General features: G+C 55.2%; 9 protein-coding genes and 1 long non-coding RNA gene across 35 annotated transcripts; 1 reads left to right on the top strand and 9 right to left on the bottom strand.

The window, feature by feature from the left end:
- Nucleotides 1–613: 613 nt before the first annotated feature.
- GCAT (glycine C-acetyltransferase) lies at nt 614–6,832 on the bottom strand. Its single transcript, XM_059080320.2, has 9 exons — nt 6,572–6,832; nt 4,986–5,116; nt 3,642–3,743; nt 3,023–3,169; nt 2,299–2,453; nt 2,101–2,183; nt 1,727–1,898; nt 1,220–1,341; nt 614–941 (listed from the first exon to the last, which is right to left on the bottom strand). The coding sequence occupies exons 1-9, from the start codon at nt 6,768–6,770 to the stop codon at nt 790–792; spliced, it is 1,263 nt and encodes a 420-aa protein (XP_058936303.1). The 5' UTR covers nt 6,771–6,832; the 3' UTR covers nt 614–789.
- A 492-nt stretch (nt 6,833–7,324) lies between these two features.
- On the bottom strand, nt 7,325–9,685 carry H1-0 (H1.0 linker histone). The gene has a single exon (XM_059081436.2). It carries the CDS (start codon nt 9,531–9,533, stop codon nt 8,658–8,660), a length of 876 nt encoding a protein of 291 aa, XP_058937419.2. The 5' UTR covers nt 9,534–9,685; the 3' UTR covers nt 7,325–8,657.
- Nucleotides 9,686–20,465: 10,780 nt separating this feature from the next.
- TRIOBP (TRIO and F-actin binding protein) lies at nt 20,466–78,097 on the bottom strand. 6 transcript variants are annotated; one of them, XM_059082274.2, is made up of 22 exons: nt 77,984–78,097; nt 72,254–72,393; nt 70,558–70,747; nt 68,926–69,094; nt 61,499–63,668; nt 57,286–57,400; nt 55,454–56,587; nt 51,155–51,232; nt 48,840–48,977; nt 39,494–39,550; nt 36,840–36,908; nt 36,628–36,717; nt 36,126–36,235; nt 34,128–34,653; nt 33,326–33,457; nt 27,750–27,897; nt 25,680–25,782; nt 24,953–25,112; nt 24,761–24,874; nt 23,460–23,546; nt 22,536–22,699; nt 20,466–21,178 (listed from the first exon to the last, which is right to left on the bottom strand). In XM_059082274.2, the coding sequence occupies exons 1-21, from the start codon at nt 78,095–78,097 to the stop codon at nt 22,538–22,540; spliced, it is 6,006 nt and encodes a 2,001-aa protein (XP_058938257.1). In that variant the 3' UTR covers nt 20,466–21,178; nt 22,536–22,537. The 6 variants fall into 6 exon arrangements, with proteins under 6 accessions (XP_058938257.1, XP_066866265.1, XP_066866266.1 ...); XM_067010164.1 differs by lacking the exon at nt 48,840–48,977 and having other exon boundaries at nt 27,750–27,963; XM_067010165.1 differs by lacking the exon at nt 48,840–48,977.
- NOL12 (nucleolar protein 12) lies at nt 77,339–92,034 on the bottom strand. 9 transcript variants are annotated; one of them, XR_010835937.1, is made up of 9 exons: nt 91,859–92,024; nt 90,235–90,340; nt 89,899–89,947; nt 89,223–89,365; nt 88,167–88,264; nt 87,648–87,760; nt 79,704–80,127; nt 79,078–79,207; nt 77,339–78,144 (listed from the first exon to the last, which is right to left on the bottom strand). XR_010835937.1 is itself a non-coding variant. In XM_067010168.1 (8 exons), exons 1-8 carry the CDS (start codon nt 91,939–91,941, stop codon nt 78,108–78,110), a joined length of 759 nt encoding a protein of 252 aa, XP_066866269.1. In that variant the 5' UTR covers nt 91,942–92,024; the 3' UTR covers nt 77,712–78,107. The 9 variants fall into 9 exon arrangements, 4 of the variants coding, with proteins under 4 accessions (XP_066866269.1, XP_066866268.1, XP_066866271.1 ...); XR_010835936.1 differs by having other exon boundaries at nt 77,712–78,144; nt 79,704–80,101; XM_067010168.1 differs by lacking the exon at nt 79,704–80,127 and having other exon boundaries at nt 77,712–78,144.
- A 4,995-nt stretch (nt 92,035–97,029) lies between these two features.
- Nucleotides 97,030–100,357, bottom strand: LGALS1 (galectin 1). Its single transcript, XM_059082318.2, has 4 exons — nt 100,226–100,357; nt 98,890–98,969; nt 97,553–97,724; nt 97,030–97,229 (listed from the first exon to the last, which is right to left on the bottom strand). The coding sequence occupies exons 1-4, from the start codon at nt 100,232–100,234 to the stop codon at nt 97,083–97,085; spliced, it is 408 nt and encodes a 135-aa protein (XP_058938301.1). The 5' UTR covers nt 100,235–100,357; the 3' UTR covers nt 97,030–97,082.
- A 1,192-nt stretch (nt 100,358–101,549) lies between these two features.
- On the bottom strand, nt 101,550–107,750 carry LOC136792300 (uncharacterized). The gene is made up of 3 exons (XR_010835935.1): nt 107,587–107,750; nt 104,234–104,330; nt 101,550–102,995 (listed from the first exon to the last, which is right to left on the bottom strand). It is a non-coding gene; the product is annotated as an uncharacterized lncRNA (long non-coding RNA).
- A 244-nt stretch (nt 107,751–107,994) lies between these two features.
- LOC131767154 (chronophin) lies at nt 107,995–129,763 on the bottom strand. 5 transcript variants are annotated; one of them, XM_059082288.2, is made up of 18 exons: nt 129,594–129,758; nt 128,370–128,412; nt 128,033–128,137; nt 126,812–126,888; nt 126,430–126,541; nt 126,275–126,351; nt 125,632–125,770; nt 125,003–125,071; nt 124,762–124,852; nt 124,178–124,323; nt 123,104–123,215; nt 122,433–122,514; nt 122,263–122,343; nt 121,643–121,759; nt 120,997–121,094; nt 120,497–120,662; nt 119,378–119,472; nt 108,000–109,328 (listed from the first exon to the last, which is right to left on the bottom strand). In XM_059082288.2, the coding sequence occupies exons 1-18, from the start codon at nt 129,650–129,652 to the stop codon at nt 109,012–109,014; spliced, it is 1,986 nt and encodes a 661-aa protein (XP_058938271.1). In that variant the 5' UTR covers nt 129,653–129,758; the 3' UTR covers nt 108,000–109,011. The 5 variants fall into 5 exon arrangements, with proteins under 5 accessions (XP_058938270.1, XP_058938271.1, XP_066866263.1 ...); XM_067010162.1 differs by lacking the exon at nt 108,000–109,328 and adding an exon at nt 116,898–117,075 and having other exon boundaries at nt 119,367–119,472; XM_059082284.2 differs by lacking the exon at nt 108,000–109,328 and adding an exon at nt 116,959–117,734 and having other exon boundaries at nt 129,594–129,763.
- A 6,419-nt stretch (nt 129,764–136,182) lies between these two features.
- On the bottom strand, nt 136,183–156,340 carry GGA1 (golgi associated, gamma adaptin ear containing, ARF binding protein 1). Of its 8 annotated transcripts, none has more exons than XM_059082293.2 (17): nt 155,912–156,340; nt 151,883–151,967; nt 150,538–150,613; nt 149,021–149,119; nt 147,919–148,042; nt 147,409–147,509; nt 146,643–146,723; nt 145,463–145,603; nt 145,305–145,386; nt 144,109–144,216; nt 143,300–143,452; nt 139,951–140,015; nt 139,317–139,483; nt 138,650–138,843; nt 137,546–137,715; nt 137,200–137,310; nt 136,183–137,107 (listed from the first exon to the last, which is right to left on the bottom strand). In XM_059082293.2, the coding sequence occupies exons 1-17, from the start codon at nt 155,952–155,954 to the stop codon at nt 136,997–136,999; spliced, it is 1,911 nt and encodes a 636-aa protein (XP_058938276.1). In that variant the 5' UTR covers nt 155,955–156,340; the 3' UTR covers nt 136,183–136,996. The 8 variants fall into 8 exon arrangements, with proteins under 8 accessions (XP_058938276.1, XP_066866252.1, XP_066866257.1 ...); XM_067010151.1 differs by having other exon boundaries at nt 139,317–139,585; nt 155,912–156,262; XM_067010156.1 differs by lacking the exon at nt 155,912–156,340 and adding an exon at nt 155,380–155,865.
- Nucleotides 156,341–160,005: 3,665 nt separating this feature from the next.
- LGALS2 (galectin 2) lies at nt 160,006–175,538 on the top strand. 2 transcript variants are annotated; one of them, XM_059082319.2, is made up of 4 exons: nt 160,006–160,072; nt 174,042–174,124; nt 175,061–175,220; nt 175,386–175,538. In XM_059082319.2, exons 2-4 carry the CDS (start codon nt 174,057–174,059, stop codon nt 175,530–175,532), a joined length of 375 nt encoding a protein of 124 aa, XP_058938302.1. In that variant the 5' UTR covers nt 160,006–160,072; nt 174,042–174,056; the 3' UTR covers nt 175,533–175,538. The 2 variants fall into 2 exon arrangements, with proteins under 2 accessions (XP_058938302.1, XP_066866251.1); XM_067010150.1 differs by lacking the exon at nt 160,006–160,072 and adding an exon at nt 170,292–170,441.
- Nucleotides 175,539–176,117: 579 nt separating this feature from the next.
- On the bottom strand, nt 176,118–184,050 carry CDC42EP1 (CDC42 effector protein 1). Its single transcript, XM_059082309.2, has 3 exons — nt 183,913–184,050; nt 178,725–179,495; nt 176,118–177,396 (listed from the first exon to the last, which is right to left on the bottom strand). Exons 2-3 carry the CDS (start codon nt 179,185–179,187, stop codon nt 176,774–176,776), a joined length of 1,086 nt encoding a protein of 361 aa, XP_058938292.1. The 5' UTR covers nt 179,188–179,495; nt 183,913–184,050; the 3' UTR covers nt 176,118–176,773.
- Nucleotides 184,051–214,460: the final 30,410 nt, after the last annotated feature.

Here is a 214,460-nt window from a genome sequence, read left to right as displayed (position 1 = left end):
CGCTACGCCCCCTGGCGGCTGATCTTCAGGCCAGCAGGCCCCGGGAATACGGAAATGGAAAGGCCCCGATACCAATGTAACAGCCACTCTTGGTACAGCGGGGGAAACTGAGGCACACACGGGGGAGGGGCCTGCCTAAGGCCACAGAGGCAGGAACAAAGTGGGCTAGAACACAGAGTTCCAGACCATCGGGGGCCTCTCCAGTAGCGACAGACATTCCTTCCTTTGGGGCTGAATCTCCTGCTTCTGCCAAGCATGGGTTTGGGCGCCCAGCCCCTTCTTATCTGGGCAGCTGTAGGCCATCCTTTGGATGTGGAGCAGAGGACGAGGTGTCCACCAAGGCTGCAGAGTAGGCGGGTGGGTGGCACGGGAAGGGGCCTGCAGGGCTGGGGCTCAGCCGCCTCTACAGCGGGAAAGAATCCAACTGAGCCCAACAGTGGCTCCAGCCTCTATCACCCGAGCTGCCTGGGTCCCATCTTAATTTGGGGGAGGTGGTCAGCTCTGAGATCTATTACAGTCCTCAGGAGCTGGCCCTCAGAGCCCCAGCTCCTGCCTGATTCATCGACCAGCGCAAGACTGGGGCTGCTCCGAGAGAATAAAGCAGACCAACACGTCACAGCCAATTTCCACACTGTTACTTCACACTCACAGCCACAAGCACAGGCCTCACCCCAGCCTGGCCCCAGAACTGACAGAGTTCACAGCCTCCGGCCTGGGCTGGTCAAAGTCCCCCCTCTCTGTCACTGTGGAGGGAGGGGGACCTTCGCTCTGCTTGCCACTACCCAGGACTCAAGGCACTGCCCCGTGCAGCCGCCCCACCTCCACGAAGGCCTCCACGCAGCGGTCAATGTCCTCCTCGCTGTGCACCGCTGAGATCTGGACCCGGATCCGGGCCTTGCCCTTGGGGACCACAGGGTAGCTAAACCCGATGACAAAGATGCCTGGGAGGGTAGAGAGAGTCAACCTGGGGCTCACCAGAGCCAGACAGGCTTTTGGGGCGTGATATATAGCTCCTCCTTTCCTGAGGACCACAGAGGAGAAGGGAGCTGTCCAAGATCTCAGACATGGGACTGCCCCATGGCCTAGGGTTTTCAAGCTTGGACAGACAGCTGGTCTAAGAGGGGTAGTAGGCAGGGGGAAGGGGGGTATTCACAGTCTAGGGGCTCCCTCCTTTTCTTTTAGGACCCACAGCCACTCCTCATGCCCCGGCCCCCTTTACCTCTCTTCAGCATGTCATCCGCCACGCAAGAGGCCAGCCGAGCATCACCCAGCATCACAGGGCAGATGGGGTGACTGGCTCCCGAGATGGTGAAGCCAGCAGCCTCCATCTTACTGCGGAATCTGTGGGCACAAATCGGGTGTCACAGGGAGCTGGGGGGCTGCGGAGCAATCACACCCTCTCCTGATGGGCATGTGACCCAAGGTGTGTGGCCAAGTCTGCAGGAGGGACCAACAAAGACAGAGATGCAGACCCCGCGAGGCAGATGGGGAGTGTTTGCAGAGAAATGCGCCAGGAAATGGAAGGAAGAGGCAGAGAGAAGAGGGAGGTGGGCAAGCAGGCAGCCCTTGGCTAAGAGAGCCGCGTCCCAGTGCAAGCCGCTGGGGAAGTGGGGTGGGCAGAGGCAGAGCCCGTAGGCAGGGAGCTAGGGCCTACGCAGGCGCGCAGGGCAGGCCCTCACCAGCTTCCTCACCCCCGCTGCCCCCCCCCCCCTGCCCGAGACCGCACCGCTGGGTCTTGGCCGCCATAGACTGGACGACAGCGTTGCTCTCCATGAGCAGGTCCAGGGCCTTGGAGGCACAGCCGACGACAGCAGGTGGCAGACTGTTGGAGAAGAGGTAGGGCCGGGCACGCTGCCGTAGCAGGGACACCAGGGACCCAGGCCCTGTAGTGTAGCCCCCTGAGAACAAGGACAGAGGTGGAGATGGGGGGGTGGCAGTCAGAGGCCAGGAGCCAGAGCTTACCCCATGCCCCTCCTGAGAGGACAGTCCCCGCTGTCTTCTCCCCTGCAGCCCCAGGTCTCCCCTCCCCACCTTCCCCGAGACGCTTCCAGGGCCCTGCAGGTAGATGAGGGGAGCCCAGGGGCACAAGCCTGTAGGCACCTGATGCTCCGCCCAGCGCCTTCCCCAGCGTGGAGTTGATGATGGTGACCTGGTCCATCACGCCCAGCAGCTCATCTGTGCCCCTGCAAGGGAAGCTGCCACTGCCACCACTGGCCACCTGAGTGCCCAGGATCATGGACTGGGCTTGGGGGCTGGCCTCCCGGTTTCCCACCCACCTCAGGTGCCATGTGCTCTCACCGTCCTGTGGCCCCCAGGAAGCCAGTGGCGTGGCATTCGTCCACAAAGACCAAGGCACCGTACTGAGAGGCAAGGCAACAGATCTCCTGCAGGGGTGCGATGTCGCCGTCCATGGAAAAGGCCCCATCGGTGGCCACCAGGCGCAGCCGATGCTTCTGCAGGGAAGATACAGAAGGTAGCCGGTCTCCTGAGTTGGGCCAAACCACTCACTCTCTGGGCTACTCGGGGCTCTAAAGGCTCAGCTCACCCCGTGCCCAGCATAGAGGTGAGCACGTAAGCACCACCACGTTGAGGCTGGTACATCCTCTCCTTCACTGGGGCCTCTCTGAGCTTTCCGCACCTCTTCCAGGGCGGTCTGGAGCCACACTCAGCACTGGGCCGGAAGGATGTCACAGTCTCCTCTCCCCGAGGGCAGGATGGGGTGTGGCCAGTTCTGCCCATAAGCTCACCCCCCACTTATGCCTAGCAGGGGCCTGCCACGCATAAGGTGCTTACTAAAACCCAAGGCAGTATCGTGCAACGGAATAAAGCTTTGGGTCTGAGGATTTGGGTTCAAATCTTGGTTGTTTCGAACTTTCAGGCTGTTTGCTTGTGAGTGAGGAGTTGGCCCCCGTAAGCCTCGCTTCCTTCACCGGGGGGTGCGGGCGGGGGGAGTGCTGGGTACGGCAGCGAGACTGAGGATAAGCCCAGTCCTGGCCCCTAGAACCACTAGGCCTTGCCCCACCTGGGCCTCCTGCAGCTTGGCCTCCAGATCGGCCATATCCAGGTGGCGGTAGCGGTACTTGTGGGCCTTGCACAGACGGATACCATCGATGATGGAGGCATGGTTCAGCTCATCCGACAGGACTGCGTCCTCCGGGGTCAGCAGAGCCTGGCAGAAGGCAGTTAGGAGTAGAGCCATCACCCAACCACCCTGGGGTTCTCCCTCCCTCATGACTCCTCCCTGAATCAATACTTCACTGCCAACCAGGGCACTCTCCTGGGCAGGGAGGCCAGGAGCCCCCTGCCTCTGTCTTGGTCCCCAGAGCCCCAGGACTGGGCTGTATCAGGGGCTTTGCTCTAGCCAAAGGAGGCGTGAACATGTTTGGTGAATGTGTGGCCCCTAACACCCTCAGCCTTCCAGCTGAAGTAGGTTATCCTCCAAATGCCCTGGAAGCTGGCCTCCTTATAAGCCCCAGGATTCCCCCTGGAGACCTACTGGCCCAACCTTGACCTCCATAAGAAATAGACCCTGGAGCCTCTAGGTGTGGTACAGGCATCCTGCCAAGGTCTCCGCACTGCACGCTCCCAAGCCTCCCACAGCCTCGCAGGTCTCACCAACTCCCGCCCGTGGCCTCACACACCTCAAAGAGGCCGGCGTTGGCATCAAAACAGCTGGGATAGAGGATGGCGTCCTCGCGCTGGTGGAAGCGGGCTATCTTTGCTTCTAGATCCTTGTGGATGCTCTGAAGTAAGTGAGTGAAACAAGGGTTACTGCCTTCTGGGCCACTTGGGACAAGCCCTGGGGACAGAGGCTCACAGGACCACAGATAGATCCTCCTCCTACTTTTTGCACCACAAGGTTCACCCAGAGCCAGCAGGAATCTGGCACGTGGTTCCCACGGAGGAATTAGGGGCCCACTGGGTGCTCTTCTTCCTGGTTGGGTCTTCGTTTTATAATGGGGGTTTGATGGTAGAATTATGGGTGCTAACGACAAAGGAAGATGTGTCTCCCCGATATCAAACCGAGTGCCTTTGTTGCTCACTGGCAAAAACGAAGATTACGTAAGTAACTCTACGTTCATTTGGGCCTCCATTTCTTAGATTTGAAAGCTGTCCAGTCTAAAGTGCCCTGGATGGGAGCCAAGAGTTCCATTCATTTCACCTTCAACCTTTCTGAAAGGACAAGTAATAATAATCACAAGGACTCGGAAGCACTGACTCTTGAGCTACAAGCCGTCTGGGTTCAAATCCCACCACAACAGGCTGTGTGCCCCTGGGCAAGTCACTTAACTTCTCTGGGACTCAGTGTCCTCACCCCTATAACAGGAGCAAAAACAGCACTTATCACTTAGGATTATTATACACATGAGTTAATATTTGTAATGTTCTTAACATAGCACCTGACACATAGCAAGCACTGTTTCATGTTTATAAAAGTTCACTTTGTAACATTTACAAAATAAAATTAATAACCAACATTTATTGCATACTACTATGTGCCAGGCACTGTTCTAAGCATTTTTACATGTATTAACTCTTTCACTTGGGATAATTTTGTTAAGTAAAATTATCCCCACTTTACCAATGAAGGCATTGAGGCACAGAGAAGTTAAGACACTTGCCCACAGTACCGGAACCAGTAAATGGTGCTGGGAACTGAGATCAGGCAGAATAACTCAGGAAACCTTCATTTCAGTCCCTGCCTTCTCTTCTTCCTTTCCCGAAGAGGAACAGGTGTAAGGAGCTCTGTTTTGCAGGTGGGGAAATGGATGTTCAGAGAGGGAAAGTTTCTTGCCCAGCGCTTCACAGCAAAACAGAAGCCCGAACCCAGCCTTTCCAGTGGACAGCTCTGGTGGGATGAGCTCCGCTGCCTAAACTAACCCTGCTAACAGCAGAAGCAGACATCTGGGGTCAGTACCCAACGCTGGGGACCACCTCCCTTCCTTCCCCGCCCGTCCCCGGCCCGGGCAACACCTACTGTGTACCTGGGTGCCACAGATGAAGCGGACAGAGCTAAGGCCAGCTCCGAACTCCTCCAGGGCCTGCAGACCTGCCTGGATGACCTCGGGGTGGCTGCTCAGGCCCAGGTAGTTGTTGGCACAGAAGTTAAGGATTCCTGAGGTGGAGGACGGGGGAACGGACACAGCAGCTCAGGGCCAAGAAGGGCCTGGAAAGGTGTCAGGACCAGGCCCTGGGGACTCAGAGAGGACATGAACCTGGATTCACCCTTGAGGAGGCAACTACCACACAGTATGGTCTGTTCTGGGGCAGAGGCCAGGATGGGGAGCTGGGAGACCCTTGGAAGCACCAAATCCAACAGCTACAGGAGAGGGAGGGTTAGGAAAGCACTCTCAGAGCTGCGCCTTGAAGGATGAGAAGTTTAAACTCTGGCTTTGGATCACATACACCCAGAGGAACCAGCCCTTCCTCACTGGCTTCTTCTGTCCCTGAAGACCACCAGCAACCCCTCATCTGGGCCCTGGTTTCCTCGTGGGTAAAAGAAGAGGGCTGCGCCAGACGCCTGCCTTGGTCCTCAAACTCTACACAGTCGACTTTGCTGCCTGGTACAGAACTGCATGCACCTTGACCCTTGACTTACAAAGCCCAACGTGAACACAGGTGACCCGGGGAGGAAACTACGGCTTCAAGAGGGCAAGGTTTACTCAGCTTGGGAGAGGCAAAAACATGATGAGAACCTAGGGCTCCTCACTTCCCATTTTTTGACCTGCTCCAAGCTTCCCTGGGGAAAGGCAGAGAATCCCCAGAACCTCTGTTTTTCAAATGAGCACAACAGCACCCAGGATTCCGTGCCTATTTCCTTGGCAGAAGGCAGTCAGTCCGGGGGGCCTGTTTGTAACCAGCACCCACCTGGGGCCTGGCACAGACAAGATGGGCAGTGACCACTGATGAGACAGAAACCAGGGAGGCCTGGCGGGCCAATTCCTGGTGTGGCTTCTGCAGCAGCCCTCGAGCCCCTTGCTCCCTGTGATTTTGGCCAGGAAGTTGGTCTCTATGGCCATCTAGCTGACCTTCCAGCTCCAATATACCAGAAGATCTAGACCAAAGCCCAGCTCTGCCTGCAGCTAGCTGGGGGCTTTTAGGCAAGCCACTTCACATCTCTGAGCGTCAGCTTCTTCGTCTGTAAACGGGATCAGTCATTCCCACGTTTTGACGTTTGCAGGAGTCCACATGCAGCCATTAGGAGAAGCCTGAACAAAGCAGCAGCTCCAGAAATGCGGGATTTCTTGTTGCCACCTTCCCACCACCCTTCCTTGAAGCGGTACGGTGGGAGCCAGCTGTCTATCTCTGTTTCTCACGTTTTCATAGGGCTGGATCGATCCAGCCCTGCCATCTAAGCCGAAAAGGTGCTCAAAGGGCCTCCGTGGAAACTGGTCTAACCAGGTTAGAGTTAACTGTGGGAAGCGGCAAGTCCGCCTGCTGGGAAAGGGTCCAGCGGCTACGTGTGCGCTCCCGCCCGCCCACTGCCTCCAGGACCTCCATTTCAGCGAAAGCCTCAGAACGGCCCTCGAACACCCGGCCAGGTCTGAGGATTCCCAGGAGGGGGAGTTACCTCCGGAGATGCCGTCCACGTGGATGCGCGGCCCCTGACGGGACGTGATGACCCGCTCGCTCTTCCAGGTGCCAGCTCCGCGGATGCCTTCCAGCTCCTCCTCCAGGATGCCACGCAGCTGAGCCAGCGCTGACTGCGCGCGGCGGCCTTGGGGGACCCGGGAGAGCGCAGCGCGGAGGACGCGGCCAGCCCACATCATGCCCACCTCGCCTGCCCGCTCCCGGCCTTGCGCACTGCGGCCGCGGCCTGATCACGTGGCGGGGGCCGGGCTCCGGCAGCCAATAGGAGTGAGAAGGGCTCAGCTACGGGGCAGGAGAAGCAGACCCCGGGATAGGCGGGCGGGGCCTGGCGGGATCTGCAGAGAACGAAAGTGGATTGATTTGTAAGTTGAGACTGGAGCTGTCCGTGTGGGGGGAGGGGAGGCGACGGGGGTTGGAAGGCAAGTCATGGCCGGGCCCACCAGACCCCCCACCCCATTCCCATGCCCTGCCTCCACACCCACCTCTCGGAAGGTTAGGGGATGCCCTCTGGACGCCGGAAGCAGACACCTAGAAGCAGACTGAGGCATATTCCTTGCGCTCCGGCCCTAGCGTTTCCCGGGTTCTGTCGAGCTCTTGGAACTCTCCCCGATTCTCAGGTGCAAAGGCCCCCAGATTTCCCCCACTGCTCGCCAGTCCAATTGCTCCGCATTTTCCTCCAGTCTTAGAAGTATGAAAAGACACATCACTCAGGTTTTTTTTTTTTTTTTCAATTTTATTTTAAAGTTTGAAAATTACAAGGACAGCAAATTCTTCCAGACACAAATAACACTTCTTTACAAACAAAAAGGAGGCGGGGGAGGGTGGGTGGGACGCGCAATTGCGCGTTTTTCTATTTTATTAAAACAAGGGAAAGACGACTGTACAGGTTTTTTCTCCCAGCTCCCGGGTGTGAAACTAAATACTAGCCCTAGATATGTATATATACATATACACACACATACACACAGACCTAGCTCTGTAAAACTACTTAGCAATTCAAAGTCCACTGCAGTATGTCTTACTGTCCACTCCCCTCCCTCCCCTCCTCCCCCATCTACAACTACTTACAAAATACTCGGAAGTAAAGAGGTCGGGAGGTTTTTAAGTGGTGGGCGGCAGGGCTGGAGCCCCACCAGGCTGCTAAGCAAAGCCACCTCTCGTACAGGAGGAACCAAAAATCAGGGGAAAAGCACAAAGGTCCTCCTAGGATACAATCCAATTGTGTGGAAAAACCCAAGTTTCAACAGGGCACACTGAGGCACTTGGCTGAATGACTCTCCACCCTTCCCCCAGAGTTTCCACTCCTGTTTAACAGGAGACTTTTGGAAGCCAGAGACCACCCCCCACCCCCAGTGGCTAGTTTCCAGCTGACTAAGAGAAGCCACAGTTTCTCGCACCAGCTGTCACTTCAACCCCCTCCACGTCCCTAGGACAATAGGGAGGCCACTGGGGCAGACTTAACAGAAGTGACAAGGAAACTGGATTTGGACGCCCCACTGCTCACCACTGGGAGGTGGAAGCCAGCCTAGAGAGGTTTTTTTTTTTCCACCTCCCTCCTCTGCCGTCCAGCTGCTGCCACCCCTCTCCTCCGCGCCTAGGTTCTGAAACTCTCACAAGCAGTGCTCAACTTAAAGAAAACTCGATGGCCTCATAGGTATTCCTACAAACCTTACAATTCCTGGGCTCGCTGTCATCTAGCCACAAGAAGCCGCCTTGCCCATTCTCCCCCTCCCCCTCCCCCCGACTTTTACCTTCATCTAACTAAACGAAACACACAAACCCACCCAAATCCCCAAACCCATAAGCATATTAGTAACAAATCAACATAACAAAATATAAGTACATTCTCATCATTACAGAGATGAGATTTGTTGTTGCTGTCCTTGCATCATTGGTTAAGGAAAAATGAATTATTCCCTAATTTCGGAGGAATACAAACTGTCTCTTTATAAAGTCAGAAGGAAAGGGGGCAAAGGGTTGCAGATGGGGATCAGAGAGAAGAAAGGAGAAAAGTATTTACAGAAAATAGGAGACAGGCAGGAGTGTCCACAAGGAAAGCCTCATTGTCACTTTTTCTTGCCGGCCCTCTTGGCACTGGACTTGGCTTTGGGCTTCACTGGTTTGCCCTTCTTAGGCTTGGATGCCTTGACTGGCTTGGCTTTGACAGTCTTGGGTTTTTTGGTTTTCTTGGGCGTGGCAGCTGGCTTCTTCTTGGCCTTCTTGACTGGGGTGGCTTTGGGCTTCTTGCTTGGGGCTTTAGAGGCAGCCTTCTTGGGCTTGGCGGCCTTCTTTGGCGTGGCCACCTTCTTGACTTCCTTCTTCGTCTTCTTGAAGGCCACTGACCTCTTGGGCTCGTCGCTCTTGGCCAGCCGGAAAGACCCCGAGGCACCCACTCCTTTGGTCTGCTTGAGGACCCCAGTGGTGACCAAGCGCTTGATGGACAACTTGATCTGGGAGTCAGCGTTCTCACCCACCTTGTAGTGGCTCTTGATGTACTTCTGGATGGACTGGCGCGAAGACCCAGCACGGTTCTTCTCCGCCTGGATGGCAGCCACAATCATGTCTGAATACTTGGGGTGGTCTGTGGACTTCTTGGAGGCCTTGGCCCGCTTGGGCTTGGCCGCAGGGGTGGATGTGGAGTTCTCGGTCATGGTGGCCTGCCTGGTCCTGCTGTTGAAGAAGGCACCTTCCGAAGGGCCAGCCCTCGTCGGAAGCCCAGGAAAGCCTGATTCGGGATCTGTTCTGGCGCCTCTGGCTCCCAGGCCAGTCCGAGGCCGGCTCTCGGGGACCGTGCTCGAGTCGCGGGGGGAACTCGCTGGGCCGGGTCTGCGTGGCCCAGCCCCGCCGGTCTGTCGGTAGGTCTCGGCGCCCGGGTCTGCCTCCGCCTCCGCCTCCTCTGCCTCTCTTTTCCCAGCTCCGCGTCTGGCGCTCGGGCGGCGCATCCGGGTATTTAGCGGCGGCGGGCGGACCGCGGTGAGGACAGGGCTGCTGGCTGCCTGCTCCCGGCCCGGAATGGCGCCGCGCCGCCGCCATCTGTGTTTCTTCCGCTGAGCAAATCCGACCTTTCCCCCCGGCCCGGGCCTTCCCGCTCCCCGCCGCCGCCCGGGGCCGCTGCCTGGCTCTCTGGGCTCCCCCACCGGGCGTCCCGCCGGCCCGGCCGCCGCCCCCCGCGCCCGCCACGCGCCCCAAACGGCGCCAAGGACCGCTGGCGCGCCGGCACATTTCCCCTTTGCCGGGGGCTGGCTCCGCGGGGCCGGGGAGCCCCGGTGCGGGAAACCCCCCGTAGCAAAGCTCCCCCCTGGGGCTACCGGGGACCCCGCTCCCGGCCCGCGGCGGGACCCCCCAGCCCGGCGGAGCGGCCCGAAAGCGGCCCCAACTAACACACGCGGCCCCGAGCTGGGCGACTCCCAGCCGGGCCGAGCCGGGACAGGGGGGAGGGGTCCCTCCCCCGGGGTCCGGTCACCTCTCGGGGGTCATCCCGCCACCGGGCCCCCCGCACCTCTACCCTCTCTCTGTCCATGGGGCCCCTAAGCAAACTTTCCCTGGAAGAGTTGGAAGGGCACTTTCAAACTTTGTCCCTTCCCCCTCCTCTGTCTTCGCTCCCCCAGCGCGCCCCCTGACCTCTGCGTCGAGGTTCTCTCCTGAGACCGAACCCCGAATGCTGCCTGGGTCCCCTGAGGGAATGAGGAGGGGTCTCCGAGTCGCCTCTTCTCCTCAAAGACCCCCACATCCTCCATATGTTCTAACTGAGAATTCATTTATGGTCCTCCCTCAGCCTAGGAATTTGGGGGTGTCAGAGACAGAGCTCGCTGCCCCTACCCCTAGGGCCCAGCCTGGGGGGTCCAGTCCCCCTCCCAAGGCTCCCTGAAGGCAGTGAGGGGGGCGGTCCACAATGAAGGAGCTGCCCCGCAGGCTCTAACCAAAGACTGTCTTGGGGGCCCCTGCGATGAGGAGAGGCCCTGAGAGCTTTGGGAGCTTGGGAAAATGGGGCTCTGGCGGGGAGGTCGAGGAGGGGGTCGCGCTGCTTGAGTCCTGACTAATCCTCGGAAAGTGTGAGTTGTTCAGGGAGCCGTGGCCCGGACCACCGCCATTTTGCTGGGAAGATGCGATGTCTTTGTTAAAATGTATACATCTTTTCCCGTGCTGCTTGGCAGGTATAGATGAGGAAAGCAAGGGGCGCCACCATCTGTAGAGAACCTTGGGGGCTCAGAGGGGCTTTAGCGGTCTAGAGGCCAGCAGATGGGACCCCAGAGTTCCTGGGACCCCTTGTCTGCAACAGAAGTCCTACTCACGTGCAAGGTCCCGCAGGGGCCCGCTTGGCAGGGGCCCTGGGTTGAGATTCTAGGATGCTCGCTCTCTGAGCGTCCTCCCTCAACAGCTCGCTTTTATTCCCTAAGCAAAGAGGCGGCCACTCTTCACTTAATACGCTGGTAGTGGGGGTTTATAGCTGGTCAGAATTATGAAAGCGGCTCTCCTGTACGGTCCCGGAGCTGTTTGCAGACACCAGCTATTGAGGAGGAGGGTGGGGGGAAGGGTTGGAAGGTTTAGATGGGGGGGACTGGTCGTAACTGGGAGATGTTGGGGGAAGGGCTCCTACTGGACTTGGGAGTCTCTGAGGCCAGGGAAATTAATGGGTCCCCCCACACACACACACACCAAGGGATGGATTAATCCAAATGATTGGGAAAGGGGAGGGGGAGTCCTGAGACTCGGTATCGGTATGGGATGCCTTCTCCCGGGCTTATTTTGGTGTCACAAGCGGGGAAGAGAAGCCAGGAAAGGCCAGGTTAGTTTAAAAGGTCAACCTTCTCATTTGGATGTTGTCAATTACCCCGAAGTTTCCTGTTTGGAAAACACAACATTCTGGCGGGTTTGCTTTGGTTATTTTCAAAGACAATTCTTCTGGTTCCCACTAAGATCTTGATGGGAAAATAGGCATCCACGTAGTCAGCCCCAGGTCCGAGATGTCGTTTCAACCTGTGCTCCCAGAGACATGTCATCCCCTCATCCCAGGTCCCTGGGTGTCTAAAAATAAGGACTGAACGAATCCAGTGGCACCATGATGAAATAAATTTATTTGCACAGCGCTCTCCACCCGTTTCTCGATCCTTTGCGCCTCCTGCCTGGGGAGGCAGGTAACGCGATCACTCCCCCCATCACCCTCATCTACTGTGGAGGCCACGGGACTACGAAGGACGGATGGGGGGGCGCACTGCGAGGCTCAGCCCCCGGCGCCCCCAGGCCTTCACTTCCCTTTGTAGCTCTCACATCCCGAGTCCCCGCCCATCCCAGCAACCTGTAAATTCTCTCCCAGAACTGAAGCCAGAAATGGAGGGAGGGGTCGCCTCGGGGTCTCGGGGGCTTTTACTGCCGGGGGACAGCTCTTCTCCCCGCTGGCGACGAGATTCACCGCCCCTCCCCCAGTTCGGGAGAACTGGAGGGGAAGGGGGGTGTTGGGAGCGGTTCTCCGGGAGTTGGGCATAGAGTCCGAGGCCGAGGTGGGCACGAAGAGGACAGGCTGCCTCCAGATTGGCTTGGCCTCACCTTGCCTCGCTGACCCTGCAGAGCTCGGGGGGCTTCTTGACTTCGGCCCGGCCCGGCCCACGTACCCTCGCAGGACGGTCTCGGGTCCCCCACCCAGCTTAGAGCCGTTTACCAGCCGGCAGACGGCAGAACTCCCTCCGCCCCATTTAACGCGAGCCCTTTAAAAATTCGGGAGCCACAGAGCTGCGGGCAATTCCTCCTGGGAAATGTAGTCCCCCGATGGCCAGACCCTCACTGAGACCCGCCTGGGACCCTCTCGAGCCTCGGAACGGCCGGGCAGCCCCAGGCGTGGGGAGGGGGTTAGACATCGCCTGTTCATTAACTTAGGGAGGGGCCCAGGCCTCTCTGCTGTTTTTTTCACCTGTCAAAAGAGGCCTCAGTGTTTTCACCTATCAAAAAGGGGCTCTACCTACCTCTGGGGTTGGTGTGAGGGTGAAATGAAATCCTGTATGGAAAAGCGTAAATCGCACTCGAATGCCAGGGGTCCTGTTTTTACTAATATGCATGTGTGAATGTGCCTGCATTTACTTAGCACATTCAAGGGATACATAACATCTCCATTTTTCAGAGAGGATGTCTATGATGGCTAAATGACTTGTCCAAGGTGGGTCAACCTGGAGGAAGGAGGGTGACAGATGACAGACTCCCAAGCCAATGACCTTCCCACTACAGACATGCATTCATTCTGGCCTTTGAAACTCTAAGGTGTTCACTTGATATGTGCCAGGCACTGGGATAGGGCTGTGAACAAGAGACAAGAGATCCCTGCCCTTGTGGAGCTGACATTCTAGTGGAGAAGATAGATAAGCAATAGACTAAATAAAGAAGTCCAGGGACTTCCCTGGTGGCGCAGTGGTTAGGAATCCGCCTGCCAATGCAAGGGACACGGGTTCGAGCCCTGGTCCAGGAAGATCCCACGTGCCGCGGAGCAACAAAGCCCGTGCGCCACAACTCCTGAGCCTATGTGCCACAACGACTGAGCCCACGTGCTGCAACTACTGAAGCCCACACACCTAGAGCCCGTGCTCCGCAATGAGAGAAGCCACCGCCATGAGAAGCCTGCGCACTGCAGTGAAGAGTAGCCCCCGCTCGCCGCAGCTAGAGAAAGCCCGTGTGCAGCAACGAAGACTCAATGCAGCCAAAAATAAATAAATTTATTTTAAAAAATAGTTAATCATAGTCAACTCTGGCTACTGTGTGGAAGAGAAGCTGCAGAGGGCAAGGACAGGAGCAGGGTTGGGAGGCTGTTGCAGTAATCCAGGTGAGCGATCATGGTAGTTTGGCCCAGGGGGCAGCAGTGGAGGGAATGGGAAGTGGTCAGGTCCCAGGAGGACCCCACGGATTTTTGGCTTGAACAGGCGAAGATGGAGCTGTCGTTAACTGAGGCAGGGAAGACTGAGGGTTTGAGAGTTCTGGCCGGGGTCGGTTTGAGATGCCTCCCAGCTGTGTGAGTGGAGATGTGAGAAGTCAGGTAAATGGAAGAATCCTGAGTCTGGAGTTCAAGGAGAGAGATCTTCTACCTCCCTCTTCCCCCACTTAAGGACCCTCTACTTTGGCTGAGTGCTAGGTGTGAACAGACCAGACCCAGCTTGGTCTCCTGGGGCTCAGAGCCCACTGGGGAGACAGCATTGATATCATTACAAATTGTGATTGTGTCAAGTGCAGATAAGAATGAGAATTGGGGCCTGGGAAGGGGGTCATGGGCAGGCTTATGTACATCAAGTGCCGGGGAGGCTGTGTGGCTGGATGGAGACAGGATGAGGAGTGTGGAAGGAGATGCCATTAGACCGAAGAGCCGGCTGGAGTACATGCGGCTTGAAGCCACGGCAAGGGGTGTAGATTTTGTTCTGAGTGCACTCAGAAGCCACTACAGAATTTTAAGCTTAAAATTTTGTTTCTTAAAATAATTAACCCAGTTATTTTAAAATAAAAATTTAAATTATGACATACATCATCCATGCAAGAGATTATGCAATGTAATACAATTCTAAAACCAATATGGAGACAACTGTTTCCCTTGCTCAGGTTCACATGAGAATCATCATCAGTCCCTCGGAAGCCCCCTGTGTCCCCCTCCCTGACCATATCTCCGTGACCTCTATCCTGGAATTTGTAAAGCAATTCTCTCCTTTTTCTTTATAGTTTTTCCATATGTGAACTTAACCCCATACACTACTGTATAGCTCAGTTTTGCCTGGCTTTGGACTGTATACAAATGGAAGCATATCATGGGTGTTTTTTTCTGTGACTTGCTTCTTTCACTCAGTGTATTTTTGAGAGTCATCACGTTGGAGCAAGCAGCTGTCGCTCAGTGGTCAGAGCACCTACTGATTTTGTAGGACCTAACAGTTATACAATTTTTGAAGTCCTTTTTTAAAAAATGCAATAATAGGGTATTTCTCGGCAGTCCAATGGTTAGGACTCCACACCTTCACTGCTGAGGGCCCCGGCTCGGGGAACTAAGACCCCACAAACCACATGGGTGTGGCCAGTAAATAAAAATACAGTAATAGAATATTAGGTAAAAAGTGAGTTTATATTTAGAATGAGAAAAGAACTCAAAACAAATCTTTTTTTTTTAAAGCTAATAAATACCACAAAGATCATGACATCCAGAAACATATTTTTACTAATGAACTGTCTGACCCATATTGCTAGGATCCCTCTCAGGGCCTTGCAAGGGGACTTGAGCAAGGCAGAGACCCTAAGGCTCCAGCGAGGCCAACTTCACAGTGAATCTCTCTCAGAATGTGGTATGTTCCACTGTAGGAAGAGGCTGCAGTTTCTCTCCGTGCTACTGTGATAGATGGCTCCCAGACCTGTCCATGCCCTCATCCCTGGAACCCGTGTGTATGCTCTGTCACATGGCAAGGAGGGATATTGGTTGCAGGTGGAGTTAAGGTTGCTGACCTTGAGCTGAGAGATTACCCTGGATTATCCAGGGGGGCCCAATGTAATCACAAAGGTCCTTAAGTGGGGGAAGAGGGAGACAAAAGAGTAGGAACCAGAGAGATGGTGTTGTGAAAGAGTGGATCACCGTGGGCTTTTGAGATGGAAAGAGCCCACAAGCCAAGGAATGCAGGCTGCCTCTGGAAGGTGGAAAAGGCAAAATCCAGATCCTCCCCCAGAGCCTCCAGAAGGAACACACACCTGATTTTAGCTCAGTGAGACCCTTTTTGGACTTCTGACCTCCAGAACTGTAAGGTAATAAATTTGTGCTCTTTTAAGCCACCAAATTTGGGACAATTTGTTTCAGCAGCTTTAGGAAACGAATACACTACTGTTTGGGTTGGATATTTAGGTTGTTTCCAGCCTCTTGCTTTCCAGACAATGTAGCTGTGACTTTCCTCCTGCAAGTGTCCTGGTGTAATATGTGCAGCTTCAGCTTTACCTGGTTGAGACCACTGCTTCTCACAGGCTGCAGTTTGGGTGATGGATTTGGGAAGAGCAGAGTGAGGGTGGCGAGACCGTTACGGGCCATCTCAGCGAGCCAGGTACTGAGCTAAAGGGGTGGCAGTGGAGGCCGGAAGAAGGGGCAGATGTGAGAAATATTTAGGATGACAAGTCTACAGGACCCCCTAAAGGGTTCCTTGTTGGAGGTGAGGGAGCAGCCAGAATGATCCCCAGGTTCCTGACTGAGATGCAGATGTGTTGACTGGACCTAGAGCAGCCATCTTGGACCATGAGGTGCATTTGTGAATGAAGGCTGTGTAGGATGGGGTCTAGGTCCTAGATATAAATATATAAGGAGGCTGGATCCCAGACACTTTGACTCAGCTCAGCTTGTGATCCCTCCTTTCAGACTTTTCCAGATAAGACAAATAAATATCTTTCTTGTTTAAGCTACTCTATGGTCACTCACAGCCAAACATATCCTAACTAATTCACTCACTGATGACCAATCTATACCAGAATCTGGACTGGGTGTTGGGAACAAAGACATATCGGACACGAGCCCCATCTTTGTGAAACTCACAGTTCAGAGGGGAGACGAAGATGAAATATACAATCCCAGGACAACTCTATCCTCAGTTTCATACAATAGGTAACCATTTGTTCACATAGTCAAATCTCACCAAGAGATGGGGCTTCTGCTCAACACCAGGCACTGCGCTGAGCGCAGGGTCACACGCCGTGACCCTGGAGCCTTCTTTCCGTGCAGAGCAGTGGCCTGTGACTCAGTGGCTCTGGAATGTGGTTCCTGGCCTCTCATCAGTCTGGGTCTACTCTTAGCGGGTCTGACAGGGCAGCTGGGGCCTGGGAGACTGGCCTTGTTCGGGCTGGGGCGACCTTTCAGACCACCTGCCTCACTGCCCTGTGTGCATATTTAACTTGGGAGGAGAGGGCAGAGGTGAAGTGGGCACGTAGAGAAGGTGCATGTGTGCAGACAGGTGTGTGTGTTTGAGTGTGCTGTATCCGCACATACGCACGAGCATGTAGGCATACATGAGACGTGTGGTGGGTGCCTACAGGCTTGTGTGTATGCATACATAAAATACATATAAATGCATACCACGAAGCATGCATTTAGTAAAACATTAACATAGTCTATGAAATATGAACACAGTGTAATGATATTAATGTATCATTGAGTGTGTTTTAGAAATCATAACAGTGAATATGTATTCAACAGTGTTCTCAGCACCCTACAGGAACTGCCTCATTTAATCCTTACCACGTCCTGACGAGGTCAGGACTGTTATTATCCCCAGGTTAGAAGTGAGGAAACTGAGGCCCAGAGAGGTTAAGTGACTTGCCTGGGGTCACACAGGTAGTCAGCAGTCTGTCCCCAGCCCGCACCCCTGAGCCTCAAGCTGCCTCCACGCTCGGCCCACCTGCAAGCCCCTGGAGCGTGTGTGGACACCTGCGCAGGCTGGAAGTGTGAGCAGGGGAGCGTGTGTGGGCGTGAACAGTATGGGGCAGGAGCGCACACAGGTGTTCAGGACAGCACGCGTCTACACCTCTGTTTACGGGGCGTGGCTCCCGGTGTGCCTGCCCTGCTCCCCCAGCCTGGAGCGCCCTTCTTCACCTTTGTCTCCCGGAGACTCAGTGTGGGTGTCACCTTTCCCCCCAGGCGGCCTTGGCTCCTCTGGCTGGGTCAGTTGCAACATTGGCCCTCCCTGGAGCTGTCTTCGGTCGGGGGGGAGGGTGTGTCCTTCACATCTGTGTCACTCAGGTGTCTGGAACAGGTCTGACCGGGCCGTTAACGGCAATGATAACAGCTGCCCCTCGGTGGGCACGGCCGCTGTGACTGGCGTGCACAGAAGTGGTGCCCTCGTGACCTCACTGAATCCCATTTATCAGTCAAGGTCTCAGAGGGTGATTGGAGCAAGTATGCAGCAGAACCAGAAATTGAACCCCGGGCTTGGCTTCAGCTCTGCCGTTCCCATACCGTGTTCCTTTGGGACAATTTTATTATTTTTTAAGCTTTTGTTTATTTGCGATTAGCTATCACACGCCCCTGGGAAACAATTCAGAAAAGCATCTAACGTGGAAATAAGCATCCCTCCCCCCCCATCACTTACCCTCCAGCCCGCTCCCCAGGCAACCGCCGTTCCAGGTTCTGGCATGTCCAGGGCCCCTCTCCCCCTGCGTTTTCTCACGCTGTGTGTGTGCACGTGTATGCATGTGTGTGGGCGCGCACACGAGTGCATGAGCGTGTGCACACGTGTGACTCCTTCCAGAGAGGTTTTGAGCATCTCTAAGCACTTACGCCAACCACACCTGCTGTTATTTCTCTCTCTCTCTCTCTCTTTTTTGGATTTTTGCATTTATTTATCTATTTTATTTATTTTTGGCTGCGTTGGGTCTTCGTTGCTGCGCGCGGGGTTTCTCTAGTTGCGGCGAGCGGAGGCTACTCGCCGTTGCAGTGTGAGGGCTTCTCATTGCGGTGGCTTCTTTTGCTGTGGAGCACGGGCTGTAGGCGCGCAGGCTTCGGTAGTTGCAGCACGCGGGCTCAGGAGTTGTGGCACACGGGCTTAGTTGCTCCGTGGCATGTGGGATCTTCCTGGACCAGGGCTCCAACTCATGTCCCCTGCAGTGGGAGCTCGGAGTCTAAACCACTGGACAGCCAGGGAAGTCCTCATAATTCTTTTTTATTGCAGTATAGTATTCTAATGTATGAAGATGCCACCATTTATTTATTCATTCTACCGTTGATAGACATGTGTATTGTTTTCAGATTTGGGTTACTATGAGTAAGGCTGATATGAATATTTTTGTACTAGTCATTTTATAAACCTAAGCACTCATTTCTCTTGGGTGTATATGCAGGAGTGGAAATCCTAGGTCACAGGGTAGGTGCGTATTTAACTTTATAAGACTGCTGGGACTTCTAAGATCTCGCATAGTGCACAGTGCGGCCAAAAAAAAAAAAAAGCCAACAGTTCCTCAGTGCTAGTACCAAGAACACTCCCACAAGCAGTTCGTGAAAATTCCAGTTTTGCATATCCTCAGACACTGGTATCATTAGTCCTGTTCATTTGAGCTGTTTTGTAGTGGGGTGGGGTGGAAGTGAACTCTCATTGTTTTTAAATGGTTGAGGTGGGGCACGTGTTCATAGGTTGGCCTGATTTTTCGGTTTGTCCAGGCAGCCCTGCCTGAGGAGAGGGTGGTGTGGGAGGGAGCCGGTGAGGAGGACGTTCCCATAGCCCAGGTGCTACACAGGCAGCCCGACTCGGGCTGAGGGAGTCATGAAGACAGAGGATGGACTCGAGGGAGGTCTGGGGGTGCTGGTGGGAGACAACAACAGAGCATGGTGAGGATGCGCAGGGCACTGGACTCAACCAGCTGGATTCTGGGGCTGCCCGTGGGATGCTCCTTATGAGACAAGAAGTCCTGAGGCAGGGCAGTGCCAAGCCTGGGTGATTTGATGGCTCGGGGCCCTGGTTTTTTCTTTCTGCTGGCCATTTTTAGCATATTAGTGAGGCGAGATGGTGGCAACGTGGGGACTTCATCCAGCAGCGTCCAAAGGCTGAGAGAAAGAGGCCTCCCTGCCTTGTGCCCACCCCCCCCTTCTGGCTGCACCATGCGGCTTGTGGGAACTTATTTCCCCCACCTGAGATGGAACCCGGGCCCTGGGCAGTGAGAACGTGGAGTCCTAACCACTGGGCCGCCAGGGGACTCCCTCCTTGTGCTCCTTTTTAAGAGCAAGGCAGACCTTTCCAGATGGACCCCCTCCAGTCCTCCACCCCAACCAAGACTTTCCCTGGCATCTCATTGGCTGGAACTGCAACGCATCCCATGCTCATTGCTAAACCCATCACTGGCAAGGGAACAGGGCACGTTTCCCCCACACCCCACAAGCTTACTCCCCTGCGGGTCATTCCCTGAACGTACCAGGGAAGTTCACAGGGCATCTGCTTATGCTGTTCCCTTGGAACTGAAATGCCCTTCCTGATTTTTCCATCTAGAAGAGTCATATTCCAAAGCCACCTCCAAAAACCCTCTTCAACCTGCGGGCTGGGTTGGGGGTCTCCTCTGGGTTCCCACAGCCTTCCGGGACCCAACCCAATGTGACCTGTTTTTGTGGCCTCGGTGCGGGGTAGGGCCAGTTCTTGTTCAACTCTATACACCCAGTGCCCAGCCCGGAGGAGGTGCCCGAGGGTTAACGAGAAGAGCGTGGGGCCGGCTCAAGCTATCCCCTCATCATCACCACCTTCGCCACAGCCCTGCAAATCGGAGCGCCCAGGCTGCACTGGCGGTACCTCGGAACTGGGGCCTCGTCTCAGCCCCACGTGGAGCCACGAGCAGCACAGCCAGCCAGCAGGGATGAGGCCTCCTGGCCTGATGGGCCTGGGGTGGCCACGTCCACTGCTCCCGCCCCCAACCCTGCCAGGGCTGGAGAAGCCCTCTGGGCACAGCCTCAACATAGGCCTGGGGCTGAAAGGTACCTATCTGATGGAGAAGCAGATGAAGGCTCTTAGAGAGGGGCGTGGCCTGCCAAGGTCAATCACCCGCAAAGCCTCAGCTTTGGATCTGCACTTTAACAAAGCCTCCTCCCTCCAAGGCTGGGCCCAGCGCCCACTCCCGGGCTTCTCAGACCGAGGGGCCCTGTTAAAGTGCAGATCCTGACTCAGTAGGTCAGGGCGGGGCCTGGACTTGGTGTTTCTAACTAGCTCCCTGGTGTCACCGCTGTTCCTGCTGGTCTGCAAACCCCACGTGGAGCTGTAAAGCCTGGTGGAGGAACCAGATTCTCAACCCCACCCTCAGAAGCCCACATGCTGCCCCTTCAGGAAGGGTGGAGCGCTGAGGGGGGCGGGTGGTGAAGCCACTTTAAGAAACCCCAACCTCCATTACCCTCCCTGCCCAGCCACCCAGGACACCAGAGCTGCCGAAACATTTTATTAAGTTAAGAAGGCTCACGGAGCAGGAGAGAAACGCCTGCACGGGGTGGTCCCCGCAGATCCATGCCCAGCACCCCTCGGAGGAGGGGCTGGGGCCATGGGGACAGCTGCTGGCTCCCTTTGTCCATCTGTCCCTCCGTCCAGAGTCCCAGGGAGTGGGTCCCCCCAGGGCAGGAAGTAGTTAGTGGGAGGTAGGGTAGAAAGAGGGTGGCTGGCTCCCGGCCTCTCCCAGCAGAGTCAACCCTGCCATAGCTGCTGCTGGGCCTCCGCTAGACCCCGGGCCGGGCTGTGGGCCGAGAAGCCCAAGCAGGCGTCTGGAGACACAGGGGGAGCCAGTGTTAGAGGCACACACCACCAGGAATTGCTTTTTAAAAAGTATAAAGTGTTTGGGGAAAAAAAAAAAAAAAAAAAAAGGAAAAAAAAAATCTATATAAAAATCTCTTCACATATAAAATCCTGAAGAAGGTGCAAGGTAAGACCCAGTGCTAGGGGCGCGCTCAGATACGCAGAGAGTGTGCGTGTGTATGTGTATGTGTGTGGACGTGTGTGCGTGTGTGTGTGTGTATAGTGGGTGTGAGTGCATGTGCGGCCCACAGAGGGTGGGGAGAAAGCTTGGCTTCTGACGTCCATCCAGCAGGGAAGGAGGGCGATTGGTCCCCTTGGGCTGGGGGTCTGCAGCAGGGCTGGACCACGAGGATCTAGAAGACAAGAGTGGAGGAGTCTACTAATTAGAAAAGATACATGCACCCCAGTGTTCAGAGCAGCACTATTTACAATTGCCAAGACACGGAAGCAACCTAAGTGTCCATTGACAGATGAATGGATAAAGCATATATATATACAGTGGAATATTACTCAGCCATAAAAGAGAATGAAATAATGCCATTTGCAGCAACATGGATGGATCTAGAGATTATCATACTAAGTGGAGTAAGTCAGAAAGAGAAAGACAGATATCTTATGATGTCATTTATACGTGGAATCTTGAATAAAATGATACAAATGAACTTACTTACAAAACAGAAACAGAGACACAGACAACAAACTTCTGGTTACCAAAGTGGAAAGCGGCGGAGGGGGAGGAATAAATTAGGAGTTGGGGATCCGCAGATACAAACTACTATCGATAAAATAGATAAATAACAAGGTCCTACTGCATAGCACAGGGAACTATATTCAATATCTTGCAATAAAATATAATGAAAAAGAATGTACGTATGTATTTCTGTATATAACTGCATCACTTTGCTGTACACCAGAAACCGACACAACATTGTAAATCAACTACATTTCAATAAAAAAAAAAAAAGAGTGCGGGAGTCTGGCTTAGGCCAGGCAAGGGTGGCTGGCAGGTCCTTCCAATGCCTCTCGGCCCCAAACGCTGGGCCAGATCCTCTCCTCCTGGCTTCTCCCCAAGGCTGGCCCACAAGGTGGCCTCTCCCGAGTGCCTTAGGAAGTCCCCAAGGATGTGTTAGAAAGCGGAAGCTGCAGGTAGACAGGGCAGTAGGAAAAGACATCATAAAAGTGTTTCAAACTCTGCCAAGTCAGGGAGGACTGTGAGAAGTAGGGCAAAGCGTGGCCTCCAGCGATGTCTGGGGTGTGAAGCAGGGAGGACGGAACGCTGTGGGTGATTAGTGAGGCGTGCTGCGCTGCTGGGTCTGACGAGGGACTGGCCACACCGGATTTGCCACCCCGGCCCAGGCGGATCAGTTAGGGCACTGCCAGCCCCGAGGAGGGGTGTGGACGGCTCGGGCTGTGGCTGTGGCTCTGTGTTAAGAAGCACCCGCTGTCACGTGGTGGGGACAGGGCGAAAATCAGACCCTGAACCCACTTGGCCCACCTCTGAAGAAACACGCTCAAGTTTACAAAGCAGCCTCTGGCTGAGTCTGACAGATCCCCACGACAACCCCGAGCTGCTGGTGTCACTGTCCCCATTTACAGAAAGGGAGACGGAGGCGAGGAGAAAGAAGTGCCCTGGCCCAGATGGCAGGGGGAGTCAGGTGTGGATGGGCCTTAGCTCACACCTCCAGGCCCCGCCCCGCCCGGGGCGCCCACCTCTACTCGGCCAGGCTGTTGCGCACGGCCTCCTTCTCCTGCAGGGCGGCCATGGCGAGGCGCAGATGCTCCTTCAGCTGCTCGATCTCCCGCTCCGACCGCGTCCTGATGTGGTTCAGCTCCACATACACGTCCTGGTACTTTCCCGACGTGAAGCGCCTGTCCTGGGGGGCGGGGACGGGTTGTGAGGTCACGAAGCCCTCCTTCCTGGCCCTGCCCACCTGCCGGCACAAAGCAGCCAGGCCCCTCCACTGCCCCCTTGGCCTCCTCCCTCCAGGTGGCCCCCCTAGATGGCCCCCGGCTCCACCCAGTGACACAGGTTTCAGCGTCATTTTCATCCCATTCAAGATGAGAGCTGAGGCTCAGGGAGGTGAAGCTTTTGTCCGAGACCACACAGCAGTGAGTGGCTGGGAGGAGAACCAGGTCAGCCTGGCCCAGTGCTTGGGCCGCTTCCATGAGTCTGGCTCACACACACTTCAGAGCCACCAACATGCAGTGGGTGACAAAGGGACGTGGCACCAAGGGTGGGCCAGACTGGGCCCCGAATCCTGGTCCCCCAACTCCCAGCAACACGGCTTATCCCTCACTGCAACGCACGCTCCACACGTGCAGGGGTTTGGGTCTTGTCCACGGCTGTCACCCAGCACCCAGCACCCAGCACAGTGCTGGGCACATAGTGGGTGCTCAATAAATATTTTCTGACTAAATAAAAGCAAATGTGGCCTTGAGCAAGTCACTTACCTTTCTTAGGCTCAGTTTCTTTGTCTGTAAATGGGAATAGTGACACCTACGTGGGGAGGCACGGGAAGAGCCTGATGAGGCCAGGAGTGGCCGGCACAGAGCAGGTGCTCACAAGATGGGGCCCAGCTGGATCCAGGGGCTCCCCACCCCGCTGACGCCCCGCCTTGGCCGGCTGGGACTCACCTTCTGCATCATCTGGAGCTCATCCCGGAGGCACTGCACCTCCTTCTTCAGGTACTGCAGCTCATTCTCCTTCACTCGCAGCAGCACCTGGGGTCACAGGTGCCAGGCTGATGCAGGGCCAGAGGCCAGAGCTACCCTGGCTCACCGCAGCTCTGAAGCATGGCTTCTCTCTGCCTCAGGCCCCTAGAATGCAGCTCCCAACCTGCACCAAGACCCATGTCCCCAGGAGCAGACTCCTCCAGGAAGTCCTCTCTGATTTCTCCCTGCTCTCTCACCCTGTCCATACCATGTGAGTGGGTAGCTTACGGTCACCTCTGCTATGGCCTCAACACAGAGCCAGGCCCTCCACCTCAGGGCAAAGAGCATGAAAAGAAGCCATAGTGTGAACCAGAGTGGGCTGGGCTTCCTCACTAACCCCTCCCCAAACCCTGATGAGCAGGTACCGCTACCCTGACCTGACCCAGGAGGAGACAGGTTCAGCCAGGACGAAGGAGGCTTAAAAGCTTAGACTCTGGGGCTTCCCTGGTGGCGCAGTGGTTGGGAGTCCGCCTGCTGATGCAGGGGACACGGGTTCGTGCCCCGGTCCGGGAAGATCCCACATGCCGCGGAGCGGCTGGGCCCGTGAGCCGTGGCTGCTGAGCCTGCGCGTCCGGAGCCTGTGCTCCGCAACGGGAGAGGCCACAACAGTGAGAGGCCCGCGTACCGCCAAAAAAAAAAAAAAAAAAAAAAAAGCTTAGACTCTGGGGCCAGGTTGCCTGGTTCAAATCTCAGCTCTCATACTGACTAGCCATGTGGCCTTGGGCAAGATACTTGACCTCCCTGTGTCTCAGTTTCCTCACCTATAAAATGGGAACAGTACTGGCATCTTTCTCATAGGACTGCTAGGAAGCTTCAATGAATTAGCAGATACAAGGGCTTACAGAAATGCCAGCCACAGAGTAAAGCTGTATATAAATTTTTGTTAAATAACAACAAAAGGCTAGGGTGGCCCCGGGATCACATACACATTTTTTCACTCTGGCTTCTCCCAGTAAGGGAGGTGCTAGCTCCATTTTACAGATGAGCCACTGGGCTCAGAAAGGTGAGGTGACTTGCCATGGTCACACAGCAGGCGGGTGGCAGGACCCACCATGGGAGGGCTTTCACCCAGTCAGCCCAGTAGTGCTGGGTGCACAGCAGGCGTCCTTCCTAGCTGCCCCGTCCTCTCCCGGCTACAGGGCAGACCCAGCCTGTCTGGATGCACTCCCCACACCCAGGCCCCAAGAACCAGCCGGGCAGCCTGGCACAAGGGGTGGACGCACCTCCAGCTCACAGGAGCTCCGCTCGCTGCTGCGCCCGCAGCCGTTGCCGGCGCCCTGTGAGGCGATGAAGCTGCGCAGCCGGTCAATCTCCTCGGACAGGCGGGCGTGCAGCTCCTGGGAGGGGTGGGGTGGTCAGTGCAGGGGCGCCGGGATGCCCACGCCCCACCCCCACCCCAGCGGGGCCAGGCCCACCTGGTTGTGGCGCAGCAGCTCCTGGCCCTCCTGCTGGCAGCGCCGCAGCGTGTGCTCGCGCTCCTCCGCCTGCCGCGTCAGGGCCCCAATCTCCAGGCACTTCTGCGAGTACTGCTCTGACAGCACCTGCAGCTCCCGCTTCAGTGCCTCCACATCTGACCTGCCCAGGGCAGAGGAGGGGAAGGATGGCTCGGGCTCTCTCGCCCTCTGCCAAGCTGGGTCAGGTCACATAGACTCAAAGCAGCTTAGGGTTCCTGGTTTCCGCCCTAGTTTTGCCTTCAGCCGGCTGTGGGGCTGTGAACTGGTGACGGCCTCTCTGGGCTGCAGGCGCCTCCTCTGTGAGGGGACGGGCTGGAGAAGCCCATCTCTAAAGCCTCCATAGCCCCAACATGCCACGGCAGAGGGGCACCTACTGGCTGATACTGTAGCCCAGCTCTAGGGAGACACTAAAGAGGGGAAGAGAAGGGTGGAGACTGAGACTGGCTAGACAAGAAGGGGTCTGAGAACTGCCGTGTGCACTGGCGTGGGGGTCTGGCTGAGGTCCCGCTGCTTCTGTTCCCGGGGCCGTGTGACCGGAGCAGGCGTCTCAGCTGGGGACAAACTGACATGCCCTCTGCCAGGGGTCTTAGCACAGGTCCCCCACTCATAATCAGCAGGGTGGACAGCTGGGCTCCTGGCTCAGAGGGAGCCCCTGTCCCCAGACCACAGGGCCCAAGTGCCATCTTACTGGTGCTGTTTCTGGAGGCCATCCGGGCCCTGTGGGAGACTCTGTGTCTTGCTCAGCTCCCGGCTCAGCTCCTCCTGGTAGGCCTTCTTCATGGCTTCGATGGCTGGAAGCAGGGCAGAGAGGTGGAAGGGAGATTGGGGAGGGGTCAGCAGCAACAAGCTCCACTTCCTCCGGGACTCCATATGGAGACAGGAGCAGAGAGTGGTAATGCAAAGAGCACTGGGCCGGGCTGCGTCATGGACTGAGTGGCTTTGGGTGAGCTGCTCAACCTTTCTGAGCCTGTCTATCAAGGGAGGATGACAGTGCCTGTCTGATGGACCCTGCTGGGGAGACGCCTCAATGTCTGACCACTGGTACCTCTCGTTGTTAGTGATTTCTTGGTAAGACCCCCCACAGTCCTCCCTGCAGAGCCTGGAAGGTTCTTTAACAAGGTCCATCTGCCTGGCCCAGCCTAGTGGTCAAGAACGCAGGCTCTGCGGTCGGTACAAATCTGTGTGACTTCGTGCAGAGGACTTAACCCCTCTGTGCCTTGGATTCCTTATCTGGAAAACAGGGATGACGACAGCACCTTCTCGCGTGGGTTGTTGGGAGACAGGTGTAGAGCATGCAGAACAATGCATGGCACCGAGTCAGTACTCAGACACTGGCCCCCACTGGTTTATTTTCAGGCTGTGAGCCCCCAAGGACTGAGTCTCTCTCCACGCTCACACGGGGTTGTTGTGAAGATTAAACAAGTCCTCATTCATAGTCTTATCCATAATTCCCAAATCCCAAAGCTCTGGCCACTGAAAGTGTTTTGTAACTCTTTTGGCGGCAACCCCCAAGCTGAGCGGACACAAGGCTATTTGTGGTCATGATTATCCCGCTGAAGTGTGGCTTTGAGAAATTTCCAAAATTTGCCAAAACCTTAGTGCTAGATTTCAGGGTGAAGCCCAGACCCTGCTGGAAGAGGATTTTTTTTTTTTTTTTTTTTTTTTTTTTTTGCGGTACGCGGGCCTCACTGCTGTGGCCTCTCCCGTTGCGGAGCACAGGCTCTGGACGCGCAGGCTCAGCGGCCATGGCTCACGGGCCCAGCCACTCCGCGGCATGTGGGATCTTCCCGGACCGGGGCACGAACCCGCGTCCCCTGCATCGGCAGGCGGACTCTCAACCACTGCGCCACCAGGGAAGCCCAGGAAGAGGATATTTAATATACATACCGGGTTATCTTTCTAAAATGCAAAACGCACTGACCCCAGGGTTTGGGATGAGGGGCCCTGGGCTTGAGTGCTTGAAGCAGTGGCAGGTGGTTAAGTTCCAGATCGCGTGGCCTCTTTCATCATTTCCATTATTCTGCAAACCCTATGAAAGTGGCTAGGATGCCAGGCACACACAGCAGGTGTACAGAGGACAGAGAGGGAGAGTTGGCCAGCATCTTGGGCATTCCTGTTTCTGACCTGGGAGAGCAGAGGGAAGGGTTCAGAGAGACTGACTGCTTTGCAGTCAGAGGGCTCTGAGCTCCGACGTCAGCTTCTGCCACCTCCAAGCTACGCCACCTGCGACAAGTCGCTAACTTCTCTGAGCCCCAGTCACCGCATCTGTGAAATGGGTTCACTCCCTCGGGCACTGCAAGGACTCAGGTTGCTCTCGTGGGTAACGGGCTTGGTAAACGCTCACACGTTTCCCTGCTCTCCCCAGGGTCCAGCCCACGCGCCCAGTGAGACGGCACTCCTATGAGAGCAGGGTCTGTGGCTGAGCGGTCTCTCCCCAGCACACGGCACGGGCCTGGGCATGGAGTTGGAGCTCAGGGCATGTGTGTGGCTTGAGGGGGGCTTCCCAGTGGCCGCAGGCCCCCGAGGGGGAGGAGTCACAACCAACGGTCTGTGAGTTGGGGGTCTTTTGTTGTCTCGGTTTCCTCTTTGCAAGCAGGGTTAGAGGCCAGATCTCGGGGCTCCTGACCCCTCACCCCACGTTTGGCACCCAGGCCCTCACCTCTTATTTACAGGCCTCCCGAATCCAGTGAGGAGGAGCCTCTGCTTGGAGGCTCACAGGGCTGGGCCCCACCGTGCCGCTCCTGCCCAGGGAGCTCACCTGAGGCTGTGGCCGCTGTCTCCTCGGCCAGGAGCCATTCCTTCTCCTGCTGCAGCCGCTGCAGCTCCCGCTGATGGTGGCGCTGCAGCTCCTCCATCACCTGCTGGTGCAAAGACTCCATCTCCGCCAGGCTGCGCTCGCACGCCTCCTGCGGGTGGGGGGCCAGGCGGTCACGGGGCCGCCCCCATTGCCTGGATGGTGGCCCTTTCCCAGCCTGTGACAAGAAGCCTCAGGGGCAGGCCTGCCCTGGTCCAGGCTTCACCACTTCCCCCAAGACCCTGGCATCATCAGCCTGTATCTGCCCCTGCTCCCCGCCATCCACAAACCTCACCCTGTCACTCTCCTGCTTCGAACCCTTCTAAGCCTCCCCATCCCGCAGGGCCAAGTCCCTGCTCCAGTTTCTGACCCTGGTGGTCTCATCCCTGGCCCTCTCCCACCAAGAAGTCCCATAGTTATAAAAAAAAAAAAAAAAAAAAAAGCACAACCAGTTCATGGCATGTTCACACCTCTGAGCTTTAGCTCATGTTCCCACTGCCTGGAACATTCTTTTACAACTTCCTCTTCCTGGGTAATTCACTTGGCCAGCAGACCAGCTTCAAGATCCTCCTAGCTCTGACTCTGGGCAGCCTCTCGCCTGCCTCCAAAGGCTCTGCTTCTGCCAGATCATAAATTCCCCCAAAAGAAGGAAGATTAGATCCAGCTCAGAGTCCCCGGGGTCTGGGCTATGGCCTGACTTGTGGCAGGTGCTGAGTAAGTCAGCTGAAACTAATGGCTTACCACAGAATGGGGCTGTGTAGACAAGACTGGCAAGTTTTTAAAGGATTGATAATACCCACGGCTGGGAGAGTCAGCCGTGACCTGGTGCGTGGAGGGCCGTTTGGTGGCATCATCTAATTTTAACGACCCCTTAACCTAGCAGGTCCACTCCTAGGAATGACCCCACGGAAAGTCATACATGTACAAAGACTCTTGGACAGCGATCCCCGCGGCAAAGTTGGTAACAGATGAAAACTGGAAATAATCTAAATACGTAACAGGGAAGCCCTTAAATAAATTATGGGATTGAGCTTTACAGAGGACCCAGGCAACTGTTAAAAGACAGAGCTGCCCACACGGGCTGCTGTAGAAAGTGTCCCCAAAATTAGGTGACGAAAGTTGGTTTCTGACAATACACATGGTGGGACCCCAGTCACAGACACAAGACACTTAGAGCTGTAGGTCTGAGTACATGTACGTAAAAACACAGAGAAAGGTATGGAAAGATACTGTGGAAAGTAATGGTGCCCCAAAGATGTCTACGTCCTACTCCCGGAACCTGCGAATACGTTACCTGACATGGCCAAGGGGAATAGAGGCTGCTAATCAGCTGACCTGAAAATAGGGAAATTATTTTAGATTATCCTCTGGGCCCAAAGTAATCACAGGGTCCTTGGATGTGGAAGAGGAGGCAGGGGAGCAGAGGGAGAAGCAGAGGGACTACGGAAGGAGCTCAGTGGGAAGTGAGAAGGACTTGACTCTCCTTCGCAGGTTCTGAAGGTGAAGGAAGGGGCCACGGGCCAAGGAATGCAGGCGGCTGCCAGACGCTGGAAAAGGTGAGGAAACGGAGCCTCCCCAGAGCCTATGGAAGGAAACCTGATCCTGTGGATACCTGGATTTTAGCCCGGCGAGACCCGTGTCAGACTTCCACCCTACAAAACTGTGCAATGATAAATTTGTGTTACTTATGTTAGTGGTAATTTGTTACGGCTGCAACAGGAAACTCTATAGATGTGCTCAAATGGTAACGAAGGCTCCCTGGGGTTGGGAGCAGGCAGGGGAAGGAGAGTTCATGTGTTTGTTTCTAACCTTTTGATTTGTTTGAATTATTTTTGAAAATGTAAACAAATTCATTATATAATTTAAAAATATTTAAGATCATTAAAAAGGGAAGGGGAAGGGCTTCCCTGGTGGCGCGGTGGTTGAGAATCCGCCTGCCAATGCAGGGGACACGGGTTTGTGCCCTGGTCCGGGAAGATCCCACATGCCACGGAGCGGCTGGGCCCGTGAGCCATGGCCGCCGAGCCTGCGCGTCCGGAGCCTGTGCTCTGCAACGGGAGAGGCCACAACGGTGAGAGGCCCGCGTACCGCAAAAAAAAAAAAAAAAAAAAGGGAAGGGGAAGAGCCAAGGAAGAAACGGAGGCACGGAGGGCCAGTTAAGAGACTGCATTCTCCCCCATGCCACAGGGCACCTCGCGGCCGGTGGGCACTGACCCCCACCTCGCCAGCAGCCACATCTGGGGGCTGCACGGGCCAGTTTGGGGGAAGGGCAAGGGTCAGGCCCCCTGGGTCCAGGTGTTCTGAGTGGTGGGCCCGGGACACCTGTCCCTCTGAGCCTCTGTGCCTGTCCTCCGTGTGTGCCCCCAGTAAGGGCAACAGAACATGGCTTTGGAATTCCACAGACTGGGTCCTAGTCCTGGCTGCACCATGGAGTGAACTTGAGCAAGCTCCTTTCCCTCTCTCAGCCTCAATCTCCTCATCTGTAAAACAGACCCCGTACGACCAACTCAGGAGGGTCCCTAAGGTAAGTCAGCGTCCACCTGTAGAGATCGCCGACCTGTAGAGACCGGAGCACTATGGGAGATGGGACTGCTGTTCTTAAAGAGCCAGATCAGGCAGGCAGACCCGGCAGCCAATAGGGCGTCTGGAGGCCGACGTCAGGAGGTGGGAACTAGCCCACGAGGGGGGGCTCCCAGAAGGCCAGGTGCTGCTCCCTCTGACCTGCCTTCCCGAGGGCCCAACGTGTTGGCCGCCACCTCTGACGTGGATCAAAGTAGATAAAGAAGAACCCGTGGCCCCCACTGCAGTAAGCACTGAAGCCCTGCAGGCTGAAGCGCCAGGCCCCCGGCTGCCGTCCTGTGGTGGCAAGCCCCACAGGCTGGAAGAGGGGTGCCCACTCGGCCTGATACCAGGCTGGGGAATCCCTCCCCTGCTGTCACCTCTCCAGGGTCCAGTGACTCTCCAGCTGCCTCCTCAGGGACCCGAGGGGACGCGGATGGCTCAGCTCCTCTTCTCTGGCGCCCTCCCCCACCCCGTCTCGGGCTGTTGCCCCATGTATGCCCTTCTCATCCCCAGGCCTCCCATTCCTCCTGCCCATCCCAACCTAGCAGGACGGAGTGCTGGCAGCCTTGGGGTGCCCAGTGGGCGCCTGGGGACCAGGAAGCCTGGACTGCAGACACAGGTCTACCGCCAGCTGGAAGGTCCCGCCCCTTCTCTGGGCCTCAGTTTCCCCATCTGTAAGCTGAGAAGTCAGAGCAGTGCTTTTCAAACTTCATTTTAGTGACAGAAACCTCCTTCCAGAGGGAATCTAATGCAGGTTCTAATAGCAAAATGGACAAGGATGGAGCTGCTCTGGTACCGGTGGCTGTGAATGAACCCACCCAGACTGGACCCTCCACAGAACGAAGTCTGAAGCCCTCCGGGTGGGGGTCTCTGAGGTCCCCAGATGCCTCAGGTGGTGGTGTTGTTGGACCTCACCCTGTCTAGAGACGCCCCACCTTCCTCTGGCCTCAAGGGAGCCCTGACAACACTGTGCCTTCCCTTTCCCCCTTCCCCATGTCAGGTGATCCCCAAGCTAGACCTCTACATCACACCCCAACTCCCCTTGGCCCTGGTCTCCCTTCAGCTGAACGTTCCATCAACCACTCAGCCCCAGACAGCCCTTGGCCTTGCATGGCGGCCCCAGCTCCCAGCCGCTCCCCTCGGCCTTCCTCGGGGCAGTGGCCCAGCCTTAAGCTCACCTCCCTCCACATGCCCTCTGACACCCCTCTCTCCTTCAGCATCGTCCTAGCTCCTGACGCTGGCCCTACCCCCTCCCAAGCCCCCTGCACTCCAACCCCACCTTCCCGATGTCACTGTCAGACCCCACACCTCCTCAGATGTGTGGGATGCGATCCCAGCTCCTTAGCTTGGCAGAGTGGGGTCTCCACGATAGGTACCCACTGGCCCTCCACCTCCTGCTGCAGCCCACGCTCCCACCCACAGCTCCAGGAAGACTTCCCGAGAGCCCCACGTCCCCTCAGAACTTCTAGAAGGTCCCCCTGCCCAGAGCCTGGGATCCCAGCATTCTTTTTTGCTTCAGGCAAGGGCGTGCTGGCTGGGGGCAGCCGATTGTCAAATTTTTAGGGATTCTGTGGCACGGTTATTTTGCATAGCCATTATTAGAAATTATATAAACTTATAACTAATTAATTGTTACATTAAAAACAAAGCTGATACCCAAAATTCATCACTTCCTAATTATTTCACTGCATTTTATTAGTAGCTATGCTCTGAGGTTATTTACATCTCCTGTATCTGTAGGGTGGAAATGTCGTATGACGGCGGGCACATAGCTTCCCAACTCTGTGTCCAGGGACATCAGCCATAGCGGGAGCATTTACACCATGGAAATTGGTAAACGTTACAGATCAGGGCTTGATTTATCGTTTTGTTGATTGTCCAGATTTAAGCAAGAGATGAGAAAAAGCTAATAATGCTCACAGTACAGATTATACTTCAAAGCGGCGTGCCCTATCTATGACCATCACATTGTACACAGAACAAAAACCGGAGGCATATTCTTAAAAGAATGTTCTCAAACAGTCTCAACAGAAAACATCCTCTAATTCAGCAAAGAAGTTGCTATGACATTGACCAAGTAAAGTTTCAACTTATGTCTTGCTGTCTTACTCACTCACACAAACAAAACTGCCAAACGACATTCGTGTTAGAACGACACTCGTTTGTCGGCTAGCTGTGGATACGAGCATTCGGAAAAAAATCAATGGAAGTATTCTGAGAAAAATCAATTTGCTATATGGAATTCACAATAAAAACCATTACATATTTTTTATTTGTAAGTTGCACACTAAACATCCTTTATATCAGTGAAATTTACAATAAACACATACAAGTGTGTCAGTGTGTACACACACGTGTATTTTTTCTGGAGAGCTAGTTGTCCCAGGCATAACAATCAAAAGTGTCTCTGGACACGGCCAAATGTCCCCAGGGGAACAAAATCAGCTTGGTCGAGAGCCGCTGTCCTAGGTAGACCGTGCGTCTCCCGAGGGCCACTGGAGGCGCCCACGTCCCGCAGACCCCCTTGCGCAGGGCCTCGGCCTGGCAGGCATGGGCAGGATTTCCCTGTGCTTAGAGAGCGACTTCCAGGGGCCTGCCCATTAGGGATCCCACTCTCCACCAGGTCCCCTCTTCCCCAGACGTGCAGGTGAAGGGGTCTAAGTACAGAGGCTCACATGGGGGCTCACACACAGGCTCTGCAGTCAGCCTGACCCGAGCTCAAATCCCACCTCTGACATCTGCAGGCAGGTTGACCTCAGGCAAGTCACATAACCTCTCATAGCTCAGTGGCCTTGTCTGTAAAAATGGGCACAGTGCTCACGTCCACCCGCTGGGGAGATTAAATGAGATGATGAATGTCAAATGCCTCACACGGGTTCCGGTACACAGGAAGGGCTCCCAGAATATTAGCCGTTTTCTCACAACGTGGCAACCAGAAACCTGCCCCCACCCCCGACACAACAGCTCCTTGGCCTTACCTGTGAGATGTAGCCTGGGGGGATGTGGCCGTCCTCCTGGGACTTGGGTGCACCCTGAGAAGCCTCCCCTTGGAGACGCCGAGTCTCCATTTGGAGACGCCAGGCCTCCAGCTGGGCACGAAGGGACTGGACCTACGGGGCGGGGGCAGGAAGGCGAGGTCAGTGAGGGCCTGAAAGTGAGGATGGAGCTGATGGGAGGAAGTGGCCCTCCTGTGGAGATGCAGGCAAGGGAGACATTCTAGGTGTTTCCTGGATGGCCAGGTCAGAAACCCAGGAGAGTGCTGGCCCAGAGTAGGCTCGACAGGATTGGGAGCAGGACACCGTGGTCACCCCCACGTTATGTAGGTGGGGAGAAATGCCTTGGAGCCTCAGTTTCCCATCAGTAAAACAGTGATGAGGTCTACCCTATGGGACCATGAGACTGCTGGGAGGATTACATGAGCCAATGTAGGTAAAGAGGGCCTAGCACAAGGCTTGGGATGCAGAAGGTACTCAATAAATGGTCTCCTCCTTCTCTTCCCTCTTCCCTTCTCTGTGACTGCTGAGGACAGAACTCAGATGTGAAAACAAAAACAAAAACAAAAAAATCCCCAAGGTCCAGGAAAGAAGATTCTAGTTCATAAGGAATCGGGGGGCGGGGTGTGTGTGTGTGTGTGTGTGTGTGTGTGTGTGTGTGTGTGTCAGTGGCTCAGGGGTGAGCTCCCCATCACTGTAGGTATGCAAGATGAATGCCATAGTGTGACTTCAGGGATAGGGTGTTGGTAGGGTGAGGAGGCTCCCAGAGGCCAGCCGTGCTGCCTACCTCCCTCTCCAGGGCCTCGTGGCTGTCGCTTGGGGTCCCCCGGCGCTCCCCGCGGCTTTGGTTGAGCAGGGCGGTGAGAGGCACCCGTTTGTTCTCCCGCAGGGGCAACTTCTCCAGCTCCTGCCACTTCTTCTCGATCTCCTCACTGAGCCGGCTCTGCTGGTCCTCAGTCAGGGGGGCACCCAGGCCCCGGCGCGGACCCTCGCCGGCCGCTGTCTCCGTGGCCCTGCTGTCCGTGGCCTGGAACCACTTGCGTCGCTCCTCGGAACGCTGGGCCAGGTCCCGCTCCAGCTCCTCCTGCTTGGCCGGGCGGTCGAGAGCGCGGGCCGGGGTGCGGGCCCGCTGCGGGGAGCCCTGAGTCAGTGGGGAGAGCTCCACGTAGTCCAGTGACTGCCGCTGCCCATCCGCTTTCCGGGGGCCGCCCCGGCCGATGACCTCAGAGCCTCCCCGCTGCTCCCCCGCCTTCAGGGAGCCCTTTGGGATGCCGTAGCTGTGCAGCGTGTTCTCCTTATTGCAGTCTGAGAGCCTAGGGGGCCAGCAGAGCCACATTAGGAGAGACCTTGCCCTCTTGGTCCCAAAATAAGCACTTCTGCAGTGCCACCCATGCACCGGGGCCGGGGGACAGACCCCAGTGGAGGAAGCAGCTTAGAATTAGAGCTTCATCATTAACAGACCCTGGGAATCATCCCAGCTCTGTCACTTACCGGCAGAGGGTCCAGGGTACCTGGCCTCTCTCTCTGAGCCTCAGTTACCTCATCTGTGATATGGGACAACAGTGCCACTCACAGGAGGGACTAGGTGAGCAAATGTGTGCAAAGCGACCAGGAAGCCCTTTGAGAACGTGATCAAAGCATTAGAATTAAGGGTGTGCTGTTTGACAAGGCCCTAGGTTCAAGAGGCTCACGGTGGAATAGGGGAGATGCCCAGCGTCACTGCTGGTGAGATGAACGGTGGCTTCTGGGTGGGTGCACAGAGCACAAACTGTGGAGATCCGTAACGACTGCGGCAGTTCCCCTCTTCTTCCATAGCGATACTGAGTACGTGGTTACCCGGCCAAAAACTAAAGCATCCCTTGCAGCTACACGTGGCCGTGTGACTCCACCCTGCCCAGTGCATATGAGAGGTGGCACCTTTTGAAGGACCAGGCGTGCCCTGGCCTGGCTCCTGGCTGGGACCCGTGAGAATGTGAACAGTGCTCTGGCGCAGAGGCAAGGCTGTGGGCTGCTGTGGAGCGAGAAAGAAACCTCTCCCTTGCTTAAACCCGTGTTTGGGGTTTCTTCGTTGTAGCAGCGGAGCCTATATACGAAATCATAGTCCAGCTGCACAGTAGCTGAGAGTTTAAAAGGGCCTCCATGCACGTCCTCGCATGACACACCTCGGTGTGACAGGTGAGGAAATGTGAAACTCAGGCCAGACAGCAACTGGCCTAAGGCCGACCAGCCAGGGTGTGGCCAGGCAGGTGGACTCGCACTCAGCACCCCTCGATACCACGCCTCCGTTCCTACTGTCCAGCAGCCAGAGTCCCAGCCCCTACGGGCATCTGGGGTTTATCCTGTGTGGGGCTCTACCACCAGGTCACTCGGTCCTCCCGCCCCTCTACCCACAGTGAACTCCACAGTGAGTGAGCTCCCCACCCAGACTAAGTAGCCATCCCCTCCCCCCGACACAGGCTCAGACACAGCCCCTGCGGCACAGAGTCAATCAGCCACCTCATGGGACTGTCACTCACCGGCATCTTCTCCAAAGAGCCAAGGCCTCTCCCCACCTTTTCAGGATGTGGGGAGATAGAGAGGGACAAGAGGCAAACCTCAAATCCTCAAGGTATTTCTGGGTGAGTGCCACGGATACCCTCTGCCCTCTCCCTCTCCCTATTTTGTTGGTGGAGAAACTGAGGCCCAGCAAGCAGAGCCACAGGGCCCTCAGGTGAGTGCCAAAAGCCCACTCAGGATGCAGGGGTTAAGTGCCTCCCCCCAGGCCCCGGTCCAGCCCAGCACGTACTTGGTGACATCTGGGGCTGAGGTTGGACGCACAGTCTTCCTCAGAGCCTCGATCCAGTTCCTCCGGATGCCCGAGGTCATGGCCGACAAGGTATAGACAGCATCTTTGGTCTGTAAGTCCACCCCACAGGTAGGTTGCCACCCGGCCAGCCCCCTTGCTCCCTCCCCGCTATAGACTCCAAAGAGGTACCCTTTCCTCCCAGGTGGGTATCTAAGGTCTTGAGCCTGGAGGTGAGCAGAGCATGCAAAACCTCCCCTCCACTAGCCTCAAGAGAGCCTCATCGGCTCCAAGATCTCTCCAACACCCAAATAGTCCTGCCAATGATATCTGGGATTGCCCCAGAAATGCTCAGCGCTGGCAGCAGGGCTTCTGACTGGCTCTGAGGGCAGGATCTCCAGGTAAATGAGTGATAGGAACCAGTCTGGTGGGCCACGCCCCACCCCGACACCTCCTCTAGGGGACCCGCCAGGCATGACGCCCCACCAGCCGCCCGCAGGCTCACGTGGATCTGGAAGCCATAGTTGCGCTGCACCGCATACTCGGTGACGTCCGTGCAGCAGCGCAGATCAATTTCACCATCCAGCTCATCTGCCTGCAGCAGGAGGGCTCAAGATGGTCCCTGGACTCCAGTGACCCTACCAGGACCCCCAAGCCCCTTCTAGGTGTCCCCCGGCACCTGATGGGGGAGGGAGCCCTCCCATCTCATCGTCTCACCTCCTCAGCAGTGGAATCCCTGTAGTACTTGAGGCTTGAATCGGTCAGCACAAACCAGTGTTTCTTCCACTGTGAAGGAGAGATGGTGGTGAGGGAGGGGGTGCGGGGGTATGGAATGAGAGCGTGCATGTGTGTGTGCACCATTCCGCAGGCATCCTGGGCGCTGCCAGGTCAACCGTTCTGCTTACAGCAGGGGCCTGACATCCTCATCTGCTCTGCTGAGGGGTGGGGGGCAGGGGACAGGGGACAGTGCAGAGTCACAAAATCCACATTTGAAGTAAGCCTCCCCATTTCCTCTCTGCGGGGATAGCATCTGTGAAATGGGTCGGCTTCTCCTCAGTAACCACACCCTTCTCGTCTTTCTCGGAGCCCTTCTGATTTGTTGACACTTCCACAGGCTTCCTGATAACTTTCCACCAAGATCACCAAGGCTCCTACGTGCAAATCCCACCCAGTGCAATCCAGGAAGGGGATGTGACCTGTGTAAGGTCATTTGCCTAGCAAATCGGGGGCCAGAACTTCAAAAACCTTTTTCCATACACTGACCCCAGATCAATCACCCCAGTGGTCAAAGACAAGTCTACCAGAGAGCAGGACTGGAAGGGTGCCCAGGGAGAAGCATCTGAGTGCTGGTCGTATTCTGTTTCTTGATCTGGGTGCTGGTTACATGCATGTTCAGCTATGTGAATACATTATCTGTACATTTATGATGTGGGATTCTCTCTGCTCCAACCAGGGTTAGGTTGGCAGGACACGTAAGAGAGGGGTGGGGGCATCAGAACAGCCTGATATGAAAGTGCCAAGCTCAGCCCGCCTCTGGGCTTCTGACCATTCACCGGAATGCCAGTCGAGGTCCACCCACTGCCAGGGTCAGTGCATGTCCTCCTGGTGCTCTCCCACATCACTAAGCCCTTGTTTATTACTTCAAGTACTTCATTTTCTTTCCTCAGGAAGACTTCAAGGATGTGCCAGGATGATACTTTCTACTTCATTCCACACTGCCTCCCCTAAGAAACAGGATTTTAACATCCAAGAGACCAAGGTTACAACTATTGTATGCCCTGCTAGCTGTGTGTCTTTAGTCAGTGTCTCGACCTCTCTGAGCTTCAATTTTCTGACGTATAAAGTAGGGCTAATAAGACCCTAAGCCTCCTAGTGAAGTGAGAAATGCCTAACCCTCCCTGGAACGGCTCTCGTGGCACTTCGCATAGGGTCAGGCGCTAGGTTGTTGGGGATCATTCTAAGAGGCTGGCCTTAGAGCCACCCAGCTCTTCTGAATGGCCCGAGCTGCTGCTCAGGACAACTGTCCCTCTGTAAAGTGGGGCAGGGGTTCTGTGCCAAATGATCTCTTTGGCCCCTCCAGGCCTAGTCTGTGACTGCCTGAGATGGCAGCTGGATGGGCCTCAGGTGCCCTGAGTTCTAGGCCAGGGTTTGCCCAAGGTGCTGCTAGGCCTGGAAGAGATTAAAGCCCCTGTGGGCCTGTCTACTGTCTGTGCACCGAGGGGTTGGGCTGGCTGAACTCCCAGGGCCCTTCCAGCTCGGACATTCCAAAACCCTGTGAAAGAGAATGAGTAACGGCCAGTTCTGGGTGGAGCCCATAATCTCTGCCCTCCAGAGACCTTGGGTGGGGGAGGCCGGGAAGGGTCACTGGCAGGGTGCCCGGCCTTGTGTGAGCCTGGAGCCCGGCCACCAGAGGACTGGAAAGCAGGCAGCGGGTACGAAGGCTGTGGGCTGGAGGGAATAAAGCATGTGGGTAGGAAACACAATGAGATTCCCTTTGGCTCCGTGCCCTCCCCGGCATGCGGGCTGCACACAGACCCAAGCCACGGGTGCATGCAGGACCTGGGTGGGGAGATGTCCCTTCCCAGGCTGGGTGGGCAGGAGGCCAGCTCCAGCTTCAGCTTGGCAGCCAGAAGGGTAGAGCTGGTGAAAGGCTACTGTCCCTTCTGGTTGTAAAGATGCACACATTAGAGAAAGGGAAGGGTTATTAGCTGAGGCCCAAGCAGGCACTGGGGGTTGCGTGGGGCCCTTTACATGCTTAACCTCTGTGACTCCGTTATCCACCCTGGAAAGAACTATCATTATCCAGTATGTCCATTTCACAGATGAGGCCACCGAGGCCAGAGAAAGCTGTGTGACTCACTCGATGGGGCCCCAGGTTGGTGAGACTTCAAGAAATGTGGTCTGAGCCCCACCCCCAGGGTTGGAGGGAGCTGCTGTAAAGCTGAGTCTTTGGGAGTCTGTACGTGTCTCAGGCTGGATGATCTCTGTGAACCCTTCCATCCCAGACCCTCGGATACCCAGCCAGGGTCGTCAAGAGGTGGGAGGGCTGAGGGGCTCTTGGTGAGAGGAGGGGATGGGGTGCAGGGTATGAAACACCAGGAGGCCGCCATCCCTGGTGACCTTTACAGACTGCAGACTGCTCCAAGAGGCTGAGATGACTAGCAGCCTCTGCCCTCCTACCCCACAGCCCAAGGCCTTCTTTCCAACAGGACAAGAAACATCCTACCCTCAGGGCTCCCACTCCGGTCCCCACTCTGTACCCTCTCCGCCCAGAAGCCAGGGTCTCTAGAAACTGGACAGGCTCAGCCACCTGGGCCCTGCAGCAACCCCACCTCCCACCCCCTACCCCACCCCCGCCTCAGCCCTCCTACCTCTCCAGGCTCATCCAGGATTGACATCCATCCCTTCTTGAAGTTGAGCAGGTCGGGCTATGGGAAGAGGAGGAGGCAGATGAGTCAGGTCCAGCAAGAACCAAAGGGGCCTAGGGAGGAAGGGGGGATGCCCATCCTGCCCCCAAGTGAGGTCTTGGGAAGCCCGGAGGGAAGGCTGAGGGCCCAGGTAGCCCCCTAAATCCAGGCAGGCTCCCCAGCCACTGAGGCAGCCTTGTTCCCTTTCCCGAACATCTGGCAATCTCTGAGAGGTGGGCTGGGTTACTGGCCACCCACCACAGACCTCTGAGCTCCCTTCCCACCAGCCGGCTTCCGCACCTGAGAGTGGGACAGGGGGCAGATCTCTGACTGTAAAACGGGACCCTTAGAGAGCTCAGAGGACAGGCCAGATCAGCAGGGCTGAGCGAACCGTCCAGTTCTCGCTGATGAGGCCCAAGCGGCCCAGCAGGACAATGCCTTAATGCTCCTACCCATTCCCAACCCACTAACCCTCCCATGGTCCAACCAGCCCTGCCTTTCCCTCATCTCCTGGAGAGCCTGAAAGATGGAGCCAGGCCCAGGCTGTGGTCAGAGACCTCCTGGTCCCCCCCTAGATCTCTGGAAGGGCCGGGGAGATGGCACCTCGGTCCCAGCAAGCCCTACCTGCCGGGTGCTGCTCAGGGGGGCGCGGCCCCGGGGTCTTGGGGCTCCCAGCTGCAGCATGTTCCACGGGGGCCTGTGAGCTAGGTCCCCCCACCTAACCCTAGATGACGAAACTGCTCATCCAGGCATTTTCTCTGGCCAGGCCTGTCCACAGACCCTCCCTGCCTGCTAGGGAAGCCGCTCGCTCGTCTACGTCCCGCTCCTCCTGCAGAGGTTCAGCTCCTGCCGACTGGCTGGCGGGCCAGGCTGGCAGGCAGGGAGGAGGCGGCCACCTGTAGCCATGGCTCTGAGCCCACCTATCAGCACCTGCATCACAGCCTCACCAGGCCAAGGTGTCCGGTTGCACGGAGGGAGCGGGTGGCATGGCTCGGTGGGGTGGGCGGCGATGGCGATGGCGGCTGGAAACCTGGAAACCGGAGCCACCTGACCTGGCCACCTCCCCTGACCCGCCTTCCTGTCAGGGAGCCCCATTCTCCTCTTCCTCAGCTGGAGGAAGAGACCTGAGAGGGGTTTGGGCCAGCAGCCTGGACACCCTGAGCCGTCTCCAGCCGTGGCCTTGGGACCAGGGCCCCTGGATCTCGGCAGGCCGGCAGCCCAACTCCTGCGTCGCAGCCCCTGCCCGGAGACCTGTCTGAGGGAAGGGACACAGGCTCTGCCCAGACCTGGGAAACCCCAGGCTGCGTATGCCGTGTCTGCTCTCTCTCCTTCCCCGCCCTGTTCCCCATGTGGGCCGGAAGCTGCTCAGGGTGGTTCCAAGCTAAGACTTAAGAGCGGTAGCCATGCTCAGGGCCACCAAGTCACCTGGGTCCACATGCAAATGGAGACGCCCCGTGGCCCCAGGGCCTGGCAGGCTGCGGCCCCAGGGGAAACGTGCTGAATAACTATCCACCCTCCTCTACCTCCCTGATCTAAATTCCTGTGCTTCTGGGGCAGTCCGCACCTCCACCTCCTGGAGCTGAGAATGAGAAGCCAGGCTTTCTGGGACGGACCACGGAGCTGGCATCACTGTGCTGACCCGAAGAGAGCCCCCGGAAAGGACAAGCAGATAACCCAGCCAATCGGACTGAGCTGAGCCAGGGCTGGGAGATCAGCCATGCGCTTCCAGAGGCTCGGGACCCTGAGGGCTGCCTGGGAAGTGGGGTCATGGTGACCTTCCTAAGTCACATGCCCTCCCTGACCCCGGCTGCCTGATGTGGCTAATGATAGCGGGGCCCTGCCCTCCCCCCAGTTCCGTGAGAGAACTGAATGGGCCACACGTGGAGATGCCAGTACACACACACCACACACATGCCGCACACGTGCCGCATCAAGCACGACACGGTGCGGTGACCTTGGGGAGAGGAGTTTTTAAACCTGCTGGCACGAGAGGTCCGGAAGTTACCCTGGAACCCCCACCAGGGGTCAAAAGGTCTGATAACAGAAATCTCCTCCCCTGCACCTTCACGCGTGCCTCCCCAGGCCCAGACACCATTCCTCCTCCTGCAGGAAGCTCCCTTTCTCCTTTTTCCTTTCCGGAGCACTGAAAGGTCCTCACAGCGGGCCCTCCTTCCTTTGGCCACGGGTCAGCACTGCCTCCCTCTGGCCTGGACCATAGACACAGCCTCCTGTAAGGACACTCTGGCAGAGGACCCGATCCAAAAGACCGAATGTCACACGCCACTTAAAACCTCCAGGGATGGCTCCAGACAGCTTCAGAACAAGGTCCAGCTGCCTTAGGATGGCACAAAAGCCTCAACCTGGACTCCCCACTGCTTAGGGGGCCCCATGTTTATGTCATCACACATCCTCTCTGATGCCCAACACATCAGGACTAGTAGGCCCTCCACACATGCCTGTGTCCTCTGCTTGAAATACCAGGCCTCCTCCTCCTTCAACCAGGCAAACCCCTCTCATGCCTTAAGACCTGGCTTAATTGCCACGCCAGAGGCCCCTTTCCCAGTACACACCACACACCACGCCAGACGACCTCCCATGGCCTCCGTTGCATCTGTGATTGTCTTGAAGCCATTTATTTATCCCTCACAGGCTAGACTAGAAGCAACTCAGTCAGGGACATGTACTGTTCATGCCCCAAGACCCGAGGACTCAGGGAACGTTCGTAAAAATTTCTTTCTTTCTTCTTTCTTTTTTTTTCTCTCTCTCTCTTTTTTTTTTCCTTTTGGAACCAGGCCCCTGTTCTACGCAAGGAAATCAGCTGTGAACAAGAAATGTGGCCCCTGCCCTGGTGAAACCTCAGGACAGAAACAGACAATAAACAAGTGAACAGGTATATAATTTGATGCCAGGTAGCAGCTGGGGAATGAAGCTCCAGGGGCAAGGCTGCACCCGGCTAACGCAAAAGGAGGTAGAGCAGATCCTGACTCCAGGCCTGGCTTCCTGAAGCCTCTAAGCATTTACCCAGTCACAGCACCTTTGCCACTTGCTCGTTCAGATTCCTGAGGTCGGGGAGATGGGGCCAGGAGAGATGAAAAGGGTAAGAAGAAGAATCAGGAAGGACACCGGCCTGGAGCAGGCTCAGGTCTGAAAGCGGCCAGGATGAATCCGGTAAACACTGTCAAAGGTGATTGTGAGCCCCCCCCCCCCGCTCCAAAGCCTTTCATGGCTCCCCAGTGCCCCTGACCAAAGGCCAAGCTGCTCTTCCTGGCCTTTGAGGCCCTCCTTCCCAAGTCCCTTTTCTATGTTTTCACCATTTAATTCCCCAAATATGGCCACCAGCCTTTGTCCACACTGTCTCTCCTCCCCCAGTCCATCTCCACCTGACAAAGTCCTACAGTCACAGGAGGACATCTCCCTCGGGAAGCCCCCTCCCATCAGCAGGGATGTGCTGTCTTCCTCCACATGCTGCTTCTAGCAGCCTTACCCTTGTTCAGTGTGTGCTTCCCCAGGAAAGGCAACTGTGTACATTTCTTATCTCATCCTGAGAGAAGACTGGGACAGACCTGGTTACAAATTCTGGCTCGGCCAGGGCCCAGTTGTGTCACCTGGGGCCTGTAACTTTACCTCTCTACACCTCAGTGTCCTCATCTGTTAGATGGGGAGTTACCATCAACCTTCAGGGTTCCAATGTGGTAATGTGAAAACACCCAGTTCAGGGCCTGGCAGGCACCCAGTCAGCAATGAAACCACCCCCCACTAGCCGGCTGGCGGGGGGGGGCAGGCAGGGGGCGGCCAAGACGCTGACTCAGCTCCTCCCCCCACATGCCTCTCTTTCTCCCTGACAGGGTAGGGGAGGCTGCTGACAACAGGAAGGGCCAGCAGAGAGGTGGCAGGATGTGCAGAGCCTGAGGAAGTCCAGGCAGTGAGCAGGTCATCACACTCACAGGGGCAGGGCCCCTGCATACACCACCCTGCTCAACCCTCCCCACTCTCCTCATCAGGCTGTCAGAGCCTCCCTAGGCACTTGCCAGAAACCAAAAGCAGTCCTGCCCCTCTCTTCCAGAACATCACGGTCAAGGGACCAGAGTGACGTGGAAAAGGGCTACTCCTTCCCGTACACTCAGGGTAACCTCTGGCAACTCACCAACGCCCCTCCCCAAGCCTCAGTTTATCCGACTGTAAAATGGGGGTAATGGTGAACTCAGCTATGAGGTGCAATATGATAAATAAGGCACATGTATTGAGAGAGCTTGGGTAGGGCTCATCCCCAAGAGAAAGGCAAATCCCTGCCACCGTGTTCCCCACCCCCAATAGCGGGCCTGCCCCACCCAAGGTCCCAGCGCCACTGCGAAGTGGCAAGCCCGGGAGAACATGGTATCCTGTTTCTTCAGAAGTCCCAGGATGGGCTCTGGTCAGGATGGGACGAGGCGGCCCCTTCTCACCCACCCAACCTCCGCCCAGCGCCCACAAAGGCGTACAGCCTTCCCAGGCCCACATCAGCGCGACTCATCCGAACCAGGCAGCGCCTCTCTCCAGGCCCCGGCGAGACCCAGATCCAGGCCAGGCCCATCTCCGCTCTTCCCGTGGCCCAGAACCCTGAGACCCTACGGATCTGGCAGTTTAGGGGAATCAGATCAGGTTTTCACTAAGGGGGGAGCTGGATGGGAGAAGGGAAAAGGCCACCCGGAATCTGTCCGTGATTGGTCCCGCAAAAGTGAGGGGGTGGTGCCTGGGACCGAAAGTTCCCATCTTCTCGGGGGTTGCCCGGGCTTCTGGCCCAGAAAGGTGAGGCGGAGGCCGGGGGAAGGTGAGGCAGGACGGCCGGCCCGTGCCGCCGGGGTCGCCCTGTCTTCCGGCCGAGACCTTCTCTAGCCTCCGAGAAGTGAGGAGGGGGCTGCCCAGGAGGGTAGCGGCTCGGCTCTGGCTCTGGCCGTTGCTCTCATCCGGACCTGGGGCGCAGAGGGGCTGCCCCCCGGGGAGGCACTCACCGTCATGGCGGCACCCCGGGGCGGCGAGAGCAGGAGGCAGGAAGGTGGAAAGGGCTCTCGGGCCGGGCTCAGCGGCGCGGGAATCCCGCCGCCGCCGCCGCCGCCGCCGCCCCTCTCGGCCACCCGCCGCCGCTCGTCCGGCCCTTCCCTTCCCCGGCGCTGCCCCGGCCCCTTCCATCCGCCCATAAAACTTTTTTTTTTTTTTTCAAACTTCCTGGGAGGACCCGGGCGGGCCAATGGGTGGCGGGGAAGCCGGGACAAACAGTGGCGGGGGCCGCGGGTGGGCCAATAGGAGCGCGGGAGGGGCCCGGGGGCGGGGCCTGCTGCGACGGGACGGGTGAGCTGGGGCAGTCTGGGCGGGCGGATGGGGGCGGATGGAGGCGGAGGGAAGTGAGGGCGGGCCGAGGTCTGACTGCGGGCAAGCTGGGAGGAAGGAAGGGCCTAGCGTGCAGGTGACTCCGTCGGGCCACGCCTAGGGAGTGCGGGGTGGGGGCGGCTGGGTGTGGCACCGTCGTCATCCAGCAACGGCTCCCCGACCCACGCCAGCCGCCGGACGGAGCGATGGGTCCATTAGGCCTCGGCGCCTCGGTTTGATGGCGACATGGGCAAAGCACTCATTACTACCAATTCAGCGGGTCCCACACGCCAAGCCCTGCTCGTTACCCATCTAATGGACTTTCATCCTTACCACAAACCCGACCTGTGATGTCCTTGTCCGCATTTTACTAATGAGAAAACGGGGGCTCGGAGAGGTGAGCCAACTTGCCCAGGGTCACACAGTAAGAAGAGACGGGATTCCTAGCAAGAAATCTAAGCACAAAGTGAGTTCTGGAATTGGTAGGGCCTTCCCTAAACGTGCCCTCCTCACGGGGGGGTCTTTCTCGCCTTAAGAACCTCATTTTGGGTTCTTGGGTGTGGGCTATACCCATTTCTCACTTTCCCAGAACACTTGGTGGTTTGTAAGAGTACTTTTGCCCTGCAGAAGCTCCTCGAAGCCCGCAGCTGAGGAGGTACTGTGGTGGAATTTGTTGCTAAATGCATGAGGTGGCTTATGGGGCATTGTGATTTAAACCCTGTGTTACCTTAAGCAAGGTCCTTAACCTCTCTGTGCCTCAACTTCACCCTCTGTAAAATGGGATAATGCTGTTATCTCACAGGCTACTCTAAGGATTAAGTGTCAATTTAAGTAAAGCACCTAGAACAACCCCTTTATCCCTAGTTAGCTCTCCTTAGGTAGGGGCGCAGGGGAGCTTGGAATAATTACCACTTCAGTGATTCTGCCATCTCAGTTTGGGGTTTGAAAATTATTGCTGTCATGGTTATAATCACTATCCCCATTTCATAGATAAACAGAGGCCCAGGGAGCTGAAGTTTTCCCAGCATTTCCCATTGGAATTCTCTCCTCCACCCTGAGGAATGAGACCAAGGGTAAGTCCTCCTAGACACTGGCCTTCTGGCATCCCTGTGCTGAGTGTTCCCACCCTACCCTGTACCTCACTCAGGCATTTGGTCCTTGGGAGACTGCGTGGACAAACAAAACACCTCAGCTACCACCAATGCCCTACCGCAGTGGCGTGGACACCTGGCAGTACCAGCCTCCTTGCTGGTTTCCTGGCCTCTGGGACTCCCTTCTGGTGCCCTGAACACAGTGATGAGAACACTCCCCTGCTCAGAGTTCTTCAACACTTCTCCACTGCTGATAGACACATCCTTGTGCCTGCAGTCATGTCCATTATCATCTGGCCCCTGCCTGCTGTCCTCCCTCTATCATTAGACACACACATTTCACATGCTAGGGCTACACAATGCTGGGAAGTCCCAGAATAAGCCAAGTCCTCTGTACCTCCCTCACTGCACATGTTGCTCTGTGCCATGCCTGGAACACTTCCCTTCCTGTCCTCTTAGGCCCCAACGTACACACACTCACTCTCTCCCTTCCCTCCCTCCACATGTTTGTTTGCCTGGAAAATTCCTCCTGACCCTTCAAGTCTCAGTCCAAAGGAAGCCAGAGTGCCCCCAGCACAGACTTAGAATCTCCTTTCCCAGGGCTGCCTGTGTGAACTCCCTGCATCTGTCCACTCCCCAACTCAAGTGATGACCACATAGTGTTCTAATCAGTTATATGTCAGTGTCTTCACAAACTGTGAGCTCCTTGTGGGCAGGAAGTGGTTTTTGTCTATATCGTGGTAAGCCTAGGGCCTCAGCCCACATTAGGTCCTTAGTAAACACTGGTCGAGTGAATGAATGCACAAATGAAGGAATGACTGCCTTATTGCAACTTGCCCTGGTAAGACAGAGATGGCACAGCTTCAGGGACCCAGGAGTGACTTATTAAACAGGGCCACCAAACCTTGGGGTTCTCCAGTGTCAAAGCATTACTCTATTGAAGATAACAACGTGAGGCTCAGAGAAGGGAGACAATGGCCCAAAGTCACACAAGTTAGGGGCAGAGACAGAACTCAAGCCCAGGCTTCCTAGCTCTTGACCTTGGACTAATTTCACTGTCCAGCCCAAGAGATGCGTGAAGCTGCTTTAAGTAACTGTCTGGGTGGCTCTAATAGCAGTTCCATCTCTCAGCTCCTGATTTTCCTCATTCCCAGGTGAGAGAATAGCTGCAAATTCATTGAGCCTCAGTTGCCACATCTGTCCAATGGAGAAAATCTGCAGAGGCTCTCAGAGCTGCAAGGAGGACTCAGGGAGATACGGATGCACAGAGGTGGGGGGGTGGGCTCTGAATTCGGCCAGAGCAGGGTTCAAACCTTAGCTCTCCCCCATTGTATGACCTGGAACAAGTGAGTTTCATTCCCTCATCTATGAAATGGACAATATGGACCATACCGAGGATGCCTAGTGGTGAGGATTCAATGCAATCAGATGTGCCACGCACTGAACACAGAGCTGAGCACATAGTAGGTGCACAATAAATGCTGGCTATCATCACCATCATCATCATCCCAGAGTCCATTTCCCCATTTCTCTCCCCCTTCTCTCCAGCCAAAAACTTACCTGCCCCCTCCTGCCGGAACTGCCGTGTGTTAGTGACCCTTGGCTAGGTTGATAAGGTAATTCCCGCCCACGGCTTGAAGATACCACTCTGCCCAGATAACCACGTTTGCCTGGTTACCCTTGTGCCTTAACCCCCAAAGAGCAGCAGTGAGGAAATTAAGCAGTGGATGGAGAAGCTAGTGTTTGGACGCCCCCGCACCCCGTACCCCACCCCATCACACCTCTGTGCGTCCTGATTTCCCTGAGCCTTCCCTGCAGCCCTGATCATCTCCATAGATTTTTTTTCCCCATTAGACAGATGTGGCAACTGAGGCTTGGTGAGTTTGGCTGCTGCCATTCTCTCATCTAGGAATGAGGAAAATCAGCAAGAGGCCAGTTCCTCTAAACCAGGGGTCCCCAACCCCCAGGCTGTGGACTGGTACCCGTCCTTGGCCTGTTAGGAACTGGGCTGCACAGCACGAGGTGAGTGGTGGGCGAGCGAGCGAAGCTTCATCTGCCGCTCCCCGTCACTCCCCATCCCCCCCACCGCCTGTCCATGGAAAAATTGTCTTCCATGAAACCGATCCCTGGTGCCAAAAAGGTTGGCGAACGCTGCTCTAAACCATAGCTCCGCGACCTCGGGCAAGTCTACCTCACCTCTCTGAGTCCCGGTCCCTTCATCTGTAGAATGGGTATACAGGCTCTCAACCTAGAGCTAGACCCCACGCCGATGAGGGTACGAGAGTCAGCCTGTCACTGAGAGAAGAGACCCCATGAGCCAGGCTGTGGCTCCTGGAGATGGCCAGCCCTCTTCCCTCCCACCGTGAAGGGGGCAGGAGAGCACAAGTCACAGCTGCCTCCCTTCCCCGCCCTTGAGAAAACCAGGAACCAGAGGCCTGAGTGTTTACAGCCCTCTCTGGGCAGGGAATTGGTTACGTAATGCCAGATGTTTGTGCAACTGGCTCAGACCCAGGTCTGAGACACACTTTGCAATCCCAGAGCCCCTCGCAGGACCTCCCTCCCTCTCCCCCTTGCCCCCAGCCCGGCTCTCCTTGGCCTATTTGCTGATTGGGAGCTTTCAGCTGGGCGGATTATTCCACCACCCCTCACCCTGAAAGCTGAAAACAGCCCCAGCCTGGTCCTGCAGGTGGGACGTCCGCCTCGCTGCAGAGACCACGGAAGCTCTGGGCTCTGCTTCCAGCTCTCCTTCCTCACGTGGGGCCTCCACATCTCTCCCTCTAAGCCCCTGCTGGCTTTTCTTTGACACCAGCCTCCTCCCTCCCCTCCCCGACTCTCCCCACCCTCACCCCACCCCCACCCCACTGGAGCCAGCCTACCCTTTGCCACCTGAGGACCCCCAGAGACAGCAGGAACGGATTGAACAGCGTGGGACGGTCCCCGGGCATCCGCCATGAGGTCACCAGTCGGCCCTTGAGCGGGCTCCCAGCCTTGCCCTCCGCTGGCCTCTTGTCTGCCTGTCAAACAGGGTCCAGTGTTGGCCCCCACGTCCCTTTGGTGGGTGGAGGAGTCCCTGGCGACAGCCTCCCCGGCCCACGCTGCCATGCCCACCTCAAAGGCCCAGGGCTGCCGTCTTTCTCCTCTCCCAGAACTGCCGCGCGGGGGACTGCCACGTGCTCACGCCGCGTGGTGTTGGTTGACAGGGCTCCTGGGGCTCAGCGCCCTCGGGGATGCGCACTTCTCCACCCTCGGGTCAGACCCCAGGTGGCCGGCGGGAGGGGAGTGCGGGCCACAGATGTGTATTCAGCCCGCGTAAGGTTTTCAGATTATTTTGCGTTAGGTTCCAGGGTTAAACGATCAAGTGGTTTAACACGTAACTGCATATGTCCAGCTCCTCTTGAAATATCTAAAGATGGAGAAACTCTGGGCTCCTCTTCCCCAAGGCAAGAGCCCTCTGGAGCCAAGGGGTCACTCCAGGGCCCCCTAACCCTACTCTGTCTACTCTCCTCACCGCTGTGAAAGGAATGAGTCACAGACGTTGACGGCCACACACCCGGCAGAGTCCCCAGTGCACCCTCTTTGGAATCATCCTTGGGGAAACTGAGGCCCCAGTGGAGCTGAGGCATTTGCCCAAAGTCACAGAGCAAGTCACTGGCAGAGGCAGGGCAGAGCCCAGGTGTCCCAACTCTTCAGAATCCAGAGATTCTCTGGACGTGGGACATGAAGCATCAAAGCACAGATCCAGGGGGCTTTGGGGGGAAGGACTGCCCCCACCCTGCACCACATCGCCATCACAGCCCTGACCACTAGACCATGGGCTCCAGGCTGGCACTTCACGTCGCCTCTGGCCCCCACCCAGGCATACAGAAGGTGCTCACGAAGGGTATGTGAATGAATGAATGAGGCAGTTATCAATTCTGTCCAGTCCAGGCTTCCTGGGGGTGGACTGAGAGGTTTTCTGGGTTGCTGGGGCAGGCCCATTTCATGGAGACTAGAGGGGGACCCCTGTATTGCTATTTCCCCTTTGTTCACAAAACTCTGGCCCTAGGAAGTATCAAGAAATAACCCAGAAAGAGGAAGAGCAAAGTTGCCGGAGTCCCTGTGAGAGCTGGAAGTGCTTTTAGCGACCAGTCCCCGTCCCCTCCCATTTCACAGACGGGAAGACTGAGCACTTAGAATGCTGCTTCTACTATGCGAGGCCACGCAGGCAATCAGGGCAGAGCCGGGAAGCAGCGTTGCGGGTAGCAGAGAGAGCGCTGGGTAGGGGGTCCTGAGCCCTGGGTCCTAATTTGAGCCCAACCACTGACCGGCTATGTGATCTGAGATGACTGCCTACCCCTCCTTTGCTCATCTGCACAGTCAGGGGTTGGGCAGAATCCCCCCAGCTCTGACTAGCGGCAGGGCCAGACTTGGGGGCTCCAGACTTCCACGCAGACACCCACCCCCCCCCCGCTCCCCCCACCCACCGAGTCACACCCAGCTTCTCAGGAAGCGGCATGGGGAACAGCAGAACAACAGCTGGATTAGAAAAGCACAGCCTCAAACAGCCTGGTGTTCTTCTCGCCTCCCGCTGCCCCAGGCCCTCAGCTCTGACCTCACCTCTCTGGAGGCTGCGGGTGATGAGAACAGTCTGTTTGGCAGGTCTGTGGGGAGGGGCGGGGCAGAGCATGTGCTCCAGCTGCAGCCAGGCCTCAGCGCCGCCTGGGTGGGTCTCAGAGCGGCCTGGGTGGGTCCCACCCCTTGCACACATCTCTCCCGCCCCAGGACCCTGGAGCTCCTCCAGGCTCAGCTGACATCTGTACCTCCTCGGCCCTCTTCAGTGCTTCTCTGGTTCCAGCTCCTGGAAGCTCTACCCTTTCTCCCAGCCTGGCCAACCCTCCAGAATCAGGAGGACCTTGCCTTCAGAGACCATCAGGGCCAAACTGCCATTTGCCCAGGGAAGGGCAGTGACCTTTTCAGGGCATCCTAGCAAGTTGAAAGCAGAGCCCTAGGCTTCTGACCCTAGGACTGTCCACCCACTCAGATGAGGTGGCCCTGCTGCCAGCTCATCTAGAGCCCCTCTTCTCAATGTCCCCATGGCAGAGCCAGCCGTGGTCTGCATGACCCCAGAGCCGATCTGAGGGCCTCAGCCCACCTGCAACCTGATTTCCCTTCCCTTGCCCTCCCTCTGTGCCCACACCCATGACCCAACTACCGAGTCTGCCTGCTTCTGGTCAGTCAGTGAGTCTTGGCCTCTGCTTCCTTCTGACTCCTCAGGCTCCTTTGATTGGAACTGGAGGTAAGAAAGAACACAGCTTAGGTCAGATTATTCCCCAGGTTCCAACTTCTTATGCATCCATTCATCATCCATCCATCTAACATCCATCTAGAATCCAACATCAATAGACCCATGTATCGGGCTTCCCTGGTGGCGCAGTGGTTGAGAGTCCGCCTGCCGATGCAGGGGACGCGGGTTCGTGCCCCGGTCCGGGAGGATCCCACATGCCGCGGAGCAGCTGGGCCCGTGAGCCATGGCCGCTGAGCCTGCGTGTCTGGAGCCTGTGCTCCACAACGGGAGAGGCCACAGCAGTGAGAGGCCCACGTACCACACACACACACACACACACACACACACACACACACACACAAAATAGACCCATGTATCCATCCAACCATCCAGAATCCATCCTATATCATCCACCCACTCATCTAGCCAACATCCATTATCCCAATACAACCATCCTCAATTTATTCGTCATCTATTCATCCATCCTGTATCCACGGGACTTCCCTGGTGGTGCGGTGGTTAATACACCTGCCAATGCAGGGGACATGGGTTCGATCCCTGGTCCAGGAAGATCCCACATGCCGTGGAGCAACTAAGCCCATGCGCCACAACTACTGAGCCCGTGCGCCTACAGCCCGCGCTCCACAACAAGAGAAGCCACCGCAATGAGAAGCCTGTGCACTGCCACGAAGAGTAGACCCCGCTCACCACAACTAGAGAAAGCCCACGCACAGCAATGAAGACACAACGCAGCCAAAAATTAATTAATTAAAAAAAAAACTATATCCACATATCCTTCCTCAATTCATCCAACATCCATTCATCCATCTACCCATCCTTCCAACATTCATTCACCATCCGTCATCCATATTCCACAACATTTACCCATCCATGCAACATCTATCTATCCAGCACCCATCATCTGTTCCATTCATCACCCGTCTATCCGTTCATCCATCCACCCATCTGTCATCCGTCCAACATGTTTCTCATTTGTCCAACACGTATCATCTATCCATCACCCGTTCACACATCTGTATCCATCATTCATCTATCAAGTACCCACGGACCTACCCACCCTCCGTCTGTTTCTTGCAAGCCCTCAAGCATCCATGTATTCACTGGTCAACCAGCCACTGCATCTCCTCCTTTGTGTCAGACCCTGGGCCAGGGGCCAGAGGTACAGAGATAAAGTAGGCGCAGCTCCTGCCCACATGGAGCTCATGTGTTTTAAGGGAAGATGACAACTGAGTGTGACCAGATGAAGAGTAGCAGGACTACGAAGCCTGGAAGGGAAACATCACCAAACCAGGGGTGGCGTGAGTATTCAGGGAAGGCGTCTCAGAACAGGGCAGCTGATCTAAGACTCAAACAATGAACAGATGTTTGGTGAGTGAAGAGGGAAGGGAAGAGCTTCCTAGGACAGAGACAGCAGGCACGAGGGCAGGGAGATGTGCTCACAGAGCTCTGCAGCCAGCTCAGCACAGCTAGAGGGCAAATCTGGGGTGGAAGGAAGGGCAGGAGGCCTTGAATGCCATGCCAGAGATTTCCTAGAGGTGACCAGCTGAGCCCCAGCAGGACCTGGTGAATGCCTCTGCTGTGTCATCTGTGAAATGGCCTGAAGCACCTGGTGTCCCTGCCCCTCCCCAGTCACCATCTCCTAAACCTCCCAGGGACCCCTGAGCCTCACCATGGAGTAACTCTAGCTAGAGAATCTCTCTTTCCTCCCTCTTCTCTTTTGACCACCAGCCTGCAGCATCCCAGCGTCCACTGGGATGCAGCATCTTCTCCTTGAGCTGCCTGTGGTGGTCCCCCTGCCTGCCCAACAAGCCTGATAGCAACCTGTCATGTGGGGCCCCAAGTCCCCTCTTGGTCCTGAGGGCAGGACCAGGCTGGCTCATCCCTGCATCTCTGGTGTCTGTGCATTGAGTTGATCAGGGGAGAAATCAAGAGAAGCCTCAAGGAAATGCAGGGAAGGGGGCTCCCTAGTCCTTCCATGGGCTCAGAGGCTCCACAAAATAGTGGTTAAAAGCTTGGGCTAGGGGCTTCCCTGGTGGCGCAGTGGTTGAGAGTCCGCCTGCCGATGCAGGGGACAAGGGTTCGTGCCCCGGTCCGGGAAGATCCCACATGCCGCGGAGCGGCTGGGCCCGTGAGCCGTGGCCGCTGCGCCTGCGCGTCCGGAGCCTGTGCTCCGCAATGGGAGAGGCCGCAGCAGTGAGAGGCCTGCGTACCAGAAAAAAAAAAAAAAAAAAAAAAAGCTAGGGCTTTTCCAAGACATGGAAACAACCTAAATGTCCATCAACAGATGAATGGATAAAAAAGATGTAGTATATATACACGATGTGGTGTACACACAGACACACACACTGGAATACTAGTCAGCCCCAAAAAGAATGAAATAATGCCATTTGCAGCAACATGGATGGACCTAGAGATTATCATACAAAACGAAGTAAGTCAGAAAGAAAGACAAATACCATATGATGTCACTTACATGTGGAATCTAAGGTATGACACAAATGAACATATCTACATAACAGAAACAGATTTACAGACATGACTTGTGGTTGCCAAGGGGAAAGGGAGGTGGGGAGGGAAGGATTGGGAGTTTGGGATTAGCAGATGCAAACTAGTATATATAGGATGCATAAGCAACAAGGTCCTACTGTATAGCACAGGGAAATATATTCAATATCCTATGATAAACCATAATGGAAAAGAATGTGAAAGTATATATATATGTATAGCTGAATCACTTTGCTGTACAGCAGAAATTAACACAACATTGTAAGTCAACTATACTTCAATAAAATTTTAAAAAGTAAAAACTCGGGCTTTGGAGTCAATACTTTGATCTCATTTCTCTCGACTTATACATGTGTGACCCCCGGCAAATGCTAAATAAGTCTGGGCCTCGTATCTAGCTGAGGCACAGGTGGCAAAGCATGCAAAGCCCCAAGGCCAGGGCCCAGCACACCATAAGCCCTCCCCTGTCGTCCGTGGGGCAGGCAGTACTGGGCTCCACATTGTGGAGATGAGGAGGGTTTGGATGAATGAGCAGGAGCTGCCGCATCGCCCCAGTAGTGCCTGTCAGGGAAGTAGTTGGTCCCGTTTTACAGAGGAAGACCAGGACCAAGAGAGTCTGGGTGTCCAAAACCACCTGCTGCATTCCTGGTGAGCTGAGGCCAGGTTGCAGGGTTCTGGCCTCCAGTGAAGGCCTTCCCAGTGACCATCTTCAGATAAATGCTCTGGGAAGCACCAGAGCACCACTGACTCTGTGATCCTGTCCCTGGGCCAAAGAGACAGGAAGGGATTTGGTGAGCACCTACTATGTGCCAGCCACTGGGCCTACTTTACATACAGGCCCCCATTTAAGCAGCTGTCTCAGCAGCCAGCTCAGCCCAGTGAGCATTTATGCAACCCCTTCTCTGTGCCTGAGAGGAGCTGTATGGGCTAGAGAAAGGTAAGTGAAGCTGTCAAGCTTCACTCCCGGACTTTAAGGAACTTGGAATATAGCAGTGGGGAGGGGACACGACCACACTGGCTGCAGTCCCAGACAGGGCCAGGTAGAAGCCACCAGAGGCAACACAAACCAAGTATTGTAGGGCCAGGAGGGGAGAAAGGCCTGGCCAGTGCCTCTTGCTTGAGGCTTCAGGGTGATCTGCACAGAGCAGACCTGGGGTTCACCCCTACCCCGGCCCTGACTAGCTGTGTGATCTTGGGTGAGTGGCTTAACCTCTCTGTCTCAGTTTCCTTGTCTGTAAATAAATAGTGCCCAGGGCTTCCCTGGTGGCACAGTGGTTGGGAGTCCGCCTGCCAATGCAGGGGACACAGGTTCGTGCCCCGGTCCAGGAAGATCCCACGTGCCGCGGAGCTGCTGGGCCCGTGAGCCATGGCCGCTGAGCCTGCGCGTCCGGAGCCTGTGCTCCACAACAGGAGAGGCCACAACAGTGAGACGCCCGCGTACCGCAAAAAAAAATAGTGCCTTTCTCATCAGACTGCTGTGGAGATTAAATGAGGAAAATACCATAAAACATTCAGACCAAGGCTTAGCACACAGTAAATGCTCGAAAAAAGTGCTCTCATTATCACTGTGCAGTTTGTGCTAGGGAAAGCTTTTGGTCAGGAGGGAGGATTGTGTGCAGGAGCTGAGGGGAGGCCTTTCGGGACACTTGTGTGAGGTGGGACTGACTTTCAGGCTGCCCCTCGGAAGTGAGACTGACTTACCTCCCATTGTAGCGAGCTGGGGCCCTCCGCAGGGCTCCTGCCCCTCAGCGGGCCTGTCTCCTCCAGACCAGCCATCGTTGAGGTCTCTGGTCCACTTGTCACTTTGGTCTTTGGCCACTGGGTGGAGATGCCGGCAGGGCTGGGCGGCTGGGCGGAGCTCTGGGGCCACTGCCCAGGGCTGTATCCATTGACCAGAGTAGCTCCTGTCCCTCCTTCAGACTGGGTGTGTCGCTCTGGCTCCGGCTCCAGAGTACCCTTCGTGCCTGGGGAAATTGTGCCCGGGCCACCCCAGTGTCCTGCCGAGTCCCGGCGGGGCAGCTGGGCCTGCAGGAGCTCCAGGAGGCCTTCCCAGTCCAGCCTCGGAAGAGCGGAGGCGAGCGTCGGCCCCCCCGAGCGGGTCCAGGCCCCCTCTCTGGGTGCCCTGAGAAGGCCCACCAGGTCCCTCCAGTCAAGCTCGGGTTGCCTCTCAGGGCCATGCAGGTGTGGACAGGCTCCCTCAGCCCCCCAGCCCATGGCAGGGGGTGTCTCAGGACTCCGGGCTTTCGAGATCTCTCCTGGGCCTGCCCTGGAGTTCTCTGGGGGCCTCATAGGCTGGTGAGGACCGGACAGCTCCTGCAGGCTGCCCCAGCCCCGCTGAGCTGGCCTGTCAGGGGGCTCCCATGGTCCACCAATGGGGGGTTCCTCCCAGGCCTCTGCCTGCCCCCTGTGGCTGGGGCGGCCAGCCAGCGGCTTCCAGCTCTCCTCAGACTCCCTTGGAGGGCCCGTCCATGTTTCCTCTGGGGCTCCGGCAGGCCCCCACCTGGGCCCCCCAAGTCCTAGCCAGCCCCCCAGGCCTGGGCCCTCCTCCTGCCTGCCCCAGCCTCTCTCCAGGTGTCTGTGTGGGTCCCCGGATCCTGGCGGCTCCTCCTGACTCTGCCACCCTCCCAGAGGCTGTCTTGGGCCTGCCCGGCCACTTTCCAGAGGTCTCTCTGTCCGCGGCTCCCTCTCAGGAGTCCTGGCTGACGTCCTCGGGGGCGGCGAGGACCCCTGGAGTCGCCGTTCCCCCTCAGGCCGCCTCTCGGGGCTCCTGGGATGAGGGGGTTCTGCTCGGCTCCGCCGGGCTGGTTCTGCCTGCTTCGCGAGGGGCTTGGTTACCTGAGGATGAGGTGAGGGAGTGGGTGAGGCTCCAGGACCTTGACTGGGTGGTGTCTGTTTAGGAGGACAGGAAACTGGGGTCTTAGCCAGGCTTCAGGGAGTTGCAAGCTCTGTCCTCACAGCAGGCTGGATTAAAGCAGGTCAAAAAGTGCCTAGGGTCTCTGGCTTCCCTCCCTGGGGGTGTCAGCCCTTCCCTCTCACCCACCTTCCTCAGTTCCAGAAAAAGATCTGCAAACAGCTGCTCACTTTCGGGACTCCCCCCCCCCCCCCCCGAGATATTGATTCCAACCTGGGCTATCAGGTGCCGGAATTTCCACCACAAATACTCCATACACGGGGTTGGGCCCTGCCATCTAAGAGTTTCTTTAAAAATACCAATCCCCACCCTGGAAGAGACAGCCCTTAGAGCTGGACTGATGTATGGGGAGGTTTTCCCTGAAAACTTCTCAAGATGGCAGGTGCCTAATGCAGGACGGGGACAGCATGGAAGGGCCATCTTCAAGATGGACCGATCGGGGTGTGTCTCAATTTTGCTGGCTCTTTGGGAGAGGGAGGAGCTGGACGCCCATGATTGGGACTCTGACCCTTTTGTAAAGAACCTCCCTTCCCAGGACCCCCGCCCAGCATCTGGGGGAGGGGAGAAGCTGTGGCTCATCCCTCGGGGGTGCAGGGGCCCCGGGCAGGCTGGCAGTGCTCACCTCCCTGCTCAGGGCAGGGCTGGACTGTCTTCGGAGAGGTTGGCTCTGAACTTGGCTGGGCCGCTGCGACCGCCCCTCATCCCGGGTCTGGAAGGCCCCCGGTGCCTCGGACTTCCTATGAGCAAACGCACCGCCCCTCTGAGGGCCCTTGGGACTGTCCCACTCCCGGCACCCCAGCTCCTCTACTCCCACCCCTCCGTGGAAGAGATGTAGCAGATCCAGGGACCCACCACAAGCTCGTTGAAGGGCCTTAAGTGAAGGAGGATCCTTTCAGGGCCTCAGTTTCCCCTTCTGCAAAATGGGGATAGTCGACACTGCCCTATTCTATCTGCCTCATGGGGCTGTTGTGAAGATGAAATGAGAAAAGGGGTGGGCAAATGTCAGGGAGCTCAGCCTTGGCCTTAACCGCCTCCTGTCTTACTCAGTACTTCCTTTCTGGCCGCCACCCCACTGGCAGCCCACAGTTCACCCTCAGACAAAGGCTAGACTGGTCCTTGTGGGAATTAAGATTTATTGAGCACCTACCGTGTCCCAGGCAGTATGCATGCATGATCATAATGGCAAACATTTATGAAGCACTTCCTGTGCCCCAGGCACTTGCACTATCTCATTTCAACTCCTGCAATCCATGAGGTGGAGACAGGAGAGGCAGAATGTCATATGCCCCCATATTCCATTCTTTCTGCCCGTTTTCTGTCCATATGGTAAATTTTGCACTTCCCAGGCCAACCTGTTTTTCCTCTCAGTACTAGCTGCAGCCATCTAGCTGTTGGTTAAAGAGCTCTTAGCAAGATCAAAAGGAAGAAACATCCTCTTTTCCCCACAACTCCAGAAAGGCCAACAAAAAACCGTCCATGCAAATGTCATTTCTAAGACACCCAGACTTCAGGCATTGTTGCCACGTCCGACGAAGACAACCTCTAAGCTGTAGAAAGTCCCTAGTTCCAGCTAGTTGTCCTGCTTAATAATTGTTAGCCATGGCTATTAATATTTAACATGACATCTCTGTTGAAATGTAGGAACATCAAACAGAATCTGGGTACATCCCTCCCCTCCCCTGTGTAAGGGGGTCAAAACAAAAGACCTAACCACTCCACTGGATATTTAGGATATTTATTGCAAGAGGGTTTGAGAGTCAGACCTCATCTAAATTGACAAATGGAGCTGTGTCTCTGGTGGCTGAACCAAACCAGAAGCCTGAGAAAGATGACCAGGTGCTGCCCTTGACCCAGCCAGTGAAACAGGAGGAAGAATGCTACTCAGGTCTGAGCTAGGACCCATACCCTGCAGTCTGCCTCCAGCTTGGGGACTAGGCTGAAACTCTACAGAGGCTTTAGAAAGTGAAACAATTAAGGGCTTGGGCTTTGTTCTTGTCTTATGGCTTTTGCCAATGTAATTGGAATCAGATCCATAAACTAACTTGATTTTTTAGCCATTCTTAGCATTGGACTCACAGGAACCCAAAGTTCCCTGCTCTGGAGTTAACTGTTTCTAAGTTTGACGGCTGCCTGATCAGGTTCAATTTTTAAGCCAATCTGAAGCGAGAGAGTTTCCTTGCTCTGTGAGATCTGATGCCTTAGAGTGAATTTCCCTCAGCACCGCAGTGTAGGAGCCTCTGCGAAGCAAAAACACCAACGTTGACTAGGTGGGGAGGATAACGGCAGAAACTACTCTGTGCAGGGTGGCGAGGCAAACGTGCGTTCTCTTCCGAATGAATGCATTTTCCATATAAACTCCAGCTTGTTCAATGAGCATTCCTTCTGAGAAGGTTCCCCCCATGTGGAATGGAGAGAGGGGAGAGAAGAACTCAAGAAAATTCTGAGACTTCGACAGAGACCCAGCCTCCTGATGCTGAAGCAACAGTATTTCCTCGGGCCACCTGCTGCTGAGGGTTGGTGTGGCTGCACCGAGGATGACAAAGAAGCTTGGATGGGCTCTTCCACCTCCAGAGGGTATTAAAGGACAACGGCCGTCAAGTCAGGTAAATTCCATGAAGGCTCTGTTTTGAATTCAAGATACTAGATACTATGATTCTAAGACAAGAAATTCCAAAGGCATCAAGAAGGCAGGAATGAAGATATCGAGCCAAAATTCCTAATGCTTTAATGTGATAGCCCTTTAAGAAAAAATTTCCCACCTCAGTTAGAACAATGCTTGAACAGAGTAGATGCTCAATAAATAAATGTTGAATGACTGAATCGGAGAAAATAAGAGTACAGCTCTATAGCCACCCACTCATAAATTTCAGTCTGTCCCTTAGAGATATTTAAGTAGGTTTTAAAATTTTATCTTCAGAGAGCGGATGGTTTTCTTCTTGGAAAAAATACCATACAAGAGGGAAAATTTTAATTACTCAGTAGAGTCATAAAACCTTGGTTTAAAGTAAATAATCTACTTCATCAAAATATATATGCAAAATATGCAATTTTTATATATCAATCATACCTCAATAAAGCTGAAAAAAAAGGTAAATCTACTTCAAAGAGAGCAAAATAAAATGAATAGAAGTATCTGTGTAAAAACAATTAAATGATTAATAAAAGTATAAATATTCCAGACTTCTACTATAAACGCTTTATCTCTCTAAAAGTTAATCACGGTAAGAAAAAAAAAAAAAAGAAGGAAAGAAAAATTTAACTTTGGTTCAAAGACCCTGCTGAGTTATCAGGTAAAGTCAAAGGTATGCAAATTGACATCAGACCAAAAACAGTCATCATAAAAGGCCAAAGACAAAGGGGGTTTTCAGGGTACTGAGACTATTCTGTGTGATACTCTGATGGTAGACACACGTCATTATACATTTGTCTGAACTCAGAATGTACATCACCGAGAGTGAACCCTAATGTGAACTATGGACTTTGGGTGATAATGTGTCAGTGTGAGTTTATCGATTGTAACAAGTGGACCACTCCGGCGGGGGATGTTGATAGTGGGGTAGCTGTGCACGTGTAGGAACAGGGCGCATGTGGGAAATCTCTGTACTTTCCGCTCAATTTTGTTGTGAACCAAAAACTGCTCTAAAAAAAGAAAGTATTTTTTTTTAAGAGGCCAAAGAAAGAATTACACTAACGCTGGAGACCACAAAGGTTGTCGCCTGGGTTTTAAATGGATAAAACTTACTGGAAAAGGAAATTTGAAGAATAGTCTGGTCATGCAGATTCAAATCTAAGAGAAAATGTTGTCTAAGGGACAACAAAGAGAGGAATTGTGGATGCAAAATATTACCCACTCCTTAGGGTGATGGAAATGTTCTAAAATTATGTTGTGGTGATGGTTGTACACCTACCTACCTCAGCCTCGGTAAATATGCTATAATTTATTGAATTCTACACTGAAAGTTTTGAGACTTTCAGACCTATGTTTTTTTGTTCTCTTGAACTTAACGAATGGAATTTCAGCCCTGATCCTTAAAGACTCTGAGGCTGGAACTGCTGGAGAAAGAAATCTCAGCTGGATCTGGAGGAAACATTTCTCCTCCCCAAGACTGGGGAAAAGCAGACGTTCTGCTGGGTTGTAAACACCCGCATGAATGGAGCCACTGACCAAGGAGACTTGTGGGATTCCTGGACTTCAGGTGCTGTTGCTGTCCCAGGAAAGGAACATTTAACCTCTAAAAAAAGTCTGTCATCTTGTGGGTTCTCTTATTTAAAATATGTGGCTCTGGCCATACGTTTTAAATTGACATCTCTGTTTTCTGAAATGCATGGGACCTGTGAGTTTTCTTCTTTAAGGCAGAAAAAAATCTGGGACACTTTCTTCTCCCTCACATAAGGTGTAAAAAATAAATAAATGAATAAATAAACCTGTGACTCTGGATCAGACAAAGGGTTTGAGAATTTAACCTCGTTTAAATGAATGTACTAATGTTCTAATTTTACAGATGAGGAAACTGAGGCTCAGGTAGGTTAAATCACTTTACCACATCACACCAGTTGGCGAATGGCGTTGACCCAGGATTTGAACCCAGACTGCCTGACCCTGGTCTTCGCTCTTACCCACTAGGCTATGCACAGTATCACTTAATTGTCAAAAACAACTCCTAAGGAGTGGAAACAGAGAGGTGAAGTGATTTGCCTAAGGTCACATAGCCAGTAAGCGGCAGGGCGGGGTCTAAACCCTTTCCTGGTTTGGAACCTAAGCCTGTGAACCTTCCACCTGTCCTGCCGCCGAGCCTCCGCCCCAGCCCACCTGGCTGCCCCAGCCCTGGGCTCACCTGCGCTCTTGCCCGAAGAGGCGCTCCACCTCTGCGCGGCCAGGGCTGCGGGTGCGGCCCCCGTTGCTGCACTGGGGCCCTGGCTCCCTCTGCGCCAGCCTCCTGGGTGGGGGCAGGTCGGCCAGCACGGTGTATTCCTCCCTCTCCAAGTTGTGCCTGGTCTCACCCGGGGGTGCCGAGCCCCGGGAGCCCCCCGAGCTGCCTGGCGGAGGTGAGGGTGCCAGGAGCGCTAGGTCCCGCGGGTGGCGGGGTGGGGAGGAGGCTCGAGGGGCATCTCGGTGCCCTATGCACACTTGAGGGGGCAGCCCTGGGGAGCCACGCAGAGAGTCGGTGGAGGGGGCCAGGCTCTCCATACTAGTCCCGGTGGGGTCCTGGAAGAAGAGGGAGGGCTCGGGGGCCTGGCGGGGTGGGGACGAGAAGGGGGGTGCATCGCGGTGCCCGATGCATACGGGGCTGGGGATGTGGAGGCGCTCGTGCATTGAGTCTGTGGAGGGGACAAGGCTCTCGGTGCTGGCCCTGGGGAGATCTTGGAACAAGAGGGAGGGCTCTGGGGCTTGGCGCGGTGGGGAGGAGGCCCGGGGTGCATCGCGGTGCCCGATACACACAGGTGGGGGGAACTGAGGAGGCTCGTGCTGGGGGGACTGGTTCTCATTATCTGACGTGTCTGGGAGGAAGGGAAAGGGGTCAAATTGGGTGTGGCGGGGGGGTGAGGAAGCCCGAGGGGCATCCCGGTGTCCAATGCATACGGCTGGGGGCATGTAGGGGGGTTCATGGTGGGGCGATTCACCCTCCGAGGCGTGGGGGTCTGGGAAGAAGGGAAAGGGGTCATGCTGCAAATAGCGGGGAGGCGAGGAGGCTCGAGGGGCATCCCGGTGCCCAATGCACACAGCGCAGGGCGGCTGCGAGGGCTCCTGAGAGGCCTGGGGTGCGCCGCGGGCAGCAGAGTGCAGAGGCGAGGAGGTCCGGGAGGCACTGTGGTGGCCTGGGGGATGGGAGGAGGAAGTGGCCCGGGAGGGTGAGTTGTGCTGGGTGGGGTTGGAGGAGGACTGGGCTGAGTCACGCTGAGCTGGTCTGATGGAAGATGAGGTCTGAGGCCTGTCGCTTTGGGTTGGCCGGAGGGCAATGGATGCCCAGGGAACCTCACTTTGCTTGGAGCGAGATGGGGAAGAGGTTCGGGGGCCATCACCCTGCGTTGGCCGGAGGGGAAAGGAGGCCCACGGAATGTCTTTGTTAGTACGATGGGGAGAGGAATTCCTGGGATTGTTCCGCTGAGAGGAGCGGTGGGCAGAGGAAGGTCCAGGATTGTCCCGTTGGGTGCAGCCCTGAGAGGAGGAGCTTCCGGGGTTTTCCCGCCGTGAGGAAGAGGATTTGGGATTGTCCCGTTGGGCACAAGACGTTTTGGGGTTGTCCCTTTGGGTAGAAGAGGTTCTGGAAGTGTTCTGTTGAAAACAAGAAGGTCTGGGGTTGTCCCACTGGGGAGTACAGGTAGGAACAGGAGCTTGAGGGCCATCCTGTTGGGTAGAAGAGGCTCTGGAGTTGTCTTGTTGGGTGGCTCTGGGGGGAAAGGAAACTTGAGGATTACTTCGTTGGGTGGACGAGGTTCTGGGGTTGTCCCGTTGGGCGACTCTTGAGGGAGAGGTTGATCTGGGGGTGTTCCGCTGTGTGGAAGAGGTCTTGGGGGTGTCCTGCTGGGTGGACGAGGTTCTGGGGTTGTCCCGTTGGGCGACTCTTGAGGGAGAGGATGCTCTGGGGGTGTTCCGCTGTGTGGAAGAGGTCTTCGGGGTGTCCTGCTGGGTGGACGGGGTTCTGGGGTTGTCCCGTTGGGCGACTCTTGAGGGAGAGGATGCTCTGGGGGTGTTCCGCTGTGTGGAAGAGGTCTTGGGGGTGTCCTGCTGGGCAGATGAGGTTCTGGGGTTGTCCCGCTGGACAATTCGCGGGGGAGAGGAGGCTCGGGAGGTATCGAGTTGTGTGGAAGCAGTCTGGGCAACGTCCCTCTGGGCAGAGCGATGAAGAGAGGAAGGCTGGGGGGTGGCACTTCGAGGACTGCTCTGTGGTGTCGCGGGAGAGGCCGAGGTCAGCGCCGACCGGTGCCGCTCCAAGGAGAAGTACCCGCTTTCTCCCCGGAGCTTCGCCCAGTGCTGTCCGGCGCTTCGGTTCCCACCACCAGAGCCTAGAGAGAGAAGAGGCAGGTTCAAGGTAAGGGCACAGGTCTAGGCAGCTCCCACAGCCTACCTTTCTTTGTCCCCTGGGACAGATGATTGGGGCAGACCCCACACTGTCTCCTTAGAGGACCCACTGTCCCTATCACACAACTCCATCCCTCTGAGCAACAGATTGGAGGAGGGCTTAGATGCTGCTCTCAAGCTGAGGTCAGGAATCTGAAATTGAAAACCAGGAAGACTCAGTCAAAGTGGGGTGGGCTCTAGAGCCAAAGGTCACATAGTCTGGGGGTCCACAAACAAGTCAGAAAAGAGGCAAACTCGTAAAGAGCAGTTTTGAAAATAGTCTGTGAGTGACTTCCCTGGCCGTCCAGTGGTTAAGACTTTGCCTTCCAATGCAGGGGGTGCGGGTTCAATCCCTGGTCGGGGAGCTAACATACCTTGTGGCCAAAAAACCAAAACATAAAACAGAAGCAATGTTGTAACAAGTTCAATAAAGACTTTTAAAATAGTCCACATCGGGCTTCCCTGGTGGCGCAGTGGTTGAGAGTCCGCCTGCCAATGCAGGGGGCACGGGTTCGTGCCCCGGTCCAGGAGGATCCCACATGCCGCGGAGCGGCTGGGCCCGTGAGCCATGGCCGCTGAGCCTGTGCATAGGGAGCCTGCGCTCCGCAACGGGAGAGGCCACAACAGTGAGAGGCTCGCGTACCACAAAAAAAAAAAAAAAAAAAAAATAGTCCACATCAAAAAACCTTTAAAAAAAAGAAAGAAAAAAGAAAATAGCCTGTGTGACCCCAGAGAGGGAGAGCTAGATCGAATAGCAGCTACCAACAAATTTTCATTTCTGTTCTACTTCCTGCAATTGGGTTCCGAGAAATTCCCCCCTCTCTTCCAGTGAGACTTGTGTGATCGCTCTAAAAAGTTCCTTTTGTGAACCGGCAGCACTGGCCTCACCATGTCTGTCTCCTCAGAGTCTCATCAGAATCACATTTTAATAAGATTCCCAGGTGATTTGCAAGCACATTACAGTTTAAGAAGCCCTGATCTAAGGGATTCATGTAACTTCGCTAATCAGTGACCCCCTCACAACTCCCATCCCCATGAAGGGGCCGCCATGATCATGGTGTCACCTTACACCCCCCTCAGTCCCTTGGTCACCAAGCATGTGGTGACCAGCAGCTGTGTGCGTGTCCCTGGGCTGGTACTTCAGGAGAGAAGTAACAGGTATCGTGGCCTTGTCTTGAAGGAGCCACGACTGCCTTCATTAAAGGCCGCACTTAAGAGTCCCTCTTGTCTGGGGAGTTGCCTGGTGGCCTAGTGGTTGGGATTCTGCACTTTCACTGCCTTGGTCCAGGGCTCAGTCCCTGGTGGGGAAACTGAGATCCCACAAGCCACGCAACGCGGCCAAATAAAGGAAACCCTCTTCTCACACTTTGAAACCTCTGCCTCCTCCAAACTCTCTGAGCTGGTGTCACTGAAGTCTGAGTTTCCAGCACCCATCAAGGAACTGGAACCACACACAGAGCAGCACTTAAAATTTGCGCTGTTGGGAATTCCCTGAAGGTGCAGGGGTTGGGACTCAGCGCTTTCACTGCCAAGACCAGGATCTAGGATCCCACAGGCCGGCTATTCGGCCAAAAAAAAACTTGCCTTTTGGTTGCCTGATGGTCTGATGCCCCACGACGTTCCAAATCTGCACGCTCCTCTCATCCACCTCTTCCCACCTCCCCGCTCTCAGCCACCCTCCTTTCTCACCTGGATGGTTGCAATAGCCCCCCAACAATGTGCACTCTGGGCCCAAGGTCATCACCCATCCAGGGAGATCCTTTCCAAAAGCAAATCTAGCTAGATCACCCCTGCTTACAAGGAGAGACGAAAAGCTGTCACAGATGGGAGAAAACTGAAAGACATGGAAACTAAATGCAATGGGCAATCCTGGATTGGACCCTGCAACATAAAAGGGACATTTGTGGAAAAACAGTGAATCCAAAGAAAGTCTGTAGTTTAGTTAGTAGTATTGTTACCGGCGTTAATTTCTGAATTTTGATAATTGGGCTATGGTTATGTAAGATGTCAACATTGGGAAAACCCGGGTAAGGGGTATAATGGAAACTCTCTGTACTATCCTTGCAACTCTTCTAAAAGACGTTTTTAAATGCAAAAACTTCAGGGGCTCCCATCTGCACTTGGAATAAAATCCAGGCATTTCCCATGGCCGGCGAGGCTCTGCCTGCCCCCACCGGCCTCGCAGCTCGCTGTGGGTAGGGGCCTCGCCTTCTTGTTTAGTACTGTGTCTACTGGGCTTCGCAAAGTGTCTAGCCACCATAAGTGAGCAATAATATTGTGCCAACACCTTCCAGCTCTGAGTTGCACCTCGTCCTGGAGTCTTCCCACCCTTTGAGCATGTGCACTAGCTGAGATGGCGTTTACCACCACTCCCAGTGGCTCACAGCTGGGTCAGCACCCCCAGCCCCAGTTTCTTCCCTTTCCCACCCATCACAAGCATCCCTTGGAGCCTGGCCCATCCAGGATCTGACTTCATTCCTGCAGCCCCCTTAGTGGGCACACAGGGCAGGCTATGCAGATGTTCTAGGGCATCTGTGTTTTGTCCCTCAGCTAGCCGGACTCGGCACAGCCTGCCCCACGGAGTGTGTCTGCAAACTGAGAGGTGCCCCGAGAGGGATGTCAAGGCATTCCCAACATCTCGGACTTGGCTAATTCCCCCCAGGCCTTGGCCTCCTGCTGCAATTCGGGAACCTGCCACCAGGCGGACAGTGGTGACTGCCTTTGATTAAGCAGGTCACGTAGTGAGGGTCCCCCCACCCCACGGCCCTTGTGTTTAAGAGCAAGAAAGCAGGGATTTAGTACAAAATCCCGCCACCTCTCAGGCCATTCACACTGGGGAGGCACTTCTTCCCATACACACTCTCCCCAGGGCCTGACAGGGCAGGGCAGTGGAGGCTGGGGTGCTGACAAGATCTGATGACTGTTTTTAACGGATGGCTCAGCTGCTGGGGGCAGAATAGACTAAAGGGGCCTGGCAGAAACAGGAGATCTGAAGGCGCTGTGGCAATAACCCCTGGTTTGGTCGGGGAACAGTGGTAAAGATGGCAAAAAGGAGACATATTTGGGGTGTGTTTTGGAGGTGCTGACCAGAACTGCTGCTGATTGGATGTAAAGGGTGAGGAAAGAGGAATCAGGATAACACGATATTTGGGAGCTGAGCCTCCGGATGGGTGGTGACACAGAACAGATTGGAGGAGGAACAGGTTGGGAGGGAGGGTCAGGTTGCTGGCGGCCCCAACACCGGCCTCCTCTCCACCCCCTTCTCCTCCACTCCACGGGCTCCTATCACCCCATCTTTCTTCTCTCTTTGAACCTGCCACCTCTGCCCACTCCTTAAGGCTCTGCACTGGCTCTTCCTTCTGTTCCTGAACTTAGATCTCAGCTACAATGTCGCCTCCCCAGAGAGGCCGTCCCCGTCCACCGGCCACTTGCTCTCACAGCCTCCTGTCTGATTGTCCAAAAATCAGTTCCCACTCTCTTGGACTTGGAAAAGATGCCATGTCCTCCCCCGTGCAACACATGGGGGCAGCTGGCCAGTTTGCCCCATGCTGGGATGCTGAGCAGCCACTTGGTTAAGGTGGTGTCTGCCAGATCTTCCCATCCTAAGGGTGCCTTTTCCCTCTGTAATCGATATGTAACCTGAGGGGCGATACTCTGAGACCGTGTGAATATACTGTTCCCCGACAACCCTTCACCCAGGAATTTAGCATCAGCCGGTGATTCATGACTAAACCAGTTATCACTACAGCGGCTGCAATAGTCTGTTAAACTGCAAAAGTCTCCTCTGCCTCGCCCTGCTTCAATTCACCCTTCACACCTTGCCCTAGTGAAATTCTTAAGGCGCAGGACCTATTCCATCGCTCCCCTTCACAAAAACCTCCTGTGGCTCCCTGCTACTTACAAAAGAAAGTCCAGACTCCTTGGCTAGACTCTTGACGCCCCGCAGGGTCTGGCCCAGCTATATACCACCATTTCTGCTAAAGCTGTGCGTACCAGGATGCTCCCTTTTCACGTCTCCATGCCTTTACCCAGCTGTTTCCTCAGCTACACTGCCACGTCCAAGAGGTGTTCCTCTGAGTCCTTCCTTGGCCGGAATGAAGCTCTTTCTCCCCTGACCCTGGCCCCACCCCGACCCTCACCCCCAGCCCTTCTCACAACCCCGCACAGCTGTTTCTGCCCTTCCTCTGTCCTGAGCTGCTATCTGTCATCTCCCATCTGTTTGCTTTACTAGATGATGAGCTTTTCGGGGAAGGGGCCACGTCTGTCTCCTCCTGAGCGCCCAAGGTCTCTAGCATCAGATCTTACGCGTGGGTAGTGCTCGTGTGTTTGATGACTGAATGCCACAGGAGCCGTGGGAAGCCAAGACTGCCTCCTGGGGTTAGGACGTGGGTGCCCCGCCCCACGTCTCCAAATCCTGATGATGCTGAAGACACAGACCAGGAGGCAACACAGTGCGGTAGTGATGGAGGGCCCAAACTCTGGGGGTCCAGCATCCCGGGTTCACGTGCCAGCGAGACGCTGACCAGTGTCATGGGCATCTGTGGGCTTGGCCTGACCGGCTACCTTCTGCCTTTCTCTGGAAACAACACCTCCTTGATTTCCTTTGGGCCATCTCCTCTCTTCCACTCTCAGACCATGCAGTTTGAACAGGGGGTTGATCCCATCCCTGATCTCCAGGTTGGGCACATGACTCACGCTGGGTCCCAGGGAGAGCCCTTCCTGGGACTTTAGCTGCATCTATAGGGAAGATTGTGCCCGCTTACTGTGGGAGTTGAAAATTAGGTAGGATACAGCCTGATACCGCTGCTACTCATCCTGCCACCATCAGGGAAGGATCTGAGAATGAAGCCAACACAGAAGAAAGAAGAGCAGAGACCAGATTTCTGATGCCATTTGCATACGTGGATCCAGCCATGCCCGAAGGCATTCCTCTAGACTTTTACTCGGCCAGTTTCCATCACTTGCAACCGGAAGATCCTGACCCACCAGTTGCAAGATTATGTATTTAAGGCAGATTGCATGGCACATTGTCTGCTCCATAATTATATGGGGACTGTTACTGTTATTAAGACTCAAGCTGTCAAAGTAAGATGTATCCAGGGGCCCACGCGGCCAGATAAATGGTTATCTGGTTCCCAGGCCCCTGGCCATCACCACACCTGTGGTCACAGGGACCAACCTGGCCTGGCAGAAGGTACTCACCCTCCTTTCTCTGGCCTGCAGTGTCTCCTCCTACAGGGGACCGGGTGAGGAGAGGAGGAGCCCTTCGGGCACTGTCAGCCCTTGGCCCCTCCTGTGGCTTCCGTGGGATCATCACGGTGAACTTGTCCCCACTGGGGGCCTCCTCTTGCCTCTCAACAGTGTCCCAGTCCTGCCAGGGAAGGGGAGGAGAAAGCCTGTTTGGAGAGCAAGGAGAGAGAGCCCAGGGCCTGCACTCCCAGCATGAGACGGATAGATGGAAGGGAAGGGAATTGACATTGCAGGAGCACCTGCTGTATGCTCAGGACTGTGCTGGGCTCTTTGAAGGTGTTAACTCAGCGAATGTTCAATCAACCCTGTGTAGTAGGTATGTCCCTTGGTGCTAAGAACTTGCCCAAAGTCACACTGCTGGGAAATGGTTTATATGGGAGGGGACTTGAACCCAGGGTAGCCAGACTCCGGGTGGTAGGAGGGCCTTCGAATAGCGGCCCCTGCCCCAGAGACACCCCCAGGATGCAGGGAGAAGTAGGTGAGTTCAAAGTCTAGCCCCAGGGGCTTTCCTGGTGGCGTGGTGGTTAAGAATACTCCTGCCAATGCAAGGGACACGGGTTCAAGCCCTGGTCCGGGAAGATCCCACATGCCGTGGAGCAACTAAGCCCGTGCACCACAACTACTGAGCCCGCATGCCACAGCTACTGAAGCCCACGCGCCTAGAGCCCATGCTCCGCAACAAGAGAAGCCACAGCAATGAGAAGTCCGCACACCACACTGAAGAGTAGCCCCCGTTCACCAAAACTAGAGAAAGCCCGCGCACGGCAACAAAGACCCAACGCAGTCAAAAATAAATAAATAAATAAATTTATAATAACAAACAAAACCCCAAAGTCTAGCCCCACCACTTCCCAGATGTGTGGCCTCAAGTAAGTCACTTCCCTTCTTTGAGCCTCAGATTTCTTGCCCCAAGACAGGGACATAAAACTCTCCACCTCAGAGTGGGGTGGTGAGCCTTCCCGAGACAGTGCCTGCGGGGCTGGGTTGTTTTATTCTGAGTCTTATCACTTGTCCCTGGGGTCTCCTGGAGAGCCTGCCTCTTCTGTCCCGGGACAACCCTTTGAGGGTCAAATGTCCCAAGAAGTTCCCCCGAGTCTCCTCTTCTCCTGGCTAAATAGCCCCCTGCCCTTGCCAGGCCCCACAGCCTGCTCCCTGTCCTCTGACCCTCGGAGATCTATGCCAGGGCCGGTCATGGGGCTGAGCAATGTGTGACCAGGGCAGGGCCTAGGTCCAGTCCCACTCTTGATCTGGATACCACACTCAACACCCCAGCCCTCCGGGAACTGAGAGTTTTCGGCAGCTGGAGCCCGTTGATGATTCACGGGGAGCTCCCTGTCAACTGAAACACCTGCCTCCATCTTTTCATAGCCAGACCCTCAGCCCCCCGGGCTGGCCCTGCAGACCCCCGGCCCTTCCCAGGTGCATGGTCTGGGGCGGCCCAACGTGCTGGCTAAGGCTCCAGAGGACCTCGGCTCCGTTCCCTGTTGCGAGAGGCTCAGCCCCATCTGGAGGTTTGCGTGGGACCCCAGGGCTGGCCCAGGGGCAGACACCTGCTCTTGCCCTGGCCTCCCGCGCCCCTCTCACCACGGAGGACGAGTCGCTGGTATCATCAGGGGCTTCGCAGTCAGGGCTGGAGCTGGTGCCAGAGTCAGGGCTCTCGTTGAAGCTGCCGCACAGGGAGGAGGCCAGGCCCTCCAGGTAGGGTGCTGCCTCGGGTTCCTGGCTCCTGGGGGTGGCTGTGAGGCCCTCTGCAGGGAGCCCTGCTGATGGGCCCCTGGGAGAGGAGACAGACCCATGACTTTTTCCCTCAAAGTGATGGGAATTAAGGAGTAACACCCCACCACCACCCAGGTACACACACAGCTCACTTTTGAGTGGAGGCGAGAGCTAACCCCGAGGGCTGCCTGTGCTCCGCCCTTCACGTGGGCTGCCTCGTTTAGCTCCAACAGCCTCCCTTCGAAGTGAGTGTAAAGACTCCCATTTTACAGATGAAGAAACTGAGGCTCAGAGAGGTCAAGGGACTGGCCAAGGTCACAGAGCTAGGAAAAGGCAGAGATGCACTGTGAACCAGGGCTGTGGCCTCAGCCCCCACCATGTTACTGGAGCAGGAGAGAGGACCCCAAAGCTCGGTAAGACTAAGACAGAATCATGCTGGGCTAATAGGGGGCTTTGAGAGGGAGCAGGGCTCCAGGGGCAGTGACAGGGCCACTGGTCTGGATGCCAAGGGAGGGAGCTGTAGAGAAAGCCCTGCTTTAAGGAAGCCAGTAGGTTAGAGCTGGCAGTATCCCCAAAAAGTGACCCACAATGGACACCAAGTGGGGAAAGTGGTGGGGAGGTGTGATGAACTGGGAGATTGGGATTGACATACATACACTAATATGTATAAAATGGATAACTAATAAGAACCTGCTGTATAAAAAACAAATAAAATTCTAAAATTCAAAAAAAAAAGAGTCACCCACAGATTGGCCTACAAGACAGAAAAGAGTGATGACCCTTAAAAGAGGTCAGTGGTCAAATAAGTTTGAGACATATTACACTCTTCTCCTACCTTCCCCACCCAAAAGCACAGTGCATGCTAGCAAACTAAAAGCTCTGACAAGTCCTGCAAAAAAGATACTCAAATTTGTTTATACCAGACTTTCTGAAACATATTTGATGGCAGGGCTGTTTTTTGTTTTTTTAAAAAATAATGCCTACCTATGAGGAACACATGTTTGCAAAACAATGCTGATTTGATTCAATCCCTCTCCTTTTTTAAACAGGGAGACTGAGGTATAAAAAGAGGGAATAACTTGCCCAAGGTCCCACAGCCCATCAGGCAAGGAGCTGAAGCTGGAACCCAGGTTTCTAGACCCTCAGCCATGCCCTCCCAAGGCACCATGGCCCCAAAGAGGGACTTCGGTCCAATTCAGGCCCCCCGGGGTGGAGGGAATTCCAGAGCCTAGGGGCAGTGCACAGTCAGGAAGGTGGGTGATAAAAAGCGCCCCTGGGTGCTGAGACTGTTTAATCTTTTAAAGCTGTGCAAAGGGAACCAGGAAATGTGAGTGGGCTGTGGGCCGTGCCCACTGCAGGGTGGGTGCGTGGCTGCTCCATCCCCTGAGCTAGGGCCCATGGAACATGCCCACTGCTGCCTGTACCCAGGCCGAGTGGACTGACCACGTGACCCATGCCAACAGCCATCACAGACGGAGGCTGCCATCCTGAAGGGGTGTGGGGTGGGATGGGTGAGGGCGTCCAACCCCGGGAACCCCTCCTCAGGCCCCAGGGTTCTACCCACCTCTCAGGCCCTGGCCCAAGGGCTGAACCCACCACAGACTGGCCGTCGGAGGTCAAGGCACCGAGCGGGTCCTCAGGGGCGGCCGGGCGGCGGGGCAGGTCGCAGTAGGGCGCCTCAGCACTTGGAGGGCTCCCGGGCTCCTGAGGCAGAGTTGGAGAGGAGGCAGCTCGTCGCCCACGTGGGGGCTCCCCTCCCCCTGTGCAGCCCCTCCCCCCACCAGGTGGTGTGGAAGAGTCTCCAGACAGCTCCTCCTGGGATCTCCACTTCTCAGGGAGAGCTGTCTATCAGACTGGAAGTGCTCCTTGGGACCCAAGCTGGGGGCTGGCAGAGGTACAGGGTATGTGCATGCGCACACGTCTACAGGTATGTGTTCGTATAAATTCCTGCGTGTGTGCAGGTATGCGCGTGTGCACGCATGTGTATGCATGTCTGGTGGGTACACTGATGCGTCTGTTTGCAGAAGTGCATGTACGTTTATTTATGTGTTTATAAACACACGCATTAGCATACCCACCTGACTTGTGTACACACGCAAGCACGTGTGTGTCGGCACATATGTATGAGTATGTGCCTGAGGATGTGAAGTGCACAAAAGGACCCAAAAGGGTCTTCTGTCGCCGCCAGAACTCAAGGATGAGGGGGGAGAGGGAGGATTAAGCTAGCCTGGAGAATGAAGGAAAATGTCTGAGGCAGGAAGAGGTAGTCTGAGGCAGGAGGAGATGGGAAGGAAGACCTTGGAGAAAAGGAGAGATGTGCGCTCCTAAAGGAGGGCCAGGGGGCTCCAGGGCTGGAAGGTCAAGGCTCCAGGGGTTGGGGGCAGGGCCCCTGAGCTGACTGAGGGTTTCTCTCTCCCTCCTGCCCTGAGCAGGGCCACACCTGCGAAGGCTGGTGCTGGGCTCACCCGGGGGAATGGCTGAGCACCTCCGGGAAGGCCCCCCCATTCCTCCCCACCTCCCAGGGTGGCAGGGCCCTCCCCCGGTGAGGGGGACAGCGGCCACGGCACCCTGCACCCCGCCTCCTCTCGGATTACCTGGGCGGCGGGCTCCGGCAGTGGCGGCTGGCGGCTGTCAGCACCCTCGTCCCCGGGGGGCTCCAACTCAGGCCCCCACGCCGCTGCCCTCCCAGGCCCCGACTCTGGGCCGAGGCGGCGGCAGCCGAGGCAGTGGAAACCTTAGAGGGGCCGGCTGCGGGAGCAGGGGCCCCTCATTACTGTTTCATAAGCCGGGGCCCAGCCAAGAACAATGCAGGACATGAAACCGCAGGAACCCGATCCTCGCGGCTCACCTGAGAGCGGGGCTGGGCAGGGGCCTGGGCACGGGCTCCCTGGGGACCTTGGAGCCCAGAACCGGGGCAGAGGCCACAGCCTGGCTGCAGCCCTGGGGTGGGCACAGAGTCTCCGGGTTCCAAGAAGGCTGCCACTCTGGGACCTGGGCAGTGCCAAGGAGTGGGGCTGGGGTGTTTGCCGCGCCATCCAAGCCAGAGAAGGAAGGCCCATCTGGATTCAGTTTCGCCCCCTGCCCGGGAGCCAGATTCTGATCAGCGCTCCACAGCGGGAGGTGTCAGATCTGCAGCCCGGCCTGGCGCCTTGGCTACCCTGGGGACCTTGCCGCGTGAATGAGGAGGGAGCGGCGCTCTGGACATCATCAAGGGGTCCCAGCCCAGCTGGGCCCAGCAGGAGCCCCAGCCTGTCGCGGTACCTCCTCCCTGCTTTCACCTCCAGCCCCCTGTCACTACCCACCATCCACACGAGTAGGCCCAGCAACTAATCCCCAGCTCTGATTTCCTGTCTGGCGGGTCAGCACAGGCTCTGGCCTCAGACAGTCATCAGGCCCAATCCTGGCACCTCCACTTCCCAGCTGGGTGACCTCAGCCCAGTGACTTCCTTCTGAGCCTGGTTTCCTCATCTACAAAACGGAGGTGATTAATGGTGATTAATTAATAAATAATGTAAAAACATTCAAGAGAATTTTATTAGTGTTAAATCAATAAAATGTTAACTACACTTAAGAATAGATGCATTGAAAAGGAATGTGTGGGGCCTGGCATACACCAAGACCCTCCCCCCTCCATCCAGAACCTGGCCATGACCTGGTCAAGGCTGTGTGATTTCCAGGGATAAGCCCTCCTCACACCTCCCAGCCTGGGAGACTCAGCTGAGAGCAGAGCAGAGATGCATCCAGAGCCCAGGATCATAGATGAGCTGGAGCAAGCTTCTGGGAAAGGTTTGCTCTGTGACCTGGGGCCCTTTCTTTCTTTTTTTTTAAAAAAAATAAATAAATAAGTTTATTTATTTATGGCTGCATTGGGTCTTCGTTGCTGCGCGTGGGCTTTCTCTAGTTTCGGTGAGTGGGGGTTACTCTTCAATGCAGTGTGCAGGCTTCAGTAGTTGTGGCACATGGGCTCAGTAGTTGTGGCTCACAGGCTTAGTTGCTCCACGGCATGTGGGATCTTCCCAGACCAGGGCTCGAACCCATGTCCCTTGCATTGGCAGGCGGATTCTTAACCACTGCACCACCAGGGAAGTCCCTGCATTTTCTAACATAGGTGAAGATGTCAGAACTGGCTCTAGCCCCAGGTGATATCTTTATCAGGCCCCTCAGGGATGAGTTTGTGCTGGAGTGTAATTAAGGATCTGGCTGGGGGATGGATGCTTTTTTAACACACAGATTTTGTGACTCTAAGTGTTTGAAACTGCTCATCCATGAGCAGGATTTTCATCAGTGCCAGATCCTGATGACTTGAAAGCCTCTATCTCCTGCAGAGGTCTGGCTCCTGAGCTCCTCATATTAAGTAAACTCCTCTCATCTCCAGTGTGTCCCCCAGGCACCTCTCACTCACCACCCCAAACAACTCCAAAGGGGCCTCCCATTCCAAGAACCCTGCCTCAGAAAATAACACAGCAGTCAGCCATGTTCCAGATGTTCCAGTCTCTCCATGTTACTCAGTTGCCAAATCCTTTAGATTCTCCTATTCAGTTAGTTCTGAAATGTGTCCATTTGTCTCCATCTCAAAATCTCCAGCATCAGGGACTTCCCTGGTGGTCCGGTGGTTAAGACTCCATGCTCCCAATGCAGGGGGCCCGGGTTCAATCCCGGGTTGGGGAACTAAAATCCCACATACCGCAACTAAGCCCACGGGCCTCAACAAGAGAAGCCTGCGTGCCGCAATGAAGACCCAGTGCAGCCAAAATAAAATTAGTTAATTAAAAAAAAAAGTCTCTGGGGGACTTCCCTGGTGGTGCAGTCATTAAGAATCTGCCTGCCAATGCAGGGCACATGGGTTCAAGCCCTGGTCTGGGAAGAACCCACATGCTGTGGAGCAACTAAGCCCGTGCGCCACAACTACTGAGCCTGCGCTCTAGAGGCTGTGAGCTACAACTACTGAGCCCGCATGCCACAACTGCTGAAGCCCACGTGCCTAGAGCCCGTGCTCTGCAACAAAGAGAAGCCAACACAATGAGAAGCCCGCGCACCGCATGGAAGAGTAGCCCCCGCTCGCCGCAACTAGAGAAAGCCCGTGTGCAGCAACAAAAACCCAATGCAGCCATAAATAAAAAATTAAAATTAAAAAAAACCTCTCTGTCACATCTGATATGAGTAATTGCACTTTTTCCTCATTGGTCACCTTGTTCATTCTCACTCCCTGCTGTCCATTCTCTGTCCTGCAGTCAGAGTGACTTTTGAAAATGCAAATCTGATCACATCACTCCCCCTGTTTAAAATCTTTAGTGGCTCCCCATGCCTCCCAGGAAAAAGTCCAAGGTTCTCAGCATGTCCACAAGCCCCACAGGCTGGTGAGACCCAGCCCCCACCCCATTCTCCATCCTTGGCTTCTCTCCACCCTCCAGTGTGCCTCTTCCTTTCTGCATCAGGGGCTTTGCACTTACTGTTCCCTTCCTCTCCTCTTACCCCAACTTCACTGGCGATGCCCTCATAGCCCCTAGCAAGCAGCTAAAGTATCATTTCCTTGGAGAAACATTCCCCGAATGCCCTATCATTTACCCTCATGCCACTTGCTGTTCCTTTACAACATTTATTACCACCATGATTACAAAATTATTTGCATGATTACTTTCTTCGTCTCCATTTCTCTTGCTAGACTACAAGCCCATGAACCAGGAACTGTGTCTGTTCTATTTGTCACTGTTTCCCCAATATCTAGCATAATGCCTGGCACATTTTAAGCACTTATTCAATATATGTGAACACACGAGCTGGCCCAAGGTCTCGGCTGGGAAGTGGTGGGACTGAGACTAGAACTCAGACCTGTCTGAATCCAAGTTTCTCCTCCTGTTCCATGCTTGCCATCTCCCCACCCATCGGGAGAAGGTCATTTGTATGGGAGGTGGACTCACAGGGATTTCAGGCAACTGTTCCCTGAACTTGGGGGTGAGGGTAGGGGAGCTGTTTTTGGAGGTATCAGGACAGGTAGAAAAGAATCTCCCAGGTTTATTTTTCTGGTCGGGAAGGAGGAAGAAAGGAAACGAATGTGTATCGAATTAGCCACATGTGACTTGGGCTAAGCAGGGCCAGATGCCCTGGGTGAGAAGACTTGTTGCCCCACTTTACCCATTAGGAGAGTGAAACCAGAGCAGTCAATGACCCAAGGTCACACAGCAGGTAAATGGCAAACCTAGGACTGGAACTCTGGTCTGCTTGGCTCCAAAGCTGAACAGCAACTCCCTTATAATGGCCACCTCTTAGAGGCTAATGCCTGCATGGAGATGGCTGCCAGGCTCAAGAGAAGCCTCACGTCCCACTGAGAATGACAGAGCCATGAGCGGGTCAAGGCTGCAGCGCCCTTGGAGATTCACAGTTCCGTGCTTCTCATAGCTCTGGGTTTACTTGGACCAGGGCTTAGCCTGAAACCTCATCCATCACAAAGTGAGAAAATACCTCCCCTTTCACTCCTTCAGTACCTTCAAGGAGAAAGTCTCCAGTGGATGTGGGGTATCTTTAATGGCTAACACCTACCACTCTCCCTTTTTAACAGAGAGACAGCAGGGCTCAGGCTCAGAACCTTTAGCTGACAATGCTCTCTAGTTAGAATTTAGTGACATTTCTGGGTTGCTTTCTTTTTTCCTTTGGACCTTCTATATAAAGAATATGATTCCATGGGCTTCCCTGGTGGCGCAGTGGATGAGAATCTGCCTGCCAATGCAGGGGACACGGGTTTGAGCCCTGGTCTGGGGAGATACCACATGCCGCGGAGCTACTGGGCCCGTGAGCCACAATTACTGAGCCTGAGCGTCTGGAGCCTGTGCTCCGCAACAAGAGAGGCCGTGATAGTGAGAGGCCCGCGCACCGCGATGAAGAGTGGCCCCCGCTTGCCACAACTAGAGAAAGCCCTCGCACAGAAACGAAGACCCAACACAGCCATAAATAAATAAATAAATTAATTAAAGAATATGATTCTAGTTTTCTATTTGTGGTGGTGATGTAAAGTTTTGTTTTCATATAAGTGAAAAAACACATATTGATTTAATGGACAGTATGGTAAGTAATAGGTTATATGAGGCTTGGCAAAAAAATCGTAAGAGCAGGAGGAGAATAACTGGCATTTGGGAAGCATTAACACGGTCCCACCACCTCATTGTACAGACTGGGAAAACTGAGGCTCTGACCACAAGGAAGGTCAGTGTCTGAGTTCAGCTGCAAGTTAGTGGCCCAGCCAGGCACCCCCATCACAGGCTCCCCTGTCCCAAACCACCACTCAGGAAAGCCTGCCCACCTGATGCCTTGCTCTGTGGGCCTCCTCAGGGTGGAAGCAGTTTTGACAGCATCTCTGGGCAAGCACATTAGCTTCAAAGTGTTCACAGGGGGCATTCCCAGCCACCCCCTCCATATCAGTTGAATCAGGCCAGGGCAGCTCCTGCAATCTGATGGTCGGGCCTGGGAAGAATTAGGGGTGGGGGGAGGCAAAGACCAGCTGACTGGCTGGCAGCCCACCTGGACTCCAGCCCCAGCTTGCCCCCAGACAGCCAAGGACCAAGGAAATGAGGTTATCCATCAATTCTTTCACCTGTTCACGTATTCACTCAACAAACACTCATTAAGCACCTCCTAAGCACCAGGCACTCTGCCAAACATTTGACATGTGATTTCTAGCCGTTACTGCAGTGTTGCTCAAAGCGTATTTTGAGGACCCTGCGTTAGACTCAGCTGAGCTGCTCATAAAATGCATATTCCCAGTTCCTTCCCTGATCCACCCAGCCAGAATCTCTGGAGGTGAGGCACTTACACAAGGCATTTATACAATGCATTTTATACATGTCTCCTAGGCGATTCCAATGCACCCCAAAGTTTGAGTGCCCTTGCCTTACAGTTATCCTGCATTGTAGATAAAATTAATGCCAATTTCAGATGAGGCAACTAAGTCTCACAGAGATTCCATAACTTGTTCAAAGTCCCAGTGGCTGAAATGGATTCAAACCCAGTCTTTGTGCCTCCCCATCCTCTCAGAGGTGGGCGTGAGGGACACTGGATCACACTGCCAACTCCCACAGGTCCCTTGGGAAACCCTGAGAGTGAGGCAAGTGGCCAGCCAGGTATTTTCAGAATTGAGGACAAAATCATGACTGAAAGTGAACAACATAAGGTCACACTGCAAGTCTGGCAGAGCTCAGCCAAAGAGAACCCCTGGTGTTGTGATAAGCACAGGGCTCTTCCTCTGGGTGCCACTGAGGGCTCCAACCCCAGGCCCGGGCGGGGCGGGGCAGCCCCGTCAGATGCTCTCCTCACCCCAGCAAGCGGGGTGGGGTGAGAGGAATCCATATCCCCAAACACACATGCACCTTACTGTGCCCCCAGGTCATCTGCTCATACCTGTCGAGTTTCCTCCAAAGCGTCGCAGGGGATCCGGCCTTAGTTGCCAATCTTGGGGGAGAGCTGGGGAATTTCACATCCTCCCCTGGGGCAACCAGGGAGAAGATTCCTGGCTCCTTCACCATCAGACCTGGGAAAGTGGCAGGGCACGGTGGAGGTTGGGGGCACCACTGGCCCTTCAGTGCCCCGGGGTCTCCAATTCTCCACGAGCTGTTATCTCCCCGCGTCCTTCCCCGTTCCCAGTAGTTCAGAGGGTTAGGCATCCGTCCTGCCCAGCCTGGGCGGTTCCTTCCCAATCCCGCCACATAAAGGAGCAACGCCTGGGACTGAAAAGCAGCTTAATCCCCTGTGGGCGGGTGTGGGGTGCTCTTATACACATGCCCCTCACTGCTCCCGCGTCCCCCTCCCACCCCCAACCAATTGGCAGAATCCTTCTCTAAAATGCACTTTAGGTGTGGATATAACAATGAAAAACCTTCAGCGTTCATGCATGCCCCACCCGGGGAATGGACCCCTGGACCTCTCTCCATCCAGCTAGTCAGACAGTCCTTCCCCGTGTCCCTCACCCCTCTACCTTTTCCCACTAGCCTTTCCTCCCTCTCAACCTTTCCGCTCGCGGTACTAACCTCGGCTCGGGTTTCCACACACAAGGGGGTGATGGGGTGGGGTGCCAGGGGTCACAGCTTTTCTATTTCAACAATGAATCAGAACATTGCCTGGGAGGTGGGCGAAGACCACGCCCCTGCCGCTCTCGCATAGGCTCTTTCTAGGTGCTTCATTTACATGAAGACCTTGGGATTGGACAACCCGAGGGCAAGGGGCGGGGCGGAGGCGGGCGGCGCCCAGATGCCTCCGAGGGCCGGACCCGCTGCACGCTCAGCCCGAGCAGCGGTGGCAGGGTTCACAGGGGGTTCTTGAGAGGGCTGGCACTGGAGGTTCTGGCTCTTTTTAATCTCTTTCCCTTCGGTTCGTTCCCGCCACAGTCTCCTAGGCTGGCTTTGGCTCTGCGTCTCAGTTTTCTTATCTGTAAAATGAAGGTGGCAGTAGTACCTGTGAGGATGAAATGAAATGCCCAGGGGTTTTCGACCATTTGCACATCTATTTGCACACTTCCACTGATGTGGAGCTCACTCACAAAATGCAAAGCTCCTCCTTTTTAAAAAATATGCCTTCTATTCTAAGCTAACATTCTGCACTATGTGCCAGCTTCTATTCCAAAATCTTTACATCTATGAGGACGTAGTAACCTGAAGGATTAAGTACCAAGATCCTCATTTCACAGCAACTAGGATCAGAGAAATTAACTAATTCGCCAGCGTCACCCAGCTAGTAAGCGGCAGAGCCAAGACTAAAACCCTGCTGTGTCTGGACTCCACCAACCAATACAGAGCACCTTCACTCACCAGTTCACTCAGACATTCACAGGTACCTGGCACATGCCAGGCCTGTGCTGGGCACCAGGAATATGATAACATGAATAAGACGTGGCTCCCTCTGAGAGGGGGAGCCCGCTGATCAGGGGGAGAGACAAAGCCCTGAACAGGTCATCCTGGCCCAGGACGGAGTGGGTGAAAGCACACCTTCCTAACAAGGATAATGATCTTTCTGCTCAGCCCCAATTACTGTAAGCAAAACAGGGAGCAGTGAGGCTCTAGCACTTATAGTAAGGCGATGGGATCGTGAGACAGTTACTTGACCTCTCTGAGTCAGGGGGTGGGTGGGTGCTTCGTTTGAGTTTGAAACTCAGGGTATGGCCCCAGCTCTCGAGCCCCCACCAACCAGTAAAATCTGGAGCCAACTCAGCGTGGCACTCCAGACACTTCAATTCATTCAATACTTACAGAGCCCCTACTTTGTCCATTGTGTGTGCTGAGGACACATCAGTGAACAAAAGAGTGAACCTCCTATTTTTGTGGCACTTACATTCTAGTGGAGACAAACAGATCCCAAACAAGATAAAGAAGCAATATATGGAGTATGTCGGCTGGTGATAGGTGCTAAGGAGAAAAATGAAGGGGTCAGGCGGTTGGAAGTGGCTGGTGTGGGGAGAGCATTACTTTTTAAATAAGGTGGTCAGGAAGTATTTACAGCTGGATCTCATATATATATACACATATATATTTAGTCAATAAAACAATTCCAATGGCTCTATTTCTTATTTAACGTTACAAAAAGCCAAAAATAAATATTTAGAAAATGTTAAACATTAATAAATAAGGTGGTCGGCGATGGCCTCTCTGAGATATCGACCTTTGAGCAAAGACCTGGAGAAGACGTGGCAGTGAGCCTGCAGGTCCTGGGAAAAGTATTTCAGGCTGAGGGGAAAGAAGCAGCGAGGCTGGAGGGGGAAGAATAAGGAGGTGAGGGGGAGAGTCAGTGGGCAGGATTGGTGGGCTGTCCTGAGTGCTCTCCGCAGCTCTGGAGCTGCCTGGTTGCATTCCTCCAGGGCAGGGAAAACAGTTGCGGTGGGGTGGACTGGGGTTGCACAGCAGCCAGGGTCCTGAAGGGGGCCGGTGAGCCAAGGGTGTGTTAGGATGAATGAAGGGGTCTGTTGGAGGAAGCCCCCTCCTGTGGGGGACAGTGGTTACTTTCATCCCTGTGATTGGGAAGGGCAGCTACAACCCCATTGTATAGATGGGAAGCTTAAGACTCAAGCAAGTTGCCCAAAGCCACCCAGACCCTCGATGACAGTGCCTGATCTGAAAACACACTCTTGAGCTCTGTGGGATGGCTCAGGGCATAATGCTGGCAGCCAGGGCAGCATCACCACTTGTCACCATTTAGCCCCAGCCTCCCATTCCCCTTTCTGCTCCCTGAAGAGTCTGTGCCTGCTCACCTCCACCCCTTGGCTCACGCCCTTGCCCTCGGCGCAGACACACCTCTTCAGAGATTTGGGGAAGCAGAACAATAAGTGACAGTTCTAATCCCACTCTACCCCCGTGAGCTTCAGTTTCCTCACTGATCAAGCGGGAAGGGTCATCCCAGGCCTCCGGGCTCACAGGCCTGTTGAAATGTCACATGGTCTGGGCAGGCAAGGTAGAGATGCAGGGGGCTGTGACCCGGTGGAGCAGGGGCTGGAAGGTATGAGTCTCTAAAGCGGTCATCAGGGCTGGCTCCAGCCCAAAGCTACCTACACTGTAAAGTGGTGATCCAAAGCCCGCAGAAGCTGGAGAAGCTGCAAATCTGAACTTGTATATAAAACCTCAAAAAATTTTAAATATGGCTAAGTCAAATTGTTTTTAAACATTTTGTGAGTCAAACCAAACTAATCCTCAGGACTTCTCTTTTATGCAGTGTCTCTGAAATGGTAAATCACATATTTTCATCCTTTAGTGATGGCTTAAATGCCCACCCCCTCCAGGAAGCCCTCCCTGGCTTCCCCAGCCTTAAGTGAGGGCTCACTCTGCCAGGATCCCGTGCAAGACTCCCGTTGTTCCTGGGGTGTCTTTCACATTGTCGACATGTGAGTGGCGCCCCCTGGAGGTAAGATCCTGGATCTCCACCCCATTTCTTTGGGTTTGTTCAGCTAGTCCGGCAGTGTTAACGTAGATATCTAGGGTGTGACTTCTTTCTTTGCGGAAGGACCCATGGCTTGGGTATATCTACCTTCTTGATCCTTCCCTGGAGATGTACATGTGCCCAGCCAGAGATGACCCTCAGCTTAAATCCCAGCTCCAACTGAGAGACAGTGAGCAGTTGGAACTCAGCTAAAACAGTGTCCTGGGGGACATCAGGGTAGGGTTGGGGGGCATCTCAATGTGCCTCACCTGCAAAATGGGCTTAATGGAATTACCTACCCTGTGGGGTTATGGTGAGAACTCAGTGAGTTAAACCAGGTAAAGAGTGACTGGTATACAGTGAGTGCTCCATAAGTATTATCTCTCCTCCTCTCTGTCCCTATAGAGACAGCTCAAGGAATGTAAATCCCTGGAGAGCACGGGCCACCCTGTCTTGCTCCCCAGTGCTAAGCACCTAATACTGGTGCTTTACTAAGCACTTCCCTACCGGTGCTCAGTAAACACTTGGTGAGAGAGCAAGTGGTTGCCTGCATGAGAGGAGGGTCTGCCCACCCCTCCCCTGGATTATTGCTGGAGGATCTTGGAGCTTCCAGTCCCCCTGGTGCACCCTGACGCTGCCATCAGGGAGATTTCTCTCAAATGAATCCCTGACTCTGACTCTCCCCAGGCTCAACCCCCACTCCCACATCGGAGGTTCCCGCTGCCCCAAGATACGGGTCCAGATCCTTAGCTCAGTATCTGAGGCCCTTAAGGGTCTGGTCCCTGCCGGCCTCTGCAGCTTTCTCCTCTCCTCTGACCATCCCTCCCACACCTTTGCTCACCAAGGGCTCTCTGCCTGCCCATCCCCTCTCCCATCCACCTGGCCATCTTCCATGACTCGTTTCAATGTCACCTCCTCTCTGTTCTGTGCCCCACTGGGCCTATACTTTATTGAACCGACCTCCAGGGTGATCTCCATGTGTCTGTCTCCCTCATGAGATGTGAGGATCATGTCTTATTATCTATAACGGGGTAACTTTTGATGTAACTTAACCTGAGACTCACGTTTTCTCAACTGTCGAATGGAGCTAGTACCCACTTCACAGTGCTGTTGTTGAGTTTATGTCATCACTGGCACATTGGAGGTGCTTGATAAATTTGTTTTCCATCCTCCTTCTTTCGGTTATTTGCCAATCATGGTGACTAAGGGGTAAGGGAGAGGGCAAAGCTCACTGGACCAGGGAAGGTTTCAGCAAGGGCCCACGGGAGATGGTTGTGGAGATGAGGAGAAAAGACTAGATTCGGAAACTTGCAGACAGGAAAGCATGGCACTAGGGCCAAGAAAGTCTCAAAAAGATTATTTCAAGCGTTACGTGGGAACACGTTGTTAGGAGGGGGAACGGGTCCAGTGTAATCCAGCCAGGACTGGCCAAAAACTTACAGCGATTCAGGTCCTGTTTCAAGAGCAGAAACACAGAAATGACCGACACAACTTCCCATTCAGAAAGCTCAGGGCCTGGCTGGGGGGAAAGAGGCAACCAGGTTATAGCATGTTCAATGTTTAAAAGAAAGAAACGCAAAGTATCCCGGGAGCCCAGATGGAGAAATGACTGATTGCCAGGTGTCAAGGAAGGCTTCCCAGAGGAGGCTCAGAGCCGAGGTGAGAAAAGGCGGAGGGCAGAGTGCAAACACCTAAAGGGCTTCTCTGGCATCTGGAGGAGGCAGACGTTTGCTCAGAACAGAACAGCTTTTCTTTTTTCTTTTTCTTTAATAATTATTTATTTGGCTGCGCCGGGTCTTAGCTGTGGCAAGTGGGATCTTTTAGTTTTGTTGCAGCATTCAGGATCTAGTTCCCCGACCAGGGATCGAACCGGGCCTCATGCATTGGGAGCCTGGAGTCCTAACCACCACTGGACCACCAACGAAGTCCCAGGAGGGCTTTTCTAAGATGGACCCGCTCACAAAAGAGCAGGCAGTGAGCCCTCCAAGCTCAAGATGAATTGGGAACCCCTCCCCAGAGCCCTCCACACAGCTAAAGGGAGGACAACAGCTCAAGTCTAGGGAACATCATCAGGTCAAGGGGATTTTGAAGAGGAAGGAAGCTGGGGCTTAACATCAGATCCCTCTCCTCCTCAGTTTCAGACGCTGGCGGGCAGTGGGCAGCTCCACCCACCCTGCTCACCTCAGCCCCGGGGGGAGAATCAGGCCACCCCAAAACAGATCCTACTAGGAAAGTTCTTTCCTCTACTGAGCTGAGGCCTGGCTCCCAATAACCATGGCCATTGCTCCTTGTTTTACTAGCACAGGCCTGACCCATCTGGGAAGTTCAGTGCGGTTAACAGGAACATCTGGATGAGCATCTGCTATGGCTTTAGTTCCACACTTGGATCCCCTCTGGACAGCCCTTTACATATTTGGCTCCTGTGTGAGAAGCTGCTGCTTGCACCCCAATACCAATCCTTCCGTTAGTAACGCAATCCCCAATTCTTAGTGGGTACACGGTTCTCCAGAAGAGACCACGGACCCCAGGCTTCCCTGCAACTAGGAGCTCCCTCTTCCTCCTGCCCTAAGCCTTTGCCACCTGCCTAATAGCACAAGCATCAAGTGTTCCTAAAAGGAGGGCCCTGACCTTCACCCCTTCCTCCTTCCTGCAGCTGAGAGGCAGATATGGTGGCTGAAGCTCAGGCAACCATCTTGGACCACGAGGTGGAACCCACGTGTTGAAAACGGCACAAAACAAAAAGCTAAAAGCCTGCCATCTCCACTACAGGCTAGCTACCTTCCATCTTTATTAACCTGAGAATTCCTCTCTTACATAAGCCAGTTATTTTAAAGTCTTGTTTCATATTACATGTAGCTAAATCTAATCTTTTCCTGATTAAGCTCCTAGAGGTCCCAAACCACAGGGCCCACAGGATGGGGAGCGACAGGAAGAATCCAGGTAGAACATGGAGAGAAAAGACAAGTTCTCCAGAGAGTTCTGACTCTATCACTTTCAATCTTAGGATTGGCAAAAATTACCATTATTCAATTTCCTTGGTCTGCTGGTTTCCGAGGGCACACGTGGGAGAGAGTGGATGAGAACTTAACACTAGTAAACATTACAAATGTACGTGTAAGTTGTAAAACATCCTACGTCATCGGGGATGGAGAAGAGAGCCCGGTACGGTGTCTCAGCGGCAGCCGCGCACACACGGAAGGCACACCTGGGAAAGTCAGGAGCCGTGGGAAGCGGTTCATGCACGTGGTCTCCCTTCAGCCTCCAGGCAGGCCTGCGAGATAGGTGTCTTATGACATCTCACACGTGGGGAAACAGTCCCAGTGAAGTCAGCAGTGAGGAGCTCACACAGTGGGCCAGCGGCTGAGCCAGGACTCAAACCCCAGCCCGGCTGTGTGTGCGAATCCCCCAGGCTCATCTCTGCTCCTGATCACAAGGGGCGGTGAGGGAGAGACTCACTGCCCCAGGTCAAGTACCAGAACCACCTGGACAGCTTGTACAAGCTCTGCCCTCTGCCCTGGATAGAGGCACCCAAACGGGGTAAGTCGCCCCACCCCAAGCATGGGGAGGACAACAGGAAGGCAGCAGGGAGAACAGGTGGAAGGAACCAAGAAGCCAGGTCACCGGGACTCCCAGCCACAAGCCCTGAGCTTCACGTTCCCACAGCCAGGTGTGGCCTTCAGACCCGCACCAGCACAAGACGGTGGGATGATGGTGACAAGGGAGAACGCCTGCCTAGTGCAGGGCCAGGGCTGCTCCTGGCAGCCCCTCCACAGGGTGAGTGGCGGGGAAGGCTGGCTCTGCAGACCCCCGATCTCTGCTCCCCTCCTCCAGGAGCCCCCCACACCCCGGGGCTGAGCAGAACCTGCGCTCCCCTCACACACACTCACTAGTCCACCAGCTGCACAGGGGCCTAGAGCTCATGTGTCTCGCCTTTGCAGTCCTAGTGTCAGCGCCCGACACAGCTCCACTAATCAGGGCGCAACCTGAAACTCCTGTGCCCTGGCCCAGTCACAGGAACCCGTCAGCGCAAGTGGGGTCCGACAGTCTCCAGAACAGATGCTCCGGCTGTCCTCACCGGCACCACATCCACCTGAGGCAGCTGGACCTGGATTCTGCCACCAGCCCAGCTCGGTCAGGAGAAGAGCAGGGAGTGTGAGTGACGTGGGTCACTAACAGGCTGGTTTCCATCGGCTCTGAAGCCGCACCTGAACGTCTCCCTGGAAGAAGTGTGAAAAAGCAGCAGGCCTCACCGAGCACCAGCCGCCCTCATGAGGGGCCTGCTCTGAAAGGGCCAGGCTTTCAGGCGAGTGGAGATGTATTTTCTTTACAAGGGACTAATCGCTCCTTCTTTGTTGGGCTCTGTCTGGGAGCTGCTGGAAGCCTGGGGAAGCTGCCCAAGTTTGGGGGGGTGAGGAACACTCCGGGACTCCTCTGTCTCCACCCCTTCAACGTCAGCTAAGGAGGCCAACAACAAGGAGAAGGGAGAGGCAAAAAGTCCCAGCCAGGAAAAGGCAGAGCCCAGCTCTGCTCACCCACCGGCCCAGGTTCCAGAGCAGCAGGGAGACCCTGGCTTCTAGCAGTGGGCGCTGGCCTTCACCCGGCTTGGGGGCCCGGGCCTAGCGCTAGCGTTTCGTGCCCACAGGGAGGACTGCTGGACAGTGAGGATGACCCACACCCCAGCAGCTCCCTCCACCCCAAACGCCTGCTCTCAGCGTGCGGCACCGGGGACAGGAACAAACCGTCCACGTGTGCGCTTACTTTCACAAATGTAATCAAGGTTTGGTGGGGTATACATTCGGGAAGATGCCCCAAACGTGGCCCTGGAGGCTCCCCCTGGCGGAGGCCAGCTCTCAGCCACCTGCGTCGGCTGGAGTCCAAGCCCCAGGCCAGAGAGGTGCTAGCCTCCCAAGTTTGGGCTGGGGAGTCAGTGCCTGGGTGCAGGCTGGCTTACGGGACAGCCAAGCTGGGACAGGACAGGTCCTTGCAGCCGAGGCTGGGGCACGGCCTGGGTCTCGGGGCTCACTCCCCGCTGTGCTGGGCTTGGCCTGTCAGCCGGCGGCGCTGGGTCTTACTGGTACGAGTGGCGCTTGGGGGCTTCTTGGTGGAGTCCTGGGCCCGGCTGGGATGTTTCCTCTTGACCTTCTTGCGCCTGTGCGCGTGCAGCAAGGCCGTGAGAGAGGAGATCCTGTGGGAGGGTGGAAGGCTGGTGAGGCTTGGGCCTCAGTCTACCCTGGGGGACAGGGTGCAGGTGGAAGTTTGGGCAGGGGGGTGAGTGAGGGCCCAGCTCATGGAGGAGAAGTCAGGACAAGCCATGGACGCCATTCCAAAGGCAGCATGCTCTGTCCCCAGAGGGCCTGCCAGCTCCTGAGCTCACAGCAAGAAAGGCCCTTACCCCAGGCACCACGGGTACCCAGGGTCAGACACTCTCAGGGGGTGGAGGTGGGGGGCAGTGAGGGAGGCCGAGGACCACTTGATGAGCAGAGCAGAGGGCTGCCCAGGGCCCCACATGTGCCCCACACCACCCACCACAGGCGCCCTCACAACACCAGCCACAGCAGCAGGCTCACAGGGGAGGACAGGCCAGGGCTCACCGCTGGGACAGCAGAGGGTCTCTGGACTTCCTGGGTAAGGCTCTGGTCGGCTTCTCCGCGGATGACGCCTCCTCCTCAGACCTGCGCCCGGCCCCTTGCTAAAGAGGCACAGAAGAAGGACTGCCACAGGGAGCGGTGGATCGAGGGGCCTGGGCTCCCTGAGCAGCTGCGGCTCTGTCGCGCGGGGGCGTGACCTGCCGCCTCCCTCACCTGGGTCGGGGCTCAGAGAAGGCCGTGGGTGGGAAGGCCACGTGTACCCTAAGGCAGGGATGACACGGGCAGAGCTGGACTCCAAAGTCCTCCACCACCACAGCCTACAGCGGACACACTCAAACACTCACAAATGAACGAACTCTAAGATGGACACGAGACTGGTCTTGGCATCAGACCTTACAGGAGAATGAGCACCTAATACAAGGTGAGCGTGAGCTCAGAAAAGATGTGATAAAGCGGTGGCCCTCGAACTTAAGGACACCGTAACCCATGCTCGGGGCTGTGGTTTACCTGGTGACTGTACGCGCACACGCATATAAACCCCTACGTGACCCAAACGCAAGTTTAACTGAAACAAACATTTCATGAGACAGCACTTGCTGTGATGCTTTCTGATATTTTCAATGATGTTGTGTTCCTTTTCTTTAAAAAAAAATGCTGGTTGGAACTTGCTATGGCTCACACCCCACAGGTCAGGGGACAGAGACATATCGTGCAGTGGGAGTGATCACAATCAACTGGTCTCTCAAGTGCTTCTAGTGGATCGACCACTTTTATCCTCCACAGCGACCCCACGAGGCAGCTGCTATCACCAGTGACCCCAAGGTAGTGGTGAAGGGAAGCAGACAAGGCAGAGGCCTGCCCAGGTTCCCACAGCCAGTAGTGGTGGAGCCGGCCTCTGAAGCCCCAGGCTCGGGGCTTTTGTCCAGGCCCTGGAGGGTACCCCAGAGGAAAGAGCCCCTCACACTGGAATCCCATGACACGGACCCACACTTAGTGACCCCCTGGCCAGCCAGGCTGCCCCTGTGTCCCCTCTTCCCTGGGGCTGCGAGGGAGACCCACCTCAGGCGGGGGCAATCCGAGCAGCCGGCTTGCTGAGAGGTCCAGGTTGCTGATGGTGGTGACGGTGACTGTGTGGTTGAGGTGGTCGTACTGCACCGGCTCTGTCTTTGCTGTCACCAGCCGGTCCAGTTCGTCTGCCTCCTCTGTGAAGGTGGGCACAGAGCCAGGCCTCAGCCCCAGGGCGCAAGTAAGCAATCTCCAGCCACCGCCCCCTGCCCCCAGCCCTGGAGCGCAGTGGCCCCCCTGCTCTATCGGAGGGCATCCAGGAAGTCCCCAGCTCCAGAGCCTGGCCTGCAAATGCTGTAAATGACCCCCAACTCTTCCCTTCATGCTCCAGGGAGACCTCAGACCCCCTGGACCCCCCAGGACAAAGCTGGAGCCACACCAGGAGCTGCTGCTTCCCCTACCCCTCCACCCCCAGTCCCTCCAGGCCTCAGAAGCTGGCCTTTCTGCTCACAATCGGTTTACCAAGAGGTCAGGATCTCCTCCTGGTCTCTGATCCACTGACAGTTAGAGACAGCTGAGGACTACCCCTGGCTGCCAGGTCACCACCAAGACCCCTAAAGCAAGGGACATCAGCTTCTGTGCACCTCACACCCCTCCCCTCCCACCCACCAAGGGATAAATAAACTCAGCCTGTTGGCTATTCTCCAGGACAGGTCAAGGATGGGATTACCCAGCGCCTCCTCTCTCTCTGCCAGCATCTTCAAGTATTCCTGGTGGCGCTGAAACGAAAGGGAAGGGAACATGGTGAGTATGGCCTCTCAGCCCAACCTCAGGCAGAGGCAACTGCTCACCTCCAGGGTGAGTAAGACCATGGCTTGAAGAGAAAGACCATGAGATCTCACCCTAAACCTTCCCCAGACCTGGGCCCACGGTGTCTCTATCTGTATAAACTGCTCCCCAGGCCTGCCCACACCTCCCCTCGTCCCTGCAGGTGCCCCTTTTCGGGCCATCGAGGCTGCAAGTCCCCTGGGAGTCAGAGACACTCTCCCGCCCTCTCCCTCTGCACCTCCACCCGGAGCTTCTTCTGCTCCTCCTTGAGCCGCTTCTTGATCTCCTCAATGGCTGCCTTCTTCCGCTGCACCTTCCGCTTGTGGAAGCCTGTCAGGTACTCCCTACAGCAGAGAGGCAAGAATGAAAGTCAGGATACAAGGAAAGAAGGGCTTGCTCCAGAAAGAGAAAAAAGAAAACACCTAATACTGCACTCACCACGTGCCAAGCACCATTCCAAAAATGTACACATTAACTCATGTAATCCTCACAGCAACCTGTGTAGTAGGTACCCACCCCATTTTACAGATGGGAGACACTGAGGCACAGAGAGGCAAGGTTACTTGCCCAAGGTCACAGAGAGTATAAGGTTAGGCAAAGAAAGGGAGATGCTGCCTCTCTCCACTCACTACCCTCCAGGGCTCTCAGCTGCCAGCAACAGGGCCAGGTGGTGGGCACAGGCTGAGGGCCTTTGAACCTAGAACAGGTGAGGGTCCCTTCTTCTCTGGCAAACTCCATTACTCAGTGAATTAAGCCACTTCTAGTGGGGCTTTCAAGGCCACCCTCACCCAGACCTCCACAAACTCTCCATTGGACCAACCCCCCAATTTGCCCAGGACCCCGCCCCTGGACTCATCTGTAAGTTGTGCTGATGCCACTCAGAGTTTCATTTTATTATTTATTTATTTATTATTTTTGGTTGCATTGGGTCTTCATTGCTGCACGCGGGCTTTCTCTAGTTGCGGCGAGTGGGGGCTACTCTTCGTTGCGGTGCCCGGGCTTCTCATTGCGGTGGCTTCTCTTGTTGCTTAGTACGGGCTCTAGGCGCATGGGCTTCAGTAGTTGTGGCACGCAGGCTCAGTAGTCGTGGCTCGCGGGCTCTAGAGCGCAGGCTCAGTGGTTGTGGCTCACGGGCTTAGTTGCTCCACGACACGTGGGATCTTCCCGGACCAGGGCTCGAACCCATGTCCTCTGCATTGGCAGGCGGATTCTTAACCACTGCGCCACCAGGGAAGTCCCACCCTGAAGTTTCTTGATGATGCTTCAGCATTTCCCTCCCTCCCCCTATCTGATCTCAGCCCCTCTCATCTCTCTAGAGCTTGCTGCGCCATTCCCATCTGTTCCGGGGCCCAACGCTAGGCTTTTCGCTGACCCACTACCATTTGCCCAGGTGGCACCCTGAGTGAGGGACATGTGATGGACCGGACGCTAAGGCTTAGGGGTCCGACTCAGGGATCCCCAGGCCTGGCGCGCACACCCCGAAGGAGCTTAGTAATCGCCTGGTGAATGAATGAATTTAAGCCACTCGTTTCATTCACTCATCGTTCATCAATAACATCTGAGTCGGCTGCGTGCGGGGCCGCCAGGCTGGGCTAAAGAGTTCGAAGCCACCGCTCGGACTGCCTAGCGGCGCGTACAGCTGCGCTGGGCGGGTTGGGGAGCGGAAAGAGAAGTAAGGGCGGGGCGGACGATTCCATTCCTCTGGGCTGGAGGTCGAGAGCGCCCGCTTCCTTCCGCGGGAGCTTCGCACCACGCCCAGAAGGCGGGACCGGAAGGGCCCTCCGCGTGAGCGTGTGCCAGCGGACCTGGCCTTAGCCTTGCCTGGTGGCCCGAAGAAGATACGGTCAAGCCTTGACACTCACCGCCGCTTCTCCTCGTCGAAGCTCAAAATGAGCCGCGGCCGGCGGCCGTCGCCATCTCGCTTCTTCTTCTTGTTGCGGCCCATAGCGGTGAGGCCTCGGCGGCGCGGCTTTCTCTCACCTGACACTTCTGGGTGCAGCGCTTCCAGCCTCCCGGATGTGCCCCGCAGAGACGCCCCGCAGTTCCGCTTGCCAGGCCCCGCCTTTTAAAGGGGCCGCCCAGCCCGTCTCCGGTCCCTCCCTTCTGCCTGTAACAGGCAAGATTCCTGCTCCTCCCCAACCCAACCCCGCGACTCCCAGCCCCACTCCCTCTCTTAGACTAACCAGGGTGAGAGCGAGACCCAGAGGTCCCAGCGCCTAGCACGGTGCCTTGCACACAGTAGGTGCTCAATACAGAGTTATTAGTGAATGGCCAAAGATTGCTGATCCTTCTTTAGATTTGGATGTCAACTCCGTGGTGGTCTCCAAGAGCACGTTTCTGGAGCCAGACTACCTGGATTAGAATCCTGGTACCCCAGTTACAGCTGTATGGTCCTGGACCAGTTGCCTTTGCTGTGCCTCAATCACCTTGTTTGTAAAAGAGGACTAATCATAGTGACTTGGTAGGTTTTGTAAGGCAGTGGTTACCAAACGTTGGCGTGCATCAGAATCCCCGGGAGGGTTTGCTGAAACCCAGATGGCTTGGGCCCACCCCAGAGTTTCTGATTCAGCAGTTCTGGAGTGAGCCCCAGAATTTGCACTTGAAGCAAGTTCTCAGGTGATTCTGATGTTGCTGGTCCACAGACCAAATTTTGAGAACCCTGACTGTGAGGGATAAGTGAGTTATGTAGCGTGTATGTATAATATAATACATGCCACACGTGTTTGCTACACAAGCCATCACCCCTCTCTGTGTCTCGGTTCCCCAAGTATGGAGTTGGGATGCAGTAACACATCCTCTGCTAAAAATGAGGGCACGAATGTGAAGGCAGTAAGTAAAACACCTGAAGGGGAATTTTAGTAGCTGGGATTGTATGCCTGAATGCCCCACTCTCAACTCGTCTGTGCTGGGTCCTGCAGACAAGCTGCTGCCCTTGCCCTTAAGGACTCATGGGTCCACAGGGTCAATGATCATTACAGTCCAGAGGATGACACCTCTGCTGTGAGGTGCACAGGAAGCTGGAGGAGCTCAGGGTTGGCACTTCCAGTGTGGAGGGCTTCCCAGAGGAGGTGACCCCAGAACAGTCCGAGAGTGCGGATAACAGACTCTTAGGACCCAATGCTCTTCTTTGACAAGTGACTGGAGCCCAGAGAGCAAGTAAGCACACACATATTGAGTGCCTACTGTGTGCCAGGCACACAGAGAAGGCAACTGTTATCTCAGAGAGGGGAAGCAACTTGTCCAGGGTTACACTGCTGTCCTTTGGTAAAGCTGAGACTTGACCTGGGTCACTGGCCTCATGGCCCAGCATCCTGGGGCGCTGGCCTGAGGGATCACTCTCCCATAGCAGCACACCCCCTCCGGAGGGCAAGACGCAGACCCTGACCATGAGTTTTGTTTGTTGTTTTTTTTTTTTTTTTTTTGCGGTATGCGGGCCTCTCACTGTTGTGGCCTCTCCCGTTGCGGAGCACAGGCTCCGGACGCGCAGGCCTAGCGGCCATGGCTCACGGGCTTAGTTGCTCCGCGGCATGTGGGATCTTCCCGGACCAGGGCACGAACCCGTGTCTCCTGCATCGGCAGGCGGATTCTCAACCACTGCGCCACCAGGGAAGCCCTGACCATGAGTTTTGAAACGAGCTAGGCATACAGCAGGTGCATCTCTCCACGAATGTTGAACCCATTCCACAAGGGTCCTCTGCCTGGGGGATTCCACGTTGGGCACTGAGAGGAAGTTATCCTCAAATACAGGGCACAGCGGGGGGCTTGAGGGTGATGAACAACTGCCCCTTTGACCCTCTGCCACCCCCTAGTGGCCATGCCCCATGCCACCCTTGGCACCCTCCTCCTGGGAGGAAGCATTGCCTTGGATGCAGTGATGCCCCCCAAAAAGATGCCCAGCGAGCCGCCTTCTGTGGAGGTTCAGAGAGAAGTGACTTAAGCAAAGTCACCGCATTATTAAGTGGTGTGCAGCGCCATCCTCAATTGCTGCCCTGTGTGTGGAGTGGTTCTGCCCTCCCGGAGCTTCCGGTCAGGCGCAGAGACTGGGGACCGAGTAAGGAGACACCTGCTTATGCAGGACCTCGTGTGGGGAGCTCTGTACGGTCCACCCTCGCAGCCCACCGGGCCCGAGCTGCCAGCCCACGAGTGGTTCAGGGAGGTCACATCTGCGATAGCTCCCAGTGCAGAGTTAAGCCCGCCACTTCGAGCAGGTGCCGTTGCTCCAAGCTCTTCCCTGGGAGTTCCAGGTCCCCTTTACTCCAGGAAAAGAGATGCAGGACTGGCAACCCCACCCAGATTCCAAAAGCTTGAGAGCCATTTACTGCAACTCACGGTCTAAAACACTTCCCTTTTTAAGTCAGTTTCTCCTTGACATTATTTGTATGTTTATTGAGCACCTGCTGTGTGCCAAGCACAGCAAGAGTTGGTACGTTCTCCGTAATAGAAATGACGATGAAGATGATGAGCCAAAAGAATAACGGCAGCTGCCATTAATTTAGCTCTTTACACGATTATCTATTTTGAGGTATGAGTTCCATTTTAATGAGGCCCAGAGACGTGCAGTCACTTACCCAAGGTCACACAGACAAGAAGAGCAAGTGCTGAGGGTGACGCTTGAGTGGTCTAAGGGCAGAACTCTGCTTAGTTTCTCTGGACCCAGTTTCATAGGCTCTTGAGACATACTGAGTCTTAAAAGAGGTGAGGGGAACCAACAGTTACAGAGCTCCTACTATGTGCCAGGCACAGTGTAGTTTCCTACGTTATCTCAGCTAATCCTTGCAACGGCCGCACAGGGTGGATACTAGCACTAATGCAATTTGATAGATGAGGAAACAGGTTCAGAGAGGTTGATTAACTGGTCCAAGGGCACACAGTGATTGGGGTTTGGACACAAGTCTGTCTGACTCCGAGCCCAGTTTCTTTCCTCCACTGCCAGTGGTCTCTCTGCTTATCTGCCCAGGGCTTTCCTCTGCCTGGTTGTAGTCCCAGTCCTGGGGTATCGTTGAGTTCCGCCAGTGTAGAGAGAATAAGTGGGGTCAGAGAAAGGCAGTCAAGAAGACACTTTCTCTGATGTCCAGCAGAGGGCGCCCCTCCACAGCCAGACTTCCAAAGCTGTTTCTCTCCGGGTGGCCAGTTGGGTACCCCAGGAGAGCCTGGAGATTGGGTGTGGCTCATGGCCTCTCCCAGCCTTTGCGCTGCATCCTACTTGGCCCTCTTATAGAGATGTGCCCTCCAGCAGACCCACTGAGATGGGACTCAAACACCCAAAAGGGCCAGGTGAAAATAATGACCCCCATTTTATGGATGAGGAAACTCAGACTGGGGGGGTGGAAGAGACCTACCCAGGGTTCCACAGCTACTGCTGGCTGTCCTGGAGAGTGAGATTTGCCAAACTCCCACCCCACACGTACCTCAGGAGACTGCCTTGGGGGTTGGGGGTGCGTACTGAGGTCCTGATTCCAAGCCTTCTTGGAACATTGGCTCCGTTCCCAGGGGCTGTTTCCCAGGGAGGTAGGGGGCCCTACGGCAGGGAGCAGAAAGGAAAAGGTGCAGGGGAATGGTCGGTCTGCAGGGTTGCCCAGCTATCAGCTCATGTCCCATCACTTGCAACAAGTGAGTGTGATTGCCCTCCAAGGTAATGGAGCCTGGCTGGTCTTGGAAAACACGTCCTCTGGAAACCAGCAGAGGAGAGGCTCAGGGAGGCTTCATCGCAGGAAGAGTGAGTCTCTCACACTCTGCCTTGCAGGGAACAGGCTGTGTGCAGCAGGAGGCCTCTGAGAACCTGAAGGCAAGGCGGGGCTTCAAGTCGGCCCACCTGCCTCTACTGCTAGGTTCTCTGCAGGGGGTGGCGTATCCTGCCACCGACCCCAGTTCCTCCTATACAGAAACGGGCCAGCAGGTGGTGCCAGGGCCATCGCCCAAGCCCATCTCCCCTGTGTTGGGTTGAGGGTCCTGAGGAGGGCCACAGAACCTGAGTTTCCAGACTAGCACCCTGGTTGCCCTTATACTGTAGCATTGAGGTGTGCGGCCTGGCGCCACAAAGCTGGGATGCATGGGGAGCCCCAGAAGGCTCAGCTGGGCCTGGTAGAGACCAGGGAGTCATCACTCAGGGCCTGTTTACTCCCCTGCAGACTCGGGGGATAAGATCTCAAGAGGTAGTGCGGCAGTGACAGGAAACACTATCCAGTGCGTGTGTACGTGTGCCAGGCCCTACACTCACCCTCCGTCACACGCCTCATTTCATTCTCACAACAGTCCCACGGTAGGCTCCGTGCTATCATCCCCCTCATATAAATGAATAGACCGAGGCTCAGAGAGGTCAGTTAAGGCCCACAGGGGCACACAGCTGGTTTCCCTGCACTGTCTGAACCAGATCTCTTTCCAGTTCATGAAAACAAATGAGAGGGGCCCCAGGTATTCCTTCCACCTCCCCGTGTTGCCCCAGATACCATGGCATGAATCAGTCTGTCCTTGCCTCTCTTCCCCTGTTTTCGTTTATTTCAACGTTTTTTGCACATCTACTGTGTGCTGGGGCCCAGTGAGCTGGGAGCTGTTTGAGGGCAGTGACTGGGTCTTATTTAGTACTGAGCCCCTCGCTGTGTATTGAGCTCTCTGTTCAGCCCAGGGACCCAGGGGAACAAGATGTCACTAGCCTTGGGGGTTGGGGGTGCGTACTGAGGTCCTGATTCCAAGCCTTCTTGGAACATTGGCTCCGTTCCCAGGGGCTGTTTCCCAGGGAGGTAGGGGGCCCTACGGCAGGGAGCAGAAAGGAAAAGGTGCAGGGGAATGGTCGGTCTGCATCGAGGTAATTCCCTGCCGGTCCAGTGATTAGGATTAGGCGCTTTCACTGCCATGGGCCCGGGTTTGATCCCTGGTCAGGGAACTAAGATCCCACAAGCTGCACAGTGCAGCCAAAAAAAAAAGGAAAAAAAAAGGGATGCATGCATTGAGGCAGTGAATGGAAGTGAAGAAGGGGCAGGGCCTGGGGGAGTCGGCGGAACCCTCCTCTTCCACACCCCCCCACATAGGAGGCTGGTTCAGGGGGAGCAGAGGCAGCTGCCTTTATTGGGGGCCATGGGCTGGCTGGCTTCACTCAAAGGCCACGCACTTGATCTTGAAGTCGCCATCGGCTGCCAGGTAGTTGATGGCCTCCAGGTTGAGGCGGTTGGGGAACTTGAAATCGTATCCGCCAGGCAGCTGGATGGTTAGGTCTGCCTGGTCGAAGGAGATGCACACCTGGGGGTGGAGAGGGGCAGTGAGCGTGTGGACCCCACAGCGGGAGCCTCGGCCCTGCAGCCACGGCCTGCAGGTCCTAGGCCCTCCAGGAGCCCTTTCCTCCCGTAGCCCTGGCAACAGCCCCGCTTCATGGTGAGGCCCTGAGGTTGGGAGAGGGGATGATGCTCACCGAGCATCACACAGCAGGTGATGGGAGGGAGGGGAGATGGGGAGGGAGGGGAGGGGGGCAGGGTGGGGAGGGTGGGACCCAGGTCTCTAGCCACTCAGGCCAGCTCTGCCCCAGCCCACCCAGGGCCCTGACCCCGCCCCAGGCCCCAGCCCACCTCCACAACACTTCCAGGCTGGAAGGGGAAGACGGACTCCCGCTGCTCAGCGCCCCAGGCCCCGCCATCCTTGCTGTTACACACGATGGTGTTGGTGTCCCCGTGCGCATTGAAGCGGGGGTTGAAGTGCAGGCACAGGTTGTTGCCATCTTTGCCCAGGTTCAGCACGAAGCTAGGGGATAACGGGTGGGCTTGAGGCTTCCCCCTCCCACTGCAGCCCCCTCAGACCGACCAGTCTGTGCCGCTCAGTCCACGTTAATGGACCTCCCCAGGGGAACGCATGGAGCCGAGAGGAAGGAAACCTGGATTCTAGCTGTGCCCTGCCACCTCCTTGCTGTGTGACCTTGAGCAAGTCCCTGCTCCATCTGGGTCTCAGTTTCCATATCTGCACAGTGGGGGCTCCACAGGAAGTATCTCTTAAGGGCCTCACTATGCTGACAGCCAGGACTCTTGCAGACATGAATTTGTGTCCCTGCCCGTTTGGTCAAGGTCAGAGACTCCCTCCAGATGGTGACCTCTGGAAGGGCAAGTGTCCTGTCTGTCTTGTCTATCTCTGTATCCCTGGTGCCCAGCATGCTGCATGACACACAGTAGGTGCTCTGTAACCTGTAACCGTGGGGCGAATGAACGAATAACAATAATACATTTGCTGAGTGGAGGTAACGGCAAGGCCTCCCTCTGAGAGTTTAGAAAGAGAGGTAACGGCAAGGCCTCCCTCTGAGAGTTTAGAAAGAATGACATGAGCAGTGCATACGAAGCGTGCGGCTCTTTATACTGTCAGCTGGTCATCAACGTGTGAGATGACCCAGCATTTCACCTCCACACAACCTCCTCCCTCCATTAACTGATTAACAAACGAGGCTCAAGGAGGATGTTTGACCGGTCCAAGCTCACAAGGCTGCGGAGAAAGTAGGCCAGCTGGCCGAATGAATGATGAGTTAAGGAAGGACCGAAGGAGTGAAAAGTCGAGAGCGAAGAGCGCAGGATACACAGACCTCAGAGGGCGGGCAGCGAGGGTGACACCCTTTCATTCCCTCTCTCCGCCCCCCTCAGCCTCTGGTCCCGCCCACAGCAGTAGGGAGGGGAAGGCCAGCTGAGACAGATGACAAAGCCGCAGCTGGTTTAGTTTAAGGGGGCGACAACGGTGGCGGCGTCCAGACTCCGCGGAGGAAGTGACTCACCCAGAAGACTTAGCCTCAGCATTGGCCGACATTAACCCTGCCCCGCCGGAGGGAGGAGCCGGGCGGGCCAGCCACGCCCCTGCCAGACGCGGGGCGGGACCCTCGAGCTCCAGCCCCCGCCCCTGCCGCCCGCCGCCCCCGCCGTCGTCCCCTCACCTCTTGGCGTCCGGGGGCACCTCGCCCCGCACTCTGAGGCACTCCCCAGGTTTGAGATTCAGGTTGCTGGCGACCAGACCCTGCGCAAAGACCGCACCCAGCCGGGTTAGAGGACGCAGGGTGGGAGGTCGTGCCCCCCGCCGGGAAGACCAGGCCTGCTCTGACCAGGGCGACCCGAAGGCTGAGGTACCCGCCTTCAAGTTCTAGACTCTCCTTCTTTGTGTGGTCCTGGGCAAGTCCCTACTCCCAACTGGGTCAGTTTCTCGTCTGTAACATGACTGAGGTTCTAAAGACAGGATCTAGAAGTTTCTGCTGTATAGCCCGGGGATTTTAGATGCAGAGTAGCCTGGGAGGTGGAGTGCTGTGCTCCATCGCCTCATTGAATAGATGGAGAGAGCCAGGCTCCAAATGCGTCACACTGCGAGTTGGGGGCAAAGGAAGGTGAGTGAGGCGTCTGCCCCTCTGCTGGAGAGGAAGAGGCCTGGGGCTGGGCCATCCCCCACCATCCCCTTCAAGCTCCTCTGCAGAGAGGGCCAGGGGCTGGAGAGGAGACCCCTAAGGAGCACAGCTAGACTCCTCTAAGAAGGGAGAGCAGCCCAGGGCGGGAGCCTGCAACCTGGCTGGCTCGGGGTTAACAAGAGCCAGCGCAAAGCTTCACTGGTGTGAGTGGTTCCTCCTGCCAGGAATCCTTTCCCTAGGGGCCTGCAGAAGATTCTTGCTGCCTTCTCGCTCCTTTATCACAGCCCCCACCCCCACCCCCCACCCCACCCCCGCTTGGAGGAATGGTTGAGCGGGAATTCCTCCAGCCCCCACCTGACCAGCCTGGACAGAATCACCCGCCCGGCGCTAACCCAGGCAGGCTCCCTCCCGGCAGCCTGCCTCATATCCTGGCGACTTTTACAGCTCTGGAGCAGAGGGTGACTCTACCCTGGCCCAGTGACAGGGACAGCTGCAGGGGGGAGGGGACAGGAGGCTCTTTGGGGGGAAGGGGGAAGGGATAGTGGCCTGGGCGCCCTCAAAATGCCCCACTCCACCTCCAGTCGGCCACACCCTTCCCACTCCCACTTATCAGAGAGCTGCAGAATGTCAGCCCTTGGCAGAAATAACTGTGCTGTCAGACCCTGGAGGGATCCAGAAAATTCTTAAGCCAGAGAAGGCCTTGGGGAAGCATGGAGCCCACCCCCATTTTACAGACACGGCCACTGAGGCCCAGAAAAGACACTTGTTCAAGGCCACACCACAAGAACTAGAACCCAGATCGTGATCTGCCCTCACTCTGCCTGGCTGTGTGCCCCCACGCCATCTCTGGGCCTTGGGGTGGGGTCCCCATACTCACACAAGCCATGATTGAGGAGAGGCGGATGTTCCTGGGACTTCGGGACCAGCTGTCTGAAGACTACCCGAGAGATGGGCCACAGCCCGCTCCCACCTTTTTAACTGGACCAGACCCGGGTGAGTCCCGCCCCCTGGATGCTGAGCCAATTGTAACTCAGAAAGGAGATGGGGGCCATGGGAGGCGGAGTCAATGGAATTTTGAAGCCAGTTCTGGAGCAGAGATGACCAATCAGAGTGGAGACCCCCCCCATTCCTTCTTAGCCACTTCCCCAAGGTCCAGGCTCCACCTCCCATTCTCTTACCTCTTCCCAAAATTATGCTGTGGCAAGGATTGGGGGAAGCCAGTGGAAAATAGTTTGAGGATGAGCTAGGCCCAAGAGTTGGTTGGAAGAGGGACAGGGCCAGCTAGCTGAGCTCAGGGGGTCCCCCATAGAAGGCGGCTGAGGAGGTGCAGTGTCCTTCAAGAATTAGATCTGGGGTTCGTGAGGCTGTTCCCTGGCAGGGGGCCAGGGCGTGGCCCGCTCTGGGCGCCTCTGCAGAGGACCCAGGACCCATTAACCACAAAGCCCTGGCCCCGCCTGGGCCTCCCCCGGAAGCAGAGATTGCCGCGGCTGCCTGTGCTCCTCGTTAGGGATAAAGAAAGGCTGGGCCCGTGCCAGGCTTCAGGCTGCCGCCCAGGCTCAGGGTTCAGGCCTCAGGCTTCGTCCTGCCCTCCCGAGGGGTCTGCCGGGGATCCTCCAAGAGCCCCTGCCTGACAGCCTCTGGCCTGTCCGAGAGGGTCAGGCCTGGGAGGGGGCCCAGGGTGATCCAGGCCATGAGGGGATGGGGTCCCCGATCTGTGCACCCCCATCCACTCTCCTCACATTTCTCCCTCTGACACCCGGCACAGCTTTCCCTTTCCCCATCTGTTTAGCAGATATTTTACTGAGTACCTACTATGTGCCTGGCCCTGAGCTAGCCTCAGAGGATTCAAAGATGAAGACCTCAGTCCCTGTTCTCAAGTAGCCCACTGTTGGGGCAGAATCTGGCCATGAACCTAATTAAGAAGTAGCATGATGCAGGCTCTGAGGGAAGTCATGAGCGAGCACCTTGGTGGGATGGTCCAGGATGGGAAGAAGGTGGGTCTTGAAGGACGGGTGAGGAAGCAGGGACTGGCATTCCAGCGTGGGCAAAGGCTCAGAAATGAGAAGGCACAGGTCTGGGGAACAGTGAGCATCTGGGCATGGCTGGAGTTCAGGGTGTGCTGGGGAAAGATGGGGCATGAGGGTGGGAAGCCAGCGATACCTGAATCATGAAGGGCCTCACTGAGGGGTTTGGGCATTGTTTTATCTGAGGGTGCTGGGGAGCCACCGAAGGTTATAGGAAGAGTGAGTACTGAGGCCAGATTTAGGCTGCGGGGAAAATCACTGCAGCAACAGAGTTGAAGGTGGTTGGAGGGGTGCTCACCTCACACTCAGCAACCAGGTAGAGGGAGGAGCGTGGGGAGCACTGGGTGAGGTGGGGGGCTTGCTACGAGAGTTACCAACAGGACCTCCTTCACATCGCTGTCCCCCTTCTGAAATCACCAGCACTGAAGAAGGAAGAAGAGGTGGACTGGGGGTGACTCACATCTGGAGCAAACCCGCCCTGCCCTGCACTGCCTCCCCAGACCCCACCTTCCTCCAGATGACTGAGACCCACACTGGCACAGGAGGAGAGGGGCTGCCTGGGGCTGAGGCGCAGGCCCAGAGAGGTTGGGTCGCACCCCTTATGAGCCCCTCATCCCTCCTCCTAGACCAAGCCAGCTGCCACGGAAACCAACCACAAAGCTTCACTTTTTCCTCCAGGGCCTCCCCCAAACCTCAGCATCAGGGAGGGGTGGGTGGGGCCTAGCTCCACTGCCTTTCCTCTGTGCTTCCCCTCCGAGGCCCACAGACACTCTGTCTGCCTGGTCAAGGAATGGGGGCATTTCAGGAGGAGTCCAGGACCAAGGCCAGAGGTGCTTCAGGCGCAGTCGTTGCTGTGACTGCCAGCAGGTGGGACTGGCTGGCTGTTCCAACCCAGTAGTTGGGCTCTCAGGGCCTCAGGAGCTGCTCCTCCATTCTTCTCCCAATCTGGAAGACGGGTCCAGCACCAGGAAGTGTTTGCTGTTGGATGAGGGGCTGCTTTACTCCTCTCTGGCATCTGGCTTGTCGAGGGCTGGTAGAGAGATGGAGTGGCAGGGTTGACAGGGTGTATAGACCCCCGGAAAGGACCCTGTGGGAGTCTGGAGACTTGGGTTCTGGTTCTAGCCCTGCCACGCCCTTCCCAGGGCATCCTGGCAAGCTGCTTCTCCCTGCTTGCCTCAGTCTTAGTACAAGGTGGAGTTCAGGTCTGTTGTACTTAATAGATGATTATTTTTTTCATAGAGTCTGAGAAGGTTTTAGCCTTCCTCTTGTCTCTTCTCCCAGGCTGAGTTCACCTTCCTGGGTCAGCACTTCTGGGAGGCCTCCCTCTCACCACACCCCCGTCCCTCAGCAGTCCTCTCCTGCCTAGGCTGCGGTGGGGAGTCTCTCCAGAGTCCAGTGTCCCCTATAACAGGGGCCGCAGTTTTCCTGAGGCAGGGACTAGGGACAAGGTGCATTGTGTGCCCCCTGCCCCCATCTTCGGGCCTCCTATTGGTGGCGCCCACTTATCTGTCAGGCCCTGTGCCCGGCGCCTCACTTTCATACATTATCACATTTCGTCTTCACCTCCCTCCTGAAGCAGGCCACCTGGGTGAAACTTCTGCACAGGGAAGCTGCTCTGGGGCCCTGAAATGAAGCCGACGTTAGAATCAGAGAAGAGGGGCAAGTCCTGATTTGGGGGCTACCTGGCTGTGACTCTAGCCTTGGTCCTTGTCCTCCCTGAACCTGTATCCAGGCCCGGAAGGTGGGAATGTTACCCATCTTGGAGGGTAGCAGGAGTGTAATCCTCTGGCTGATTGGAGGATTACAGGAGTGATGTGAGAGGGGCTGCATGTCAGCTCTCTCTCCTGCAGCCCCAAGGCCAAGGGCACCCGCCCCAGGGACTCTCCTTCCCCTCAATGGCCTGCTGCAGAGGCAGCAAGCTCTCTGGAATTCCTCCATCCTACAGGCTGGCGCTATGGACTGGACCTTGGCTGCTGCCATGAGAAATGAGCCGAGCTTGTCCAGACAGGGGATCCAGGCCAGCATGGCCCTTCCCAGCCTGCCGACTCCTGCCCTGGCCCCGTGAAGGCTGTGCCTCCTCCAGCTGGCTGTGGTGGAGAGGGCTGCCAGGCCCACTGAGACACCACCCACACCCCCAGGCAACCTGGCTGGCCCAGCTGGGGAAAGTGGGTGCTCAGAGCCTCCAGAGCTCCTTCATTTAATGATGCAGAGACCACCCAGAGAGTGTGGCCACGTGGCCAGGGTCACACAAGGAGCTAGCGCGGCAGCCCTTTCATCTGCGAGAGAAGGAAAGAACACTGTGGTCCGGGGATACCTGGACCTAAAAATGATCTTCTCCTCCTGCTCCATGAAGGAAGGGAATAGTTGGGGGATGCCCCCAACTTCAGATACTTTTCCAACCAGTTTGTGCTGGAGCCCCTCTCCCCACTTACCTGCTCATCCAGTCCCACCTCCCTGCCTTTGCTTATGCTGTTCCACCTGCCCCAGACAGCCACCTCCCCCAACACTGTACACTCTGTCACTTTTGCCTTCCCACCTGGTGTTTGTCCCCCTCTGGACACAGGCCCCAGCTCGCCTTTGGGGAACCTCCTCCTCTCATATGAGGGCTGGGTGGGGTCCAGACCCTGTCATTCATTAGCCCTCCAGGGCTCAGGCATGAGTCTTTTTTATTTTTTTAAACGTTTGGGGGGTGGGGTGACATAATTATAGACTCACAGGAAGCTAAGAGTTTTTTAAAAGCTTAGAAAATATTTGAGACTTGAAGAAAAAAATGTGTTGGCCCCCAAATTCTAAGACTGAAGAGCTGAAATTAGTTTACTGTGCTCAAACCTAACACTTGGTAGTCATAAAAATTGTATTACCTTGAAAACAATTTCGTGGGTTGAATTTCCTTCGAAAGTGTGCCCAGTTCTCTCTAGAGGTTGGTCACTCCTAAATTAAATCCCCATAGCCAAATGTCTAAAACAAAAGCATAAAAATATTTGGAAAAATGTATAGCAAAAACTCCCCATAAATATATTTAATGGGGGCTGTGGGTACATTTTAATGTTTTCTATAATGTGCTTGGGACCTGTGTATCAGGAGAGTTTGGGGCTGCAAATAACAGAAATCTCAACGAAAACTGCTTGAAAATTAAGGAAAATTCACATACCAAGCAGTCTCGAGCTAGGACGTTTCCATGGTAGGTTAATTTAGTGGCTCAATAAAATCAAAGATCTGGGTTCCTGCATGATCATGGATTGTGGTCATGTAGACAGCCCTTGCTCTTCTGCACAACCACAATCCACAGTTCATTCTTGCTCTTAGGACAGACAAGCTAAAGGATTTGGGATGAACTGTCTTCACATCTGCAACAGACTCTCGAATGAGTCAGTTAAAAACTGAAGATATTGGATCGGCCAAAAAGTGAACGATCTTTTTGGCCAACCCAATATATAGAGAGCAATTAAACAAATTGGACAAATATGAACAACTGGGAATCTAGATGAAGGGCACATGAGTGTTCATTGTGCTGTTCTAGCACGTTTTCTGTTTTTTTGGTTTTTTTAAAAATAAATTTATTCATTTATTTATTTTTGGCTGCGTTGGGTCTTCATTGCTGCGCGCGGGCTTTCTCTAGTTGCGGTGAGCAGGGGCTACTCTTGGTTGCGGTGTGCAGGCTTCTCATTGTGGTGGCTTCTTGTTGTGGAGCACGAGCTCTAGGCACGCGGGCTTCAGTAGTTGTGGCACGTGGGCTCAATAGTTGTGGCTTGCAGGCTCTAGAGCGCAGGCTCAGTAGTTGTGGCACGCGGGCTTAGTTGCTCCGCGGCATGTGGGATCTTCCTGGACCAGGGCTCGAACCCGTGTGTCCCCTGCATTGGCAGGCAGATTCTTAACCACTGCACCACCGGGGAAGTCCTTTTCTGTTGTTTTGAAACGTTTCTAAATTAAAATTTGGGGAGTGTGACATAATAAGAAATGTATATTTGGTCCATGACCCTAGTTCCTGACACAGAGCTCCTAAATCCCTTGGAATTTACTGGGTGATAGGATCTTCTTTTGTTCTAATGAGGTGACTCTTGGTGGGTACCTGGATGGCTTCAGGAGGGGGGCTGGTCACCAGAAAGACCAAGCAGTGATCAGAAGCTTGTAAGTTTCAGCCCCGCCCCCCATCCTCCAGGGAGGGGTGAGGGACTAGAGACTAAGATCAATCATGGCTATGTGATGAATCCCCTCCATGATAATCCCCAAACCACACAGTTTGGAGAGCTTCTGGTTTGGTGAACACACCCACATGGTGGGAGTGGGAGGGGGGCACACCCTAACCCCACGGGAACAGGAGCCCCTCACTTTGTACCCTCCAGGACCTCACGCTATGTATATGTCTTCATCTAGCTGTTCATCCGTAAGCTTTATCATATTCTTTGCTATATAATAAAACCGTATTCGTAGTGTTTCCGAGTTTTGTGAGCCGTGCTAACAAATGATCAGCCCTGAGAAGGGAGTTGTGGGAGCCTCTGATTTACAGCCAGTTGGTCAGAGAGCCAGGTGATGACCTGACACTTGGGACTGGCATTGAAGTGGGGGAAAGTCTTGGGGGACTGAGCACTTAACGTGTGGGGTCTGCACTGACTCCAGGTACTGTCGGAATTGAATTATTGATAGGTTGTAGGATACCCAGTTGGTGTCTGCAGAAAACTGGTGAGTTGCTTGATGTAGAAAACCCACACGTTTGGTGTCAGGAGTACTGTATTCTGTGGGCAGAGGAAACAGTTTTCCCTTTCAGTTGGTGTCAGAGAAGTGGGATTTGCTACAAAGGCCCTGGCTCATGGAAACGTGTGGTTGGGGAAGAGAAAGTGTGAAAAGGCGCGGGATGAGGAAACTTTGATTCCTAGCTGGCACGTGGTCACCCATGGTATGAGCAGCAGCTGTGCTGCATTGTCTAAAGGTAAACATAGGGGAATCCCCTGGTGGTCCAGTGGTTAGGCCTCCACCTTTCACTGCCTCACTGCTGAGGGCCTGGATTCAATCGCTGTTTGGGGAACTAAGATCCAGCAAGCAATGCATCGTGGCAAAAAAAAAAAAAAAAAAAAAAAAAAAAAATTGTTTGTTTGTTTGTTTGTTTGTTTTGGCCATGCTGTGTGGCATGTGGGATCTTAGTTCCCCGACCAGGGATTGAACCCGTGCCCCCTCCATTGGGAGTGTGCTTTCTTAACTAACTAACTAAATAAATAAATAATTTTTTTTAAAAAAAGGTTAACATTACCAATGGAATTTAGACATGGCTCCAAGTCCTGGGGAGCTGGCTTACTGATGCATAAGGAATTGCGAAAAAAGTAAAACTTACAGTCCTGTGGTTATGCTTATCTGTAATAGCTAAGATGAAATAAAAAGAGTGCTGGGTGGGACTCTGATGCTAGACCAAGCTCAGATTTCAGTGAGTCTGAGCTTTGGCCACTGTTTCAGAGCCACCCCCGGAGGAAAAAATTATGGCAGGGACAACAGAAAGTACCCCTAAGGCCTCTGGTCACCAAGAAAGTAGTCAACATGCAGGGGTGGGGGAGGAGGGAGGCAAAAGTAGGTATAACTATTGAAACCAGGGGGTATAATGTGAAGGGGTTGTTTCATTTTGTGGATTGGTGTCATCAGCTTCCTGAAATATTAGCTGGGAGTCTAGGTGAAGGCCATATGGTATTCATTGTGCTGTTCTTAGACTTTTTCTGTTGGTTTGCAACTTTTAGAGGTCTGGAGGAAACAACCCCAACAAGCTCTTCCCATCCTTCTGCAGCAGAGGCACAAGCAGGGAAATATACTGGGCCATGCTTTGCGATCACATTAATAGCTGCAACCGCCTTCACACCCAAAGCCCAGAAGAGTGAGAGGATGAGAGGGATGCACCTGGAGAGTGTTGAACCACCTCGTGGGGCAGCCAATAAACTCTCTTATGCTTTAGTCAGGTTGAGCCAAGTCTGTCACAACCAGAAGTCTCCACTAAGAGCACATTTGCTCCCACTTCCTGATGCAACCAGGCTTAGTCAAGTACTCCCTCTTCCCCAGGAGAATCATACTAAAGAGAATTTTCCAGACCTTGAAGACCTGCCCTCAGCCAGCTCACAGATGGGCCCCTGCTCTGCAGGAGGCACCAGGGATGCTCGAGGCCAGCAGGACAGACATTCACAGCGGCAGCCCAGGTGTGAAGGATGCCTGAAATGGAGGGGGGGGTGCAGCACCTTACCTGAGTTCCTGGAGGGTGAGGACCGGTCTCCCACCTCAGTCTCTAAGAGAGGGGCCGCAGCCTCCCAGAGTCAGCCAACACAAGTTCCGATCCTGCCTCAGGCGATCACACTTTCTAGGTCTGTGCCCTTGTGTTTAACTTAACACCACCTTTATGATGCCCATTCTGCAAGGAGTAAAGTGGGATGAGTAATGCAAGCTTGCTGGATTTTCTGAAGGACTGAGGCAGACTGGTATATAAAGACCCAGTGAGGCATAAAGTGCTATTGTGCTAAGGTACCACCGCACACAGAGAATACTCTGGAACTGGGGTGAATCATTTCACGAAGCGGGTGGGCTAGTTCCGGGGAGCACAGGCTCAGGCAGGGGCTCCTCCCCCCGCCCCACCCTGGACACAGACTTCAACCCACAGACTCCCACTCGCACTTTATTAAGTACGGGAGGACTGGTTACAACAGGGGTGGAGGTGGCAGGGAAGGCCCAGCCCCCACCCCCACCATCACTGGCACGCAATAATAAATAAATAGCTGTGGGTGGGCGCGGGGGAGAGGTGGCACAGCAAACACTGACAGCACAGGGGGCGGGCCACAAAAGCCCCCCTCCCAAGCTGTGACCACCATCAACACTGGTCTGGTACCATGATCAGGGACGGGTGGGGCTCTCAGCTACAGAAGCCCCCAGGGCCACCAAGTGGCGCCCTTTGTGAAGGAGGGGTGTCTTCAGCACTTGGACCCTTACTTATGAACAGAAATCTGGACCCCTGGCTGGTCCAGTCAGACCCAGATTGTCAAGAGGCCACTGTCTCTCAGACTTCTGGATTGTTCTATTCAGGATCCAAGAGACTAATGGGTCATTATTACCTAGGGTCCTGATTGGTCTACCCAGGACCTAGGACAAGAAAGGGTCATTGTCACTTAGGCTCCCAATTGGTCCACTCAAGACCCAACAGCAACGAGTCACTATCACTTAGCCTTCTGATTGGTCCATTCAGGGCTCAGGACAATACTGATTCATGGCTACCTAGACCTCTGATTGGTCAATAGGAACCCAGGAGCAGGTAGAGCCCTAGAGGGCCCAGGGAGGAGGTAGGGGATTAAGTGCTCAGGGTTGGGGGAAGTCCTCACAAGGCAGCAAGGCCCAGATTTAAACAAGCGGAGGTCACAGGGCAGGATATAAGGCCACCTGGCTGGGTCAGGCCAGGGTAAACCAGTGGCAGGGAGGGGGAAGCTTCTGGGACAGCAGAGTGCCCAGCCACTGCCGGAAGGGGGTCCGAGGGCCCTGACATCTTCCCTGGGTTCCAGCCCCACCAGGGTAGAAACTGGGGCCAGGGAGCTGGTAGCCCTTTAGTGCAGCTCTTGGCCCATCACCTCCATCTACAGGAACAGGGTGAGCAAGGGCTGTAGCCGCAGTTGCTGGTCAGGTGCGCTCAGTCCTCCAACCCCTCCATCATGTCCGCGATGCTCTCCACATAGTAATGGGGCACGAGGTCGTGCTGGCCGGCTGCCAGGTAGGCCTGGGCCTCCTCCAGACGGGAGACGCCTGTGAGCGTAAGCACGGTGGTCATGCCACAGCGGTGGCCGAAGAGGATGTCGGTCTCCAGGCGGTCGCCCACCATAAGTATGCGGCTGGGGTCCACGCTGAAATGCTCTGCGATGCACTCGAACATGTAGGGGCTGGGCTTGCCCACCACCAGGGCCTGGCGGCCTGAGGCCGTCTCTACAGCGGCAGCCAGGCTCCCGGTGCCTGCAGGGACATGGAGACTCGGTCAATGTGGGTGGCAGTGGGGAAAGCATCAGGGCCCAGAAACTGGAATTCCCACCGAGGCAGCTTGTCATGGGGGTCTAATTAGGCACTGAAATGAGTTCAAAGGCCACCTGCTTCCAAGTCTTAGTGTAGGGATTAAGGGCACAGCCTCTGCAACCAGCTGCCTGCATTCACACCCCATCTCCACCTTTCTTGGGCAGGCTATTTAACCTCCCTGTGCCTCAGTTTTCCCATCTCTTGTATGGGGATATCAATGGCAGTATCTCATGTAGGTATTGTAAGGCCTGAATGAGCCAGTGCATGTAACCAGGCCTGGCTCAGTCAGCCCTGCGTGCGGTTCACAATTTTACCCAGGCAGCCACACGCCTTTGGGCAAGCCAACCTCTCTGAGTTTCCCTAGACTCACTGGAAAGGGGGATGCAAGTAATGCCTACCTTCAAAGAGGTGCTGTGAGCACCACAGGGGGCAAATGCTTTGGAAACAGAAAAGCCCTTAACAAACAGCAGTTGTGGTCATTGCTACAAGAATGTGTGCTCCTGGCAACAGAAACTGGCACAGCCCCTTTGGAACACAGCAGGGCACAGAAATGTTCGCACCTCTGACCCAGTCAGCCTCCACTGGGAAAGTGATCACAAGGCGACAATTCAAACTGGAGACAAACAGCTACAAGCTTGAAGATGTCCGTGGCCTCAGTAACTATAATAAGCGAAATTGTGGAACACACCCAAGTGTTTAACAATAGGAGGACTGTTTAGAAAAGGCTAATTCCCAGCCCAGTACCATCCTGTCCCACACAATGAGCCCACTGTGCCCGTCTCAGGGGTACATCTTTGTGCCAGAATGTTCTACCTTCACACTAATGATGAGCACATTCTAAAGTGCCAGGGGCTGTGTGGGAACTCATGAACACCCATTTTACAGATGAGAAAGCTGATGTTCAGTGTCGTTAAGTAACTTGTCCAGGGTTGCACAGCTTAATAAGTGGCAGATAAAGGATATGCATTCAGGTAGGTCTGACCCAGACACGTGCAGGGCCAGCTTGTACTGGCTTGGGAGTGCTGAATGTTTCATTTTCAGGAATTCTGAAATGAGTTGGTGGTTAAACAAACCTACTATTAAAAGTCAACTTATATAAACTTAACAATCAAGTGAAATATGTTTAAAACAAAGGTAATAAATTCTCAGAACTCATCACTTCCTAATTATTTTACCATTATCTATGCTCTTGAGGTTACTTGCATCCTAATGATGGAAATATTACAGAATGGTACGTACATATCTTCCCAACCCCATGAAGAGAAGTGACTTCACGTCAGTAGGCTGAAATCAGCCACAGTGGGGGGAGTACTTACACCACAGAAATTGGCAAAAGGCATAAATCAAGACTCTTCCAGTTACTAGACATCAGTACTCCACTGGTCTGACCCCAAATGCTCTGGGCCTCCTGTCTCTCTTCTCACAGGGGATGACACTCAACTTGATTAAGCTGAAGACACAGAAGGTGCACAAACAGGAAGAATCCTCAGCCCTGTGGCCCCCAGATGAGGAGGAGGAACTTCCTTAGGATCAAGGCAGAGCTGGCCCAGAGCAACTCTGTTGGGAAGGTCTCCCTGACCTCTGACCTAGAACTTGCCTGCTTGTTTTCCTGAGAACTGGTTAGGGAAGAAAAGCCATTTGCCCTGTTAGTTAGAAATTCCTTCCAGGATGGGAAGGGCTCAATTGCGTCACCCCAAAGTGATTTTCTCAGCTCAAGAATGGTAGCTCTGGAGACTTCCCTGGTGGTCCAGTGGGTAAGACTCCGTGTTCCCAATACAGGGGGCCTGGGTTCGATCCCTAGTCGGGGAACTAGATCCTGCATGCATGCTGCAACTAAGAGTTCGCATGCCGCAACTAAAGATCCTGCATGCCTCAACTAAGACCTGGCGCAGCCAAAATAAATAAATAATAAATTTTTTTTTAAAAAAAAAAAGAATGGTAGCTCTGTCAACATATTCCTTTCCTTTTAAAAATAAATTTATTTATTTATTTTTGGCTGTGTTGGGTCTTCGTTGCTGCACGGGGGCTTTCTCTAGTTGCAGCGAGCGGGGGCTACTCTTTGTTGCTGTGTGCAGGCCTCTTGTTGCGGTGGCCTCTCCCGTTGCAGAGCATGGGCTCTAGGCACGTGGGCCTCAGCAGTTGTGGCACCCGGGCTCAGCAGTTGTGGCTCGCGGGCTCCACAGCACGGGCTCAGCAGTTGTGGTGCACAGGCTTAGTAGCTCTGCAGCATGTGGGATCTTCCTGGACCAGCGCTTGAACCCGTATCCCCTGAACTGGCGGGCAGATTCTTAACCACTGAGCCACCAGGGAAGTCCCAGCATCTTCCTTTCCTACCAGGTCAGAGCCGATCCCTCTTGGCCCCCCATGTCCCACCTCACTCACTCACTCACTCAATATTACTGAGGCCCAACTATATGCCAGGCACTGTGTTAGGCAATGGGAATAGAGCAGTGAATGAAACTAAGATCCGTACCCTGGATGAGCGAGCATCCAAGCAAGGGAGTCTATGAACGTAACTCTGTCCTCAGAACACTACATCCCACTCGTCTCAACATCCTGTCATCCAAGGCTGGCATATGTTTTGCTGGTGACTTATTCCTAAGACAACAGGCATTTCTATTTGCCAGCTCAAGTGGCTGCCACGTGGTAAATAGGTAAACAACACGATTTAGGAGAGCCATAGGGACTGGGGAGGGGGAACTGGGGTGAGATTAGCATTATTTCAGATTTTATGCATATTGGGGCCTTTATTAGTGTTTTTATTCCACTTTCAAAGCTGCATGATTCAGTTGTGCCCAAACAGGATACCAGAGCTGTATTTGTTAAGCTCTGTCTCCCCCTCTTGGCTGTGGGAATGACCAGCAGAGCGGCGGGCAAAGCCAGGTGGGTGCTGAGACCCAAGGGGCACACGTGGGCAGGGCCTGGTCTCTCCCCAGCTCCTCCACACCATCCTTCCTGAGCCCCTGGGGGAGCTTCTGAACCCACAACCTTAATCTGAGCTTTGAGGCCACCAAAGAAACTCACTTTTCATAGCATGGCCCAGGGCAGGCAGGAGCTAGTGCAGCTGGGAGCCCTGACCAGCACCCTCACCTTGGATTTATGGGGAAACTGAGACTGAAGTGGTCATACAGCAAAGATGAGACGGGCCTAGAACTATAAGATTCTCAGTCTGGAACTGGTTCTGCCATGGCTCAAGTCCTGTTCCATTCCCTAGTGCCCTGTCCTGCAAGATGCCTCCTCCAGGAAGCTTTCCCAGATCTCCTCAGCTCTAGGACCTCCCTGCCACCCATCTTAATACTCTGTCTACTCCTCAATCGATTCCACCCTGCCCTCCTAGGATTCGGTATCAGTCGAGTGAGCGGCCAGCAGGGAGTGAGCAATGGAGATCTGTCCCTGCCCTCAGCTTATTGACTGGTTGTCCGCACACACACTCACTACTGTCAGCCTCTGCTACCATCTACTCTTGTCTAACTTGAACCCTCCAAGGTGTAGGAGCCTCACTTGCTCCTGCTTTCTCTGCAGATCTGAATTCCCAAATGACAGCAGTGAAGAGTGCTGTCTTTGGAGGTGGGGGTTGGGTTTAGAGGCTGGGAGTAAGGTGGCCTCAGGAGCCAAGTTCAGATCTTCTTGTTCTTTCTTGATTGGCTCACTTCCCTTCTCTTAGCCTCAGTTTAACTGGTAAATGGGACAATAACTTCCATCTCCAGAGTAATTCTGAAACTAAATAACAGACACCAAGGTGCTTCATAAAGCTCTGTAAGAGGAGAGGTCTTGGATAGAATTTACATCATCTGAGCACCTACTGTGTAGCAGGCACTCATCCTGATCACTCTCTCCTCAGCGAAACTGTCATGGTTACTATTCCCATTTTACACCCAGGGCAGAGATGCTCAAAGGTTATGTAACTTAACAAGATTATAGAGCCCTGGAGCTGGAACTGGAACTCAGGTCAAACTCCATCCACCTTCTGTGCTCCCCGCACACCTGCCTTCAACCTGCCGCTAGAAACTCCTGTTCCAAACCTCCAATGGGGTGGGGGCGGGGGAATCCTTCCAGGCTTTATCCCCAACTCTCCGACCTCACCCCGATGGCGGGTGGGGAAAATGACAGGAGCCCTTGAGGCTGGTTCAGAAAGGCGAGGATTGGGAGTCGGGGCCCTGGATTCCGCCTGCAGCTCCTTGCGCCACAATGGGCCTCAGTTTCCTCATCTGTAAAACTGGGACCCCACTGCTGCCCCTCACAGAGTGACGGTTGCAAGAATTACCACATGTGGACATGAAAGCATCCTGGGCTCTTGCTGGGTGGGGACCGCCCTCACATCCCTCCTCTTCCCCACCCCACTCGTAGGAGTGGAAGGCATAAGCGCAGGCCGCCCCCTAGCTGAGCTTCCCCGCCAGCCTCGCGCTCACCGGGAGTCCGGCTGCCGTCGCTGAGCGGGTGCCACGGGTCGCGGTCGGTGGCCACCAGCAGGCAGTCGGGGTCGCGCAGGTGCGCGCAGGCCTCGCTCAGCTTAGCGAAGGAGAAGTGCTCGTCGTAGCCCACCAGCACGGCGCGCACGCGCGGGGCCGAGCCCGGGTCCTCGTCGGGGTCCCCCGCCAGGCGCAGACCCGCAGCGCGCAGCTCGGCCCGCAGCCCCTCGCCGCCCAACACGAACACCGCGCCCTGCGCGTCCGGCGGCCCGAGCAGGCGCTGGCGCAGCAAGCGCGCGGCGCACAGCGCGGAGCTGAAGAGCTGCTCGACGCGCAGCCCCTCGAAGCCGAGGCGTGCGAAGCGGAGGGCCAGCTCGGGCCGCGCGCGCCGGCTGTTGTTGCTCACGAACAGCGCCGCCTTGCCAGCGCGCGCCAGCTGCTCCAGCAGCTCCGGGGCGCCCGGCACGGCGCGCTCGCCGTTCCACAGCACCCCGTCGCAATCGAAAAGGACCCCCTGCGCCCGGCCCAGCACGTCGCGCAGGGCCGCGCCGCGCAGCCGTTCGCAGCGCGCCATGCAGCCGGCTGGCTGCCCGCACGCTCGCGCCGCGCCGCACCGCGCCGCACGGCGCCGCTCTCTTTCCGCGAGCACGGCGCGCTCGTCCGCGGCTGGCCGGTTCCGGGCACCTGCCAATCGGCGCGCCGGAAGGGCCAGGGGGCGGGGTCAAGGCCTGGCCCGCGGCCAATGGGGGCTAGAGTCTCGGGGAGGAGCTGGGCCGCGAGCTAAGGGAACCTGGAGAAAAGGGCGGAATCGCGACCGCCACCGAGGGCAAGGGACCAACGACGGCCTAGCCTGGTCCTTCGTCACTCCCTTTAGTTCCGCTGGGCCAGTAGTCGCTGAGCTTCAACCCTAACTAGCCTCTTGCAGGGATGGGAGGCTGAGAGACTGACGCTCCTTTTGACCAATAAGGAGTTACAAGTGGAAAATATGGCCCGCTCCGCGTTCCCCAGCCAATCGGAAGCTTAAGACGGCTGGTTGCTAGGAGGAAAACAGATGCTAAAGGAGATGTTATCTTTGGGTCAAATCTCATTGCCCTCTGAACCGTGATCACACCAATTCCGAGCGAAGTCCTGGGTGTGTTGGGGAGAGAGGCACACGGTGTCCTCTCGGACGCTGGAGCCCTTGGTCTAGACCAGTGGTTCTCCACTCAGGCTGTGCAGTGGAGTCCCCAGGGGAACGAATTTTTTTTTTTTTTTGAGATATAATTTACATACAGTAAGATGTGTAGATCTTAAATGTACAGTTCCATGACTTTTAAAAAATATATTTTATTTATTTATTTTTGACTGCTTTGGGTCTTCGTTGCTGTGCGTGGGCTTTCTCTAGTTCCGGCAAGTGGGGGCTACCCTTCCTTGCGGTGCACGGGCTTCTCATTGAGGTGGCTTCTCTTAGTTGGGGAGCACGGGCTCTAGGCGCGCAGGCTTCAGTGGTTGTGGCACACGGGCTCAGTAGTTGTGGCTTGCGGGCTCTAGAGCGCAGGCTCAGTAGTTGTGGCGCACAGGCTTAGTTGCTCCGCAGCATGTGGGATCTTTCCGGACCAGGGCTCAAACGTGGCAGGCGGATTCTTAACCACTGCGCCACCAGGAAGTCCAGTTCCATGACTTTTGACAAAAGTTTTTTAAAAAATACCAATGTGTGGCAGGATCCCAGAAATTCTAGTTTGTTTTGGGTGAGACCCGGCATTTCAAAATGTCTTTGCTTTTTAAATTACCCAGGAATTCTACTGTGAGGCCAGAGTGGGGAGGCACTGGGCTAGAGGCAGCCTGTCACCCGAGGACCCTGGAGCGGGAAGGAGACAGAGCAGCAGTAGCCAGTTGCCCAGGGCAGTGATGGAACCCAGCTGCCTAGGTCCCCACTTGGGGAGGAATGTGTCACAATTCTGAGGTTGTCTGCCAACCTCTGAGGAGGTTCTGAAGACGTGTCTGACCCTCAGGAGCAACTGGAGCTTCAAAGACCTGGGAGAAGCCACACCCTGTCACTCAGGCTCTGAGGCTGATATTTTCTTTTTCTCAGTGCCCTGGGCATTTGCTCCTGGCCTTTGCATAGATGGTCTCCTTTGCTTGGAACATTCTTCCTTCTTCCCTTTTTTAGCTGGCCAGCTCCTGAAAGACTCCCCCTCAATATCACCTCCTCCAGGAAGCCTTCTTGACGTCCACCCTACACACATAAACACACACACACACACACACACACATGCGCGCGCGCACACACACCAGTCTGGGTTAACTGGCTTGCCCTTAAGTGGGCTAACATGGGTTCCCAGTGCCATGACACTTGATTCCTTTTCTTTTTTTTGGCCTTGCCATGCGGCTTACAGGATCTCAGTTCCCCAACCAGGGATTGAACCTGCGCGCTTGGCAGTGAAAGCATGGAGTCCTGACCACTGGACCGTGAGGGAACCCCCATGACACTTGATTCTAATTGTCAGTTCTCCTGCCCGTCCATTCCCAGGAGCTCCTAGGGTGTAGGGCTGAGGTGGGACCTAGCCCAGAGTCTGGCACAGAGCAGCCTCAAGGAATAGTTGAGGCCAGATCCATCCCTGCTCCACAGGGGAGCCTACCCTGCCTTCTCCGGGAACAGAGAACAAACACCACAGGTTGGGGGAAACAGCAATAGCAGTCATCACTTATAGGGCACTTCTGTGTGCAAGGGTGGTGCCTTGGTCTTTAAAAGTGTGTCTCTTTTAATCCTCAAACCAACATTTCTATGGTGGAAGTTGTTAAATGTTTTCACAGATGAAGGAAACTCCAAGAAGTTAAATAAATTGCTCAGGATGTGAGGGACAGATCCAGGCTCCGGAATCAGGCAGACCTGGGCCAGGTCCATGCCTCACTTGCCATGTGACCTTGGTCATTTTCTGAGCTTCAGTCTCCTCACCTGTAAGACGTAATGGGATTTACTTCCCTGGAAGAGGATTAAATGCAAATCATGCATAGCAAAGCGCAACGTGTAGCACAGAGGAAGCGCTAAAAATGTTGGCTGTTATTATTTCAGACAGGAAAAAAGAAAGGAGGCAAAGAATAGGTAATTTTTTTTCCCCTTTATCAAAGTGACTTCTTTATTTCAAGAACAGAAAATAAAACTGTCATTTGGGCAGCTGCTCCAGTTTTGTCCAAAATAATTTATTTACCAGCCTTACAAAAAAATATGTTGGCAAGAGAAAAATAAAAGTCCTGTAGGAGCAGGCAAGCCTCTCCTTCCTTCCGGCGGCTCCCCTGGGACCCTGCCAGAGAGTGGGGAGTTGGCTGAGGGGTGCCCCCAAGCCCAGGGTGGATCCAAGAGTAAGAGGTCTGGAAGTGGAGGACTGTCCTGAGTCCTCCTTGCCGTGGGGGCCGACCCAGCGGACACCGAGGCACTTGTAGGCAAAGGCTGGAGGCCCTCACCCCCTTCGGAGGGGTGAGGGCTGTGTCCTGGGAGGACAAGTTGGGGAGGAGGGGATGCTGAGGGCTGTCGGGGAGAAGCCGCAGGCTCAGTCGGTCTCTGAGGCGAGGCTCCTGGGCCGGGGCTGAGGGGGGATAACTGGGGGGGTGGGGGCCCTGCCTGCAGCCTCAGGGGCCCCTCCCTCCGCTGCGGCCGCCCCCAGGTCCACGTCGGCAGGTGCGCTCAGAGAGATTGGGATGAGGGAGGCTGGCCCCGGGGAGGCGGGGCTCGGGGAGGCTGGTGGGGGCCGGCTCTGGCGCCGGGCAGGCTGGGGGGCAGTGGGGGGCAACGGGGGTGGCACCGTGGGGGCCCGGAGGCTGCTGCCAACCAGACGGCGGGGCAGAGCCCGGGGGGTCCCAGGGCTGCCAGAGCCAGGGGGCGGGGGTGGGGCTGGAGGGGAGCTGCGGGTGCTGGAGACCTGGGGGGGCGGCATGGTGGGCCTGGCCGGCGCTGGGCGCTTGGCTGTGGAGGAAGGAGAGGGGCGGTTAGGCGTTTATACTGCCTGCGGCAAATCCCCAAGCTCGATACCACCTTGGGATCTTTGAATCTGCTGTATCTGCCGCTGGCTCTGCCGGGAACAGTTTCCACGCTGGCTGCTCCCCATTCGGGCCCCGGTCCACGTCTGTCCTCAGCTAGAGGGCCCCTCCCCCGCCCTGCCCCACTTACTGGCATATTTTCCAGTCGTGTTTTCTTCATGGGACTTCTTGCCCTCTGAAATGATCTTGTCAGTTTTAATTTTGCTCGATTATTGCTTGTCTCCCTGACCAGAATGTAAACTACGCGAGGCCAGCTGATGTCCAGCTGGCTAGCACCGTGCAGGTGTTCAGTACAGAGTTGCTGAATAAAGAACTGCTGCCTGTTCCCACCTGCCACCTGGGTCCTCCTCACCTCCTCTCAGAAGCCCACCAGAACTGCCCCACCCCAGCGCTCAGATCCCCCTGCACAATCCAACCTCACAAGGCAGCCGAGGGGCTAGGTGGGGCAGGACCTCTGGACCCTGGTCCTAGCTTTGTCTCCACCCACTGGAGGACCTGGGCAAATCACTTGCCCCCGGGAGCCTCAGTTTCTTCATCGGTGAGATAAGATGACAGCCTTTGAGCTTCCCCGGTGGCGCAGTGGTTGAGAGTCCGCCTGCCGATGCAGGGGACGCGGGTTCGTGCCCCAGTCTGGGAAGATCCCACATGCCGCGGAGCGGCTGGGCCCGTGAGCCATGGCCGCTGAGCCTGCGCGTCCGGAGCCTGTGCTCCGCGGCGGGAGAGGCCACAACAGTGAGCGGCCCGCGTACCGCAAAAATAAAAAAGATGACAGCCTTGACCTCCCAGGGCTAACGTGAGGGCCAGCGCAGGTGATGCTGTGACCGTCCTTTGACTTGTGCTCCAGTGAGCAAACATCCTGCTTGCACCCCATCCAGGAAAGGTGGCTAGAAGCCCCCTCCTGTAAGAAGATCCCTGTGCGACCTGCCAGCTCCTGCTGGTCCAGAGGCTCCTGATGCTGCTCTATCTACTCCCATCCAGGTGGAAAACTCTAGAGCCTCCTGGGCTGGCTGTTCCAAGTGTCCTAGTTACCCTGGCCGACTCTCCACCTGAACCCTCGGCCTTCTCACCTGCCTGGCTTTAGGCCACCTGAACAGGTGAGTGCACCAAAGGGGCTCAGAAGGAGGCTACCAAACCCCCACCACCGCCACCGCCCTCCTTCGCTGTCTTTTGAAGACCCCATCCTCCCTCTTCACTCTGTGATCCCTGGTCTTCTTGAGGGACTGAAGTCCACCGCCCCCAACACTCAATTGCTGACCTTTATCGAGCATTTACTGTGTGCTGGGTATGGACCAGGCAGCACCATTTAATTCTCCAAACAGCCCTACAAGGCAGGTGCAGTTACTGTCCCATTACACAGAGGAGGAAGCTGAGGCACAGACAGGTGAAGTCACCTGCCCAAGGTCACAGAGCTGGAATCTGAACCCAGAGTGTCCGGCAGCAAACCTGGGCCCTTAGCCACCTGGATTCCTGGTCTCCCCTGGCTGTCTGAAACCATGGGACAGTCGGGGATTGCCCGCCCCCTTTCCCTGCCCACCCTCTGCCCCCATTCTCCTCCCACGGCCAACTCACTCCTCCGAGCCATGTCCTCTGTTGGGGCGGCTGCCTCCAGGGAGCTCCTACTGACCTTGGGGGAGGCTGGTCTGGGGGGTGCCTCAGACTCTGCCCTGCGAGGGAAGGAGAGGGTCAGGGTCAGCCTTGGCCATCTCCCAGAGGACTCCTGGAATCCTGGGGAGACTCCCAGCCAACAGGCTGAGTTTGGGTCCTCCCAGGAGTTGCTCTCCACCACTTTGTGGCCGGGCCTGGGATCTGATAAGATGCTTCTGGCACGGGCCAGAGTTTGTATCCACTGAGCCCTGGCTGCTGTGTGACGCTGTGACAGCGTCTGAGGTCCCTCATGTGACCAAGATGTGGGGTAGAAAGCAGGGCCTCCCCTGTGTCTCAGCTCTCAGCCTCCATGTGACCTTTACGGGACGTTCTGGCCACTAGAAGCCAGAGAACGGACGAGAAGCAGGGGAGGAGGCCAGGGCTCATTCCTGGCTCTGCTCCGTTGGCTACTCCTTGGGGAGGCCTTTCCTGAGCCCCCCTTGCCTGACTCTTGTTCCCTACTCAACCCCCCGACCCTGCTCTACTGTCCTTCGTAGCACGCATCACCGCCTGACATTATACTGTGCCTTCATCAGTGTTCTGGTTGATTCTGTCTCCCCACTCCCTGGAATGCGAGCTCTAAGGGCAGCATTTGTCTGTCTTGCTCATCTGAGGAAATTCATGGTTTGGGCCCCAGCAGTCTGTGATAACTGACCAATACCTGCTGGCTACGGAGGCAACATGGCACCATGTTAAACCTTCCGATTTAAAGGATCAAAGAGAAGACTGGACGGTATAGAATTTACACATTCCAAAATGATCAGTTCCCTAGTTCCCTAAATCTCCAGGGTCTGAAACAGCGCCTGGCACATAGTAGGTGCTCAGTAAAGAACCGTATAACACAGAAGGGAACACATCAGAGGTTGATAAGAATATGTCTCTGAGGTTTCTATCCTACCCACTCCAAACTGGGAAACCTGGTATTTGGGATGAAAATATAATAATTATATTTCCTAAAATGCTACTGGATACCCTGAGAGATGGTGTCTCAGGCTGGGCATCTCAAGGCCACGACAGGGGCCATTCATACCCGTCAGTCCTTACCTTTCCTTGAGAGCCACTGAGGCTGGGGCAGGGACCGGAGCTGGAGCTGGTACAGCAGTCGGGGTGGGTGTGGCAATCGATGGAAGCTCCTCAGAAGCCGGACTGTCGCTGACCTTGTCCTGGGGTGCAGGCGCTGAGAACAGGCCTGACACACTGAAGTTGATATCTGCAGACAGAAGGGAGCAGATCTGAACTTACAGAGCTTCCGCAGGCCTCCCCTCCTCAGCCGGTGCCGGGACCACTTTCCCTTTCTCCTGATGTTGTCTGGACCATGTTTTGCCTTCCCACTCCCAGGTGGGCCTCACAACAATCCCACGAAGCAGGCATCACCATCCCCATTTTACAGATGAGAAACTGAGGCTCAGAGTGGAGAAGCCATTTCCTCCAGGCCTCGTGGTGAGTTTGCAGGCTTGCCACGGACTGCAGCTGAGTCTGGAGGGCACCAAGCTGGGCACATGAAGGCACAAAAAGGGACACGTTCACAAAGGCGGGAGCTTTACCTCCAGGGAAGAGGGTGTCTGCGTTCTGTATCAGAGCCTCGACCATGCCCACCACCTGAATGGATGAGACGGAGGCTGTGTCCAGCTGGGCCAGGTCCCTGGGACAAAAAGAGAGTGAAAGTGAGTCATCATTTAGCAAAGTCTAGCCACCCCAACTCTCTGGCCCTGTGCTGGGCACTGGGGACACAAGGATCAGGTGAATAACAACCCCTCACATATCACAGCTCTTTACAGTTTACAAAACATTTCTCTGTTTATTATCTCATCTAACTCCCAAAGCAAAAGTTCTCAATGTTTGTTCAGTTTCTCTCCAATTTACAGATGAGGAAATGAAGGTCCAGTGACTTCCTAAGGCCCATCTCTGGAAGGTGGGGGGCTGGGGGGGGGAGCTAGAATCAGATCTCTGGGCTCCCAGCTCCCCGTAACAGGCCACCAAGCACCCCACTACTGCCTCTACCCAGAATGCCTATCTCCAAAGCCCCACGGGATCCATGATCCCTTTGGCAGCTCCTCACAGCAGCCTTGACAATCGGAGCTGCTCAACCTACTCCAAGGATGGGGAAACGGAGGCCCAGGGGAAAAATAAGCAGCAGATGTTGGGGGGGGGGAGGGACTGCCACCTTTCCCCCAACCTGTGGCCACTCACCCTTCTTTCTCAGGGGGCCACAGCAGGTTGGGCCCCAGGACAATGGCGATGTTGCTGGGTGTCATCTTGTTCACCTCCTGCTCCTCGGCCAGCCGTGCCAGGAACTTCATCAGGTACCTGGGACGTGGGAGGGGGACTTGGACCAGGGGCAGGGCATCTTGGGCCATGAACACCCATGGATGCCCCCCAAGACCTGAGACTTCTCCAGCCTGGTACTGCCAAAGACACCACACAGGACATTTAGCAAAGTTTTTACTAGTTACAATAGCTGACCTACTGCACACCACCTATGTGTCAGGCACTGAGCTGAGACCCTCCCAGCCACCCTACAGAGCAGGGACTGTTATGCTCCAAGTCTTCCACACGAGGGTGCTGAGGCACAGAGAGTTAAATTGCTAGCCTAGGACCACACAGTGGCAGGGGTGGGATTTAAAGCCGGGTGGTGTGGCTTCAAGGTTCAAGGTATGTGTTCAGTTCGATGTCCAGTATAAAAAAATACAGTTAATACATCAAAGTGGTATTTTCAGAAATATTGCTTAGGACAAGGACACCAGCCCACGGCCCTGAAGTGGCAGCTGGGCCTTGGCTTGGGGAGGCCTGGGTGTGGGCTGGGGGCTCACCTGAGGTTGTTGAGGTTCTCACGGGGCAGGCGGCTGCACACCTCCTGGAGGGCCTCCAGCCGGGCTCCTGGCTCCTTCAGGCTGTGGACGGGGGAGAGACCTGGTGAGCCTGCCCTGGGTGGCCCCTCTGCAGCCTCGTCCTCCCCAGCACCCGCCCCCCCCATCCTCACCTGGCTGCCCTCATCCAGTCGTCATAGAGGTCAAAGGTCATCAGGGGCTCCGGCAGCTCCCGCAGGTAGGACTTGAGGGCACCTGGAGTGGTGGCGGGGGCTCAGATGCAGCCCCCCAAGCCCCCAACTTTACCCCCAGTCCTCAGCTCTCTCCACGTTAGGAACCTTTAGCTCTCGTTCACACTAACGTGTCTAGGTCTGATCATTTCTTTGGGCCACGGGCCCTTTTTTTTTTTTTTTTTTTTTGGTACGCGGGCCTCTCACTGTTGTGGCCTCTCCCGTTGCGGGGCATAGGCTCCGGACGCACAGGCCTAGCGGCCATGGCTCACGGGCTTAGTTGCTCTGCGGCATGTGGGATCTTCCCGGACCAGGGCACGAACCCGTGTCTCCTGCATCGGCAGGCGGATTCTCAACCACTGCGCCACCAGGGAAGCCCCCACGGGCCCTTTTGAGAAAATGATGAAGCCTAGCGATCTCGTCCGCGGAAAAACATACACACGCTTCAGGGGGCTCGCCATGGACCTCAACATTAAGGACTCCTATGTCTCCTCAGATGTCTTCTTGGCAGATTATCAGGCCTTAAGCCAAACTATCATGGGATCATTTCAGGCAGCTTCAGGGAAGGGATCTGGGGGGAAGGCTCTCCACCCAGGGCTCCTCAGAGCAGGTACCTGCCACAGCGTGGGGGTCAGAGCAGAACTCCTGCAGGCTGCAGGGGTCCGAGGCCATTGTCTGCTTGAGGCGCTTCAGCACCGAGGCCCCGGCGGCCAGACGGAAGAGGCCCTGAGGTGCGAGAGGGGGCAGGTGGGGATCACGGAGGGGTGGGCGGGGCAGGACACCCCGGTTGGGAGGCTCTGGCCCACTCATGGCCTGGAGGAGGCCTCGGGGGCCCCACTGGTGGGCAGGGTGAACGCCACTGTATTCGTGGCTCCTCTCGACTCTTTTTTTTTTTTTTTTTTTTGGCGGTACGCGGGCCTCTCACTGTTGTGGCCTCTCCCGTCGCAGAGCACAGGCTCCGGACGCGCAGGCCCAGCGGCCATGGCTCACGGCCCCGGCCGCTCCGGGGCACGTGGGATCTTCCCGGACCGGTGCACGAACCCACGTCCCCCTGCATCAGCAGGCGGACTCTCAACCACTGCACCACCAGGGAAGCCCTCCTCTCGACTCTTAAGGTCTAAGATTCTGAGCAAAACGGGAAGTCTGGGAGGAGCTCAGAAAAGTCGTGGGGAGACAGGAGTCTGGTTAGGAGTGAAAGGGAGATAGGAGGCCCAGCAGGACTGTCTGGAAGCGTAGGTCTGTCTTTGGGCGTGGTCCATCTCCTCAAGGTCTGTCCTTAGGAAAGCAGCCGATACACTAGCACGACCGACCGAGGTGCAAAGGACAGATGAGGGCAGCGTGTGGCTGTGACTCACGTGGAGTCTCCAGCTTCACCGCCACCTTCTCACCTGCTGGGCACGTGTACCCATTGGCCTCTGCCTCCCCCTTGCGAAATGGAGCCACTGAGGGCTCCCTCCAAGGGTTATTGGGAGAATCCAATGGAACAAGGAGCGCAAAGGGCTGATGGCACAGTGCCCGGCCCATGGGAGGTGGTATCAGTTCAGCAGCAGGAGGCCACACCTTCTCCGGGCACCTGTACGCTAATGGTGAGATTACAGGTCCCAGCGCAGGCGGCGGCAGCGTGTGGGAGGTGTGGGACCGAGTGAGGGCCCCGGGGCTCCTTCCCCACCCACCCCAGTGAGCCCCACCTCTTCCTTCATGCCCTCGGAAAGCAGCATCCTGACGCAGGCCTCGATGGGCAGGGCGATGTCCCGGCCCAGCTCTTGCAGGTGGGTTCCCAGAGGCACCCCATACACCCTGGAGAAGGGGGCGGCCATCATCGAGGGGGAGGGGTCTGCAGGGAAGAGACAGATCAGCGGCCCAGGCCCCTCCCACCTCTGAGCATCCAGGTCGGGGCAGACGGGGCATGCCCAGACGTTCTCAAGGGGCTACCACCTCCCTCCTGACCACCCGTGCCACACATCCTGAAATCATCCAACACATCTCTTGAATCCGCCCACCTCCACTGCCCCCACCCCAGTGCGGGCCACCGTCACCTCCCTTCTGCCTCCTAACTGGGTTCCAGTCCTGCCCCTTCATTCCATCCCCCACGCAGCAGCCGCAGCAGCCGCAGCCGGAGTAATCTCTTCTTAGCAAATCTAACTGAGCGCTCCCCTGCTCAGAACTCATCCCTGGCTCCCCGCTGCCTTTTGTGATGGAGTGCAAGCTTCTTAACGTGCCCCAAGCAGGGTGAGGGTCAGGGGTGGGGGTCGGGGCCTGCCTGTGTCCCCACCTGTTTGGCTGTGGTTCTCCCTCAGCTCAGCCAGGGCCGTGTCCAGCGAGCTCAGAGACTTGCGATGGTAATCGGCCTGAATCTCCATGAGCTATGGGGACAAGGGGGCACCCCCGGGGGAAGTGAGGGAAGCTGAGCCTCCCCCAGGGGCCCCAAACGCAGACCCCTCCCTCCCACCATCTCGCAGGGGGTCTCAGTGGCCCCTGAGCTCTGGGTGGCAGGAGCCTGGTCTTGGACTCACGTGGATAAAGTAGTTGGCATAGGTGTCCTCCTTGGTGGCAAAGTGGTACAGATCGGCCAAGTACTCGTCCTTGGGGACAGAGAGGGGAGGGCTTATACCAGCGAGGCGGGGGCCCAGTGGGGAAGCCTGGAGGGGACAGCAACTTGCCCAAGCTGTACGGGGAAGGTCACCACCAGCTCTCCTCTCTCTGCTTACGGTTTGCTCCTGGGGTCAGCCCGCAGGGACCCCTTTGAACTCTTGAGGGGCTTTTACAGCTTCTAGTCCTCTTCCCTGTGTCCCTAAATCCTCGGCACAGTGCCTTGTGTTACTCACCACTCATTTGTTCACCCACCCTTCATTCATTCATTCACACACTTAGCAAACACACTGAGATTCTGGTGAAGCGGCGCCTCTCCCTCCCAGGTGTTATGCGTATGGTATAGACAGAAGTGGCTACAAGGTAATGGCTAAGTACACAGACCTTGGAGCCTGACAGCCTGGGTTCACATCCCGGCTCTGCTGCTTCCTAGCTATGTGGCCTGGGGCAAGTCATGTCACCTCTCTGAGCCTCAGTTTTGTCATCTGAGAAATGGGGACAGCACCCACCCCTGCCACCACCACACATCCAGGAAGCCCCAAGTGCCCCTCACCTTGCACTGCTCCACCTTCCTCTTCAGCTCCTCCTCCTCCTCCTTCAGCATCTCCACCTTGTTGGCTGTGGTGGTGTAACTGCCTGGGCCGCCACCCAGGCCCTGACCGCTGCCTGAGTTCTTAGCTGCCTGACCGAGCCTGGGGACGATCCCAAGGTGGGGTGGTTACCGTCCCCATCGCATGTCCGGAGCCAAGGGCCCCTCCATAGGCCTGACCACATAGGATTCCGGAATTTATAGATGCAAATCCCAGAGCTGAACCGGCCTTGGGTCTCTGCCCACCCAGCGCAGGGAGCTCTGGCGCACCCCCTGGTGGTGGGCTTGGTGATCAGGGCCACGCACCTCCAGAGTGGAGGGTGGGGCCCCTCCCGCCATCCAGGGATCTTGGAGGATTGTTTATGGCTATCCCGGGCTTTTGGGGTACAGCAGCTGGCACAAGCACATGCACACACGTGCACAGAGGCACCCTCACATGCACTGTCCCCATGTCTGTCTCCCTGAGGACCAGGCGTGGGCACAAGGACACACGCTGTACTCAGTGGGCCCTGCAGCGTCCTCTTAGCGGGGGAAGGGCCTCGAAGCTCTGTGGCCACATCCGTAGCTGAAGTGGGCGTGAACCTCACCTCCAGGCTGTGGCCCCCACCTGCTCTTGAGTGTGTTCCAGTCAGACACCAGCTTCTGCAGGCTTTTCTTGTGCTTGAGGATGGCTGGCAGCTCCTCCTGGGGGCGGGCACAGGAAGGGTTCAGCGGGCTGCGGAGGTGGGAGCTGGAGGCTGGGGAAGCTGGGGGCAGGGTCACCTCACTCAGCCTGTTGAGCGGCTGCAGGACGTCCCGCTCCAGGGTCATCTCAAACTCGGCCAGGATGCGGGCAAGCTGGTTCTGGATGGCACAGCTCATCTCCAAGGCCTTCCTGTGGACACAGCCCCCAGTGGGCCCGGGCTCCCACAGCCCCCTCACCCCCTCTGGAGAGACTGGGGAGGGGGGGCCTCCTCCCTCCCCATCACCCCCCGTCTCTTCTAGCTCTCCTTCGTCTTCACTGAGCCCAACGCCCTCGCAGGCCTGGCCGCCCTCACTGACCTGGACACTGTTTCCAGCCTGCTCACCCTTCCACCGTGGATGCCCTCCCTGAGCGGGACCCGCTCCTGACCCAGATCCCTCCTTGGCATCTCCAGGTGCTCACCCCATGCTGGAATCGGGGTCCAGCTCCTTGAAGCTCTCGGCCATCGTGGTGGACAGAGCCATGAGGGGAAGCTTCTTCTGCAGGGAAGGGCAGGGCCGGCTGTGAGCGCGAGAGCATGTGCTCGCCCACTGGGCTGCTTCCACGCCCCTGCCTGAGCACATGGCGAGTCCCCTGGGGGCAGAATCCCCACCAAGGCCCTGGGCGTGGACAGGGGAGGCGGGAACCCAGGAGGGCCACGGACACAGGTGAGAGTAGAAGCAGGATGATGACAAGGTACAGGGGAGGTGACGGCTCCCCGTAACCATGTATAGAGCCCCCACCCATCTGAGGCCCCCTTACCCCCCTCCCAGAAGCCACTTGATTGGGCAGGAAGGAGTGATGGACCAAGTCCCATCACTGAACGGAAAACTAAAAACAGAGGGCGTGGAGCTTGCCCCAGTTCACAGTTAGAGGGAGGGTGGAGGAGCCGGGAACGCAGCCTCCGAGTGGGCCCTCTCCCCTGCCGAAGGGCATCTGCGACTGACCTAGCCCCCGCGGAGCTCAAAAGCCTCCACGGTTCCCTATTGCTCTGGCCACACGCAATTGTTGCCCAGTCACAAGTCTGCCCCCCACATTCCTACCTAGCGTTGTAGAGAGCACCAGCTTAGGTCAGGGAGACCAGAGTTCGAATCTCAGTTTTGCCACTTACTAGCTGTGTGACCTTGAGTGGGTCACTTTACCTCTCTGTCTCCATTTCCTCCTCGGTACACAGTGCTAATAAGGGCGGCCTCTTCCTAAGATTGTTTTCAGCATTAAGTGAGGCAATGCATGGGGATATCCTAGTAACAGACTAGCAGTAATCAGTCCATAAATACTGGCTGCTGGTTAACACCAGTGAGTAACACTCAAAATCCGGCTCAAACACCACTTCTTTCAGGAAGCCCTCACAGACTGCCCAGTTGTGAGCACCTGCTCTGGGTGCTGATTGGACAGAGAGGTTCAGGTGCTGTCAGAGGCCTGGCTTTGGCTCAGAAGATTGGTGCAGGTGGGTGGCGTCAAGAAGGGGATGGGGAAGAAATAGGACCTCATGAGTGGGGTACCGGAGGAGCCTTGGAACAGAGCAGTCTCCACCCCCTCGGTGCCAGAGACTCAGACTGGTGGGGAGACCCCAGCCCCGACCTCGCTGCCCCACTGGACAGAGGTGTCCTGCCCAGGCCCCTCCTCCCTGGGACCCCCACTCACCACCCGCTTGTCCATGTCCGCCCCGCTCTGGCCCTGCAGACAGGCCTGCAGCCGTTTGTGGACATTGTGGGCTGCTCGCTTGGCCGGCTCCAGTCGCTGCTCCACCTGGGACGGGGTCCAGGGGTTATGGATCGTGGGGGGCTGTTGTCCCCCATGCCCCACTGTCCTGTTCTCCCCCAGAGCAGGAACTACCTTTCTCTTCCCTCCTCCTGGGGACCCCATTGCCAACAGCGTGGGAATGACTCAACTCGGGCCCCCAGCTGGCATCCCTGCCTGGCCCTCTGCTGACAGCCTGCATGGGCCTGCCCTGCCACCCGCTGCCAGCCCAGGCACATACCTGCTGCAGGTCCTCCCCCAGGAACTCGGCAGTCTCCGGGGTGCTGCAGGGGGAGACAGCTTCTGCTGAGCTGGCCCAGGTTAGGAAACCTCCGCCTCCTCCTGCCCCCCCCCCACTGCAAACAGGGCACCTGAACCCCAGATGCTTCCAGTGCCCCTCCCCGTCAGGCCGCCCTGGGTGGCCCGCCTGCCTCATCTCAGTCGGAACACATTCCAGGGGGGCGGGAGTAGGATACTGGGCTTTTTCCTCCTCCACCCAGGGCTGTATCCTGAGAGAGCGCAGACGAGACCGAAGCGGGGACTGGGGGCGCCTCTCTCTTCTGCTGACCTGGGGAGAGGAGGCCCGGGCTGCCCCAAGAACAGGAAGTGTGCGAGCTCAGACTCCTGGGCTGTTGGTCGCAAAGGACTCTGGACTGTGGTGCTGGGCAGGTCCTGGGCCCCTGCCCGGGGACACGTGGGGACACTGAGGCTCAGAGCAAGGTGGCCTGACTGCCCACGCTCATAGAGGCATCTGCGCCAGTGTGTGACCAGAGCAGGTCTGTGGACACCCAGTCCCCTCCCCTGAGTCCAGAGAATGAGAAACTCCCAGCGCAGGGGGAAGAGGAGAGAAGACAGGCCCTGGGGGCTCCCCAGATTTCCGCCCTCCACACCACCAGCTCAGGGGCTGTGGTGGGAATGTGGGGATGTTTCCACCTGAGGCTGAGAGAAGCAGAAGCAAGACAGAGAAGCAAGAACGCCTCTGGGCTGGAGGGCGGCGGGAAGAGGCGCCAGGCAGGGCCGGGCCGGGCCCTCCTCCCATCGCTGCCAGGACCCTATCTCCGCTGCTCCCCCAAGGTCTGGGGCCCTGACCGTCCCTCCCCCGCAGGCAACCAGAGATGGTTAACAGTCCCCCTTGTACAGAGGGGACAAGTGAGGCCAGGGAGGACCGTCCACTCAGGTGCTCATGGAGACAGAGAAGACCCAGCATCCTTGATCCTTCACCCACCCTCCAATCAGGGGTAGGGGTGCCCCTTCCCCGGGGTAGGGGTACCCCTTCCCCCAAAGGCCAGCGCCCGCCCCTCCTGCTCTGGCTGGGAGAGGCGGGGTGGCATTCAGAGGGGAGGAAAAGAGGTGGCCAGTCCGAAGGTGGCTGTCCAGCTGTCCTCAGTCTCCACCCCGACCTCCCACCTCCTCTAGGGTCGCGCCGGGCGAGAATGGGACTGGAAGGGAAGGGGCTGACACTCACCGTCCCAAGCTGCCCGTGTGCGCCAGCTGCCGCATGCGATGCAGCTGCCTCTTCATCATCTTGCGGGCGGGCTGGGGGCCGCGGGGTCACGGTGGGGGCGAGGGACCGGCAGCCCCCGGCGCAGCCTGCCTCGGCCCGCGGCGCCTCTCTCGCCCGGGCGGGTGGGCGGCGCTCTCCGCTTCCTGGGCCAGCCGCGCTCTCGCCGCTGCTCACTCTCTCCTCCCCCGCTGGCGACTCCGCCCCCGGCCCCCAGGTCACTCCTCTCTCCAAGTTTGTTTTCTCGCTCTTTCGCGTCTTCCGGGCCCCCCAAGGGCGCCCCCCCTCGGTCCCGGCGAGTGTGGGTCCGCCGGCCGCCTGGAGATCCACAGGTTGTGCGCGCGGCCCCTCCTTCCCGCTCCTCCCCGCGCAGCCCCGGTGGCGGGAAGCAGGTAAGCCCGTTCCTGCCACCGCGCCTGGCCGGCTTCCTGGGTTCCTGCCCCACCCGCCGGCCTGCAAGCCCTGGGTATAAATAACCTTGGCACCCTCTTAAAGGGAACACAGGGCTCCATGTTTAGGAGGCAGAAGCCAAGGACAGGCCCATCTAGGCCTCCCAAAGGATGCTGTCCTAGACTCCCTTCCAGAAGGACCTCCTGGCCACCCTGAGCTAAAGGTCAAGCCCTGCTCCCCTGCTGGAAGACGGGCTGGAGGCTTTGGCTTCCTGGGGCCACGCTGCTGCAGCGTGCCCTTGGACAACTCCCTGGAACTCTGGACTCACTGTCTCCAATGGCCTGTGGGTCATCTGTTCTGACCCTGCCCACCCGGAAGAGTGGATAAGACAGTCCTGCCTGCTCCACCAGCACGCATGCCTCTGCTCCCATCGCCCTTTTCACGGGGGGCCCCACCACCCTCCAGCCACAGCAAAACCTCCCAGAGCAGTTCCCTGACACCCTGCCGTCTTCCAGCCCCAGCCTCGAGTTTCCTCTGTCTGTGAAATCCCTTCGCCCGGCAGACTTCCTCAGTCCCTGCCCTAACTTCTTGTAAGGCAAGGACGTGGATACTGCTCTGATCTCCCCAAACTCAGTACTGTAGTGTAGTTGTTTCTTTGGCTCTCCACCCAAAACACACTGGGACATGCAGTAGATGCTCCATAATTGCTAGTTAATACAAGATGAGAGCCTTTGGCAAACAGTAGGCTCTTCTTACTCTGAACCCCTGCACCCCTTGGGCATCAGGAGCTCCGGGGGGTGGGAGGAGAGGGAGGGGCCTGGGCTAGGGTCCTAGCACACCTACTGCACTTTGCCTTGTTGGAGTTTCGGTTCAGTTTGAGGGTTACTTGAGCACCTACTGTGTGTGCGTGGGCAGACTGGGCACTTCTGAGGGTAGGACCTCCACCTCAGACATCTCGGTGTGCCCCGGGCCCAACATGGGGCCTGGCACACAGTGGGCACGTGCTGGACACTGGCTGCCCCTCCAACTCTCCAAAGGGAGAGCCAGGCAGACCCTGGTGGGGTGGGGTGGGGGGCTGCGAAGGGAACCTGAGTGTGGAATCCTGGCCGGAAGCTGGGAGGCTCCTGGATCAAAGGCTTAGGCCAGGATGAGGGGATTGATCCCAGGCTAGGTTTCCTTGCCCACTTCCCCTTCTCCCAGCTGGAAGGCCCCTGGAGGGGATTCTAGGGGGGGACAGGGCTTGAGGAATGCCTCGATGGAGGGAGACCTCAGAGTCCAGTATAGACTTGGCTTCTGTTTTTTATTTTTTTTGGCTGTGTTGGGTCTTCGTTGATGTGCACAGGCTTTCTCTAGGTGTGGTGAGCGGGGGCTACTCTTCATTGCGGTGCGTGGGCTTCTCATTGCGGTGGCTCCTCTTGTTGCGGAGCGCGGGCTCTAGGCCCACGGGCTCAGTAGTTGCAGTGCGCGGGCTTCGTTGCACCGCGGCATGTGGGATCTTCCTGGACCAGGGATCGAACCTGTGTCCCCTGCATTGACAGGCGGATTCTTAACCACTGCGCCACCAGGAAAGTCCCGACTTGGCTTCTTAAAATGTGGGGCTGCACTTTGCAATGTCTGGGTTCTGGTCCTGGCCTCTCCACCTTCCTCACTGGACAGATCCCAGAGCTTGGTGGTGACTCAGTTTCCCCTGTCTCCACAATGGGCATAACCTACTGTGTGCAGAATTAGGAAACTGAAGACTCCCAAGGCAGCAGCTTGACACCAGGTGCCACTGTCCTGCCGTCTGGGAAATCTCCAGGCTACATGGTGTCCCCATCTTGTTCCAGCCCTGCCTCTGGCCCAGACCACACTGGTCTGGGCTTGTCCACTTTCCCAGCTGTTCTAAAGGTCCTTGAGGGCAAGGCCTGGCTTCTACCCCTGTCCCTCCTAGCCTTGCCCGGGCCTGAGCCCCCAGCTGCAGCAGCCTGGGAAGGGGTCAATCTATGTGGGCTGTAGCAGCAGCTGCTGTGGAAACAACTGAGCCGTGTAATCAGGCCACCTGAGCTCTGGGCCTCCCATCTGGGCTCCAGACTCCCCTCCAGCCAGACCCAAGAGCCTTTGCAGGAAGGGCACCTGGCTCCTCCATGTCCAGCCTGGGTGGGGCTGCTGTACCTTTTAGCTGGGTAAGGGGTATGTTTTAGGGTATATTTAAGCTCCAGCACACTCAGATGTTGAATTGTGAAAAGGTTGGAAGCCCTGAAGTTTGGATCATTGGCTGTTCCTTCGAAGGATGTTGTCATCAGAGACTTTTGGATTCAGAGGTTTCAATCAGTGAATGTTGAGATCATAGTTTTAAAACTGCAGATGCGGAAGGGGACCTCAGAGGTCACCAGCCAACCCCTTCTCTAATGACTTGCTGGGTCTCCTCCTGAGGAGGGCCCGGGCCTTGTCTGGCTTAGGCTGAATTCAGGGACCTAGCAATATGCCATAGTAACAGGAGCGCAATAAACACAGCCGACTTGAACGGCAAGTGAAGACATCGCATCGATGGACGTTTATTTCCAACCCAAGAGACAGAGCTTACTGGTTTGGATGGAGCTGGCTGGCTGGGCTCAGCCTCTCACCAGCTGGGTGACCTGGGGCGAGGTAGTTCACCTTTCTGAGCCTGTGTCCTCCTCGGTGGCTTGAGAATAATAGCATCTACCTGATAGGTTGTGAGGGTTAAACAAATTAATCTGTAAAATACTTAGGACAGTGCCTGACCCTGTTTATTATTCAGCCTGCAAAGTCAGTAATGGAAAGACCCCTTTAACCCCCATTCCTGCCTCAGTTGCCCCCTAAATGTGTCCTGCAGCCTGGGGTCAATGGCACTTATTGTCATGTACTTCAGCACAACCTCCAGTGAGGTTGGTATCACGTGGTTCTATTTATTTTTAAATTAATTAATTAATTAACTTTTGGCTGTGTTGGGTCTTCGTTGTTGCACGCAGGCTTTCTCTAGTTGGGGCGAGCGGGGGCTACTCTTCGTGGCGGTGCATGGGCCTCATTGCAGTGGCTTCTCTTGTTACGGAGCACGGGCTCTAGGCGCGCTGGCTTCAGTAATTGTGGCACGTGGGCTCAGTAGTTGTGGTGCACGGGCTTAGTTGCTCCGCGGCATGTGGGATGGGCTTTGTTGCTCCACGGCATGTGGGATCTTCCCGGACCAGGGCTCAAACTCGTGTGCCCTGCATCGGCAGGAGGAATTCTTAACCACTGTGCCACCAGGGAAGCCCTCGTGTGGTTTTATAGGTGAGCAGACCCAGGCTCCCGGCCCAGGTCCCTAGCCGGCTAAGTGGTAGAAGGCCAAGTTAGAAAGCAGATCTGACAGGCTGCAAAGCATCCACGTGCTCTCCTGCTGTACCAGATGGCACTGCCTGAAGACTCTAGAAATGCTGGTCCCTGCCCGCCCCCCCCACCTTAATCCCTGCGGCTGCTTCGGCTGCTTCGGGGGGCCCAGAGGTTTCAGTGCGGATTGTCTGCCAAAACCCGCGACGGTCTGGGAAACGTCCGCTGCTGAAGCTCCAGCAGGATGTGGGCAGGGAGGCCAGTGGCCGGCGCTGAGGCCGTGGTAGCAGGGGTCAGCTGTGGGGCCGCGGGACTGAGCAGGAACATCCCACTTCAGACACTTGAGAAATTGTTTGTGGCCGTATCACTGCTGCCCTCCAAGGGGAGGCTTCTGCCCAGAGCAGCTAGGTGTGTGCTGTCATTTCTGGGGCTCCGAAAACTTCCTTGCCTCCTCCTCCAGCCAAAAGGACTTCCCAGGGAACCCTGGGTGGGGCTGAGGCACGGGGACTCCACCGCAATCCTGCCAGCCCTGGAGAGCATGTGCCCTTAACCCTGGCCCCAGAGGACAGCAGCTGTCAGGGTGTTTGTGTGTGTGTGTGTGTGTGTGTGATGTGCAGTCAGGGTTGTCACCTCACAGGACTGCTGGTCACATCTGGGCCCTAACATATGCGCTCTGGCACTTTATAAGCTCCCTGAGCCTCGGTTTCCCATTTTCACGGGGCAGCTGGAGGGAGGGGCTGCATGCTTCCCTCTTATCGGCCTTGCTGGGCCCGCGGAGAATGGGGGCAGGGGCATCAAGGGGACTGCAGAGACAGGCTCCCGAGGCGAGCAGTGGCTTCTGTTTCTCTTGGCTGCAATGAACAGACGAGCCCAGTGTGCTGTGGTTATTTAAAAAAAAAAAAAAAAAAAAAAAAAGAGCTGCTGCCTCCAGCCGCACAAATAGAAGTGGAAGTGTGCCTTCAAGCCTGGGAAGTCCCACTGCTCCTGGCGTGAGGGGGGTGGGGGGGACCCTTGCAGAGACAGAGAACACTCCTGCGTGTACCCCCTTCCAGCCTGAGGTCTCCAGGGGCTCTGGACCTGTGTCTGGATCGACACGCAGTATTTGGGGGATGACTCCTCCAGGCGGTGAAGGCAAAGGCTCCCCTCCTCTGATTAGACCCTCCCTCTAGCCCCTCAGACAGATGCGGTGGTCGGTGGTGGTCATGCTCCTGGCTCAAGGGCCCCGTGCCAGGCTGTGAGCTCTGAGGACAGGGCTGTGCCTGCTACAGGTGCTGCTCAAGAGGCACCTGCAGGACAGACAGGCAGACAGCTGGATGGGTGGCCTAGGAACAGGGAAAGGTGGTCAGAAAGACTGAAGGGATCTCCCTGTCCCTGGGACATCTGGGCCACTCCAAGCCGACTGGGGGACCCTTTTGCCCAAGGACTCTTCAGAAGGCCTCTGAGGGGCCTTACAGCCCACTGGGTCCCTCCCACCTTTTCAAACAAGGAACCTAAAGGCGAGAGAAGGCAGCACCTTTGTTCAAAGTCTCACGGCAAGCCAGAGACCCCGCTGGGAGAGGCCCAGGCTCCCAGCCGGCAGTCACACGCTCGCGCAACCCGTACAGTGCGTGCTTCGGAGGGCGCTTCGGGGACGCCAGGGGGACGCTACAGGGAATAGGGGTTTGTTTCATTTAAAGGAAGAAGCTTCCAACAAGAGATTATCTTTCAGAGACATCACAAGGGTTTAGGCAGAGTCCTGTCTGGCGGGCAGGGAGGGGAACAGGAAGGAGGCCATGTGGCTGAGAGGTCAGGGTGTCTGGGTGCCTGGATGTAGGATGGTGGCCATACTGTGGGGGCAGTGGGGAACTGGATATGCCGGCTCTGAGGCCTTGCTCCCTCTCCTGTGCCCTCGATAGCACGGCCCACGTCGAGAAGCTCTTGCCCTGCACTTCCAAGGGTCGGCCTGGCACAGAGAAGGGCCCTCATTTGTAGAACTAAAAAGAGCACACAGGCTAGGCTGGCCTCCAGCACTTCTCAGTAGCATCTGTGGAAAGGTGTTCAGCGCCCAGGTTCACACTGGGAAAAACTAGATTAGACAAAGGGAAATTGATGTCTTAAATGCGGAACTTCCACCGTCTGCTAGAAGAGAAAGGGCGACAGCCTTCCCCAGATGTCTGTGGGTAGGAACCCTACCCGCAGCGTGCAGAGGGCACGGAGGGCGGGCTTCCCACCACAGAGCAGGCCCTGGGCTCGCTCCGTCCGGCTCTGCTCCGTGCTGGTTGGCTCCCTCAGCTGCCAGCCTCTAAGCCGCTCCCCAGGCCTGGACCCCAGCCTCCCAGTTAGAGAAACACTGAAAACCCAGCGGGGACTGTGCTGCGGCCGGGAGTGGCAGCCCCCGCCCCGCCCCGCCCCGCCCCGTGCAGGGTCCGTGGGCCTCTCCGGAAACAAGCTGCAGCTGGCCCCCTGCTCCCTGGGAGTAGCCTCTGGGCAGAGGGAGCAGCTGAGGCACGGGCCTTGGGTGGCGCTGCACCGCAGCTGGGTGTGGAGGGCTGAGTGCAGCAAGAGGAAGTTGTGAGTGGCCAGGGGCCTCCCCCTCAGCGTCGGCAGCAGCTGGGGCTCCTGGCAGGCCTGAGCAGCCGCTCGCCTCCAGCCAGGACGACTCTGGGCCCGCCGCAGCCCTGGGTCCTCTCTGGCGAATCAGCAGTGGGCACAGGCCCCTGAGCTGGGCCTCTTCTGGTACAGGGACCGGGAGCAGTGAGGAGAGGAACCGTGGCCTCATCTCCAAGGAAGGCAGAGAGGTCTGCGGGGCGGCCCCGGGGACCTCCCACTCTTGGACCCCTCCTGACTCCCTCTACCTCAGAAGGACCACGAGAGCAGCTGGTCCAGGAAAAAGGACGTTTTATTTCCATAAATACTCCTGCTCTCACTCACACACTGACCCCACTTCTGCCCATGGACAGATGGATGGACAAAGCCCAATGAATGAAAGAGACACACTGAGAACTCCAGTGCAGGACCTCCCTTGGCCAGGGGCCTGGGAGCCCCCAGCTGGGGCCACCTGTCTCTCCCACAGTCCCCCCGGAGGCCTGACAGCAAAGGGGCCAGGAGAGTGGAGTGAGACCCCCCAAGGAGGAGCGGGGGAGAGGTGGGGCTCCCCTCACTGGGCCCCCTGAGACGGTGACCACAGGGCCACGCAGAGAGAAAAGCTAAGAGAGTCAAACCACACACCCGAGAGTGCAAAGAGCTGGGGGTGCAGGCGTCACCCCCGCCAGTCACCTGGTTCCTATGGAGGAGGCCTGAGCTGGTCCCGGCTCCAGCACGGCCCCAAGTTATGGCTGGGCCTTCCCATAAGGCATAAGAGACAGGCAGGGATGACCCCTCCCCAGGCTGGGGTTGGGGCCGGGCCTGAGGTCCTGGCCCTTGCCCGACAGCCACGCTTCTCCCCCACGACCCCAAGTCCTTCCAGGGCCCATGTGCAGCACTTCCCTGCTCCAGCCTCCCACGTGTGATGGAAGGTCCCCACCAGTGCAAACCTAGCCTCCTGCTGGGTTCAGCTCAACAGGGGAGAGGGCAAGGAAGGAGGGGGCCACGGGGGGGAGGGGAGAAGCACCAGACCCAGGGGAATATGGCCGTGGGAAGCCAGGCTCAGTGGCGGCCAGTCCCGTTGGCCCTCCTCTCCCCAGCCCCTCTCTGTTCTAGAGGCTCCCCCAGGTCTCCGGTGGGGGGAACCGGTCCACATCCCCCATCTCATTGTAGGTCTGGTCGCCCATGGTGAAGAGCAGCTTGTAGCGGAGACGAACCTTCTCCTGAGGCAGATATGGTAAAGGCAGAAGGGTCGGACGGGGAAAAGAGGCTGCCCCACCCCACAGCGGGACCCTGTCACAGCCGGGCCCCTCACCTTCTGGGGGTTGGCAAGGAGCAGGACCTGGGTGATGGCCGAGGGGTGGACGATGGGGTTAAATGCTGGCAGCTCGGTGCCTGAGGGCGGCTGCAGCTTCACCTTCATGATCTGCGGACAGGAGGGCAGGATGGGGCACAGCTAGCCCTGGCTTCTCGTCCCCGGTCCCTGAGGGACAAGGCCCAGCCTCCTGCCAGCTCCTCCTCTGGGGGCCCTTCTACCCCCCAACTCCCCAAGGAGAGAGAGACAGAGAGACGGAGACAGAGACCCTACCCCTGCCCTGGAGAGCTGGCTCCCCGTCCAGCCCCGTCGCCCTGCCTTGAGGAGGGGGGTGTGCCCGCGTCACCTTGGGGACAGCTGACTGGAAAACAATGTTGCGGACGGGCTGGGGGGCGGTGCTCAGCATGGAAACCACCACCACCAGCACGTCGGAGCGCCCGGGCAGTGGGTCTCGGGCGAAGTGGAAGAGGACCCGGAAGCCATGTTGGTCATACACGGTCACCGGCAAGATGCTGCCTGGCGGAGGAAAAGGGGAGAGGGCGATGCTGGGGGCGGGGGGTGGGTGCCAAGCCTGAGCCCAAGCACCTCCGACCAGCTCCCCACACCCGCTGACCCCAGGCACTCGCTGCCCTGCCGGGGGTGAATGAACAGACCCAGACCCAGGCTGCTGCCTTGACCGTGGGCAGCAGTGCGGTCAGGGGTACAGGCCGGGGCTCAGACGGGCAGGTGGACTCCTAGCGTGATGGTGAAGGCAGAATGGCCACCCTGGAGCTGAGTCCCGGCCGGGCTCCCCGCGTGCCGCGCGGCTGCTCCCCGAGCGCTCGAGTGAGGGGCTGTGCGCGAGCTTCACTCACGCTCTCACCGCGCGACCCTGCTACAGCCACTTTGCTTCTCTGAGCTCAGGGTCCTCCATACTGCTAAGACGGTGGCAGCACTGCCTAGCTCCTGGGGACGCCAAGGGGGGGGCACCGTCGTCACAGCGAGCTCACAAGCTGGACGGCGCCGAGAAGACTGGCCCGGCTTCGTCCGTCTGCTCACAGCCCAGTGCCGTGAGCGGCCCTTTTGCTCCTGGGCAGGAGAGGCCTAGGCTGGGACCTCAATCTTTATCCTGGTTAGGTTTTATGATCTTGGGGAGCCCCACAAACCTCCCCTGTCCTGGCCCTGCCTTCCCGGGGAGGGGCGCAGGGGCCATCCATGAGAAGTCCTCTTGCCTGAGTCACCCTGGAGTTCAGAACACAGTTTTGTGACACTCTGGGACCAGTGAGAAAACTGAGTCCTGGGAAGAGGAAGGGTCTTGCCCAGAGCCCCCCACTGAGTCGGGCGGGGCTGGGAGGGGAGCCCTGCCTTCCCACCTGCTGCCCCAGATCCAGCTCCTGACAGCAGGCAAGGCGGGTGGGGCCGCGAGCTGACCCAGCCCAGACGGTACCTGCTGTGCCCCCGCCACACTCACTGGGTTTGATGGACTCCAGAGGCACAGTGATGTTGGCCAGCGAGAGCTCCGTCGGTGTGGGCTGCTGCAGGGGCCCAGGGGGCTCGGGGGACACGGTGTGGAGGAGGCTGGTGGCGCCGGAGCTGGACAAGCGGCAGCTGCTCTGATTCTGCAGGTCCCGGAGTGTCAGCCGGGGGGCTGGCTGCTGCTTCTCCCTTATTGGAGGGCGCGGTGCATTGAGAGGTGAAGCTTTGGTGGCCAGGAGATGAGGGGCACAGGAAAGGCTGGGCTTCCTGGCTGTCCCTGCGGCTGGCTCAGACACCCCGTCTCTCTGGCCTTGGTCTCCTCACCTTGGAACGGGCAGCTCTTGCTCACCCCACCCACTCGGGGTCAATGCCCTCGTCCCTGGCAGCCCTCTGGGCCTCCAGTCTTTGTCAAGTGCTGGCAGGCCAGGCCTAGGGGAGGGCGTGTGAGTGGGGCACGGTCTCCTATCTCTCATACTCTCCACGCCCTGTTGGATGGGCCCTGTGCCTGCTGTGGTCACTGCTGTGTCCCTCGAGCCCAGGACAGCACTTGGCACACGGTGGTGCTCTGGCAGTGCTGCTCATGGGACAAACGAGCACGGGGCCTCTCCCTGATGGGCCTGGGGCAGGGGCAGGGGCAGGGTCCGGGTAGGGCGTGCCCTCACCACCGCACTTGCTGGGACTCCGGGGGCAGCGACTGCTGCAGGAGGGTCTTCCCCAGGACGTCCAAGTCATCCAGACCACTGCTCGTGGGCAGGGACGTCTGTGCCGGGGGCCGACTGTCCACGTTGGGGGCCGGAGCAGGGTGGGGGGGCTCAGTGCCATCAGACGACTGTCGGGCATACAAAGGATGCGGGTGGCTGAGGCTGTGCTGAGAAGGCGTCAGGTCACCTGGCACTGCCCTGAGGCCCCTGCCCCTCCCGGCAGGAGATATCTGGGGAAGCAGCAGCAGGGTTGCGGACAACGTTCCCGCCGGCCTGCGCCCCTCTCACCCCAAGGACACTGGTGGGCCAGGCCTGGTCTGGGATTCTACTCAAGAAACCATCCCGTTCCAGGGAACTCGGAGTCACCCTCAGAGAAAAGGAACGGGGAACCCCCATCTCAACCCAAGGGAAACCCAAGACTGAGACATGCAGGGAAAAGCGCTGTGAGGGGAGGCCCGCCCACCCTCCTCGCTCCTGGGATGGGTGCCTCCGCCCCCGGGCCGCCCCTTCCCCCGGCCCTCCTGCCCACCCGGCCCTCACTGCCCCACAGGCTGCCTGTCCCAGCTGCTCTGCCCCTGGGATGGGCCCCTCCTACCTGGAAGCTGTTCCACCCAGCAGCATCCAAGCCTGGGCCTGAAGCGGGTGTGGGGTCGCTGAGGCCTGCAGGAAAGCAAGACCGAGGTAAAGCGGCTGGATTCGTGAGCAGAGGCAAGAGAGCCGGGCGACTATGTGCTGAGTCAGGGTTCCCTGATTTCTACCCTCCCCCTGCACCCCCACCTCCGAGAGGCTCAGCTCGAAGGGGACACGCCCCCCCGCCCCCACAGAGGGAACTAGCCACAGAGCAGAAGTAGAAACCAAAGACCCCAGGAGCCCATTCCCTGGGCCCAAACACGCTTCCTCTCTTGCCACTCAGAAGCCAACTCAACTACTGAGGTCAGGACTTTCACCTTCGTTCATCATCGGGCAGCTGGGAGCCAGCGGGAAGGGGTGGGGGTGGGAAGAGGGCGTGGGAGACACCACGTAAGGTCCGTAACCTCAGATCCAGGCAGGCAGGGGTCAGCATCCTGTGCCCATCCAAGCTGGAGGGACACCCTCTGAGCGTCACAAGGGCGCTATCGTGCAGTGAACAGGGCCCTGGGCCCAGGCCCGGCCCAGAATCTGAGCAACCGGGGGCAAGGTGCCGGCTGGGCCGCAGGGCCCGAGCACACCATGCGGATGGCCTGGGCAGACTCTAAAGACCCTGTCGGCCCTGGCACGTGCCAAGGTTGGCTGACTGGTGCAAAGGAGGGTGGTGGCCCTTCTGGAAAGGGCCTGCTCATCGCCTGCTGGTTGGTAGAGGGCAACAGGTCACCAGCCAGTTTGACCTCTGCCCGCCCTGAAGCACACTCCCAGCCAAGTTCACCCCGGTTTTTAAAGAGAAGCCAAGTTATCCTGTTTGTAGCAAAGCCTGAATAAGTGAGGTCCAGCCTGACAGGCAAGGGTGAGGCACGGGAGGCTGCAACTGCTGGGTCTCCACCTCTGGACATGCCTCTCTGACTGAGACCAGGGACGACAAAGCTGAGGCCGCTAACGGCCCCGGGTCAGGCACTGCAGACATGGGTCTCAGTCTTCACACAGCCTTACAAGGTGGGTGTGGGGTTCTCACGCCTCCTTTAGGGATGAGGAGACGGGCGCTCCGAGGGGCTAAGTAACCTGCCCACAGTCACACAGCTGCAAAGCGGCAGAGCCTGGACTTGCACAGAGCAAGGCCTAATTACTGGAGCTCAAACACAGCTCTGCCACCCACCCGTGCGACCTTGGGCTCGTGGCAACCTTCCTGTGCCTCGTCTGTAAGACGAGACAACAGGAGCATTTGCATCAGAGGACTACTGTCGCTACTGAATGAGACAATTCCCACGCGGCGCCTGCCCAGCGCTGGGACGCCCTCTCTGGCAGACGGGAAGTGCGTCTTGCTCACCCCACCCCTCCCCGCCCGCTTCCTGCCCCAGACAACTGTGGAGGATGAGCCCCCTTTGTGGTCCCAAGGCTTCCTCCACTCCCCCGAGCGGGGAGCTGGGTGGCTGCTGCCCTGCCACTTCTGGTTCTGATTCCCACATTTTCTTTGCTTTGAGTAGCAACCAGAGGAAGCTGGAGGCTCACGGCTCTGCTGCAGCGACCGGGGGACAGGAAGTGCAAAGCGCACGGTGCCTCGCTGGGGGCTGGGCCTCCCGCTCCCGCTGCCCGGGTCAGGGAGCTGCCGCCTGGCGCGGGCTCTGCTGGGGAAGACGAGCCCGTGTGTGCTTTGTGGTCACTGGCCCATCTTGACCTCTCAGGCAGGGCCAGGGTCCTCTCTCCCTGAGTCACCCCTGGCTCTGAATGAAGAGGGGGCAGGTGGGTGGGACTCCTCAGCAAGGCCCCGGACACCCTGTGGTTGGGGCCTCCTCGGGGGGTGCTGGCTGACGGGCCCGCACAGGGGAACTTGATCTGGTCCACCGACCTCCTTGTCTCCCGATCGTCACTCCGGGCCCTCACTTCCCGTTCCCGGCTGACGAGCTGAGTCAGAGCAGCTATGAGTGAGGCTTCAGAATCTGAGGGCCTCGTGCAAAGCCTGGTGCCCCGTCGGGCAAGTCACTCAGCCTTTCTAAGCTTTGCTCTGGCATCTGTAGACCAGGGACGTTGACAGCACTGTCTTCTGGGCTGAGTGGAGGGTGAGCTAAGACACAGCAGCACTCGGTGGCCATGGTCAGGGGAGCCCCCACCGAGACCCCGGCACACCGTCGCTTCTCAGAGTCCGTCAGGTGCGGTTTTCACCTCAGAACTAACTCAGGAGAACACAGTCTGACTTGGCTTCCAAGTTATAGTTTCCCAACATATCCTCCGAGACTCCTCTGACAGGGCAAGGTCTCCCTGACACAGCCAGGTCTCCTCTGTTTCTTCACGACTTCGGGGCCCTTGTGAAGAGGCTGCTCTGAGGCTCTCCTGCTGCGACGCTCTCAGGGGCGCTGCTGCGCCTGAAAGCTGTAACTCTAAAACCGCTTGGACGGCCGGGCGCCCTCTGCTTCTTCCCCAGGGACGAGCCTGCTCCCCACTGGGCTCTGGGGCCCCGACCCCGCCGCAGTGAGTGCAGGCCTGGCCTGGGACCAGCGTGGCTCACAGAGTGCCTTGTGCTCCTGCACGGGCTTCCCTGGAGCTTCCAGAGTTCCCCACCTCTTTCTCTCAGTGGCGAGGAAATGAGGATTTGCCTGGGGAGCTCCCAATTCTAGGCTCTAACCTGCTACAGGGAAATCCCTTTGTTTTCCCTCAGGCTACCAGAGCCTAGGTGTGGCTGGCTTATCAAGAGGTGATGCCAACCTTACCGTTTTTAAAAAAAAAAATAAATAAATAAAAATAAATTTTTTTTTTTGGCTTCATTGGGTCTTTGTTACTGCGCTGTGCGCGTGGGCTTTCTCTGGTTGCGACGAGCAAGGGCTACTCTTTGTTGTGGTGCGCGGGCTTCTCACTGCGGTGGCTTCTCTTGTTGCAGAGCACGGGCTCTAGGCACGCGGGTTCAGTAGTTGCGGCATGCGGGCTCAGTAGTTGTGGCTCATGGGCTCTAGAGCACAGGCTCAGTAGTTGTGGTGCACGGGCTTAGTTGCTCTGTGGCACGTGGGATCTTCCCGGACCAGGGCTCAAACCCATGTCCCCTGAATTGGCAGGTGGATTCTTAACCACTGCGCCACAAGGGAAGTCCCACCAGCCTCACCCTTTGACTGTAGGACCTGGCACAAGCTCCTTCATTTCCCCGAGCCTCAGCTTCCTCAGCTGTGAAATGGGCCTGATGTGTCTCCCCCATCCTCCAGAGGACTCACAGGAGGAGGAGGAACACGCTGACCTGACTGCGCTCTGAAAGCTGCCTCGTGTGCTGGGGGCATCACCCCCCACCTGCAGCAGAGCCTGCCCTGCTCTGGGCCCCGCCCCTTCCTCACCCAGAGACATGAGCTCATCATCAAGTAGGGAAACTGAGGTGCTGGGCTGCTCCAGGCTGGCCTGGTCACCAGGGCGGGTGGGCGTGGCTGGGTCAGTGGTGCCCACCGGAGGGAGATCCAGACCTGAGAGGTCCAACAAGGCCGAGGTGCTCCCTGGGGTGGGAAAGGAGAGTCAGGCCAGCCTCGGGCAGAGCACACTCAAGAGTCCCTGGGGTCTGGGAGCAGCAAGCTTCCCCTCCTTGGCCCGAATCTGCTTGCCAGGCCTCTCCTTTGGCACATGGTGTCCCTTCCTCACAGAATGTACTTCCTTCTTCCCTCTCTCTTGGCCAATTGCCTCCCATCCTTTAAGGCCCCTCTTAGACTCTGATGTTTCTGTGTAGTACCCCACCCCCACCTCTCGCAAACAGGGCCAATTCTAACCTCTCCTGGGGGGCGGGCTGTCACTTTACCCTGAGTGGAGCCGAGCCTGTAATACTGATGTATCAAACCCTCCGTGCCCACTTCTGATAATTAAACTAGGCCTCGGGGGTGTGACCTAGCCCCACACAACAGGTGCCAGGCTCGCCAAATGAAAGAAAGGCCTTCCTTCTTCCGCCAGTCCTTGCCAAACCCTCGGCTCCCTCCCCTCCGACCCGCATCCAGACCTCCTCCCCCGCAGCTGCAGGCCTGGCACAGACTCCACCCCCAGCTCTCTCAGCAGGGGCCTCCCCCATCTTAAGGGGCCACCAAGCTCTGTGACCAGCACTCTAGCTGGGACCCCATGCCCCTCCGACTCGGGAGCCCTCCCAGATCTCCTGCCACCTCCTCACCAGGGATGGAGGCGGCTGTGGCATCACCGTTGACCTCCTCGCCCCGCACCAGCTGCTTGTACAGGTTGATGACCTGGGTGAGGTTGTCGTTAGCTTGCAGGATCTCCGCTGGAACAGGCAGGAGGGGAGAGGCCAGGCTGAAAGAATGTGGGGGCCTCCGGGGGAGGGGATGAGCACCCCATGGCCATCTCAAGCCTCATGGGAGGGGCCTGAGGGCAGCCCACCTCGACCCCTCAGTCTCAGGCCCTCTGCAACCTGCCCTCGCCCAGTCTCCTCCACGCTGCCCTGTGCCGGCCCCCAAACACACAGGCGTGCCCCGGCCTCCACGCGGGCTCTGCTGTCTGGAGACGCCTGGATCACTGCATGGCTTCACCCCTTCCTGCTTCAGGTCTTTATCCAATTCACCTCAGGGAGGCCCCCTCTAAGCCCCAGCCCACACCACCAGTCCCGCCTCTGTTTTTCTCCACGCCCGTCTGACAAACTGCCCCGCTCACACCCTTGCTTTACTGTCTGTCTCCTCTCATCAGGCTACAAGCTCCATGAGGATTTGGCTCTGTTGATTTTGATCACTGCCATACCCCCTGGGGCCCAGAACAGTGCCCGGCACAAACTAGGCCCTCATCGATGTTACCTCCTGGGGGCCAAGGCTTAGAGGGATCTGAGCAGCAAGCCTCTTGGGTGGGGACCAGGTGCCTGGCACATGGGAGGCACTCAGGGAACTCCTGATGAATGGAGGCTGAGACGGTACGTAGACTGCTGCCCGAGAGGCCCTGGCTGATGTGGTGGCACAAAACAAGGACGAGACCCTGATGTGTGGCCCTAGCAGGAGCCACGGGGCCCAGCTCTGGAAGCGCTCAGGCCTGAGGGATTTGCTCTAGGTTTTGAGCTCACCCTACTGGGGAGGCAGGGTCTGGAGGGAGAGAGCCTCCAGTCCACCCTGGCTCTGCCACTGTTCTGCTCTCTGATCTGGACAGGTCCCTTCCCTCCCTGAGCCCCAGTTGTGAATAGGGACAATTCTCCCTCCTGTGCAGCTTACGGGCAGTAAATAAGGTGTCTGCGAAGTGGCTTGACCCAAAGGGTCTCTAAAGCACATCAGCCCGTGATCTCTGCTTCCTTCTTCCTCAAAGTGGAGAAACCCAAGGTCACTGCTGGAGAAGGGGGCCCCCTGGTGGCAGCTCCTTCCAACTGCAGCTCACCTAAGGCCTCGTCATTGTCCTCCGTGTCGCTGGCCAGTCGGAAGAGCGTGGGCCGCAAGCGCTCACAGCGCTGGTACAGTTCCTGGGGGCAGCAGGGCGGGCAGGTCAGGGCCGGCGGGGGCCCTGCAATGTGTGGGGGGTGGGCGGGGCGGGCGCACCTTCATGAGGTCCTCACTGCTCTGGGCAGCCGCGCCGCCCTGGCTGTGGTTCATCACCATCTCCGTCAGCAGCTTCACGTTGTTGTTCACCTCCTCGATGGCGCTCACCCGCTTTGAGATCTTCTCCATTCGCTTCTGGTCCTGGGGAAGCATCGGCAAACGGCCCCAGAGCACCCGAGTCAGGCCTGGACCTGAGCCAGGCACTGTCCCACACCACCCTCTGCTGGGTGTGAGATCAGCCCCTGCTAAGAGCCCCTCGGGCCCAGGACAGGGCACTCTGGTCCAAGAAGCTCTTGACCAACCCTGTGTTGACTTCTTCTCATCTTGCCAACGTCCCCTGGACCCAGGCCTCGGCACCAGCCCATCAGAATCTCTAGGGGTGGCCCAGGAACCTGGGTTTCCAACACACTCACCAGGTGATTCTGGAGGGCCGGGAGCTAGATTTACACCTGTGGTTCTACATAACCCTCCCCCTCTCTGTGTTTGTCCCTTGAAAGGAGGTTCAGTACTTGAGAGTGAAAGGGGACCTTAGCGGTCACCAAGTACAGCTGAGAAACTAGTGCCGTGACCCCCTTGACAGGCCACTGCAGCAGTGACCCCGCTACCCCTCTCCCACTCTGCTCACCATGCATGCTCCTCCCTTGTGGAATGAAAGGTGGGTTTGTGCTGTGCCGTCTGATACAATCGCCCTCCTTGAGAGGAGCTGCCCTTCCTCTGGGCTGTCAGAGCACACAGCTTGCCCTAAGACAGCCCAGAGTGTCTGCCCTCTGGGTCTCTGGACTGCACTTTTTTGATGACATACCCTTATCAATAAAAAAGATTTCAGCATGCACACACAACACAGGTATACATACTTATAAAATACATGTATATTATTCTCTCTATATATATATGTATGTAAAATATACTATATTTTGAACATAGTAAGGCCTAATTTCCCTCTAACTTTTACAGAAGAGGTATTCAGCCTCACAGAAGCCAGTGCAGGTCTGCTGGGAAATGCTTCCTTCCACACGCTGACCCTGGCTCTGCCCGCAGGGTCCCCCGACTCGGTCAGCTCTTTCTCTGCTGTCACAGCCCTTTAGCTGGGCCACTGCGCACATGTACACACGACCTCCCTCAGTGGCCCAGCTCAAGGTCCCATCCCGCCACCTCCTTGCATTCTGGCCTTGGCCATCACCTCCTGCACCATCTCCTTGATGAGTCTGTTGGCTGCTCGGAGGTCCTCGGGGTGGGAGCTCTTCAGCAGGCGGGCCAGCATCTGTGGAGACAGAGGGACATGGCTGTGACAGCAGTCCCTGGGCCTGGGGTCCCGCGCTGGCTCCTTTTCCTGGTGGTAGGATGTGAATAAGTTACTAAGCTCTCCATGAGATGGCAAGGATCTACTGACACCTTACGGGGTGGCCGTGGGACAAGTGACACACTGCATGTAAGTGCTCTCCGCAGCGCCCGGCAGAAATAAGCTTTCCACAAATGGTGCGAAACATTACATTACTATTGCTAGAGAATCATTCTGGAAGGATGTACAGGAAACTCAACGTTTACCCCCTGGGACTAGACCGGGTAGAAGAGGAGCTTTTACTTTTTATCTTACCCCCCGTGCTGTTTAAGTTCTTGCCCATGACCACATGCTTCTTTAACAAAAAGCTAGTAAAATCATTGTTGAGGTCACAGACGTAGAGACAGGCGAGCTCCTTCCTGATCAACCTATGAAATGCCCTCAAACCAACCCCAGGGCCACCAGCCTCAGGCCTCCGTCTACTAAGTGAAGGGCACTGCGCGGGCAGCACTCAGCATGTGTAAGGGCTCAACACCTGGCACCCGTCACCCAGCACGGCGGCCGTGCTCAGCGTAGCCTCTGCTCCAGGGACAGGGACGCCAGGGGCTGGAACCCGCTGACCCCCAGCGGGCCTGGAGTCCTCATCTGGCCCTCCCTGAAGCCTCACCTTGGATTTCTCCTCGTCTTCAAAGATCACATTCTTGGGCCGTGGCGGAGGAAGGGGAAAGGTGGCATCATCTGGAAGCTTGGGGTCGGCCTTCACAATCCCTGCGGCAGACGGCGGTGGGGAGACTGTCTCGGGGGCTGGGGCAGAGGGGAGGGGGAACGGGGGCAGGCAAGGGTAGGATGGAAGGTGGAGGGCAGGCTTTCTCCAGCATGCTGGCGCTGTGCTTTGGGGGGTCAGGGCCTGCTCCTGAACTACCATGTCAAACAGTATGTGTGTGGGGTCGGGGGCAGTTAGAAACCTGTCTTTTGAGGCCGTACCATGGGGACCAGTCTCTGACTCAACCCCATCTTTTCTCCATCCAAGCTGGCCTCAGGCAGAACCATAAAGAGGCCCCGCTGGCTGTACGTTCTTCCGAAGTTAAAGGGCAGACCTAGGACCTTGCTGTCAGAGGCCCTGAAGCTGCCAGAGCCCCAGGGAGGAGGTGGTCACACCCCACCTCTGGTGCCTCACCCTGCTTCTTCAGCATCTGGTAGGCCTCTGCGATCTTCACCTCCTCAGGGAGGCCGACCGTCCAGCTGTAGAGAAGCTCCAAGATCTTGTTCTTCACCTTCTCTGACGTCCGCGAGCCCAGGTACTTCGGGGACGGAAGGGAGAGGAGGCTTTGACGTTGCCCGGCCCCACTCACTGTAACCCCAACCGCAGCCTAAGCCTGGCTGCCTCCCCAGGACTCCTTCAGAAACCTCAGCCTACACGACCCTCCCCCTGACCAGCCTGAGCTCACCTCCTAGCCCTGCTGCTCACTAGCTGTGCCAGCCCTGGGCGTCCCCGTGCCCCGCCTGTTAAGTGGGGATGACAGCAGTAGCGCCGTGCTGGCGATGCACAGCTGACACAGGTAAGGCCCAGAGCCTGGCACCTGCTCTCGGGCAGCTCGTGGAAACCTTAACTGTGACCTCAGGAAGGAGGAGCCACTAGGCTCCGGGCGACCAGGGAAGGAGCAGGAGTGGAACCGCTCGGCCCTGGGCTCCATTCAGTCTCCCAGCAGCAAACTCGGCAGAGGGAACCGGCTCTCACTCCGGTCATCTCCTGAGAAGAGCTGCTGGGTCATTTAGCTACTCTGGTCCAGGGATGGCTCTGAGCAAGGATGGGCGAAGGGCTGGGCTCTCACCCAAGGGGCATCAAACATGTTCCTGCCCTAGGGGAGGACTCCTCAGGCCCATCAGAGGCTCTGTCACTCGTTTGGGGCCTCAGCATCCAAGGTCTCAAGGAGGCCACTTTTGTGAGGTGGAGACAGGGAGACCCTCCATTAGACACCTAGGTGGGGTGCTGCGGCCAGGTCTGCAGGGAGAGATCTCAGAGCCCGAGCAGCCCGCGCTGGGGAGGCTGTTCTGTGTTCACTGCAAGCATGCCTCCCTAAGTGCCAAGTAGCTCCAGAGCTGGCCGGCCACCAGGCAGCCTGGAAGCATTCTTCCTGGAAACCCAGCTGTCCCGGACTCAGCTGTGAAGGGAACCCTGAGAAAGAGTCTGTGTTTGTGTCGGGTCAGGATGAGGCCAGTCACCCCTCCTCAGCCGCCATCTGAGAGCGCAGGTCTGAGCGTGCGCCGGGAGCACCCACCTTGGGAGACACGACCTTGATGAGCTCGTTGAGGAAGCGGAACTTGCCCACCTCGTCGTGGAACCTCTTGCCGCAGCTCTTCATGCATGTTTCCAGCACCTGGGGGGGTGGTGTGAGGTGCGGGGACCCCCAGGGAGGATCAGAGGAGGTACCCTCCCTCCCATGCCTCAGCCAGGGCCCAAAAGCCCAGGGACCGGCAGTGAGAAGGGGAAAAATGACTCCTGAGAAAAAGAGGATTCTGAAGTTCAGAGACTCCCTGAGATTGATCACCACCCTCTGGGGGACAGGGCTGGGCCACCCCGAGAGCCTGGCGATGCCCAACTCGCAGCACTGACTCAGTCCCTCCAGGGCTCGGCCACATCTGAGGACCACTTGTCAATTACTTTCTTACTATTTTCCTTTGATGATTTTTTGAAACGTAAATAGGCACCATCAAATTCGGCCTTATCCTAAGCTAGATGTATGTGAAATCAGAGGACTAATATGTATTTCAGGGAAAAAAAACCCACCCAAACCCTAACACGTTAAAACAAATACATACCTATTGAAAAGAAAACTGTTTACCTCCCGCCATCTAAAACCAGCTTTGCTGTACGATTTGTTGCTAGCTGGCCCATGCTTGGGGACCACAACAGTGCACCCCCTGCTCTTCTGCTACCGGCTCAGCTTTGAAACCTCTGGCCTGAGGCCAGTTGTCACCCCTTGCGCCCCTGTGCCGTCCTGTGCCTGGAGGCCATCGATGGGCTGGCCTGGCCTGGCCCCGTAATGCATCTATAAACACGAGGATTCCTGGATGCATATGCTATAGGGCTTCTGGTCGGTGGGTCTGGGGTGGGGCCCTGATCAGCCTCCTGAAGCTCTGAGGCACAGCTGGAGCTGGGAACCCCCGCGGTGAACGACCTAGGGCTTCCTCCCCACGAGAAGCCTAACTGTGCAGGGTCTGGGGTGGGAGGCCAGCCCACTGGTTCACTGGTTGCCATGCGACCATCAGGGGCTGGGCCACACGCCCATTCAAGGCCATCTGGGCACAACTCCCTTGGGCTCCAAAGAAGAACCTGGGGGCTTCCCTGGTGGTGCAGTGGTTAAGAATCCACCTGCCAATGCACGGGACACGGGTTTGAGCCCTGGTCCAGGAAGATCCCACATGCTGCGGAGCAACTAAGCCTGTGCGCCACAACTACTGAGCCTGCGTGCCACAACTACTGAAGCCTGTGCGCCTAGAGCCCGAGCTTGGCAACAATAGAAGCCACTGCAATGAGAAGCCCACGCACCACAACAAAGAGTAGCCCCCGCTCACCACAACTAGAGAAAGCCCACATGCAGCAACCGAAGACCCAACAACGAAGAGCCAATGCAGCCAAAAATAAATAAATAAATAAACATATATATATATATATATATATATATATATAAAGAAGAAGTTGGGACCCCAATAACCTCAGTCTTGGGCCCCCTCCCCCCCAGCGCCACCCACATGGTCAGGGGACAGATGGCACTGTGCTTCCCCTTCTCCTCACCGTCAGGGCCTGGATCGCCTCCCACTCCTGCGGGGACTGGATCTTGTGGGCCAACAGCCGGGTGGCAAGTGGAGGCCTGGATGAGAGGAACAGCAAAGGGCCAGACTAACCACAGAGCCCCGGGCACCCCAGGGAGGGCGGCCACACTTCCCCGCTGGAACTGCAGCCGGCATGGCTTCTCCAGCACACATGCAAAGGCCCAGCTCCCTCTCCAGATTGGGGCTGGAGACTGTGGCACAAGAGGGCAGGACAAGGTAGGGAGCGCAGGCCGGGGACCTTTGAAAGGCGTGAGCTCAGCCCGTTGGCCGGCTTTACTGAGAACCATGACCTGCCGTGTCCTTGGCTGGCCGTAGGGACAAGTACGGAGAGATGCCTGCAGCCTTCAAGGGCCCAGCCTGGGAGCAGAACATGACAATGTGCACAGAATATTCTGCTGGGAGAAGTCACGGTAGCAATGGTGACATCATCTACCAGATCATGAAAGGCCTGTCACCAGTGACAATAACAGCTAACACATACGGAGCATTTACAACGTGCGAGGCACCACACGTCCATTTTCCTGCCTAACCTCCATAAGAGCCCCCCGAGGTAGGCAGCACTATCACCTCCACTTTACAGTCTCAGAAACGGGGGCTCAGAGGCATCTAGTTACTCATCCAGGCGTCTCAGCTAACAGAAGGGATGGGACTCTCACCTGAGCAGCTGGACTGGGGAGCACACACGTCACGCTGTCTGTACGGCATCCCGAGTGGAGCGTCTATGCTCATGGGGTGCGGCGGAAGCGAAGCACACTGAGCTGTGCTCCCCAAACTTCAGTGCCACCTGGGCAGCCTGCTAACAACGTCCCCCCCAAGCTCCCTGCCAGGCAGTCTAGTCCAACTCTGGGCGCAGCCCACAAATGGACATTTTTGACAAACATACCGGGTGATCCTAATGCAGATGGTTCTGGTTCTTCCTTGAGCAAAGGGCCTGCTGGCACCTCCCAGCTGGGTGGGGAGCACGCAGTTCTCTGGGAGGCCCTCCCCAACAAAGCATGGGTGTGGGTCAGGCAGCCCTGGGCTTCATCAAGCCCGGGACTACCTCCTCCTCTCTATGAGACCTTGGGGCAACTGCTGAGCCCCCTGAGCCTCGGTTTCTTCACCTGTAAGATGGGTCCAGCAAGGCCCACCCCAGAGGGTCGCACACAGTGGCAATGAGTACAAAGTGCGCGCTGCCGTTGTTAACTTGGGAGCACTTGAGAATGGAAACTGGGTCTCAACTCATCCTCGTCTCTGCCCAAGGTCAGGGTCTGGAGTGTGCACGGCAGGTGCTGAGTATGTGAGTGAAAGACGGGGAAGCCACCTACCCCTCAAAGTCCTCGTTGAGCTGCTCGCAGAAGCCGTTGATGCTGGCCCAGTGCAGCTCCTTGTTCAGGGGGTTTGTGGCTCTGTCTGGAGAAGAGAGGGCCGGCGGCCTGGAGAAGGGATCCCTGCCTCCCCCACTCCCTGCCCTGGCGTATGGCTGAGCACGCGGAAAGGCCTCCCCTGGACTCCCTCCTCCTACGGCCCCAAGACCCCAACACTGACGTCCGTCAAGTCAATGCACAGATGAGCTGCCGTCTGCGGGCTTCTCCTCGCAGCTTCTCCCCGAAGGGCCCCACGTCTAGAGACTGTGTGTGCTCAGGGGTCGTTCCCCTCCCGCATTGCCCCAACCCCACCCCCTGCTGCTGTACGCCTGTCTGCACCTCCTCTGATTCTGCTCCTGAAGCGTCCCCATAATTCTCACGGCATTTACTCTCAGAGGAGATCCAGAGGTAAGGGAAAAAAGCAGTAGTTCCAACCTCAAGGAGCTTTGCAGCTGGGAAGTGGGCCAAGGTCAGCTGGGTTCTCAATAGAATGTGACAGAGGGAGGCAAAGGGGCCGTGGGAACCGGTAACTGGAGGAGGGGACTCAGGGGGGCCTGGAGCCAGGGGAGGCTGCCTGGAAGAGGCAACACAAGAAGCACCGCAGGGACTTAGCCAGGCTGGGGATGATGTGCCTCGGAACAGCTCCGGGGTTGCGGCTGAGAAGAGCTGTGATAACAGCTCCGGGCAGGGCAGGGCATGGGGGGCCTTGGGAAGGAGTGTGGCTCAGGTATCGCTTCCTCCTTCCCTAACAGCGCCGCCTGCCTGGGGCAGCACTGCCGAGGCAGCTCTCTGCTGTGTCCCCCAGACCCGACCTTCATCGTGGGCCCAAGTCTGCTACTGCACCGCATCCCAGCCACTTATGCACACGCCCGTGAACGCACACCCAGTAAATGAGTGAATGGATGTGGGCTCAGCTGCGGGCAGGCAGGGGGAGGTTCTGGGGGAATCCGAATCCAGGAGGAGGTAGTGGCCAAGAAAGGGCCAACAGGAAGGGGTGGTAAACAAGGCCAGACAGTACCCCCCGACCCCCAACATTGGTGAGACAACAGCTAAAAATAAACAACAAGGTCCTACTGTATAGCACAGGCAACTGTATTCAATATCCCGGGATAAACCATAATGGAAAAGAGTATAAAACAAGAATGTATATATGTGTAAAAGTGAGTCACTTTGCTGTATAGCAGCAATTAACATATTATAAATCAACTATATTTCAATAAATCTTTTTTAAAACCCCAACAATTAAGTAGGTCACTTAACTTCCCCAAACCTCCATTTCCCCATCTGTAAAGTTGGAGCAAAATAAGAAGTGATTTGGGATGATGGCATACTCTATCCAGAGTAAGGCATGGGGCAGCCAGAGCTGCATCTTCATCACCTCCCGACAGCCTATCTCCAAGTGTCACCCTGTGCTGGTCAGTTCTGCCCAAACCTGAGGACGGAGCCGAGGGTGTGGAGGGCACAGCCCAGGAGGTGGGACATGGAAGGATCTGTGGTCAGGAGGCGGCTGGGGACTTGGCCTGTGGTGCCTGCCTATTTGGGGCCCTGTGCTCTGGCGGGAGGCCTGGAGCCCTAGGATCCCAGTGCCTGGCAGCCAATCATTCAATTCATATTTATTCAATAAATATTCTGAGTGTGGGACCACAGCAGTGAACAAGACAAAATCCCTGCCCGCTTGGAGCTCACCGCCCAGCAAGAGAAACACTGACTACTCAGGTAAACAAACACAGGACACTGTACACTGTTGCAGAGTGCTATAAAGAAAAAGAGCATTAAAAAAAAAAACAGAAAGAAAGAAAGAAAACCAGAGCAGGGAGAAGGTATAAAGAAGTGTGTGTGGGGTGCTGCTTTCTGGGAGGGCTCTCAGAGGTACAGCTGAGCAGAGATTGGAAAGAAACATTTTCTCTGTGCATACAAATCTCTGTTCCAGGAGCCCTGCAGAGCCCACCAGTCCCTGGGAGAAATGAAGCCCCTGCTGACCACTCAGGAACACCAGAAACAGCTGCCCCCCATCTACTCTGCCTCCCAGCCTCCCAGCCCCCCAGTACAGCCAGAGGCTGCTTAGAAAACTAGGATGGGGCTGGATATTGCCTACTCAATGACATCCAGCCGGGGGACCCTAAAACAGGAAGTCCCTTAGAGTGTCAGAGACACGTGAGTCTGAGTGAGGACAGAGAAACTGGTTCTAGAGCCTGCTCCTAAGTCAGAAGCCAGTGAGGAAGAAGTAGTGGCATCATGAGACATCTTCTCTGCATCTGGTTCAGAGCGAGGGCCTCTGGGTCCCAGGAGATCTGACCAACCTCTCTGGCCCTGGCCCCCAACTCCCAGCCCTTTTACCTCTACCTGGGGGGGGGGGCAATTTCCCCAGCAGGCAGCAGGGTAGAACACACAGGGAAGGAGGGAATTGTTTCACAACAGGGCATGACTCCACCCTGTCACTCTACAGTGGTGACAATGTCATCAGTTACCCACCAAAAGCTACTCTTCACCTCCGGTCACTGCAAAGTAAGAGCTTACAATTTTGCTAGGGCACAAAGGGGAAGAAAAAGAGAAAACCACATCAGCTGCAATCTTATCAGAGTCTAGCCTCCTGCCAAACCTGAGTGACCTGACTCCTGTTTTTCAGATCAGACTCTTTGGCCCCTCAGAAAATCCCCACTGTTGCTAAACCTGACACTGTTCTGTAGCACCCACGGCTCAAGGCTTGCGGCCTGTCAGATCTGTCAGCCAGGGCCCTGCCCATCCCCCCTAAGTTACTGCTGAGACCTGGACACTTGTGGCCTTCCAGAACAGTCTCGTCGGCCGCCGCTGAGTGCTTCCTTTCCATGCCCTCCCCCTCCACTGGCCAGACTAACTCTGAAACATCCTTGGAGATGGTGTGCTTCTGGGGCCATCCTCAGCATTCAACTCTGCGCAAAGACTGGCTTAAAAGGGGCTGCTCATAAACCCAAATCATCCTGTGCAACTCCCTGGGGTGCCTGGAGTCAAGGGGCTGAGATGAAAGTAGACCCAGAGGACTCTCTGAGGCCCTGGTACAGATGTGACCTGAATGGGAGCAAAGACTTGGGAGGGAGCTGTCCCTAGTCCAGCGGGAAGCAAGCCGTGCTCTCAGGAGCAGAGTCCAGTAGTGGGTTATGAGAGCCGAGGATCTTCTGCAGCGTGGGACATGGAGGTCAGGTAGACTGTGTGAGGGCTAGTACACAAGCCTAAGTAGTAGGAACTCGTGTCTGAGGAGACACAGGAGGGGATGCAGGGCCCTCTGGAGAAAACTTAGCAAGGGCTAGGAAAGGAGTCTTTGGTGGGGGGTACAGAATCTCAAGGCCTGGACTGAGGGTAGTGATAGAGAACTTGAAATCACTTCTGGAGTCTGAGACAGGACCCTCCCAAGCCTGTGGGGTTTGGGGGTTTCTCACTATGTGGCCAGAGCGCGGAGAATTCGATGGGTTAGCGGGTCCTACCTTCCTGTGCGGGGGAACGAGCAAATCTGAGTTGCAAGCTCAAGAAAGGGATAGGAGAGAGTCACGCCATGCAGCGCCAGAGAGTGGAGAATTCGGGGCTCAAGGGGAGCCTGGTCCCTCGCTCCCGGGTGTGAGGTGCAGCTCTCGGGGCCGCTCGCTTGCTTCCTCCCGGAGTCCAGGGAATGACTTGGGTACCCGCTCCGCGGAAAAGTCTGGGCCCGAGGGATTTGGAGGCTGCTCTCTCTATCCCGGGGGTTCTGGGCGCAGAGCCGGGCGCAGCTCACTCCTCCCCGGGGGTCGCGGCCCAGGAATCGGAAGGGTGGGCGGCGCCCGCTCCCATCGCCGGTCCGCGCAGCTGGTGGGGTCTCCCTTAACCCCAGGGTCGGAGGTATGGGCTTGGGACACCGCCCCTACCGGGCCGGGGCAGGGCGTGAGGAGGGGGCGCCGCGTACCCCGCCCCCGCCGGGAAGGGGCCCGCCTAGTGCCCCCGGTTCCGGTTCCGGTCCGGCCCGCGCCCCTCCCGGGCACTCACTGATTCGCGCCTCCAGAGTCTCCGGCTCCATCGCAGGCTCCATCCGCCACGGGCCCCCAGCCTCGGCACCGCCCCCCGCCCCCCGGCGCTCTCGCGGGACTTCCTTGGCACCGCCCTCCGCAGATTAAAGGGGCAACGTCCGTCCCGACGCGCGGAGCCGACGGGCATTCGGCACCATAGAGACGCAAACGAACTCGCCTAGAGCGCCACCTGCTCTCCCAACCCCTCCTCCAAACGGCGTTAACATCGTGGGAGGGACTAGCCGCCTGCCTTGTTCACAGCGCTCTGGCTGGAAAAGTAGCCGAAGGACTCGGAGCTGAGGGTTGCACCATGGAAACCCTGCGGGACGCTCTATATCGTTCTGCGTCACGGCGATGTCTATGATCGCTTCCGGAAGAACTTTCCGCGGCCATGTTTTTGAGGGGCTCTGAGGTCACTTCCGTATCCCTGAGCGGATATTTCCGCTTAGATGCAAAAGTGGGAGGGTTCCTTAAAACGGCGATGACGTACGTTGGCCGTTTGAATGCTTACAGAGTTCCAAGTATTGTTTTAAGCACTTTTTATACATTTGTCTATTTACTCCTCACAACATGAACCAGGCAGTTTGTCTGAGATCACAAAAGTGGCAGAGCTGGAACCCTGTACTATCTCCTGCATTCATTCTGCAATCCATGCACTCTGTATTCGCCTTTCTCTGGGACAGGCGCTGGAAGAGAAAGGCAAGGTCAGATATTTATTACACAACGTGGTAGGGGAAGCCCACGGGGTAATGGCAACACAGGAGGGGCCCTCTACCCCAAACTGGGGTGGGGCTCTCTTGTCAGGGGAGGTTTCACAGGGGAGGTGATACTTAGCTGAAAGACAGTCAGAATTCTCCAGGTAAACCTGGTGTGAGAAGATATTCCAGGTGGAGGGAACCAAAAGTTTCAGGGCTCACAGGAGAGAAAGAGTATGATGAGGTCAGATAATTGAAAGTATTTCAATACGGCTTCAGAGGATGTAGGTCTGGAAATACGCTGGGGCAAGATCACGCAATTCCTGCGTTTAGCTTTTTTTCTTGTGAACTATGTTGGAGATGTCCTTAAAGAGTTTCACGCGTAGTGGTGACAAAGTCAGTTTTAGAGAGGTCCAGGCGGCAACAGTGGGCGGAAGATACTGCTGGGTGCCAGACTGAAGTCAGGCAGGGCAGAATGAATAGACTTCCTAGCCTCAGTGCCTTTTCTCCTGCCGTTTCTCCCTCTATTACAGACCCTTTTCATCTATTTTCCCATCCGCGGCCCGGGGGAGCCCGGTTACCGGCTTACCCGGGTCCGTTGCATTCTGTTGCCCCCTGGCGGCCCGCCGGGGAAGCGAGACCGAGACAGGGAATCTGGCGATTCTGGTTCTGCACGGCCGTCGCCCTGGCAAGCGACCTCGATTCACCTTGCAGAACGGAACTGACCTCATTAGAGAGTTGAGAGGCATGTGCTGGGTCAGTTTTTCTCTAACCTCAACCATTCAGCCAGCTGGGACGCTTTTCTAAATTCTCCCCCACAGGCCATTAAAATTATACAGGAAAGTGATATGTATGTTTATTGCATTCCTCAATAAGAGCTGTAACATAATACGTACTTAGAACTCCCTTCCTTTGTTTCTTTTATTACTGAAATGAATTATTACAGAAATAAAATGCAACCGCATTTACCGCATTGATTTAGGGGCATATACACACTGCCAAGACTCACTTTTTAAGACGGCATAGATTTGACCAGGGTTCAAATTCTGACTTGACTGCTTTCTAAACTGTATGACCTAGGACAAGTCACTTGGACACTCTCCATCTCAGGCTTCTCATCTGAAACACGGTTGTGAGAATTCAGTGGAAGTGTGTCTGCAAAGTGAACCCCAATAAATGCTCTCCACCCACTTTCTCTGCTGGACTTTTCTCCTTAGCCCTTATCTATCCTAGCACTATTTCCTTTCTTCATCGTGTTTTCTGTCTTCCTCCCCCACTGGAATGTAAGCTCGGTGAGGATGAGGAATTTCAGCTATTTGGTTCACCGATGTATCCTCAAGGCTTGAAAGAGTAACTGGCACATAGGTGTTCAATCAACATGGATTGAATAAATGAATGAATTGAAACTATTATTCATAAGCTTTATGGATGAAGGGGTGCAGGAATGTGGTCAACATTGCACAGCGAGTGTGTGTGGGAAGGGAGCCAGATCGTACTTTTAGTGAAGGCTCTAGGCTCGCCTCACTGAGTCCTGGAGAGCAGGGATTGGTGAGGGAGTCAGGAAGTGGCTATGCAGGTAGGGCCTGGCCCAAACTGGGTGTCAGGGTAGAAGGTGTGGAAGGAAGGATCTGAGGATGGTGATGAAGGTGAGGATGCTGAAAGAAAGGAGGACCAACACAGGAAACAGGAAATGCAGGAATTGGGTCTTTGGCAGCTGTTCCCTTCTCCACCATTTGCAAATGTGTTCCTCTGAGTGACTTGGGGAACTCCTAGGAGGGGGTGGGCAAGTAGAGCTGAGCTGTCCTTGAAGCAGCTATAATCAACTAATCCAACTGCTGGTTTTCTCTGAGGTGGCTACCTGTGTCAAAATCCCCTGGGGAACTAATGAAGAATTCAGGCTCCTGGGCAACCTCATATTCAAGTAGGACTCCCAGGATGTGGCCCAGGAATTTGCAGTCCAGAGTTAGCGTTATCCGATGCTCAGTCCAACCCCGGCTCCCTGAACCCCCTTTGCCTGCTCTGGTTCCTCAAAGACCTTAGATCCGAGATGGGCACGTCTGGGGTAATACAGACCCACCCGATGGTCTGACTGCGCGGTGTGGATGATCACTGCAGCTTAGCGGGATCCGGGTGTCCGACCTCCCTCTGCCCCAGCTCTTCGTAACAGCAGCCTCTCCCAGCTCGGTGCTCTGGTATACCAGGTAGGGTCACACTCGTTGTGTGACTGAGTTGTGTGCCAACGGGGTTAGAGGATAAGGGGCTGGGGACTGAAAGGTCTGAGCAACCCTGTTCCGCCCTCCCACCCCCATCCGTACATACCCCTTTCCAGCGGGTAGGAAGATCTGGTTTTTACAGAAGGGTGTGGCCACAGAGGCCGATATTATGACTTTCCTTCCACTGGCTGGAAGGAAACTAGAGACCACGGATTTCACCAATAGGAAGGCAATATGCAAATATTGCCCAGCGTTAATTGGCTGATGGACAGATGCGTACCATTCATCCTTGTGCTCTGAGACTTGGAGCTTGGAGCACAACTTTGAGGTAGAGGTTGCACTTGGAAGCAATTTATTGAATGCCCACCTTGCGCCGAGTCCTGTGTCAGGGCATACAGGGGTGAATAAGACCGGAAAGGCACCGCCCTCGTGGAACTTACATTCTAGTAAACTAATAAGAACATAAATAAATGAACAATTTGTTTTCTAAATTTCAGATCTGGGTGGTGCCACGAAGACAATGCATCAGGGAGATGTAACACCAGCGATGCTGTAACAAGTGCTGCAAGGGTATATTCTAAGCGCAGCAGAGGAGGGCAAGACCAATTACCCTGGTGGTGGACTGAGAGGTGGAAAGAGGAGGTGCCCTTGAGCATGGAGCTAAAGAAGGAGGAGGAATTTCCTCCCCTAGCTGAGGGGGCAGTATGTGGGAAGTACATACTGAACTTTAGGAACCCCAGGAACTGTGAGGTAGATGGAGAGAAGAGTGTGCAGGGCAGGAGAGAGCAGAGTTATGTGACTTTGGGCAAGTCTTTTACCACCTGAGCCTCAGTTGGCAGAGGATTAAAGATAATGTAGAACACATAATATATATGTGCACTCAGTAAATGCTAAATAAAGAAAGCTCCAGGTGGTGACCACTACTGTTATACTGGGAGAGCCCCTCAGTTGTGTTCCCTAGGTTTAGGGCTTTGGTCCTACCCCTCTCTCTTCCCTTTCCCCCAAAGCTTATACCTTCAGGGCTTCTGTCTTCACTTCTCCCCCTGGAACTTAGCACACTGGCATTTTGTCTTCCTGCCTCCCTAGGGGACAAGGACTCCAAGTAGAGCAGGAAAGATTTGGATAAGCTCCAAGTAAGGACTTCCTTCTCTTTCTGTCAGAGTTGCAGCTGCTCGGAGGAGGGGACAGCGTGCATTTCCCACAGATTTAGAAAATTCTGGAGCTGGAAGAAAGGTTTGTGATAACATATATAGTCCAGAGCCTTTTTTTTTTAATTTAATTTTTTTTTTTTAGATTTTTTTTTGATGTGGACCATTTTTAAAGTCTTTATTGAATTTGTTACAATATTGCTTCTGTTTTGTGTTTTGGTTTGGGTTTTTGGACACGAGGCATGTGGGATCTTAGCTCCCCGACCAGGGATCGAACCCATACCCCCTTCATTGTAAGGTGTAACCACTGGACCGCCAGGGAAGTCCCTAGTCCAGAGCTTTTCAATTTTTTTTTTTTTTGACAGATATCCAATGTAAGAAATGCACTTTACATCAGGACCAGCTGAACTCAAGTTTTATGGAGGCTGACGTTTGTAAAATTTAAAGACCTCTTTAAAAAAAAAGAATATAAAATTATGTATGCAAAATCAGGTATTTATTTAGAGCAAAAAAAAAATTCATATAAATTACAAACTTTAAAAGTCTGACTGGGATTTCCCTGGTGGTCCAGTGGTTGAGACTCTGAGCTTCCACTGCAGAGGGTGGAGGTTCAATCCCGGGCGGGGAACTAAGATCCAGCATGCCGTGTGGTGTGGCCAAAACAGACAAACAAAAAATAAAAAGTAAAAAAAAAGAGTCTGACAAACACCATAATCATAAAGTCAGAACAATAAGAAATTTTCACTAAACTACCTGACGTATTGCTTTACTACCTTTTTTTCCTGCCATTTGAGGATGCATGCTTTTCATATAGCAGTGACTTTCTTATATTTTCTATAAAGAGAAAGAAAAGTCAGGCTTCTAGAATGTTTGATCAAAATGTTTTTTGTTTTATTATTTTAGAAAACTTTTTCTCAGCTTTGCAATCAGTTTTTGGTAATGTCATGTAAACCTAAAATGTTTAATTTTGTCAAATTTGGGAGAGACAAATTTTCTGTGTTGTTTCACTAGGAGCCGCAGACTTTGTCAGAACAAAATGTGGTGTGTATGAGACAGAACCCCATGAGTCATGATATATAAAACATTTGAAGACATACACAGATGTACTTGCTATGTACAGTACTGTTATGGGTTGGTGTCCTACAACAGAGGCATCCTGGTTAATTCTATTGCACGTGATTCTCCCGCCCCCCAAAAGAAAATAGCATGTGGTGCATTTATAATTAGATATGCTGTGTTATTAATTGTGTTCCCAATGGCGTGGACTTTTGCTGTAACTAGATCAGTGGGAACTCAATCCTCCACATGTAAGTTTACACGGCTGAGAATTGGAAGAGTTTTCCACAGACTAGCTTCTGGCTCTATACAACGCAGACCTGGGTTCTCCTCTACTGCCCACATTCTTCCCATGTCAGGTGCCTAGGTGTCATGGTGACGTAGTGATGTGACCTCTGTCCCTGCACCTTTATGTCAGGACACCAGGTGAATTGACGTGGTGACTGGGTATGGGTGATTGGAGTATTTCTGGGAACCATTCCCTACACTAGGATGCTAGCAATCACCTAACTATTCTAGAAGTTGACTGTGAACCTTATAACTATAATCAACTAAACTCAAACTAAATGTATGTCCAACTCAATTTCCCATTGGTTGGATCTCGGAGTAGGCGGACACAGCCTTTGGAAAGAGAAAAGGGTTTTACTGATATGGAACACTCTTCAAGATATATTAAGAGAATAAAAGCAAAAGGTATGAGACAGTGCTTGAGACACAGGTAAGACACAGGTACTTGCACCTGTGTGGTGTGTAGGCTACCTCTGGAAGGAAGCAGGAGAAGGGTATTTGCCTCTGAGTAGCTGTGGGGACCAGGGTGGATGGGGGACTTGCTTTTCCCTGCAAAGCCCTTTTGAGCTTTGTGAAGTGCTTTTTTTTTTTCTTTTTTTTTTTTTTTGTGGTACGCGGGCCTCTCACTGTTGGGGCCTCTCCCGTTGCCCCAGACGTGCAGGCTCAGCGGCCATGGCTCACGGGCCCAGCCGCTCCGCGGCATGTGGGATCTTCCCGGAGCAGGGCACGAACCCACGTCCCCTGCATCGGCAGGCGGACTCTCAACCACTGCGCCACCAGGGAAGCCCTGAAGTGCTTTTTAAATCACATGCATGTCTTCTTTTTCTTTTTCTTTTCTTTCTCTCTGTCTTTTTTTTTTTTTTAGATAAGTGCTTAGCAGTTGACAGTCTATTTTTCAACCGAATTTAGGTTGTTCTCTCAGTGGCCAGCAGGGGGAGGTAAATGCTTTCTCTCTCCAAGAGAGAGGTTTCCCCTTCTACAGCCTTCAGAAAACACCATGCCTGTGCCCTGTAGCTGGAACCCAGGCTCCAGGTGGGGTCTTAAAAGGAAAATAAGTGAAAATAAGTTGTCATTACGAACTCTAGGGAATCTCTGATTTTTAAAATAGCTTTATTGAGATATAATTCACATGCCGATCAGGAGCTGGGCGCAGGCGGGAATTCTCGGCTGCGGGTTGTAATCCAGGTGTTGCTTCTCTACTCCATGGATCTGCCGCATCAGCTGTGACCAGGCCACTAAGGCATCCAAGCCCCCATTGCCCACAGGAAGACTGGGTGCTCTGGACGCAGGGGGAGGAACCGGGCTCAGGGCTGAGGTCTCCTCTCCCCCGGGAAGGGCACTCCAGGGCTACCCAAGTAACAGAAACAGTTTGCTTTATTGTTTAATTTCTACAGAGATGTTCTCTATGGAAAAAACGTTCCTCTTGCCACTTAGCAGAAGCAGAACCTGGAACATTATGGTCTCTTGTGTAAATCCACCCAGTACCACATGTGCATAGGTAGGTATGACCCTGAGAAGCAGCCTCCCTGGTCCAAAGGACCTGGGTAACATGCTGGGAGGGGGTGAGGGGAAGAGGAAGTGAAGGGGCAGCGCGCCACTGGATTGGAGCCACTGAAAATACCCCCCTTCTGAGCCCTGTGATGAGTGCTTCCTGCTGCCGATCTACCATCCAGCCACCCATTCGTCCATCCACCCCTCACCCACCCACCCAACCACCATTCACCTTTTCATCTCCCAAGCACTCATGCATCCATCCATCCATCCATCCATCCACCCCTGAGTTAAGATCAACCTGATAAGGTCCAGCCAAGAGCCGAGGAAGAGTTCTAGGTGGAGGGAACGGCAAGGACAAAGTCTTGAGGCTGGAAGGAGTTTGGCGAATCCACGGGTCAGCCTGGCAAGGGGGCATGTGTGATGAGTTGAGGCTGCAAGGTGGACAGGACCGGATCAGCGGGACCTTGTCAGCCAAGGGGGGAGTTTGGATTTGTTCTAAGTGTGAGAAGAAGCCACCGGAGGGTTTCAAGCAGGAGAGTGGGGTGTTGTCCTTTCCGTTTTACAAAGACCCCAATGGGTGGTGAAAAGATGGTGGGGGCAGGAGCGGAGAAGGGGAGACAGTGAAGTGGCTGTGATGCTCCCCTTCCTCCCACAAGGGCCCTCCCCAATTCCAGGTGAGGCGAGCATGACCCAAGAGCTCCAGTGGACCTAGGCAGTCCTGGCAGGATGCGCTCTGGGAGTGTGGCCAGGTACAGCCAGCAGCTGGGGTGCAGGGTGAGGCCACAGAACCTGGTGATCAGCTTAAACAAGGAAGATCCCTGGACCAGATGAGGTAAGAGCTCTGTGGATGTCCGTTGAAGGACATCTGGTCAGAGCTGCAGAAGCAGGGCTGGACATCCAAGCAGACCTGATGTTAATATTTGATAACAGCGAACATTTATTTATTCAGCTGAACATGGGTTGGCGCTGTGATTAGCACTTCACATACATTCTCCCTTAAGGCCCACATCTACCCTGTGAGGTGTGACAGTTAACAGTTCCCATTTTGCAGATGGACCAGCTGAAGCCCAGAGAGGTTACATGACTTGCCCAAGGTCACACAGCTATAGACAGACCTCCCTGTGCCTGAGGCTAACACAACTGAAGAAAGATTGTGGGAATAAGAGGGTTTTTTTTTTTTCTCTGTATAGGGACTGGAAAGCACAGATCATAAGCCCTAGATCTGTCCAGGGGAAACAGGGCCCCGATCTTGATGGTGTGATCATTTGGCCCCTTGAGATGGTACATCTGGCTGTCACCAGCGTCTTTCTCCTTACCCATCATGCTCTGGTCCCAGGCTCCCTGGGCTCTGGGAGGATGGACACTGGCTTCCCGAGACGAACTGTCCTCCAGGGGCAGGGGAAGGGATGTGCTCCCCAGCCAGAGTCCAGGCTGTTAGATGCTGCTTGTTGCAAATTCTCTCCGAGCTTCTGCTCTCTCCACTGTCCTGGATACTCAGCTTCATCGTCTCAGGTGAAACTTCTGCCCATTTAGGAACCCTCCCTCAAAGCAAGGAAGGAAGACATTTGTTTCTTAGTTTTTAGCATCTATTATGCGCCCCACATGCTACATAGGTTGACTTTTTAAATTTAAAAACTCCTTAAAAATTCTCACAATCGGGAATTCCCTGGTGGTCCAGTGGTTAGGACTCCACGCTTCCACAGCAGGGGGCACGGGTTTGATCCTTGGCTGGGGAACTAAGATCCTGCATGCTGCATAGCCAAAAAATCCAAAACGAACAAACAAAAATTCTCACAGTCACCCCGTGAAGAAGATACTATTAGCTCCCTTTCACAAATGAAGAAACTGAGGCTTGAAGTGACTTGACGTGACTCCTCAGCTTGCAGGTGACAGAGCCAGGATGTGTTATTTGCCTATTTGATGCCAAAAGCTCGGTGCTTTCCATGAGCCCCCTCCATCCTGGCACCTCCTGGTCTCGGAAAGAGGAAGTTGGAGAGGGAATGAGCAGGGAGGGAAGTGCCGACGGGTATCACTGATGAGTTGATTTGTTTGTTCTTTGGGAGGAGAAGGACAGGAGAGGAGATAGGGAGGGATCCCACAGACCTCAGGACCAAAGTCCCCCAACAGCAGGAGGCCTGATGGGTGACAGTTCCTGGAAGCCACAGGCCAAACTCTCCATTAGGCCCAGCAGAACACAGTGGCTCAGGCCCAGACAATTTAGGGGCCCACCAAAATGTTTTAATCTCTTATAGAATCAGAAGAGGAATTCCCTGGCAGTCCAGTGGTTAGGGCTCCATGCTTCCACGGCAGGGGGCACAGGTTCCCTCCCTGGTCGAGGAACTAAGATTGCACATGTCACGTGGTGCGGCCAAAAAAATAAAATCAGAAGAGAAAATGAACTTTCAGGTAGACAAAAGTGCTTTAATAAATAACATTGAGGGACTTCCCTGGTGGCTCAGTGATTAAGAATCTGCCTGCCAACACATGGGACATGGGTCGATCTCTGGTCGGGGAAGATACCACATGTCGCGGAGAGCTAAGGCTGTGCGCCACAAGTACTGAAGCCTGCGCACCTAGAGCCTGTGCTCCGCAGCAAGAGAAGCCACCGCAATAAGTCTGCTCTCTGCAACTAGAGAAAGCCCGCATGCAGCAATGTGGACCCAACACAATCAAAAATAAACAAATGAATAAATTTATTTATTTAAAAAATATAAATGTAACATTGATATATTGATTCAATGCAGTCATAAAAAATAATTAAATATATGTATGTTTATGTCTATGTGTCTATAATATATATTTTCTAATGGAGGAAGGGGCCTATGAAGGCAGAAGTACCTCAGGCTCACAAAAGTCATGGTGGGGCCCTGGGAGTTTGCAAGGAGAACATTCCCCGCAGGCCTGGGGCTCAGACTTGGCCACCAGGTGTAGGTGAGCAGCCTTCCTCCCAGCTGACAAAGGTAGGGCACTGGGCTCCTGATACTAATGGCAAATGTTTTCTGTTAACTATTAACGAAGTGCCAGGCTTTGTCTCCCTTAATCCTCACAACACTTATTGCTCTCATTTTGCAGAGGAGGAGACTGAACTCAGAGAGGTTAGAACCAAGATTCTAGAGCTGTACTGACCTCTAAATGACATTGGAGAACCCCCTCCGGCCCCAGGAATCTGGGACTTGCTGAAGCCTTCCATTGTGGTGTCATTAATTATTTTCTAGTCTTTTCCTGTGCCCTAGCTTGTCTCGCTACTAGACTTGGCGTCTTTAAGGCCTGGATTTATTTTGTACTTTTGTTCTATGGGGGCCCTCAATCCCATGCATTTGAATCAAGTCTTTTGCGCTTGTGTTCCATGAGGGAGACCCTGTTTGGCCAGCTAGGCCATGTCCTTCTTGGCACCTCAGAGGTGGACACACCAGCAGCTTTGTTATGGCTGCTCCTCTCTGTTGTCCCTCAGTGCAGCCAGGTGGCCTGCTGTACAATTCAGTGAAGGCAGATCTGTAAGGGCCATTCATGAAGTCCTGGGAACTTGCTTTTGTGGCCGCTGTATTCACTTAACACTCTACCATGAGCAAGGAACCACAGCCATTGAGGGTTTCCTCAAAATGTGATTTCTGATGGCTGCGTAATAGTTCATTTATATTTTCTTAGCACCATTAACTTAGACAATCCTGTAGTATTGATGTTTCACTTTCTAACTCTTTCTTGATGATGATGATGATTTTTGCTACTCAGTCAGTCAGTCAATAAATATTTATTAAGCAGGTACTAAGTGCTGAGAACAACTTTCTGATCATCTGGCTTGATTCAAGGGTAACATTTGGAATATTGAGCAGAACATCTGAAAACCTATGAGAAGGGGCCGAAGTAGTAGGTAGAGGAAAATTCATAGCTTTAAATACAGTTATTAGTAAGAAGAAAAGATGAAAAGTCAATGTACTAAACATTCACCTCAAGAAGTTAGAAAAAGAGCAATAAAAGAAAAAGTAAAAAAAAAAAAAAACCCCAAAGTTAATTAGCATAAAAGCACAAAATAATGAAGGAAACAAAACCAAGAGCTGGTTCTTTAAAAAGACCAAGGGAACTTCCCTGTTGGCGCAGTGGTTGAGAGTCCGCCTGCCGATGCAGGGGATGTGGGTTCATGCCCCGGTCTGGAAGGATCCCACATGCCGTGGAGTGGCTGGGCCCGTGAGCCATGGCTGCTGAGCCTGTGTGTCCGGAGCCTGTGCTCTGCAACGGGAGAGGCCACAACAGTGAGAGGCCCGTGTACCGCAAAATAAATAAATAAATAAATAAAAATAAAAAAATAAAAAGACCAAGGTAGTAGAATGTCTAGAGACATGTGCGGACTGCAGATTCTTTATTTATTTATTTAAGAAATTTATTTATTTTTAAAATTTATTTATTTATTTTTGGCTGCTTTGGATCTTTGTTGCTGCATATGGGCTTTTTTTAGTTACGGCGAGCAGGGGCTACTCTTCATTGTGGTGCATGGGCTTCTCATTGCAGTGGCTTCTCTTGTTGCAGAGCATGGGCTCTAGGTACGTGGGCTCAGTAGTTGTGGCACACAGGCTTAGTTGCTCCACGGCATGTGGGATCTTCCTGGACCAGGGATCGAACCTGTGTCCCCTGCATTGGCAGGCAGATTCTTAACCACTGTGCCACCCAGGGAAGTCCCTGCAGATTCTTTAGTCAAGAGGCTTTCATGAGCATTATTTCTCCCACCAAATTTCTGGTAACAGTTGCTTGGCATAGTGTATTATTTATCTGCTGTTGTGTAACAAATTAACCAGCACTTAGGGACTTAAAATAAGAAACACATTTCTTACAGTTCCTGGGGTCAGGAATCTAGACAGGACTTAGCTGCGTGCCTTCTGGCTCAGGGTCTCTCACAAGGCTGCAGTCAAAGTGTTGGTGACACCAGCCATCCCAAGGCTCAAATGGGAGAAGCCCCACTGCCAAGTTCAGTCACATGGGAATTGGCGGGGCTCAGGTCCTCATCACTGGTTGGATGGAGACATCAGTTCTCTGGCACATGGGCTTCTCCATAGGACTGCTGATAACATGGCTCACTTGCTTCTTTCCCCAGAGCTAGGGGGGAGAGAGAGAGAGAGAGAGCGAGAGAGAGAGAGAGAGCGAGAGAGAGAGAGAGAGAGAGAGAGAGAGAGAGAGAGAGAGAGCAGTCTTTTTGTAATCTTTCTGGGTTTTTTTTGTAGTCTTTTTGAAATCTTTTTTTTTGTAATCTTTGTAATCTTTTTTGTAAACCTTTTTTGGTAATCTTTCTATTCATAATTAGTCTTTTGTAACCTAATCTTCTAGCATTCTGTTCTAGAATTCTAGTATGCTATTAGAATTGAGTCACTGGGTCTAGCCTCGCTCAAGGGGAGCCAGTTATACACGGGTGTGAATAGCAGGAGTAGGGATCATTGGGGCCCAGCTAAGAGGCTGCCACCACACAAAGGGTTTAACATCATACTCCTCCTGGAGGTCAAATATTGTTTTTGCTAAGTGAGGGCAGTGTAACATGCCTTGGCAGTCATCCGAGCAGTGGGTTGGTAGACAAGGCAAGCTCTGCTACTTATTAGTTGTATGAGGCCTGGGAACCTTTGTTCCTCATCTGAAAAATGGGGTAATAGTAAAGATCACCTCCAGAATTTGTTGAGTTTGTTGTGATGAGACCTGGAGAAAGTGCTTTGTAAAGTGTAAAATACCCTGCAGAAGGTAGGCATTATTAAGAGAACAAGGTTGGAGACGCAAGTGTCAGTGATTTTTTCCTTTCCTTTATTAGTATTTTAAAAATCTTCCATTGATGTAAAACACACACACACAGAAAAAAGAGCACAATTCATAAGTGTGGTCATGTTCTCCTGTCTTTAAACATTCTTCTAAAACAAGTGAACTTTTTTTTTTTTTTTTTTGCTGTTTGCAGGCCTCTCACTGTTGTGGCCTCTCCCGTTGCGGAGCACAGGCTCCGGACGCGCAGGCTCAGCAGCCATGGCTCATGGGCCCAGCCGCCCCACGGCATATGGGATCTTCCCGCACCGGGGCACGAACTCGCGTCCCCTGCATCGCATCAGCAGGTGGACTCTCAACCACTGCGCCACCAGGGAAGCCCCCAAGTGAACTTTTAAGTTCTTTTTACTTCGTGTACTTTCTACAGTGGGCTAGAATTACTACTATCATCAGAAAACTGTCACCTCTACAAGGTGTGGTTTCTGTTGATTAGAGAGTTTCTGTTTATGAAGCACTTTCAACTCCTTATCTTGCTTGGGTTTTACAATGGCCCTGGGAGAAAGATCAAGAAGGGATCTGGGAAGATCCCACATGCCGCAGAGCAGCAAAAAAAAAAGAAGCGATCAATTTCCTTGGGAGGAAATCACTCTTGTCTTGGGGCGGGCCAGGGACTGAAGGTGGTGTCCTCTGTGAGTGCTGTGCAGTGAGCCACCTGTCAGCTCCTGGCACAGAAGGGCCTTCAGCAGGCCTGGCCCACCAGCAACCCACCCGGAGTGGCTACCGCCAGCTCTAATGGAAAACTCTCCAGCTCGCCAGACCAGGGCTCTAGAAAACTTCTACTTCTGGGAATCCACCTTAAGAAAGTTGTCATGACGCTGCCAGACGTTATGTGCAAATAATTGAATGCAGTAGCATTTTTAATAGCAAACACTTGGAATTAATGTAAGTGTTCAGCAGAAGGAAATAGCTTGAATAAATTTAGGCATTGAAAGGTTGAGTATCTCACTGCCATTAAGATATAGTTCTGAAATATAGATTTGTGGGCTTTAATGTTTACTGAATGAAGCAGGATCAACAATTAAATAGACAGCGTGTGTCTATGATATAAATCCATTGAAAACCGCATGGAAAGAAATGTGCCAATAAAATAAGCAGGTTCCATCCTGGTGGTGGGATTATGAGTGATCGTATTTCTTATTATTTAATATCTCTAATTGACTGTGGTAATCATGTCAATTACATAGGTAGCAGGAGAGTAAAGAGCAAAGCACGGAAATCCTATTACCCCACCCCACCCTCCCCAGCCCTCCCACTCCCTTCCCTACTTAGTTTGTTATCGATACTTCTAGACGTTTTCTTTGAATCCACCATGTATTGCTTTTAAAATTTACACAGACAATCAGAAAAATCATGAGGTGAGGGGAGAAAACAAAAGACTCTCAAAATGAATCTGGACATCATAAAAGTATAGAGATTTTTACCAACAAGTCTCTGTTTAAGGATGAGAAAGTGGGGCTCAGGGTTGTTGGGTAGCCTGCCAAGCTCACATGGTTTGGGCCCGCTCCTGGCGCCCAGTTCAGCGCTGCTTCTGGGTTCACATGCACTCGAGATCTGGGAGGAGGCTGGGAAGCTGGGCTGGAGGGAGGCCAGGAGGATGCTCTGGGCTGAGTGGGCTGGGCTGGGGGGAGGAGCCTTCTGCCTGTTTGTTCTGGGTACCAGGAGATGCGGGTGGAGAGACACCCTGGCAGAAAGGACCAAAGTCCTCATTTATGGCCTTGGAGGAGTTAATGTGTAATATTCTAGGATATAAGCTGGGCTGTGAGGTGAGACCCTGAGCCCAGATCTCCGGGAGCCACCAAGAGCTGCTGTCAGGAGCTGCCACCATGTCGGTGAGGATGCCGGCTCCCCACTGCCCACCTCCTCCAACCCTCTGCCTCTTCGCCTGAGTGGGGGTGGGGTGGATGTTGGCGGAAAAGCACCGCTGCCCCTCCAGCCTCCGTTTCCTCATCTGTATACTGAGGAAGTTGGACAGATCACCTCCACAGCCCGCCCCCTTTTTAAAAAAGTATTTATTTATTTACTTGGCTGCGCCGGGTCTCAGTTGCTGCACGCACGGGATTTTTAGTTGTGGGCATGTGGGATCTGTTCCCCAACCAGGGATCGAACCAGGTCCCCTGCATTGGTAGTGTAGAGTCTTAACCACTGGACCACCAGGGAAGTCCCTCCACAGCCCTTTAGCACCGAGATTCTCTGCTCCCTCCACCACCGTTCTGAGTCTGTTTCTTTCCCCCTCTAGCCTCAGTTTTCTCATCAGTAATTTTTTTTTTTTTTTTTTTTGCCTATCCCCCTCAGCTTTCGGGATCTTATTTCCCCGACCAGGGATCAAACCCAGGGCCCCCTGCAGTGGAAGTGCTGGAATCCTAACCTCTGGACTGCCAGGGAATTCCCTCTCACTAGAAATATTAATCGTGGCAATAATAGTAACTGCTAACATCTATAGACATCTTTAACCTATTAAAGATGAAGAACTGAGACTCGGAGATTAATTGCCCAAGATCACAATCTTTAAATTGCAGGGGTCGAGGTTCTTTGAGGTCCCTCGCTAATTCTTTGATTGCAAACCCTGCTCTGCCATAGCCTACTGTGTGGCCTTGGACAAGGTACTTTGACAAGGTACCCTCTCTGAGCCTCAGTCTCCCATATTTGGGGAATTGGATCACAGATGGCATCTTCTGAGGATGGTACATTGGTTTCCTGCGGCTGCCATAACAAATTTATTCTCTCACAGTTTTGGAGGTTTGGGGTCTGAAATCCAGGTGTTGACGGGGACATGCTCTCTCTGAAGGCTCTAGGGGAGAATTCTTTCACGTCTTTTCCAGCTTCTGTTGGTCGCCGGCAATCTGTGGCCATCCTTGGCTTGTAGCTGAGTCCCTCCAAACTCTGCCTCCGTCTCCACATGGTCTTTTCTGTGTGTCTGTGTTTCTGGGTCCAAATTTCCCTCTTCTTATAAGGACACCAGTCATATTGGATTTAGGGCCCACCCTCAGCCACTACGACCTCACCTCAACTTGGCCCTATTTCCAAATAGGTCTCATTCACAGGCTCCGAGTAGACTTGGTTTTCTGGGAGACAGTATTCAAGTCAGCACAGGCGGGATGCGGGGTGTGGATGTGACTGGAGGGTCCGGCGTGGATGGTACGGTGCTCTCCCCACCCTCTGCCTCCCAGGGAGGACCTCTGTGCCCAGAGACTTTCCCTACTTTCTCCTTCCCCTGGTCATCTCACCCCTCCCTTTTTTTTCCTCCTTCCTCAGAGACCACCCAGTCCAAATCTCTTATATTAAAGATGGGGGAACCGAGGTCCAGAAGGTGGCACAGCTGGCCCCTAGTCACTTGGCCAGTTAGGGGCAGAGCTGGCACTAGATTCTGACCCCTGTCACCTGCCCCCACCCCGACCCCAGCTTTGCCTCCCTGTCTCTCTCGGGGCTTCAGACTTTGTTAAGCAGGGGGGTCAGGCCCCCTTCCACGGGCATCCCTGTTTGTCCAGATACACCCCGAGCCTGGCTTTTCTCATGCCCCTGCCCTGCAGCAGCCTTGGGGTCTCGGGTTCTTCTGTTTGAGCCAGGCAGCCACCAGGATGTACAGGGGCCGTGGGGGTGCTTCTCCCCATCCCAGCCCCACCCTGACTGTCCCAGGGTCCTGGTGGGTGGCGCACGCAACTAGAAGGAGACAGGAGAGTCCTCACGCCGTCTGGTGGGGAGCGTGCGTGCCGCAGGGCACACAGCTGTGAGGGTCTGCTTGGTGGCAGGGCGCCCATGTTCCTCTTTGGGACGGACTGGATAACCTCTCTAAGGAAGGCATTCTCTGTCTATCTGTGAGAGGCTGAAGGAGAATTCTAATCCAGTCTGGCCGTTGATCCAGCTGTTACCCTAAGCGCCCATCTGAGGAGTTAGGCCTCCTGCCTCCGAATCCCACTTTCTCGAAGGCGTGGAGATTTCCCCCCACCCAGGGGACGTCTGGCCACGTCTGGAGACATCTTTGGTCATCACAACTTGGGGGGAAGGTGCTACTGGCACCGGGTGGACAGAGACCAGGGATGCTGCTCTACCACCTACAGCACACAGGACAGACCCACAGGAGCGATCCAGCCCAAAGGTCCAGGGTGCCGAGGCTGGGAAACCCTGCTCTGAGGCGTCACAGGGTCTGACGTGCTGTGACGCTCCACTCTCCTGGGCTTGGCAAGGCCTCTTTCAGGCCTTCCTTTTTAAAACAAATTTGTTTTATTTATTTATTTATTTAGGCCGCGTTGGGTCTTCGCTGCTGCGCCGGGCTTTCTCTAGTTGCGGCGAGCAGGGGCTACTCTTCGTTGTGGTGTATGGGCTTCTCATTGCGGTGGCTTCTCCCGTTGCGGAGCACGGGCTCCAGGCATGGAGGCTCAGTAGTTGTGGCACACGGGCTTAGTTGCTCCGCGGCATGTGGGATCTTCCCGGACCAGGGCACGAACCCGCGTCCCCTGCATCGGCAGGCAGATTCTCAACCACTGCGCCACCGGGGAAGCCCTCAAGCCTTCCTTTTAAAATGCACTGCCTCAGGCTGGGATAATGAGCTTTGAAAACCCAGCTTCGAGAGCCTCCCTCTAACCGTAGTAAAGTTGTGGGAACCCCCGCTCTACGGAAATTCAGACAGTGCCAAGGTTGATGGAAAAATAGGAAGCAGATGGATACTGGAGTAGCAATAAATAAGCATAATGACCACAGTCCCTTGATTTGCTTTTAGCCTGTGCCCTATCTGTGGGCTTCACAGATGTGAGCTCTCATCCTCCCAACCCGCTCAAAGGAGGAGCTATTAACCTCAGGGACTCCAACAGCATCTGTCACTCAGTGGACGCTCGGCAACTGGTTCTGAATGAATAAATCAAATTAGCTCATTTTACAGATGAGGAAACTGAGGTATGGAGAGGGATTTTGATGCACATGTTCAGACGTGTGACTTATGGAGTTTTATAGATTCTTCGTTCGGGATGGGCCTAGACCTGCCTGTGATACAGTCATTGTCTGTCAGTGAAATGACTCCGCGTCTGTGCAAGAACTCAGCCTATCTTTGTTTGGGGGATTTTGCAGAGGGCACTATGCCTCATCACTTGAACACGTTTGGGAACAGTGAGGTGGGCAGGAGTCATTCTACCCATTTCATAGATGAGCAAACTGAGGTCCCCTCAGCTGGGCCCTAATGTCTCCAGGTCTGGCTGTTCTTCAGTCTGTAGTGGATGAGATGAAGCAAAACGGGCAAGAGGGGGGGCTCCGGGAAGCTTTGGTCTGAGCACTCTGGCTCTCTCCCGTCCCAGCTCCGTGCTCTCGCGTGCACGGTGGGAGAGTGAGGCCTGGGGCCACAGGTCCGGGGTGGGAGGATGCTGGTGAATGGGCTTCTCCAGCAGAAGAGCGCCGGGCATGTGTGTGATTGATCTGTGTGGGTCGTTTCTCTGTTGGTGCAGGAGAAATTTGAGATTATGAACATGGACATGAAGGTGGGGACAAGCCTGAAGATCAAGGGCAAGATCGCAGACCATGCTGATGGGTGAGCCAGTGGGGGGGCAGGTGAGGCAGCGGGGGGAGGGGGGCTGCCCACAGACCTGGAACAGGCTGGGAAGGGCAGCCTTGTGAGATGGTCGGACAGCGAGAGCGACCTCAGACCAGGGGCCTTTTGTACACTGTTGCACGCTCTCACCCCCTCCCACACCCCTGCTGGCTCCTCTTCTGTGAGGGCTGCTTTCGCATCTGGGGCTTCAGAATTCACAGCGGATGCCATGTGCTCAGTCTCCTTGGCCCCAACAGACACTGAAGGGGCAAGTGAGAACTCCCGGAAGCTCTGCCCAGTCCTCTGCGAGTCGGGTGCCTCCACTGAAGGCCCAAACCCCCGGGGAACCACCCTCTTGACCCAGCTGAAGGGTCAGAGGCCGGCCTTTCACACACACTATACCAGCGACAGCCGCCAGGGGCCGCCAAGTGGTCTTGTTTCCTTCTCTCCATTAGGATCAGAGGCACTTCTCCGCCTCAGGTGTTACAGCTCAGCGTTAGCCTCTCCCGTGTGCAGGACAGTGTCAGCATTTCTTGGGACTGATCTCCATCAACTTTTGGCTGGGGAAGGGCAGGCAGACGCATTGTGTAGGAGCCAAGAGAAAAATCAACCCTTTCTCCTGCGTGGGTCCCTAAGGGTTGAAGAAACGTGGGATACCTCTGGTCTGAGATGTCCCAATGAAGGCACCCCATGACTCAGAACGTCCCACTCTCAGGGACCCTGAAGGTCTAACTCAGGGCCCTGTAGTGATCCTTTCAAGAGATCACACAACTCCTGGTTGCATACCTCTAATGACAGGGAGCTCACTACTTCAGGTGTCCAACTATTTATGGCCAAACTTCATGGGTCTTCAGAAGAGTTGAGAACAGCAATTCTTTCTCCCAGGATAGACACCTTCATTTCCTGAAATGTCACCCGTTACTCCTTCCCCTGCAGCTTTGTGCTTAATCTGGGCCAGGGGACAGATAAACTGAACCTGCATTTCAACCCACGCTTCGGTGAATCCACCATCGTCTGCAACTCACTGGATGGCAACAGCTGGGGGCAGGAGCAACGGGACAGTCACATGTGCTTCGGCCCGGGATCGGAGGTCAAGGTGAGGTCAAAGGCGGAAGGGGCCTGAGGAGGATATCAAGGGGAGAGCCCAGATGGTGGGGTACCCTGGCCTAGACACAGGCCAGGGCCGTCTGAGCCACCAGGCACGGCTGTGGCGCCTTTCCAGGGTGCTCCTGCCTCCCTGATGCATTCCTTCCCACTGCAGATCCTCGTGACCTTCGAGGACAACGAATTCAAGGTGAAGCTGCCAGACGGGCACCAGTTGACCTTTCCCAACAGGCTGGGCCACAACCACTTGAGCTACCTGAGCGTGCAGGGCGGGTTCAACGTCTCCTCCTTCAAGCTAGACTGAGGGCAGCACCTCCGGAGCGGATTCCCTGACCCGCAGCTACCGCCAGTCACCCAGCCCTTGGGTCCCGGCTTCCCATCTGCTGTTCCTAACCCTCCGCTCTCATCCCCCAAGGCTAAGAACCAACAAAAGAATCCACCTTTATAGTCTTTCCGTGGTAGGAACTGTGGTGCTTTGCTATTTTAATGCTCCCAGCATCCTCATGATACAGATGAGGAAACTGAGGCATAAGGTCCTCGGACTGCCACGTGGGGGTTGGGATGTGCTCCCGAACACCTCTAAGCCACCAGTCCTGGCCGTTCGTCCCCTTTTGTCACCAGGGCAAGTGCCAAGCTGCTCTGTGGGATTATGGTTCCAGGCACCTGGGCCAGGGGCTGTTCCCGGAACTATAGATAAGGGCTCCCACCTGGGCCTCTTATCTCAGGGCTATTCATTCCGGCCTAATTACTCATTACCCAATGCCTCGGCCCCTCCCCTCACTGGGGCCCCCTGGGGGAGTCCTTGGCTTTCCAAACCCAGTGCTTAAGGGACTCAAGCAGGTGGCGCTGACACTGTCCTCCCAGGTCCTCAAGCATCTCGCAGGGCACCTTTTATCAAAAAAGCCTTTTTTAATCAGGACCCAGAGGCAGGTCTGGGGTGCACGGGAAACTGGGATTCCCCCACTGTGAGGTCACACCTGACTTTTCTCTGAGGCTTCTGGGACAAGTGGGATGGCGGGGGGGGGGCGGAAATATTGGGGAAGCAGCCTTAGCAAGGGCTGGGGCTCTCAGAAAGGCAGTGGGGACCCTGCTGGGGGCAACTCCAGGATGAGCTGGGGGCAGGCGGTCCCTCTGGGAGAGGGGACAAAGGCTCTATGTGCTATGCTCCCCACCCCCACCCAGCAAGGGCAGCTTTCCCAGCACAAAGGCTGCACTGTGAGGCGAGGCCCTCCAGCTGGTGGGGATGGCCTGGGGTGGCGGGTGGGCCGGAGGAATGGCTGCTGGGTCCAGAGTGGCAGTGGTGGGAGGCAGGGCGGCCCAGCACGGCCCATGGGGACACCCAGGGCCCAGGACAAGCCTGGTCTCCTCTGGCCTCCCTCCCATGTCCGTCCTGCAGAGGTGTGGAGGGGTCTGGGGACAACTTGGGTTTTCTCCCATCTTTTGTTGGCGGGACCCAGCTGTCAGGTGAGGGGCTGGCTCTGCGCCTGGGGAGTTCATAGGCGGTGCCCCGAGGCTGGCTGGGGTCCTGAGGCCAGGCCCAGCCGCTCACACCTTGACCTCGTCATCCTCCTCAGCTTCGGCAAACTTGAAGGTGTTGGCTTGCACCGTGCTGGGCACGGGGGCCCTGCTGCCTGCCTGCGGCGGCCCCCACTCCTCGTCCAGGCTCTCCCAAGAGGCCCGAGCCTGGGGCAGCACCTCGGCCAGATGCCGCTGAGCATCCATCTCAGTGTAGTGGCGGCTGCTTTGGCCGCCGCCACAGCCTGCTTCCCAGTGTCTGCCGGGGCCCACGTCAGCACGTGCACGGGGATGCTCTCCCACCGGGCTGGCCCTCCCCCCGGCCGCTGGGCCCAACCCTGGGGTTACCCCATTGGGGCACTGTCCACGGGGCGGGGGGCTTGGGGCAGGGGTCGGGGGGTTTGCGACAGGGGCTGGGGCATTTGCAGCAGGGGCTGGGGCCGGGGTCTCGGCTGCAGAGCCTTCTGAGAGGCTCATGACCCCCAGCAGCTCACTGAGGAGAGAGGGCCCAAGGTCGAGGTCCAGGCGGAAGGACAGGAGGGAGTCAGAGCGGCGAAGCTCAGGCTCAGAGGGGAAGGAGCTATCCCGGTCCCGGTCACGAGGCTTTTCTGGGCGAGGCAGGCGAGAGATGGTGCAGAACCCGGAGTCCAGGCCTAGAAGAGAAACAGGGACCAGGGTCATCGCTGGGGTCCCTAACCAGGTACTGGGGAGGGGAGAGCCAGGACCACCTCCAGCTTGCTATGTGGCCTGTAGCAAGCCACTCCCCCACCTGGCCTCAGTTTCCCCCATCTTTCCAATACAGCGAGCCCCGTCGTCTCTTGTGTGATCCTCCTGTCGACCCTGGAAATTTACATAATCCTCATTCCCATTTTGCAGATGAAGAAAGTGAGGCTCAGTTTGGGACGAGGGGAAGGGCTAGCCCAGGGCCACAGAGTTTGGTGGGCTGGAGCTCAAATCTCCTGACTCTCAGTCCCAACTGTGAACTTGTATGACCCCTGGTTCCCTGCCATGAACCCGCAGCATACGGGCTGGTTTGTGGGCACAGGGATGGAACCAGCAGCCAGAGTCTGACTACATAGAAATCAAGACCCAAAGGACAGGCAAATGCCCTCCAAAGGTCCTCTGTCCCAGGCCCTGGCTCCAGGACTACCAGGACTGAGGTAGAGTGGTGGGACTGAGGAGCAGCCCCTCAGTGAGATTCTAAGCATTCCCCCCCGGAGAGGGAGCACGGGAGGAAGCCTCTGGTGCTGGGGCAAAGCTGCAGGACAGGAAATGGCCACCAGGTGGCAGAAGGGGCCCCGGTTCCCAGGTGAGCTGTCCAGAGGAGGAGCCAAGGTTACACCTGGCACTCCCCACCCTGGCGGGAAGGGCCTCCGGCTTCTGTTCCATGTGAGTGGTTTTCCAAATTTGCCAAGTTACAGGAACCTTTGTTCACATAACGACACAGCAACAGCTCCTGTGTCCTGAGCACCTACTGTGTGCCAGATCCTGGGCCTCACTGAATATGTGTATCATCTCACTGAATCTTAGCAACGACCCTGAGGGGCCCATTATACAGGCCAGGACTTGACTTGACAGAGGTCAGTTGGCTCGCTGGGAATGAGGCAGAAGCAGAATTTGAATCCAGAGCCCTGGCTCTCTGCCTCTCCACTATGTCATTCTGACACAGGGAGCTGCTTCCACCGAAGGGGGCTAGAGCAGGCTGGCCCAGCCAAGGGCCTGGGGTTGGGTGGGGGCCGGCTCAGGGGCAGGTAGCACTCACACCCCATCTCCTCACCTCTGAACCTCAGTGTTCTGGGGAGTGAGCGGATTCCCGCCCTGTGACCCACCCCCCGCCTCCATCCATGATTTGGGGTTTGGGCCTGATCTCCACGGAGGCGGAAATGCTGTGGGGAAAAGAGCTCACTTGGAGGCTTGGCTGAACCATCAACCGCTCTGGGCCCCAGGCTCTGAAAAATAGGCAGATAGCCCAGGCCCTCACCGTAACTGGAGTGGCCGTCTGTGGAGGTGGCAGGGCTGCGGTCGAAGCTGAGCTTGCCCACCACGAGGCTGTCGTAGGCGGCCTGGTTGAGCTGAGGCAGGGAGATGGCGTTCTTGATGATGGGGGAGATGGCGGGTGGAGCAGGTGAGGGCGCAGGTGGGGAAGCCATCCTCCGGGGCGGTGCCCCTACCCTCCGCACCAGCTGCAGCTTCTTGGCCAGGAAGCCGCGGGGCGAGCGGTGGGTGCCCCGCGAGCTGCCACCGTGGTTGCTGAGGAAGGAGGTGTCGCCGAAGACGTCCCCGCCACGGCCCACGTGCATGGTGTGGCGGAAGTCCCCGAGGGGGGGGCTGATCATGTCCGCAGTCAGCCGCCTCTTCCCCTGCGAGCTGGACACCCAGCCCACGGGTGAGAGCTTGCCCAGGTTCATGGCCGGGGCTCCTCCGGCCCCCTGGGAGCCCGGCATTGGCTCTGGCTGCTCAAAGCTGCTGGTCCATGCCCACGGCGGGGCCTGGGGAGGGCGCCGGGCTGGGCTAGGGGTCCGCTTCTCAGCTCCCTCCTTCTCGGTGAAAGGGGGTGGATGGAGGCTGTGCCCCGGCTCTCTTAAGGTGCTGCCCCCAAATGCTGAGGCTATGGGAAGTCCATGGCTTGTCTGTCCCTGAGGCCTGGCTCCTAACCCTGTGGAAGCAGCTGTAGGTGTTCTGTCCAAGAATACAGAAAGCACCAGACGTGCCTCAAATGTGGACAGCCCCTCTCCTGCCCAGGGGTGGAGACCTAAAAGAAAGAAAAGTAGTGGTAGGCCTGGGGGCATCCTGGGTCCAAATAATAACAGCTAAAGAGAACAAATGGGGACTCCCTGGCGGTCCAGTGGTTAAGACTCTGCGCTTCCACTGCAGGGAGCGCAGGTTCCCTCCCTGGCTGGGGAGCTAAGATCCCGCATGCATGCTTGGGGTGCGAGCAAAAAGTAAAAAACAAACAAACAAACAAACAAAAACCAATGGGGAACACGGAGAAAAGGAGAAAATGCTGAGCAGACAGACCCACAAAGGAGGACACAGCGCATGATTCCACGTACAGGAAATTTAAGAACAGGCAAAACAAAACAATATGATAGAAATCAGAATTGTGGTCGCCTTTGAACAGGTATAGACTGGGAGGGGGGCACAAAAAATTCAGCGAGCTGTACACTTAAGCTGTGTGTAGGTAAAAAGTATGAATGGTCGTTATACGGCACCCACTGATGAAACACCTGCTGAGCGCCAATGGCTTAAGGTCCTCACTCATTTAACCCGGACAACAGCCCTGAGGGAGGCTCTATAGAGACAGGAGAAACTGAGGCACAAAGAGGTGAAGGGACTTGCCTGACGCCACACAGTAGGCAATGGTGAAGCAGGGCTCCCAACCCCAGAGCCCTTGAACCCCAAGGGCCTCCTGCTGGTGGGCTGAGTAAGTCACCTCCCTTCTCCGTGGGTTAAATTGTCTTAGAGCAAGGCCAGGAGGGAGGAGGTGCCCGGTGAAGGTTTTGTGAACTGCTGTGTAAACAGCAGAACCCTTCGCCTTCTAGATGCTTCCTGGAAAAAGGATCCTGTGGTCAAAAGTGGTTTTTCCAGATGGCTACGACATGCCCGAGCATATTCAAGGCTCTGAGAAGGCCCGCAGGAAAGAACATTATCATAGTTTTGACAAAAGCCTTGTCACTGGGGAACAAGTTTTGGAAAAAGCTCAGCTGATGCCAAAAGCTATTTCTTGCCTACTCCCTCCCCTCCTGATCTCTTCCGCACTTTCTTCCCCAGTCCCAGTCTTCTCTAAGCTTCTCTTGGTCCGACCCTACCCCTTCTAGTATCATAGAAAGTGTAGGCTGGAGGACACCTATGAGCCTGTGTTCCCACATTTGGTTTTCCTGTGGCCCAGAGAGGCCAAGCTTGCTCAAGGTCACATCAAGAGAACTGGTAGAGACGTCAACTCAGAGCCTTTGACTCACGTAGCCTTTACTGGACCGTGGAGCCCAGTCTTGCCTCTCCAGATCACAACACACTCTGAGGCTGGGGCCACTGCCTGGATTTTCCCTCCTGCCTCCGTCCCAGCACTCAGCTTGGACTCTGCAGGCGGCCAAGTGCCAAATCAATACCAGTTTAATCACAGGAGTTCTTTGTGATACCTTCATGCCAAAGGCTCACCCCTTGTCACCTTCCGAGTGAGGGTAGGTGGAGGATTCAGTGGCCTCACAGTGTGACCTTGGGCAAGTCATTTACCTCCACAGGCCTGGCACCTGAGCTGATAGACGTTGATAATGATTCTTAACAAGAACACCTAGATCTGAGCGTCAACTTAAAAAAAAATTTTTTTGCTGCCACCTCCAAGCGTAAAAACCTCAATTCTGCCCTTCAAATGTTATTTGAAATTCAAAATAGGTTAAATAACAAGATAAAAACAAAGGAGGCAATAAAACAAAGCTTGCTTTGTTTTCTGACTACATTCTCTTCCCTTCCCACCATCTGATCCTCTCCCAACCCTAACTCCTCCCCCCTGGGGGGGCGGTTCTGAATCATCCCTTTCCCTGGCACCCCCGGCACCAAGAAGTCCTTGTGGAATGTTTGCTGAAGTTATGAAGCACTCTGCATTTGGCCAGCCACTACATGATGTCATCTGATTCTCCAACAGTCCCGAAAAGCTGGAGGGTTAGCCCATTTTACAGGAAGAGCCACGGCTTGGAGAGAAGGAACTTGGCCAAGGTCACATGGCAGGTACCTGCCACGGGCCAGGTTTCCCTGCTCTGCTGAGATGAGGATTAAATCTCTGGGGGAGGGGGGGAGGGTGTCATCCTGAAGTGTCAGGAAGAGGTGTGACTGTGTCTGCCATGGGGCCACACCCACCTCTCCCCAGCCCCCAATTCCCTGGCTTCTAGAAGCAGCCCCTCCTTTCTCAGCAAAAGGGGGTCCAGCCCCCACCCAACACCCATGGCCACTTTGACTTGTGAGACCGGCTTCTGCCCCAATCTTGTGATGCCCCACCTCCCAAATGTCTCTGGGCACCTCCAAAAGATCTCTACCCCACCCACTGCTGTAGAGAGAGACCTGCGGCATTGTGGAGCCAAGTGCAGGGCACTGCTACTGGGCACCGGTTTTCCCACATGGAAAACAAGAACCGCATCGAACGCTGGTCCGCTCGCAGGAGAGTTTTAAGAGTGGAAGATGCTGTCAGTTAAACCCTTGGATCCTGAAGCAGGGCTGGGTTTCAAAGCCAACATTCTTACACTAATATCTCTCATTCTGGGGACCCTTGATGGCAGCCTATTTGGCACTTGACTCTGACCACTGGGTATTGCTGGTGGTTAGGTGTGCCCCACCTGGCCCCGGAGTAAGCAGGGCTCCGGCTGTCCAGGAACATGGCCTATCTCCCCTCACCCGTCCACGAATACTACCTGCTAATGCTCACAAATACCCATTTTACAGATGGAAAAAATGAGGCACAGAAAGGCAACTGACTTGCCCCAGGTCAGAGAACAAAAAAAGTGGTGTGGCTGGGAACCTCCCCAGGAGTCGACCAACATCAATAGTAAATGCCAGGGGAGTGGGTGAAGACTCCAGGGGTGCGGGGAAGAGTTGTTGGGGTCTGGGCAGATGCCCAGCCGCGAGTACAGAAGGGCAGGCCTGGGAGGCAGAAGACTCAGCTCTGCAGATTCGGTGTCTGTGACCTGTGCTAGAGTGGTCACCGTGCAGCCTCAGCGTTCCAGGAGTCCTCATGTTTACCCTACAGAGGACGGTCAGGCCTGGGTACTTGGTAGGAGGCTTGCTCAATAGCAGTGACGATCACAAGGACAAGGTTTGGGGCCGGAAGCAGGGACCATGTGTTAGGGAAGGCCAACAGGGGCCGCTGTGGAGGCATCTGTGGTTGGAGGAGGCCCAGGGCTGTCTGACGAAGGTGGGGGGAGGGGGAGAGGCAAGGCTGAGGCGGGTGTGGGGGCCGCGGCACCCTAGCGCTCACCTGGGGGTCACCCGCAGGTCCCTAGCGGGCACCACCTCTCATCCTGGAGGCCACTCCCTGCGCACAGCCCCCCTCTCACAAGTGTCCCGCTGGGCAACACCACCCCTGCCAATGCGCGGCGGGGCCCTGTCTCTGTTAGGGCTGCTCTGGCCTCTGGAACAAGGGGTTAAGTCCCTAGGGGCTGCCTTCTTCTGGTCCTCAGAGACCAGCCACTTCAAGACACGGAAACTGAGGCCAGAAAGAGGGTAGCAAGCTGTCCACAGTGGCAACGGAGACCCCGTTCTCAGGACGTCAAGGGGGATAGTAGGAGGAGGGGGCAGCTTGGGCCACAGGGGAGGAAGGAGGAAGAGGGGGAGACGCTTCTTGCCCAGACACCCCAAGTTAGAGCCGAATCAGCCTTTGGCTCGGTGAGGCTGACTGGCTTCCGGCAGGGTCTCCCCAAGTCCTCGGTTCAGTACCTGCGCCGCGTTTCGCGCGGCTGTGGCCTCCGGGCCAGTCCTTTCACCAGTCTGAGCCTCAGTTTTCCGATCCAGAAAATGGGCTTCAGACTTCTTGAGTCTTGCCTGTCTCGGCAAGAACAGAACAATCTCGAGGGCAGTCGGGATTGGAAGTCCCGGGAAAGATTCTGGCCAGAAAACATTCCCTCTGGGAGGTACGGGGTTAGAAAGCGGAGGGTCGCTCCGCCGGTAAGGGGGCAGCGGCTGCCTTGGCCCGAGGGGAACCGGACGGGATGACCTCATCTGCTGCTCCGGCCTGGAATGCGGCGGTTGGGGAGGGGGCAGGGTGCCTGGACCATCTCCCCAGCGGTCCCCCCCACTTCCCGCTCTCCGCGCCGGCCTCGCCAAGGGGCCAGACATTCCGACACATAGCCCCCTCCCCGTTCCTTCCCTTCCTTTCCCAGGGCAGGAAGGAGCCTAGACTGCCCTCGACTCGCCCCCTCCTCCCGCAACCCGCTTTACCTTCCAATTCTCTGCCCCGCCGAGAACATTGCAAAACAACCCGAAAACTTGGAGCGTCCCGGAGCCGCTCCGCGCGGCCAGCGCTCCGGGCCTGCCTGTTGGCAACCGGGGCGACTGGGGCAGGCTGGGCCCCCTCCTCCGCTCCTTGAGCCGAGCGGAGGGTGCCGAGTCCGCGCGGCGCCGCGATCCCGCTGCCGGTGTCCACGCCCACCCCGGGCTTGACGACCCGCGGGCCAGCTCGCACCTACCTTCTCTCCGCGAGCCGCAGCAGCGGGGGGCGAAGGGCGGGCGCGTCGGCAGCGGCGGTCCCGGCGCCCAGTCCGGGCGAGTGGCTGGGCCGGTCTGCGCCGCCCTGGCCGCGGGCTCCGCGGGCTGGCTCCGGGGGCGGGGGCGGGGTGTGGGCCCGCTCCCTCCTCCCGCCTCTCCCCTCCCGTCTGCGGGCGGGGCCGGGCCCCCGTCCCGGGCACCGATCACGCTGCCCCGAGCGGCGGCGGCGGCGAGAGCTGGAGGGGGAGCGGCGGGGGCGCCAGGTCAGGCTTTTGCCTGCTTCTTCGTGGGGCAGGGGGAGCCGGGGAACGTGCGGGTTGCCGGGGCGAGGTGACTCGGTTCCCGGATCCCAAGCCCTCTTCCACCGGCTCCCTGCGTGGCCTTGGGGCGCCCTGACCTGGTAACTCTCGCTGCTGGGCTTTTCAGCCGCTCCCTGCGGGAGTTTGGGGAACAGGGAAGCCGGATCTCAGAGGCCTTGAATGCCAGAGTCCTGCTTAGACCTTAAATTCTACAAGCTGGGATACCCACTCCCTTTCTCCTAACCCCCCTTTCCTTTTTGCTCCAGTACAGGCCCCCGCGGGTACCAGGACACAGACATGAGCCAGACTGGGGTGCAGGCCACTGGTAGAGTGGTGTGGTGTGTGGTCAAGGCTGTGGACCTTGGAACTCAACAGCCTGGCTTCCTGTTCTGTTCTGGTCACTGCTTATCCTTTCTGTGCCTTGCTTTTCCCATCTGTAAAATGGCATAATAGCAGCAGGCATCAGATATTATGTTGTTAAGTGTTCTCTGCTGTGTCAGCACCTAGGAATCTTGCTGAACGATTACATGAGGTCACACCTCAGATAGATGGGTTTCGAAAGCTTTATTGAGCATCCCTCAACCCCACCCATGAGGGGCAGGGAATCAGCCAGGCACAGCACTCTGTGTCATCCTCAAGGAGGGGAGATAGATCTCCGATCCCTGCCTCATGCTGTTTTGACCTCCTCTGATACTCCGCTGTGACTGTGAGGCCCCGGAGGACAGGCAGGAAGACCTGGGGCTGTCCTTGCCCAAAGAGACCCCTAACACAGCCTGCAGGAGAGGGGCGGGGCTCAGCAAGGTGCCCTAGAAGAGGTGATATCAGAGTTAACTTGTAAAGGACACACAGGCAGAGGGGAGGGCAGTGGAAATGCACACACACCTGGCAAGAGACGGAACAAGCTAAGGATCCGCATGGAGGAGGCAGGTGTGGCTGGAGGAGGAGCCATATTTACACACACGTGGAAAGAGGATGTTTTTGTGGTTTACAGCGCTGTGCTTCTTTCATTGGCTCCCAGAATCCTCATGCTGGCCACCAAGGGAGGGGTTATTTCCCTAGCTGGACAGATGGGAAAACAGGTATAGAGAATTCCAGCACTTGCTCACACGGCAGTACCACCGAGACTCCAGTAGGTCAGAGCTCTTTCCCTGGGGTCAGGCTTGAAGGTGCTTTGCCTCGGGAAAATTTGGAACGTCTCAGAGGCACTGAATAGCATGGGGGAAGGGGGGGCTGCCCCTGAGAGGCCCAGATGGGGGGCACAGTCAAGGGCTGGGAGAGGCTTGGGCCAGGCGTTGGGGTCTTAAACTTGGGCCAGGTGTCCCGCCTCACCGAGCCAGCAAGCAGTGTGATCAAGTGTGAATTTGGAAGCTCTTGCTGTGTGAGCCGAGAACATCCGTGAAGGACAGTGACGGAGGCAGGGACTAGCGCTCTGTGGTTATCACCTTTAACAGCAGTAGTAATAAGCAGCATTTATTGAGCATCTAATGCATACTAGGCCCTGTAGCTCCTCACATGCATCATCACATTTAATCCTCATGAGATCCCTGTAGGGACAATACTGCCATCATGTCCATTTTGCAGAGAAGCAAAGTGACTTTCCCAAAGCCTCCAACTGTGGCAGGATGGCCATACTTCGCGGTTTGCCCAGGACGGTCCCAGATGATGCCTACTGTCCCAGCATAATTATTAATAGCAGTTCCTTTCACTCTCAAAGGTGACCTGGTTAGACAATAAATTACACATCTAGTCAGAAGATCCCTGGAGCAGCTGGCAAAGTTTGGTGTGATGTCAGAGGCCCTGAGACCATGGGTAAGGCACTTGGCCTGTCTGAACCTCAAGTTTCTTGTCTGTAAAATGGGTATAATACCAGCGTGGAAATTTGCTGCTTGTGGGTATTTACTACTTGCTGAGAGCCCCAGAGATACGGCCGAGAGAGCAGTGTTAATGGAGAAAGTTAACAACCTGCCATACATACTCTCTATCTTCTTTAGCTCTGGGCTCAGGGGCAGGCAAGGAACAACCAGGGATTGAGAAACTTCCTACTATGTGCCAGTCACTTTGTCTCTGCTAGCTCTCTGTGAGGCAACCTGTGAGTTAGAAATTCGTTGCCCCATTTTACAGATGGGCAAACTGAGGCTGACAGGCGCTCTCCCCTCATTCTAAGCCTCTCTCCAGATAGAAGTACAGTACTTCTCTATATAGACTGCGTTCCTGTTCTTGGCTTCACTCCTGATTTAAGGATCCAGCTCAGTTTTTCCTTCCGGAAAATGAGAGAAAGGGAGGGGTCTGGTCATCCCTGTGAAAGATGCAGGGATGGACAGTCCCCATTTCCCATGGTTTTCTCCTTTCGCAATTTCCTGTGGTCCCCTTCCTTCCCTTGTCAAGAGACTGTGCCCAGGAGCGCAGGGGTTAACCCTGGCAGAGCTGTAATCAGCGTGCAGAATGCAGAACAAATGCCTCCCAGCTGGGGACTGGGAGCCCTAGGTGGGACTGGCTGCCTGGAGTTCAGGAGGGCCCCCTCTCTTCCTGTGTGCTGAGGAACCAGGCCCCTTGAGCCATAATCACAGAGCTCAGCTGCTGCCTCAGCTCACCCTGCAGACTGGGTGGGCTGAGGCCTGGGGCTTATGGTAAGGAGGCAGTTTCTGGGCAGGGAGTCCTTTATGGAGCTAGGCTGGAGGGGGCAGGGCACAGCTAAAGGGGTCACTTCCCTCTTGGGGACCTAGGAATGCCAGTGGTTGCCCACCAGGCTCCAGTGAGGTTTGGAGTGGGAGCCTTGAGCTGAGTGATTTGGCCACATCTATCAGCCCCCATCCCAGTCCCTCCCTAGGAGGATGCATCGTTTCCATCCCAAAGTCTGGCTCGGCTTTTGGTCAGTTTATGCATCTGCTCAATGACCCACTGTTTGCTCTTCTCAGTCCTTTGTCTTTTTTTTTTTTTTTTTCTTTTTTGGTGATGCCTCGAGACACGTGGGATCTTATTTCCTGGACCAGGGATCGAACCCATGCCCCCTGCAGTGGAAGTGCAGAGTCCTAACCACTGGACTTCTAGAAAATTCCCCCAGTCCTCTGTCTTTTGAGCGTCCACTACCTATCTACCCACCCACCACCCACACTCCTATCCATCCATCTACCCACCCTTCTACACATCCATTTAACCATCAGTTTACCCATCCATCTCTTAACCTACTACCCATCCACTACGCCATCCTACTACCCACTACACCTCAGTTGACCCACTGCCTACAGCCCTATCCATTATCTAGCTACCCCCCACCCATCCATCCACCTCCCCACCCATGCCTCCTTCCACCCCTATCCGCTTACCCAGCCATATATCCACCCCCCCGACTCTATCCATCCAGCATCCCTTGTTCCACTGCCCACACCCACAGCCATGTACCTGCCTGCCTGTCCCTACATGGGTCCCTCCACCCACTCATTCCCTGTTCTTGATCTTACATCAACTCATACCTGGCCTCTGCTGACCAACACGAGTTTCCGAGCATGTCGTCATCTTTTTCAGGCACACACCTCACTCACCTTCATCAATGGGTTGCCCTTGGGCAAAACATCTTTGAGGGCTGCTCTGCAATGTCACCTCCTCCTGGAGGCCCTCCTTCAGAGTGAGCCTCTCCCCTGCTCCTGGTCCCTCCTCCATATTGGCATCGGTTACTCTGTGAGCTAGCTCTCCAATGAGACAGTGATGTCTGTGCTCCTGGCACATTTGGGGAACAAATGGTCACAGCCAGCATAGGAAGGGGGTCCTTTTCACCCCAACTGGACTGCAACCACCATGAGGGCAGGTGTCCTCCTTCTGGGACCACCCCAGGGACACTGTCCATGGGCTGGACTCCCGGCAGGGGCTCAGACACACCTGGGCATTGCAGGAAAGGGGGCAGCGTTGGGTTCTCCAAGTGATTTGTGCTGCAGGCTAGTTCCCCAGCTTGGGGAGACTAGCGGTGGGGCGAAGGGGGCTATCCCATGCTCTCACTTCTGTCACCCAGCATGCATTTCCAAGTCAGACCAACCCGAGTTCAAATCCCGGCTTTGCCTCTCACTAGCTGAGTGACCTTGGTTGAGCTGCTTCCTCGCCTGGGCCTTGTGATGAGCCATAAAATTCACTACCTGTCCTGTAGGTGATGGTCAATGAAGGGTAGCTATTATTATTACTATTGTTAGAACTTTCCTTTCCCAGGAGGCGATTTCATTTAACACACATTAAGTAAGTGCCTGCTATGGGCCAGACCCTGGGCTGGGTACCCTGTGAGGAGGCAGTGGTGTGTAAGGAATGCAGTCCCTGCTCTCAGAGATTTGTCTGGTCTGGTGGGGAAGACAGAGGCCAGGAACTGGTAGGGCTGAAAGGCCAAAACAGTGGTAGAAGGGGCCAGGGAGGCAGAGGACTGACTGAGGAAGTCCAGGGAGGCTTCCTGGAGGAGGTGGCATTTGAACTGGGCCTTGTGTCTTGGGTTAAGATTGCCCACAGGTGGAGCTGGGGAGAGAGCTGGTCTCGAGAAGGGAGAAGATAAGCTGGGGAAGGTCTACTGTGGAGGATGGGAGAGAGGCCCTGAATGCTGTGCCTGGCCCTCTGTGGTGTGGGCTAGTCTGGGCCCCTGCCCTTTCCCCAGCAATGGCTGCCCTCAGGTGTCACAGACCCTGAGGTGCCTTGGGATCCTTACTGGGGTTTCTCATTAGCAGAGGCCTGCGGCAACCTGGCCCCACGTTGTTTTCCCTGGTTGACCTTGAGGACAGGAACGTGCTCTGAGGAGAGCCAGGGGACAGAGACTTTCCTGGAAGGAACCTTCAGCCCTTCCTTCCTAGTTCCTTCCGCCTACCCCAGATCCCCAAGAGTCAACAATTGGTGGAAGTTTCAGGGCCTCAGTGGGCTTCTGAGAACACTGAGGCCCAGAGAGGGTAGGCCTTGCCGGGGCTGCACAGCGAGGCAGCAGTGGAGCTGGAGCCCTTGGCCGCCCCACACCCCACGGCTGCCTTCAGTGTGAATGGGCATGTGTCGAGTACCTACTTACTGTGTGCCGGCTCCCAGCCTAACAGGATGAAGCAGACAGGCTCACAGAGAGTTAAGGCTCAGACAGAGCACGGACTTGGCAGGGCTTCTAGGAAGGCTGCCTGGAGGAGGTGGGACAAGGCTCTACACAGACATGTGAAGCTGTGCGAACCAGAAGGTGTGAGAGCCAGGCTGGGTACACTGAATGTGTGTGTCTGGCATGGGTGTGTGTGCCATGGGGTGTCAGCTGGAGCGATGACTGAGTTGCTGGGGCATCAGGGCCTGGCCTGGGGCTGGCGGGTGGCCTGGGGGCCGGGTGATGACAGATCAGTCCCTGGCTGTCCCCGCTTGGCTGTTTCTTGAGGTGATGCCTGGGTGTCAGTGGGTTCTTGGGAGCAGCAGGGTCAGGATGGGAGTTAATCCCAAGGGTATTTTAGAGGGTGGGACTGTGAGGCCCACAGGGCCTCGCATGGCTCCCAGAAGCAGGCAGCTGTCAGGGCCGGAAACGCCTCTGGAATTCCAGGCTCTGGGAAGAGGGCTGGCCGCGTGGAAGAGTTTTCTCAGCCGGAGCCTTCCAGGCCAACTCAGCTCTGGTTCCTTATTCACTGCTCCACAGGGAAATGGGGGAGGGGAACCCTCCACCCCCCCCCCCCCCAGGCTCCCTTTCTCCTGGAGAACAGGACAAGAAGTTGGAGGGGGGCTGAGGAAGGATGTGGAGTCAGTTCCTCCAGCCCCGCCCCTGAGGAGGACAGTCAGCTGGATGGATGGGGGTGGGGTGGGGGCGGGGAGTGGGGGTCTGAGGTGCCTGTAGCTGCAGGGGGTGGGGAGGGACAGCAGAAGGGCCAGGGCCAGGTGACCCTGCCATCTCAGGGATGATGAGGCTGGCTTCTTCAGACCTGGGCCAGGTGGCCAGGGGCCTGGATGGAAGGGCAGTGGTGCACGGGTGGGTGGCTCCTCCAGGAGATCTTTGTTCTCAGCGTGAGGAGGGGCGGGTGTGGAGAGAGCAGGGGCAAGGGGGGGACAGGAAAAGTGTTTGAGGAGCAGAAACAATGGCCTATTCTCTGCTGCCCAGCCTGGCCTGAGAGATAGGCCCGTGGGCTGGAGGCCAGCCCTGCCTTGCCCTGACCATCCCTAGCATTGACTCCCCCAGTCTATCCCAGCCCTTGGGGCTTCACCTGGTCCTGCCTAGGTCCGGTGGGGCTCCTTCCTCAGCCCCACAACCATGGGCTCATTCCTGGATGCATGGGTCTGTCTGTTTTCTTCTAACAAAAAAGCCAGCCCACTTTGGTGGATGCAGGGCTTTTACATACGTGATCTCCTTTGTGTGATGGATGCAGAAACAGAGGGAAAGCCCTTCCCACTGGCCCATGGCCCCTGCCTGTTGTTCGGAGAGCTGGGAGTCAAACCTGGTGCTCCCGGCGCTGAGTCCTGGGTTCTTCCGATGATCCCCCTTCCCACACAGCTTCTTAGCTCCTGGTTTCCTCCCCCGTTTCCTGGCCATATGATAAGAGGCGGATGAGCTGAAGTGCGGGGAGCAGTAATTAAGCACCTCCTAAGTGCCAGACGTGAGCTTGAGCTCTGGGCTTGGTGCTTTACTTGCGTTGGCCCTAATCCTCACAACACCATCATACAGATAAGGAAACTGAGGCCAAGGAGGTAAAGTTACTTCTTCAACCTCTTGCAGCTCGGAAGTGGTCCCACTGGATTCAAACCTCGGTCTGTGGGGTTCACACTGCCCTGCTGCCTTGCGGGCAAAGGCTCTGAGACCACGAAGGGACCCTGTCCTCGCAGTGTGAGGAGGTGGGGAGGAACCCCACGTGTTACGTATCTTCCTGGGGCTGGGATTGCTCAGAAGCCTCCCGGACTGATGGATGTCGCCTCTACTTACACCTCTTTGGTGACTGGGAGCTCATTCTAAGAGAACAGCTCTCTGCTGGTCAAGAATTTCTCCCTGAAATGGAGCAGAGATCATCTCCCCATAACCTCTGCTCACTGCTCCTCCCTCCACTTCCTGGGGCCGTCCCCTGACATTTGCCCTTCCAAATGTCTGCCCAGGAGTCAGAAGACCTGGCTCTGACTAGTCCCAGCTGTAGATCTTGGGTAAGTTCCTTAGCCTCCCTGTGCCTCAGTTTTCTCCTCTGTAAAATGGGAATAATAATGCTGCAATCAAAGATGGCTGGAAAAGAAGCTTTACGAACACAGGTTGGGGGTGTGTATCATAATGATTGCAGATGTTCAGGCTCCTTGTACTTTTCTGAGTTGTTTCCTGAACTGAACTGTCACATCACAGCAAGCACTCATTAAGTAACTCCTCGGCACCTGGCAACAGGGCACAGCCATTGCCTCTGGACGCAGGAATTTGCACCCCAGCTCGCAAGGGGAGACGCAATGGCTTGTACAGTTTTATGTGCAGAGTAGCCTTTATTAATTCATAAAGACTCTGATACCATCCTCATGGGTAAGTAGCGGATCTCACAGGTGAGGAAACCAGGCCAGAGAGGTGAAGTGACCTACCTGAGGTCGCACAGCACTTTTCTGCAGGGCGATTGACTGTTTGATACTCACCAGGCCATTCCCCCGTCAGGCCTGCAGGGGTTAACTGGGCTGGCAGGCACTCAGGCAAGCAGGAGGGAGGGTCTCATGGAGAGTGAGGGGTGTGGGGTGGGTAGCCCCCTCTAGGTCTCCGACTCTACCTCGGTGGGCAGCTTGGGCCCCTGCCAGCTTCTTGTTGACTCAGCCGGCCTCTCTCCTGCCAAGGCCTGCTGGCCAGGGCTCCCACGGGGAGGCTCAGGCCGCATTCTTCTCGGGCTGGAGCCTGGGGGGTGGCTGGCACCTCCTGGTGGAGGCTGTGTGCTGGTTTGTGGGTGCTGGGCCAGATGCTGGGGTGAGGCAGGGGGATAGCCTAGCCTGAGAACCGGGCTACTCGAGCATGTGGCTCAGCTTCACCATTAGTGAGCTAGGTGATCTCAGCAAGCCACTGCCACCATCCTGTGTCCACCCCATGCCTCAGTTTCCCTGTCCATCAAATGGGTATGACGATAATAAACCTTGCCAGCCCTACTTCATAGCTACTGGGAGGATCAAAGGAGAAAACGAGTTTGGCCGGAGTGAACGCCCTTTGCAGTTCAAGGACCCAGGCACGTCAGCTGGCCAGCCAGCCAGGCATTCTCTTGGTTGAGTACATGAACAGGAAGGGATGCAGGGGCAGCTCTCAGCTGTGGCATGTGTCTGCCTGACATCCCTGTCTCCTCCCCAAACTTGACATCGTGACAATAACAATAATAACCCCTCCTTCCAAGTGCACAGCCCTTGAGAGTTTACAAAGTCCTTCCATACCCATTAGGTCAGGTCACCCCCAATCCCCTGCCTCAGGGCCTTTGCACTGCTGTTCCTTCTGCCCAGAACACCCTTCCCCCAGGTGAGTGAAAGGCTGCCTCCCTCTCAGCTCCAGTGTCACCTCCTCAGAAGCCTATCAGACAACCCATCCAAATTAACTTCTCCCTGACCCCTCACCCCACCAGCACCCTCCCTTCCACTCCGTGTCTTTCGCGACTGCCATGACCTTGTTCATATGGGGCAATCATCTTCCCCCAGGACATTAGGCTCTATGAGGGCAGGGACCATGAGTGCCTTGTTCACTGCTGTGTCTGGAGATGGACCACAGCCTTCCGTGGTAGCTACTGTTGTCCCATCTTACAGGGGAGGAGCCCGAGGCTCAGAGTGGCCAAATGATTTGCCTAAGGTCTCAGAGCCTGGAAGGAATGGAGCCGGTTGGGGGTCTCTTTCCAGAACTGTCCCCACATTGCACCGCCTGCATCCTCCTCGGGCCCCACCTGTCACCCCCATGTAGTTGAGCCCATGCTTCCCTCCTTACACACAGTAGGTGCTGTGCATGTATTTGTTTGGTGGAATGTGGGGAAAGATTCTGAAGAGTCTGCAAAGCGAATCCTCTGGAAAGATTCATTTTACAGGAGAATAAGCCACTGGATGCGACATACATATCTGGTTGCTCCTCTAGCAGGCCTCTGGGCTAACACCTTGGGCCCAGAGCGGGGGTCATGCCAGGGGCCTCCTTACTCTGCGCAGGCAGGCTGGCCGGCCTAGTAGCCCTCCCAGAATTGCATCGGCGGCAGCTGTGGGGTGGCCGGATGCCCCACCCCCAGTGCCTCTGGGCCCTGAGCCCAGGCCGCAGGCGGATCCGTGGCTGGCACTGCTCCTTCGGTTTGGGGTGGGAACACCGCAGGGATTTTAAAAATAAAGGGCCTTGAGACAGTGGCCTGGCCCAGCCGGCCGTGGGGCGGGGTGGGGGCCAGACAGGGACAATGGGAAGCTGATTCTTAGGGGCTGTCCACCCACAGGGAGCAGCCAGGCCGGGGGAGCCCTTTTCCCTGTCCCCCACCAGTACTGCTCTCCCAAGGACTCTCCTTCCTCGCCTATCCTATGCCTATCCTAAACATCCGTCTCAAATGTTTACTGAGCACCTACTATGTGCTAGGCCTCAGTGACCGTGGGGTGGGAACCTCCAGCCTTTCTTTTCCCCAACTGTGTTGCTCTCCCAGAGCAGCCCCTCTCCTCCTTATCCGACCTCAGGCCAGATGATTTATTGAGCGCCTACTATGTGCCGGGCTTGTCCTGGCCCCCTTCCTTTCAGCCTCTAAGTACTTTTCTCTTCTGCTCTCACACTCCCTCAGGCCATTTCTGTCTGCCTCTCTCTCCTCTGGCCCGGCTAACAGGAAGCAGCCGGAGAGGTCAAGGGCTGCTGGGCCTCCAGAGTCCAGCGTCTGCATACACAGGGGCCTGTCGACAGGGGGGTGGGGGGGGACTTCCTGTTTATGAGAATCAGAAGGACCCCCAGGGTGGTGCCTTGGACAGGCCTGCCGGGCAGCCCCCCTAGTCTGAACCTCAGTCCCTCCCTGCAGGGTCCCCCCCTACCAGCAGCCAGCTCAGACCCAGGCACTGCCCTCCCCGCATGCCGGGAGAACGAGAAGGGAGGAGGACTGAGTCTTTGGAATGGCCAGGAATGTGGGAGTCCAGTGTCCGCAGGAAGCATCCCTGGCTCCAGGGCCCAGCCCCCCCAAGTCTGGGTGACTCTCTCCATTCTCCTCCCCCAACCCCAGAGCCCTCCCCTGCTTTGACGGTGGAGGGCCCGAGGGAGTCGGGAAGGAGGAGGCCAGATCCAATCCTGCCCCATTGGGGTCACTAGGCTTCAGCTCTGGTTTGACCAGGCTCTGGCAGCCTCAGTTTCCCATCTTTGGGTGGGGGTGATGGGCCAGTAACTCCATCAGCCTCATCTTGCACCCACCGCATTTTGCCCTGAGGCCTCCGTGCTGGGAGGGTGAGGCAGGGCTGCTAGGAGGATTGGGACCAGCCGGAGAAAACTGGGACCAAGATGTTACTTCATATCTTCAAGAAGTATCCCTCCCTGTTCTAAGCCCCGGGTCCTAAGAGCTGGGGTGGGGGCTGGGGGGCAGACAGAGGGCGGGGCTGGCCAAAGGTGCCCAGGGGAAAGCAAACAGCCCTGCCCTCCTCACCTCCGGACAGCCCCAGCCAATCCTGCCTGCTGTTGCCCAACAGGAGATACTGACTGAGGGCCCGAGGGTCATGGTCAGTGGAAGAGGCCAGGCAGAGGGAGACCTGCCCTTTTCCTCTTCCCCCACCTAACCCAGAAGGAGGTCAGCGACACCTGTCCTCTGTCTCCCCTCCCCTAACATCCCACCCCCTAGCTCAGAGTACCTGGAGACAGACCTTTAGGACACAACCTCATTAGTGTTTAAGGCAGTCATCCCCTGGAGGGCGATGGGGGCACCAAGGAGCCCGCTCACCAAGAGGAGGCAGTCAGAGAGGGCTTCCCGGAGGAGGCCACCCTCTCAACATGGAAGCCTATAATTGGGAAAGGATGTGCCTGGCCTGGGAAGGAGCTTGATCAAAGACATGGCATTTCCAGAGAAACGCTAGTGACGTGATGGGCCTGGAAAAAGGTGCAGATGAGGAGGGAGCAACGGGAGATTATCCGTGGGCTGGGGGATAAGATCATTCCTCGGGGCCTCAAAGCCTGCACTTTTCCTGGCTCTGGAGCGCCCTCTTTTGCTCCGGGCCAGGTGGCAGAGGGGAGTCGGGTAAAGGAAGCACTGAGATTGAGATTCAATGTGGCTGTGTGGACCTGGTGAGGGCAAGGGCCTGGGGCCTGGGACTGGGACCCTGGCCTCTAGCTCTGTGAAGCTGCCTGGAAAAGACTGCAGGCTGTCAAGTTCCTGAGAGACCTGCCCTGGGCCAGAGCATCTAGGCACTTCCCCAAGGCGCTGGGGCTGCTTGTACAGGCCATACCATGTGGTGAAGACAGTCCTGGCTCTGCCGTTCCAGCTCTGTGTCCTTGGGCAAGTTATTAACTTCCCTGGCCCCAGTTTCCACCTCTGTAAAATGGAGCTAAAGGCTAAAGAGAGGACCTGCCTCAGAGGGCTCTTGGTAGTTGGAATTAATTTAGCAAAGCACCTGGCACAAGTGAGCCTTTAATACCAGCTAAATATTACTACTAATTGGGAAAAAGAGAAAGTTGGTTTTCCCTCCAAGGACATGCCGACAGGTGGGTGGAAGGTGTTTTACCAAAAGAGACCACAAAAAAGGCATAATACTCAGCCCCTGGGATTACCAGGCTTGCCTGATCCAAGCAATCCCCTGGGGTTCTTGTTAAAAATACCAGCTTCCCACCCCCAGTCTCTGACCTGGTAGGTCTGGGGTGCAACAGGACTCGGGATTTGTAAGGAGGCCTCAGGCCTGAACCTTCTACCAGGCAGGTATGGGGAACGTTCCTCTCTGAAGACAAGGATTCACTCCAAATGCTTCCTCCTTGGGGAAACAATTCCTTCAAAATTCCCTTTCAACATATTTGCTGTTTATTGAGTACGCCTTGCCTGTTCTAAGGCCTTTCTGTGTTAACTCATACAATCCTCACAATAATCCTGTGACGTGTAGGTACTCAGAGCTGCTCCCATCTTACCGATGGGGAAACTGAGGCCTAAGGGGAAACTGAGGAAGCTAAAAAACTTGTCCAAGGTCGCAGGAACTCTGTGACTTGTTAGGAGTCAACTTGGGACTTGAACCTGGACATGAGCCCTTACCCACTGGGTTGTAGTTTTCCCACCTGCCTCAAGTCCCTGCCACGTTTGATAAGACTCCTCCAGGTGTCTCAGGGCCAGAGCTGGGAATCCATACTTTTCAACTCCTTTGTCCTCTAAGGGTGTGACCCTTGAATCAAGAAATGGCCGGTCCTGCTTCGAACCTCCTTGGGAGGCAGAAAACTGGGACTCGACTTTCTGTGCCCTGCTTACTTCCTCTGGGTGGTCTCCGGTAGTTTGGTCTCCCTGAGCTGGTTTCCCTACCTCTAAATGGGGATGCACCACCTCCCGGGGTGTCGTCAATGAGTCACCAGACCAAGGATGGGAAGGGGTTTGTGAATGTCGGGGCTGTGTGTTCTTTGGGACCTGGGAGTGGCCGAGGTGGGGGGGGTAGGAGGACTGGGGACACTCTAGGAATTGCCCAGTCACCTGCATCCAGGGCTAGTCCTTTTCCAGCTAGTGTCACCAGGACTCCAGAGGCTGGGGAGGCCATATAGTGATGGGAAGGGAGGTTGACGGGGAGCCTGGTGTCTTCCTTCCCGCCTGGCACCCCATCGTGCCCTGGCTGGCGGCGGCGGCTCGTGATTCACCAGCTTTAAGCCCTGGTTTCATCAGTAATCAGGAAGCGCACCACTAGAGAGCCTGGGGCATTTTCTGGAGAGCCCAGTGCCCTCCCAGAAACTGGGGGTGGGGTGGGGGGGTGGGGCTAGGAGGAGGGAGCCTAGGAGGGAGAAGGGAAAAGGTCTGGCCCCAGAGAATTTGCATAAAGTATTCTTTTCTTTGAGGAGGGTGAGAAATGCCCAGTACCTGACATCCCTGGAAACCATTCACTCATTCATTCTAGTTTATTGAACCCCTTACACTGTGCCAGTTACCATGGACCTAGAGAAGTAAAGTGAAGTTATCCAGAAGCTTCCTGGTGGGGCGATTACTGTGTGATCGGCTAATTCCTGCACAGCGCAATGAGGAGCAGGTTTACAAAATTCAGAACCCACAGAGGAGAGAACGGTTAACTTGGGGTCGGGTGGTTGTGGCATGGATCGGGGAAGTTTCAGCAGTTCTGAGGCCCCTACCTGGGGGGATGACAGTGTGGGTGGGGATCAGATCCTTCTGCCACTTCTGAATGGTTCCTCTCCCATCTGGGCCTCAGTTTTCCCACCTGTGAACTGGGCACAGTGATGGAGGCTTTCATGGAGGCTTTCTCCTAGGGTCGTTATGAGAATTCAAAAGGTTAACTCATGTCAAACACTGAGAACAGCCCCTGGTGTGTGGTCACCACATGGGTCAGAGTGTGCCTGGCAGATGGGGAGAGGGCTTTTAGGTAAAGGACACTGTCTGTGCAAAGGCCCAGGGGTGTGCAGCACATGGGTATGATGGACATCAGTGGGGTGGGGTGAGAGGTGGGAAGGGGCATTTGAAGTATTGTCATTCCCTGTGGACACTCTCCTTAGGGCAGTGGGGGAGCTACGGAAGGTTTTTGAACAGAGGAGAGACATGGCAGATCTGAGCGCCAAGGCTATAGAGTCGTGATGGGCTGGAGGGCTAGACTGGGGCAGGGAGACCTGTGAGGAGGTGGCACAGGGTCTTGGTGAGACATGGGGAGGCCTGAACTCACACAGTAGCTGTGGGGATGGAGAAACCTGGAGATGAGGACCAGTAGGGGGACCCCTAGCTGAACTGACAGTGATGATACAACCAGGGAATAGACACAGTGTGCTGAGGAGAATGGAGGAGTCCAGGTGTGCTGGGAGCCACTGATTGGGAACATACTAACATACTTAGGAGAAGGTGTTTAAGGAGGGCCTTGAAGGGTGTATAGGAGTTGTCCAGGCGATCCATGAGGGAAGGGCTGTCTAGACAGAGGGCACCAAAAGCAGAAGTGTGAAAGCAGTGGGTTTGGGGAGGAAATAATGGGGTCAGGAGTTGGGGGGCCTTGGGTGCCATCTGTAGGCTATTGGGGGTTGGGGGCAGGTCAGCAGGCTGAGCAACAGGAAGAGAATATAAACATCTCTTAGTTTCCTGTGGCTGCTGAAACACATGACCACAGACTGCGTTCCTTAAGGCACTCTGCTTTAAAACGATAGAGATTTATTCTCTCACCGCAGTGTTGGCAAGGCTGTGCTCCCTCACAGGCTCTAGGGGAGAATCCTTCCTTGCTCTTTCCAGCTTCTGGTGGCTCCACGTGTTCCTTACTTGCGGCTGCAACACTCCAATCTCTGCCTCTGTTTCCACATGGCCTTCTCTGTGACAGTGTCTTTTCTTATAAGGATGCTTGTCATTGGATTCAGGGCCCACCTGGATAAAATCCAGGATCATCTCATCTCAAGATCCTTATCTTCTTTCTTTTTTTTTGGCCACGCCATGCGGCTTGCAGGATCTGAGTTCTGGGACCAGGGATGGAACCCGTGCCCACTGCAGAGAAAGCGCGGAGTCCTAACCACTAGACCGCCTGGGAAGTCCCACAAGACCCCTATCTTAGTTACATTTGCAACCACTCTTTTTCCAAATCAAGTCACCCCCACAGGTTCCAGGTGGACCTATCTTTTGGGGGGCGGTGTGGGGGAGGTTACCAACTCAACACACTGCAAGATCCTAAACTCTAATCCCAGGGCTCCATCCCAGGTGCAGAGTCTTTCCCCTTTCTCCTCCTTCGGGACTCCCAGTCCCTCCAGTCCTGCCCCCTGGGGCAGGGAGGGCGCCCCGCTGTTCACCCTTCCACCCCCAGGGCCCAGAGGCGTTTGGACACGTGCGCAGAAGTAGTAGCCTCTCCGTCTCCCTCCTTCCGGTAGCCAACGCCCTCAGAGGCGGGGACCCGGCTGGACCTGTGGGGGGTGAGCGCCACCTTGTGTCCGTTTGGGAGCAGTGCGGTCGTAGGCTCCAGCCGGGTCCCTGCCCTGAGACAAGCGGCGCGCGCGGCCACTTAACAGGGCTCCAGCTGTCCGCCAGCCGCTCCACACACATCGGTTCTGCTGGCCTCAGTGTGAAGTGGGGGTTATCACCCCCATTCTCCAGACCAGGAGACGCCGGCTCAGAGAGGCTATGACTCTCCAGGGTCACACAACTTCCACTCCCGTCTGACTCCAAAGCCGCACGGTAAAAACTAGACAGGTGCACCGGGCGCGGGGCGGGACCTGTCGACCCCGGCGGCTGCGGGGCTTTTCCGGATCTACGTTTCCCCAGCTGTAAGCGGGGCGGGGACGCGCACATGAGCCCGCTAGGTGGCCCCTTGCAGGGAAACCCGAGGAACACAGAGCTCAGCTTTTCGCTGAGGTAGTCTGTGGACCTCGCTGCCTCTCTATACTTTTCAAACGTTGGTCTTAAAAAAAAAAAAATTCGGTGTTTATTGTTTTTCTCTGAACATTTTCATAAGTGTGAACTATTTAATAGTTTAAAATATATACTTACTTCCAGTTCCCCTCTGAAAGACGATAAGCTAGGGCAGTTTCTTCCACATTCTTCCAGCAATGATCTCTGCATTCTGCATATGCATATATATATATATATATATACGTAAGTATATACACACACCCATGCATGTATATTCACACAGCCCCATTTTTAAAAAAGTGACATGTAATATACATTCTGCACTTGCTTTTGTCACTTAATGACTTTTTTTTTTTTTTTTTTTTTTTTGCGGTATGCTATGCGGGCCTCTCACTGCTGCGGCCTCTCCCGCTGCGGAGCACAGGCTCCGGACGCGCAGGCCCAGCGGCCACGGCTCACGGGCCCAGCCGCTCCGCGGCATGCGGGATCCTCCCGGACCAGGGCACGAACCCGCGTCCCCTACATCGGCAGGCGGACTCTCAACCACTGCGCCACCAGGGAAGCCCACTTAATGACATTTTTGCATTTAATCCATATGATTACATATAATTTACTTTGGGGAGTACAATTTTCTATTGAAATACAACATATATCTATAACTATATCTATATATCTATTTCTATATCTATATCTACATCATAAGTGTATACAAGGTGAACACAGCATGTAGCCAGCACCCGGATAAAGATATGAACACACACACACAAAAGACATGAACACAACTAGCTCGCCATGAGCCCACTCTGTGCCCACTTCCAACCCTCTGCAAAGGGAACCACTATCCTGACCTCTCAGATTTTGAAGTTTTTGTTCTCTGTGTAAATGGCATCATGTCCTCGTTTGTCTGCAGCTCCTTTCACTCAACATTCTGTTTGTGGGATCCAGCCATGTTGTTGCCTGTGGTTGTACGTTATTTATCCGCATGGCTGTGTAATGCTCAAATGTGTGACTATACCACACTTTATTTTATGCGTTCTACTATTAATGGACATTTGGATAGTTTCCAGGTTTTGCCCATTACAAATAGTTGTTGCTATGAATATTCTAGCGTGGTATGTGTCTTTCGGTGAACACGTTGGATCTATACCTAGAGGCAGAATTGCTGGGTCAAAGGGCTATGTATGTTCTGTTTTAGTAGAAGCTGCCAAAAAGTTTTCTAAGTGATGGTAACAACTGACGTTCCCACAAGTTCTGACTACTCCATATCCTCCCTCACCCTTGATATCTTCTTTTTCATTTTAGCCATTCTGGTAGGTGTATAGTGCTATTGCACTGTGGTTTTAATTTGCAGGTCTGTGATTACTAATGAAGTTGAACACCTTTTCATGTATTTATTGGCCATTTGGGTATCCTCTTTGATCTGTTCAAGTCTTTTGCTTATTTTTCTATTCTGGTCTGTTTTTATATTGGGTGTTTTTCGTAGTGATCTGTAGGAGTTCTATGTATATTTCAAACAGAAGTTTTTTGCTGTATATATGCATTGCAAATATCCTCTCCCACTTTGTGGGTTGTCTTTTAACTCTTTGAAATGCATTTTTTGTTGAAGAGAGTTCTTAATTTTAATACAACCCATTAAAAATGATAAGCTCCTTTGTTTATTGTTTAAGAAAACTTTGCCTGTTTCAAGGTTGTGAAGAGGTTTTCTTATGCTTTCTTCTAAGTCTTTATTATTTTACTCTTTCACATTTAGGTCTGGAATTTATTTCTGTTTATGGTGTGAGGTAGGGGTTATGTTAGGCTGAAAAATGGGCTCCCCAAGATGCGCACCTCCTAATTCCTGGAACTGTTACCTTATATGACACAGTGTTTGCAGAGTGATTAAGTTAAAGGTCTTGAAATAGGAAGATTATCCTGGGTTATCTAGTTGGGTCCTAAATACAATCACATGCATCCTTGTAAGAGGAAGGCAGAGGGAGATTTCGTACACACACACACACACACACACACACACACACACATACACGGAAGCCCTTATGAAGATGGAGCAGAGAGAGACAGAGAGGTTTGAAGTTGCTGGCCTTGTGATTGGATTGATGCAGCCACAAACCAAGGAATGCTGGCAGCTCCAGAGACTGGAAGAGGCAGCAACAGATTCTCCCCTGGAGCCTCCAGAGGGAGGTTGGCTCTGTTAACACCTTGATTTTGGCCCAGTGATACTGATTCTGGACTTCTGACCTCTAGAACTGTGGGGGGATACAGTTCTATAGCTTTAAGCCACAAGTTTGTGGTAATTTTTTATAGCAGCCACAGGAAGTTATGATAGGGGTCAAGATGCATTTTCCCCACAATATCCTATCCAGTTGACCAGGAACCATTTACTGAAAAGATCATCCTTCTCCCACTGCACTGCGGTGTCACATGTGTCATACGTGTGGGTTTGTTTCTGGACCATTAGTCTGTTCGTCTATTGTTATACCAACACCACACTGTTCAAATTCCTGTTCTTACAATAGTTCTTTTTTTTTTTTGTGGTATGCGGGCCTCTCACTGTTGTGGCCTCTCCCGTTGCGGGGCACAGGCTCCGGGTGCGCAGGCTCCGCGGCATGTGGGATCTTCCCGGACCGGGGCACGAACCCGTATCCCCTGCATCGGCAGGCGGACTCTCAACCACTGCGCCACCAGGGAAGCCCTACAATAGTTCTTGATGTCTGGTACAGTAAGTTCTCTGGTTTTGTTCTTTATTTATGTATTTTATATAAATGGCTTTTCCTTTGCATATCCATATACATTTTAGAATCAGCTTGTTAATTTCAGGGGGGGGAAACTTCTGGGTTTTTTTTTTTTTTTTGGCTGCTCAGTGTGGCATGCAGGATCCTAGTTCCCCGACCAGGGATCAAACCCGTGCCCCCTCCATTGGGAGTGCGGGGTCTTGACCACTGGACCGCCAGGGAAGTCCCCCTCCTGGGATTTTTGAACTGGGATTGCATTGCATCTGTAGAGTAACTTGAGAAGAATTGATTTGTTTATAATATTGAGGCTTCTAGTCCATGAAAATGATATGGCCCTCAGTTTATTTAGATCTTATTTAATTTCACATTATGTTATTTAAAAATTTAAAAATTGAGATATAATTCACATACCATAAAATTCACTCATTTGAAGTGTACAGAGAATTCCCTGGTGATCCAGGGGTTGGGACTGCACTGTCACTGCCGAGGGCCTGGGTTCAATCCCTGGTTGGGGAACTAGGGTCCCACAAGCCGCGGGGCACGGCCAAAGAAAATATAAATAAATAAATAAAGTGTACAATTAAGTGGGTTTTTTTTTTTTAGTATATTTACAAAGTAGTACAATCATCACCACTATCTAATTCCAGAATATTTTTTTTATCACTCCCCAAAGAAACTCCGTATCATTGGTAATCATTCCCTATGTGCCTTTCCCCCAAGCTCCTGGCAACCAGTAGCTACTTTCTGTCTCTATGAATATGCTTATTCTGGACTTTTAATGTAAATGGAATCATAAAACGTGTGGCCTTTTGTGTTTAGCTTCTTTTATTTTTAAATTTTATTTATTTATTTTTTTTTAGTGGTACGCGGGCCTCTCACTGTTGTGGCCTCTCCCGTTGCGGAGCACAGGCTCCGGAAGCGCAGGCCCAGCGGCCATGGCTCACGGGCCCAGCCGCTTCGCGGCATGTGGGATCTTCCCGGACCAGGGCACGAACCCGTGTCCCCTGCATCGGCAGGCAGACTCTCAACCACTGCGCCACCAGGGAAGCCCATGTTTAGCTTCTTTTATTTAGCATAATATTTTCAAGGTTCATCCACGTTGGAGCATTATCAGCACTTTCTTCCTTTTTATGGCTGAATAATATTCCATAGTCGGGCTATACATCATTTGTTCATCAATCCATCAGTTGATGGATATTTGGGTTGTTTCCACCTTGGGGCTATTATGAATAATGCTGCTGAGAACATCATGTGTACATTTTTGTGTGGGCATATATTTTCAATTCGCCTGGGTATTTTATACCTAGGAGTGAAATGGTTGGGTCATAGGGTACCACAATATTTAACTTTCTGAGGAGCCGCTAAACCGTTATCCAAAGGAGCGGCACCATTTTACATTCCTACCAGCAATGTGAAAGGGTTCTAATTTCTCCACATCCTGGCCATCACTTGTTATTGTTTGTAATTTTGATTATAGCCATCCTCCTGGGTGTGAAATGGGACCTCACTGTGGTCTTTATTTCATTCTCCTAATTCTTAACACATGTAATTATTTTGTAATTTTCAGTGTAGAGGTCTTGCACATCTCTTGTTTGATTTCTTCCTAGGAAGTTGATATTTTTGATGCTCCTATAGAGATGGCTTCATTTTTTAAAAATAGATTTTAGTTTTTTCCAGCAGTTTTAGGTTCACAGCAAAATTGAGTGCAAAGTACTGAGAGGGGTCTTCCCTGGTGGTCCAGTGGGTAAGACTCCATGATCCCAATGCAGGGGGCCCGGTTCCATCCCTGGTCAGGGAACTTGATCCCATATGCATGCTGCAACTAAGAAGCCTGCATGCTGCAACTAAAAGATCCCACATGCCACAACTAAAGATCCTGCATGCCTCAACTACGACCTGGCACGGCCAAAAAAAAAGTACTGAGAATTCTCACCTATCCCTCGCCTTCACATGCATAGCTTCCCCCACTATCAACGCCCCACTGTTTTTTTTAAAAAAATTATTTATTTTTTAGCTGCACTGGGTCTTTGTTGCTGTGTGCAGGCTTTCTCTAGTTGCAGCGAGTGGGGGCTACTCTTTGTGGCGGTGTGCAGGCTTCTCATTGCGGTGGCTTCTCTTTGTTGCAGGGCACAGGCTCTAGGCACGTGGGCTCAGTAGTTGTGGCTCGCGGGCTCTAGAGCACACGCTCGGTAGTTGTGGCGCACGGGCTTAGTTGCTCCGTGGCATGTGGGGTCTTCCCGGGCCAGGACTTGAACCTGTGTCCCTTGCATTGGCAGGTGGATTCTTAACCACTGCACCACCAGGGAAGTCCCCACCCCATTGTTTTAATCAATGAAACTACCTTGACACACTGTCACCCAAAGTCCATAGTTTACATAAGGGTTGTGCATTCTCTGGGTTTTGACAAATGTATAATGACATACATCCACCATTATAGTGCCACACAGAATAATCTCACTGCTCTAGAAATCCTCTGTGCTCCGTCTCGGCGTCCCTCCTACCCCCAAACACTGATCCTTTTGCTGTCTCCATAGTTTTGCCTTTCCTAGAATGTCATATAGTTGGAATCACATGGTAGGTAGTCTTTTCAGATTGTTTTCCTTCACTTAGTAATATGCATTTAAGTTTCTTCCATGTCTTTTCACGGCTTGAGAGCTCACTTCTTTTTGGCACTGAATAATATTCCATTGTCTGGATGGACCACAGTCTATTTATCTGTTCACCTACTGAAGGACTTCTTGGTTGCTTCCAAATTTTGGCAGCTATGAATAAAGCTGCCATAAACATCCATGTGCAGGTGTTTGTGTGGACTTAAGTTTTCAACTCATTTGGGTAAATATTAAGAAGTGAACGACTGCTGAATCATATGGTAATGAGAGGATGTTTAATTTATAAGAAACTGCCAAAGCGTCCCCCAAAGTGGCTGCGCCCTTTTGCATTCCTGCCGGCAGTGAATGAGAGTTCCTGTTCCTCCACATCCTCACCAGCATTTGGTGTTGTCAGTGTTTTGGATTTTGGCCATTTTAATAGGTGCATTTCATTGTTGTTTCAATTTGCAATTTCCTACTGACACATGATGTTGAGGATCTTTTCATATGCCTATTTGCCACCTGTACTTCTTTCTTGGAGGTGTCTTTTCAGATATTTTGCTCCTTTTTTATTAGTCAGGTTGTTTGTTTTCTTATTGTTGAGTTTTAAGAGTTTTGTGTATTTTGGATAACAGTCCTTTATCAGATATGTTTTCGGAATATTTTCTCCCTGTCTTTGGCTTGTCTTCTGATTCTTTTGACGGTGTCTTTTACAAGTGTTCGATTTTCTTTTTTTTTTGCGGTACGCGGGCCTCTCACTGCTGTGGCCTCTCCCGTTGCGGAGCACAGGCTCCGGATGCGCAGGCTCAGCGGCCATGGCTCACGGGCCCAGCCGCTCCGCGGCACGTGGGATCCTCCCGGACTGGGGCACGAACCCGTGTCGCCTGCATCGGCAGGCGGACTCTCAACCACTGCGCCACCAGGGAAGCCCTTACAAGTGTTCAATTTTAACGAAGTCCAGCTTATCGATGATTTCTTTCGTGGCTCGTGCTTTTGGCGTTGTATTGAAAAAGTCATCACCAAACTCAAGGTCATCTAAATGTTCTCTTATCTTCCAGGAGTTTAATAGTTTCTGTTTTAAAATGTTGTTTTATATTTGTGGCCAAGGGAGAGAAATATAGTTCATTTTGTATCCTGACCCCATTTCTACTGACTTCGCTAAATTCACATAAATTGTTGAGAGATGTTTGTTAAAGTCTCCTACTGTGACTACAGATGTGTTTCTAACTCCTATTAGTTCCATTAAGTTTTGCTTGTATTTTGAACCACTGCTATTGGGTACATACAAATTTGAGATCATGATATCTTCCTGATTGAAATGTCCCCTTTACTTCTAGTACTGCTTCTTATCTTCAAGTCTACTCTGTAACACTGGGACAGCTACAGCAAATTTTTTGGGTTATTGTTTGTGTGGTATATCTCTTTCTACACTTTTGGTTTCATCCATTCTGTGTTCTTATATGTATTTATTTATTTATTCATTTTTGGCTGTGTTGGATCTTTGTTGCTGCACGCCGGCTTTCTCTAGTTGTGGCGAGGGGGGCTACTCTTCGTTGTAGTGTGAGGGCTTCTCATTTGCGATGGCTTCTCTTGTTGCGGAGCACGGGCTCGAGGCGCATGGGCTTCAGTAGTTGCAGCACGTGGGCTCAGTAGTTGTGACGCACGGGCTTAGTTGCTCTGCGGCATGTGGGATCTTCCCGGAGCAGGGCTTGAACCCTTGTCCCTTGCATTGGGAGGCGGATTCTTAACCACTGTGCCACCAGGGAAATCCCTGTGTTCTTATATTTAAATCATATCTCTTGTAAGTAGCATAGAGTTGGGTTTATTTTTATCTAGTCTGACAATCTTAACTTTCACTTGAAATATTTGGGGTAATTTTTAAGAAACTACGTGTTTGAATTTAATCATCCTGTATCACCCTTTGAGGTAAAAGATAAATTCGCTCCTTTACATTTTCTTCCACTTCCCCTCCTACCCACTTCCCAGTTATTATTGTTCATGTTCTTTTTGCTTTGTTGGAGTTTATAGCATTTAAATTCTGCTTTTTCGCCATAACTTCTTTGCTTGTTTAGTTTTAATTCTCTACCGAAGTGGATTCCATACTCCCCTCAGCTCCTCCATTTCTGAGTTCCTTTATTTATATTCACCTCTCAGCTTCTTGCCATCCAGCAGGAAGGGCTTCACCATTTTCTCAAGAAGGACTCATATATGCTTTATGTTTTAATTTAACAATACGTAATCACCTCAGTAAAAATATAAACAGAAAATAAAGCAAAGCCAACTAAAACAATAGCAAGATGCTTCTGTAGCCTCCCCCTTTGACATAGCATTTGCTTTCACTTCATCTCACCTTTGATCTGTCTTAGAAACGGTGGCTCGTAGTGAGATTTCATTCAGAAAACTGGTTTCCACTTTACCTTCAATAGATTGAGTAAAATGAAACTGCCCACATACAGTGTGGGTGAGTGTGTGAATTGCTCACACACCGCCGGTGGGAGCGGAAAATGGTCAAGCACGTGGCGAGACTGCTTGGTAGATCTACTGAGGCTGACCATATGCCGACCCCGTGACCAAGCAAGCCGACTCGTGGGTGTGAATCCAACAGAGATGCACAAACATGTTTACTAGGGGAAGTGCACATGAATATTCATAGCAGCAGTATTTTTGTTTTGGCCGCGCTGCATAGCATGCGGGATCTTAGTTCCCGGACTAGGGATGGAACCTGTGCCTCCTGCAGTGGAAGCATGGAGTCCTAACCACTGGGCCACCAGGGAATTCCCATAGCAGCAGTATTTGTAATAGCCCCTAAACAGGAACTACCCAGATGCCCATTAAACAGTATATCCACAAAACAGAATGCTATTCAGTAACAAGACTGGATAATCTGCAAATACACAACAGTCTACAGATACATATACCTACGTGGAAGAACCTCACTGGCGTGGTGAATGAAAGACTCCAGAGACCAAGGAGCACATGCTGGATGATTCCATTTCTATGAAGAACAAAAATAGGTGAAACTAATCCATGGCCACAGAGGACAGAAGAGTAGCTGCCTCTGGGGGAGGTCTTGACTGGGTGCTGGAAACGGTCAGTGTCTTGATCTGGGTGGTGGTCACCTGGGTGCAGACATTGGTCAAAATCCACTGAGCTCTCACTTAAGATCTGTACACTTGGACTTCCCAGGTGGCGCAGTGGTTAAGGGTCTGCCTGCCAATGCAGGGGACACGGGTTCAAGCCCTGGTGCGGGAAGATCCCACATGCCGCGGAGCCCGTGCGCCACAACTACTGAGCCCAGGTACTGCAACTACTGAAGCCCGCGCGCCTAGAGCCCGTGCTCCGCCACAAGAGAAGCCACCGCCATGAGAAGTCCGCGCACCGCGACAAAGAGTAGCCCCCGCTCACTGCAACTGGAGAAAGCCCGCGTGCAGCAATGAAGATCCAATGCAGCCAAAAATAAATAAAATTTTTAAAAAAAATCTCTGCACTTCATTGTGTTTTATACCTAAGTAAACATTTTTTTAAAGCTTTAAAAAAAGGTCTGAGGCATCCGGTCACTTGACCCCGGACTTAGAGCTGAGTCTGCCATGCACAGACAGAGCAGGCTCCTTGGCTGACACCTTGATCCAGCCCCAGTCACCTGCTGTGACAGAATACATTTTCACAAATGTCTAGCACAGTATTTATCACCCCACACATGCTCTTCCAGAGCTTTGTCACTCCTCCATCAAGAGGTACAGCCCATGCCCCCGTGGCCACCCCCAACCTGGGCGAGCCTGTGACGGCTTTGACCAATAGCGTGTGACAGAAGTGACACTGGCTGACTTCCAAGGCCAGGTCATAAAGGGCGATGGAGTCCCCTGTCTCTCTTTGTACACGCCATGTTGGAAGCTGGCTGCCCTGAGGCCGTGATGCTTAGAGACCATGCCGTGAGGCCGCTAAAAGATAGAATGAGGTGCCTGAGGAGCCCCAGCTCTCAGCCTCTAGATGCTCTTCGATCCCCACTGACGCCATGTGAGCAGAGACGAGCCACCCAAGTGCAGACTCATGAGCTTCATAAGTGGCGGTTGTCGTTGTATGCTGCGTTTGGGGGTGGATTGATACGCGCCGTTAGGTACGTGGAACATCTGGTAACTTTATTCCCCAGGGCTTTCTCCGGGCCCTCTCTCTGCTGCTCATCCAGTCACATCTGGGTGCACTCAGTTCCCTACTGCACGCGCCAGCTCCCTGTCTGTGGTGCAGGAATCCGCTCCCCTCTTCCAGACACAGCTTCTGCCCTGCCTCTTCCAGGAAGCCTTCCGGTTTGCAGTGTTGGACAGTTGATAAGCAAGTGTTTCTAAGCAGGCTGATGGTGGGGGATGGTGACAATGAGGGAGGCTGTGCCTATGCTGGGGGCAGAGGTTATATGGGAAGTGTCTGTGCCTTTCACTCAATTTTGCTGTGAGCTTAAAACTGCTCTAACAAATAAAGTCTGTTAACAAAACAAAACGAAACAAGCTGACTCCAGGACCAGACTGTGTGCGGGTTCAAATTCCAGAGCTCCCACTTCCCAGCTGGGTGCCCTCGGGCAAGGTACTTACCTGGAACCTCAGTGTCCTCATCTATAAAATGGGGTCGTAATCATGGCTACTTCCCAGGTCTGTCGTGAGGATTAAAGGGATTAATCTATGGAGAGCACTCAGAATGGTCCGGTAGACAGCAAGCACACCGAAATGCTGGCAATTGTTATTATCGCCCGGTCCCGGGGTCCTATCCTCTCAGAGCTCTGGGAGCTTCCTCAGTGTGTGAGATGCATTGAAACCTAATATGGATCATTCATTCATTCATTCATTCATTCATTCATTCTGCCCATATCTCTGGAATACCAGCTGTGTGCCAGGTACAGAGTCAGGCGCTAGGGATTCAGTGATGAAGGAGGTGGACGCCACCTTTGTCCTCAGGGCCTTACATTCTATGGAGGACGGAAGTGGACAAATGCATCAAAGAGTTGACAGATCTTCATGAGAGCACACAGTGGTGGTGGAAGACCTCCTTTCCACAGAGTGGACAAAGGAACCTCTCTGAGGGAGGGTCATGTGAGCCAGAATCAAAGGATATGGAGGAGCCAGTTACAAGACAAGGAGAGGGAAAAGCCTTCCAGCCAGACATGGGACCGGTGCAGAGGCTTCTGTGGGCTCCAAGTGTGCCAGGACCTGGGGCAGGATGAGTGTGGAGGTGGGGGAGGAGGGAGGCAGGCAGGATCTGCCCAGCAGATAGAGCCCTCATGGATTGCAACCGCCATCACTATCCTGAAAGCCTACTATGTGCAGGGCACTTGACGTATATTAACTTATTTCATCCTCAGAACTGCCCTATCCGATAGGTACTGTTCTCCTCCCCATTTTACAGATAAGGAGACTGAGGCACCGAGAGGGGTTTAAATGCAGGCAATCTGGCTCTAGAGCCTGTGCCATGCTGCAGGCTCGTTTCATCAGGCCCCCCCCACCACTGCACAGATGGTAGAAAATGAGGCCAAGAAAGGAGGTTCTGGCTCCCCAAAGTCTGGTAACAAACGAGAGGCAGAGTAGGATTTAAACCGGTTTTCCTGTGCACGCTGAGGTTGCTCATTCTCCCAAGAGCGTGTTGGAGTCAACAAGTTCCTGGTTGGGACAGGCACCTCTGTCCGTGGTCTTACCTGAGCCTTGGCTGCCTCACCCAGCCTGGGATATTAACAGGCCCTGCCCCCTGGGCTGGTGTGAGACGGAGGAGTTCAGCGCCCTGCCTGGGTCTGAGCTCTAGCCAGTGGGATGATTATTCACCAGGCTGCCGGCAGGACCGCCCCACAACTCACCTCCTCCCCTGGGGTGGTGTCTGAGTCATGGCGACTACGGTGAGCAGCACTGATGGCTCAGAATGGTGCAAGTCCCAGCAGGTGAGGGAAATGAGGCGCCCTTCGGGAACAGAATGTGAGATTTCCTGCCCCTGGGCCTTTGCACTGGCTATTCTTTCTGCCCCCGAACTGCCCTTCCTTCTCTTGCCTCTTCCTCAGCTTTAGTTTTTGACGCCCCTGGGCAGAGGACTCCCTCTTCTTACCACTGCGAGCAACTTAACCTAAAGTGGTTGGCCCAGGGCACCAAACAGGGCTGTGCAGGGAAACTGTGCAGGGAACTGTGCTGGTAGGTGGGCCTGGGGGAGGGAGAAAGGAGGGTCACACGGAGGGGGGGGCAGATTTCTCCCCTCCATGCTTAGCACAGCACCACCAACATCACCCATGTGACTCCACATGTCTAGCTGTTGGTTAAGATTTTTTAAAAAAATTTATTTATTTATTTTATATTTATTTTTGGCTGTGTTGGGTCTTCGTTTCTGTGCGAGGGCTTTCTCCAGTTGTGGCGAGCGGGGGCCACTCTTCATCGTGGTGCATTGGCCTCTCACTGTCGCGGCCTCTCCCGTTGCGGAGCACAGGCTCCAGATGCGCAGGCTCAGTAGTTGTGGCTCACAGGGCCTAGCCGCTCCGCGGCATGTGGGATCTTCCCGGACTGGGGCATGAACCCGTGTCCCCTGCATTGGCAGGCGGATTCCCAACCACTGTGCCATCAGGGAAGCTCCAAGATATTTTTAAAAAATAAATTTATTTATTTTATTCTATTTATTTTTGGCTGCATTGGGTCTTCGTTGCTGCTCGCGGGCTTTCTCTAGTTGCGGCGAGTGGGGGCTACTCTTTGTTGCGGTGCGCGGGCTTCTCATTGCAGTGGCTTCTCTTGTTATGGAGCACGGGCTCTAGGTGCACAGCCTTCAGTAGTTGTGGCTCGCGGGCTCAGTAGGTGTGGCTTGCAGGCTCTAGAGCGCAGGCTCGGTAGCTGTGGTGCACTGGCTTAACTGCTCTGCAGCATGTGGGATCTTCCCGAACCAGGGCTCGAACCCGTGTCCCCTGCACTGGCAGGCGGATTCTTAACCACTGTGCCATCAGGGAAGTCCCTGTTAAGATTTTAAGGAGCTAATTTTGGAAACTGTTTGTACAAAATATGTCCCACATACAAGTGCTCAAAACTGTTGGCTATTGTTGTTATTGAGTGCCAACTTTGTGCCAAGCATGTTGCATAAAGCCATTCATTTAATGACATACAACCATTGTCGTCTCCACTGCCGAGGGTCATGACCTCACTGAAGTGTCTGGGCTGGACTTTGAACCCAGGTCTGTAGGATCCCACGTTTGGTCCTGGCCAGCGGCAGAGGAAGGCACGCAAGCCAGTGGGGCCCCGGTGACTCAGAGCTGGCAGGTTCCCTGGCCCGCCCTTTCCTACTGACTCAGCCCAGGCAATTCCACGGGCTTTTCTGTGGAATTCAGGGCCCCCAGGCAGCGTTCCTGAGTGGCTGCCTTCTCCTGGATGCACTCCCTGGAGAGCTGGCAGGCGGCTCATGTTCCCATGGCAGCCTCAGGTGTGTCCCTCAGGTGTGTCCCCCTTGGGGTCTCCGTCTTCTCTCAGGAGGAGGGTCCGTGACTTGCTGGGATGGACATCTCCCTCCAGTTACCTTGTGGTGCAGAGGGGCAAACGGAGGCAGAGAGGACCTGTGATGTGGCGGGGTGCTACAGCCCTGGTTGGGGGTAGGGGTGGGCCAGAGAAGCTCGGCTTCAATTTCCGGCTGCTTCTTCTGTTTTTTCTCAACCCAGCCCTGGACCTCCTGATAGGGACCCCTCAGCCCAGCCCAGCTCCCAGTCCCTGGGAGCCCAAGGTCAGACAGGCACAAATCTCTCTGTAATTGATCTGAACTGGGATCTGCTCTGCTGCTGCCGAGGCTGCTGAGGTTAATCATGGGGGAAAGAGAAGAAGGGGGGACACGGCCAGCCATTCTCCTCCTGACCCCTGTGGAGTCTCTAGCTCAATCACGTGATGCTGGAGGCTGCTTCCTGCCGGCCATTCCTTCCTCTGCCTCAGGGTGCCCGGCTGTTCCTGCTTTGGGGAACCCAGGGCTCACCCAAGCCACCAAAGCCTCGGGCCTCAGTTGCCCCGATTTCTGTAAAATGGTAGTCTTATTTCCCCAGTGTCACTCAGATATAATTGATATACAATGTTGCATTAGTTGAAGGTGTACAGCACGATGATTCGATACATGTATATATTGTGAATGATTACCGCAATATATTCAGTTCACATCTATCTCCTCACATAGCTACAAATTGTTTTCTTCTTGCCATGAGAACTTTAAAGACCTACTCTCTCAGCAACTTCCAAATATACAATACAGTATTGTTAACTATAATCACCCTGCTGTATGTTACATCCCCAGCACTTATCTTGTAACTGGAAGTTTGTACATTTTGACTCCCTTCACCCATTTCCCATGCCCCTAGCCCTCATCCCTGGCAACCACCAGTCTGTTCTGTTTCGATCGAGATCACACAGTACTTGTTGTTCTCTGTCTGACTTATTTCACTCAGCGCGGTGATGCCCTCCAGGTCCATCCATGGTGTTGCAAATGGTAGGATTTCCTTCCTTTTCACAGCTAATGAAAAGTGATAGCCTTAAAGGCCCTTCTGGCCCAGACTCCTGCGATTGGCCACAAAAGACTCCCAGCCTCCTCCTTCCTTCCCCATCTCCGTGGAATAGGTCCCAGGGAAGCAGGTCCCCCCTGGCCTACTGCACAGAGTGACCCTAGGGGGACACTGGGCCGTGGGACAGAAAGAGATGTTGTTAGAGGAATTCAATTGATCATGTGCATTTAGGCCCGTCAGATGAAGGGTAGAGAAAACTTAAATTGTGACTTGCCCAGGGCCACAGGCAAGTGTTATACTGGGATTTGAACCCTGCGGAGGTCTGGTTCTGGTGTCGTGCATCCCATCAAAAGAAATTCTCCCCAGTGCCAGGTCCATTCACCAGTCTCTTACTGAACACCTACTGTGTGCTGTCACGCAGGCACCGATGGGACCCAGGCCCTGCTCTTGGTGAAGAGATGGCCAGACAAGGTGAGATCAGCCTGGGGGCTGGGGTTGGGGAGCCCAGGTCCACTATGCACCCACATTTCCAGTCTAGAGGAGAGAGAAATCAAGGCTCTGATTTCTGGGATGCGATCAGAGGCCGCCTAAGAGGAACAGAGAAGGTGCCAGTGTTGGGGGCCTCCCTGAAGGGGTGAACGAAAAAGTAGATGCCCGCCTCTGTGGGCTTTGAGGCTGGTTTGGGGGAGACAATAATAATCTGGTACAGTTGATCCTTGAACAACATGGGGGTTAGAGACGCCAACCCCCGTGTAGTTGAAAATCCTCTGATAACTTTGCAGCTGGCCCTCCCTATCCCAGGTTCCGCATCCTTGGATTCAGCCAATCAAGGATGATACCGTAGTACATATTTACTGAAAAAAATCTGCAAATAAGTGGACCTGTGCCGTTCAAACCTGTATTGTTCAAGGGCCCACTGTATTACTACTGATGAAAGGGAAAGCCAAAGTCTCGACAATAACCTGTATGGCGTTCTGCTCTGTATCCTTTCCCCTATCCTCCTGCCTTCTCCGATCTCCTCTCCTGCCCCACTCCACACCTCATCCTCACTGTTCTGTTG

The sequence above is a fragment of the Kogia breviceps genome, chromosome 12, assembly GCF_026419965.1.
Source record: "Kogia breviceps isolate mKogBre1 chromosome 12, mKogBre1 haplotype 1, whole genome shotgun sequence".
Taxonomy (NCBI): Eukaryota; Metazoa; Chordata; class Mammalia; order Artiodactyla; family Physeteridae; genus Kogia; species Kogia breviceps.
Note: the sequence above shows the minus strand (reverse complement) of the source record. Positions and strands in the feature narration are given on the sequence as shown.

Excerpts from the sequence above, each read along its gene's own strand:
- NOL12 (XM_067010167.1), bottom strand. The coding sequence starts at position 91,941 with ATGGGCCGCAACAAGAAGAAGAAGCGAGATGGCGACGGCCGCCGGCCG. Across the intron at positions 89,948-90,234 it reads AGAAGAAGCTCCGGGTGGAG|CGCCACCAGGAATACTTGAA; the intron begins GTGCAGAGGGAG and ends CTTTCGTTTCAG. Across the intron at positions 88,265-89,222 it reads TCGGATTGCCCCCGCCTGAG|CAAGGGGCCGGGCGCAGGTC; the intron begins GTGGGTCTCCCT and ends GTGCCTCTTTAG.
- LGALS2 (XM_067010150.1), top strand. Across the intron at positions 174,125-175,060 it reads ATCGCAGACCATGCTGATGG|CTTTGTGCTTAATCTGGGCC; the intron begins GTGAGCCAGTGG and ends CTTCCCCTGCAG. Across the intron at positions 175,221-175,385 it reads GCCCGGGATCGGAGGTCAAG|ATCCTCGTGACCTTCGAGGA; the intron begins GTGAGGTCAAAG and ends TTCCCACTGCAG.
- GGA1 (XM_067010151.1), bottom strand. The coding sequence starts at position 155,954 with ATGGAGCCTGCGATGGAGCCGGAGACTCTGGAGGCGCGAATCA. Across the intron at positions 145,387-145,462 it reads GCAGTGAGGACCTCATGAAG|GAACTGTACCAGCGCTGTGA; the intron begins GTGCGCCCGCCC and ends TGCTGCCCCCAG. Across the intron at positions 144,217-145,304 it reads GGACAATGACGAGGCCTTAG|CGGAGATCCTGCAAGCTAAC; the intron begins GTGAGCTGCAGT and ends TGCCTGTTCCAG.
- TRIOBP (XM_059082274.2), bottom strand. The coding sequence starts at position 78,097 with ATGGAGGGGGTGGCTGGGAATGCCCCCTGTGAACACTTTGAAGCTAAT. Across the intron at positions 48,978-51,154 it reads ACCAGAAGCAGGCAGACTCG|GCAGACAAGAGGCCAGCGGA; the intron begins GTAGTTGGGTCA and ends CCTGTTTGACAG. Across the intron at positions 36,236-36,627 it reads ACTATGGCTTCCAGATCCAC|ACCAAAGATGCTGTCTATAC; the intron begins GTGAGCCTGCGG and ends GTGGACTTACAG.
- CDC42EP1 (XM_059082309.2), bottom strand. The coding sequence starts at position 179,187 with ATGCCGGGCTCCCAGGGGGCCGGAGGAGCCCCGGCCATGAACCTGGGC. Across the intron at positions 177,397-178,724 it reads AGACGGCCACTCCAGTTACG|GCCTGGACTCCGGGTTCTGC; the intron begins GTGAGGGCCTGG and ends TTTCTCTTCTAG.
- LGALS1 (XM_059082318.2), bottom strand. Across the intron at positions 97,725-98,889 it reads GTGCCCCCGGACGCCAAGAG|CTTCGTGCTGAACCTGGGCA; the intron begins GTGAGGGGACGA and ends GTTATCCCCTAG. Across the intron at positions 97,230-97,552 it reads AGCCTGGAAGTGTTGTGGAG|GTGTGCATCTCCTTCGACCA; the intron begins GTGGGCTGGGGC and ends CTCCACCCCCAG.
- LOC131767154 (XM_059082284.2), bottom strand. The coding sequence starts at position 129,652 with ATGATGAAGAGGCAGCTGCATCGCATGCGGCAGCTGGCGCACACGGGC. Across the intron at positions 126,889-128,032 it reads CGGACATGGACAAGCGGGTG|AAGAAGCTTCCCCTCATGGC; the intron begins GTGAGTGGGGGT and ends CCTTCCCTGCAG. Across the intron at positions 121,760-122,262 it reads GAGAACCTCAACAACCTCAG|GTACCTGATGAAGTTCCTGG; the intron begins GTGAGCCCCCAG and ends CCCACGTCCCAG.
- H1-0 (XM_059081436.2), bottom strand. The coding sequence starts at position 9,533 with ATGCGCCGCCCGAGCGCCAGACGCGGAGCTGGGAAAAGAGAGGCAGAG.
- GCAT (XM_059080320.2), bottom strand. The coding sequence starts at position 6,770 with ATGATGTGGGCTGGCCGCGTCCTCCGCGCTGCGCTCTCCCGGGTCCCC. Across the intron at positions 5,117-6,571 it reads CGTGGACGGCATCTCCGGAG|GAATCCTTAACTTCTGTGCC; the intron begins GTAACTCCCCCT and ends CCTCCACCTCAG. Across the intron at positions 1,342-1,726 it reads ATGGCGGCCAAGACCCAGCG|ATTCCGCAGTAAGATGGAGG; the intron begins GTGCGGTCTCGG and ends TTGTGCCCACAG.